This window comes from Strix aluco, chromosome 5 (genome assembly GCF_031877795.1).
Source record: "Strix aluco isolate bStrAlu1 chromosome 5, bStrAlu1.hap1, whole genome shotgun sequence".
NCBI lineage: Eukaryota > Metazoa > Chordata > Aves > Strigiformes > Strigidae > Strix > Strix aluco.
In genome coordinates this window covers 48192325-48435138 of record NC_133935.1, presented here as the reverse complement: position 1 = coordinate 48435138, position 242814 = coordinate 48192325, and the positions used below count along the sequence as shown (strand labels likewise).

General features: G+C 40.5%; 2 protein-coding genes across 4 annotated transcripts; both read right to left on the bottom strand.

Moving 5' to 3' along the window:
* Positions 1 to 14865: 14865 nt before the first annotated feature.
* PTPRB (protein tyrosine phosphatase receptor type B) lies at positions 14866 to 81239 on the bottom strand. Of its 3 annotated transcripts, XM_074827241.1 has the most exons (34): positions 81111 to 81239; positions 79432 to 79824; positions 70644 to 70882; positions 64908 to 65184; positions 57609 to 57887; positions 56996 to 57253; positions 55174 to 55437; positions 52328 to 52597; positions 50303 to 50563; positions 47883 to 48149; positions 45061 to 45324; positions 43818 to 44081; positions 42624 to 42887; positions 41647 to 41910; positions 40507 to 40776; positions 39610 to 39873; positions 38496 to 38759; positions 37837 to 38118; positions 36340 to 36618; positions 34237 to 34386; positions 32730 to 32973; positions 31492 to 31598; positions 30872 to 30971; positions 29063 to 29146; positions 28929 to 28946; positions 28742 to 28823; positions 28199 to 28289; positions 26917 to 26993; positions 25973 to 26107; positions 24817 to 24939; positions 24457 to 24620; positions 23524 to 23659; positions 20615 to 20735; positions 14866 to 19604 (listed from the first exon to the last, which is right to left on the bottom strand). In XM_074827241.1, the coding sequence occupies exons 1-34, from the start codon at positions 81163 to 81165 to the stop codon at positions 19582 to 19584; spliced, it is 6633 nt and encodes a 2210-aa protein (XP_074683342.1). In that variant the 5' UTR covers positions 81166 to 81239; the 3' UTR covers positions 14866 to 19581. The 3 variants fall into 3 exon arrangements, with proteins under 3 accessions (XP_074683342.1, XP_074683343.1, XP_074683344.1); XM_074827242.1 differs by lacking the exon at positions 41647 to 41910; XM_074827243.1 differs by lacking the exons at positions 70644 to 70882; positions 79432 to 79824; positions 81111 to 81239 and adding an exon at positions 65384 to 65556.
* Positions 81240 to 81923: 684 nt separating this feature from the next.
* PTPRR (protein tyrosine phosphatase receptor type R) lies at positions 81924 to 239713 on the bottom strand. The gene is made up of 14 exons (XM_074825441.1): positions 239621 to 239713; positions 225690 to 225994; positions 159886 to 159999; positions 156375 to 156530; positions 149253 to 149363; positions 142351 to 142613; positions 119842 to 120028; positions 112818 to 112902; positions 105861 to 105940; positions 103438 to 103575; positions 96586 to 96696; positions 95292 to 95449; positions 89597 to 89710; positions 81924 to 83148 (listed from the first exon to the last, which is right to left on the bottom strand). The coding sequence occupies exons 1-14, from the start codon at positions 239679 to 239681 to the stop codon at positions 83055 to 83057; spliced, it is 1977 nt and encodes a 658-aa protein (XP_074681542.1). The 5' UTR covers positions 239682 to 239713; the 3' UTR covers positions 81924 to 83054.
* Between the last annotated feature and the right edge of the window lie 3101 nt (positions 239714 to 242814).

Genomic DNA, 242814 nt, shown 5'->3' with positions numbered 1-242814 from the left:
GAAACCGGAGTAGATTCATGGCACCCGTCCTTGCCCCCACAGGGCTGTGCACCCCTGGGACCAGCTGTGCAGCTTTGCAGGGCTGGCACACAGTGGAGGAGAAAAGCCACGTGGCTCAGTCAGGAAAGGGAGTCTCTCAGCATGTGATTGCTGGCAAAGCATTTCAATCTACATTAACAATTCTGCAATTCTAACCATACTGTTCATTGTACTAATCTCTGATACTCTTAGTATTATGTTTAAATACCCTGCATTTCATTGTGCTTTTGACACATAGGAGGGGTATTTCCCAAGGACAAAGAAAGTGCTAGATTTGAAAGCCTGAAAGTTTTGTTAGCACAAGGCACCGTGACAAACCTGCTTGTATTGCCCAGCCTCCATCTCAGATTAATCATATTGTGCATTTAAGAAATGATTTCCATACAGCTTCTTATTTTGTGAAGTTTTACAGATTGTGGGTGTCATGCTGCTCAGTGATGAGGGAAGGGCTGTTCTGCGAAGGACACGGTGTTTCCTTTCATTACGTCTTGTTGCCGTGACATTGCTTGCGTCTCAGTGATTGCTGTGCCTCAGCAACCTGTGGAAACATTGCACACGTGTATCTGTTTTGGGGGGTGGTGGTTACTATATATTTTTTTATATATTACTTTTTCACACTCTGCAAATCATAGAAAGCTGCTGCTGTGGGGTGGTTTGGTAATCTGTGTAAAGTGGTGGCCAGTTCCCCTCCTCTATTTGGTCTTGGTAACTTTTTACAGGTTAAGGGGAATAACCCCGATTTTCTGCATATAATGCATCCTTTGTTTTCCCAAGGGAGAAGGAAATACATGGTGACACAGATTCATCATGGATTTTTAAGTCAGTAGCTTGGGGCTCACAAATCCAGATTAACAAAATCCTCTCTATCTTTGCTCCGGAAGCTTTTGTGACTGAGTTGTGCAGCTGATTTACCAAGCAAAAGGCAAGAAGTGAATTGAGTTAATGCAGCTTGCTTGATCGGCAATCATATCTTTAAATCTGCTAGAAATGCCATTTGGAAAGGCCTCTGGAAGTAAGTAAGGGTTACAAGGATGATATTAAATTTTGTAGAGAGACTAACATCCCAAATTAAACATCTAAACTGATGTGCAAAGACAGGTAGTATCTCCCCGGCTTGGCAGTGCGATGCTGAGGGGAAAAAAAATCCTAAAATTCACTCTTCTGTCCTCGCCTGCACCTTGTTGATTTAGAAATGTCTTTCTAATCCGCATACTTGATCATGGAAGCTGGGGATTTCCTTCTAGCGGATTATTTGCTGATTTCCCCCTTGGCTTCGTGGATTTCCAGTTTTTCTGGTGTATTCTCCAAAGCGTATTTGCAGCCAGAGCAGCTGCTTTTTTCCAGAGCCATCTGCGGAGTTGACTTCTGCATTTTATTCAATATTTATATCCTATTGCTTTGAGGAATTTTGTCCTGTCATGCTGTCTGCTGCTCTGCTTCATTAAGACCTGCCTTCTCTTTCATGTAGTGCAATTAAATAATTTTGTTTATGCAGTATCTTTGTCTGTCAGCTTCTTAGGCTCACTTTAAAAGTTGAAGTAATAGGAGTATTTTTTGTTGCACTATTCCTGCTTTGTGTGTTTCTGTGTGGGCAATAAAAGATGAGATTTCACAACACATTAGAAAATTTAGCTACTGAATGAGGAGCTTAATTCAATGCTCCGAGCAGATGAGGGATGTCATGAGGGTATCCAGGGGCATTTCTGAAGATCATTACCTGTCATTTCTGGTGTAAATGTAGCCCTCTGACAGGGGTCCAGCACAGTCTGCTGAATTTGAAGGGCTATTATCACCTGGGATGCAAGCTGGGAAGTGCTGTGGAGAGGTGGCGCAGGTCTCAGTTTCCAGACTCACACTTCCAGGTTTGTTTTGAGGGATCTGTCCTAGATCAGAGCAAAGACATCTGCAAGGTGTGAGAGTGCAGAGCTGTCCATGTATCTGCCGCCCCAGCTCAGCTCGCCGCTGCCTGCCCCAGCCCTAGTGCTGCTGCCCACAGGGTTTCCCCTGCTGCTGTTTGCTTCCAGGAGCCCTCCACTCCTAAGCCAGGGCTGCAGTGTCATCCTCACAAGAGCAGGGATGTCTACAGAGGGCCATCAGGCATCTCAGCTCATTTCACACACTACATGAAAGGATCCGTCAAGTGAGTGTTATCCCATCAGAGTCCAGCTGGGAAACGTGAAAGGGGAAACATCAGTTAATGTTTAAAACTCTTTCATAGATAAGGTGTAGGGATTAAGCAACTTTGAGGAGGTGTCTAATGCAGTTTGCTAGGAGTTTAGGCCTTACTTGAAAAGTTAAAACTATTTTAAATTGGGCAGTCAACACCTGGGTGGGTCTAGTACAATGGTGGGAGAGTGTGGATTGCCTGTTAACAGAAGGAACGTGTGCAAGCATCTTTGCTCAGCATTGCAAATAGGGGAGCTGCCTGCCAAATCTGTGTTTCTGCAAACTTCAGCCTAAATGACCAAAAGTATCTTAAAACCAAGAATACACACATGGAAGAGGAGGCACCTAAAACAGTGTTTAATAAGAAAAGAAAAAAACTCAGGCCATTATATATCAGATGAAAGGAAGCACAACAGAATTCCTAATTATGAAGCCTATTGTATCATGTGAATATTTTCTTGCAGTCCCTGACACAAATCCTATAGCTGGAGTTATCAGAAAATCAGCTTATTTCTGAGTGTGATTTCTTTGAGAATCAAAAGCTGTTTTTTTTCTTCTCAGCATGGAGCAGCTGCTATTCCTCCATTAACTTTCAATCAGAAACCAACCCCTTCCCTTTCTGGCATCTGAAGAGGTTGCTACGCTGATCTGTCAAGCTAACAATCTTTGCTGCAGAAAGCATGAGCGGGAAAACCTCTGAGGGAATATGTGTGCAATTAATCATACTGCTTTGTCAGGTCACAGACCCACCGAATGAATCAACCCCAAAGTTTGATATTTGAGAGGCTGTGCAATTTTCTTTCTGGTTTGATATGCTAGCATGAATGCCGTCATTACTTGCACTGTATTTAATTCACAGTACTTTGGTGGTCTGATGGTTTTAAGTCTCGTAAGCCAAGAAATCACTTTGCGTGCATTGGATGCATGGCTGGAGATGCAATAAGAAGAAAAAGGATAGCCCATTAAATTATATAGCCGTAATTTGGATGTAAAATTTTGTTATAAAATATCTTGGCATAGCTATAAAATTACGTACACACCTGCAATACACAAACAATTTCCAAACAGCACATATAGCAATCAACCTGAAATAACTCTCCCAGAAATGCAGTAAAAGTTACTTAAATCACCTTTGCTGTTGCATTTAAAAAAAAAAAACAAAAAGCAATCTGTAATTTAATTTAATGAGCTAATGCAGTGTCAAACATTACCTTACATAATGTAACTTTTTCATAACTTTTCAGCTAACATAATGTTTATCTCTTTATTTATTTGCATAACAATTGCCATTCACTAAAAGCAGTTGGAAAAAATCAACTATTAAAGCTCTTTCATATAATTGCTTGTTCAGCAACCGACAGCAACTGATGGTTTCTGGACAAAATACTTCAACTATTTGGATCCCATACAGCAGGATCAATTCAAAAAGAGATGTGAGCAGCTAATGTTTTGTTTCAAAAGCCCCAAAGAGCTAACTTTTAGGTCATTTCCATTTCCTCACTGTGGGATTAGGACAAATCCAGACTTCAGATAAGGAGCAATTTCTGATCATACTTATCAGAGCATGTGCCAATATTGAAGTCTGTGTCTTTTCAATATAAGCATGTGGATGCATTTCAGTTCAATGTATTTCAATGCAAGAATGCAATTGCAATACATTTCAATGCAAGGCCCCTACAGTGAAGGTTTGTGGGGCTGCAATCTGAATTTTGCAGGGCGGCTGCTTTGAGCAAAGCCACAGCTTGTATAGGATGTAATATTTGGCGTTTGCTAGGGGCCTGGATATCAAGAACCCTGCCAGGTTCCTGGTGGGGGGCAAGATCAACCCTGGGTAGTCATGGGGAATACTCCCACCTAAGGGCAAATGTGAAATGCTGGAAGGGGCATGGGTTTGGCAACAGGGGAAAGCTTTTGTGGAATTAAAAGGGCTGAACTACCTTTTCCTGCACTATTCCTCTGAAGAATAATGTTTGAGACATTTAAAAATTTTCCATGAAGTTGTCAGGAAGTCTGTTTTTAGGCAGAGGGAGACTAGTTTGGAAGGACTGAATATACAGCAGTCAGTACATCTAAATGGTGGGTAGCCTAGATCCTAACTATTTTTTTCTGAAAAATCATGAAAAATGGGTCTGATACCAAAGGAAAAAAAAAATACAGAAATTCTGGAGTTAGCTAGCGTCTCTTGCTTTTGTTAGATTAATTTTCAATCCTTATCGAAAATATAGAGCATATGCTATGAATTTACAAGTATCTGAACAAGTGAATCACAGGCAGTAAATGATTCTGGTGTATTAAAAGCAAATAGTGTCCTATGAACTTTGCTGCTTTTTTACAGCCAAACTGGAGACTAATGGAGACATATACGGGAAGCAATACACCATAGGGAGCATTTTAAATAATGCCTCAAGATCTTATTGAAAAAATTAATTTAGATCAGGTTGGCAATAAGCGAGGGGAGATTGAAAATGGGCTGCAGAACTGTCAACACAAAGCAATAATGAACAGCGAGATACCAAGCGCTGGTGTGGGGTGAGGTGTCTCGGTAGCTTTATTCATTATATGAAATGGCAAGGTAAAGGGCAAATTAATTGAATTTTTTAAAATATGCCAGATCAGGAGGTTTGCAAGTTCTAGTCTGACAGGCAGGTGATTCAACAGCAAATACGAGGAGCTAGGAATATTAGCAGAAGAATAAAATGTCTTTTCTATTCCTGAAAAATACAAGGTAATAAATGAGGATGGAGGGACAGAGCAAATATAATGTTTGGCGTGAGGAAATGGCAAGCAAAAATGTGACTGTAAAGCCTTCAGATAGATGCTAGACAGCACAGCACGCTGGTATGATCACTATTAACTGACGCCAGCTTTGATGGCATTTAGCTGGTGTTTCAGGCTGAAACCATAGCCTTTTCTCTGATAGCTGTCACTCAGTGACTTCTTGGGGGAATATGGGCCTACCATGTTGGGCTTTTTAACCTGTTTGAACCTGTTTTTTTAACATGTTTTTTTCAGAGGAGTGTGTATTTCCCATTATTTTTACATTAAAATTGTTTCACAGTGTTTCACTGGATCTTTGCAGCAATTAGGGCAGTTTCTGGTGCCTGAGGCTGCGTGTTGGGGGCAGCATGGAGGGGATGGAGCTGAAGCCATTGCTGCCAGGCTCTGCTGGCTTTGGGCTCTGTATTTGCAGCATCAGGACCATCACACTGATTTTTCTTTTCAAAAAGCAACATGTTTCTGCTGCAAACCTGTGTATGGCTGCAGAACTGCTGCCTAAACTCTTCCCTGGGCAAAGGAGTTTACAAGACTGGATGCAGCAAGCAGGACATCGCTGGGGCTGAACATCTCAAAATTCACTGGTAACAATGTCAACAGGTTTGGGGGTAAGTTGTTTCTTCCTCCAAGATATTTTGGGCAGAAAACACATAGTCATGCACACAAGTTACTTGACAGTAACGTCTGCCCAAGGAGTTCTCACTGTGCGAAGGGAGCAAAATTAAAGAAGGTTTAGGCAAAATTCCATATTTCAAATCAGTTTTTAATGACCTACTGTTTAAATTATGTCTTGACCTATTTTGAAACTTTGTGGGAATTTTTTTTTTTTTGTCCATAATACCTGTACAGATTTACAGCCCATTTTGTAGCAATAAGGCAGCTAATGTATGGGTGCATAGTGGAAGCTTGTTGTAGCGTTAACCGTTCCTCCGAGTAAGATGGCTTGGGAGTAGTTCCTTCCTTCCATCCTGTTGTTGGAGTGACGCACATACTCTTTGATTTCACTCAGTTGCTTCTTTCTTAAGCACCCTTTCTCCAGGCATACAAATGCGTATGTATTGTGCAGTAAAGGTTTACCAAACTCATCATTATTCTGTATTCATGCACACCAAGCTGTCTCTCTCAATAATTACCTTTATAATGATCGAAGACATTCTGTACCAACTTGCATTCCTTCTCGTTTTATTGTTGCTCTATCACTCTTGTCTAACACTTCTTATGTTGCATTTTCAAGGTTGCTTTTATTGATAGCCAAAACAAAAAGGCAAAATAAAAGTGAAAAGCCAAATTGATTAGTTTTACATTTATTTTGCAAAGACATATTAAAATTAACTTTTGGGGTTTTTTGATGTACGTTCTGTGCTTTGCTAAATAACCTTGAAGACTGTGTTGCCAAGTCAAGCATTGCTATTAGCAATACTCATTATGTAGCTCAAAAATGTTCTGATAATTTAGCCCTCTTCATTTAAGCACTGCCTATTATCCCCTATGAAATCTGAGAAAAAAACCCACATAAGAAGTGCTGCAGCCTTTCTGACAATGAAGGGTTTGATTCCTCTTTGTAGAGAGTAAATGTCTTTCAGCAGATACTGTATTAAAATCTACTCTGTCCTTGGGTGGGGAAGAAGAGGGCTGGCAGCACAGTTATTTTTCATAGTGTCTTTCAAACAGGGATTTTAGTTGGACCGTAGGGCTCCACACATACCCAGGAAGTGAGAATTTCTTTTACAGGCAGCTGAACTACTGCATGCAGAGGTTAGGTGTTACGCGCAAGGTTGGACAGTGAAACGGAGATGGATATGAGATGCAGGGATCCTCATTCCTCAATCCTTACCCCAGCTACTAGCCCAGTTTCTCATCCTTTGCTGAAAACATCTGCAGGAAGATGCAGGTTTTGTGGTGGGATTCTGCATTTCCGCACATCAGCGGCCCCATTAAATGCTAATAATGCTCTGGGGAAGCCAGCTGGATGCTAGTTTGGTGATGAAGCGGTGGTTCACCATGCATCTGAGGGAAGGTAGACAGCTTTTCCTCTCCTTCCTCCCTCTCCCAGTCACTGTTCCTCCTCCCTTACTGTTCCTCTGAACAATGATCCTGCAGTTTGAAGTAATTCTCTTTGAACTGCAGGCACTGCGTAACTCATACTTTTGCCTGTTATTCCTTCCCTAAACATCTGCCATTATTTATCCAGACAGTTTAAACTCTTTATGTTCAATTTATTAGTCTCTCTGAGAATGACCTCCAGCTTTGTGTGGAAATATACTCAGCAGTGGAAACAGCTGCTAGCCGTAGGGCTCCCCTAGCTCCTCTCGTGATGGTTTTCATTACAACAAGACGATCTCCAGCACCGTCTCAGAGGGTGGGATTTGATGACCATGCCATTTTCCTGGAAAGAGGCAGCAGCCCCATTCAGCACAAGTTATCACAATCTCTTTTACCATCTAAGTTTTGAGTGAAGATATTTTTAATGCTGATCCAGAGGCAGATGCCATTGGCAAACCTCTTTCCTCAGTTATGTTGGCAAAAGAGCTCCCCTTCTCCTTTCCTGCCGGGCATGCAGTGGCCGTGAGGCAGCGGTGGGCTTCCACCACATGGTGCTTCTCCAGCAGGTCTGGTGACATGGCATTCACGCTCCCAGCAGCTGTGGCACCTGGACTTTGCCCTGCCCTTCCCTGTCAAGTTCACACCATGATCTTAAATGTAAGGAGGACAGTGGGAGAATGGGCTTAGACCCTTACACAGATTAATGATTTTGCTCTTTTCTGTGTCATTCTTCCTTACTTTCAGACTAGTGCTAGGCTAAACTGCTTGCTTCAAGATCCCATCTTGCCCAAATCCCTTGTTTCCTACCATTGATGTATAACAGAAACCATGGTTAGGTCACACTGACTTGTGTGGCAAATTAGACCAGCCACAATGTTAGGGGAAAAGCTTGATTTTAATATGTAATTGTGAGTATCAAGTTGGAGACTAAGAGGGCCATTGTGCTAGTTTTGGCTGGGGTAAAGTTAATTTTCTTCATAGTAGATAGTATGGGCCTATGTTCTGGATTTGTGCTGGAAACAGTGTGGATAATGCAAACATGTTTTCAGTATTGCTGAGCAGTGCTCACACAGAGTCAAGGCCTTTTCTGCCTCTCACCCCACCCCACCAGTGAGCAGGCTGGGGGTGCACAAGGAGTTGGGAGGGGACACAGCAGGGACAGCTGACCCCAACTGACCAGAGGGATATCCCAGACCATATGGCATCATGCTCAGCATATAAAGCTGAGGGAAGAAGAAGGAAGTGGGGGACATTCAGAGTGATGGTGTTTGTCTTCCCAAGTAACTGTTACGCATGATGGAGCTCTGCTTTCCTGGAGATGGCTGAACACCTGCCTGCCGACTGAAAGCTGTGAATGAATTCCTTGTTTTGCTTTGCTTGCACGCATGGCTTTTGCTTTACCTATTAAACTGTATTTATCTCAACCCACGAGTTTTCTCACTTTTACCCTTCCGATCCTCTTCCCCATCCCACCAGGGGGAAGTGAGTGAGTGGCTGGGTGGGTGGTGCTTAGTTGCCGGCTGGTCCTAAACCACGACAGACATTAATTTCTTCTGGTTAAAGGCCATTGCACAAGCAGCCTTTGAAGTTCAATTACTTCAAGACCCATATACCACCCAAATCTGTCTGTGTCTCTGCTGTAAGGTTTAAAATGCACCATTGTTTTGTATAGCATCTTGCATGCCATCTGTTTTCCAAATCACTTTCCTCAGCTGCATAATTTAATTACCAAGATAAGAACTAGAGAGGGGAGGATATGGAGATGCAGGTAAGGGAAATTTGTTTGTGAAGTCTTTGCATCCAATTTTCCCTTTCAGCGTGCAGGTACTTGAGGACATAAAGTGCCATTTCAGGAGCAAAGGGGACCTGGTCACACTAACAAGACCCTCAGCTTCCCCATCTCCCTGGAGGAGGTCCATGCAGGGAAGAAAGTCCTACCATGCTGGGCATTCATGCGCTTGGCATAACACAGGGCATGAACCAATATACATCCTCCTCCTGCTGTCCAGTGCTTTTCTTTCCTTTCTCTGGTCCCCTTTTCTTTGAGGATGCTTCCCAGACATCAGTCATTCTTGCACCTATGGGAAAGCCAGGGTTAGAACCCCACTTCTTTTCAAATCCACCATTCCTGTTCTTCATAGATGCAGGTGGCAGGCTGGGGACCGAGCTGGGTTTGAATCTTGTTTTCTGGGGGAAGCCTGGTGGGACTTGAGAGGGGCAGGAGCTCTGCCAGAGCGGGCGGGCTAAGGGAGTGTGGAAAGGTCCAAGAAGCAAAAAGAGCAATGTCTGACAACCCATGCCCTGCCAGCCCGCATATGCGTGAGAACCTCAGACTCCTGCAACAGACTGGGGACATTAAAAATAACCATTTGTTTTTGTCGATGACAAGGTAATTTTAACACAGAGCACTTCCCCAGTCTGTTGAGCCGAGTGGCAATAAGCAGAGGGATGTGGGAACGAGCGGGTGACGCAGGGGCCAGAAAGGAGGAGGCGGGCGAGAGCCATTTCCTCGGGGACAGCAGCAGCTCACACAGAGGATTCAAGTGTGGTTTTCCCCGGTAGGCTGAGTGAGGAAGGAGGAGTGGGTCCTGCCTCGCTGCAAGGAGCTCCTGGGAGAAGTGTGTGTGCTCCCGCCTGCACCGCATGATCTCAGCAGCTCAGCCCCCCTGCTCAGAGCATGACAGGGTCCAGCTCCCGCGATTGCACTGTATGATCCTTCACAGGCTTTTCTTTCATCTGGTCTCTGATGACATATGGGACAGAGAAGGGAAATAATAAACTGAACTAAACTAAACTAAAGTAAACTAAAGTAAAATAAAGTAAAATAAAGTAAAATAAAATAAAATGTCACCACAAGGTTGGTGGAGGTCTTTGGTGTCTTTATTCTTCTTCCTAGCTGCCTTCCCATCCCAGCATGGATGTATGTGCATTTTTCCCCACTGAGATGGCTGCATCTTCCCTAGACAAGAGCAGTAGAAGTTCACCCACCATATTTTCTGTCTTTTCTCTTTTTCCTCTAATGGGCTCAGTACAAGATGTTTAGGTCTAATCCCGCCAAAGCAAACAGAAATCCATGCTGAAGAACATTACCAAGTCAAGGATCTGAAATTTTCCTACCTGTCCTGGTTCATCAACCACAACATACCTGACAACAGCTCTTTCTTTTGCTTTTTTCCTCTTCCATTTTTGCCATTGAAATTTAAGGCATCTTAGAGGCAAATTTTCAGCCACCCTGGGAGCTGCTGGAGGGGGCTGGGGGAGTTGCTTGTTCACCAGAATGTTTACAGAAAGTTTGTCACAGCCTGACCAGATCGAATTGGCATGATGTGTAAAGAAACAGGCTCCTTGGGTATTTTTAGTGCTCTCCAACCTTTCTAGCACAGATCTGTAGGGCATTAATTAATTCCAGTTGTCTGATAGTTCATTCTCTCAAAGGTGGATTCTCACAGATAATTTGGTTCCAGATGTCTTTTAGATCCAGTGATAACAGGATGCTGGCATTTATCATACGTGGTGTCTTGAGCATATCTTTTCTGATCTGTTTGATAATTTGGACATTATATACCTCTTTATTGCCTTTGCAAGTATCTGTCTTTTTTTCCTAGTGGTTTCATTACTGCTACTTTAGTCACTGACAGACAGGAGAAATGCCCCCAATTAACACATGGACCTTTCTGTAGCTGTCCTTTATTTGCATAACATTTTCTTCCCTAGCCAAGCTGCATGGGTCATTCTGACCACCTTCACTTTGCTTTCTGCATCCAATTATTTTTACTCTGTGTTTTTACAGTGTAGCTCAGCTCATACCAAATCTATTCGGGTAGCTTTACTACATGCCATCTATTTAGTCCGTGTTTGATTTTCCAGGAAGCTTGGGCTTTCTTATCCATAATGCCACTAGTCTCTTTTTTTAAATTTTGAGATTCTTTACTCTCTGTGGGATGTAAGACAGAATTGAAAGGCCTTCTTTCTGTGCTGGCTGTGCTACAGCCTCAATCTTGGTCTGGGTAAAAAACAAATGCGTTTGTCCCATGTATCCAATAGGAGTGGGAGAAACCTTATGATTATAGTGGGAACAGATAATTTTAAAAACTTCTAATATTAAGTTTGCAGAGTGAAATTTATTTTCATAACTTTGCATCATATGGCAATGCGAACAAATGGATTTGAAATATATCCCCATCCCTATTGACATATATGTGTGTGTCTATGCCAAGGACCGGGAGAATTCTAAAGGAGCACGTATTCCCTGCAGATTCCTTCATGCTTGCAGACTGATGCAGGGATCTAGTGCTAGTGACGTGTGGAGCCACCCAACATGGTTGCTTTCCTCTCTGAAGAGGCCTCTGGTTTTCCCCAACACTTTGCTACTCTGATGGTTAGTGGAGACACTTCAGCTGCAGATCTCTCGTGTTCACCAGTTGCAGTCCTGGGGAAGAAGCTGAACTGGTGTGAGAACTAGGCTTCTGACAGACATGATGCAAATGACAGACCTCCGAGTGTGACTCCAAAGGGCATCACTTAAATTCAGAGCTTTATTCTGAAAATGTGGAGCATCTCCTGGAGAGCTGCAAGAGTCTGAAGCCCCTGAGGAGGCCCCAGGACCACCTCCACTGGACAGGGTGAAGTTGCTCAACTCCTAGTCCATCCTCAAATGGCACTGTAGATGTCTACTTTGATGACTGCTTTGTCAATGTAACTACTTTCTGTGTCTTTGATGAGAGACAGACACTTCTGGGCTATGGTTCTTCCAATGCCTTTTGGCAGCCTGGGGTCTTAAGGGCAGTCTGTGATGATTACCCCAGACAGACATCACTAGGCTAGAAATGTTTGTGTGTGATTGGATGGGAACACTCCTGGTGTTTGCTCTTTCTCCACAGTCAATGAGCTTCTCCAGAATGTACTTCAGACCTCAGAAGCCAGAGCTGACTGCCACAACAGGTTTGAGGAGATGGAAGGAGCCAGGGTTAGGCAGTGGCTTGGTCAGTGCCTCTCGAGTGCTGTCAGTATATGGCACATGTAAATCAATGGTATTTAGGTGCCTGGCTCCCACATCCAAGGGAGAAAGTGATCGTTTCTGAGCTGATGGAAATGCCACAGCTCCTCTAGAAGTGGAGACAAGGATGTACTGAATGTATGTTGTTCTCCACAAGAAGGTCAGGTCCAACCAAAGAAAAATTTATGCTTCTGATAACTCACCAAAGGATTTTTATGGAGGTGTTATATTAGCCCAACCATCAGCTTTCTTCTGTCCAAGTTCTGGACCTGAGCAGAAGGTTGCACTTGGGCATCACTCTGCAAAACATGTCTAGTTTTAAGGCCTGGTGCAAACCAGCCCAGCTGAGACAGGTAGGTAGAAAAAGTATCCATTAGAGATGGCACGTGAGACACATCCCCCCAAGAGGGGCTTACTCATCTCGCCCTTTTATGCCTGTGCTGTCTTTTAGAGAAGACAGTGGCTCTCCTTGAGCTACAGGTGAAGATTTATGGGGGCAGAAATACCTGTTTTCGGGCCCCTTCTTGTCCTGAGAGGACTCAAATTGCAGGAAAACTCTGCCTTCACCCTTGGTAAGAAATAGTTGCTCCAGCTGCTCTCTGCTATTGATTTGGCACATAAACAGGCCTGGGTGCTTGAACACCAAAGACAAGCAAGGACACGGAGTGTAACTTGGCAGGGATTTTGGCACGAGCATGGGGAAGGCCGTGTATGAAAATGTCTGGCCCAGCCACAGCAGCACTTGCCAGCGATGCTCAGTGCCCAGCATTCGGCGCAGCTGCTGCACAAGGCCATGGCTGTCACCCCCTCAGCCTGGCTCTTGGCCATGCTCTCACGCTCTTGGCCCTTGAGCCTGGGAATGGAGGCACACAGTGGAACAGCGAGCTCGGCCAGCCGGGATGCCCCAGTGGGAGGGGAGGCAGTGGCCACATGGCAGTGCCGGCTGGCAGAGCTGGCGAGTCCCCACTGTGTGGTCACACCCATGTGCCATGGCCCCGTAGTGCAGGGATGAAAGGCCTCAGCATGGAGGGAGGAACCATGGTGGTGCTGAGCCCCACCTGGACTTCCTCATAATTTCCTCATTCTTTGACGCCTGAAGCTGTGTGTAGTCATCTGGAGCAACTCTGGGGGCCAGGACATGCTTCCACCATCCTTTCCAGCTGGGAATTTGGGTCAGAAGGGGTGGGGAGGGCAGCCTGCAGCTGGACTCGGCATGGACCCTCCCCATGCTGGTTGGTGGGGGTACTGCCTGGTCAGTGACAGCCCTCAGGGGGACTTGAGCCTCTTTTGGGGGCCCCAGGACCTCTGCAACAGCAAAGCTGTAGTTGTTAAGGTAAAATTTTGCCTGGAGACTTAAAGACTTTGAGGTCTGCAAAAAGCTTTGCCCTCTTTGACCTTGGTGCCTCCATGCCTGCTCCATGCTGCTGACTATTCCAAGCCTCTGGGACCAGGGACTATCTCTCGTCCCAAGCAAAGCTGCTTGTTGTGGAGAGGTTTTATATGATGCAAATGACAGTTAGCATCTAACTTGGGTATAAAGAAGACGTCAGATACCTGCAGGAGCCAGACCTCAAAAAGTGTGAGGCACACACATCTGGTTGTGGAGATACACGTGCTGATGAAGACCCTGGGGCTGCTTGTGCCTGAAGACCCTCACCTGCCAACGTTGCTGGGTCCTGCTCTGCCCTGCATCCTCCTGGATGTGCACCCCCAGCATGGCTGCATGCCCAGCAAGCAGAGACAGCACCCACAGTGGGATGAAAATCAGCAGATCAATTCAAAGGGGTGGCCATTGGCGGCTGAGCGACCAATACAGCCCAGCCACAGCAGTGGTGACCGTGGCATCAGTGCCACCTCCCTCCTGGCAATCAGGCGGCCAGCCATGCATGGTCACAGGTATGAAGCCCAGGTAAAAATCAGGTCCAGAGTTAAAACTTGATTCTGGCAATATTTTAACAGGAACCAACCGCTGTGTTCTTGCCAGACTAGAAGAGACCCTCTGTGTTTCACTTTCCTTGTTGTACCTTGTAAAATCATTTGTATTTTTTCTTGTCTGCAATGCTGGCCATGTTTCCCCTGTGTGGAGATATTAACTCTACATTATTTTACCTTTATTACTGTTCTTTTGTGTCTACATTGGCTTCAGGACAGAGTACCACTCACAGGTAAGCTTTTATATCACAAAGAGAAAATCTAACAAGTCCCTCAGTCTTCGGTACACATGCCCTCAGCAAATAGCTCTCAGTACAAAACAGAAGCTAATAAATCATTCTTCCTTTTAAATAAACAGAATTAACTTGTCCTAAACACTTCTGATGACAAATAAGGAATAAATGCGTTAGCAATAAGCATGTTACTGCCAAGCACCCTGAACCCACAAGAATGCTAATGGTTTTTAAGCATTGTGGAGAGCGGGAGGGGAAAAAATATATTTGTTAAAAAGGATGGTTCAGATCCTCGGGTGGTAGGCAGTGATGGAACTCCAGTGCGGTGTTAATTGGTACAGCTGCCTGGTGAAATGTCTCTAAAACAACAGGCAGTCAAGTTCAAGATGCACTGTTGTTTCAAATACCCATTGCATAACTCGGACAGTATTTGGTTTATTAAAGGCGGAGGGCAGAGAACTGGGGAGGTGAAGGGAACAATGGTGTCTTTCCACATGGGCACTAATCCAGCCAGAGGGCAACAGCAGAGCTCCCTTTCCCCCAACACGCTGAGGCTGCTGATGAATTTAATGTTCTCTGAAGACTGTCTCACTTGAAATCAAACTCACTTATGACCTTTTCTCCAAGCTGCAGGACAGTAAAATCCATAATGCAAAGGCAGTCAAACAGAAGACGAGGATGTGATTTTTTTTTAAAATGAACGGTTTATTCATGAACTATTTATAAAAATGTGTAAAATATGTTCAATATATTTGATTTGTTGACTGTAGCTAAAAATACAAAAATATACTTAATGAATGCATAAATTAAATTGACAATAGTAGCACAATTCTGTGTTCACCCAGTGTTTGTTAGGAACACAAATTTAAGTAATTATATAGCATATGAGAATGGAATATGTGCTGAAGATGTTTTTCAGATGCTATACTCCAGGCCCTGGCAAAGAATTTATGGCTAGCCACATTTCAAAATTGTGGGTTTTTTTCACTATAACATACTGCCCTGATGTAGAGCAATATATATTTAGCTACTTGACGTTACTTACAGTATTTTTTTAGCTTTCAAATAAACCAAGAAACAACCAAACCATCATGCATATCAATCTGCCAGCATCATTGACACTGTATGTGCCCAAATTCCACAGCATTTGCTAAATTTAGCTAGTCCCTAGTCTCCAGTATTTCCTGCCAGCCTTAACAACTAAATCCTGGTCTGAACTAGCTGTTGATCTGCAAGGTCACTGATAACAGACCAGTTTGCTTTGGCCATAGTGGTGCTAACCAACAGGTCAAGAGTTTGACTTTGTCAGCCTGAGAGGGATGGTCGAGGGCATGGAGTTACACAGCAAACTGCCTGAGTACTGGGGTGCACACTCAGCTTCTGTTCAAAGTTGCAGCCTCCTGGGACTATAGGTCCCAGGGCTCACAGTTCCAGAGCCCGAATGTCTGTGGTAGGGCCATCAGGGGAGTGGTGGTCGTTCTGTATTGCATTTTATTCACACAAACTGCATGTCTGAAGTACTGAATGAAATCTGAATAAATGTAAGCACCTGCCACGCCTCTCCTTGGTAGTGAAGCTGTGGCTGCGGTAGGCTTTATATCTGAATGTCAGATGCATTTCTCCAATCTGTGGCCCTGGGAGGAGATGCTAATATAGTGATTAGATGGTTACTGTTCTCATACTGACTCCCAGGCTGAGGAGCACGGCCAAGTGCTCATGTAGTCCTATCTGTCTAGTATTTAACTTCTTGCTTTCAAAGTCAAAGCGTAAATAACCATATACAATACATAATAGAAACTTAAAGCTCACACATTTTCTTTTCTCTGTTCTACAACCGAAAGGAAATTCATAGTATATCATGGCATAAAATAATTTTTCTGGCAATTTCAGGCACGTATATAAGCTGTATAAATAACTATAGCAGCAGAGAAAAATGTATAAAGTTGCACTTTCATGACATCTTCACAGTATGCCTATTTCTCTCACCCACTTTTGTGTTCCATTAGTAACAAAAAATATCATTTATCAACTCCAGCTATGCAAAATCTTTTTTCTTTTTTTTTTTTTTTTTTTTTTACAATCGGTAGTGGATCTTGTAATTGTATTGCACAGATTAAAAACATTTATTACAATTTTTTCATTATTAAATAACTTTCAATACAAAAATTTGAATTAACCTAAAAGCCCAACCCTGCAAGTGCTTCAGAAGTGGAATGGTATTCTTCAGGCAAGCATTCCAGTTGACTTTCATGAAAGTACTCAGGTAGCTTTGTGGACAATGCAGAGATTCACAGGACTGGGCTCCAAGTGTGCAAATCTTAGCTTATGGATCAGCGACAAGACTAACCTTGCTTTATAACATTATTATTGGGAAACATCAAGAAGGGAATTCTGAACATCATTCGTGGACATTCAAAAGAGAAACATCCTCTTATGTGGAGGGTGTCTTTTTCCTTAAGAGCTGTCTCTGTTCAGTACACAGGCTCCTTCAAGTCCATTCTTGTTACATTAACAATTTCCCATCAGTCCTGTTATTCAGCTTAGAGGCACAGTAAATGTAATTAATTATACTGATAAGTAGGTGTCTTAAAATGCTACATAGATACTTTTTACTTATTCTCAGTGGATTTACACTGGTTTCATGTGAGCAGAATTGGCTAGAAAGCAGAACCAGAGCAATAATGTGTATATACAGTCTCAGGTGTGACCTAGCTAGGCAGAGATGTAAAGCTGCTCAAGAGCATTGTGACAGTGTTTAAGGTCATCTGTCATGTTATTAAGTGATGAGGAGGAAGAGGTTTATGAACTGTGTTCATAATTAGCTGAGAGAAAAGATGAAAATAGCCGTCTGCTACGACATCACCATTTTGGGTGCACATTTGTGAACTCTGTAGGTGTGGAGGAGGGAGCTGAGAAACAATGTTAAAACAAAGAGCAGAACTATGTGTGTCTTTCTGAAAACGATGAACAACACACATACGTAGTGTACAATCAGACTTTTGCCTTCAGATCATATATTATTGAGCAAGTTCCATCTCCCTCAGCATAAAAAATGACACAGTGCTATAGAGTGTGAGATAATTTACAGGGTACATTTGGTATGTCTTCACAGTGTAATTGTACTGCTGGTAACTAACATGGTGATCTTCATTCCTCAGCTACTACTGCAAAAAGAAAGGACTAAATGCAGCGCACGTAACACAATGGCAATTTTCATGATGCCCTAAGTTCAGCTGCTATTAGCAGGGTCAATGATCGATCTAAAGCTGCTATGCTTGTTTGTCCTTGTTTGCTAACCTAGAGTCTACCTAGCAAAGGAAACAGAGAAAAAAGGGGCTGGAGAAAAATTGCACATTTCTCTGTGGTTTTGCTTAGAGTTTCCTCTGTGAAAATGGCTCCCACTATGATGCCAGTTCCCTTCTTCTTCAGATCCCACTAAGGGTGGTGAATCTTGAGGTTTGTGTGGGGCCAAAGAGGATGTACAAGAGGCATCTCATACAGAGATGCCTAAAAGGCTAACCAAGCTTACATGTTCTGAGCAGCTGTGAAAGCTGATATGAAGGGCAGATTCTGAGGCACACGAGGATATTTGGTCAAGAAAGGATGAGACTCCAGATGGAGTAGGAAGGAAAAGTGACTATCAGGCTGATTCCTTCTTTCTAAGAAAACCAGAGTGACATGGATGTGCATAGTCCTGCTGGTTCTGCTTTGGAACAATGTAAGAAAACTACGTCAGAGCTGCCTAGCAGATTTCTTCAGCCATCGTCAGGCAGGTGTTCCTATCACAAGGAGAGTCATGGTGAAATCACAGTAGTCTTGGCCCAGGGCCACAGCAGTTCCTCAGTTAGACACTTAGGTATATTGGCTGGTTCTCAGGAGGCCTTCAGAAGTATTTTTCTCTCCAAAATAAAAGTGAAATTTAGGCACTTGTGTCCAGCAGCAGTCTAAGTTTTCTCTAGGTAAAGTCTGGGTGAAAGAACTATCAAGCCCTTCCTTCTTTTTATGTTGAAGAACAACTGTGTACTGTCTCTATTTGTTTGAAGAGAATTTTATAAAGACAAAGAATAGCTGAACAGAGTCTTCAGTCCCTTGAATGAGAAGTCTCTTCACAGAGGAGAGAGGATGTGCCTAATCTGCTTGGCTGGGCAGGATACCTGGTGAATGCTCTTTGATTGTGCTTCTTGCTAATCACTAAATGCTTTGAGTCATCTGATGATTAGCAGAGGCTGGCCAGCCTACATCCCCTGGCTTACTGATGAGCCTTTTTCTATTCCACCTGCCCTTGTGGAGGTGACATCAGGCAACACGTAAGTGGAGGAGGACATGCTGGACCCATGCTTTCCCTTTGTGAAAGTGAGTAGCATTCGAAGGAGACCAACACTTGGGCCAAGGCATCTATGCTACAAGCAGCTTAAGGCTGAAGCCAGTTGTGTAAACTGTAGGATATATACCTTTATATGTCTATATTTCAATATGTTTATAATCTCTCTACTTTTTTAGCTGTCACAATACAGCATTATTTTTAATAAGCTATGGTTGTTGCCAGATTTCACATCCTTACACGGTTGTTAACATGAATGTCTGAGGCATTTCCTTGAACACTTTTCTTATTGTAATTATACCCACATGAAAATGCACAGACGTGGGCTGTGGTATGATTCTGCTCTCTTAAACCAGTGTAAAGAAATCAGAATGGGACCTGTCTCCCCTCAAAGTGTGTGAGGGAGAAAGGTCTGGTAAGACTTCACGGCAGCATACGTTGTTGGATATTTTTCTACTATGTCACATTAGACTGAAATAGTTGCTTCTAGTGAGGTGGACCCTGTTTTGCTTGGCTGTTAATGAGTTCTGTAAAAGGTATGTCATTGTGTTATGGGTTATACCCATTTTCATCAGATCAAGAGCAGTAAGTTTAGTGTAAAGTAGCATTGTAATTCCTATACAGGACTACTGTTCCCTTGCTTAATAGTAGCTTATTTCATCTCACAAACACTGAACTAGTTAAAAAAAAATGAGGTTCTCCTTATAGGATTTTTCCTGTGTGTTACATGCCAATGCTGCCCTAAACGCAGCAGTCCTGTTAGCCATACAATTTAAAATAGTTTATGTAGAACAGTTCATAAAAACTGTGATAAGAAAAAAATATTATCTGAAGCTTAATATTAACAATATAGAAAAAATACATATTTACATAATGCCAAAATACAATTATATACATTAATATCTATTACACTTAAATTATATATCTTTAAAAAAATCACCAGACCAATAAATTATACACAGTCTCAACAGAAAGGTCTGGCACCTTTCTAGTGCATGAAGTACATACATAAAAAAACCCCAAACAAAACCCCTAGTTAACAAATGTGGTCACAAAAGCAGATTTCTGTAACATTCTTAGTGCCTTGAATAAACAGCATCTGAAAGCAAGGAAAACTGCAATTAGAAAAAATAAAATAACCCAAGTGGCTTCATGTTCAACTCTGCCAGCTGACTACAGTGCTCTGAAATGTGGTTGTGTGGCAGCAGTGCTGGCTGGTGACAGCTAAAGAGCAGATCCCACCTCTGCTTTTGCTAGCATTCCCAACTTGTGGAACCCTGGTTATTTCAGCCCTTAACTGCTCTACCTGTTGATGACAACTCTGATTTCTACGGGCTAGATCAAGAAAACTAATTTGATCTCTCATCATATAATCTCAATTCCTAATGTTCAAATTTGAGGAGCTACCCAGATCCTGCTGTCTGACTCTGAAAACTTCTACAGCCCTTAGGAGTCAGCTCTACCAGGACACACAGGTCACCTCTACTTACAACTTTACCAGACTGGTCCTCTGGCAATAAGAGCAGGAGGTGAAGGGCAGTGCTAGTGCCAGGTTTGCTACTCCTGCAATTCCTATTGCCAAGTGACTCAGTACAGGCTAGCAGAAAGAGCCTACAAGGATGGAGAGCTGGGGGAGAAAGAAAGAACACAGCCTTGGACACCTACACTATCCAGTCAAGGCAGATGGGAAGTCTAAGGCAAAGGAGGGTGATTCAGGACAGAAATTGAACTCCATGAATGACAGAAGAGCCCAGTCAATGGCCTCAGTGTGCTTAAAAGTGGATGGTGTAAACACTGGTGAGGTAAAGGAGGAAGCAAATATCATGATAGTGAAGGGGTTCAGTCCCCCCAACAGCATAGGAATCATGAAGTGTAAGACAGGGAGAGCATGAAGGCAAGTTAGGAGCAGGAAGAGATGTTATAATGACTACTAATGGAGGAAATGAAGATGCAATTGCAAGAGTGACAAAAGCAGAGGAGTGAACAAATGAAAGTCCAGGAAGAGAACAAATATCGATGGCAAGGGATAGCACAATTTTCCCCCTCAATCACACTGTCAATAAGCTATTACATTTGAAAGAGCTTACAATTTGATAAACTTGCACTTACCTCTATGATACTCTGGATTCACATTTTCATATATTGGAAACAAGGGATTTTCTTGTTCACTGCGAAGTTTTCTGGCTCTTAACACATCTCTTACACATTGATGTAGATACACATATTGACACTGGAACAGAATTTTTTTCTAAGTCACTTCAGAGAATTTTATAATTTCATTTTCTGCATTGTGAAAAATCATTGCAGGCTAACTCCCTCACACAAAATCAAGGGTGATGTTAAAAATGAAAATATAATTCTAGATTTATTTTCCTTTTGACACTAGTAATATAGTAATTTTTTGTGATCACCTGTTTTTAGAAATGCTACCAGTAAAACACTACATAATAAGCTTCGATGGATCATGTAATGCATGAAAGCTCTATCAACTTCAAGGCATAATTTGACATGATGCTATGTTGGCTAGCTACTACTTCTGAATGTTCTGGTATAAAGTACATGTAACAATTAATTTGTACATGAAAGCACACAGCAAAGACAAACAATTTCCTGATTTTTTTGTTCTGAAATCTTTTCCACAGAATTTTATCATAATATATAAATAATTCATAGAACTTTGAGCATATGCATTTCCTCCCCCCACATCTTCTTTACTTATTTTTCACAAGAAATTCAGCTATTGCTCTATGCATTTTTCTCAGTGCTCTGGCTCTGGGGAAGTGAGTATGCCTGCTGTTATGCACATACGACTGCTGTCTCTGTGGAGCAGAATCCTGCACCCTACCCACCAATTCAGAGGAAAGCTGGCCAGGGCATGGAGACTTACTTTGGCAGAGACCATTTGGGACTGAAATGGTGGACAGCTTCTCTGCCCATGTTACAGCTGCTGTGCTGAGCCCACTGCCTTTTGAGCTGATGGACACAGTTTTCTGTTACTCCCCTGCATGTCTTCAGCTGCAGTCTCCCGTCTTAAATAGCTTGCAGCCAAGTCTGACGCAGGGGCTGTTTTTTGTTGCTGCTGTTTTGCTGTGACTGCATAATGTCAACCAGGATGGTGCTGTGACCTTCAGCTGGAGCATCTCATTGCAAACAATCCTATCTGCTGGCCTCTGCTCCCCAGTGGGATTTGGCTTCCACCACATCAACAGATGGGGATCTAGCTTTTATTTCAACCCCTGAACAGATTATGGAAGTCAAGACATGAATGATATCAACAGGATCTAGGGTCTTCACACACATCAAATGGAGTTTGTGGAGCAGATCTTTGCTTCCCCCTCTCCCCACCTCCTTTACTTTTTCTTAAAAGATGTGTAAGAATTACTTCATAATTCACTGCTCATTGCAAAATTTGAATCATCATAAAACTCCAGGATAAATTTACTTCATTTTCTTGCAGGAGGATGAGAGATTGCATTGCTTGTCCTCCAAGCTACCTTGATGAAAGGCAGTTCCCAATCAGAAACCATATACAGATGCAACTGACAGTTCAGATTAATAAGACTTGCTGAGAATACAGCAGCTCAGTGGCTGTGCCAGACACAGCTACATGGTCAGTCTACATGCATGTTACAGCTCAAGTGGGGTGAGTATGAGTATGCTGCAAAACCTTTCTGTCAACCTGTCTTGTGTCTGGGATGCTGATTGTGAAGGGGTGGGACTGGTTACAACAGGGATTTGGGTAAGACTTCAGCCACTGCTGGTTTGGGGCAGAAGTGCATGTAGTGCTAGTAGTGGGAAGGTGGGGTGCCCCTCACTATTGCTGTAGATGTTTTGCTTGGGTCTGGCTGCCTTTTGACTTAGATGTCATGTCAAGCTCATGCCAAAGGTGGGCTTTGTATCACACAACTTTAGTTGTCTATAAGCCTTGTATCAAATTTAGGCTCTTGAGGTAGTTGCCTCTTTTTTCCAACTAGGGAAAAAGACCCAGCCTCCTGAGATGCCTGTCTGCCTTTGCTGACTATGGCTAATAGAAATGTAGAAAGTGAAATATCTCTGTCTCTGAGGTTGCCCATACCAGGCTGAAAATCTGTCTCCCCTCCAACCGGAGGTCTGTGATTAAGATAGTTCCAGGAAATCTCTTGCATTCCCAGTTGAGGCTCTCTTTATACCCATGTGTGACTTTTACATCTATCAGGAAGTGCTGTCACTGATATTTTCATTTCCAAATTGAGGCACAGAGCTCCATTAGTATCAAGCTACAGGCAGACTCATCAAACTTGTTCTGATTCCTCTATTAACAGTTCACAGAGAAAATGTAAAGACTGCCTCCATAACTCGCCTTTATTAAATCAGCTCCTAAGTGTTTAGCTGCTATTAGTGTAGTGATTTTCTTGCAGTTATAGAAACTCAGAAAGAAATCCCTAACACGTACTTTTTCTGCACTTTGAGAATAAATGTACTTGCTTTTGCATAGTATGTTAGGAGAATGCTGATCAACTTTCCAATACCATTAATGAAAATGACAGAGCAGCTCAATAAAAATGAACTGCAAAGCCACAAGGTCACAGTGCTTAGAGTTTTAAAATTATGTACATCTAATTTTCTTTGCCCTCCATTCCTTTTCCCTATTATGTTGACCTATCTGTCTGGTTTATGCTTGTCTTCCAAACCTATCCCTGAAGGACCTATCTCTGCTCAAAGCTCATTTACTGGGCACTGCACTAACACAACAACGTGCTGTTAAGTGTCTGCTGCATAACACTGCTGGGGTGATTGTGGGCCAGTTCCAACAGGAGAAATCTATAGGAAGCATAGCTACCATTTGTCATGGTTTGGACCCACTGTATGAGAGCCAATGGAAACAATGCTGAACTAGAAATTCTCACAGAGTTAAAATATATATATCTAGTATTATACAGCAGAGTAACTGTGAAGTGCTTTCAGAGCCTTTAAGATGAGAGACTGATTATTATATACTGCAGCTGGTGTTGCTGTATTGTAGGCTATCCAAAACTCACCTCTGTTTGAACCATGTGAACCCGGTGAAGCCTTAGATCATGTACTGCTGAATAAATGTCGACAGTGTCCTTTGAATCCAGCTGCTGCAGAATTCGGTCCAGTGCAATGAATGTGCCAGTCCTGCCAACACCAGCACTGAAAAACAACCCAAAAGATTTAGAAGGATATGGATCAAAGCATTCACCATCTTCATGTGGTACTCTGGTAAAGTTCAGATCTCCAGGGTGAGAAGCTCACTGTTCAAATGGCATCTCTGGGACTTCAAACAGTGGCATATATAGTGGAATTTGTATACGAAGGAGGAAAGGATAGCAATGGTAGAGGTATTTCTGCTACTGTCCTGTGGCAGTGTACTCCCCCTGCCCCTCCTCTCCCCTGTATAAGCCATAACCACCAGTGGCGGTTGTGATGGCTGCATCCAGATTACTCTGGACTTTGAGGGATGGATGGCAACATGGTAGCCAAGGGCTGTCTGGAACCTTGCTGGTATGCAAATAATGACTGTAAGTCAATCATCTCACTCTATATAAAGCAGACAGCCCAGGGCCCACTGAGCTCTCCTGCACGGCAGCACACTGCACACCAGTATCTCTCCTTGAGCAGGGACACCTCTCAAGGTTACTCCTTGAGGTTGAGAGAGTCCTTGCTGCAACAGATTCTGTAAAGTTTAGCATGCTAAACTTTAAAATTTTAGCTAAGTGATATAAAGGATTGATTGTGCATACACAATCCCTTAGTCAAAAACCGCTGACCAAGTCTGGGACTAGGATTGGATCCAGCTGCACCTAGACTCTTCTCTGAGAAGGAGAGTGACCAAGTACATGTGCCTTGGGAATGCTGCTCAGACGTATCTGGAGACTTAAGCCTCACGTTCTCTATCTGGAGACTACCTCTCTGGCTCTGTGCCACGGACCTTTTGCTGCTACACATACCTGCAGTGCACAATAGTTGGTCCTGTATCTGGGGTCCTGTTGATATAATCCCTTACAGTTCTGACAAACTGGATCAGGGACTGGGTGGTCTCTGGCACACCATGATCTGGCCAGACAGTGTAGTGGAAGTGACGAATGAGTCTCGTTGAGTCAAGCTGCTCTTCCTATTGGGATACAAAAGTGTGGGTCATCAGAACAGATGAGAGGAGGGGACACAACATGCACCTTCAGAGCAAATCCTACAGCTGCCACCAGAGATGAACTGGGCATGATGCAACTGTGCTACAGCAGAAGAAATCTTCCTAATTTAGCCTTACAGGTGTTTTTAAGCCAATTAATTAAAAAAACCCGCAAACATACACTGCAGATTTTAAACTCTCGTATTGTCCATTCTGGGAGCACTGATTCAGACAGCATCTCAACGATCAGGTCTCCATAGTACAAGGAATCCTGGTCAAGGGGCCAGTAGTGATCACACTTCACCTGCAGGGACACAGAAAAAGGCAGACTGAGTGTCAGTAACAGCTATAAATAATGGCTCCAGCCAGCACTCACAGAAGCAGACTTCAGACCTCCTATGCCTGGGGATGAAGGAAGAAAGGCAGCATCTGAATTCAGAGAGAGATGCCACCCCCTGCCATGTCAGCTCAACAGACAGGGCCTGGGATGGGAATGGGCTAGGATGGGGCTGGGAAGTGGAAGTTCTCATCATAGATGTTTGTGATGGGGGGAATGGGAATCACTTCACTGACACCAACTCTTCTCAGTTCTGCTTGGATGAGAGCCAGGACTCCACTGCCTGCTTCCCCACCTCCTACTGAGGCATGACAGCGGGGTCCCACTCAGAGACAGTGAGGTGCCAAAGGTGGCTGCCTGTCCTGCATCTGCTTTCGCCATCTCAAGAAAAAATGGTAAACTGAAAGGAACTATTCCCATATGTACCACTAGATGATCGTTACTTCAAGTTCGATCTAGTCCCTGTCTTACAAATGGTACAGAATGTGGTCATACTTGGGGAGGTGGATTGCTGAGACAGCTAAATAACCTACTTTCACTCGCACTCAGACTGTTAAGTGTGTGAGTGGTTTCTTTGCTTACTACATCAGGGTTTATGCATGAGAGAGAATTCCATGTATTTAATTTGCTCTCTAGAGCTTACATTTAAAGTAGTAGTTGATTGGAGTTGATGTGGTAAACAGGCATTTTTTGCTGGTGGTTGTCCTTCTGTATGCTTAAGGGGATTACTATTAGTACCAGTGAGCAAAGTCCTGGATTAGAGACCAGAAGCTCTGAGCTCTGTTCCTAACTCTAGCATTGACATGCTGCGTGATCTTGGGATGGTCACTGCACCACTTCACAGCCTTAATCTGTCTGCAGTTTTTAGATTATGCCTCTTATCTCTTGCTGTATATCTCCTTGACTGAGGCCTTTGGCATTAGTGTGATGTAAATAACAAGCATAAACTTTTAAGAAATGTTAATCCAATCATTAATAATAAAGAACAGTCACTGCTCACCCGGCCCTTCTCAAGACACTGGGTTACCATGACAATATTGTGAACATTTTGCTCCCACGCCATCTTCCAGAACTCATCTTTGGTGCCAGGCAAAGGGCCCTGAGTCGCTATGTATTCCCTGCGGAAATTACTGCCCTGCAAGTAAAAAGAACTCCATTAGTTTCCATAAAGGCAGAAAAAAACATCTTCTAGCAACTGAACAAGCCATGGGGTTGCAGACAGGGCTCTGCAGCAACAATGCCTTTGCTGGAACAATAGTTTTGAGAGCTAAATTGTTGCCTTGGACCTGCAAGCAGAAGGCTGGCTGGAACAGAGAGAAGGACGAGACTGCTGCAGTGTATCTAAATACTGTTCCTCTTGTGGCAGTCAAAGCTTTTCATTGTTCCATTGTGTTCAGCACAGTCTCAAGCAATTTTGGAACTACAAGGGGTTTTTGTTTTATTTACTGTTTTTAATAAATTAGCCGAATTCTGGATTGAAATCTGGGTTGCTAAAGCCACTGCTATTATCAATCACAACTCTTTGGCAAATAGCATTATTTTAATCTCAGCCAGTTTCACCATCCTGCAAGGTGCCAACACTGTCAGGATGAGCTACAGCTCCACAATAAGGATGCCACCTGCAGTGATAGCTACGGTTGTTGTGGACACTGTATAAAATCAGTGACCTTTAAAAATATGTCCTTGGCCAATTAGAGCTGCTATCTTACAGAACTATAGCAATTCAAGAAAGTGTCCTTAAGTGCTCAGTAAATCACTCACAGTTAATTTAATGGCAGTCAGACACAGCCTTTCAGCACACCCACAAAATGAGTTCTCAGTCTTTTAGCTCAAGTGAATAAATGAAGGGGGAGCCTTAAGCATCCAGCTTTATATTCAGTTTTAGATGAAGGACAAATTACCACTGGAGGGACGACTGTAAAATACCAGCCTTGAGTCACTTACTGGTATGTAGCTTGCATTAATGTAGTCTGAGCAAGGGTCATCATCTACATTGGAAAGCTTCACTCTTGATGTATCATCTAGGAAGAAATTGATTACAAGAGGCTTATGGCTAGGTCTTGATTTTCAGTCCCTCTCCCATTTACAGAAATGCATTTGTGAAAGGACTGTCAGCATTATTACAAGGATTTTATATGGAGGGCTAGTTTAGAGGGATAGCTGTCTACATTTGTACTGCCTTTTTCATCCACAAGTGGTGTGGAACGTTCCAAAGACTAGGAGATGGATGGGTGAGAAGGAAGCAGTGAATATCCCAAAATGCCTCTGCTGAGTTGCATACGATTTGTTATGGCAACAAGAGCCACAACAGCAGCCTCCTTTGATCCTGACAGCAGTGTGCTGTACTGGAGAGCAGTGCCCAGCGCTACCCTTGGAAGAGCGGTAGTGCTTCAGTGTACTGCACAGCTCCTGAGCTAACATGTGTGAGCAGGCCAAGTGTCTTCCCTAGGAACAGAACCCTTTGTAGAGAGGTAGAGAGTGTCTAAGCAACTGGGTCATTGATTTGTGAGATAATGCCATGCTGGATCTCAGTCAGGTGTTGTTTCTTGTACATTGCAGGCATGCTCCCCACCCCGGCATGGCAGGCAGAGTACTGGAGATACTGTGAGGCTGTGCTCCAAGCACGTACCACATCCAGCCACAGGGCAGCATGTGAAGCAGCGACTCATGTAGTGTTCCTCCTCTATGCACAGCATGTGTTACCTCCACAACTGCCAGATAGGAGGTCAAAGGGGGAAACTCTCAATGACAGGTTTTGCCTCAGGAGAACAGGGCTAATCTCACACGTGTGTCTTACCATGCAGAACCACACCAGCTCTACATTGTATAGTAGGTTTCCTGTGTCCTCTGAAGAAGAAAGATTTGCCAAGGCTGTCAAAAAGCATGGAATGGATGATACCCCATATGTAAACAACCCTACTGTTATTTCTACTATCCTTGTTATCAGCAGTGACTGAATGTACCTAAAAGCTGGGCCTTTTTCTCTCTAGACTCAATACTAGTCATTGCACCTCTAGTGTAAAATGAAATTACTGGTCTGTGTGAAGCCATTCAGGGCCATACATCATCTGCCTCCAAGCACCAGAATCTGAGCTGGCAGAGGTACTTCATCTCTGACAGGAAGGAGGGATGGGATTGGCTGCACTCACTTTTCCACTAGGCTTGCTGGAAAAAGAGAAAAATAGGTGATGTGATGTAATATTACACAACCAAACCTAAAACTCACAGGGCAATATATTATTGTATCGATTTTTCCCTCTGTTCTCTGGCAGAAGTGCTATGTCACATGTCTGGTTTCGACCCACATCTTTCAAGTCCTGCAAAAAAAAGAAGGAATAAAATGTGAGGTGAAAATAATTAAAGGACATGACAGCACAGGAGGACACAGTGCTTATCAGCTCTCAAAGGCCATGGACAGAGAGTGGGTGTTTTTTTTAAAAAAAACAAACTGAAATTAAATAGCTAATCATACTGGTTTAAAGCAACATGGCTGGCAGTTGCTTTCCATGCTTTATCACACAGATGTGCCACACGAATGCTCCTGACCTCAGCCATATAGGTATCAGGCAGAGGCTGCCAATCAGAAGATGCTACGCCAAATAAAGAGCTGGTTTCTGTCCTAGGACAAGTGGCGTTCAGTGAGACTTCCAAACTTATTTGGATTTGTGTGAATAACAAATAAATGCAGGCCTTTCTAATGCATTAACCTACTGATTCAGCCAGCCCGCCCCTTCATAAAGCAAGTCCTTTGCCTAGGTTAGGATCCCACCTCATACTCCTTGGACAGGAGGTAGTTGGAGTCTGCTTGAAGTTTGGTGAAGTGTGCTTCAAAATGACTGACTTTGATCGGACTAGAATATTCAACAGGAGGAAGAAAAGCACAGGATGAATCACAGTCATAACTTATCCAGTTGGTTATCAAGAAGCTTTTTTAGGAATTAGCTTTTTCTTTTTACCTGGAAGTTTTCCGGTTCCTAGAAATAATTTCAAAAGAAAAAGAAACACTTCATCAGTGAGTGACCAGATGGGACTGTTCATCCATGATGCCACGTTAAAATACTGCTCTTAGAAACAAAACTTTTGATGTTACCCTTTTTGCCCCAAGTTCAGATGGACTGACAGTGGCCTGTCCCTGCGAATGCTCAGCCTTGCTGTAGGTCTTTCGTGGCCATTGCTGGAATAAAAAGGAAGGTATTCTGTTTTACCATTATATTCTAATACTGGTAAGAGCTGCCAATAACATAACTTACATTGGAAAAAAGTTGGCAAGTTGGAGCAAAGGAATTTAAGAAAGTCTGGTCTGATTTGTGGCTCTGATTGTGTGATGTTGCTCTTAGCTGTGGTGCAGAGTTTTCTTGTATTTTAGTCTGGTAATAGTGATGTGGAGTGTATGCACGTGCACAGGCAGTAAGACTTTCTTCTTGCTCTGAAACACTCACAACCCAGCCTATCATTGAGGAGGGTGTCCTATGCTAAGACTGACCCTAAATTGGTTGATTCTCTACGTGCAGAGAGGAACATGTAGGTAGATTTTCAGAGCTGTAAAAGGTCTACAGCTTCCAGCACATCCACTCTGCAGACCAGGCCTCTAGGAGATGCCTGGGTTCACAGCGGGAGCAAGTGGCAGCACCACAGTAGGCTTTGAGAAAGCTGCAGAAGTGGTACTGACTCCATACAGTTAGTGTTGCCTTTCATCCCTTCACTGCCATCTTTACCTTCAACACACCTCCCTTAGAGAACACTTTATGTATAACGAGGGAAAACCATACCTGTATACTTGCAGTCCTGTTTGGTATGTAACTCACAACAAGAAACCACACTCTATCTGAAGTTTATCTACACTAAAAAAATGCAACGAGATGTGCAAGGTGGAAAACACATCAATCTGCACTCCACAGTCTGCTCTATATGTCACTATGTACTGAGATGATTAGGAGCACACAAGTCTATACGTGCAAAAGCAGGCTTTATTTATTATTGCTAATGATTCATGCCTCTGTTTTTTGGATGGCATATAGAGCAATACACTGAATTTGTTCACAGAGCATAAGAATAGTATTGCTAAAGGGTAAATCCATGCCAGCTAAAAGCTATGACTAGTCAGAAAACAGGTTTTTTTCAATGTGAAATTATGGCATCCGAAAAGCAAATTCACAACACAATAGACCTAATCTTGTATCAGTAAAAGAACTGAATTTCAGATTTTCAGACTTTCCCGTGCAATGGAAACGTTGAATTTTCTATATTTCAGAAACCACAATGAATTTCACATCAGTAATGTCGTATCTCTTTCAGTCATGCAAAATGGTTTAAATGGATAAGGCTTTTTTCAAAGTTGAGATATAGTATTTGACTTTTTAAAAAACATATTTAAAATTCACTATTTCAGATGCATCTATAATGTGAAATACACAACTATAATTGACAAAAAAAAAAAAGTAGTTAAGTTTGGACACTGAGATAATGCCACACCTTAAGATTTTGGAACTGAAATGATAAACTCTTGAATTAACAGTTTCAAGAGCTTCCCATCTACAATGCAGATGAAATTAATTTGAAACATTTCATTTTTGACAAAAGACAATCAGTTTGAATGATAAACCAGTTTTTCAGAAATATTCAGACTCCTACTGAAAATTAAAAGTTACAAAGATCCTCTATGAGATAATTCTGACTAATGTCAATAGGTATTTGAATCGAGAATATATAGAATTCTTAATATGTAATTCATTAGTTCTATACTCAGTGTGTACAGATGTTGGGGCACACAGATGTTATCTGTGGAATAGTTCAGTGCATTCCTCCAATTTTACAGTTACACTTTAAATACTGTATTGCTTAAATGAATATAATTTGACTTGACTTCAATAACAGAGACTGATAAAAGGACTCAACTTACCTAACTTTTTGTCTGCAGACAAATAAAGCAGTAACAGCCACTAACATCACAATCAGAAACAAGCCAGCACTCACACCTTCAATAACTCCAAACAGAGGCTCTAGAAACAAAACAGTGTATTTATATATCTTGAGGAAAAGATATGAAGAATCAAAAAATCAATAACTCTCAGGGGATATGTTATTTTCAGCTAAAGAAAATGGTTAAATACAAGGAAATGTAAGGCATTTAAACACTCAGCTAAAAACTGGCTTTCATTTTCTGTCCTTACTTTTTCCAAGCATTACACAAAATCTTTCCCTCCCAACCACAGTAAAAGAAACCACAGTCCCATTATATGGGAGTATGGTTCTCTTGCACTTTGAAGCTTTCTTGGTGATAGCTTCACTGAGTGTCCACCCTTTCCTCTACTGTCAGCAGCTCCATCCAGCAGTCCTCTGAATTTTCAAAGTAAGGATGGATAAGCCATGGTTCCAGCCTCATTTCAGAGCAACCTTCAGAACATGCACAACAATCTGGTTTTGTTCCACTCCTTGCAAACAGTTCTAGACACATGAGTGTTCTGAGGCACAATATATAATCACATGCTACAGTCATTGAAAAACAAGCCTGAAACTAACCTGCCTCTGTAGTGATCGGTAAAGAGAAGAAGGTGTCTGCAAAGAGCGGTGTAGGGAGTTCCCTCGGGTCTTCACTGAAGAGCTGGGTAAAAGCCCGTATGCTGATCCTAAAAGACCAGTACTATTATATTTACAGCTCATCAGATGTTCAGAACCAACAGCAGAAAAATAAGAACTCATTTGCCTCTTAGAAATAATTAAAACCTTTCCACTGAACACCAATGGATCTTAATGCAGGCACCTGAGTTAAATACCATAGCTGTGCGAGCCCAGCTAGTATGGGTGGAGGGCCCCGAGGTACCCTGGCAGAGGTAACAGATGGGGCTCTGGCTGCTGGCACACACAGCCTGACCGTGCCGGAAGGCAGGACTAGCAGAAGCTGTAGGGAGGAAGAGTACTGAGAAATGGTCCTCAGTGGGAACATGTTTTCCCTTCACGTGTCTGGGCAGGGCTGTGATAATGGAGAAATGTTACAGTCCTGGTAACATGGGTATTTCCTGGACTGAATTTCTGGGAAATGTGTCCTAATGAGAGCAGACTGTGGTAGGGTAACACTGTCTTGATGATGATGAAGAAGCTGAGAGGCATGATGTGCACTGCCTGGCACACGCCTTCTGTCCATGTGGATGTCCAGTGAGCAGACCTCTTGGGAGAGTGTTTGCCTGCGGGAGGGGCGTGACTGAGCTGCACTGGAGACATTTGGTCTCACATCCTGGGTAACTGCAGAGCCTGGTCTTGGCAGTTGCCCTCTTCTACACCTTACAGCTAACCTGGGCCTAGCTCTGGAGCCTGGGGATGGTGCCACACGTTAGAATAACCTCCACGTTTTTCTAGCTTGTTCCAAAGGACTGATGTAGGGTAGTGGTGCCAAACAGACTTGAGTGAAGCATCTTTGCCTTCTCCTGTTAAGTACTCTTTTGACTTAGCTGACGGTCTCAATTCTTTCCAAAGAAAGATTTAGCAGATATAGGAGAGCTCCCCATCAAGTTGAGGGAAGTAAATAAACATATTAACTGCACAGAGTTTTGTGCATAATTAATCATAGCATTCCCATGCTAGTGAAGGACTGGTTCATACCTGTGGAATGGGGGCATGGGTAAAGCTTTTATAAATTCAGTGAAACACAAAGAACATCGTATAACTCAAGTTATTAATCTACAGAAGCTCAAGTGTATCAGGCATCCATACAGCTCCAGCCTAATAATGTGACAGAGCACAACTACCAACATATGGCTAACCTATAAGCAGTCCGAGGCTTTAGAGGTCCATCGCAGAATTTTTGATGATCTGGATCACACCTTCCTCCCAGATTTTCCATTTCTCCTCCAAGCTTGATGTCAAAGCTTTTATAGTCACTGTCAGGGTTTTCAGCACATCTACTGGCAAAGTAATTTGTCTGGTAGATGCGTATAGAGTCATTGTGTTTGTACTCCAGGTAGGAAGGTAATGGGTGCTGCTCATCAGGCTTTGGTCCTTCACTACCTACATCATGAGCACAGAAAAACAGAAGGTTTATATACCACAGTCATTAATGTGATGCAGTTTATAGGCTCAAGCTGTTGACAGACATATTCTTATCCAACTTCCTAGCATTTCTTGGAGGCTGCACAGGTTACCTTGTGGATACAAAGCTAAAGTGTTTAGGGTACCTTGTTTCTAGTATTAACCTTGCTATTATTTTTCTGGGGAACTTCAGACAGATTTCCTTACAAGACCTCAGTGTAACTTTTCCAGATACAATGCTGCAATAGGCATGCACAGGTCGAATTCAATACTATGACATTTTTTCCTGTGCTGTTGGTAGGAATGTCTGTGATCCAGAGTCCTGAATCATACCATCAACTATATCAAAAAGCAAGTAAAAAAACCCCACACACTACCAACTCAACTGCATAGAGAGAAAAGTTGCGATAGGAAATGACAGGAGTCCTCTGAGTGGAAACTTACAATAATGTGTAAAAGACTCAGGTAGGCAAAATCATGGCAATGAGTAGTCAGTTTCTCAAGGAGCTTTATAGTCTGCACAAACATGACAGAGTAGACAGTGGAAATACTATCTATGTTTTTTTTCCCTAAGGGCTGATGGACAGAGAGATTAAGAAACTTTCTCAAGGGTCACAAAATACATTCTGGCATGCCAGTAAATGAAGCCACTTCTAAAGACAAAGTATTAATTGTTGAGACATCCATCTGTTTTGTCACATATAGGTCAACTGCAGAAAGGGAGGTTTACATGCATGCTACAAGGGCAATTTCTGTTCTGTTCTACAGTGCTGCATGCAAAGACATTTTCCTTAGTAAGCAAACACCACGTGGGAGATGCTACCTTTGCCTTCTCAGCATGGCTTACTGAGGTTCTCCAAAAGAGTTGCCTTAGTGTTCCCACCTAACACATGAACTACTTTTTGAGATCTGTGTGCAGCAAGGCAGTTACTTCTGTGTTTACTGCCAATGGCATCCGACGTGCTCCTACTGTGGAAATTTCCTGAACATACATGAAAGCGTAACCTAGAGTACAGACGCTAACTACTACTTCTGGATGAGCTCTGCCCTTGCTACTGACTCTCTGAGGAGATGACTGAGTTCCTCAGTCCCCAGGCTAGGGATCAGGTATAGATCCAAAACCTCTATGAAACTCAGCCACTAGATGAGGTGAAGCTCCTTTGCTGTGCAGTGATAGGCGTGTACCTCCCCACGTAACTCCTATAGGCTACAGAGAGAATGCTATTAAATCAGGACACTTACCATCAGCCTCTCTCACCACCACCGTAAAGTACTTCACAGCTCCATTAGTATCACTAAACCAGCTGCAGTTAAAAGTAAAGTTGATGGAGGATTTGGTAATCAGCACCTCTTTTTTGTTCACTCGTATGTCTGGAGGTGGCTGAGGGGGACCTGAGTAATTGAGGAAAAAAAAAGAGAAAGCATTATCTATGTATTTGCTGTGAGCTAGGCCTAGTAAGGGAAATACAATTCGTAATAAAGCTCAGCTGACTGGACTCAAGTCTCTGTTCTGTTCTCTTTGCAATCAAGAAAGTGTCTTCATCTCCCACAGGGAAACTGCCAAAGGATGAAACAAGCCAGCAGTGAGTTAACCACAGTAACAGTGGCAGCTCCTCAGCAGGAATTCCTACAGAAGCTCACATGGAAATGCATTAAAGTCTCGCTAAATCTATGAAATCAGAAATTGTAACTGCTAAAAATGACACAAGTTTAAGCCAGGTATTTGGAGGCCACTTAGCACACTCACTACAGGAAGTTACCTATTTTAAGCATCTAAATTTCTGCTTGCTTTTCCAGAGGAACAGTCCTGAGTCAGTCAGACACAGCATTCAACTACAGAGTTCCATTTTCCAGACTGATTGCAGAATTTCCATAGGAAATGCTCTTCGTATGATAGAAAGCTATACCTTGAACAGTGACACAGCCGAAGTAAACTGGAAAGTGAAGTACATATGGAAAAACCTTCAGAGGACCAGTGCAGCAAAAGTGGGGATTTTAAGGATCTACATTTCTGAATCTTTTAAAAATTTGTATTACTGAAACTATATTGCATGTATGGGAAACATATCAAGTATGTAAGCAGGTGGCTAAACTTCAAAAAGGTTTTAGATTGCAAAAAGAAGCAATAATTCACACATTTATACGTTGTTTAGCTAAACCTCTTAGAACTACAAAGCCTAGCTGCAATTTTTTTGTGTTCTCTTGACGTAGGGCCTCCAGTGTTAACCAGAGTCTGGGAGAGCAGCACTGTTCAAAACAAATAAGAATGAATATGAAACAGGTGACCTTCAAATAGGACTCAGTCTTACTTCTTGTGCAAATAGGACTCAGTCTTACTTCTTGTGACATGAGTAGCTAGTTCTTACTATATCTGAACTTGTAGCATCCTTTGTGGTACAGGAAGGAGATGACATGGTTGCAATTAAAAGGCAATTGATGGGGGAAGGAAGAAGGTGGGTTGATGACTGAACTCTGTAGCTTAGTTCACTAGCTCCCAAACCAAACATAATTTTTATGATCTAGCATTTCATACAAATGTGGCTTTTAATAAGCAGCTATAGAGGCATGACTGACTACAGACCTCCTGGTCATCCTGTCCTTTTTGAGAAGTTTAGCCCTGGACTGGTTCAGGCCTCTATGTTGTGCTGTGCCACTGAATCCAGAGGTACTGCAAAAATTGGAGCAGCTCTAGGGCCAGCAATGGCAGGTTGTTGACCGTGGTGATGCCTGGCTGTGCAGAGGCACCCGCAGATGCTACCACTACCCTCCACTCAGCAGCCTACGAGTGAAGAAATTGAAGAAGCTGTTTCAAAGCACATGCTACGGAAATCTGTGATCCTCCCTCAGGTATAACTCCTACAGGTGATTTGGTCAGGTAGCACCTCAGAAGAGTGCACAGAAAGCCCTAAGTGGACCCAGTGCCACAATCCATTCTTACTGATGGATATTTGTGCTGAGGATGGCTACCATCTGTGAGGGGAAACAGCCAGGCACACGAAGCCAAACAGCAACCATGAAGATAACTAAAGGTATGTGATGATGAGGACATCTTTGGTGCTGAACATCCGAATGACACAATAATTTTTCATGTTTCTTAGGGTGTATTTCATGAATGAGCCAAATAAGCAGGTCTGGCAATGTAATGAGAGGCAATATAGTTATAATCTCGCACTGTTTGTCACAACGGGACCAAAGGACAGGTTCACTCTATTTTGGCCAGCAGATTACAAGTGCCATACATTGGCGATTATGGAGTTCAGAACTTCTTTTGCTGTCTAACCAACATACGCAATTGCTTATTGCTGCTCACCGCCTCCCTTCATGACAACTCTGAATTCCACTTACGGTCAATCATTGTGATGGTGCTGTCTTCAACTACTTCACTCGTCATGTCTGCAGAATGCACCTTGATGGACACCAGATACCGCTTGTGAGGAACAAGGGTCATGATACTAAGCAGAGATTTGTCTTTTTCTATCCTTTTAGAAAATTCCACTTCGCGAGTGTCCATTTTTTTGCATTCGACGCTATATCCATCAAAGTCAGAATCAGGAGGAGTCCAGGAACATGCAATGGCAGTAGAGGTCTGGGGCCGACAGTGAAGACTTTGTATCTTGTCTGGTTCTAGAGGAATGTTGAGAAGTTGAAGCTCAGTGGGAAAAGGGACAGACATCATACACTCTCTGCTCACCCTACAGCCTCTAGATTCTACATCAACCGTTTGATCACAGCAGGAGGCTGGGAGCCAGAATTCCCACCTCTCCTGCAAATGTGGACTGCCTGATTATTAGGCAAGGCTGTCAGTTAATTAACTCATTTCAGACATCTGAAATCAGATCTAGTGACATCAGCCTCATCAAGTTTGTGAAGATTCAGTAATTATTTGTGAAAACAAGCAAACAAAACTACTTGCTGAAGTCTCAACAAGAACAGCAATACTGCAAAACAATGGATTTCTAGAACTCTGTTACAACTTATTTGGAAGTTACATGTGGTCAACAGTATCAGTCAGTACTGATACTGTCATCTCATGACTGAGCTGGTTTCCTAGGTAGCATGCGGTGTGTCCATATTACTAAAACACACCACAGAAGTATGCTTTATCCATGTAATACTGGAGTAGCGTTTATAACATGTGACATGTAACAAAGATGGGATTTCCCTTTCAGGTGGCAGACATCTACGTTTAAGTGATTAAATACAGGTGAAAGAGGTAGCTATGCTTTTATTTTAATCAATATGCCAAATGAATTCTAAAGAGCAATTCAGCTTACTAAATACAGTTGTCAATTTGGAGCTGAATCCCACCCTGAGTGACATGAAGGTTTGCCAACGCTCAGTTATTTTTACAATTTCAGGTCACTTTTTCAAATCAGCCTACTACTGAGGTTGGTAGAGACAGTTAGAGATGATGTGGATCCACAGACACAGACTGAAACATGGACAGAGCAGTGAAACACTCTGGTTCCAGTTTCAAATCTAGTATTGCAGGGTTTCATTCAACCTTCCTGTCCGATTGTTCAGAAAGATTTTGATTATTTCAATATCCTCCTGTCAGAGAAGTCTGGATATTCAGCCTTATTTTACCCCTGAAGCTGATTGATTCAGGCTCTGCGACCAAACAGCCCCTCTCTGGATGTGAAGATTGTAAATACATGTTCATTTTCAATCTTTAAACAGTTGACCTTGCACACAGCAAGGGCTTAGAATCTAGCTGAATTCATTGCTGTCATTCATGCATTTATTAATGGAAATTACTGACTGTGAAACGAATTGGTAAGATTTAACAGTTTTGCATCTTCTCCAACTGAGTGTTAAAATGCAATGGAAATTGTTACTTACTTGTTCTCACACTTGCAGACTGTGACTGACTGTATGTCTTCCAGCTGTCGCCACTGACAGTTCTGACACTGAACTCATAGAGTCTTCCTGGTCGCAGGCCATAGATGATGCGTACTTTAGATTTGCTGCTGCTGTAGGGATTGAATACTGTGAGGGGATCCTTTGGAAGCCACTGCAACTCAAAATCATCATAGTCTGTCCAGTCTGGAGGACCCAGCCAAGTGATTGATAAAGAAGTGTTTGCAACATCAGTAAATGATACAGTGTTAGGAGGGCTAGGTGCTACACAGAAAGGGGGAAAAAGGAAAAAAAAAAGAGATTCTTAACAAATTTTTACACAAGATGAAACATATATTACTTTCTTCATGCATCACAAAGTGGTTTATATTATCCCGTGTACACAGCCAGTTACTGCATGTGTGTTGATGGTAGTGACTTTCACAGACATTACGTATTCCTGAGCCTTTGAAAGAAGAACAGTGCTGAACAAAATCACACTACATTGGTTTAATACCCTTAAGGATACCCTTTATCTTCACACTTTCAGTGACTCTTACAATAAATCCTCCTTCAGAATAAGTCTGTTGAATAGTTGAGAACTAATACGAATTCTGACAGATGGGTCTAAAGAAAAATCCCAAAGCTTTTGTGTCTTTTACCTGTTCTTCCTTCAGCGTTTGCTGTGTTGGTCAGGTCACCGCTGTGAGTCACCACAACCAGAGTGTACTTTCTGCCAGGAATGAGCCCCTGGAAATGCCACTCTTTCAGGTCTTTCCTGTTCCATGTTTCCTTCTGTGTCCCATTTGGGTTGTAAAGATTCAGCTCATAGAAGTCAACATCTCCTGCTGCTGGACCCCAGGTGAACCACAGACTGTCTGTCATGTTTCGGTTGGATGCTTTGAGACCAACAACTGGGGCTGGTACTGAAAAAAGGGGATAAATATTACTTTATGTAGAACATCCTTAGGGTGAGGAGAAGCAACAAGGTCAATCAGACCTTACGCTTATCCTGTAATGACAGTCATGTAATAAACTAGACAGCCACCACAGCTGGCCAAAAAGCCAGGAAGCATCAGGAAGTATATCTCAATAGTTTCCTTCCTTATTTTGAACTGCCACTGTCCTGAAAAGAGGCTGAAATGTTTATAATAGATAGTTTTGCAAATGTTAAACAACTTTTTTGCAGTCAGTGTCTGGAAACATCCAATTCTGAGGTAGCTGAAGAAAGTGCACCACTGTCCAGAGGCAGTCCTACACAGGGTTTACTATATGGTGCCTCAGAGGATAAAGAAAGGTTTCACAAGAGTGTCAGGGCTGCTAGAGCTGCTTAGGAAACTCTGCTTCCCACATGTGGCTGAACAAACATAGAACTGCAGCCAGAGCTCCCCATGGGAAACAAGTTTTATTTCTCTGGTATACTGTCTACCCCATTAAACCTACTTGCTTTGACTTTTTGTCTTTTGCACTCATAGACGAATATTGCTTTTAGGATGGGAGACAGCTGTTTTGCTTTAAGGCTTAAGCAGCATACATTGTCCTCCCAACCTGAGTACCTGGAAACTATTGTAAAGGTCTTTGCTTCATTTTACCTCTTCTAATCACATCATTCAGAATTTACCTTCTTACTAGTCTAATGCTTTTCATGTATAAGAGCTAATTTTGATATTTCTCATAGTTGTTCTGATTTAGCATGAGCATCAGACTCAGACCAGCTCACTGGTGTCCCCCATGAGCACCACACTAGAGACAGATGGTTTTCTTAGACATTCTTGCCTGTTCTTCCAAAGACAGAAGACTCGTTAGTGAGGTCTCCACTGTGGGTAACAATCACCATTCGATACATCCTGCCTTGCCGCAAGTTCTGGAATGAACACTGATGGAGGTGCTGCTCTCCTGAAATCCTGGCATGAAGGGACTTGTCTGGGTTGTATAGGAAGATGTCATATGAATCAAGTTCCCCTTGCGAGGTGGTCCAGCTGAAGGACAGTCGGTCAGTGGTGTTCTCTGTGACCTTCAGATTTGTGACAGCTGCTGGAACTGTAAAGAAGGATAAATGCAAGAGTAAATATCAAGGTGTCTAGCCACTAAGCTGAACCTTTAATAAAGTAACAACTTATGGCTGGAACACATTTCAATTAAGCCACAAGTAGCTAAGTAATGTCAACAGCAACTTTCAGAAGCAAGGGAAAAACATTTATGAGGTGCCACTGAGTCTCACCAATACAAAGTTTGTATGTCCCAGCAGGCCTGGTTCTCCAGTCCGTGCTTACATGGAACTGTCTGTCAGTTTCTACAAGGAGCTTTGAGTGAAGACTGCAAGACTTGGCTCTAAGTTTAGAGGTCTGTATTCACATCAAATCCTGCACTAAGAGCCCTGAGACTGTGAATTAAAAGCTTGATGACAATAAAGCATTTGGGTAGTTCCATAACAGACAGACTGAGGGAAGCACTCAGCACTTCAGTTTAATATCCTTATTATGAACCATGGCCACATTATTATGCTAACAGATTTTAGATTCACATACCAAGCACATATCAGGAAAAATAATGCATAAATATCTGGAGCCTGTTCCAACTAGAATCTTTCCAGAATCAAGATATACAGATGATTCATATATTCAATGAGATCTGACTGAGGGAACTATAAATAAACCAAGATGTTCTAATTACCTGTTCGACCAACAGTTTCTGCTCGTTTACTGAAGAGGCCTCCACTGACTGTCAAAACTTGTATTTTATACTTCTTGCCAGCTAATAAATCTTCAAATTTGTGCTGTTTGGCAGTAGCTGGCTCTGATTTGTTGCTCAGGAGGATTCCTTGCTCGTTCAAGAGCAGAATGTCATATCTTTCAGCTACACCAGGAGCTTTCTGCCAGGTTACTAACAATGAATGACTGCTGTAAGCATGATGGGCTAGTAGTTCCTGGACAGAGGCTGGAACTGGAAGCAACAATTAAAGGCAGGACATTACCAGGTGAAATATGTACCATTCAATACACAACTGTGAATACAGTAATTAATAGAAAATATCTTTATACATTTGCGTGTCCAGCTGTGGGAAAAGGAATGTCTGTACATGCGTCTACCCAAGCAAATAATTCCTAGACATAAACACAATCAGATGAAGTTACAGAGCATCATGGAAATCTGAATTGAGCACGGAGAAGCAATAGATATATATATATAAGTTATCATGAAAAGAGGGAGAAGGAGAGTCAGATGAACTGACTGAAACACTTAAGAAAGATATGTGAAAAGAACTGAAAAATAAAGTGGTAAACTGGTGCAAAATTGTGGCACAGAATAGAAAATGTTAGCCGGCAGCTGTTGCAGGCCACAGCAAATACATGCAGGGGATTAAAAACAAGGCATTCCACTGTTTTGTGTGTTCCAACATGCAGTATATTGGGGCAATACATTGTCTAACAAGCCTTGACCATGCAATGGGCTCTGCTAGAACATAGTATTTGACTACATGAGGCCCTGCAGATGTATGCGTTGGATTGGTACAGGCACAGGACTGGGGAGGGATGCAACTGCATTCACCCTATGAAGGCACTCTTTAGGCTGGGGACTTGAATTCCACACACATTCACCCAAGTAATGCTACTCACATGACAGATCTCACTGGTATTAACAGAGCCATGCCTAACTGTTTGCAAGAGTGAGGACTCATGCTCTTTGATATAAAAACTTCTCATGAGTCTGGGTGTCCCCATATCCAGTGGTACATTCATAAACACTATTAAATAAGGGTCAGCTTCTGGGAAGGCATAATGCGACGTGCTCCTTGTCTCAAAAGAAACGTACTTGTTCTCCCAAAAGCTGCTAAGCTGTTGTGCAAGGTGCCACTGTTAGATTGCACCACCACCCGGTACTGCTCCCCAGCTTCCAACTTGTGAAACATGTGCTCAGAGACGTGTTTGGAGACACTCTGAGAATCAAGCTGATGGTTTTGCTGAAATATAGTCACTGTGTAGGAGTCAACATCTCCACCTCCAGGAGTCCAGCTCACTTTCAGGCTGTTTGTCATGCCATTAGGTGACACATGAATGTTCCTGACCACACTTGGAACTGGAAAAAAAAGGGCACACAAAGACACCTGCTCACAAATTGCCTGTTTGATTCAGACTTTTTAATTCCTACTTTTTTATGGCCACAGCAAATGATTCAAAGGACAAAGAGCATTTACAGGTACAAGTAATTTCACTCATGGATAAACACAAGTAAAGCTGAAGACATTTCTGTAGGATTGTGCCATTTTAGAAAAGCAATTCTATGTGTTTACAGGAAAGTAAAGAAAATGTAGGTTAACAGAAGAAAGTTTCTATGGTCTTTTACCTGGATAACCTCCCTCTTCTCCAAATTATGCTTTAGAAACATCTCAGAAAATCAAAGCTCTTTATGTACACTTAGTTAGCCATTTTGCAGTTATAATCTCACCCAATCATTTCAGGTGGGTAAACAGAGGCATAAAATAGCTTCAGTGATTTAGCTAGAGATACTGAGCAAACAACTGGCATGCATAGGAATAACAGAAACCCAAACACTGACATTTCAGTACCATTCCTATGCAACAAATCAGATTATCTGCCAACAATCAAATATTGGTAACCATGACATTTGTTTATTAAGCACAGATCAAGTTGGCTGAAGTACTAGCGTGATTTTCAATGAGATCTGCTGTCTTTGTGCCAGTGTTACAGGAGGTCAAATACGATTTTTTGTGCTTCATTTTTTCCTCTAGAGAAGCCTCAACACATATTAAATACCACTTTATTTCTTACTTGTCAGGCCTTCTATGAAAGTAGCACGTTGTGCATCTCCACTGATGGTCAAGACAAGAATTTTGTATAGACGTCCTGGAGTCAGAGCTGTGAACCAATACTCCTCAATGGTGTTCCCAAGGAAAATGGGTGGGAAGATCTTCATATCATTGAAGAGGAGCTGAATCTCATATTTATCAACATCCCCCTCAGCCTTTGACCAAGTTACCTGCAGATCTTCTGTGCTCCTGTTACTAAGAATCAGTTCCTTCACTGACTCTGGCACTGAAGAGGTGAGAAGAAAGATAGGAAACTTCTCAGTACTTATTACCAGATGACAGTAAAAAGATAACAGCTCTCAAGCCATGCTCCTGAGCTAAAACTTTTTATTCAATTTCCCAGGAAAAGCAGTAGATTGCACTTATTTGCAAGGGTTGCTGTTTGTAGTTTGCACCGTATCTAGCACTGGAAGGACCCATTTCAGAACAGGGAATCCACAATCTATCAGCAATAAACAAATAATAACGGACCCTGCAGGGAGTTTGCATAGCCAATAAAAATTGAGTAGGATCTGCATGTACAACTGCGGTGCAAAGAGGCCTGAGCTAGTGGAGACCTGAGGCAATCCATCTATGCGATGCAGCGCCACACTGTGCAGTTCCCAATCAGTTATTTTTGCCCAGTGCTACATTGGTGTTAATAAACTCGGTTTCTTAGCATGGCTTATTAGCTTACATGTAGAGCTAGGTGAGGACAGGCAGATTGCATCCAGACCTCTGCTGGCTCACAACTAGCCACCTTACCACTCTTGCCCCATGATCTCCAACTCCAGTTCTTGGGGTAATTTCAGTACAGTGAGGTCTAGCCTATCTTATTCCTTACATATTTCCATAACCAGAAAAAACTGACTTGTACATTCTGGCACAGTTTAAAATACTAAGCTTATGTGGAAATTGGTACAACTAGTTTTGTTTTCCGTGTTTCAAGATTTGCTTTCCAAGTTCACAGCACAGGTCTCTTCTTTCACTTTCTATATGTCTGTAACTTAAACACTGATCATAAACTAAATAATGCTTTCCATATTTGGAATGACACACATTCAAAGAGTCACACTCAACATTCCATGTTAAAATCAGACCAGAGTTTTGAGACCAGGTATGGTAAATAGAAAAAAATCCTGGAGTGTCTCAGGATGTTTCCAGGGTGTTTACTTACTTGTTCTGCCATAGATCCTTTCACTAGTTTCGTATTTCCCACTCCGTGTACTGACCGTGACACTGTACTGCCTCCCTGGGACCAGATTAGTGAACACACATTCATTTTCATCCTTTGGGACACTTTTTGTTTGGATGAAATCGTTGTTGTTCTTGATGATTACTTCATAATTATCAAAATATCCAGAGGCATGTAACCAGGACACCTTCAAGTAGTCACTTCTGGCTGAATTGCTGACAGTAAGTCCCTGAACACTTGAAGGGACTGCAAGAAAAAATACAATTAAAGATCTAGAAAGCAATAACTTCCTGAAGAAACAGGAGTTGCTGTAGTGGACTATATCTGTGGTAATTACCAGGCTTTTCTGAGGAAGTTGCAAAAAGACCACAATGTGGATTTAAGCAATACCCTACTCTCTATAAAATAGTAACTGCAGTTTCCAGGCTGCTTTACGTCATATGACAATGGTTTGGCTTTCCAATTTTTGGTCTTTTGGAACCTGGTCAGTTTTGCTTATAGCAGTGAGTTCCACAGGTTCACACTAATCCTGAATTTGCTTCTCCTCATTTAAATGGCTGTCACTTGTATTTTCACTTACATCATGAGAAGACTAAAATTGCACCAACTTGATATTTTTTGTCGTTTTAACACCCCTTAATATCTTTATTTTATTCTACTGGTTTACCAAGTGTAAAGTCTCAAGTCTTTTTAAGCTTTGAGGAAGTTTCTATCATTATTGCCACCCTTCTCTGAAATTTCTCTATTCCTGTTATAATCTCCTTGAACACTGCATGACCAAAACCATAGACATGGGTGTTACATGACCAAAACCAAGACATGGGTGTTACTCATTTATGTGACTAATATTTTAGTAGTTAGCCTGTCCTATCCCATTCTTTCAGTGTTTGAGTAACTTTTTGGGGAGATGCTCTGCGGGATATACTTGAAAAGCCAAGTAGAGGGGTTAAGGGCAGGAAAATGCATTTGAGCCAAAACTGATACATGATTTCTGCTCACTCACAAGGACTGACACATGACTTCTATTCATGCTGAAGTAATTTTTTATGATATAAAGCAGCAGTAGGGGCATAAGAATAAAGCTAAGTCTGTAAAGCTGTAATTTTATGGTTTGACCCTCCAACCCCTATTCACTCATCCCAGTTTGGTCAGATATCGAAAGCTCATTGATAATGGCTACACAAAGTGGTTATGGTGACTTGATTTGCTCAGAGGCTCTCTTTACCTGTTCGTTCCTGGCTGAAGGAATAATTTTCATACTTCCCACTCTTTGTGGTTATCATCACATTGTAAAGCGTCCCAGGAGTAAGGCTGCTGAAGGAGCATTCACTGAAGGATTTGGAAATGGTGAGAGTCTGAACAATCTGGTCATTGTGAGAGAGTGTTACCAAATAACTGTCCACATCTCCAGAAGCTGGCAGCCAAGAAACACTGAGGTAGTCACTGCGACCTGAGTTATTTACTGTTACTCCAGTCACGCTGGAAGGAACTGTGCAACAAAGAGGAAGAAACAAAAGAGCTTTAACTAGCCAATTCCTATTGTTGTGAAAATGCCTGGAATGCCACCCTGCAAAATAAGCAGTCTGGGACTCCTGAGCAGCTCTGCACTGACTCCCACTCAGCAGCACTCTAGTTTTTTGAATACAGTAAAGGAAATTGTCTTTGGTGGTATGAGCCCAGCACTTCTAAAATCCCAAAAGATGAGTTATCCTCTCAAATTGCCGTTCAACAGTAATAGCAATAACTACTGAGGCTTGTATGAAGTTGAGGCCCATGGCAGAATGTGTTTCATTTACAATGAGTTCTCTGACGCCTAGTGGCCAAAACATGAATGCAATTTGTTTTTCAAGCCAGCAAGGTGAGCTCAAAGGCTCCACATTGCCAGAACTACCATCACTCAGGTACAAAACTATCAGTTATTACAGGAGCAGACCTTAATCATAATGAACTGCCACACTTTCACTGGACTCTGACGTACTGAACTGACTTACCTCAGTAGAGGGGCTGGCTATCAGCTGTCAGAGTCAAAAAAATTAGAAGATTTTACAAAATATGTTTAGGTACTTTGAGCCTTTTAGTGTTACTCTTCTCCAGTTGTTTTTCTTTTTTTTTTTTTTAATTTTTTAACCCGAAAATAATTGTTTTCAAGGAGAACATTGAGGCAAACTGCTGAATGCCTGGCTGTTGCCAAATTCACATAAAGGGTGAAATTGCACTGTGTTGTCAGTTTTTCCCTCTATCTAAGTATCTGAAGGACTGGTATTACATTTTATGAGTCATTAAACTTACAGAATTTGATGTAATAGTAAATTCTGTCCTATGCAGTATAGAAGGGCCTCATAATGAGTAATTAACCCTGGTGGACATTCTTTAATGGACTGGAGAAAAAGAATGGGTCATAAGAGACTGAGACATAAATTCATCGCACCACCTTTAGGCAGATAATTTGTATACCTACGTAAGGAGCAATCACCCTATGCTGTCATCTAGTCAATGGAACAAGAAAGTCCCTTCCAAGGAGTGATTCACCTACCATAGCTGTAATCACTCTCAGGGCGTATTTTTGTCTTCACTACAGAGTGATCCTGCTGTACATAGTTCCTGTGGTAGGTAGAGCATTTAGCTCCCTAAAGCTATGTTAACATGAATCTGGACCCACAGTGTGCCTGAGGCCACATACAGGAATTATATGGCTGAAACTCACAGAATCACAGAATTGTCTAGGTTGGAAAAGACCTTGAAGATCATCCAGTCCAACCATCAACCCAACATTAACAGTTCCCAACTACACCATATCCCTCAGCGCTATGTCAACCCTACTCTTAAACACCTCCAGGGATGGGGACTCCACCACCTCCCTGGGCAGCCCATTCCAACGCCTAACAACCCCTTCTGTAAAGAAATGCTTCCTAATATCCAGTCTAAACCTTCCCTGGCGCAACTTGAGGCCATCCCCTCTTGTTCTATTGCTTATTACTTGGTTAAAGAGACTCATCCCCAGCTCTCTGCAACCTCCTTTCAGGTAGTTGTAGAGGGCGATGAGGTCTCCACTCAGCCTCCTCTTCTCCAGACTAAACAACCCCAGTTCCCTCAGCCGCTCCTCGTACGACATGTGCTCCAGACCCTTCACCAGCTTCGTTGCCCTTCTCTGGACACACTCAAGTAATTCAATGTCCTTTTTGTAATGAGGGGCCCAAAACTGAACACAGCAATCGAGGTGTGGCCTCACCAGTGCCGTACCCTCACCAGTACAGGGGTAAGATCACTCCCCTGTCCCTTCTGGCCACGCTATTTCTGATGCAAGCCAGGATGCCATTGGCCTTCTTGGCCACCTGGGCACACTGCTGGCTCATGTTCAGCCGGCTGTCAATCAACACCCCCAGGTCCCTCTCTGACTGGCAGCTCTCCAGCCACTCCTCCCCAAGCCTGTAGCGCTGCTGGGGGTTGTTGTGGCCCAAGTGCAGCACCCGGCATTTGGCCTTATTGAAACTCCTACAGTTGGCCCGAGCCCATCGCTCCAGCCTGTCCAGATCTCTCTGCAGAGCCTCCCTACCCTCGAGCAGATCAACACTCCCACCCAACTTGGTGTCGTCTGCAAATTTACTGATGGTGCACTCGATCCCCTCGTCTAGGTCATCACTAAAGATGTTAAACAGGAGTGGCCCCAAAACCGAGCCCTGGGGGACACCACTCGTGACTGGCCGCCAACTGGATTTAACTCCATTCACCACAACTCTTTGGGCCTGACCATCCAGCCAGTTTTTTACCCAGCAAAGCGTGTGCCCATCCAAGCCACGAGCAGCCAGTTTTGCCAGGAGAATGCTGTGGGAAACGGTGTCAGAGGCCTTACTAAAGTCAAGGTAGACAACATCCACAGCCTTTCCCTCATCCAATAAGTGGGTCGCCCTGTCATAGAAGGAGATCAGGTTTGTCAACTCATGTGTTTCTGAATTCTCAGTGCAGTGGCTTAATCACAAGACCATTCTCTTCAATAAATTCAGCTTTTAGGAACTGAGAAAAGACATGCTGGAGTATTGTCCTTTTTACCTGTCCTCCCCTCTGCAATTGTTTGCCTTGAAGATATCCCCCCACTGACAGTGGTGACAACAACTGAATAGAGTCCTCCAGGTTTCAGGGGGTAGAAGTGATATCTGTTGGTTTCACTGGGAACAGTCTCATTTTTAATGACAACATTCTCATAAATCAGTAGCACTTGGTATGAGTCTACATCTCCCAGTGCTCTTGTCCAGTTGGTGAACAAGCTGTTGGTTGATCCCTGACTTGCCACAGTCAGAGCAGTCACTTGGGCTGGCACTGCAAAGAAAAGTGTCATAATGTTACTGAGGACAAACAAAATAAACCAAAACAAAATCCCCCAAATAACCCAAGTTTAGTCACACTGAGGAAGTGCATCAAAAGAACATTCCAATTTGCAGCCAGACTCAACAGGACTAAAAATAATCTAACTGTGGACTGCTTCCTGTCTGATGGGATGTGGTCTATGGGAAACTATCTAAGGCACAGAAAGGTCTTTCACACTTTAGCACAGCTTTTCTCAGTCAGACCAAAATGATTTAAGATCAGAGAACTGGAAGAGATGGCATTTTATAAATACCAGTAAACAAAAGCCATCAATTTGGGAAATCACTTGGGTTTTTTATGAGTACTTCAAATACCGTCTGTGTCTTTCATTCTCCCTTTCCTCTCCTATTCCCTGTCTCTCATTCCTATTAAATGGCAAACTAGTTTGATGAATACCTCAGCCATAGTCATCTATACCTCAGAGAGGTGTCAGACCCTTTAATTTTGGGGGTAACTGAGGTGGATGGTTTTGGTTTTACTTTTTACGTCAGAAGATCTGCAGGATACTAACTTTTCTAGCACCAAAAGATGAATTAATTGTTAAAGAAACATAACATTTATCTAAGTATAAATTCATGAACTTAGCCAAACCAAAAAGGAAAAAGAAAGAACAAAAGGAATGTACTATCTAGCATGAATTTTACCCAAAATACTTTTTTTTTTAGACAATATTAGGTCAAACAAGGAAATACAGTTACTTCTCTCTAAGTATTTCTGCTTACACGATGAAGCACAACTGAAATAAAGAACATTAACTTTACAAAACGTGATTGCAAGCTTTATTTCTTGTTTTATATCAATTTTTTTGCACACACAGTACTGGATTAGCAATCATTAACAGAAGTCAGAAAATTGGGCACATAGCTGAGAAAAATGTAATGTTAATAAAAAAACTAAATCAAAAATCCCACCTGTTTTATAATGCTGTCATAACGTAGTAAGCTCCAACAAGACACTGAAGTGCCACATTTCTGTGCTAAAGTCATTTTTAGTGATACCTCAGGCTTCACTAGAACCTGATGAATCTGGGATGCATGTATAGACCTATTTCTCTCATTTACAGCAATATTTTGCAAGCCTAGTAAGCTGTCCTACGGCGAAGAAGATTCAGAGGTTTGGAATGCTTAATAAGACCTACATTCAAATTCACTGATATTCGTTCTTTATCACTTTGAATGCAATGTTGACACACTAGCCCTGCCTGATGTGTTTTCAAGTATTGATTCATACCAGTGAAGTGGGACACTGTAACCTTTATGCCTGAATAGGCCTCCTAAAGGGGCAGAAGGAAGTGAAATCCCAGCTATCTAATCACATAGCACAGAAATGAAAGTTTAAGTCAAACTTTTCAGGCCTTGGAAGGAGTTACAACATTTAAGTAAGGACCACTATCAAGCCATAGGCATGATTAGATTCATATACTAGCAGCTTGTTTTTCCCTGTGCTGTGCCAGACCAGAGCTACATTTTAAGACTTTGCTTGCCCTGAAGAATGCATAAGTCAAGCAGAGTAAAGCAACGCATATGGTTTAAAACTTGCACACGTGCACAAAATTAGCACCCTGCAGGGGGTGGGAACGGGACCTTCTTCGTGTCACAGTCATCATCCTAAGTAACAGATACAGATTCTGGAATCAGAAAAGCAGAGAGCAATTCAAAATACATTTTCAAGGTCACATATGTTTTGTGTCTGTCAACCTTGGAATGTTCCCTCTAAATCAACATTTTTCTGTGTGGTGGTGTGTTTTTTTTTTTTCCAGATGATGAATGCTTTGAATCAAGGAAGTGACCTTCCTGAAGATACCCAGTGAAAATTGTTCTTATATGGAATCTTGTGCTAATATAGATTGATCAGACATGACAGAGTATTTCAGAAAACTGTTTTGCCAGGAATTACATATCCATTTCCAGAAAACCTTAAATAAATACTGCAGGATAATTGACAGTCAGAAATGAGAGACTCAGAAACATATTCTATTCAAAAAACAAATGTAAATTCAAGACTGTTGAGATTTAGACACTGAGTTCATTCAGTTGACTACAAAACAAAGAAGGTTGTTAATGGTTAACAGAACTAAAGATTAAAATAGTTTGACAGGATGATACCTGTTCTTCCTTCCACTGAAGTCCAGTTGCTTAAAATCCCACTAATGGTAGTGACGGTAGCTGTGTATTTTCTTCCAGGTACCAAGTCAGTGAATGTGAATTCCTTAGCTTCTTTTGCGAGCCCTTTTTTAATGACAGCAAGATCCCTGTCTCCCAGTGAAACCACGTATCTGTCCCATTCCGCAACAGGGGTCATCCACATGACACTAAGTGAAGATTCATTAGCATGCTTCACACGGAGCTGGAGAACAGGCTCTGGAGCTGTAAGTACACAAATATCACAACGAGAACAGGATTTTGTAGTGAATGCTCATGCCGTATCTCAAGCTGCTGTAAGGAACCTGTTCTGTAAGGCTGAAATGTGACAGCAACGAAGTATTTATAATCAAGAGGAGATTCTTTACCTGTCTCTGGGAAGCCCTTCTTACAAATCTAGCATTTGTGCTACTCTTCCAGTAAAGGGCTGTAGCAGCAGACTTCAGCAATGCATTATGGCTGTAATCTTAGGTTTAAACTTATGTCAGGATATATATTTTAGTATGAATGGAAATGCAGTGAAGTCAGTGAGTTTCCTCTTGAACTGTGCATGCTAGACAGGGACATAAAACATCTATACCATAAAACAGATCTACACCAATTTAGCTGAAACAAACAAGGATGCAAATTATAAGGTCAGAGCGACATTGATTTTGCACTGGTTCGTATCTCAGTCAAGTTGGGAGACACTTCAAACTTACGGTGGCATAGAAGAAACAATTTGATTAGTGAATTTCTGTGTGTGTTCATGTATGTACATGTGTATGCATGCACAGAGGGCATCTGTTAACTAATGTAGTTTCCTCATCTGATTTTATCCCTGTTATGTTGAAATACAACTCATTTTCCAAGACTATGGGTTTATGTAAGAGAAAATTAAGTCAGAATAGGGCCTAATACCTATGCTTCATAACAGGTACATTATGTACCTGACTGTGGGTCAAACACACCCTCTGCCTGCATATTATTTATTGGACCATGCTCTAATCGCTTAGCTGCGTCAATTAAAAGTAACACCATAAACTTAAATTATTTGCAATGTATATCAAAGTAAGCAAGATGAGAATGTGCCTTGCTCTGATCAAGCTGGCTAGAAGTTAAGAGAAAGCTTCAGTTCTGTAGCTTCTACTGGTCTTGCCATTGTGCAAAATGAACAAAATTAAGCCCTCAGGGAATGACAGGTAAGTGTGTACAGGAAAGGCGGGCATAAGGACGGATGAGGATGAAGTAGGGTGGCCCTATCTTACCTCACATTCTCCAGTGAGATAAGGCTCAGGCTTGAGCGTTGCCTGATACTCTTCCTCCAAGTGTTCTTTTCCTCTGAACTGCACTTATTTTGCATTCATAGAGCAGAAACATTAACAATTATACTGCAATTATTTCTCATGTTTGAAGCAATTAGATGTGGCTTTGACTAACATGCTGCAAAAGAATTCCACTCATGTCCCTGCAGTGTATATGGATTTCCTTTGGAAAGGTTGACTTGAACAGACTAACCCCATTTTATTTCTGGAGCACAGGAACAAGAACTGGGATGTTATGGAACAGGCATACTAAGATACACCTCAGCCAGCTTTGGTTAATGCCGTTGATATTCTTTATACAGGCTGGCAAGGAAATCAGTTTGCCACTGAAATAGTGATGAACAATGCAGGAGGATCTATATTGCTCTCTTTAAGAACTATATAGGGTGCCTACAATCAGCTAAAAAATATAACAGCGAAATGTTGTACATGTAGTCTGATGCCTCAATCATGACAGAATGGTGATAAAATTACCCAAACTTTCACTAACAAAACTTTTACCACAAAAATAACCCTTGAAGTTTTCACAGGACTGCTAAAAATAATTATTTCTGTTGTTTACAAGGGAGCTCCTTTTTACTGTATTAATAGTGAAATTCATCTGCGGATTCCCAAGTGCTTTTTCTGTCCGCAGAGCCCAGATGAACATTTTTCACTTTCACACTTCCTGGATGAGCATGCTGACCTGTTCTCCCCGTGCAGCTAGTCTTGCTCTGCAAATCGCCACTCTCCACAATGACATCCACGTTGTACTGCCTCCCCGGGATGAGGCCCACGTCGCGGATGAGGTACTCGGTGGTGTCCTTCTCGAGGGTGGTGTTGAGCACCAGGGCCGAGCTGTTCCACAGGAGCAGGCGGTACCTCTCCCAGTCTCCCGCAGGGGGCAGCCAGTTCACTCGCAGAGACCTCAGCCAGCCACCACCACCGGCTTTCAGCTCAGAAACTTTCTGGGGAACTGAAATACAGAGATTGAGAGATTAATTCTGAAGTGGGTTATTTCTGGTAAGACGTAACCGCTCACTGGCAAAACCTGTCTCGCAGCACAGCTATTGTAGAAGTACCTGGATCACAGAATCACAGAATCATTCTGACCCTTGGGATCACTGAGTCCAACCATCAGCCCTACTCTACAAAGTTCTCCCCTACACCATATCCCCCAACATCTCATCTAAACGACCCTTAAACACATCCAGGGATGGAGGTATCTTGTTACAAAGGCTGGAATTCATTTTAAAGAATGAAAATTTTTACTCTTCCCCACAGAAACCACTCACTTTTTCACTGTTGGTTTCTGACATCAGAAATGGGGAACCCTTCTTAGGGTAGACAAAATCTCCCCCATGCACTTCTTGGATGCATCTTGCAATTTGCAGTTAGCTTCCCCTTTTTTTCCTGGACTTAAGTTCACTTAGAAACTGTCAACCAATTTTTCAAAGCTAAGGCCAAAACTTCAACTGCTATGGGCCAAATTCTGGTCTCAGCAGCAGAAATACAAAATCTGATGGCTTCTTCCACAAAGGCCTTGTATGTCCTAGTCCCTCCCAGCTGTAAGGCACTACGGTTCAAACTGAGGTCCATTACAGTATCCACTTCATCCTGTCCTCCACTTCAAGGGTCCTGAATTTACATGCTCAACCTTCCTGCCCTACTGCTGCAGGTCACACTGGATCGCTGAAGCTTTTCTGATTTTCATAGAATAATTAAATATTAACTGCACCAAGCAGAGACTGGAGGACAGATGCAGATCCATAGGTTAGGATACCTATAGCTTAGTGTTAAGATACTCGGAAATCAGCATTGCAGCCCTGAGACCATCAGCAAGTATTAACTGTAAACTACAAGGCTAGAATCGTGCTCTCACGTTTTCTCTGGCTTAGTTAATATTTAATTGCTCAGTACCTAGCAAAGGATTGAGAGATTTCTACCAGCACCACAAAATACTTACCAGTTTCACTTCCCACAGGCATAGCTGGGTACCAAATCTAGATCTCCCACATGCCAGTGAGTATGGGAGATGTGCTTCAATTGCTGAGTGCATAAAAGCACACAGTGTTTTGTTCGGACGCGTGGATGTACTTACATCATAACAGATAAAGTTCAGCCTTGTCAGACTGGCTAGACATCATTACACCCTTACGGTACAAAGTTTCAGTCCCTGAGATGTCCATATTCCTCGCCACAATATTCCTCAGCAGGTTCTGCTGCTGTAGGCACCCTCTCAATACTCAGCAATGTAGATTATGTTCTTAGGCACCCGGCTCACTCTGCAAGTTACAGAGGGATCCTAGGAGTCTAACCCCTTCAGCATCTATAGACCTGATGGCCTGGATTTACAAATTTGTCTTTAGGCCACAAAGCTTCTGCTGAAGTAACTCTGTTTTCAAAGCTCTTGGTATCTATGGAAAAGTCAAGGAAAGGAACTGCACAAGATCAGCATCCTTGGAAATGGGACTTCTAGATCCCCAACTTTGAAAGTACTGGGTCTAGGTGACAAATTTGGGGATCAGTGGTTTGAGTAAGGGCCTGAAACTCTCCCTTCAGATAGGAATGGTAACTTAAAGGTCTTTAATGGTAGGCTAGACCAACAAAAAAGACATGCATGTAACCAGTCCAGCTTTTTACTTACTGGACATGAAAGGCTTTCAGGTCTCTTCCAGCCTGCACTGAGAATGGGGTAACAGCTAAATATGTCAAGAACATGCCTTTCACGTGAGATGTTTAGCTGTAAATGATAAATATTCTCTAAAATAAATACTCTGCTCTCTCTCTCACACCCACACATTTTATATTTTCTGGCTCTGAGTCTACCAACAATATATATATATATTCTTCACCCACTTATATATTTTTTTCCCCTCTAAATTCTGCCTGGGCTGGGCTGATGTGGAGAACATGACACACCTTTGTGGCCAGTAATGCTGTGGGAGAATTATGCCAAGACTTTCCAGGTTTAGAATTCATACAAGAGATACCTGAAAGAAAATTATACTTCTGAAAGAAGATAAACAAAACATAACCCAGCTCTACCCAGGCTGCCACATACCTTCCTTAATCCACACTGCTGGTAGTAAAGAAAGCCAAGACCTAATCTTTTCCTATTTGTAGATTTGTGTCTGGAACAAGGGATAACATTAAACCTTGCAAAATTACTTAAAAATCTGTTAACATTTTGATTACATGCATACTTCCCTATAATGTAACTCATTTTATGTACTATGCTGAGTTGAATTCAAGATAACAAAGTTGGTCAGAAGTGCAGTAGTGTGGAACAGTTTTGTAACAGACTCACCCAACTCTAAGGTCCAAAATGCATTATTGTTTCCTGCTCCCAAACTATGCTGGAACTGCTTTTGGCTGCCAGATTAACTGTTGCCAGAGAGTCAGGAAGGGGTACTCCCGCAATAATACAGTGCTCTTTATCTTATTTTGCCTGGAATCCAAATCATCTTCTCTCCTACAATGATTTTCTACAAGGCCAGTGTAGGCAAAATAGCATTGGTTACAATGTTCTTACTGAAGCAGAAGACTTACATGTCCTGCCAGTTGCCATCCGATCAGTAAACAGTTCACCACTGATTGTGCGGGCAATAACCTGATAAAGGCGTCCTGGAGTTAGCTTGTCAAAGTGAGTCTCTGTGACCGGTGGCTGTAGAGTTTTGACTTCTTTAACTGATCCGAGATGAGACAGGGTGATATTATAGAAATTGAGGTTTCCTGAAGGTCTTCTCCACTTAACTTTTAAAGCATCTAAGCTGTCATCGTTAGTCACCGTCAAATCTAAGACTTCAGCTGGGGCTAAAAAAAGAAAATAAGAAAGAGAATAAAATACTTCTACCATAGAACATATAAGACCTGCTACCACCAAACTGTGATAGTTAAGTTTTGCTTTTGAATAGTTATATGAGAGGGAGTATGAATGACTGTGCCTTAACAGTGAAAGGGTAAAGTCTGGTCACAGTGAAACTGAACCCAGCCCTGTTTAAGATACTCTGCTGCTGAGAGTGACACCTTTTACAATGTCCACTCTTGTTTCACAGAATAGAGAATCTGTTAGCCATGTTGGCACTCACACCACTCATTTGGACTACAAAACAGACCAGGCATGTGCTCCTAAGAGCAGAGATGCCTGCTTACATTTTGGTAAACACTGCAGCATCACTGAAGCTATGCCAGTGTAGAAGGGGTTGAAATCAGACCTTTTTATTCAAATGTTCCACCAAAGGAAGCCACCTCCAGTATCTTCACTTCTCAGGTTTGGGGCACACTAGATACTGAAATGGAGGACCATGCTGCAAGCTACATGGAGTGCTTTTATGTTCTCAGAAAACCTGTGAGATTTAAAATTTCTGCACTCCGTAACAGCAAGAAAGAAAAAACTCTGAAGAAATAAAATGAAACAAGAGTATAACCCCCAGAACAGCCAGTGCTAGGTGACAACAGCACTCATCTGTGTGCCCTAGACATCACAATATTGGTCACTTAATAATTAAATTATTAAATTACATGGTGAGATTGCTGTAGGAGAAACTGCACCTTATGTTTTCCAGAAATTAAGAAAAGCAAAGCCATGACCATGTTTTTGCTTACATGAGTGTTTTAGCCATTGGACTCTAGTAGGATGTCACCTTATCTTTCTCTCTATGACCACAGAACTCTATCCTGAAAAATCTTCCTGAAAAAATATTCCTTTCTAAAACTCTGGTTCTGTGAATCAATACTTCTCTGTGGAAAAAAAAAAAAACCAAACCAACATTCAATTTTAAAGTTCTTAACCTGCTGTACATTTTTTTTTCCACTTCCTTTTTCAGAAGTGTAGCTATTTTGCAATCCAGAGAAAAAAGTCACAGAAAATATTTTTTTGCAAAACTCACAAGCTCTACATCTCCCGTTCAGCTAAGCAAGAATCATGGAGTTAAACCATCTTCAGTACTATGAAATAACCAGACTACCAACTGCCTCAATTCACTGAAGTTCACACAGGAGTCATATGAACCTCTTTCACAGATATGAGGTGATACTAAGGCACTTGAGCTCAGATTGCTAATACCTAACTTTACATGTTTAATGGAGCTGCTGACATTAAGCAGTACAGCTAAGTTAGCTGAAGACACCCTACCAGCTAATTTAGCCACTAACTTTGCTGCAGTGCTAACTTAGGGAGCTAAACAAGCTTATGGTGTCTCTAACTCCCTCTATAGCCTTTGGAAACACCTGCCAAGGGTAATTCAGCCACTGAAGTCTGGGAATATACATCTGGAACACGAATCATTTATTATTCTGAAATATGTGCTGTAATATTATTAGATTATGGCCTCAGCTTCTTGTTCTGTTGTGACGAATTCTGAAATCATACCTGTCCTGACTGTTTGAAAACTGCTGCTTTCCAATCCTGCAGCCTGAGTTACGATAGTGAGGTTATACAGGCGACCCGCTGTAAGTCCTGAAAAAGTGTAGGAGGTCAGAGGGTCTTCTTGGTCAATCTCATGAATGGGGACATGATTATCCAGTAACACCAGCCTATAACGATCCACATGCCCGGAGCCAGGAGACCATGAAGCATGGATAGTGTCTGTCTTGACACTGACCTGAATATTTTTCACGGGGGATGGCACTGTTGGAATAAAAAACACATGTTTAAGGCCTAACGGTTTTCTCAACAATTTCAGCAATTTTGAACAGATTTACTTTCAAAATATGTTGAGTTTCTTTAGGAAACGAAACCCCAAATTTATGTCCAAATACACCATAACAACATGCCTCCATTCTTAGCAAACAACTCTTTATGTTAGTCAGAGATTCATGTTTTGTTTATTTCTACTTATAATCAATAGATACTTACATATAGAGAGATACATATCTATCTTGCCAGGTAGAAGAATTATATATATTTGTTAGTTTCAAAATGCAGAACTGCAAAATTCCATAAGTGGTTTTATTTAGATGAACTAATATAAAACAAGTCCTACCAGTAGATCCACTTATGTGAAGTTCCGGGGTACTCTTATTTCCAGCAACTGCACTGAGGACAATGTTGTATTTATTCCCAGGGATGAGACTGGAAAAAGTATTTTCTGTTTTTGAAATTCTTCCTGGTACGGAGACTTCTTGTATCTTTTTATTATCGTGATCAAATAATACTAGGTTATACAAGTCCACCTTTCCTGAGGAAGGCTCCCACTGAACCTGCAAGCTTGTGAGTGTAGTTTTTTCCTTATTAATTTCAAAACGAGGTGGTGGTAAGGGATCTGTAGTTTTAAAAAAGCAGAAAACATAAACTAGCATTTCTTGCATTGGGATTGTCTGAAGTTTTACACAGCAGCACAAAAAACCTTTGAAAACTCTCCTTTTATCATCATGATGCTGCCAATGGTTTTCAAAAAGTGTTTCTCTTTCCATTTATAAACACTGTATCATTGAAACCTGTCTGCAAGGCAGTCCTGCAGAATTCAGAAAGGTTACTTGTGCTTATGTATACACTCACTCACACACACACGTAGAAAAACAGTCCCAGTTGTGGATGTATATAACAAGCTTGGAAATCTGCTGATAGTAAAACTGTAACAACTTTAATAAGAAACAGCAAACATGAAAACTCAGCAAATTACACTGAATGCCTCAGTGTAATGTAGCTTTATAGATACAGTGGTACCAGTGGCTTTCATTTCCTACCACTCATGCTAAACACTTTTATCACTAATGGGCATGAGCATTTATACAATTTTAAGGGCAACAATCCTTTGTTTTTAGTATTAACTTCAACCACTTCAAACAGATTCCAATAGAGTATGCTTCTGCTCTGCTGTAGTATTGTTCATACGAATTTTAAAAACCCCAAACAGCCACTGGATAAACTTTTAGGAACTATATTTAATTGGGGCTATTTCTCTGAGAAATTCTCAGCATTCATTATGCTGTTTATTAAGGAGCTCTCAGTAAAATCACCTGTAAAATACAATACACTTTAAAGGGATGGCAAACACTGACCAAAACAGAACACTCTGGTTGCTTGTATTCTCCAGGTGCATTTCATCACTCACAAGACTTCATGCAAATCAAAAGAAATGCATTACATGTTGATATACTATGGTATTGACATTTATGTCTCCCAATAAGGTTAAGCAATTGCATATTAAAAAGGTATTGTAAAACAACCCAAAGCAGCAAAATCAAGCATTCACAAGTTGGGAGTTAAAGAATAAAGGTTTCCCAACAATTTAACAACTAGATTTGTCTTCCACACAAGTACACTCTGTGTTACTCTTGCCTAGCATCAGACAGGGAGTGTATGGTGCATCCAGGCTGAGAACTGAGGTCTGCACACGAACAGTGCCTTAAACACAGAAGACTAAGACTGTTTTTCCAATGCAGTCATTGCTGCCTGGTTCCCTGAACAGGCAGACAAAAGAGTGTGAGATCACATAATTAAAAACTGCACCGTAAAGACTAAAAGGACAAAGTCAAACCTACCCCCACCCTACGAATACAGCAGTAGGAGTATCATGGGGTACTAGCCTTTAAGCTGTTTTTTCTTCAAAGCCTGGATGGTGCAGAGGGTTTAATCGCTTCTTACAAAGCTCTGCTGAGAACATACTGGTGCTAGGTTTTGGTGATATGCTCTGTCAACCAACTATGTTAGGAATTTCAAGGGACTCTCTCCCTCCTTGGAGACATTCAAAAGCTGTCTGGACATGGTCCTAGGCAACTGGCTCTACATGGCCCTGCTTGAGCAGGGGGCTTCGACCAGATGACCTCCAGAGGTCCCTTCCAACTGCAATCAGCCTGTGACTCTCTGAAAAATACTGTGTCCCTTTGAACCCAGGTCTCTGCTTAAATTCAGATTCTTGCTTTGGACTACAGACACACTAGTGCTCTTCAGAAAGAGATGAAAATTAAATTAACAAAATCAACAAATAAAAATAACTACCTTTTTTCCTGACCTCTTTTTTAAAGGCCAAACTAACTCTGCTTAAATCTGAAAAAAAAACCCAAACAAAAAAAACCAAAACCCTCAAGTCAAAGACCAAGCATATCAAACTTCAGGCCAAATAGTTAAAACTTCACCCAGTTACAGCAATTGAAACAGGAGGTTTTAATGAAAAGTGTCAGGAAATCTTAACAATGGGCTTGACTACCAGCTCCACCTATAATATATACTAAGCCATTAAAGACTATTATGTTGGCAGAAGTGAATAGTGGGGGTATAATCTTGTTCCTTGAAGGCAATTGTTCTAATCAGAAAGGTCAAACTTTGGGAGTCAGAAATAAATTCCAGCACTATATATGGTCAGATGCACAGCCAGCTGAAAAAGTTTTAAGTTGACTGATATCAAGAGAACAGTCTTGATAACTGTCAAGAAGTTTAAGTCTCTCTCTGACAAAGTCAGGATAAGGTTGACTGCTCATTAGTCCTGCAACAGTAATCAACATTGTAATCTGCATTATTTGCCAAATTCTACAAAATATGACATCTACATTTTTAGAAGTGCTTATACTGTCCTGGGTAATCTGTCTTCTAAGGTGCATTAGCAACGAAGAGTTGCGTGCCTAGAAGGTGAAGTTCAGAAATTCAGACTTTATCTAATCTATCTGGTCCAGAAAACAAAACACTCAGTGCTTTGTACATCCGCTAGAACAAAGGAACAATGAGATTGGGAAGTGCCTGGGCTGAAAGAGCCCTGGATGGAAACAAACACTTAAAAAGCCATTTACATTGTTATACAAGTCTCTGCTGGCAACGATACAACCTGATATATCACAGAAATAAAATATTTTCACAAAGATATTTTTATACCATTTGATACTATATGAATTAATGTCTCTTGATCTACAAAGGAATCTTCCAGAAGACTTAATGTTGTTTGAATTACACTGCACCTCCATTTTCACTTTTTAGGAAAAGGATATGCTTTGTGTGCACAACTGCTACAGATACATTTTATAGAAATGACAGATAGAGTTATGTCCAATCCCAATGACATGACTCCCAAATATAGCCTGTAAGCACAGAAACACCTCTGCCTTATGAAGGAGAAAAAAAATAACAAGAGATAAGAGCCCAGGACTGAGTAATGGGGAATTCCTTCCAGTCTCAGCCATCTTCCTACCAAATTATCAATTTTTTTTCCTAGTTCTCCCTATCATAAACCAGTAACCTACTCTTCTGAAGATTAAAGAGGCTTGATTTCATTGTCCTTATCAAGCACAAATATCCATTTCTTTGGGATGATATGCAACCTAGAAAATCTTTAAAACGTGTTGATTTATCTTCTTCTTGTACTCTGCCTTTTGAGATGATGATCATAACCATTACATGATTATGGATGATAGGATTATACAGCCTATAGTCACAGCCATGTCACAGTAGCTGTTCCTACAGATGGCTAATAAATCAGATTTGTCCCAAATAATTTGAAATTTACAGGAGTGAACACATGACCAAGCCATGCTGCTGGCATTACATAGTTACAAACTACAATGGAAAATTACTCTACCACTCTGCATCTTAGAAGGTAGAATTTTTAAACTCTTTTCATTCAAATATTTAGCAATTTTTATGACAAAAATGTATTTACCTGTTAGTTCTCTCAGTACAGGTGGCTTGGATTACACAGTAACATAATATATCACCGCAATATTTCTGTAGAAAACAATGCTGAAAATGGCATTTATAAGCCTATTTTAGAAGATATATTTGAAAGCTGGGGAATGGCCAAGTTGTTTCTCATGGGTCTCAAGACGAGTATTTCAAATCTGAATTTCAATTCAGAACCGAAATTCATAAATTTAACTGTAATTTGGATCATATACTACTGTTTTTCACTAGAATTTTAATTAAAGACCTAGTCATTCACTGAAAATACACTACCGAAATACAGAGTTATGCTGGTGTATGGACATTTGGACAATTCAGAACTTAAAAAGTATTTTATCTGAAATCAAGAAAGACAGATGCTTACCATCTTTTGTCATAGAGTAGCTCTCAGTCACAGAAATAGTTTTACTGAGAACAATAAAGAAGATAACATGAAAGGACTAACAGGTGCACGTGTTGTCCCAACTTTACAATGTCAAGCATGCTGACTAGTTGTATGGTTTTATATGCTGTTTTATGTATTCATAAAACACAACAAATGGTAAATTAATATGTGAAATAAATATACTAGCAACTGTAATCTCAGGTTTGCAGTGGAAAATTTATCTGTAGCTCGGAGCTGATAAATGGTGTTATCAGCTTTTTCTTCATTTCCTATTCTACCGAAATAGCATAATGGCCAACATTGTGTTTGCGTTTGCATGCCTGTGTATACCTGGCTTATATAGTGCATGTGTAATTGTATTTTCCATCCTTCTGGAGGACCTATTTTAGTTCTGCTCTAGAGGATTAAATACTTGCCATTTTAAATTGATAACCCATATATCAAAATTTCTTGAGTAAAGAGACTCCACCTTAGTGGATTAGTGCGAATTATTGTACCAGTATTCCATACTTTATTAGATTTCAGATCTATGTATCCGCAAGTGAAATAGAAGCTGCTTCTCTACTCAAAGATTCACAAAGGGTCTGGTGTTACTTGAGAGTTGATGCAGTGTTGGTGAGCTGCACACTCACTCTATTGGAATATCAAACTTGCAAACAACATAGACTTAACTCATTGTCATAACTGTGATTTTAAGGTGACATTAAATACTTGAAAGGCTACATTAAGTTAGGGATTTGGTCCTCTCCAAGCCTTCACATTACAACTGCAACTACAGTATGCATTATTAATCACTTTCACCTTAAGTCCTTAGTCAGAACAGATCACACTCAAAATTTAATAAAATGTGTTGGATTTTATGGGCCTAGCTACTCCACTATTTTGTATAAGAAACATGATGAGAACTGAACTCAGGAATGAGCACATGAAAATTTTAACAGGATTGAATATGAGCAAAAAGTTAATTTCTGAACTAGGTTTACAAACAAATCTGCCACTTTCTCTGTCTACATTTATAGTATCAAGACAATACAGCTGGCATTCCTCTCACTTAACTTCAACCGTCTAAACTTCAAGTGCCTGGTTTACCATAGGTTCCTCCGTTTATAGTCAGTGGAGAAAGCTGGCACCTCCAAAGGACAGCTTAGCCCATCTTTCTTATACAAAAATCTCAGGAAGGGAACCGCACTGAGTACCAAGGTCAGACATCGTATTTTTAGATGGCCCATGATAGCTCAGTTCCATTACCATTCAAATCAGTGGGAATTTTGTTTATAATATGGCTGAAAATATTCCTCATACTTTCATATTCACAGGATAGCTTCCAGGAACACATGCCTATGGACATTCAGGCTCAGCAGATCGTAAAACAAAACTACTGACATGAAGTTACAAAGGAACAGGTGAAAAAGAGCTTCCAGAAAACTGGTTTAAAATGCTGCCCCTAGCGGAAACATACAGAGGAATAATCCTCCCTCATTCTGCATTGGAATGCATTGTATTGACAGTACAACATGGTTGTTGACAGGCATAACAAACCCTATATATTCTTTAGAAAAAAAAAAACGACAAATTTTGGAGCTAACTGTATTTTGTACACTATCAAGCAATGCAACTGATGTGATTGAATCAAGGGAAGCGAGGAACCATGGAGCAATTCGAGCAGCTGTCTTTGCAAGAAACCTCCACGGTTCCTCCACTCTTGTATTTCATGCTTTTGACTGATCTCTGCTATCCAAAGTTCAAACATAAACCTCACTTCAACTATGGTCCACTAATTTGCAGTATTTCAAATTAAACTTAAATTGGTCTTTTCACTCTGATGTCAGCTACATAATATGACTATAATGAGCAGTTGCTTCCAATCGCTTTTATCTTACAGTCTTGCAAAATCTATTTACTGATAAAAAAAGTCATAAATTACATGTACAAGCTACTGTCTGGATGATTATGCATTAACCAAAATGCGATCTAAAGTGGTATCTTTTTCTCTCCTTGTACGTAGGTGTTCAATAATAGATCTCTAGTATTCAGTAATGATGGTGACTTATACCTCACTCTGGCAATGGTTGATTTATTCTTTCAATTTTCAAATTACAAGTCATCAATATTAAAAACAGTTAGCATGATGCATGACACAGATTTAAATCACTGTTTGCATAGAAACCATTACTCATTTTTACTAAGTGACATGACTTGTGCTTAATGAATAGCTATTGCACCAGAAGACTTGTCACTAGACTTATTTTTAACTTGAGTTACCAAACCAATTAATGGAGGGTATTTAGTGCATTTCTATCGTTAATGCAGGAAAAAGAGTCTAACAGTAAACGACGTCTCTGAACTGGTAACTGTTAAGTATTTGGCTGCTGTAATCTTCAATAATAATACTGCAACGTACGTCTCCAAAACTAACACTTTAGGAGCAAATCAGGGAGGCATTTAATGATGGATCTGATTTAAGACATCTCTCTTTTGAGTCTTGTGTTACCACCATTAAGAGGTTGGACAATACTATATTTCATCATCTTTAAAAAGACACTAATACAGGTAGAAAGAGTCCAGTTCTGTCACTGCAGCCAGTGGCTCTATGTCATTCATTGCTTCACAGCCGAGTTGCTCACACGCACGCACAAACACATATGCAGAAAGGGGGCTTTCCCTGGCAGCACTCTGGCAGGCTGCTGGAACATTTTTACAGCCAGTCATGGATGTGACACACAGTTGTGCTCTGCACACAACTCTACATCATAACACCTCACTGGTTGTATTCAAGGAAAACATACAAGCAAGAAGTTTCAGCCTTAATTTCTGACTTTCAGACTCTGGTTAGACAGAATAAAAGTACAGAAATAGGCTGAAAAAGTAAGTTATCCTTGAACAGGATCTACTGGCCGTGAAATAGACTGTATTTTAAACACAGTAAATTAGCTGTCACCTGAGGAACTACGAAGCCAATAGGTTTACATGAGCACAAAGGATGTTATGCACTACTACTTCTGAAAGCGTTCTGCTGGACGGCAGCTTAAGGGAGCGGCTGAAATGTGCTCCCAGCACTAACTGAATCTCCTCACAGCACCTTCTCCTTTCAAGCCTGCTGGGTTAACTTTTGGCAGCAGTTATTTCTGGCAGCGAGGTAAAGCGAACTCGAGCGTTCAGCAAACACCGCAGGTTTACAGCGGCTGTAGGTGCATCGCCCTCCTCCCCTTACAGCCAGTCGAAGCACGGGGACGGGAAGGAAAACCCCGGCGTCCCTCCCCGCGCACCTTCCGCGCCCTCCGCCCGTACCTGTCCGCACGGAGATGTTGACAGCCTCCCCGTCGGCGAGCGGCTGGACGCGGAGGCGGTACCAGGTCCCGGCCTCCAGGCCCCGCAGGGTGCAGCCGTAGGAGCCGTTGCCCGTGGGGGCGGGCTGGCAGCCAGCCGCCTCCCCGTCCTCGGAGCTGCCGCTCAGGCTGAAGTTGCAGGCGCGGCCCGCGGCGCTCCAGCGCAGCCGGACGCTCTGCCCGGCGACGTGCCGCTCCGTCAGGTTGGCGCTGCATCCCGCCGCCTCCCCCGGCGCGGCCTGCGGACAGCGGGGAAAGCTCTGACAGACCCGCCGGGCTCCGCCAGCCGCCGGTGCCCCCCCGGGCTCACCCCGCCCCGCCAACCCCGTCCCCGCTGCGCGCCGTGCCGGTGCGGGGCAAACCCGCCTGGGCCCCCCCGGGCTCGGCTGGGACCTTCGAGGGCCGACCCCGCGCCGCCACTCCCGGCCGCTCCCTCACCTTGGTCAGGGCCAGCGCCGTCCACAGGGCGAATCCCGCTCCATAGCTCAGCATCGCCGACAGGTTTTAACCCCGAAAACCCTCGCGGGGAGGGGAAGGGGGGACGGGAGGCGGCGGGGGTGGGTGCGGGGTGGGGTTGGGGGGTACGAAAGGAGCGAAGTGGCGGCGGCGGGCCCCGGGGGCCCCCCGCTCCCCGCCGGGCTCCGCGCGGCGGCCGCCGAGCCCTCTGCCGGGCCGCCCGCTGGTTGCATGCGCGCGGGGCTGCCCCGGCCGCCTCGCCGCCTCCCGGCCACCGGGGTGGGGGGGTGGGGTGGGGGGGCTGCCCGCCGCCCGCCCGCGGCTGAGGAGGAGCGGAGGAGGCGGGGGCGGCGGCCGCCGCTTCCCACGCTGCCATTCTGACCCGGGCTGACTCTCCCGGAGCCCTTCCCGCCGACTTCCGCAATCAAGAGGCGATTTCCTCGCGTCTCGCTGCTGGGGGCGAAGCGCGGCAACCCGGGACCTGCCGCCCCCCGGGTCCTGGGGGCGCGGGGAGGGCGGCGGGCGGCTGGTCCCGGGGTGCCGCCCCTCGCTTCTTGCGGGTCCCACCTTCCTCCCGGCTCCTCTCCCACCCCGCCTCCCTTCCTTCCTCGCCGCCTCCTCCCCATGTCGGCTTCTCCCCCGGGGCGTCTCTCCCCGTGCTCCTCCTGGCTCATGGGGGCCCCTCGGCCCCTCAGGCGGTGCCGGTGTTGGTGGGGGGCGGCAGCACTTCACTTGACGCTGCCTTGCCTTGCCTCATGGCTGCCGTGCCTCGCAACTGCCTCTCCTCACATCAGCCTGGCCGCATGCCTGCCTTGCCTCATGTCTGTCTTGCCTTGTGTCTGCCTCGCCTCATGGCTGCCTCGTCTCATGCTTGACTCGCCTCACACCCTCCTCGCCTTACGCCTGCCTTGCCTCATGGCCGCCTTGCCGTGTGTGCCCCTTCTCCTCATGACTGCCACCCGTCATGGCCACCTCACCTCGTGCCTGCTTCGCCTCACGTCTGTCTTGCTTCATGATCACCTCACCTCACATGCCTGCATCTCCTCATGCCTGCCACCCCTTACCCCCTCCTGGCCCACCCTTCTCTTGGCCTCAGCCATCATTAAACCGCCATTCCAGCCCCTGTGTCTCAAACACTGACATTTTTAGCGGTTAGCCACGGACCACCAAGGCCTCCGTCCTCTCCCTGGCCCTGCGACACCACGACCGGAGGCGTTGCAGCATGGAGACTCCCTGCAGAGCCCAACACCGAGCTGCTGCCCACAGCTCCGCGTGCCGGTGGAGGAGCAGCCTGTCTGTCAGCAGCCAGGTTATCTCAGCTCTTTGTTTTGTTCCGCATCAACTTGTGTCCTTGAAACAATTCCTTCTCACATCCCTTGAATAACTCACAAGCTAAAATTACACCACGGAAAGCAAGACAGTCTCCCTGTTTTCAGACTGCACCAAACAAGCTGTGCGCAACTCCAAATTGGCTGCAGCCACGGCACAGCTCTGTTTCTGTTGTGTGCCCATTTCCTTCTTGTTTAGGTTCCAGACTCTTAAAACCCATATATATGTGTATATGTGGTGGGGTGAGGGAGAAGAAACATAGCTAGAAGTGTTTTGGACCTTCAGATACTCAAATAGACAATAACCTAGCAGTCACGGGGTAAATTCGAGATTGCATAAAGGGGGAGGAATTTGGCATTTACTTTCTTCAGTGGGAATGGCACTTTTCTGCATCTTTCTGTACTGCATGATGCACATGGGATTTTAACTTTTAAAAGCAGCATCTCAAGGAAATTCAACACCATCTCTGTTTCACTTTTGCCCCATTTTAGGGAGAAAAAGGTGCTACAGTGTACAGATGGTGCTATGTTGTCTGCCTTTTAGCGGAGCTGCTGCTGCTGCAGGATTTTTCTGGGCATCAGCCTGTCAAACAAGCTACAAGTGTCTGAAAAACCTTAGCTCTTGTTCTTCCGTTCAGAAACCAAAGGTCTGAGCGCTTGTGAGTGGTACCTGCACCTATGGAAAGCTCCATCTGTCCCAGTGAAGCTCCATGCCTGGTCCTAGGCACATGGCACTGACAGCATTGGGCTTTACTCTGCAAAGCTCGGGATGATTAATAACTTTATGAACATCACCTTAAGTGATGATATAAATATGTATTGATTATTATGCCATTCTTGAGCCCATTGCAGAACAAGTTCTCCCTTGGAAGAGATGTTTTACATACTTCACGCAAAAGGAGGGACTGTGTCCCAAAGAGCTAGTACAGTGATAAACAAACCATCAATGGAAAACACAAGGTGTTAGACCTAAACGGGCACTAAAATGACATAGGTATCTTGTTTATAAAGATAAATTTATCTCTAGATGATCATGCTTTTTGGACCTAATGACATAAACCACACTAATATTTTTCCAGCACTGGAGAAGAGCAAATCTGAAGGCTTACCGGGATGTTTGGATTACTTCAAACCCCTCTCTGAAAATGACAATATTTGGAGTAACCCACCTTTTCTTGAAAAGTGGAGCTCACATTGTAAGGATTTTTGAAAACATCCATAATCTGAATTTGTAGGGAAGATATAATTCAGATATGTAGGTGTAAGTTATTAAGTAGATGTAATATGTGAAATGAAAAAAACCCACAACAGTGCAAACTCACAAAGTTCAGGACAGAAATTGAACCTCCCACAAATAAAATTTAAAGACTCTTGGAAATGTTTGTCTGTCTTCCAGCTTACATAAGATAATGTGTGGAGAAAAGGGATGTTGCAGCTTCCCAGCAGTGCCCATAATTTAGAAGTTCCTACTTTATTACTCTTACTCTTGCTATCGTAAAATCTTTAAAACTACCTTTTTGTATTGGTAGGAAAGTACCGTTTTATTAAGGGTTTTGAGACTTCCTTCTGTACGTTATTCATCACAAAGCTGCTGTAAGGGCAAGGTCTGACACAGATGTCTATGCAGCACTGGAATAAAACAGGAGGGGGTCCATCATTCACTGGTGGCAATACGTTTATATAGAATAGCCAACAAAATACGAGTAATTATTTCCAGGCTGGTATTGAATAAATGGGCTTTTAGCAAATCAGCAGTCACACAGCCTTTAACACTTACTGATCTGTGTGGCAAGCCAAGAAACTAATTAAAAAAGAAAAAAAAACAAACCACGAACTGGAAGTGAGTTTTGGGAGTGGCCGGACGTGTCTCTAATAGCAGGCTCCAAAGTCCCTTTCAGACACTTTCCCAAGGTTTCCTGACTTTTCTTTTAACACCAACATTTCTCTCTGTCTCTCTAATCAAGAGGAAATGGGCTTTGCATAGCTTTTGTCATGGTTTGAAAGTGCAAGCTGCAGTTTTACTTGAAATCCAAGGCTGCTGTAAACCAAACATTTTGTTCGATTGAAGTGTCACCATTGTCCCCCCCAAAATGGGTATGCTCGCAGCCAAATAACATCAAGGCTTTACTTCTACAAACAAGAGGACCTAGACCTAGCCTGGGCAAATGCAGTTCATAGAAGGTATTGTCTTCCTAACAATACTCAGTGCTTACTTAGTCTATGTGTTTTCAAAGCATCATGTTAAATCTAGTTAATCCTTTAAACGTCCCTGCTAGTTTGACAAAAATGTTTCTAACTCCACTCTAAAGACAGGGAAACAGAGATGGAGGCCAGAGATTTAAAGTTTATGTATCTAAATTGGTGTCTCTAGATTCAAATGTCCAGACCCGGCTGGAGGCTCTAAGGGATGAATGCTTAAAGTGCTTATCATCAGGATTCTGGTTTGAAAGCTTTGATCTAAGCAACTTGCTCAGTGCAAATCATGTGAATGGGAGGTGAACTGAGGTAGGAACACAGGAGACAGCAGCTTCCATTCAGATGGTGCCATTTCTTTAGCACTGGCGGGATTATTTAGTAGGAATGCTGGAGGCAGTTTGAGTAATACCAGATTATATAGGACATTTCTATTTGGAGGAGGCAAGTATTCTGTGCAGGAGGTATGCAAAGGGACAGAGGGCATGGGGAAATAAACTCAGCCTGCCTACACCAAGCCAGAATAACCATATTTTAAAAGAACCATCTCCATCAGCTATGAAAGGGGGTGTAGTGCATCCATCATTGGCTCAGTCCCTTCCCCTCATCATCACTAGAAAAGCAGTGTCAGGGTCCAGAAACCTTCAAGTTGTTTATTTTGGTCAACATAGTCCTGGGTGACACTACTTCTGCTTTCTCCCTGTTTCTAGAGATGTTCATACCAGATGGTACAAACTGCTCTGTCCACAGCCCTCCCAAATACAAAACAGATTTCTTTGTCTTATCCACAGTAACACTGACACCCAAAGTAGTAACTGAAACAACATGTTTGCCTGCCCCAATACATTGAGTGCAGTGTGGTCTCCTGGAGAAGACACCACAGGGAATTTAGGGATTTTCTAAACCACTATGTGTTGATAGCAGTACAGTGACCAACGATGTTCTGCATGCTTTGGCTCTAACTGCCCATGCACATTTTGCCAATGGTGATTCCAGATTTGCTCTCGGATTACTTAACTGTGCCTTGCAGGAAAAGAAGACTGGAAACTGATGTGGAGGTACTGAATGCCCACTGTTAGCTCGTTCTATGGACGGGGCTGGCATCCCTGTTCCCCTCCTCTGCCAGGGCTATTTGTGATTGGACAGAGCAGAGATCAAGAAGCAGCTGTGTGTCTCCACTCTGCCTATTGGTCATTAGATAAGCTGACCAGGGTCAAGGCCAGGGTTCCTTATAAGGCAAGTTAAAGCATTCAGATTTCACTTGCTTTGATCTGTAAACCATGTATGTAATTTTAGGACTCAATTATCCTAAATAAGATCATAAAACATACTGTGATTCTTAAGAGCCTAATTAGAGCTAGACCCTCATGTCGTACAACAAACCAATGGCAGAGCCTAAGTCACGGAGAGCAAATATCCAGGCTTCTGTGGCTCCTGCCACATCCATGAGCTTTCCATTGCTCCTCACATATCCTGAGTATTTCCCTCAGGCTTAGAGATTTTCCCAATGCATTGTGCACACCGGGATTGTGCTGTACAGAAGAGGCAGTAGAAGCTGTGCTTCTAGAAAAGGACACTATCAGCATGTACAAAGCATCCCATCAAAGCTCAGTCCTGTAGCTGTTTTTTTTAGTCCACGAAACATCCACCTGTAATAGCTATCAGGCTCCACAGAGTGGAGCAGGCTTAATAAAAATCCATCAATAATTATTCTGCCTTACCTCTTCTGTAGTGCCAGAGTATTGAAGAGTAGTTGTTGGAATCCAGGCTTTCTCTGTTACTGCAGATTTCAAGTCAAAGTAGAGGTTTTCAATGAGATTTTTACTGAAGTGTTCAGTCACGTTTCTGATGAACATCTCTGTGCTACTCTTCAACAGATTTTCAGGACTAGAGGTAACGGCATTTAAAGGGGGGGATGTAGTTCTAGGACTCCATACAGAAGTGTCTGCATCTTGGAGATCTAAGACAAATAAAGGAAAGTAATTAAAATCAGCTCTACATTTTTATAAACAATACTTTAGATGCCAATAAATGTGGCTGATATGACTTATAAGTAGTTTAAGTGCACCTGTCAGTTCTATAGCTTTTTGTTTTCAGTACAAACATGTATTTTGCGTAAATACCAAAGTCTGTGCAAAACAAAAGCAGAAAAAATTAGTTTCTCTGAACATTCATGCGATTCATTTTAAATACAGTCCATCAATGATTCTGAAGTGAAGAGAAAGGTTGTACTTTGTCATTAACAGCAAATGTTTTCACTCGTAGCTTTTTCACTTGCTTGTGTCTATCAAAGGGCACAGTTTCAGCTTTATATGCTCAACCCCTCCTTTGTAAGTATATGGGCCAGATTCTCATCTGCCTTTTCTCGGTGTAAGTTGAAAATATGGCTCTGTTCAAGATAATTTTTCAAGATAATTTGTTAAAGATCATTTTTTGTTTAAGATATTTGTTCAAAATAAGTTCCTTGTGCCCACATGGGACATTCCTCTTGCATTTTTAAACTGGTCCCATGCAGAGACCATGCTAATCCCTGACTGCTCTATTCCCAAGGTTCAGCTAACAATTGTATCAGTTAACTGAAGTGTCTGCAAATATAATGGTGGAATTGCTTTTTTAGTCACGTATCCTTCAGAGAACACCAAAGTTGCAATTAGAGTGCAGGAAAGATTTTACTACACATTTTTCCTCCACATTTTCATGGCTCTTCCTCCCCATTGGTATGTATTTAATATCCTTTCTTTGTGGCTGTGAGGGCAGGGTTCAAGCTGTGGTGGCCTCTACATCTGGTAGCATCACATTTCAGCAAAGCGATTGGAATTACTCACTGGCCCCTTCTCCTCACAAAATGCTGCCCTGCCATTGCTGGAGCACAGTTAGTGTGCATTGGCTCAACGCCCAAGACACTTTGTCTGTCCTTGAACTGGGATCTCCAGCTTGACAGAACCTTGTTTTGCTGCTGAGCCACTGGGCTGGTTGCCATTTATAACAATTTTAGCTCACAAACCCTCAAAAAAAAAAAGTAATGATGGGGTTAAATTTCAGCAGAAGCTTCCAATTGTAATTGCTTGGTGTGCAATTATGATGTTTTACCAGGCTAATGTGTGATTACCTCTTACCCAAAGGATCAGTGGGTGAGCTTCCATGAAGTCAACATAATGGATTTTTTTGTATATGTGTAAATATATATGTTAACATGTTTATATAAAGAAACTTACAGTACTCTCATTTGCATCCAGAAATAAAAGTGATATTGTAAGCCCTTGTAAGAGACACTTTCATGCAAGTGTTTCCTGTGCTTGACAGCACAGTGTGTTCACCTGGTACATGGTTTTGCATTGTCTTGAAAGGGATTGGTTTGCTGGAATGGGTTGATACCCAGAATAAATATTTCCCCTCCTTTTATCTAACTGTGCTTCTCTGGGAATAAAAATCTCCAAGTCTCCATTTAATTACAAAAAATGTTGATCAAATATTTTTCCAAATCAAGGCACTGAAAACAATACTACAGACCTAATTCTGCTCTCTCTTATACCCATGCAAAGGGTTTCATTGAACCCTCAGGTCTGGTCTAACACTACATGATCATCCTCATGCTGCTACATTTGCAGAATCCCTTGCAGAGTCTGCTGCGGTCCTACGTCACATACCTTCATGGCCCCCACCAAAAGCACAGGGAAGAGTCTGGCAGGGACAGCCCTGTGCTCAAGCTGTCATCAGCTGCTGCAACAAACCCATTAGCTGACAAGTCCAGACAGTCTAAATTCCATGTCCGTCATTGTTCCTGGGGATCTTCTGTTAGTGGGGGGTCTCTGAAGGGCTGCAGTAGGCAACTAGAAATGCTAGCACCAAGGACTTGGAAAGAATTAGGCCTGCTGGCTCTGTGCCTCTCGGATACCTCCAAGTTCAGCAGGGAGTAGAATTTACTGGTAGAAAGACGGCTAAAAAAAAAGTACATCTGAGTGGTCAGCAGCCACTTAGAAAAAAAGCACACTCAGTTGGGTTCCTAAGTATAGATTTACACACCCAACTTAAAAACACATTAAAAAAAAATCTTGCCTTTATTTACAGACAAATAGCAGCAATTCCAACAGGAAGACGTTTGCGTTCCAGTGCAATTGTGCTGTAGGAAAGCTGCTGATCCATAAAAGGGAAGCTGGTGCTGCCAGTGACATTTATGGGATTCAGCAGCAGGGGGATAACCAGCATTCCTGGTGCAGAAGCTGAGGGGAGAGCTCAACCCTCCTGGAAGTGAGACATTTGGTCCTGAGAAGTGTTCCACCTCCTGAGGAGGTACCATGAACAAGCACTTGGTCACTGCATAACCTGACTCCTCTTGTTAAGCTCTGGGCTACCCTGGGTTTCCAGCTAAAGGGTCTTTCCCAGCAAAGACTGACAACAGTCTGTTACCTGTAACCTGTGGATGGAAATGGCTTACGTATAGCAAGGACTATGCCATACTGGAACTTCAGATATATGTACCAGCACTTTCCATGTATCCTACATTTTACTGACTAATAGGGTTCATATCTGCCCTCACTTCAAGAAAATCAGGGTCCAGGTTTATATCCTCTTTCTAAGGAAAGCTGCTAATGGTCCTAGTGTAAGGACCCTTATAGGCCTTCTTCAATAGCAGGCACTTATAAAAGAAAACTGCATATTATAAGACCCAAGCAAATAGATTTCTACACAACTTGAGTTCCAAATTTTTAAACCCGAAAAAACTCACCTCCTGTCTGGACATCAGTAAAGTACACAGAAATCTCAACAGTGGGATTTTTCAGAAGTGTTTAGCATTACTCTATCAGTCTCTTTGGAAATCAGTCATAAAACTGTTCATGGGAACCCAACTGCAGCACTGACACTGACGTTGATCACTAGTGGCTGAATGATATACAGTGTGTGAACATACCATTGTAATCATCAGTAGCACACCCAGGAGAAATTATGACATTCTGACTAAGTGCATATTTCATCCATGGGGTATACTGCATCCATCTGCACAGCAGCAGGCTGCTTACAAGGAAAGGAAATCCATACATTTTGCATGTATGATGAGCCAGAGTGCTGATTATTTGTCAAGTACTGAGAACCCTACAGTGGTGCCTTCAGTCTCAGACAAGCCGGAATGGTGCAGCTTTCTGAAATAGCTTGCATTGTACCAATCTGCCTACCCTATTAAAGCTCAGTTTCAGAAAATTAAGGCTGAACTGCTAGTGAAACATAAATGAATCAGATATCTGTTGTATAAGAAAAAATACTCTGTAAGACTGTATATAACTTGCTAACAGCAAGACTTGGAGCTGGAAGTGGTTGTTTTAAGATCTCTGTATGTGCAGGACAAAATTAATTATCTTTTTAGCTGTCTTACTACTTGTAAATAGACAGCAAAAATAAAGACTCTTTCTGTTAGATGTAGGAGTGTGACAGAAGAACAAAATCCACTAAATGTCCTTTCTTTCCCATTCAGTGCAGACATTTTAAAAATTACAAAATTTATGCAACTTGAAAAATTTTTACCCTCTTTGTCTGAAATGTTGTAGAAGTTAGCGATGTTTGCATCTCATGTCAGAAGGGTCAAAAGTCTCCAAACTCCAGTCTAATCCTGAGCTGCTCTTTTACTTGCTTGTATTTGAAATACTGAAGTGGCCACTTAAAGGCTCTTTCAGCAGCAGTGGTAGCAGACCATCACAGATAATTATGCTGATAATACCATAGATTTATCATCAGCCCTGTTTCTGACACCCTGGATAACCCCAGGGTGCCTGAAGTGGATTTTTGGTTGCTGAAAGGTATCTAGACTCCATTAACTCCATGGATTACAACCCTACTGAAGAGAGCTCAGAAAGGTAGCTACTATGTCCTACACCTAGGACTTGGTTCAGTTGCCTAAACATAGTTGCCTAGTGCAATCTGAACTGCCTTAGGGCATCTGAGACATCTGCTCAGGGCTCTTAGAGCACCCATGGGAGACCTATGTCTCTCTGGGTAGGCAGTTGGAGGTCAGGTGGGATATCCTGGAGCATCTCAAATGGCAAAAAGCACCTACGTTGAGACAACTGAAATAAGACCTTCCTTCATTTAGATATCTAGACGCCGCAACCCACTCCAGCTTCTACACAGAGATCCATACAAAGTAAAGGGAGAGAATGTAATCACGAAAAGTATCAGTATAGTTGTCTGGAACTGTCATTGCAGCAAAAGATAAAATAGTCAAGCAGGACTTGCCATCTTCCTGGTTGCTCTGAAAAGCTGTTCCTATCATTCCATTTTTTCCCTATGAAAGTAGCTGAGCTGATTTTGTTCTATACTCTCTGTGCTGTGGCTCACTGAAACTTTGAAAATTTATGAAAACCAAAGACCTAGGCTACACTGCAGATTTTTCCATTTCTTTTTACAAAATGTAAAAACACATTTATCTTTGGGCTTCTTTCAGTATGCTATTGGATTGTGTACAAGGTCTTGTAATTATGTCCAAGGATCTGACATTGATGCCTTTCTTTTTCCAGGAGGAGCTGAGCAAAAATGGTCAGCCATGTATTGCTTTGACCAAAGAAAGAAGATTCAACTCATTGGTATTTCATGAGTTCACATAGATGTTAGCAAACTCTAACAAAATCCTATAAAATAGTAATTCAGGGAGATAAAAATGGGTTTTAGTGAATGTTTTTTAGGAAAAAATTTTGGGGTCAACTCAAAGGTGGAATGAAAATATTGGTTCTCAATGTCCTAATTTATCCTGGAGAAATCTGTAAAGGTTACACACACAAAAATCCAACCTGTTGTGAACCTAGGGATGAATTGGTGCAGTCATTACAAACACTAAAAGTGTGGAAAAATTAAAGCATAAAGATATTAACATGATCACAAAAATGGGTAAGAGTTGCTGAGTTTTCTGTGCTTCTGCCACCTTTTTTTGGTGCTCTCCTGCTTTCCCAAGAGTGCCAAGAAGATGCACGTGCCTTCCCTTATCATGTTCTGCAGTTGCTACTGCTGCTCCAGTGGTTTGGAGCATTTTCTGAGTGTGAACTGCCCTGGTCTCTTCTACCCTCCATCTCACCCATCAAAGTGTCAGCAGTGGGATGTGAACTGAAGCTCAGGTTCTGATATGAAGCAGGCAAACTGAAGTGGGATAAGGGGAAGAGAGAAGCCCATCTGAAAGAGAAGACACAGAGCCAGAAACTGGGGTAGAAAAGGAGAAAGGACTGTGGAGGTAACAGTTTGAACGTCAGATGGCACATCAGGCTTTGGCTCATACATAGTATCTGATATTTTGTCTATTTTAGACTGCAAACAAAACGAGATAAAAAGATGCTGTATTTGTTATTTGAATTCCTTGTCCAACTTGTTTTACATCTTTGTAGATCGCACTATGGTTCTTAAGTATTTGGCACATAACAGTAAGTAATAAAACCATTCTCCTCCACAAAATCAGCTACTCATTTGAATGGGGCTTTGTCTTGATATCCACAGTTCTAGGGGTTTGCAGCTACAGTTCCTTCAGGAGATGTCCCTACTATGTATGATATGGTAGAAGACAAATGCAATGCAGATCATCATACTACAAAACAGTTCACATCACCACCTGCATCCAGATGGATTTACAGGCTGTGTGACAGTCTCTGGATCTCAGTGAATAACTGTAGCATACAGCTTGGACTTGTGTCTCCCTAGTTGAAGTCATTCTCCACTTAGTGAATAATTTTTGGTCTGCAGTGGTTTTGAGGTTTGTTGGTAATATTCAAGGTGCCATGTAGCATTCCCTCTGTTCTCTAATTGGATATTTTATTGAAACTAACATACCCAGAACAAAAGAAACTTGTCAGAATTGCTTACACAACTCAGAAGAGACATTGGCATTGGTGTGTCAGCATTAGTGGTGCTCTGGGTTCTTTCCAGACATACAAGAGGAGATGGAGTTTGTTCTGCACTTGTTATTTACATGCAACAATTTTTGCTCTTTTCAGTCATCCTGCCTTCTACCCCTTCACTTTCCCCATGGTTTACTCCCTATGTTTCCATTCCTGTCCCTTCTCCCAGGTCCTGGCTTAGAAAAGCTCTGACCCCAACAGCCAGCTAGTGGAAAGAAGGCTTTAGCACTATAGAGACTATTCCTCTCCCTGCCCAGACTCTCCTCATGAACTTGACGAGAACTGAAGTCTCACCATCTCAAGGGAGGTTGATACCTCATGGCCCTTCTTCATGTTAGCTGTTTCAGCCAGAGGCCAGATTCAACCATGGGTCTGTGTGAGGACTGTCTGCTGTTAAATTTAAAGTGATTTCTGACTGAACAGAAATGGGATATGTATTTAAACTGATCCCGATTTCCACAGAGTCATTTAGCTCAGGATTGTATCAAAAAATGTATATTCAAACACATCTCAGATGGCTGATTTGAAATCCAAATCCAAGCTCAGACTTTCCCCAGGCTCAGAAAAATCATGCTTGGCATTTGAGTTAGGTCCAGAATAAAAGGTAGTTGCAGTTGTTGTGTTTGGAGCTTTTACTATATCTGGGCTGATAAGACGTTTGGGATGCAACTCAGTGAGTTACTCCTTTGCCAAAATATAACTATTTTTATGAGTACTATGAAAACAAAGGGTAAATTATATCAAAATATGGTGTTAGTCAGGGGTAGAAAAACTTACAGCCATTTCAGCTCCAAGGACTTTGTTCAGTTTTTACTATCTTAGCTAAATATAGACTGAATATGTTATTTTAGGCTGATCCACTGCTGCTCTCACTGAAAGCAGACAGATGTTCCTGGAAGATTAATTTTACACATTCAACATTGAAAATTTTGACATGCATACGGATGTCAAGACCACCACCGTGGGCATTAGATTTTGTTCTTGTAGTACTTATTATTATTATTTGAAAAATTAATCTCTTTGCACTACAACTCTTTATGAGTTTCTTATATACTTGGAATTCTTAGGTATGAGGATCATAACATAGTGTGGATTTCTCAGCAGAGCTTCCTCAGAATCTTAAAAAGGATATAACTGACACAGTGAGACTTATAAAGTGGGTCTACAGGTTTGCTATGGAGAGAACGTCAGGAAAATTAAGGTAAATTCATTAAAGGACTGAGCACAGTAAATAGATGAGAAGGTGCTTAAATACCCCATGACAATTGTCTTAGTACTCATTGGTCTTAAATTGCTTCTCCTCTGAGGATGATTAAGAGAAGAATGTAAGGTTACTTTAACTCTGTTAGGCCACACTTCATCCAGCTATCTAAAGAAAGTAACACTGCCTACATACCTCATCTTAACTTTCCATGGTGTCTTTGAATAAACAAGCCCTACTCACCCTATACACAGAATTTCAAATGATTTTGCCTTTTTAATCTTGGAAATACATGGGAGGGCTGGAATGGCATCTTGGCCAGTTTTCCATTCCCTGATTCTGCAAGCTGTCCTTTCAGACCTCCACTCAAGTGAGTAGTCCTGCTGCTCTGAGTAGAGCTCTGCAAGTACAAATTCGCTGAAAAAAATGTTACCCTGCCTTACAGTGAATGGGGGGCTAGAAGGGTTAGAAAGAACAAAGATTTGTTTTAAACATTCTGAAAACTTGGCCATATGCAAAAGTATTGGGTCATAAACCATTTTTTTTTTAACCCTGTAAAGAAAAGAATAAATTGTGTGTTTGTTCCCCAATAACAAGCTTAACTCTGCAGGTTGTTCTTATTTGCCTTGAAGAACTGCTTAATAGTGCGCAGGAAGAATGTCAACAGAATTGTCAGGAAGGAGTGCCAACAGGACATGAAGGAAAGTGTTATTAAGCAGTATTCAAACCGTTCTACCTTCCCTTTTGCTATGGATATGGAAACATATAACGACACAGGTGCATCAACACATCTCTAAGTATGTGCACAGATCCATGCACCTCAAAGTGCTATTGCAAGAATTTCTGAGATTTTTGATTCAATTAATTATTTTCAGGATTTTGAGTGTTCTCATATATATTGCATGTAAGGGCAAAGTGACACTGTAAACATGTGAATGTGTAAGCCGTGTCTGTTCTAATCATGCATTTGAGTTAATCAGAGAAATAATTGTGCATGTGTTTGATTTTCAGATGTCTTCTTGCTCTGGACAGATTGAATCTGGATTTGTATGATAAAATGAATGAGGAGGAGAAGGACTTCTATACATCCATATTTTTTAAAAGTACTAGGAATTAGTACCCACAATTCTGTTTAAAAGTGAAAAAGGAAATGACACAAGAATGGTGAGCTGAGCTTACACATAAGCTCTTTGATCCAAAGATTGGGAGTAGAGAAAAGGAGAGGCATCCTGAAAATATAAAATGGCTTAAAAACCCCACCAGTTGTGAGAAAGACAGCACTCATCTCAGCTGTTCTTTTTACGGTTCTCTAAACTCTTTTCAACTATGAAAAGTATTTTTCTGTATGAATAAAATATCATTTTTAACATTTAAGTTAGCATCAAAGAGACATTTTTGTTACCAAAACTTCTAGGATACTTCCTTGAAGGAGTAGCTCACCTTGCTTTGAGCACAGATTTACATAAACAGGTTTTCCCGTCCCGCTGGCTTCTAGCTGCATCCATGTATGAAGGTATTTCTTACTCTGCTTGGCCATTACCTTCTGACCTTGTTTTGTGAGAAAGAGAGAGCTGTTGGCCACCCTCAGGAGCCCATCCTCCTCGTGGCAAGTCCATCTGACTGCCTGAGGACAATCAACAATGATGCTGCGAGATGACAGGGCAGAGCGTGTAGAGATGCTCAGGCACTGGGCAGATTTCACATGGAGGAGCCTGTCATCTGCCGTCCATTGCCACTGCTGGTTGAGGTTGGTCATATTGCACTTTTCCATAATAACTCCTCTCTTTTCTGAAAGACACTGCTGTTTCTGGACATGGATAATCAGAAACCCTTCTGGAAGAGGAAAATTCCAGAAAAATACAATAGATTACACATGATTATTAAACAAAAAAGCAAATTCTTGATGATTTAAAATACATGGGCAAATAAATCTCTCTTCCCACTTTCTATGTGTTGAACTTTTCATGAACTTTCCATATATTGAACCTATTTTTAAAAAAAACAAACTCACAACCCACATGATGCAAGTGCTGGTAATGTAAAGAGTGAGAAAGCAAAAAGGAAACTATTGTGGCAAAGGTCACCTTTAACTTCATTACAAATAGAATTGAAGAAAAAATTAAAGTGGATATAAAAGAAATCCAAGAATTAGTGACTTTAAATACCAATTCTAAATACCACACTTCCCCTGCTTGAAAACATACAAAGATCTACACAAGCTCTCAGTCTTTTTTTTTTTCAGTTTTACGACACAGTCTTTTTACAATACAATTTACTCCCTGGAAATTGTTTTTGTACAACTCATAGCATTTCCGAAGAAAATATATGAGGACATTCCCAAATCTGTGTGCCTCTCAGTGCCTGTGCCATTACAGGAGTGCAGGGTCTTTACTGATAGGAAGTACATCTGTTTTACTGGATTTACTCCAACATGTCTAGCTGTTAGTTTTGTGACCATCCTCATTCACATTAGATTAGCTCTTTGTGACACCACACTTAAAGATCAACACCAAACACTCAAATGAAGAGAACTACAATGCATTCATCAAAAAAACCCCAAAGTTGCCAATGCAAAATCCGTACTTGTTACAGAACACAGAACTGGTGCAGCCTCCCTGCCACATCTTGTTTAGGTTTTTCTCTTCTTTTAATCTCAGTTACTCAAACATTTCCAGCCTCATTAGTTACAAAGTGCTAAACCCAACATGTGTATTTATTTCCCTTGGTTGAAGTTTGTCATCCCCTTGTTTTTACAGACCGGAGTATTTTCTAACTAAGCGTCAGAGACAGCTCCTGGCTCTGAAGTTTCACAAAGTAGAAATAAAAAATAGGAATCTCCCCTTCGAAGAGCTTGTCCCAAAACTCAGGTCCTGGATTGTCTAGCAGGAGATCTTCTTAAAAAAAAGAAGAGGTATCTCCAGCATAGAAGGAGACAGTTTATTTTCCTTTGGAAAGAAACCTAAACAGAATGGGCTACATTGGCCCTGCCCCCCATTCCTCTTGTATGAACCCCAGTGAAGCAGTAACTCAGTTTTTGTAAGTCACCAGCTGTGCCAGAGGGCTTTGCTCAGTGGCAGAAAGAGCAATACAGCAGAGGGGAAGTGGGGAGAGACACTTACCTGAGAATGTCAAGGCAAGACAGGTAGAAACCAGGACGTGAAATAAAGAATCCATTTTCCCTCTAGCAACTCCCCATGCTTCTCTTAAAAAAACCCACCTCAGATAAGTGAAGCGAAGGCTAGGAAGGAAATGTGCCTTCACAGGGGGAAAAAGTCAGTGACGAGCACTTCCTTCTATTCAATTGTTTTGGGGAGTTTTACACCACTTTGTCCTTTCATATGATTCTTCAGAGTTTACTAGTTACTTTATTTTGGAAAAATATAAGCAAAAGAGAGAGAGGTTTTCAAACACCTGAGAAACTGAAAGAGATGATATTGAATCTCTTTAGACTAAAAGAAAAGGGATTTTTTTTTTTGTGTAATTTGTTGCCTGTGAAATATTACAAGTCTGCAGGTGATCTGGAAGGCGCTGAGTAAGTATATACTGTATTATCCAGGGAACAAACACACTTTTTTTTTAACTATATGTAATCAAGCAAAATCTCGATATTGATACTTCTAACTCCACAAGTTCTAAAAGTCAAGTGGAGGGTGGGGGGAGAAGGGGAAGAGGAGGAGACAAGGCTCTGAAGTCTGCACTGGGTCTTACACAAACTCCCCCTGAGGGATCAAGCGGTGCTGGTTTTGCCTTCCCATCGGGTCATACACCTTGCTCCGTGTCAGTGGGAGATCGCCTGTGCCCTCTGCACTGGCTCTCCAGTGGTCTGAAGCCATAGGGGAGGCTAACCGAATTGTACAAGGCTCTCCCTGTTTATGGTGGTACAAGACTGTGTGGTGCATTAACTACGCTAGGCAAGAATAGAGACTTGGGTAAATATTTTATATCAAGTGTAATTTATTAGCAGTATGAAGCAAAGTCAACATCACTGCATTAAAAACTCATTATACCCTGTAAACAGACCTCCCAGTGCTGTAAGTCATAATGCCAACTTCACATTTCTCTTAAAAACAAACTCTTACTGAACAGTAAAGGAAACAGTCATAGCAGCATTTTCTTTCTTGTATAACCTGTCATGGAAGAGTCCATATCACTAAAGGCATCTCTCTCTTACTGAAAGAGATAGAGCAGTTAAACAACATAAGCAAAAAATTCTTTATTAATAAAAGACAGACAAATGTTTAAAATCCTTACCATTTAATATATGCTACAAAGTTTCTTTTAAAAGTAAAATGACTTACACAATTTACAAATACACTGGATTCAGGTCTGTAGCAGAAGCATGTTTTAAGACAATCAACAGTATAGGGTAAATACATACACACTGAATGACAGACATTGTGCTCTGCAACTGCTCTGTAAGACCTACAATAAATACACATTTAATAGTTAATAGTATGAAGAACATGTATTTCCATATAAAATATTAACTGCTTTTGAATATTTTCAAAACCAAGACTTTTACTTTTTTTATTATCTCACCTTCTTTTTTTTAATCCATAATTGAACACTTGCAATTTTAGCAGCAAGAATATTATGTGGCCAAGAAACAAGCTCACCACATAATCAGTAATAGCACTTTACAGTACAGTTGACAGTCCATTCACAAGACAGTTTGCAAACGTTAAAGCATTTATACACTTGATAAACATTTCTTCTGTAGAAGTTCCAATGTCCATCCAACTGCAGCAGTAGCACATACATACATTCCATATGGCAGATATCAGTGTTACAGAATTAAACCCACCTTTAGACATATATGCGAAATCCTTGTGTAGTTTCAGTATGGTACCTTCTTTATAAATCATTTTTGGGAAGCTCACAATACATTCATATACAGTAAGGGTCCAGCAATCTCTATACTTTTGCCAAACTGTCCACAATCCTTTCAGAAGTTGGCCTCAAAGCCGCTCTTCCCACTGCAGTAAACTTCTTGAAGAAGCTGCTGGTAGGTAATGAAACAAATTACCTCAGGAGACTGACACTCGGTTTTACCTTCCTTGGCTTCACTCGACAGCTTCTGCAGAAAGTCTGCTTTCATACAGACTCAGTGCATGGTGCACAAATTCGTACTGTTCACTGGTCTGAACCATTCCGCCCCTGAAAAAGAAACACATTGGAATGAAATCTTACTTAAGAATGCAACAACCTCCAGCCCCTGCCAACGCCATGACCACCAGATAATACAAGCCCTTTTCTCAATTTTTGGCTTAGAGTTTCCTTCAGTAAGTTGGAGATTTGCCTGAGCAGAAGTACTTTCTTCAAAACTTGTGCTATCCAGCTCATGCCCAGAATGAACCACCATTCCCAATTCTATCAGGGTAAGAACTAGAGAGGAAAACATCTGGCACCTACACCGTTTAAACCTACATTTCAAATTCAACACATTCAAAGAGAATTTTGCTCAGTCACTTGGGCAAGAAAGGCCAGATATATGAATGCAGCAATACTATTGATGGAGCAAGGGAGTAATTTCTGTCCTTTACTAAAAATGTAACCTTTGGTGACCCTCAGATTGCCTGTGCAAAGAACAGCTCTTCCTGTCCTCTTTCTAACGCCTGCAATGCATCCTGTCTGAACAGCAGCCACCTAAGAAATTTTACAGCAGTGACTCATTTCAGCACCAACAATACAAAAGAGTTTAACTTGACCATAAAAAGGAGTAGTTACAGCCAGCTTGGATTAGATGCCTACATTTAAAACAGTCACCTGATAACAATCCCTTTTTAATCCCTTTTTCAAGTCTAAGTATGAGGCTCAAGTCCCACATCTCCAGTGCCAATTGCAGTGTGGTAGGAAGGGGATGATGTCCTACAGGAGGTAGGTGTGGTATTTAGTAAGAGTGGTACCATTCAGCTCTGAAATTAAACGGAGCCTCTTTCTGACAGTAACTAAGGTCTTCCAGGTCTCACTTCTCATGGAGTGAAGCCTCAAGTTTACTTAATTCCACTTTTACTATCTTATCTGCCAGGGTATTCAAAGCCTACTCTGCTGCTAGAACCAAGCCCCCAGTTTATCTTCAGCATACCCTGGAGCGGCTAGTTACCTTTGGGGGGGTTGAAAGACTAAATGGCCTTAGTGGGAAGGAAGACATTAAGATGTATATTGTATTTGGCTTCAGCTAGATCTTCCTTGAAACAATCAAATTTGTGAAGTATTCGGATCCAGAGCAATGTTGAAGCCAGGCATCTTACAGGAGAAGGTCTGACAAACCCCCGTGTGATCCCTTCAGACACTCTAACACCAAAAGGGTCTACTGATATACAAAGCTATATGAAAAATGGTAAAGCTGTCTCAACGAGTATTGTCTTTTAGTATTAGGGAACATTATCTACAACCATAAGGTCCTTTTATTTTTCTCAGTGCTACTGAATGGTTAAATGGCTGTGGCAGGAAATTAAATAATTATTAATTAATTAACATAATTAAAATAATACCTACTTCTTTAAGCAAGTGATCAGCTGTCTGTGCTCCTCCGGTGAGCTCAGGCAACTGTAGAACATCTTTTAGTGGCCTGCATGTCTATCATGATATGCTATTCCTAGGAATTAAATCACAGGCCCTTAAACGGTCCCATCCGGTGCAACATGTAGCAGCCTCTTAGCTTTGCCAACAGAGACATCCACAAATTCATAACTCTTGGCTGCCTGCTGCCTTCAGCTGCTTTCCTCTGTGCCTGTCCCCTGCCTGGAGATCCAACGAGAGTCTAAAGGTGATGGGAGGGCTTTGCTCTGGTCCTCTGTGCTCCCTAGCCTCTTTCCTTCCTCCTCACTGCTGTGTCCTGCTCTGCCCACGCAACCCATTCCCAGCCAGATTCCCTCCCTGTCTCCCCCATCAATGTTCCCCCAAGATGTTCTCTAAGGGAGTGTGTTTCCCAGAATTAGATCCGCTGTGTGGAAGGGGTGGAGGAAGGGAACGTATCCAGGGAGAAGGACTTGGCAGGAAGCACAGGTTAAAACAAGTTTGGCTGCACTAGGCTGTTTGCAGGGGTGATCCTTGCTCCTTCCTCTTCGGTGCTGAAGCAACATAGAAAATCCCCAAGAAGGCATGTATAAGACTGGCTGGGGCTGAGCCCAGCACTACCGCATTTGCCCTGTGTTAGCAAGCATAACTGAGATGCACATCCCTGTCATCTTAGGGGCACCTGAGTCTTATACAGAGGTTCAGACAACTTGACCTTCTCAGTGCTATTATACATGGGGTTCATAGAACCATAGCATCGCAGAATGGCTTGGGTTGGAAGGGTCCTTTAAGATCATCTAGTCCAACTCCCTGCCACAGGCAGGAACATCTCTCACTAGATCACGTTGCCCAAAACCCCATCCAACCTGATCTTAAACACTTCCAGGGATGGGGCATCCACAACTTCTCTGGGCATCCTGTTTCAGTGTCTCACCATCCCCATAGTAAAGATTTTCTTCCTTATATCTAATCTAAATCTTCCCTCTTTTAGTTTAAAACTGTTATCACTACAGGCCCTGGTAAAAAGGCTTTCTCCATCTTTCTTGTAAGTCCCCTTCATATATTGAAAGGCTGCAAAAAAGTGTCCCCTTTTCTTCTCCAGGCTAAACAACTCCAGCTCTCACACCTCCTTCATATGAGAGGTGCTCCAGCCCTCTATTTTTGTGGTGCTTCTCTGGACCCTCTCTAGCAGGTCCATGTCCTTCTTATATTGGGGACCCCAAAGCTGGATACAGTACTTCAGGTGGGGTCTCACATGAGCAGGGGAGAAGGGGAGAATCACCTCCCTTGACCCGCAGGCCGCAATTCTTATGCAGCCCAGGATACAGTTGGCTTTCTGAGCTGCAAGTGCACTCTGCCAGCTCATGTCCAATTTTTCATCTACCAATATCCCCAAGTCCTTCTCCCCTTTGCTCTTGTGCAGGGCTCGTGTTTAATAGCAAGGAATTATCTGTGACCCTAAAACATCAGTTTGTGCAAAAGGCTGCATGGAAGACCATTTCAGGAGGAAACCTGCTCAAGCAGGGGGGGTTTCCTCTCCTGTGTCCCTAGTGCCCAGAAGGTATATACCCACAGCTATGGCACCTCCAGGTGTGCAGCCTTCGCCCTCTGCCAGCCCTCACTGCCAGCTCCTCTGCAAGCTGCTGGGCTCTCTGCTCATTGGAAGTCTCTGTGGTGGTGCTCGGAAGAAACAGCCCCTGGTATCCTGAGGGCTCAGGGACCGTGACCAGTTCTGCCTGGGCAGCCACGGGTGAGGGAAGAGTCCTTTACCCAGCCCTCTGGCTTGATGCTAGTGCAGCTGGATGCAGTCTGCTCCAGAATGAATGTGATACAGGGTTTGAGATTTATTTTTTTTTAACCTGAGTCGATTAGTCAAAACACTTAAACAATGAATTGACGCACACTGGAAACTCTTTTCATCCTGTCTGAGGAGCCAAGAAAGAAATTATCAGACGTCATTCCAAGAATGTGCCTTTAAGGTTAAGAATGTGCAGTTTCTTGATATCACAGTAAGCCTTGAAGATGCCTCACATCAAACATTTCCTGTTTCTGTTGCAAAACATGAAAAATTAACTGGGAAAAAAAAGTAAGCTGAGCAGACCTGTGGGTCTGTCTTTCTATGAATCCACACAGAACATGGCTGTATCTCCATCTGGGTCAAGATTTTGAGTGGATGGTCCATTTCCTCATGTTAGCTCAGCACAGATGATTACTGCTGGATCTGTTCACCCCTTAACTTACACTGAACAGCTAAGAAGAAAATGGCACCTGGACATACCTTACCTAGGAACAGCTCTCTCCTATCTCATTCCCTATTGGAGTTCTATTTTAAACTTTGTTTGCAGAGGGGCTACATAGGCAGTTAATTAAGCTATTTTTCAGCATAACTTTTTGCCACCACCTGCAGTTTGAATACTTTTTTAGTTCCCACCAAGTGTGCTGGGCAATGGGAATGTTTTGGTAAATCACTACAGCATCACTATGAGTCCCTCAAGCACAGCTGTTTTCTCCTATTGCTTGATTCACTTTGCTAGAGATGTGGCCATGGACTCATGTGACAAAAATTTCACACACAAGTTGATACCATTAAGGTGTTCATTCCATCAGTAGGTCTGCATTTGGATGGTGCAGCTCTGAGAGCAAGCCAGACTGGTTGGGAACACAGTGGAGATGAGGTATGAGGGATGAAATATTCAGTGTACCTCTTAGGCAGGCTTCTGGTTCCACTGTGGTCAGATAAAAATATCCTTTTCTGTTGAACTCTCTTTTTTCTGTTTTGTGAGGGCAATCTGATGTACAAAGAATAAACTGGAGCTCAGCTGCTGGCCAGCATCATGAGGAAGACAGCTTCATCACTGTTCCTGCTCTGCTCCTGGTTGTACCCCATTGCTAATGTTGGCTACACGGGTAACTGAAGTGCAACACAGCTATGGTCAGAGCCAGCTCTTGCAGCCAAGTCTAGTGGGATGTTAAGTTCATTTTGCCAGCTTCATGCCATGTGTAATGACCCTATCTCACATGCCCACCTGCCAATAACCACCACTTCAGGACTGGGTCATCAGGGGAAGCTGGTCTCATTGAGCTTTTTCCATTTAACAGTGCTACTTGGTCACTTTATGAACCCGTGATCTGGTTGGGCTGGCAGTGGCTACTGTAGTCTTAAGGGCTGCTAAGCTCTGCCTTAGCAATCCTTGCTATAAACTCACTGCCAGGTGAGTGGGATCCATTCTGCAATATGGTCAATTGGAAAAAGAAAAGAAAAAGAGCTTTTAGTTACTGAGTTTTGCCCAGAAAAATGTCTTTAAAAATTAAAACACAGATATATTTTTTGTCCCAGGCAATGCCTGAGAATATGAAGAGCTGAGGCATCTTAAGTAAGATCCCTGGAGTCTATTTATATAATCTGAAACTCAAAAAATACAGAAATGTGCAAATCACAAGACTTAATAATTTTTATAACAACCTTTGTGTCACTGAGATTGCTGGTATGAATGTTTATATTTGGATCAGATTTCCATTCTCTTTCCAAGTTTATCTAGGATACTAATATATATAAGAAAGTTTCACTAGTCAGATACACTTGATGAAATTGTGTTGTCAGTTATAATGCTGGAAATTTGCATCATTTTTTCTATGGCTGAAATAATGACATAAAAAATAATGTAGCTGAGACCAGAGTTTGCTTCCACTTCTCTACAATGGAGTGTAAAAGCAGTAAGGAAAAGGTTATCTTATAATAGAAATACTAAAATGGGGGAGAACACTACAAACCTTTTTCAATAAGATGAACAGATAATTAGAACAGAGTGTTGGAAATTTGGAGTTGATAATTTAAAACAGAGTAAGCATTTTCCCCTCAGCTCTTCCATCTTTTTTGTTGCTGAGATTTTTAGGTCAGGAACTCCCCTTGGAGAATTTTACACTCCAAGTAGCTCATGTTGCTCTGTAAGAACCACATTACAATCTCTAGCATGATGAAGGCACATGGGAGGGGAAGGCAGAGGAGATGATCCATAAACACGATCAACTATTCTGGTCCTTCTGCAATTCGTGGTTACAGTACCTTTCAGAGCTCTTCAGAACACAAAAATCCTGTATTGTGCCTTTGACCTAAGCTCTTTTTCAGCTTTTGCATCCTTATGGGTTGTTTCCATTTAAAGAAGAAATGCATGTCAGAAACAGTTGAGATACTTGGAAGGAGATTGTATGACCTGCTACCTACAGCAGGAGAGGAACAAGACTTCTCTATTCTTGGTGCAACCCTGTTTATTTACTTTACACAAAATCCTCTTTCTCCGAGCAGAATAAGAAAGAAAAGTACAACCAAACCAACAGCTTCCATTTAACACAATACCCACATCCTCATTTCCAACACAAATCTCTCTTCAGCCATGGTTTCACAAAACAAAGCACTCTGCAACAATGCTGGCTTACAGTGTTCCTGCTCTCAAGCCATGAATTCAATCAGGGAATTGATCTGACTTAAGAAAATTCTGCAACAAATGCCTTGCCATTTTCTTAAGCTGGGTAAGTTTGCCAACTCAATTCAGAAGGACCCCCAGCACAGCTGAGGGAATAGCAGCAGCACCAGATTTGGCTCTCTCCGCTGCATAAAGAAACTACACACTGAGTGAGCCTGGATGTCACTGTCAATCCAGGCTCAAAGACAATTGCTTGCCTCCAGATTGCCCCATGTCTCTTGTGTTGTGGGAAGTTGCAGACAGCAGAAAGCTCCAAGAGGGGAAAAGAGGAGTGCCAAGTGCCCAAAAACTGCAGGTTTGCCATCTCAGGAGAATTTAATTCAGTGGAATCTCACACAGTTTCACCCAGAAAATAAAATCCCTTATTCAGGATCTAAATACAAATGTTACTTTGAATATTCAGCTAAAGCTGTCATAAGAGTTGGCAAATGTGATGGCAGCCATTTCATGTAAAGCAACATTCAACTGTGGAAAGGTTTTCAGGATCATTTCTGAATCATTACTGATCACTACTGAATCATTTCAGTAATAATTTCAGAATAATTTCAGAATCATTGACTGATTTTCAGAATCATTGACTAATTTAAGGTTCTTCTGGAACTCACCGATCCACTCGTAGCTGGCAGACAATGCTCAATGCATCTACAACTCCTTCTTCCTTCAACTGCTGACAACCAATGGCCGTGGCAATAAAGCATCCAGTTCTTCCTATACCAGCACTGAAAAGAAGGCAAAATTTAATAGGGGAATAGAGTTCACAGACAAAAGGAGTGAAGTGGAAAACACTAAATAGATATGAAAATACTAAAAATATGAAACTTGGAATTGCTAGAACCCACAGTTCCTGGATGGATGACTAGCAAGGGTAACTTCTCAGCTCACTTTCTTAGAAAGAAATGAAAGGGTGCACTCTTCCAGCAGTCCAGTTGTTGTGGGTAATTTGTGAGGCTTACACATTTCTAGTTTGCACACAAGTGTATGGTAAGAAAAACAATCTTCATTAGCACCACAAAGTCCAAATATTCTCTGGCACAGTCCAAGAAAATGATGGAGATATGGCACTGAGATGGGGGAGAAGTGCACCTAAAGGCAGAAGTCGGTGGGGCTTTATATTTGAAGTCCTCAAAGTACACAGGGGTTCTGCTAACTCATACCTCTAACCGTGAAGATAAAAAGGACCTAGAACCATGCTGATGAAGTTAACTCCTTCTCCTGTGATTCTGCAGGAGGCAGAAGGATTTGGTGCTGTAACTCTAGGTTTTCTTCATGCCTGCTTGGAAACAACCATTTTGGCATTATTTTTACTCCCTGGGCCTCCAACACTTTTGAGAACCTCTGCCCCACTCTGTTTCTTGCTTAAGTAATGTGGAATGCAGTGCAGCTCATCCCAGTCATGCTGCATGGAAGGACAATGTGAGCAAAATAGTTAAAACATGGAGTCAGGGGTCCAGATCTCCATGCCTGGCTTTATAGTAAATACTTAACCATTTGGTGCATTGCTTCATCTCTGCAATTGGTATGAATGCTATCTGCCTAATAAGAGTACTGCAAGAATTATTTAAATTAATACCAGAAAGAATCCACTGAGTGTCTCAGATGGAAGCTTGATAAATCCGAGTGCAAAGTGTTACCAGGAGTATGTCCACTTGCTACAGCTGAAACAAATCACAAACTACTCACCACAGAATGAAGGATAGAAGTGTTTTAGAGACTTAAGAGCCCTTGCATCTGGAAGTGAAAATTTTCAAGAGGACTCAGCAATATTAAATATATGAGGATGTCTAAGACAACTATGAGGAATAATGAGAGGTAAAAGTGGCAGTGTAAGAAAGGATTGAGTGAGATGAAGGTCCTGAGTTGACAACCTGTCTCCTTGGACATCAATATCTATGGGATAAATGTATCCAAAAGGAGAAGGACATAGTTTATAAAGACAGATTTGGAGAAAGCAATCTAATGCATACCTCCATTCTCTTTCTCAAATATTTTGAAAACCTTGAAAGCGGGCCTAACAAGTTTAAACAATTCAGATGTAAGTGAAGTTGGTGATAATGAAGGGTTCTTTTTTTACCTTTTTTTGGAGTGGATTAAGCATTCTTGGACAAGTTCTTAATATGTATTAAACAAAGACTAGGGTTTTCTAATGTATTTTCTTTCTCAGCTCAGGCATGCCAGTCCTATCTTATTACATAGCTTTATTTCAGACAGTGCAAGATAAAAATGACATTGTTCTTCACTTGCCTGACATTTCTTTCCTGGTATATCCAGAAAATATGGAGAGCTACTTACTCTGAAGTATTTTCAAGCACCCAAACATGGTGTGTGTGTATATATATATATTTCTGTCACATATATATTTCTATATTTCCCTTCTTTATTAGAAGTTTAAGGTGTAGAAGCTCATTCGTAATGACTGTGGTCTGTTAATTGGGAGCGTGGAATATTGGACTGGTATGATTTCAGGGTTAAGAGATGCAGGCAGTATGCTTTTTTAGAACATGTTCATGCACTAGCTGATGAGGAAAGAAAGGCAAAAATTTCTGACAATAACTATAACAGTGTCACGTTTCTGAGATGAAAATTTTATCCCTTATTCTCATTTAAGAAACTCTTACAAGTCCCCCAATGTGCCAAACTGCTCGTTCTTCTGGGAAGTAGAAAATGGCATTGTGGTCCAGATTCTCAGTCAACTTGGTTTCACTGACTAAACAGGGCTAAATTAGTTTTACATTTGCAGAATATAATTCTGTGGTTTAATTCTTCCTTATTGATTCAATTTAAATAAAAAAATCTTTTCCCTCTGTATTGGAAATCTCTCAATTAAAACTTGTATATGATCTGAAATCACCTAGTTGCCATTAAACCCGAACTTATTTTGATGCACTAACTACACATCCAAAGGACAGATTAAAGAGGTATTTTCCATATTTATCACATGCTTTTGAGGAGTGACATGAGAGAGGAAACATATATTCTTCCAGTGAATGCCACTATAAAGACTAGTAAGGATTTAAAATTTCCTTTGGAAATCTGAGTCCTCGGTGTATGTGTAATCACAGAATCACAGATCATCTAGGTTGGAAAGGACCTTGAAGATCATCTAGTCCAACCATTAACCTAACACTGATAGTTCCCAACTACATCATATCCCTCAGCGCTATGTCGATCCGACTCTTAAACACCTCCAGGGATGGGGATTCCACCACCTCCCTGGGCAGCCCATTCCAACGCCTAACAACCCGTTCTGTAAAGAAATGCTTCCTAATATCCAGTCTAAACCTTCCCTGGCGCAACTTGAGGCCATTACCTCTTGTCTTATCGCTCATTACTTGGTTAAAGAGACTCATCCCCAGCTCTCTGCAACCTCCTTTCAGGTAGTTGTAGAGGGCGATGAGGTCTCCCCTCAGCCTCCTCTTCTCCAGACTAAACAACCCCAGTTCCCTCAGCTGCTCCTCGTACGACATGTGCTCCAGACCCTTCACCAGCTTCGTTGCCCTTCTCTGGACACACTCGAGTAATTCAATGTCCTTTTTGTAGTGAGGGGCCCAAAACTGAACACAGTAATCGAGGTGCGGCCTCACCAGTGCCGAGTACAGGGGCAAGATCTCTTCCCTGTCCCTGCTGGCCACGCTATTTCTGATACAAGCCACGATACCATTGGCCTTCTTGGCCACCTGGGCACACTGCTGGCTCATGTTCAGCCGGCTGTCAATCAACACCCCCAGGTCCCTCTCTGACTGGCAGCTCTCCAGCCACTCCTCCCCAAGCCTGTAGCACTGCTGGGGGTTGTTGTGGCCCAAGTGCAGCACCCGGCATTTGGCCTTATTGAAACTCCTACAGTTGGCCTGAGCCCATCGCTCCAGCCTGTCCAGATCTCTCTGCAGAGCCTCCCTACCCTCGAGCAGATCAACACTCCCACCCAACTTGGTGTCATCTGCAAACTTACTGAGGGTGCACTCGATCCCCTCGTCTAGATCATCAATAAAGATGTTAAACAAGAGTGGCCCCAAAACCGAGCCCTGGGGGACACCACTTGTGACCGGCCACCAACCGGATTTAACTCCGTTCACCACAACTCTTTGGGCCCGGCCATCCAGCCAGTTTTTTACCCAGCAAAGCGTGTGCCCATCCAAGCCTCGAGCAGCCAGTTTTGCCAGGAGAATGCTGTGGGAAACGGTGTCAGAGGCCTTACTAAAGTCAAGGTAGACAACATCCACAGCCTTTCCCTCATCCAATAAGCAGGTCACCCTGTCGTAGAAGAAGATCAGATTTGTCAAGCAGGACCTGCCTTTCATAAACCCATGATGACTGGGCCTGATCATCTGGTTGTCCCACATGTGTTGTGTGATGGTACTCTGGATGAGCTGCTCCATCAGCTTCCCGGGCACTGATGTCAAGCTGACAGGCCTGTAATTTCCTGGATCATCCTTCCGACCCTTCTTATAGATGGGCGTCACATTGGCCAATTTCCAATCTTTTGGGACCTCCCCGGTCAGCCAGGACTGCTGGTAAATGATGGAAAGCAGCTTGGTGAGCATCCCAGCCAGCTCCTTCAGCACCCTCGGGTGTATCCCATCCGGTCCCATAGACTTGTGTGTGTCTATGTGATGCAGTAGGTCACTGACTGTCTCCTGGATTGCGGGGGGGTCGTTCTCCTAGTCTCTGTCCTCTGGCTGAGGAGGCTGGATTCCCTCAATACAACTAGTCTTGCTATTAAAGACTGAGGCAAAGAAGGCATTAAGGACTTCAGCCTTCTCCTCATCACTTGTTACCATGTTTCCTCCTGCATCTAGCAGGGGATGGAGGCTCTCCCTGGCTTTCTTTTGCTACTGACATACTTATAGAAACATTTCTTGTTATCCTTGATTGGTCTTGATATCCTTGATAATAAGATCTGTTGATTTCAAGGACCAAACAAATGTTTACTCTTTTTCCTATTCTTCAGCAGAATAGGAACTACTTTGCTAAAAGAGTCAAGACTTTCTTATATCCTGCATTCTGAATGGGCTCATCACTGAAGTGTGTAAGACAGCACCCTATGCTGATAGGCTACAAGAAGACACATACAAAAAACTTCTTTTTGCACTAGTGCCATAATTCCCAATATTGAGAGATTATTAAAGCATTTCAGCTTCAAATTAAGGATCATTGTTTGAGTGTGCACTGTAATGGTCCTCTGAAAATAACAGAATTGTGCAGTTGTACGTGAGGTCCACATTTAAAAGTGTGCACAGGCTCTATAAAACCTGGATGACTTCAGCTGCAACTCAGATTAAAAGAGAAGAAACTATCTTACTAGAAAATGGAGAGTGAGTGAGTTTACTCATATTGTAGACCATAGTGTAGTGAGTATATAGATAGCTGAGTTGTCACTGAAGAACTATAAATTTTAATCACAACTGAGATGATATCTGGGTCTTGAATAATGAATAAATTCCTGCTCATGATCACAGACCTCACTGTCATATCACTCACCTCAAAAAGACACTCTGTTCTTCTGAAGACCTTTGTTACTGAAGATCCTTACTAGAAAAATGGGACTCTAAATAGCCATCCACAGATCTGTGGATTGTTTAGGGAAACTACAATTTCTGATAAAAACAGCTGCATAAAATTTGGGAAAGTTCCTCATTCATCACATTCTGGTTTTGAAATATGATGGATGGTTCAAATCTGGCCTCCATTTCTCTAAATCTCTGAAATACGGAGTTGAAAAGAAGTGGTTCAAGATTAAAAGTTTTATTTTGATATACTTCTAGGAAAAAAAAAGTACTATCCCAACTGTAGGTGATGTATCATCACAGTTATGAGACAAAGCAAGTAAGGAAACACTGCTTTTAATTTTTTTTTTTCTGTTTTGCTTCACCTACTTATTTTAGTACTGATATGTTTTAGTCTCCAAATTTGTACCTGATGCCTGTTGTTCAAAACTGACTTGCTTTACAACATTTTAGCCAACCAGTCACAGGACATTGCACCTGACTTAGGTATGTAATTATGTAACAAGACTAAAAAGAAAGCAAATCATGACTTAGAAACAGAAGAGAAATAATTTTTCCATCTGGTCTTTCAAAACCAGAGTTCATTAGCAAAAATGGAGAATGGCTCAGGAACGATTTGCTCTAGCAACAACAGAATTATATTCAAAACTCAAATCCTTAAATACGAACTGAAAAAGTCAATTAGAATGAAGAGGATCTGGGGAATTTTACGCTTCCCCAAATAGGTTCTTTTTTTAGGAGGACTGTTCGATGTGATTTGCTCATTTGAGAGTCATTTGAGAGAAGGATTGCAAATTACCTGCAGTGCACAATGACAGGCCCTCTGCCTGGTGATTCCACTCTGTCCTCTTCTACATCCAGCATGAGCTGCAGCAGAGGCTGGGCGCTGTCGGGGGTTTTGTGGTCTGGCCAGGATGTGTACCAGTAGTGCTTCACACTTTGGGACTGACTCCCTTGCTGAAAATAGCATGAAGATTTTATAAGCACAGTTGTCATGGACAATTCTTTTTATTTCTCTCTATGTTATGGTAAAAAGACAGTAAAAATGTTAAGAGACATTTAACAACTTTTTTTTTTTAGACTCAGAGGATGCAATTGCAAGGAACAGGCATGCAATGTTTGTGCACAATGTTTGTGCACCTGAAAACTTAGCTTTGTCCATCTGACTAGTGACTTGTTGACTGTGTTTTCAGTTGGGAATTGTCAGATGTCTGTGTTAGATCAGCAATAAGATCTAGAGAAATTAGTTCGATCTGGGCTTCTGAATCTCTGAATTATTATATATTTCCACTAGCTTTTAAGGACATTTTCATAAGGGTCTGATACTAAAATTACAGGAGTATTTAAGTTAAAGGTGCAGAAGAACTGCCCTTCTAGATTAATCAAACATTCCAGTGTGTCCAGTTATTCTCTCCAACAGAGGCTGCTACCACTTCAACAGGCAAAGGGGCTAAATATGGGCTAGAGTAATTTGTGTTGGATGATATGACTTCTGCCCACTTCTCACTGCCTGGGCTGAAACACCAAATAAATTTTCCCAGTTCATTATTTATTGTAATGCTCTGTCAGGAGCAGATGATGCAATCCAATTACATATAAGTGTAATATGGGGGGTAACTTAGAAGAGGAGCATATGCCTTATTTTGCACAGTTAATGATTTCTCAGAACCATGAAAGCATGAAGCTTTCTTTATATACTCCTTATATTTTTAGCTTCTCAAATGGGTTATAGATGCACTCAGCACACAACATGAGTGTATCTTTTTCAGAATGATACCATGTTAGTTCTCTCATTAGCTAAAATCCCTTTACATCAGCTGGGCAATGCTAAAAAGGCCTCAGAGCAAATGTAATTCAAGAGAGTAAAACCTGCACTCTTTTTGAAGTCTTTTTTATTGTCAGAGTGATACAAAGCAGCAATACCATAAGTGTTCCCAGTGCTTTGGTCTCAATCATACCTTGCAGCTGTGAGCTTCATAGGTCAGTTACTACTCCTATAAAAATTTATGCCCTTTTAAAAAACCACTCTAACTTCATTTCACATTAAAAAAATAAAGCATTAGGAAAAATGCTTCTCAGATGAAGATTGTTACCTTTATTGTAAGCTGACGGACAGTATAGTTCTCACATTCTTGCACACTGTTAACAAGGACTTCAACCTTCCCATAGATTCCTCTTTTTTCTGGCCAATAAAGCACGCATTTCTGGAAAGCAAGCATCAGTGTCATCAGCAAACTGGATCCTGGAGCCATATTCATATCTAATTTTTACAGAGAATGTATTTGTCTGGGAAGTTCAGAAGAATTCAACTGAGGTGTTATTCGTATCAGAAGCATTCCTAAATAAGATATTGCAGGGTTCTTAATGAATGACTTAGGCCTGATTTTCAGGATCTGAGTTTTTCAAATATGGATTTCTGTCACTGAACACTTTGAGCAGGTGTTTTTATTCTTAAAAGCTCAATGAAGTTCAGCTAAAGGAATTATTTTCCACATTCAAAAGTAAAGATTTTTTTTCCTAGAACATTCTTTATTTCATAGAATTAAATTTATAAAGTTTACTTTTTCCAAATGGTATTTCCTTCTGAGCAAGAGATTCAGAATTTGTCCTCTTCTCACAAGACTTTTTATCCTCTTTACTCTCTTAAGCCCTGATAGAACAAAGCATGTAAATATGGCCTTAGATCTTACTGAATTCAGTGGGACTTAATGTGCATGTTAAAGTATTTTTCAGAATCTGAGTTGTCTACTGTATAACTTACTGGAAATTAATGTTAAAAAAATCCATCAGTCTTGCTAGATCTACACAAAATTATATACAGAATTCTTAATGAATCAGAAGTGTTATACTATTTCAGCAATGTATCTGAGTATCTACTAAAAAGGAGATGAAGAAATAGTATTTACAATATGAATCATGTTATTTTCCCCCTGCAATAGTTTGCTTATCTTCAAGTCAACTTCATTAAAGTATCTCTATAGTCTACCTGAAAGTAAACATCCCTGTTGTATACATACTTCTCTAAAAATAGATGCTTATTACCTGAAGAGTGTAAGGAGTTTGAAAGTCACGTTTTCTGAAATAATGCTGTCCAATCTGACTTGTTCATTAGATAAAAGAAACCCCAATAATTAAAGAAAACCTTCTTTTTAATATCCAATGCACAGGTAAAAAAAAAACAAGCCACTGAGAGAACAGACAGTTCTACAATAATAAGAATCCCAGAAAGAACTTGTTTGTATTTCCTCACAAACTCTTGCTGAAGAAACTGGTATGTATTTAGAGAGTAGCCTAAATTATGCAGCAAAATGAAACAATCCCTTTGATATAATTAACTCCCATAAAGAATAACTCCCAGTAAATCCTGCTAAAAATGATTCAGAAAAAAAATTAGTGAAATGCAAGGCTTTACCACCAGGTGTGATCTTTAAGCTGCTACTCTACTTGATAACCCAATAGCTGATTGAACCAAATAATCTCTGATGTATAAATACTTTTCTAAAAATAGATGCTCATTACCTTAATAGTGTAAGGTGTGTGAAAGCCACATTTTCTGAAATAGTGCTGACCAATCTGACTGGTTTCGTTCAAATCCTGTCTTTTGCAGAATTACTTGAGCATCCTAAATTTGCTGTCTCCCCGAAGACATCAAGAATGGCAATAAAATACTCAGAAATCTGTACGAAAAAAAGTGTCCACAAGTTCCACAGTCTCCCCATGTGACACATATAGCTACTATCATCTGCCAGATCTACAATTCATGCCCCTCCCTGGGAGTGTAGTTTTCAGTGCTAATATGGGAAAAAGAAAAGTCTAAATACACAATTGTACCCTGACAATCAACAATAGTTGAGTCAACCCCTGAGACTTCTTGATAAATGAGAGCATGCAACGCTCACTACAAAGCCTTCAGGCACTCCAGAAGAGTGTTTTTCTTGACTCTTTCCCAGAACTGGAATTGGCAACTTGCGCTGGGTGGACAATAAAATGGGGCTGTTCATTAAAACAACTTTCAATTAACAGTCCGTCTACATTTAGCAAGATACAATGGATTATTTTTAACAGTCTCCGTGCATCTTTTAAAAATGTCATTTGTTACTGCTTTAAAAAATAGTCTTAAAAATAAAGCTGGGATCAGCTGGTTTAGGCACTTCTAAGAAGACAGATATTTGGGGGAATTAACATGCTTGTGAAAGTTAATTGTAAAAAAGGGCTAAAGATGAAGATGGGAGGGATAAAGATACCAGACATAGGGAAAATAGTATATAAAATCCCAGGAGCATAGTAAAGAAAGAGCAAATTGCCTCAAGCTATTACTTGAACCTAAAAGAAAATTCTACTGGTCTGAAGTAGGTATATTTTAAACCTGTTCAAAAGCCAAACACAGAAAGCTGCTCTCTGGCCTCATGTCTGTTATCAGTAAAAGGTTATTGCATATAGTAGGTATCAGAAAAAAGGAAGAATTCACTTGTTCTTAGCATCGCATAGTCCTCAATCTCCACTTTTTGCACTGGTCCTGATTCTGTTCCTTGCTCTTCTTTCAGGCCACATAGGTGCCCTTTCACAACGTTCACCTATTACAGCCCTTTCTAAAAAAGTCACATATTTTGTGAGCTTGAGGTTGAATGTACAATTCTCTATGTAGTCAGCAAACATAGAACAGCTATGAGAAGGATTTTTTTAAAAGATGCTTAAGCTCAAAAGAAAAAAAAAAGAAAAAAAAAAAGAAAAAAAAAAAGAAATCCTAAATTGCATGGCAGCCAAAAGCCTAGGACTCTTCTTACTTTCACGTGGAAAAATCTCATCTTCCTGCCATCTTTCAAATTCCTCCCTCAGATTCATTTCTATTGGTTAGGTTTTTGCTAGTAAATGCTTATTTATTTCTGATCTGGTGCCTGACCTTTTTTTTTTAAAAAAAAAACCCCAACATTCCCTGACCTGAACAGGAAGTTTATACAAGAAACAGCATCTTACATGACCTTTAATTGATTTCAGCCTCTGTCCTTCCCCCTGTGACAGGGCTGCAGGCTTAGGCTACCTCCATTCCCTTCCCTGTCTTCTTGTGCACCCCATCCCACACCTGCCTGGTGCCAGACTTCATGGGACTGTTCCTGAGGTGGATAACTGAGTAGGATCTAGCCCTGCCTTGGACTGGGGCTGGGACCTGCTATTTGCTGCAGTCAGTCTGTGCTCAGGAGCACAGGCTTTTTTAACTTGCCAGAAGTGCTCCTGTTGCATCCTGGTCCCCCAGTTCTGCTGAATGGAGGAAGGCTCTCTCAGCTGATGTGTTATTTACCTGCTTTACTCTCCCTGGATTTGGACCCTGAACAAAATTAATTTAACAATTCTCAAATATGTGTGAAGTTACTTTACTTCAGCTCCACTTCTTATTTATTTTTCCATATAGCTATGCAACAAATTTACACATTAAATGTCCCAATAACCAGGCCAACACACAACAGTAATGAATAATTACAACAAATCTTCAATTCCAGAATCCCTTTTTACTCCTGCCCTCTATTTACTGTCACTACTAAATCAAGCATAAGAGGTATACTTTAAGAGGGCTTGCAGGATTTGCCTTCATATACTAAAATCCTCAAAGTTAGGACCAAATCTTCTTAAGTTTTTCCAAAACCTAAGACATATCTATGATGCCAGTACTCAACTTAACTAATAAGTAATATTCAAAGAGGCTTATGTGAATTCTGTAAAAGGTAGGATTTCCAAATTCCAAAATCTACTTTGCTATGCATAGATAAATGCTCCTATAGACCAACTGAGGGAAAAAATATTACATGAAAAATAATATGAGCTTTAAACAGTGAGTTAACAAGACTGTCCTAGATAATTACTGACAAGATTTACATTATCTGAGTTGAATAAACATGCATAGTTTAGTGCATCTGTCAGTACTAGTCCTTTCTTCTTGCAAAATATTGCACAGTATTCTTTATTTATGCTTCCCAAAATATGTTTCCTGGTTAACAGGTAATGTTGCTAGTAAGTTTTGAAGGCAAGTTAGATGCATATTATCTATGAACAGCATAGTACAACTACAAAAAACTGCTGATACAACAGAAGTCTATAAACTTCCCTACAAAATTACACGTCTATATGATTATTACTCTCCACATATTTGTCTAATTTCCACTGCTCAGTTGTCTTGACTAAAATCAGTAATATATATCAAGTTTGTATGTGCCTCATGGATAAAGCTTTGTAAGATCGTGTCCTAAAATATTACTACAGAATTAGAGATGGTCATCTTCAGCAGGTCATTTATCTCATTCTCTTAGAGTGGGATGGATCACCCTCTGAATGTGACTACTGCTCTTCAGTGACCAGGGAGGGTACCTGGATCTAGTGATGAGATGTGTTGTCCCTCATATTAACCCTAAAATTACAGCCTAGAATTCCAAGTTTCTCATTATTTATTCAGGCAGAAGCTCCTTTGCTGTGGACTCTCCTTGCTCAGACAGATTTCTAATCTGTTCAGACATTGTGTAGTTTTGAGGACAGGTTTTACAGATTCTATTAAAAATACTCACAGCACCAATAGTTCCTTCAGCATTATTCTTGCTTACAAATCAATCTCCTTTTATTTATCGGACTTCAAAATGAAGAAGAAAATCCAATAATTTAATGCTCCATTTTTTTTCATACAGCTAAATTAAGTATTTTTCTCAGCACTCTCATATTATATTTTCGCCCATCTTACAAAAACTGTTACTGGAGTGAGTCTTAACCATTTTTTCATCTCATGGAAGGAAGTAATTCTAAAGAAACCTTTGTTTATAATCATTTCACACAATTCCCATTGTTATTACAAATTCATCACATCAGTATATTGAACTAGGACACTAATGTCCAAATAATTTTACATATGCTAAATTAATTTATTGTTGAGATTAAGGTTTTTCATGTGTCTCCCATTCGAGATCTCGCTCACTATACATTACTTTATACATTATAGTACATTATAGCTCAAATGGAGGATGACTGATGTTATACCAACTGAGGAATGGGGCCTCTACCTAAGAGTCAGGTATGGGGGTTTATTTTTGCAGGAGTGGATGTGGATGAGTGGCTGAATATGCTTTCAAATATGAAAGTATTTGTATGCGTGTATACTGCAGATGTACCTCCCTGAAAATGATGGAAATAGACCACAGAGAAGAAAAAATACCAAGTGCTATTGTGCTAAATAACATCTGTTCTTGCCTTCTCGATAGGGAGCAAACACTTTAACAGTGATGTTAATATGCTGAGCTTAGCCACTAGCTAAACTGTTTTCTTTGCAATAGCAAGGAAGGTTTCAGGAGGAACTCGTTAACGGTGGGAGAGTTCCTAAGGTTTCTAGACAGGGCAGGACACCTTGTGCAATCACAGCCTCTCTATATAGCCTGGGAACGATCTGAGATTCCGCCCCCCCCCTCCCCCCCTTTCTATTAGGAGGAAATTACCACTGCCAGGCCACAACAATGCAAATAAACACCAGTGCTTAGAGCCTGAATAACTCAGGTAAACACAGAGCTTCCTGACATGATGGAAACCACTGGACACTTCTTTCAAGTCATTCTTCTTACACAGTGTCAGATGTGAGTGTTTAAACAGTCAGCATTTCCTCAGTGAAATACTCTTTTGGCCAGTTAGGCTGGGATAAGTTTTCTACATTTTCAGGAGTAGTCTTTTTCATGTAGGTTTCTGGTCACTTGTCTGAACAGTCTAGTGTAAAATGGCACCTGGTTTGGAAATACGTCTTGGGATATTTCACAGGGCAAACCTACTTTTTACATATGGCTTTCTTAAAATCCATTGGATTTTAAGTTCATGTTAGAAGCCCAAACTCACTATGACAAAGTGCCAAGCAGCAGTCAAGGGCAGAAGAAAGAAGACTATGTCTACTGAGTCCACATTTAAATGGAACAGTGAGTCTGAGCCCTGGGAATGCACTCAGGATCATGGTCCCTTGATCACTCAGACTGGGAACTTTGCCTGAATAAACTTTGTTTCTCTATCATCACATGCATCTGAGTTTGAAGAGCAGGGGTGCGAGTGAAGCAGGGGCAATATGGCCCTGGTGCTTACCTGGCAAGGTGCTGAGACTTGGTTGAGGCACCTACCTGGAGTTGGGAATTGCTTCCAAGTCTAGCAGTTTGGACTCAAGAAAAAAGTCAAACTCCTTTATGTCTGTCTGTCTGTCTTTTCCACAAGCCCTGTAAACGACTTCTTTTAACATTCAGTCTTCCAGAACAGAGCTTTGTGTTGGCCCTCTGCATGGGAGAGTGATTTTTGTTCCTAATGTCTGGCAGTCACAAATATGGACTCTGGCAATATCAAGGAAAGCCTGACAATCAATCCAAAAGTCCCAGAATGTATTACAGGCAGTTAGATGGCCATTAGCAATTAAAATGCAATTGCCATCTCTACTTGGTACTAAGGTAAAGAGCCATGTGTTTTCATCCTGGCTAAGTCCCTCCATGGTATTGGCATTTGGGAGCCCAAACTGTATTTCTGGGATGGTCCAGAAGGTTTGTAGTCTCTGGAATGGATTAAAAATCTGCCATTATAGCAAAGTGCAAACTTCAACCATGTCAGGGAACCTCTAATCATAACCCTAACCATATATTCTTTATATACCAGAAAGTAACAAGAAGTACAGAGGTGACCAACAGATAAATGAGGTATTTCTTAAAAAATTGTGAACCCAACAGCACATATCTAGAAAATGGAATTATTTTTTGTCTTTTTTAAATACATCTCTTATGATTGCTATGCAATTGCAGTTGGTATATTTGGCTACCCCAACATTACTTTTCAGATTTCCCATTACCCGAGTGCTTAAGAGCTGGTTATCTGCTAGCTTCCTTCCATATCTGCTAAGGTTCTTTCTACAGTACACAGCCATAGGAAAAATTTCTCAGTTTGGCTAGTTGTCATACCTCATTTTTTTCTTTCAGCTTTGTGATCATAACAATGACAGGGCTGTCTTCTTGCCAAACCATCTGCCAGAAATCATTCACGGTATTAATCATGGGTCCCTGAGTTGCAATGAAAGCCTTCTCTTTACCTCCATATCCCTGGTTTAGAAACAGACACAAAAGCATTTACTTTAAATTCATGTGGTCAATCAAAATTGCATGTGAATGTTCTAAAAGAGCAGAAAAAGGAATCTGAAATTAAAAAAACCCCACAACAGTATTTGTACTGAAAGCAGTTATGACTAACAGTAGAGCAGATCAGAAATTTTTCAGTAGAACAGTTTTTCCTCTGGAAACTACTGATTCAATGGACCAAAATGGTCCTAAGAATACATCAGTCCCTCTCAGATTTCCCTGCTTCCTTGGCTTCTTCTAGCTTACTCTGTTCTCTAAGTTGTTGGGGCTTTCCATCATCCAGTGGTACTTCATGATTTATACTGCTGCAGTGTTTACAAGATAGTTTACAGTCAACAAGCCACAGAAAAAAAATGAGAACTATACAACTGGTTTCTATGAAGACTCATGACAGGAAAAAAGATTTTAAAATACATGAATGCTTGTGGAGTCAAAGACTCTGCTATTCATCTTTGCTAAGGGAGAAGTGTTTTTATAAGACCTTATAGGAGGGACACCATATCAGTATAGGCAGCCCCAAGTAACACAAGTGTAAGGAGGTCAAAGAAAGGTCAGGCAAACAGTGAGGAAGCAGAGGAAAGGGAAAGGCAAGAAGAAATGGGAAAAACAAGAGACTGCCTCCTTATTTTTCAGGTGAGAAGGAGAACTTATGAGTCTGTGCAGTGATAGGGTACCCAACAGTAATGCATATCAGGAGACCCTGGCAATGTCTGAAGGGGTTGAGTGAATGAAAAATGGCTGGAGGTGGTATGGCAGCCTCTAGCCATGGGTCTTCCTTTTGGATGCCTTTCTCCCTGACAGCTGTTACTCATTGTGTGAACCAAGGGGATAGATCCTCAGCTGTAATAAACAGTCCTCCTTCTACTTACCAATCTGCCTGAACATACTTTATCCAGGACAGGTCTGTCAGGATTGCAGCAAGCCTAATGATATTGCATACATGGATGTAAAATTTTATTTCATCATTGGGTTGCATTTTTTCTGCAGTTGCTGACAGTTCGACCACCGTTAGCAGCAGGAGAAATCACCATATGTTGGCCTGAAGGGTGGTGGCATGGGGAAAAGGGAGACCTCAGAGGACTCAAAGCATGGCCTGGCTGATGGAAAAGTTGGTCTCCAGAGAGAAGTGCTCTGCTTAGTTACAGGATGATGCCTTTCATACAAAACACTGAAAGTACAGGATGTAAAGTGAGGCAGGGTAAGGGGCATGGGGGATGTGTACGTATATATTCATGTACTGTTATTTAAATAAGCAAGAGCTTATTGTAGAGCTCTGGGGCCAAATTTCAGTTGCACTGTTACATTTATTGCAGCTGAGGAGATGTTGGGGGATATGGTGTAGGGGAGAACTTTGTAGAGTAGGGCTGATGGTTGGACTTGATGATCCCAAGGGTTTTTTCCAACCTGAATGATTCTGTGATTCTGTGATTTAATTTTGCAGGTAGAGGACTACACTCCTGAAACATGACTGAAGTAGTTTCTTAGTAGTCTATTCAGCATACACTGTGCCACGAGTTCAAGAAGACTCTGTGTGTGTGTGATCAAGGATTATAACACCACTGACACTTAGAAATAATGCCTTCCCACATGGTTTATGCTGGTAAGGTCTTTGTATCATGTAACCATTCAATACAAGGAGTAAAATGTGAATGAATGTCTGTGCTGGTGCACATGTGTATATTTAACACATCTGCTCATGCTCCTTTTCACAAACTTCTTACAGTATTTATTTAATTACTTAACTGATGATTTTAGGACTATCAATTGATATAGCTATGCATGAAAAAAAAACACATCACCACTGAACTTGGTGGTGGATAACATGACTGCGATGTGCAACCATACAGCTTATGTTGCTGTTGACACTCATCTTCTCTTTATCAAAATACCAGTACCTTTGTCACTGTTAAAAGGTAACCCTCTTTTCCTTGCTATACGGCAGTAGGACAACATTAAATGGTAAATACTGAAGTAAACAAATAGTAATGCATGTGTTTCTTAATGTTTTTTATAAACTATTTGATAAATTGTTTTCTTACTGCAACCATTTTAGTACATTCATGGCTCTGTGGTCTTTGTTACAAGCAGCTCATGAAACTATTTCTATCACATCAATGTAGACAAAAAGATTAGGAATTATCAGTGAAGATGGGTAGGAATAAAATGAGTGGCACCTTGGCAAAATCAGCTATTCATGTGGAAAATCAAATATTGTCTCAAAAGCACATGAAGAGCGTACATTTACTTACCCTAATGTAGTTAGCATTTATGTAGGTACTCAAGGAGTCAGATGGATTTTTTGGTTTCAAATACACTCTGCTTAGAGGATCTGAGAGCACAAGGAAGATGGAAATTGAAAAGAAAACCCATAATTAGAAGATTTCTATAGAGAATCAAAGGCTTGTTGAAGAAAATAATCTACTGTTATTCAGGTTTGTCAAACACTAAAGCATTAGGCATCAAATTCTTCCCTCTGCAAAAGATCATCATGTGTAACTAAGGTACACCTATACTGCACAATGGTTGGACTGTGTAGAAGTATCTCGGCAAGCTGTGGGCATTGAAGCAACACTATCAGGTCCTGGCAATGTTCAGCAAGGTCTAGTCTGCCTGTGTTGAGTATCAACCTGACCTGGCTAGACTGTCTCTGAAACCTGTGTCATATCATTGTACAATGTCAGATAATTACACTAAGTCCTTTGGATTCAACTTTGACATCTTTGCCTGAAGTTGTACCGTTCCAATGATTACAGTTGGATTTAAATAAAGGAAAGCTCCCTCTGCCCAGGATGATATCAGCTATGTGCTTTTTATACCAATTCAAGTTCACTGGAAGGGGCTCGAGTATGTAATCCATATGCTTCCCTTCAGTCCTGTGTTCTCATCTGACACAATTTGTGACCACTCATGTGTACTAGACTGGAGACATAGTGCCAAAATACAGGAACATTTTCCTTCACACTCTTCTTTCCTTCACTGTCTTGGATGTTCTAGAATGGAGTGGAGGCCAGAAGTGTTGAGCTGGGGGGTTTCTAAATTCCTCCTGCAAAGGAAGTTTCTGCTTGCTCATTTGTGATGATGTGATCCCCCACGTATTACCCTTTTGGAATTAAAGCCAGTAAATTCTCTATTACACAGTGTAACAGAAAGGGATAAGGAGAAGGGGAGTGAGGTGCCTATGTTGTGACTGTCTAGGGCACATTTTGACTTGCTTCACACCTTTTCTGAAAAACTATTCTACTGTTAACAAAATGATATGGAAATATTTCTGTACTGAAAAAGAAATTTTCTTCTGGCAATTTGCTTAAATAATTAATTAGAATCAGCAGCTTTTTGACAGTATACAGACACCTATTTGTTTGGAAATAGTCTCTGGATAGCTGCTCTGCCAAGTACAGCCTAGGCAATGTGTTCAAAGATACATATGTGGATGCTGAACTGGAGAGTGGTAAGAAAACACTATTTATTATGTTGCCCTGCTGTTTACACGAGAAATATATACTTGATGTACATATGCTGTAGCAGAACGTGGTATTTTCAGAGTTGCTTTTGGATTTCTTTTGTGACTTTTCATCCTGTTCCTAAGAACAAGATAAAACCTTTGCAAAAAAAGGAAGAGGAGGGATGATTTCAAACATACTTTATGTCCTTTTCCCACTGGAGGTCACAGGAGTGACTTGGACAGGAGTGGAGCCTTTGCAGGACCCAGGCTGGTGTTCTGAAAGTATGTTTCTTAAAATGTGCAAATGACTTCTAGTTCAAAGTCTGGTCATGGAAGTCTTGTCCTCTGAGTTAACAGCACAACATGAACCCTAGTTAGCTTGTGTTAAAATCTCTTTGTACTAGCTTTCCCAGCTTTTTCACTTAGAGCTTTTTTTTCCCCTTAACAATATGAGGACAGGAAACCTCTCATTCCTTTTAGCACACAGTGATTATTAGCCATTTCCACAAATGCCTCAGGCTACGTGGCCTTGAAAAAACACCCGCTTCCTCTAGCTCACACAATGCCTCTGATTCTGGTGTAGCTTGACCCCTACCTTAAAAAACCTCTTCCAAGCAGACTCAACATCCAGTTTAATTACCATGTCTTGAGATTAATATCTGTTAGTAAGGAGCAGCTAAATCAGTTTCACAATTTCTGAGACCTCCTTCCAATTCCAATCAATGAAATAAACACTGCTTCAGAATGGGAATCTTTTATAAATTAACAGTCCTGATCAGTTATGAAATAGGTAAGTGCTGTAAACTCAGCTCTGAAATGAGGAAAACCCAAGTGCCGCTGAAGATCCATAGCCACTAAGGAATCATCAGACACAAATGGAAGTAATTAGCTTCCTCCTGAATGACAAATATCTTGGAGGTAATAATCTTTTCCTCAAGGATGGCAAAGTCTGAGAGTCTGAAGCTACAGTAGAAAGACACAGATGGTGGCTGCAAGGCTGAATTCATCAATGTTTGTAAAGCATCTTGAAACGCAGCAGAGCTGTTAAGCACTTATAATTACTAATAAAAAAATGTCTCCTACAATTTTGATGGAGGCGAAATTACTGCTGTTTTCTTCCATGTATCTAGGAAGTCTGGAATAGCTCTCTCATTTGAGTAGAAAAAGCTTCCTCTAACTACATCTTTAACAAATTAATACTGGCCTGAATTTACCAGGCTGGAGGAATAGGAGTGTGTTAAAGGGGCTGTAGCTTGCCCCCATGAGGCTCCCCAGTGCAGGGAACAAGCTGGGCTATCTGGTGGCACTGTTTGACAGACTCGCCCACTGGCATCCATACTGGAGTTCATCCATTCCATGAACACCACTTTGTCATAAAGACCCAGGGCTTTGTCCCATTGCAAGGGCTGTATTTGTTGTACAGTGGGTATGATGTGCTGTGGTCATTTTTTCTTCTTCCATTTCGACTGCTACTGTGTTCTGAATTCTTTAGAGCATGGGTATGTTCACATTTGTACCACTTCCAACATAAGTCATTTGCTATTCCTAGTCCAGTCCTAGTTGCCTTACCAGCAGTAGGACTGAAATACTGTAAGAAGGGCTGTCCTTAAGGTATTTCTATTTTGTGAGCAGGAAAGGAAGATGAAAATTTTGTGAGGCAGTGTGAGTGCTCTCACACTTGCAGCCCAAAAGATCATAAATCTTTCAGATATTGAAACATTTTGAAATCCATCAACCCCTATTTTGCCTGTTTTTGCTTGCAGTCTATAAATGAATTATGGATACTGGTATTATTTGGTAAACATTGTAACACAGAACAGGGAAGAACCGTACCAGACTGCATTCCCAATCTCTGCCAGGTGGGAGAATAGGCTATTAGACTTGCAAAATACAACTGCCTCAAAATACCTCATGTATAAAACACCTGTAAACTATGCATCCATTTTTAATCTCATCTGAATAATTTCCTGGCACTTCCAATATAATCCAGGATTTTCAATGGAAAATTTAACAGATTTATCATGGTGAGTGCTTCTGCATTTTAAAACAGACTTTAGCATTACAAAATAAAGATACATTCATGCAAAGGCAATCTTTCTTATCTACTGAAAATCAGGTTTGTCTAATATCCATTTACATTTTTAACTATACAGTCTAACATATATCAATTATTATAGTACATCAATAATTATAATACATTATAGATGTTATGATACTGGTGACCACAACTAGGACACATTTTGTTGACTCACATGGATATACAAAAATGCTTTAATGAATCCATGTCGAATTCCACTAAGATTAAACAGTTTATCATCTCCTTCTGCTTTGTAAATATGCTTTTTTTTCTTTAGTCTTTGAAAACCTGCTGGTGATCCTATTGCCTTCATTAGGAAGCAGGACTGGAGTAAACATGACTGTAGTCAGGACTGTAGCACAAGGGGGCTTGAAAATTCTTAACATGAAGAGAACAGTTTTTCAGCATATAAGCTTGCATAATATAGTGCTTTGTTCATACCACTTAAATTTAACTTCCCCCTAGTCTTTAGCTGGAGTGCCACAGACAGTTTTAGCACAAGCACTTCAAGCAATAGCTTGCGGATTTGTGGGTGTGACCTGCCAAGTGCTTTCTACCTTCATGTTACTGTGAATCTGCTGTTCTGCTGTCAATGTTTTCATGTAGACTTTTGCCGTGAGGGTAGTCTTCAGAAAGGGGTAAGGGATGACATCCAGGTACCTTGGATGTGTTGCACACATGAAGATACCCACAGAATAGTGTTAAGCCACTTGGTCCTTTGTAAGCAAGAGCCCATGTGTGCACTGAAGCACCATGGGAATTCCGCTTCTGGTTTGATGTGGAAAAGTGAGATAGATAGGGGAAAAGATACAGGGCTTTGGAGCTGAGGTCCTGCTTCGGAGACATGTAGCATGGCCTGTAGGATACAAGCAGGCAAAAGTGAAGATGTGGAGTAAGAGGATGAGGAGGGAGCAGCAGGGCTGGTGTTTTGCCACAAGGATGTGACTGTGGTGAGAGATTAGGAAATCTGTGCACAGGACTGGGAACCTGCTCAGAGGGAGTGAGAAATGCTATAGGTGGATGGCAGAGGGAATGCAGCTGAAGATCTGGAGTGGGGTTTAACAGGACCTGTGGCTGGGGTCACAGCCAGGAGGAAAGATGGAGAAATTGCTTTTAAGAAACTGTTTAGCCACTTGCCTCTAATCCCACACTGTTCCCTTATTAGTTGTATTAGCATATTATTATAAAGCAAATAACACTTAGAAAACTTAAAGGGGCATACTAGTATTCAGATAAGAGCATTGACTATGTTATATTGCAACTGAAACATCTTTCATAGAAACGTACCATTTCCTGCACTTTATTGTTTTACATATAGAATAATTTTCATTAGGTGTTCGTTTTATTTCACATGAGTGTGTCTGGCTGGGTAGCATCTATTAACATGAACCTGTCCTCATGCACCCTGTCACAGAATTATCTCTTAGAAAATTAGAACATCCTTGACAGTGCAGAGGGTGGAGACGGCAGGAGAGCCCATTTTTAGGAGATAATAAAATAAAGCTCAAACGTCATTTGTCACCACAGGTGCCCTGATACAGGAGACTCACCCAGAGCTGGGAATGGAAAAGCTGATGTGGATGTATGAAGCAGTGGGTTGATATAATCTGAGCAGGAAACCAGGAAAGCTGTTCTATTTAATCACTCAAATCGTTTCCAAACCCTCTCAGACTGGGTGTGGGGTGTGCGAGTATTTATTATGAGCACGTGCCTCAATCCTCAGAATATCTTCTTTGAAAAAGCCTGGTGCTAACACAAAACAGACCTTTTGATTCCTGTCAAGGACGGTTACAAAGTGCCTGTCAGTGAGTAGCTGTGGTGCACACTGGCAGCGTGCTTGGACTGAAAATGTGCTGCGGAGTGAGCGGCACATCCTGGCTAACTGGAGGTGAAAACACAAAGGCATGATGGGTTCTCAAAGCTCATCAGCATCAACCATGGCCCAGCTGTTGTGTTCCGATTCAAAACACATGCTGCAGTGAAATGGGACTCATCACATTTGCAAGGTGTTGCTGAAGGCAAAGCTGATGGTGGCTGGGGCAGCTTGGATGTGAGATGATATGGGAAGGGAGAACTCCTTCCAAAAATCCATCTGTCAGGCAGAGGGAGGATTGGTGATATCCTGGCTCTGCTGCAGCTGATGGCAAAAGTCCTGCTGTCATCAAAGGGGTCAGGATTTCACCCTCCGTGTACATCTTATTGACACTGGGCCAGACCCTAAGGGACACTGAATTTTCTGATAACTTGGTATATAACTTGCATTCAGTTACTTACTTTCTTTAATTCCCTTCAACATTCCTTGGCTGCACTCAGATGCACACAGCTATCGGTTGCAATAGATGAGCTAACCTTGAAGAAAATGGAAGTTTCACTGAGGGCTGAAGGGAAGCAAGGATTCCACACAACGAGTTTCTTTCCCAGCTATGTATCACATTTCTGAGACTAATCTAATGGCTGAACACCATCAGTTTTCATCGATTTGACTGCAAGGCCTTTGTATGATGTGAATAAATTACAATGCATTCAAGGCTCGCTGAGAGAAATCTCGTCATTTAAAGTGTGTGAATTTGCATGACTAACGTATAACATAGGCCTACAAGGACATTATAGAGATGATGAGAAAACAAATTTCTAATTGATAGGATATGATGTAATTTTAAAGGTATTCCTCATTCCAATCCTAAGCAAAGGGATGTGTTTACATTTTTCTGTGGGAGTGTCCTCCAACATTCTGGATCACTGAACTTTTCCAATTTGGTGATGTCAAAATTTATAAAAACTCAACTATTCATGTCTATATTTAGTCCAATGTTAAAACTTCTGCAACCTATTTTGAAACTGAACACAAAACAAAATGATTAATAAAGGAGAAATGAAATATCTCATTATCCCCCAACAAATGTTACGAAAATGTTTGAATTTCAGAGAAACATGTATTTTGAAGGAAAACTATTCCACTGAAAAGTTTTCAGTCATCTCTAATTATAACAAAGCACTCGTTACTTGATCAGAAATAAAGAATTTGGGCCAATGAAAATCCAGCAGCAGTATAGCAAAGCAGTAACAAGTTTACAGCAATGATGAGGCAGCACTGTATGAGAGTGGTTTACTTACTAACGTAAACAGATTTCCACAAAGCCAACTGGTGCATGGAGAAGAGAAAAAAAAAAAACAGCAGAGGACTTATAAAGAAGGAAATCCAGTGCAAGAAGGGATAGGATGCACTTGCTTTTTTTAGTCTGAGCCACTTTGTATTGGACAGGATCCCAAGTAGCCTGACCCAACCACAGGGAATTCAGTGGCTGCAAGATGGTGTGGGCTGTAATGGAGACAAAAGTATTGGTCCTCATATCCTCCAGATCAGGGGAGCTACTGCAAGGCATGGCAGACCTCTCTCTACCCATCTGCCTGAGCTGTCCTCCAAAGAAAATCAGCATGTACCCAGGCTGCATTTCAGTATGTGGTTGGGATGCTGCCAAAGTGTGTACCTACTAAGGCATCCAGCGAGAGTTCTGCACTTGCCAGTCCTACAGCACTGGGCTTTTGTATTCTTTCTACATAGACTATAAATACACTTATGAATAGGTACACAGTGATCAAAGATAAAGACAGCTAGATTTTCACAGCAATGCATTCTTAAAGCAGGATTAAATGTCATAGTAGGAAACCATGGGCTAACTCACTTACTTGGCAAAATTGTTTTATAGCGGTTTTTAGTTCCGTGACTCGGGATGTCAATTTCTTTGGGATCCACAAAATTCATTGGTATTTCCTATAAAAAATAAATTAAATCAGATTGGTGTTTCCAAAGGAGGCACGCAGGAAATTATCACCAGAAGACCATCTGCTGTTACACAACTGTCTTTTGACATCAAAGTTATTAAGAAAAAAAGTGGTTCCCACCTCAAGCCTGTCAACACCCTTCCTTTAATAAACACAGGGAGTTGCATATTGAAGGGGTGACTTCCAAGGAACACTTCTGATGAATTATTAAAAGCAAAGTTTTTACAGGATTAGGAGAGAGGTTAAAATGCACAATAGTTCTAGAAAAGTGGAGTTGAAAAGTGCAGTACTGTAGCAGAAAAGTGCAACATTTTACATAATTGGGGGAGGAACTGTCAAAATAATTAAATATTAATATATGGCAATTTTTAAAAAAAAATTTATGCAAAGCCCTTAACAATGTCGGTCAAAGACCTCACTTGCTTTTTATAGAAACTACTAGAATGAAGTGCCTTATTCTTTTGCATTCAGTGGCTCAAAAGTGAAATAAAAATCTGAAGCTATTTCTCTTGATTCTCATTTTGATCTTTCAGTGACTGATCCGCGTTGTCTTTTTTAAATACACAGATGTGCAAGTAACTAATGTGACAGTTTGCTTGAAGTTCCAAAAATACACAAATTATAAACTCTTGATCAACTGAAAATAGCTTTTTTTTTTCACGTTGTGAACATAAAAAGTAAAAATTGTCCAATTTTTTACTGAACAAAATGTTTCACTTGGTTTAAGGGGTGGAAGAATAATTTTGATTTTGAGGTCCTGAAACATTATTAGTGTTCTTACAGTTCAATAAAAACAACCCTTTGAAAATGCAAGATGAAACATGTAGGTTTTTTTTTTTTCCTGATTGTGGGGAATATCTTACCAGCCAACGCAATCTGGCAAAATCACATTAAAAATGCTTCGGTTGACTGAAATCTTCATTTTTTACTGAATGTTTTTGGACACCATTATTTAAATTATCTTACGGTAAGCTGGAATTTGATCTTCAGTAAATTAATACTTCTACTTAAAAGCACAGTCATTACTAAATACTTGAAAACTTCATTGCTAGCCTGGGACATTTATCCAAAGAGACAGTGGCATAGTGAATAATTGCCTCTTACAGACACATAGAACATGAGGAGGCACAAAAAGTAAGTTCCCACCCTATTCAGTGCAAACCTCCTTTGACTTGCACCACTGGAAAATTTACCTAAGGATTTTTCTCCAAAATCAGCTGGTTTCTAACTCCACAGGTGCAGGCCTGCCCAGGACTTTGGCATAGATGAGATGCATGGCCAATGTCCTTCAGACCCAAGCTCTGGTCCTGCCCAGCATGACTGGCTGCTTTGGTTTTTTTTAGAGGAACATGGACAAGACCCCTAACAGCTTGACAAGGATGCACCCAACAGCTTCCCCCGCTTGGTGAAGCTACCCTCTTTTCTGGTTGAAGCAAAGGCAAAGTTAAGTAAAATTTAGATAGGTTACAGTGAATTGGTTTGATTCTTTTCTGCTTCCCAACTTGGCTTCGGAACATCTTACTACATGAGGCTGCATCTTCTGTGGGTTTTTTTTATTTTTCTACCTTCTCTGCCTTATACACATGTGTTTAGTGGACCGTCTTTATTCTTCCTCTCTCCCTCACTCAGTTTCTTCCTTGATCTTTTCCTTGCTCTTCAGCTGACTCCTCAAAAGAATGACTCTCTGCTTCTCATTTCAGGCCAGCCAAAGTGTTGCTGCTAAGATAGATCTTCCTTGCAGGTACTTCACGCCATTCTTTTTCAGCTTCCTGTACTGCCATCCATATGATGCCTGTGTTACGCACAGGATCTTCTCACTTGTAAGACTCCATTCCCGCATAAACCTCACCCTCATTCTTTCAGGTCAAACCAATTCACCTCTGTCCTGATTCTGCTGTGCCTTCCTCCTCCATGGAATGAGAAAATGAGCTCCCGCACCCCCCTCATACCCACCTCTGGCTTTCACCCCCTCCCAGTGGTGACCTCTGTGAGACTCTTTCCCTTGGTCCTTGGGCTCCGAATTGTCCTACTAGTTCTGATATGGGCTAGTGGCTGACCTAGAGCTTCCCTGGTTCAGTTCTGGCTTAGTATAAACACCATCAGGGCATGTCTTCTGAAAGGTTTCCCTGCTGAACTACATACCAACTGAGAGTGAGCAATATGTTAAGCCTGTGTTTAATATGATCTACAAAGACTGGAAAAAGATGTGTGAGGATGAGTCCTCTGCCTGCGCAACAAGAGCCAGTGGTCAGTGGGGCTCTTCCAGTTGCCTGGCTGTCTCCTTCTCGATGCCTGCTGAAATTTTAAAATAGTTCATTAGTTGACGAATTACTGACAGATGCAGAAATGCCACTGAGTTGAAAACAGAAACTCATTTCTCTGGGCCAACAAGGTCAATTAATAATATTAATCACTTACATCCTGTAAACACTTTCTAGTCAGTGGACTCCTCCCAGTAGTACTTGGTGGGGTCAAGGGCACAGACAGAAATCTGACAATACACCGTGGATCACATCCACAGACAAGTCACTTTTATTCAGAAACTGTCTGTGAAAAGCAAGAGATTATTCCAGAAAAAATCCCAGGATATTATGGGGATAACGTTCTTGCTACCATGGGGAAAAATAAGCTCAGCAGATTGCAAATAGCATGAACATGTGCAAATTAGCATACAAAGTCTGTAGCTATGTAGGCAACATAGTTATTAAACTTATATATGTATTATATATAATTAAATAATTCATGCTCAGTTGCATGCATGCAATTATAGATGCATATGTGTATATGTCTTTGTTCACGGGCTACTTCATCTCTCTGGGCTGTACTCTCCTAATAACAGCTCTTCTGGCTCACATTAGCGTTTGAATGCTACAACTGTTCATACACTTGAAGAGATATGATTTGGGTTTCTGAAAGCACTCAAGAAAATGTGGCAAAATTTAGGAAAATTCAGGCAGGTATTCATTATACCCATCCCTCCATTTCTATGAGAAGCAAATTTTATAGATTTAACAATCTGGCACTTTCCCATATAGCTCAATACAGACATTTCAGTATTTTGGGAATAATGAATTTTTCTGTTCTGTCACCAACTTCAGACATTCTGTCTTTTGAATAGCAGCAGCTCAGGCTACTGAAGAAGTATATGCTGGACAATTTATGTTTCTTCCTCATTGCAACTCAGGTATATTCTCCCAAGTAAAAGTAGCCAACCTTTTTGTCAGCATTTAAAAAAAAAAAAGGAAAATAGCTCTTTTTTCTTAAAATGTATTATGGAAAAATATTTTGATGGTAACTTACTTTTTCTAACAACAAAAAAATAAAGTTAATGCCCCCTTAATTGTTAATCAAGAATTTAAATGTTAATTAAAGAACTAAAAAAAACCCAAAACTGCTCATGATTCAATTTTTCATTGAAAACTTTGAACATTTCTCCACTTTTTGCACACTTGGAACGCTTTCATGTGAACTAATAATTTTAGTCTCAAGAAGACTGTCCTTTTGCATTTCTTTAGCTAGATAAAGCAACCTGAGTGAGCAGAACAAGTGAGGGTTATAGACTGCGTTCTTTGCATGCCTCAAGTTCCTACTAAAGCTATTATCTGTATCAAGGAGGGTATTAGATACTGTTCAACAGCTTCATCTTAAAGCACATTTTAAAAACTGCTTCAAAAATGGAATACAGAAGTGATGATCTTTTCAATAAAATTATTTGGAAACACTGAATGGCCAAAGTCTTGCTGTGCCCCCCAGAGGGACAAATAAAATGTTGAGTCTCTATTGCCCCAAAGCTGCGCACAGATGCTGTGTGAGAGGATTTGGGTAAACAGGATTCTTTGGAGGTGCCAAGTTGCCTGTACAAACTGACTCCTAACATGGGGGGTTTAAGCATGATGGAGTTATTTCTTCTAGCTTTCCTGCCTAAGCAGCAGAATGGCAGAGAACCAATGGCATGACGGGTGATAAAAGTATGTTGGATGCTTATAATTTTTTCCATGTACGCTGTCTGACCAATTTTTGGTAAAACAACTGAGGGATTTACTTTTCTTAAGTAAATGACTTTGACTGTAAACCCTGTTTTTTTAAGGGTGAATAAAAGGACTGCTTTGTAGGATGCCTTTTTTCATAATGAAAAACTGTTTTTAGAGTAAGATGGCACTCATCATCTATTCTGTTGACTTAAACGTACAAACTGAAAACAAAATGAAACCTGAGGGATCACGTGCTCTGGCATGTGTAATAACTGAATTGTTTGTATGTCTTTGTTAGACCCGTAGTATGCTCAAGGGGTTGTATAGCTCTTCCTGCTCTTACATGACTTGTTAGGATACACATTCCTTTGTGGCTCTATTTATTAAACTAAATTTATTAATGTGGTAGTTTAGGCCCTGCCGGGACCCGAGACCACATTGCCGCTGCCCCTCCCCCACCCTCATACCGGACGGGCCAGGGAGTGAAATACAAATCCCGGGGCTGAGATAAGGAAAAATTTAATACAACAGTGTAACAGCAACAAACTGAGCAACAACAATAACAATAACAGTAATAACAATGAACAGAACAAGAGATATACCGCACGGATACAGCAGTGAGGGGACTGACCTGGACCAAAAACCGTCCCTGCTCTTCCCGTGCTTGGGCACCCCAACCTGGTCAGCATGGTATCGAATAACCCGGCTAGAGCTCCCTCCCCACTGCTGGGGAAACTTAACCCTATCCTAGCTGAACCAGGACAATTAAACAAGTCTTAAAAAGCTTTGCTTGTTTAGTTTAGTTTGCTAATGAGTTGTAAAAGCTAAAAAAGTTCGGCTAAGGTTGGTTGGGGTAGTTGGTTATGTTAGGTTCCTCCTCTCCGGTACCCTCTGACAGCAGTTGGTAGCGAGGCATCTGGGGGAACTGGAACAGGACAAGCTTTTCTTTGTATTGCACTAGTCACCTGATACTGTTCTTTTAGCATGAAAAACCATAAGTAATCACTCCATATTCACCTTCTCCTTGCTATTATGATTTTATAGGCTTCTGTTACAGGCTCTCACAGTCTCTTTTCTAGGCAGAATAGTCCTTGTCTATTTAGTATCTCGTGATACAGAAGCTGCTCTAGTCTCTGATTACGTTCACCGTACCTCTGTATGTGCTTCAAGATGGAGAGATCAGAGCAGCATGCAGTTGTGAATGCAATATAGATTTTTCCAATGTCATAAAGATGTTTTCTATATTATTCTCTAGTTCTTTTCCCAAGTTTCTTAGCTTTGTTTTTCAGAACTCATCAAAGCATAAAAAACTATTTTCTTGCAAATGCATAACATCTTATTTATCAACCCTGAATTTCCTCTGCCTTATCACCATCATATAATCCTTCTGTAATTTCTTTGAAGTCTATTTTTAATTTTACTACCTTTGGTAATTCAGTATTACGATCAAACTTTGCCACCTTACTATTTATTCTTTTTTCCAGATGACTTAAGAGGATCTTGATTGGTCAGTATCAGCTCCAGAACAGATGCCTCTGGGACTCCACTGGTGACACCCTTTTACTCTGAGAAGCAACCAATCCTTCCAGTGCTACACAAAGTTGATTATTCCCCACTGTATTGCATTTGTTCATATATCTATTGGCTTCTTTAATATATTTCTTTTCAATTTCTCTGATTTAGACATCAGATTTCTAGGCCTGCACTTCTCCAGATTTCTTCTGGACCCCATCTGAAAAACTCGTTACCTCCAGCCCTCTAATTCCTCAGCTGCTGGGGCCCAAGTGCTAGGTTACATCTGCCCAGTTAATACATCAATAATTGCATATAAAAACTCCTTTAGGATTCCTGGGTGAATACAAGCTTATTCCAGTGAATAATGAAAATGAATAAGAATAATACTAGCTTATTCTTATTCATTTTACTGATTTGTTCTAGAATCTCATACATTAACGCTTCAATATCAGACATATCCTCCAGTGACCTGATCTATTCCTGCCACAGAGGTAGGAAATTCCCTAAGTTCTTCTGTGATCAACACAAAAGCAAAGAATGCAGTCACCTCTCTCCTATTGCTTCAACTTCTCTAAATCCCTTTTCTACCCTTTTGATCATCTATTGATCCTTGTATTCTTTGATAAGCTTCGTGCTTTGATCTATTTAAAAATGAAGTTATGAGGGTTTTTTTTTTAATTCAAAACCTTTTTTGGCCTGCCTTATTCAGCTTTCACATTCAACTGGTTTCAGTTTATGCTCTGTTCTATTTCCCTTTTGTAAAAAGTGTCTCCTTATTGCTGATAGCCTCTTTCATCTGGCTGTTTTTCAGGTCTTCTTCAAGTAGTATGTAATAATATGTTTTCCCTGACTGAGTTTTTCTGTTCTGACTTGTTTCTATCTAGCCACTCTCTTCATTTTAGATTCTTACCCTTTTTATTATTAAATACACTTGTAGGACACATCAGGTTTTTTGGTCTTGAGTACATTAGGCTTGCTGTATGGAGTGCTTGTTAAAGATATTTTTGACTGACTGACTGTGGGTGTCTCTGCTCCAAAAAGTCATTTATAGTGACTAAAAATCTAGTCTTCAAATTGCAAACATACATGATGTTTACATGAGAATAAACAAAATCTTCAATTATTACTGTGTTTTCTGTCATCATAGCCTTTATGATCTCTTTGAAACTGTCACAGTGTTACAGTCCTGTTTGTACTATAGCTCTAATATGACATTTATCCTGTCTATGAATGGAACTTCAAACCAAGAGGAATCTGTATTATCCATTATTTACCTGTCTTTAGTGCATAAACATAAAACACCATCTTGAAACTATCTAATCTGCCCTTTGGAAATTATTTGTACTTTGACATTACAGTGATCCCCAGTTAGTTTTTCCACATGGTTTCTGTTGCACCAGTTATGTCAAAAATCCTCATTTAAAGCTTGTTGTTAAACTCACCATGAATTCTGTTTGAAGTAAATGAGAACATGCAACTGCATCTTGAAGCTGCTGCCTTGTCAGGACACGGCCGGCTGACTGTAGGTATTCCATTGCTACTTTTTCTCGTGGGGTTGGCACAGCGACGAAAGGTTCAACACTTCCCAAACTGCTCATATCCAAAGTCAGTGAGACATTGGATCCTCGTCTGCGTTACAAAATAATTAAAACAGTTCTATCAGATCTGTGTTACTGTAAGTCCCATACTCATGCAGCTGATCCTGAGTTATTTATGCACCCTGACTTTCTGTACAGTCACTGGGAGATTTGAGTCTGCAAAGACTGCAAGACTGGTTTCACTGGAAGCACTGGGTGGACAGAAAACCAAGATTTTACATATCATCCTACCTCCTGAATATAACAACGAATGCTGCAAGAACAGTGTGCTAGGGATTTGGATTATTCTTAGAAGTAGAAACTGCTCCCTATATGCTACTTAATTGTTATGGATGTCAAATGTGAAAGTGATATCATGGTAAGTAAGAAATGTTTCACAGAAAAAAAAGGGGATATAGTTCTGATACATATAACAACCTGGAAATAAATTCACAGTTATGCTGGCTATACGTTTAAGAATCTACTCAAATTAAATATACAGAAAGGAGGGGGAAAATGTGATAAAATCAGCAGAGATAAGTGGAAAGGCAGTGCAAACATTGTGACTATCAAGACAGTGGATAATGTCTCATGTTAGATAGGAGACAAGGGAGAGACAATAAACCACAATGAATAAGCTGCATCCCAGGAGGAGGAATGGTCACAGACTTAGAGGGGTTATTCAGAAATGCCTAACTTCTCTTGCAGGACAATCAAATTTATCAACATTTCACTTTTCTACAGGAAAATAAAATTGGATTCAACACCTTTGAGCCATGAAAATACAAATAAAGCACACTTCTGTGTGCTTGGTACAAGCACTATTGTTTTTGCTGCTTTATCCAAACAACACTTAAGAAAACTGTCTTTTTTCATAGTTTCAACCCATTGATCAAATGTTACCTAGTCAACCTTTAACTTTAGGCATATTGATTGCAGTAAATCCATGCTCTGTGAATTGTGATGACTAAACACACATCTGTAGGCATTAATCAAAATTTCTGTGTTTACTAATCAGAAATCAGTACTGTAAGACTGTAAGATTCAGCTACAGGTGCCCAGCTCAGCGTAATCGTCTCTAACATTTACCAAGCAGCTATGCACACAGAGAGACATGACAAGGCAAGTTTCATTCCTATCCCTGCACATTATCATCTCTATGTTAATGTATGCTTACAGGGGAGTTCTTTAAGTTATTAGTTGCTCTACCATGCTTGGATATATGCAACTACAACATAAAATCTCTGTCTCAAGTCTCTCCTAATAGTCATCCTGCTAGATGAGAATACAGCTCTACACCTTGACAGTGATTAACCATTTACTGTTTAATCTATTATCCAGTGACTCCAGTTTTCCTGCTAGGACTTTGCATGGTTGGATGCATTTCTTACCAGCAGGGGAACTCCCACTGGGTGAGTGTGACTGCACACTGTTCTGGACATTGGGATGTTGTTAAGATACAATATCTCTTTTACAGTAATACCACATATTATTATAAATATCATACAGACATCATCAGATATTATCTATGAGGCAAGTGCTATTAATATTGGGGGAATCCTTTCCTCTAGTCTGCAGCAAAAGTAGCTTGTGTTAATACTTGCTCTTTATTGCCCTTTCATTATTTATTGGTGGCCCATAGGTATTTGTATGCACATATATTTGAGCAAATTACTTGTCTTTTCAGACACTGTGACTCCTTACTTAGTGCTGGTGTTGCTGTTCTGTTTTCTGATCTTCTTCAACCAGAATAAGTACTCTTAGGGTTTATTGCTTTCTTCTTTGTAACCATCTGAACATAACACTCTTTTTTTGTGTGACACAACTTTGATGCATTTCCCTTCCTCTTATACATGTCAGCAGGTCCTTCACTAATTTTATTTTAAATTAAACCATTTCTATCATGTCAGTCTGCATGAATAGAAATTACTTCAGTCACTCACCTGTCACTTAGCAGAACACAAAGCAACAATGGCCAAGAGACAAGACCACCTGGTGGAATTGGTGAATCTCCGTAAGTGTTCATAAGCCTATTTCAGCTTAGGTGACGGGTGGGTGATAGCAAGAGCTTTGCTGCCCAGGCCCACAGATGGTAACAGTGAGTCAGCAACAGAAGCAGAAGTGGGAGAGGCAAGATGGAGCCGAGGCGGCCCCAGGCAGCTGGCTGCCTCCAGGGGTAGATGGGGACAATTTCTGTTGACAGAGGGAAGTAGGTGGGGTATGATTCTGCTAATTTTGCTAGGAGGTAGGCAGAAGTGAAATAGCACCCTGAGCAGAAATGACTAGTAACTGACATATGCTTAGACTACCAGTAGTGCTCTGTGGCTTGCTACACACCCTGCATCGCACCAAAGCCCCAGTCAACAGTACCAGAGGTCATACCCAAACCCAGAGCCGTGACAACCTGGGAGGTGGGCACGCTGTGAGCTGGCTGTGGTGGCCGCTTTCTGCCGGACCCAGGAGAGTCCTAGCTGATGTACCCATCCCAGCTCCCCTGGGACTGCCCACGCCTGCAGGGGAGGCCAGTCCCCCAGCTCCACTCTGCTTCTCTAGGAAAACATCCTGTTAGACTGCTTTCTCACAAAAACTCTCCTGTGAAAGCACCTTTTCTGACCACAACTAGCTATTTATTCCGTGGAAAAAAGCAGTCCCTCAAACAGGTGGCTCTGAGGGCGTACATCGCAAATGCAATCTTTTGAAAACAATCCAGAAATCCACAGAAGTGTGCAATGAAGGTCTCCAAAACTGTTTAGGCTACCTTGGGTTGAGAAATGGGTAGCGATTTACACCCAGGCATACTTCTGGGAGAGCCTACTGAGATTTCCTAATATAGAGCAAAAGTATTTGTATTGTTCAGTAACAAAGTACAGTGAAAATATTAATATTTTCTTTGGCTTTTATATTGTTACAACTGACAGTCTTGGCAAAAAAGCTATTTCCTTTTTAAAAACAACAAAAGATATACCTGATCTAATTATAACTTTGAGTTTACAGCTTTTACCATTTATGGGGATTATTGACGAATACCAGTGTTGAGAATCAAATAACTTACTCTGGAAAGAAGAAGGAGTTTTTAGCTGTGTATTTAACACATTAAAAGCTACACATTGAATAAAAATTTAATATAGGTCAAAAAATAATTACCTAAGGGATAGCAGTCTTTTTAGAATGTCCATAAGAGGATATACGCTAGAAAATAGCTCTGAAGGTGATTCTTCCATAAAAACAGGCATCTCAAAGAACGCTTTTGAAGAAGTATGCGCCAGTTAATAAAAAGATTTTATTTTAATAATGTTTACATTACCAATACTAACTATTACCAACATTAATCATGCAGACTTCTTTATTGCATTCAAGACCATGCTAAGGAATAGGGCTGAAAACAGGACATATTGCCTTGTCTTGAAAGATGAGGGAGGGCCTGAACCCACCATCTGCTTGTATGTCCTAAGAGAAGATGCTTATAGTCTCAGATCCTGCTCTGGACTCCTTGGATTCTCTGTGTTCCTCCAACAGTTAAAATGTTCACTTTCTGTAGAAAAGAGAAGAAAGCAAGAATTCTCTTCTCTTTTACTGCCTGGGTGGAAAGAGGTTAGGTAGTGAGTCCACTTTTTCCCACCTTATTGGAGGAACTGCACAAGGCTGGCCACAGAGCAACAAGGACATACCACCTAAAGCAAAGCCCATCTTTGGGAACTATCCCTTGTCTCCAATAAAGAAATCACAATCAGACCAGTGACACTTCAAGTCAGACAACTCGTAATACTTGGACATAGAGAGATATATATGTGTATCTCCTGACTACATATGGGTATCTTTCCATTTCAAATTAGAGTGAAGGAGCCATACACATGGGTTTTCCCTTATTTCTGAATATTTACAACCCTTTTTTACCTTCTAAATAACTTTATATTATTTATGTTCCCAATTTTAATAGTCTGGGCCAAATTAGAGAAGATTTTGTTATGAAACACCTCCCCCAGCATCTCCTCGAGGTTATGTCTTCATGGGGAAGAACATCATGTGAGGAATCTGAGGAACTGCAAACATTCGTGACAACACTACATTAAAATCAGCATAGACTAACTCTTCTGAAGTTTCACCAGCTGGGACGGCCACCTCATCACTGGGTATGCAAATAAATACAATCAGGAAACCACTTGTGTCTGTGTATTGTCTAGTATCCCAGAGGGAGCTCTTACTACATACTCATGGCCCTCTTTTCAATTGGGTAGTAGGAACAAGTCCACTGATCAGAATCCACTGGAATATTTTTAATAATACATTTACAGAAGCAGATTTTATCACAGACCAAAACAGATTAATGCAATATTTGTTTGAAAACTCTCAAAAGGAAGCTCCACCTGTCCACCTTGGAGGGCCACCAGGTTACTAAAGCCTATTAATCATTAGTGAGGTCATTTCCAGGTCTTCCTTGACCCTAAAATTAAGCCATAGCTGGTGATTATGAAAATCCAATTACTCAACTCGTTTTCCCAGTTGTTTATTTAAGCTGGGTAATTTCTTTAAATACACATTCCCATGTTTATTCAGCACTCCTGAAAAATGCAACGCCCAGATTCCTGGTCCTCGGCTTTTCATTCTCTCTAGTGGTTTTGGAAGCCACAGCGACTGCTGCTGCCCTCCAAGAGCCATTGCCCTCCGACCCCGGCATTGCAGACACGGGATGCGCTTCCTTCTGCACCCTCGGCCCTTCGTCCCTCTGCCCAGCTTCTGCAGGCCTGAGGCGGGAGCTGTGTCAGCTGTGCAGGTGGAAGGAAGCCATTAATTAGAGGGAAGAGCAGCTTCTGGGGAGCAAGTTTGCTTTGGGTCCTCAGATCCTGCTTGTACAAGGGGATGCTCTGCAGGGCTACCCTCCCTGGGTTTTACTGCAGGGATGATGGGAAAAACACTGTGATCCCCTGTGCGTTTTGTTTCTCTAGTGCTCACAGGCTAAGTCTAGACATGGGTCTTGATTCTCTTCCCTTGCTGGTCCATCTCATCAGCAAATGCACTGAATTCAGGTGGGTTTTGCACTGCTGCAATTACACTGGGAGAGCACAATCACGCATGTGGTTTCCACCACTTACTACCTTACTGGTGCCAGACTTCACCTCCTTATCTAGTTTTATGTTTCAGTAGAGTAATGCACAGGAAAAAAATATAAATGTGTAAAAAAGGACAATGGAAAAAAAATATAGATCTCAGCTTTCCTGCTGTTTTAGCAAAATAGCTAAGAGAAAATATGGTCATGTAGATGAACAAACTGTGGTGAGGTGTGAAAAGCACAGTAAATCAGAAAAGGATATAACATTTTTGTTGCTATTAATCCTGTATTTCAATATAAAATAAATAAGAACAGGATACTGCATAACTCCCACTGATTTAATTAAGAAAAATCAATGTTGAAAAAAGAAAAAGTAGAAAAGCAGAAATATAGAGGGGTTAAAATAATTGCAAAGGACTGAACATACTGCCGTTTTCTTTCAGCCTTGGGTAAACAGTAGCACAGATCTTCTAATATATGACTGAGACACTTCTTCACAAATCCATATTTATAATATCCATTACAGTCAGTCCTCAGAAGGTTAAGAGATGACTCTCATTTGAAGTGAAATATAATTTGATAAATTTTAAAGTAACATTCACAGTATTGTTGCTTCTAGCAAGCATAAGAACAGTTTATATACTTTTCACAAATGCTTATATATGAGTCTTGCTCTGTACATGCTAGCCTGAAATACATATCATCACCTTGTACTGCTTATATTACTGGATGTCTTGCAGAAGTAGGGCTGAATGAGAATATGGTTATGTTAATGGCTGTGGTAATCTCTCCTTTTTTTTCTAACCATTAGCATACTATCTCAAACAAGTCTTCTAAGCATGTGGTAAAACTTCATTGCTGACCACCCAAACTTGAAGAAAAAAGATTAATTTTTTCCTAGGTCTACATTCATTTCTTGGAAACGTAGAGCTCATAAGTTTCAGTTTTCTGTTGTGCTGCAGCACATATTAGAGAACATTCTGATAGAAAGCCCCACAAATTCTGATAATATACAATACCCATTAATGTAATTAACGTCTTATTTACTCCTACTTTCAGCAAAGGTCAATCAATACTATCAGTATTAGTTTAAGAAATTATGAAAATGCATTATGTAACTATGTGAATGTCATCCAAATAAATAAATATTTGCACATAGTACTTATTGCATATAATGTACTTTTTATTTTTATACTTCTAGGTGCCCTATGAAGCCTTGTTATGCATATGCTATGCTTGGCAGATCCCTGATGATAACTTAGTTTCCCAAATGATCTTTGTCTTGCTTGCTAACAATTCTGTGTTGCCATTAGTTTTCACTTGAACAAGTGCTGCAGCTTTTAGGAACCCACTCAGACCTGGGGTTATCAGTACTTTTAAACAAACCAAACCTACATCACACCCAAACTGGAGTACTCAAAAATCAGAAGCTGCAGTCAGCCAACTAACAAGGTCAAAGAAGAATTAGTGTTAGAAACAAAACCCAAGGTTCCCTAAATCTGTGTAATTTCTCAAGTTACCTGAAGTCATTTTGCAATCAATTGTCATAGATATTCTTCTCTAAAGCAAATGAGTCTTCAACTGATTTCAAGATTCACTATTATTTATGTCAATCATGTACTTAAAAAACAACAGCAGAGAAATACAAACTGATTTTGATAGAAGATCTGTAACTATGAATATAAAATGACTGATTGACTTTGCATTAAAGAGTAATATGCATTATGGCCAGTTTAAATTGGTACGGCCCGATACCTTGAAGGAGCTATTCCACTCAGCTCATGTTTGGTCATTCTGCAGCAACTTTACTATGCATGAAAATAACAAATGCAGGACCAGAGTTCCACCTTCAGCACTTTGGTGTGCAGGTGGTCAAAACTTGATCTTCCCCCTTCTCCTGCTATCCCCTGACATACCAGTGCTACTTAAAACAGCAGAAGTTACCTACTGACCTCCTATCATGCCTAGGAACAGTGGACCTCTCTTTTTTTATCTCCTCATTTCCAAAGCCTTATTCCTCTCACAGATTAACCTTCCTCTGGCTCTGATTTTTCCTCTCCAGAGAGGAGATCCTGGACAGAGAGGTAGATATTAGCTCAGTGTTTTCACAAGCATGCTTAGCAATTAAATTGTTAATATTACTGATATTTATATTATTTCTACTCTGCCTCACAGTCATCTGCACCCGAGATGAATCCTGTAGCCATTTATGTGGGCAGCCCAATCTCACCAACCAGAGGACCTCCTTTACAGTGGAGAGGGAGTAATCTGGATATAACACTGAAGCTAATACCTATCACCAGAAAGCCATAGATGGAAGACATTTAAGCTCAGGACTATAAGGGAGGCAACAGGATGAAGTATGCTGATCCTGTGCATCTTCTTGGAAAGACTGTCTGCCATTTGTGCTCATGTTTGCTCTATCACATGGCTCTCCTCATAGTATTCCAGTGTTGCATTATTATTGTTTCCCACTTATTTTTCACTTGAAAAACTGATGCTTCCTGCCTCTGACTCTGAGGAAGGGGTCTGGAAGTGATGACAGCAAGCTGTGTGCCTACTGAAATGAAACGAGGGATGTATGGCTGCTGTGAGGCAAGACTTCCAATCCTCTGCAGCTTCCTAGCTACAGGAAACCTCCTGGCAGCACCTGGCAGCATCCTCCAGCCCTCTCTGAGTCCATAGAAGCTGATCAGGAACCTCAGCTATAAAGTTCAAATAGTTTTTCTGGAAAGTGAAAGCACTTCATGTTCTCTCCAGAGGGTCTGATCTTGTTCCCACAGCCACAAGCGAGAGCAGGCCAATACCTCCAGCACTAAATTGCAAACAATTCTCAGGATCTACTCACAGCTCAGCATGTCAAAATGAACTGAGGAAACGGTTTTGACAAGTACTTCTGGACTAAGTTTTAAGCAATCAGTATCTGGTTAGGACAGGAATGGCTCAATATCCTGTAGAGGAAAACAGCTGACATGAGAGTAGTTTCAACTTTCCCTCTTTTAATCATGCTTTCTAATGTACTGCCAATTCACTCCTGTTCTGCCCTCGATAAGGCTACACTGCTCGGCTACGGGAACTGACTGTTCAAAAATGCAAAGCTTATACAACCTCCCATCTTTTCCTGTAGATTATTTCTTCAATCAAATTGTATTTTGTCACGCAAACTTCTCTCTCCAATAAAATTTGAATGGTAACATAAATCTCTATTTCTGATTCATATTCACATGTATGTGTTTTCAGCATGAGTGAAAACTGAGTTAACTGTTCAGAAGTAAAAATAAATGAAGATGCTAATTTGTTGTGTTTATTTGAGCTGTTTTTTCAAAGAGCTGAATAAATGTTTACTAATTTATGGTTAAATTGCTTCAGATCGTAGAGTTTTAATTGAATGCAGTCTTGTTTATTGCTATATCCGCTTGCATTGCAGCATTGCTCTATTTCATACTAGAGGCCTCATTGCACAAACATACAGGATGACCTGTTCTCTCTCCAATTAATGCACACGCTAATTTAAACCAAGCTACAATGAATATAAACAAAAGGGATTAAAACAATAGAGAAAGGGAAAAGAGAATGGAGAGGAATAACAATTACCTGCTAGGGCTGCACAGATCAAACAAATGCACAACTTAATAATCTTAGATAATGCATTTATTTAAGGTAAGCCAACAAGAACTGTTAAAAACCCCACATATTCTGTCTGCTGTGTCTTTTGCTTGAAAATTAGAAAAAAAAAATCCAATTTGCAAAATATTTTTTGTCATACTGACATCATCTACCTGGACTTGTGCAAAGCATCTGACACTGCCCCGCATGACACTGCTGTTTCTAAATTGGAGACATGGATTTGACAGATGGACCACTCAGTGGATAAGAAACTGGCTGGATGGTTGCACTCAAAGAGTTTCAGTCAACAGCTCGATGTCTGAGTGGTGAGCAGTGATGAGTGGTGTTCCTCAGCGGTTGGTATTGGGACCAGTGCTGTTTAACATCTTTGCTGAAGACATGGACAGTGGGATTGAGTGCACCCTCAGCAAGTTTGCCGATGACTGTGGTGCAGTCAACACACTAGAGGGAAGGGATGCCATCCAGAGGGACCTGGACAGGCTTGAGAGGTGGGCCTGTGCAAACCTCATGAAATTCATCAAGGCCAAGTGCAAGGTCCTGCACATGGGTCAGGGAAATCCCATGCACAAATACAGGCTGGACAATAAGTGGATTGAGAGCAGCCCTGTGGAGAAGGACTTGGTGGTGTTGATTGACAAGAAGCTCAACATGACACAGCGATGTGCGCTTGCAGCCCAGAAAGCCAACCGTATCCCAGGCTGCATCAAGAGAAGTGTGGCCAGCAGGTCAACAGATGTGATTCTCCCCCTCTATTCTGCTCTTGTGAGAACCCACTTGAAGTACTGTGTTCAGCTCTGGGGCCCCCAGAAGAAGGACATAGACTTGCTCAAGCATGTCCAGAGGAAGGCCATGAAGATGATCAGGGGCCTGGAGCACCTCCTTTATGAGGACAGGCTGAGAGAGTTGGGGTTGTTCAGCCTGGAGAAGAGAAGGCTCCGGGGAGACCTTATAGCAGCCTTCTAGTACCTAAAGGGGGACTACAAGAAAGCTGAGAGGGACTTTTTACAAGTGCATGTAGGGATAGGACAAGGGGTAATGGCTTTAAATTGAAAGAGGGTAAATTTAGATTAGATGTAAGGAAGAAGTTCTTCACAGTGAGGATGGTGAGGCACCGGAACAGGTTGCCCAGAGAAGTTGTGGCTGCCCCGCCCCGGAAGTGTCCAAGGCCAGGTTGGACGGGGCTTTGAGCAACCTGATCTAGTGGAAGGTGTCCCTGTCCATGGCTGGGGGGTTGGAACTAGATGATCTTTAAGGTCCCTTCCAACCCAAGCTATTCTATGATTCTATACTTGTATGAGTTGCCCCTCTGTGATTACAGTTCATAAGCACCTCCATGATGCCTTGGAGGACCTGTAGCCAGGCACCATCATTTCCCATTTAGATCTCTTGTCCAGGTGCAAAGCCTGATTATTTTTTCTAGCACACACAAGGCTCACCTCTTTGATAAGCACTACAGAATGCCCAGAGGGTGCTTGCCTGCAGTATTCATAGAACTGTAGCCTATCTTAGAGAAGTGAGCTAATAAATGAGAACAGAGAGATGCAACACTACAGCAATAGCTACTAGGAAATGTTTTTATAAGACTGCTTAACTGAGATATTTTTCTATTTAGTTGGTCAGCCCTATGGTAAACAAATAAATAATGGACTGATCATAGATTGTTCAGCTTTTAGATGAAAAAAATGTTTGTGGGTTTGTTCTTTTCTCTTTTCATAACAGGAGCCTTATCAATAAGTCCATTAGCTTCATGTGTTCCATACTAATTAATCTCTTAAGTACCTCCATCCAGCACCTGCTGCTCATTTAAGGAATATAATCTACAACCCTTAAATCCTAACAAGCAAATATATAATCTATTCACACATTAATGTCCTTCAATACTCTTTTGAGGATTTAACCAAAACCAGCTGAACTGGAAAAAGACATGGGTAGGAGTATTCTTAATGTAAATGGGCAGTATCTTCAGACAGTATCAGTAAGAGAAAATTAATTTTTATTGTGACTTGAGGACTAATCAGTACAATGAGTTCTTTCCTGGTGAGTTTGCCATTTGGGAAAGACAGGAAGGAACATCTGGGAAAAGAGGCGTTTACTATACCCTGTCAACCTTAAGATAATAAAAAAGCACATTCCTTGTTTATTTGACTTGGTCTTCATTATCTTTAAACTACTGCAAGTGTCACACACAAGACTGCCAAGCAGACAAATGAATTGTTAGTGCACTTTGAAGAAATTACTGAACAGCAGCAGTTCCTGAAGAATTTAAAATCTCCAGACCCACAGTATTGCTCAACAGAGCTGCGCCACCTATGGACTTTTCTAAAGTGTGCGAGCGAAACTGCTCCACTCAGTCACAGTGGACAAAGCATCTAAAGCTGCCTATACAGACCAAAAATCCTTTTAGCTCATACAGCTTGGAAGGCACAGTCCCATTTCCAGAGTGACTTATGTGCTTAAGTTACAGTATGAGTTGATGGGATTTAGGCTTTTCGAGACAGGAACCATAGATGCACACTCAAGTTTGCCATTTAGCTGCTTCTTAAGTTTCTAGAGCTGACATCAAAGCGAGGTACATAAACCTTTCTCTCTTCCCAGCTTTTTTCTTCTTGATTCACTTTAGTAGTCTGGCTTTCCAGCCTTGCTTTCTATGGGAAGGTTTGCTCAAACAAGTGTGGAAATGTGCAAAGTGCCTGTATTCCCTTTGAAAATTAAGTTTAGGCTTGCAATTTGAAATGGAGCAATGCTTGAATGCTTTTAAAAGACAACTGTAAATGTCTGCATACCGAGGCGTACTTTATTTTGAACTTCAGAAATTAGACAGATCTTCTAAAGAGGTATTGCCAAGCTGTACAGTCCCACTTAGGGCTGAGCAGCCAATGAGGAACAGACAAGTAAGTGACCTGGAGCTTCTTTCTACAGAGCTCAGCAGATCCCTTGAAGGCCATGGTCCTGGCCACTGCTTGCCTTCATCACAGATGTTCCTATAGGGGAGTGCATAGGCTGGGCTCTAGAGAAGGGAAATACATCTGTACCTTTGCCCAGCAATGATGGCATGGGCCAGAGCAAAGGCTTTCTGGATCTACTCTTCCTCATGCATACAATTGATGAGTCAGTACAGATTGGAAATTTCAGAGTGAAATAATTATAATTGCTTCAGATTCATAGTTCCCTATTAGGAAAGGAATCATGGCATTAAGAAACTTAAACCACTTGATTTAAATTCACTTCCATGAATTTGAATAGAGGAAGGAAATGTGAGCACTCCGATAAAAGCAGTGTTCCTCTAAATGCACCTTGCATTATGAAATAAAGAGAAAGGAGGAGAAGTCATATCTGAAAGATAAACCAAACTCCCTCCCAATCTGACCTCGTCCCCATCTATCTCAGTACAAATGCTCTAAACACACAGGGCTCCATACAGCTAATGTAACACAAGTGAGATTAACATACATTGAAGGGAGTGATGTAGAAATATGAATGCAAATTTGGTGTACTATGTAAGACCAAAGGTTGACCAGTATTCTGTTTTCAGCAATGGCCAACAAGAGGAGGTTTAGGGAAAGAATGCAAGAACTAAGCAAGAAAGCAGGAATTACTGAATACTTATTTAACATTGATACTTATTTTTAGTATGCCCTCCAGCTTCTGGCAATCTGTAGTTTAGGTACATCCTGAACCAAAGTTTTCTTCTACATCTTTGTGTCCAGTGTCTTCTTTTCTGTGATTTTTACTTCAGACATCTTTCTTAGCCCACCTTATAACCTCTGCACTGTCCCCGGTCAATAAGCTCCATAGCTGGGAGCCAGGCAATAGTGAACACTAGATGTGGGGACTAGAGGGATATTTAGGCCATCTACATTTGGGAAAATCCTTGTGATGAAGCAGAAAACATTTATTTTATTCTAATCTTATCAGTAAATTGCAAATGCATTCTCTGTAGCCAGAGGATTACCTCTGGGATTAATTACAACACCAGCTTTCTGCTTTTCACAATGTTGCCTTCTTTTTCAAACCTATTCAGTATTGTGCTCTATGGGCCAAATTCTCTTCCCAGATATCTCTATAAATCCACTGAGACAAAACAAGCTAAATAGAGTCTAAAGTGAAACAAGATCATGCAAATTGAATTTATTAGCTGTTGTGTACTTTCCTTCCGTTCTGATTGCTTTCCTTCATTTGTTGTAAGGCTGCGCTGTTACATCCACTATCAAGTCCAGGGAAAGGAACTGAAAGCCTCTGGACTATGCGGCAGTCCTCTGGTGGAATTCGCTACAACTCAGGAAGGATTTGAGACATCTCAAAGACAGGAGATGCAGCTGTCAGGGGGATGGTGGGAAGTGGAAGCACCAGCCCTGGCTGAGGGGCAGGCTCGGCTGCCTTCTGTCCCACACCAGCCCCATCTCTCACTGGCAGCACAGCTTTCCAGGGAGCTGCTATTGGTCATCCCGAAGCATTGGGACAGAGTTCCCTAGAGAAACATTGTAGTTAACGACATTTTTCTGTGTGGGAATTATATACAGTACTTCCCCTTCTGATGCCTATCGCATATTTGAGCAGTTATTTGAAGTAGCTGTGTTCTGTTTTGTTCCTCTTATCAAATCACAGTATTAATATAACAGGGATAATTATAGCTACCATAAATTAATAACAATACACACAGTTTGTTAAGCATCAAAAGTATATTCTTTGATAGGGAACATAATGAACAGATGACTCTGTGATAAGGGAAGTCCCTGTCCCAGAAAGAAATATCACTGTTGTAGCTTCTTACAGACTCCACCAGTTAGAGCACTGAACAAAGAGTTCAAGAGTCCAGGTATTTTATGAAGGTAGAGCACTGATTTGCAATATTGTCTTGAATCAGTCACTTAACCAATTAATGTCTCACTTGCCTTACTGTGAAAAGGTGAATATTTCTGTTTTAATTTGAGGCATTGGCCTTTTTCAGATATTAATAGGAGCATTCAAGAACACTTCTATAAAGCCCCCAAATCTCAAAAATCAACCTTTCTTGTAAATTTCAAACCCTTGTATATCTGATAAAGATGTTCCCTTCTACATCAGTTGTTTATTTTACTGGAATCAGTACCTTTGGGTTCTAGTCAAGGACTCATGAGATGCAGTGGACCTCATCCTGCTTATAACCCAATCCCCTAATGAAACTGGTTCTCTTCTCCCTCTCTTTGTCCCTTTGCATGGCATTTCCAACCTGCTGATGTGAAAAGGCAATGTATTTGATTGTAAATGTCACAGATGGACACATCCTGCTATGGGCTGAGCCATGATACTCAAAGCATCCAAGTTCAGCTGGTGTGCATCTCCTCACTTTCCCAGATGTCCCACTCTGCCTGCACATTAGGACAGCTGGTGAAGCAGTCACAGAAACCCTGCCTGGGATGGTTGACCACAGAAACAAAGCAGAGGCAGAGAGGAGCTGAGGAAATCAGTCACTGAAAAGCTGTGTTGGAGTTGAACCCTCTGACCAAATGGCGCTTAAAAACCCAAACCTGCTGCTGGACAAGACAAGGAGATTACTCACACAACTCAAATTACTCATATGCCTAGGGCAACAATGGTTTGTCTGATCCTAGGCTTGAGAATCATTTAAATATTAACATGGATATTTCCCCTCAGTTTCTTGTGCCGTGTGTTACTTTTCAAAAGATCAGCTGGACAAATCACTGCAAAACCACCAAAACTGTCTACCAGATGGCGGCCACTGATTAATTTGTCTTAACTTAAGCCAAAAAGGAAGAAAATGCGATGGGTGGAGCAGTAAAGACAAGCACAATCAACATCCGACCAAACAGGGTTTCCTGTCACCTTGGGAACGACACTGATTGGCACTGTGGTTTCCTGTGTACAAGCTAAAACCAGTAGCAACTGGAATAACAAGAATAAACACCAGATAAGAGACCTGGGAATACAATAAAATTATTACAAAATTCCTGACTAAACCTCAGAAGATGGTAAAGGGAAAACCAAGGGTAGGCATGGGCTGCGTGCTAAACTGAGCACTCCCCGGCATTTGAGAGGACTACGAAACTGCACCAGAAGAATATCTCCAAACAAGAGTGGGCTAATTTGCCTGAACTATCCACTCCCAGAAATGAATGGAAAAAAAAGGGATGTGGGACGATTTAAAGCAGAGATGGTGCTAGGAGCGGAAATATACCGTCTACCCACGCTAATCTGAAGTACTTTGCAAGAGGTGCTAGAGACACAGGGAAATGGACTGTGGGTGTAAGTTTGGGCGATGGTACATAGTTATTTGCATCTATTCATTTAGATTGTAACTCCCACAGAGTTTTGCTTCAAAGAGCTCTAACCACAACCAAAACACCTTCTCAACCAGCCAGGAGTCAAACAGTTAAAATACAGTTTTTAAAGGGTCTTTGTTAGGCTGGTGCCTGAGTTCACTTCCCCTCCAGAGAAAGGGGACAATTCACATTCCTGTCCTCTTCCTACACTGCAGAGAAGCAAAGATGTCTGTAATGGGTTGGACAGAACAGACATCTGTGCAACTCAGAGGTCCAGCGCTTGCAAAAAGTTTTCAGACTGTGCACTAACAGAAACATTACACAAATGCAAGTTGGAGGTAAAGCATTACTCTCTAGTCATGAATCCACGTGCTAAAACAGACTTCCCAGGCACTGAGCAGGAGATCCTTAAAGCTGAATCCCACTTCATGTTCTCTGTTACTTAGACCAGTTTCTCCCACCTCAGTAGCCCAGGTTTTCAGCCCTTGCCTTTACCCTGTCACCCAGGGTGCAGGTACCAGCAGTCATAGTGTGGCCTTCCAGCTAGCTGAGATGGCCTGAGGAGGAGGGAAGCCACAATGCTGGGCTGCGAGGAGAACCTGCACTGAGGGGAACATTACTAAAAGGCACAGTCCGTAAGCAGCTGCCCACGATCAGGACTGCTCCCCTCATGTCAGCTGCTACACCAGCTGTGCACTTCTTCATGTGCAAGCTACATCAAGAAAAAGAAATTAAACAGCGCCAGGAAACAATCCCAGGCACTGAAACTCACTAATCAATATTGCTGTGTTTCAAGCCCTGCAGCCCTGGCTTGTTTTTAGCCTTTGCCAACAAGACTGCTCCAAAACAATTCACTGGCAGAATTGGGAACCAGCACATGCACAAACCATTCCCAGCAGGCAGTCTGCATCCAGCCCCCGCTCTTTTGGAAGTAAAGGGAGCTTGGCAGTATGGACACAAAATAATCTCTGCTAGCTGGCCTCAGTGCAAGAAGTGTTTCTGGGTTTACTGAATTTATTAGTGCATCTTAGAGACCAGGACAGAATATAGTTGAGAGGTCTGCCAAATGAGAGAAATACATTTTTAGGTCCTTTAGAAAGTTTGTTTTTTGTTTTTTTTTGTTTTTTTTTTTTTTTTTTTTAAATTGTATTCTCTCACTCTTTGTAAATTATGTGAACAAATGGACTGTAGGACTCTTACTGTACTTCAGGTTAAGGTTCTCACCTTTGCTACATCTCTTCAGACAGGCACACCAGCCAGCCACTCTCAATCCAGTTGTTAGGAGCGCAGCTGAAGGAGGTTTATGTACCATGTCCAAAGTGCTCTAATGAGTCGGTGGCAGAGACGAACTGGAGCACAAAAATTCCTGCCTCCCACCTCAAACGCAGTTTACTGGTCCCTGGTGCTTTGCAAATTCCTTCTGATAGGATATCACCGTAAAATTGTTCTCCAGCTAGTACTTTTGTGTTGGCACATAGCTCTGCTTTGAACAATTACACTGACATTTTCCTGAAAACAATCCCTAGGATTTAAATTAAGAATGCAGAAAGCATATTCAGCTCCACACAATAGGGTAAATTTATCCTCCAAATCTATGCAAAGCTAGTATATTTTAGCCAGGAAATTCAAGGCCCCTTCCTGTAAATATATTAAGTTCCCATGCTTGTGTCATAAACTACAAAACCTGGCATGTTTACAGCAGTGCAACTGCAAGGTGCTACCCTCTGAGCATTACTTGAAATGATGACTCACAATGGACAGTTTTGTATAAAGATTACAGATCAGCAACACCATAATTATATTTGCAGCATCTGCGCTCTGTGATCTAAAAATCAGAACAGAACCAGAGAGAATTGTTGGAAATTTTTCTCATCTATTAGAGCAGAGATTTGGTTGAACAGTGATATCCCAAGATGCAGCTGCTGTTATATTAATGAAGCAAAGAGCACATCAGGTTTTTTACCCTGGTTCCAACATTTCTTACGAGGTTTTATTTGGTATACAGTATTGTTAAGATGATGATTCATTTTAACAGCTACCGCTTTTCTAACACCAGGAAAACAGGTATTACAGTTAGTGTTTGTCATCCACAGCATTTGTCATCCATATGGCAATTGACAAGGCACAGAAACTGTATAGGTGGCCGGAACAGTAGTTTAATTTGTGTGTCTATGCTGAATAACTAATAAAATAGAGTAGTTATCAATATTAACATAGGAATTTTCTTCCACCTCCAAACTTGAAGCCCAAAACTGTCCATGATCTTCTCTGTAAAGATGTCAAATACAAGATGTTTCTGAGGAAGGATGCTAAAGGCAAACAGAGAACAATAACTGCTCTCGTTATTTGTCTGACTCTGTATGTGAGTACCTCTTGCTAATACATTCCTGATTCAAACTTTAGCTTTTGGCAGTTACACAGACTACTATGGTTTATCTGAATACATCTTTTTTAATTATTTAAAAATATATTGGCTTTCTTTTCCATCAGAATATCTCTTTTTCTCATCTTATATGGAAGTGGACAGAGGTGAGCATTTAGCAGCTTTATCATGCATATTATTTTAACTTTTATTTCATGATACTTAACAGTGAACTATACTCACTGTATGTCAACTGAATACTTCTTAGAACTGGAGAAAAGAATTCTGCTGTCAGTTTACAGGCATCTTCAGGATGGTAAGAGAAATCTCACTGGTTACAGTCTATTAACTGTGGCATAGATTTTTTTATAGTATTGCTCTGCTTTGTGGGGAAAACTAACATCATGCATAGTTCTCACAGAGTTCAAGCCAAGATTCAGTCCTATCTGTTATGTTTGTAGGGAGTTGACACTGACCTAGGTGATTTTCCCGCTACTATTCTCTATTCTGATGCTTACTGATTTTCTCTAGAGCTTGCAGACTTGGTTGCACAGTTTATGTTGAATGATGTCAGTGAGCAGCCCTCTCCCCTCCAGTTTTGCTCACACTGGCACTGCCTGCCTTCCCTTTCACAGAGTATCTTCTGTTTTACTGTGTCCCAGCAGTGCTTCCATACTGTTGCAGAATTCTTTTATGTAAACATATTTTATTGTTTCACTTATCTGCCAGGTTTTTGCTCTATTTGCCAAACTTTTTTTTTCTATTATATTCTCCACCCTCTTGTATTTATTTGCAGAGAAAAAAAAAATCAGCACGAAGCACATGTAAAATGTTACTTGGTTTAAATGAGAGTCCTGCATGCCCCTAGAATCCTGATATGTAAACATGATGAGCTCTCCCTTTTAGACAGAATAATTTTCCAGTGAATATGTAACAGACCAAGAAAACACAGTGCTGTGATTTTTCCCACTGATTATTTAGATGTAATAGCCACAGTTTTAGGTCCTTGTGGCTATGATGGAATACAAAAGCTTGAGAAGACTTTCCAAAGCACAGTTTGTGCTTTTTAACACACACAGTGGAAGAGCTATTTTCCACATTTCCTTTTCTTCCATGTACTTTTGCATGCTAGATAGTAACAAATTTGAACAAAACAGTATATTGTGCACTAGATAGTTGAAATACAGTTGTCTTAGTCACAAATCATACTGGAACTAAAACTCACAGCAGCAGCGGCTGGAGGAAAAGTATATCCAGTTGTAAAATAAGTGAATACTGTGCTGGTGTGGTAACTTATTTATATTTATATCTTCACCATGCCTGTGTTTTAACAACTCACTGCTTGTACTAAGAATTTTCAATGCTTGACAAGTCAGTATGAAATTTAGAATATCACATCCCACTTCACCAGATTGTGATTTTGGCTGGGACCATTGATATCAAGATGAATTTTGGACCAACCAGCAGAATAAAAGGAAGCCTTACTCTGCTGAAGGAAAAAGTATATATTATTCATATAAACCTATAAAAGCCTAAGTAAAAAAATAAACACTGATGCAATATTCATGGATATGCTCATGGAAGAGAAAATGGTCATTAACATCCAAAATTCAGGCATCGGTACTATGATATTGTGACAGTTCATTATCGAAGACACCCACGGGAGAACATTAGCTCTCCCTCTCCTTTGGTCAGTAACAGCATTGTGTGGGTTGCCGATGGAAAAGGTCTTTGCTGCAAAGGAGCAGCAGTTGTGAAAACACCAGAAGAGAGCAACTTCGAAGAATTCCATACTGAATGATCTGGAGGATGCCAGAAGGCTCCGAAGACAGCCCTTCACTTGCCTGCCCCAGCACCTATCACTAATTGTAATAGAAAGGAGTCAGTGCCTCTTTGTTCTAACAAACAGCCCTATCACCCCCACACCTGTCAGTCCATCCTCCACTCTTGGTCAGCACCACTCCATCGCTCCCTCAACAGCACGTTGCACATGGGCACACATTCGTGATCAGTATCCAGGAAAATAACTCGCCTCCTGAGGCTGCTGGTCCATAACCACCTTCTCTCCTCCAAGTGCTACAGGCAAAGAGGAGAACATGCAGGCCACTCGTCCTGCGCCCAGACTCACTCACAACTTCAGGCAGCAAGGCACCAGCACTGGGGTATGTGTGTGTCACGTAAAAATAATCTGCGGCATTCTACACATTTGATAGTGCAAATATTCCATAATCTGCTGGGGAAGCTGTATTTTATAGAAATAGCTGAGTAAGAGCCTTTTCAGATACGCGGAAAAAAATGTACATGGACTTGGCTCTAGTATTCAGAAGCAAAATACATTTTAAGAAGCTGGACAAATTCCCAGAAACATTTTGATCTATGCACAGTTGTCCATTAACAATTTGTCTGCCTCTGTACCAGCCAATGCTATTCCTATTAAAAATGGAAAGGTTCAGATGGCCAGATGCAGACGTGGTGCTTTGTGAAAACTAATTTCCACCATAATTTTGCATTCAGATGTGCTCCTCAAAGCAGCACTTAGTGTGCAGAGCAGGGAAAGCTCGACGGGCAGGCATCATCCAACTTTTCTGCCCCATCCCTCAGAGATACCGTCACAAACTTTCCACCTAGATGGCTAGGCACAGTGGTTGGCTCACTCCCTGGTTTGGCCCATGGTCCATTGATATCTCTTTGAAGAGATACAGTTTGGTATGGATCATACTAGGCATACTAGGATCATACTATGGATCACCCTTAAGGAATCAAATGAGGGAGTTTGGGTAGTTAGAAAATACTGCTCAGGAACCACTGTCAAGCCATCTGGCCAAAGGAATCTCAATGCTAAGTTTGTCAAGGAGCCCCCATATCCACACTAGCCTGCCAAGAGCTTCTTCCCCTGGCAGAAGCTAAAATCAGGGTAGCAAATGTTATTGAATGGGTGCCGCCAAGCTGTGGCTATGAGCAGGAGGGGACCTCCAGGCTTGATCCCTCTCCATACTGACAAAAGAAGGGCTGCAAGCAGACTGTTTTGTGCAGTGTGTTGCTTGCAGTGTGCAGACCCATGCTGTAATGTCCGCTGCTCCCATGTGTAATGGGATGGCCCAAGGTTGCCTAGTGCAAGGTGGTTGTGGGGCAGAAAGGTGGAGAGGTGTTTTAACTGTCCACGTACCTGGTCATTAGATGACGTCTGAGGCAAAATGTGTTGCTGCATTATTACTTTTTGCCTCCAATGCTTCTGTGTGTCAACACGTGTGTAAACTTGTTATTAGTATAGGATATAGTAAATAAATAAGAAATATATATATATAATAGCTATAATCAGAGGAAGAGAAGACAACCTACCTATTTCCTAAAGTTCACTCCCTCACATCCCTAGACCTTCGTATCACTGAGCTTGAAACAAACGTAAACCGCTATTTCTAGAAGTGGACTTGGGCTGATAAAGTGTATGTGTTAAACATAACAAAAAGAATAGCAGAATGGGATGTTATCACAGTTGTCTTCACTTTTTCACAATGGCCTATTAGTGTTTTTTTACAGTAGACACTGAAGTGCTCAGTTCTTTCAACTTCTATTTCCTTAGTAATAAGCTGAAATGCTTGGTTTATTTGATCAAACATCAGATTAGTTTCCTCTTTGTATCTCAGCTCTCCATTTGGACACGATCTGACTCAGAACTTTGTCTTCCAAAGGATGAAATTTGATTTAGGAGTATTAAATGCTGAGTTTCTATCTGTGGTGGTGGAAATTAAGATCCTAGATCAATCGTTTTTATTTTCTTTGAGCAATGGAAAAATTTCTTCCCTGGTCCTTAAGTACAAACTCCCTCTACAAATTCCTTCACCCCAATCCCTCTCAACTATTACATATGCTATGTTAGGTGCTAGGTATTACAAACTATCTATGTGATCCCCAGGCTCATGTGCTTTATTTCTAGGGTCTTGTGGAATGAGAACAACTATCAAAACATATTTACTCGCTTCCTCCATTCCTTACTTTTTAACTGCAGTGATATCGCTACATATTTTATGACAGCTCTGCCTTTCAGCATCTTTCACTCATGGAGCCTTAGCTCTGCCTGTGGCTCATAAAGCCATTGATAAAATCTCTGTTATTGAAATCCTGTGGTTCAGGCTGAATTGGGGTTACTGCTGAACTCTGAGAGTCCTCACAGACAAGGCTCTGCTTGGTCTCCTTTTCATTCTGATTTCCCCGTCATATCTGTGTGGCATCTGTTCTTTCATTTATCATCTGTGCCAGGGTAGAAGAGTTCAGTTGCAAGGCTGCATGCTACATTAGTTATTCAGAGCACTGATGCTTTATGAATGCGGCCTGAGCCATCAGGTGAGAAATCATATGTGTTCTAACAGAGGAGAGACAGATGTCAGTGTGTATTCTCCTGTGGGAAGAATAACTAGTTTTATGAAAAGAGCACTGGCCCAGTTTTTGAAAGGTAGAATGAGTGGCAAGGTTTTATGCCCACGTATTCTGAGGAGATGCACACAAGGGTTGGTTTCATTACTAATCACTTCTTTCTCTTTTTTGTAAACCCTGTAGACCTTGGACTGTATCCCGACCATCATGGAAAGATGGATTTAAGAAGAAAAAATATCTAAAAGTGATAATGGAAACACTGTATGATGCACTCGGTGTCAATATTTCTTCTTTCTAAGTTTCCCATGTGCTAGGGACTCCCTGACAATGAGAATGTCCTTTGCTAACAAAACATAACCAGCTCATGTGCCCTCTGCCAGGATCTCCAGGATCAAAACAGGCAAAAATCAATGGAAAATGCAAAATTATTTCTTTGGGGAAATTATTGAAAAGGGGAAGAAACAAATTAGCAAAAAGAATTGCAGTACTACAGTTAATCGCAGCCCAACCTTCTGGACCTTTGCTCATATGAAAAGAAAAGGAGGGAATACCCATGAGATAGACATTAACACACCAAAATCCCACTTCTCAGATGTTCATAGGGTGAAGTCGTCTCCCATTTATGGACAGAAAAGACACATTTGAAATCATGCAGCATGAGTATAACAAAGCAGAATAAATCCTGAATGTGCTGGGCACCACCCTACCTTTCCTGGAGCCCCACAGGTTTCATTCTGAAAGGTGATGGACTGGCACACAGAGGAGGTTTTAGCTCAGGAACACATTGGCCTTGAGGGTCCACTACAACATTGACAACCTTTGGAGCCTGTTCAGGCTGGACCATGCTGTTGGTGGTCTTATACTCGGACCGAGATGTCTGCAAGGGAAGGGGCGAGAGGTGGATCTCCTGCTTCTTTTCCTTCTCTTGTCTCAGTGACAACTGGATCTTCTCCTTTAACCTGTACAGAACCTACCGAAATAAAGAGGAAAGCCCAATCTCAATTCCCTGGTAAACAAGACAAGGAAAGTGTCACAAATGCTGGATAAGCTTGCTATATGTGGTTTTCATTCCTAGAAGGTAAGCCACAAGTTGTGTTACACGGTGTTTCCCACAACACGATAAATATTTCCACTACATAAACCACAGTGTGTACATGTGGGTGGTAGGGATTTTAACAGTTCTCATTGTGAGACAGCAATTATTTGTAATACCAGCAGTTGTTTTATTAAAGGGGCAAATAACACAGAATAGAATATAGTTACATAAGACATTTTGAAGAAGGAAATACTGATGAATAGAGTAATTGTAGAAGAATCTGTAAGAATTTTAACACAAAAGAGACAATGGCACAAAATAAAATAGATATATCTAATTATAGCAGTCTCATTTTGGTTTAGAGCAGATGTTCTTAAGAGCTCTTACTTGTTTTGCATGGAGCTGATGGTTGAACAGAGTAACTTTACTAGGCCACTTTTGTAATGGTAGGCTGCTACTACTCTGAAATACCCCTCAGGATAAGGATATCCCTCGATAGCCTCAGAGAAACATAACTTGTTCTGGAATAAAGCTGAAGCAACACGTGGCCAATGAAGCTGTTTAAGCATCTGTTCAGAAAAGTGTGTTTTACAATTATCAAGACATTGATGTCTGAACATACTGTAACACCAGGATTCTCTGTCTACCCTTTGCTTATGAACTTGTATATCAGGTATCTGCATCAAAAGCTTTTCAGAAGTTGTACCGATCCTCTTCCACCAAACTTCACACTGATGTTGCTGTACACCAGCTTGGTGAGGGCTGTCAGGCAGCGTGTGCTTGATAATGTCACTCCAGAGGAACTTGTGTTATGCCTGTTTAACACATCTTATCTCTCTTGAGGGGAATGCAAAAAATTGTTTCTGAGTTGTAGTTGTGCCATTTTCAAAATGTGCCTTACAACCTATGAAATGTATGAGAATTACTATTCTGTATTGTGTGTGGAGGTGGGTGAAAGACACTTACACAGCTTTTTGAAGGTGTCTGCAGGTAACCTTATACCTTCTACTCCCCTTTATCTGTTGCCATAAAGCATTCAAACTGAATCCTGGTTTGCAAAGCCATAAAGACAAAGCCTAGACCAAAGCATTTTTCTGCTGCAAGTCAGAAGCTCTTTGACACCTGTTGCCCTGCTAGCACTGCGTAAAGATCCGTCACTCCATAGCTTTCCAGTGAAGACTGGATATATCTGATGGGTTTGTTTTTTCAAGGATTAGTATTAGAGGTTTAGCTGGGAGCTGACCTAATGTCATTAGCAATACACCCATTAAACAATACTTAACTACGTAAACCATCTGTTCATTCAGAAGAGTTTAGAATTAAATTGCATGGATAAGATAAGCTACTCTTTGCCATTATTTTGCAGAAAAAACAGCCCTACTGTGAAGGAAGGATGCAGGTATCAGTAAAGATAAAACAGGGGCTTGAAATATTTTTAACCCGCTTTTTCTCCAGGGATTGCTTTGGTTTCATTTGTTTCTGATAACCCACAGATATACAGCTCAGACATTCATGGGCATGACAATGTTAACCATACCTTCTTGTCACTGATATATATGTTCACATGGTTTTGTCCCTTGGAGACCCAGGGAATTATGGTTTTGACTTCCAAAAACCTGGATAAGTATTGTTTTATATCCTTTTTAATACTCTAATAATAGACCCTAGGAAAAAAGATAGCCTGCCACCAGCAGAAGCTGAAAAAAAGCTAGAAAACCACATCTGGTCTAAGAGTTAACACACTTTCCTCAGAAAGTGTGGTCAGTGCCATCATGTTTTTAATGAATCCCAGGTAAAAGTCAAACAAACAGAAATGGCCGAAAAGACGGTGATCAACCCAATCACTAAGCTCCGCAAAGGGAACAACTTAGTTGTACTCATATTTCAAATCACTTTAAATGCATCTGTCAGCATGAATGGAAAGATATATGAAGCCCCTAAATTAGGAAAACTGATGTTTTACTGATACCCCAGAAGATTCATTGTGAGGATAATCAGGAGGCATGGAGCAACTGAACAACACGAAATACTATCTTCCAAGACACAAAAGGTGGGTCACCTGTATTTTTTTTGTATATTAAGCCTAGGGTTCGAAGCTACAGTCCAAAAGGAAAATAACTCTTCTTTCTGATAGGGTGCTGACAGTATGACATTCACTCTTTATATCTCTGCTCAGACTTCTGCAAAGGAAAGCCTTGTTATGCCTTAGCTTGGCCAGTACCTCCTACCTACCCATTCAAAATATCAGTGGAAACTGCTTTTATTTATCTTCAGAGATCGACAGAAAATCCCAGCAAGATAACTATGTCTGCAGAATGAAGATCTTTGCAATGGTTATGTGGAGCAGTGATATGAAAACTCATCTGCCTAGAGATATTTAGGGCCCCCAGGACTGTATAGCACAATCTCCCAGAAACCATGGAAATTAAGACAGTTCACTCTAATTAAAAACATTCTCTCTAACAAGTACTTATCAACATGTGTGTGAGGCTGTATGTGTATCTCTGCATGAACAGAGCTATTGTGCATGTGTATACATGAGAAGAAAATTGGCTAACAAAATTTCCCTCAAACCCTGGGGAAGGGATGAAAGAACAAAAATGTGACAGATGTTAGTCATGTTGTTTGGTGCATTACTGGGAGGCATTTGGATACCATGATTTGAATGCGCTATAAAAAGTTCTATAGAAGCAGAATAAATGAATTCAGACAATCTAGGAGTAGTTTATAAACAAACCCCTAATATCAAGTTGGCTTAAATACTCTTACAATATGATAAAAATACATACTGTTAGTTTTGATTTAAATCTTTAAACTAGCAAAAGGTGAAGTTGATAGGCTGATATTAGTTAGTTGTGTATATTCTATAATCAAAGTGCTTTCAAAAGTCCTGCACCACTTTATGAATCCTGAAACTTGTAAATTTAAGAACAAGAGATAGGTCACATGAAAATTTGATGCTGGAATGTATTTTTTTTTTGTTACAATACAATGATGAAGCTGAAAAAATATTTATCATTTAAGTAACTATCTCCCCAAAACATCAAATAATTGTTTGTAACTCATAAAACACCACAGACAGTAGCAAAAATTTAGATCCTCACCATTTGTTGACAAAGCAAAGTTCATGAAATCATAGATTCATAGCATAGTTTGGGTCAGAAGGAACTTTTAAAGATCACCAAGTCCAATCCCTCTGCCATAAGCAGGGACATCTTTCACAGGTTAGATTGCCTATAGTTCGTCTTTCATTATTTTAAATTAAAAAAAATCCTACATTTTGATTATTTTTATTTAGTGGGAAAAAGAAATACATTTAGAAAACCCTCTTATCACAAGTAGCTACAAATATTTCATAATCTGAAGGTGATGCTTCCAGACTACTCAACAGATACTTATATGTACGTATTTTAAGGAAAAAAAGGATATGCAAACATGCTAGTTTATAAAAACAGGCAAAATTAGTAAGAAATATATTAGCAAAACACTGTCAAACATTCTGTTATTTAGTAAATGTGGTGATGGATCAGTTATTTCTCTATTTATGTAACATAAAAAATACACATAGAAGTGCTAAAAGTATTTATTCTTACTTAGCACTTTGCTTGGCAAACTTTATAAATGATGTATGATGTTCCCAGTGGAAGTGAGCCCATGGTCAGCCCATGATGAGGATAGCAATGAGCTGTGTGTTGGCTTCCACATATGATGAATCGCTCCTGGGATGCAAGAGGTTCCCATACCATGACAACAAGGACTAGCTGAAGAAATACATAAAACTACCTCAGAGGCACAATTTACAAGTCCGAATTTAGCTCATGTACTGCTGTATTACACTGTTTAGCAATACTCTGCACTGTAGATTTTTATGAATAGAGGCCAGATATTTGATAAATTTCAGCCAAGCATTAAGAAGCCTAAAAGCTGTTAATGCACAGTGCACTTTCAGCGCAGGGAAGCATCATGATTTGTAAAACCCAGTTAAGAGACAAGGATGCACATTTTACATTTTCTGCAGAAATTACACAGAACAAAGCACTAACACCAACAACTCACACTGCCTTACACTGAGCAATGTCGATCATCATAATCATCACTTAAAGTACTTCCTACTCCACACTTTAAAGGACACTTACAAGTCATCTACAGATGCAGGCTAAACTTTCTGCTTTTGGACCCTCTAAACTACAAATAACCACCTATGGAAAATAGGTGCCTACCCTGTAACTTTAAAAATGGGGCTGCATTTTGGTGGTCTCATATGGTTGCTACAGCCAAAGCTACTTAGGATGAGCCCTAACGCCTTACGCTAAAGCTGAATGGTCTGCTAGACTGCAATGGCTGAATTTGAAATACTGAACTCCTACTTTTCATAAATCTGCACTCTGACACACATAAAGTGGGATGAAAAACAATGTGAGCTGTTTGTTAGCCTTATAGATTGCACAAACTCTATGTATCAGCAGGTCTTGGCAAAATCTGAGACAGTATCCATTTACACAGTCTAATAGCACATGTAAAGATACAGGGTGGACCTGTGAGGGGACAGAGATGGGAATGCCTGCAGGAAAGACCATAGCATCAAAGTAAATCTATCTGGAAGAGAGTTCAAGGAGTCTACTAGTATTTACCTCTGCCCTAACTCCAGATCAGCCACACCCAAGTATTCCTGACAGATGCTTGGCTAAAACCTTAATGGGTGAAAACTCCCAAGTTTCCCCAAGCAATACGCTCCAGGGTCTAGTGACCCATGCAATAACAAACCTCTTTCTAATGAGTCAGCCAAATCTCCCCTTCAAAAAATTTGCTTCTTTTCTAATCCCCAGTGGAGAAAGTATTATCTTCTTCCTTATCACAGCCTTTGAAATCTTTCCATGTTTGAGAACTATCATGTTTCTCCTTGCTCATCTTTTCTCTGTTATAAACAAACCAAATTATTTCATGTCTTCTGTATCTCTGATCACCTTGTATTTCCTCCCTACTGTAATTGCTTGGCATTTTTCACGTGTGGTACTCAAAAGAGACCACAGAGAATGAGCAAGACGCGATACTATAACCAAATTATTACCAAAGCCAAGTTGAATGCAGATCTTAAGAGATCATACCCTCATTTATACATTCCAGGGCAAGAAGTATATTTTTTGCAACAACGTGATGTTACTCTGAAGTTAGCGAAGTCAGTGGGTGCGCTGTGGTACTGCTGGAACCTTTCCTACAGAACTGTTGCTTTGCCACGTATTTCCTACGTTTTATTGATGCACATGATTAGAGCCCTTGTCCCTGCTGAGCAGCATTCTTGTTACTTTCCATCTTTTCTCCAGCACCTTAATAATATTTTAAGTTCCGATACTGTCCTTCACAATGCTTATAATTCACAATACCGTCTACGCATTCCAAATAATTAAGGAAAATATTGTGTAGTACCGGGACAAGGACAGACAGCATTTTCTATACCCTTCCAGTTAAGCGGTCAGTAGTGACCAAAATATCTGCTTCTCCAAAGTAAAATTTTGAGTAAAAGTTAGTACTTCTAGAGTTACCGTCCTATTTTTGAATGAGATGGCATGGAGAAATGACAATGACTAGGAAGTGGAAATTATATAAAACAACAATTATTGTGAGAAGATAAGTGCATTTCAAATCTTAGGGAGACATTAAAAGTTTAAATAACATTTTGTTATAAACGTGATCATTTATTAATATCTTCAGTTTAAACATTCTTTCCATCTTAAGGTTTTAAGTGGGAAATCCATCTAGGTTAAAGAAAATTAAATGTGTTTGAAAGCAAAATATCTCAGAAGACTCCAAGATACTATGTATTCATAAATGCTGAGAACTGTCATAGAATTCAGTAATCCCTTATATTTATGCACCACAGAAGAAATATACAATTCAGAGAAGGAAAACATGTGAGATACAACATTGGAAAAAATGCAAAAATTGCCCTGTGAAAGTCAGTGGTGGTGTAGTGTTCATCTTCCGTGTGACCCTTTCACATCTCATATTCAGCATTTTAGAAGTATGTCTAATGCCCAGAAACCTGGCCACTAAACTCATAGAATGTAAATGGCAAAGTTGTCCAAAAATACGATCACTCCTTCATGTACTTACTAGTTATTTCAGTTTAAAATTTGTGTATTCGATACATGAATACCAACATACACTCTAACAACTGTGCACTGACAATATTGTATTGATGTGGTGTTGTTTCTACTATCCAATAAAATTGAAATACAGACAGCTAACGTGACTTCAGGGATCCCGGGATCTTAGTAAGAAGGTTGAGAAGTCATCACTCATGTCACTATACAGTTACTCTGAAGATTTAAGAGCCCATTATTTATTTCTTCAGCTTCCTTCTAGTTACATTCTTCAACTGGACTCAAAATATATCAAGAAATGTGGTTCTTCAAACTCTGGCTTCACAGCATTATGAGTGCGACCAACTCTTACCTTGTAACTGAGTTTTTAATAGCTTTGAGAAAACATCTCTCATGTAAAGAGTATGTGACTCTATCCTTCAGACAGAGAAAAGCATGAAGAACAGCAAAAAAATGTAAAAAGGAAACTTACCATTAAACAAGTTACTAGAATGACAAAGATGCTGAGAAATATGACAACTGCATAAAATCCTTCTTTGCTCCAGATTTTGTCCGCTTCACGCTGGCCTTGCAAAACATTTTTCTTTTTTAAGCAATAAAACAGAAAGAGGAAGAGAAAAAAAGTTACACAGTAGCGTGCGCAGATTAAATAGCTCTCGTCAGGCATTAATCACCCTCCTCAGCTTTGTCACAGTTCACATTCCACAGTATATGGCACTCACTTTGAACGCTGTAATTTGCACACCCACCTCGGCCACGCACCCTGCCTGCACTCTGTGTGTCCGTGTGCGTGCGTGCCACCCAGGGGTCCTAACGCTATGCCAGATGATCTAGGAGCTTCTCTGTGGCTGCTGAGAGAAGCCACCAGGACACATGGGCTGGTGGAAGGTAAGCAAACAAGACCCACGGTCTTTCTTGGAAACTACCTGGCTCATTGGCGCAAGGGCTGCAGGAGCCACTTGCCCTGCCTCTTTCTCCCCAGCGCTTATCTCCAGCCCCAGCACCCACGCGCCAGCCTTGGGACTGTTTACACTTGACATAGGAGCAAAGAGCAGGTGACTTGTCAGTTTGTCTTCATGAGCCAGGAAGCCCTGACACATTTAGAGTACACACACACACATACATGTGCATACGTAAAAAATTCTGACTATGCTGAAAGCAATCTCATTATCCATCTATCTATAATTCTGATCATGCTTAAAGTAATCTCATTATCTTTGGGTTTCTGCTGATAGTACATTTCTAAAACAGCTGTGCTCACTAAAATTTCCAGAACTCCTGGGGATTTCCTGGGGATTATGAAATAATAATAATTGTAAAAGCATTTATTTTTTGCTTTATTGCAGTGTGGGGACTTGGTTGGGCTATTAAATTACCAGAATTTCACTATGTTTCCAAACAGAGATTCGGTAGTAGAAACAGGGTACATGTACCCTCAGTCTACCTGCTATATATTATTTAGAATAAAGTCTGCCGTCTTGTGTTTCTGTGACCGCAGTTCAGTAGACATTGCTCACCCAATTTTCAGCTGCTTGCTTTTCTTTTCTTAATTGTGTATTTTCAGTACAGTTCTCAGACTGACTAAAACCAACTTTCTTAAATTCTGGTTTCCACTGTAAATGTTCAAGTTCTTGGTGTTTTCCTTTCACTGATATTCCCTAATGGCTTTAATTAAACTTCTCATTTAACTAGTGAGTTGTCTTCCCATGTCAAGGTGGCCTTTTTTCCTCTCTGGGGACATTGTGTAAGAGGACTGGGAGATTTCCACAGAGGAGAGTTCCTCCGTTTAAAAATGAGTGGCTACTCACTGGAACTGTGCAACTGCAGGGACCCTCTTGCACTTTACATGAGTACCTCATGCTCCAAAGTCTGCTTAGCCACTGATGAGCCTGCTCTTTTGAGTAGTTAATGTATCAAGGAAACTCCTTGTGTCCATCAGCCTCCCAAACATAGAATGTCCTGATGAAGTTGAATTCATGTGGAAAGGCTTGCTGAGGAGGAGGAGATCATGGACTGGGGAAGAGAGGACAAGCTGACAAAAACCTGCCACATGCTGGATCCCAATAGAGTTTTCATGGTCCTCCTTTCAGCACAGGTTTGTCCCCTGCCTGCTTTGAAAAGGGCCAGGACAATGCAGCTTTAACTCAATGCAGATGCAAAACAAATCACAGATCATACTGACAGAAAATGCAAACTTTATAGAAGTGTTTGGTACCATGGTTAATTTACAGAGACTTGCTTGCTAAAAAAAAATACATGTGTATAACCGGGAGTCAACTGCTTTAGAACTGAAAGCATAATAATGAAGAGTTTTCTCTGGAAGTCATAGCCCTAGGGACCAGAATGGAAATCCTTTACCCTCTTCTGCTAAACTATAGAAACAGACCTTGTAAAATTAGTGTATTTCTGTGTGTGTGTGTAATCACACAATGTTTCATGATCTGGGCTTAAAAGTACTGCAGGTATTGACAGTTTAACAAGGTTTGTAAGTGTCAGTCTGGTGTTTAGTGAGCAACTTAAAAACCAGGGCTTTCAAAGATAAACTGGAAATCTTGCCAAATATTTCCTAGACATATTCAAAGACCGTTGCCACTCTAACGGGGTGCAGCTCTCCATGCAATCTGCTACCTCAGCACAGCAAGGTTATTCTGCTGTGCTCACGGCACAGGACTTGCGTCCCAATCCTGGCTCAGAGCCCACGTTTGCAGCTGTTCTGCACTCGGGACTGCTCCTGTTGGGCTCCATGGGAATCCCACGGCAACAGCAGCAGCTGCAGCTCTGGCCCATTAGCAATAAACAAGGTGTTTGACCCTGGGTGGGTTACCCGATGGCTTTCTGGCGTTTCAGACTTCTCAGGAGGAAATCTAGATAGAAAGCAGGACCTGAAGAAGAATTGGCCACGCTGACCTTATGTAAGTGAGTAAATGGGGTTTTTTTTATACCTCTTCACTGTAACAACAAATACACTAACAAGTAAATGAAGAGTTAATAGGATTTTTTGACTCAATGGGTGAGAGACTTAACTGTTATTCATTAGCGTCAGTAAACTTTTAAGACTTTGTAATAATAGACTTTGTATACGAAACTGAGTTTAAAAGAACTAGTATCTATGATGTCTGTCTATGTACTATCTATGTACATGTGTTCAGGACATGTCTTTCCCTGATTTGTCTTTCTAAAAATAAAGTTCAAAGAATGTTTACAAATGCTGTAAAAAGGGTAAAAAAATGTATGCCACAACTTAAACATATCTGACACACCGTTTTGAAACACTTTAGCAGTACCTTCACCTAACCAAGGAAATCTCTCTCCCTGATCTAACTGCAGGACAGCAGAATTGTTGCTTAAACTGCTCCCTAATGATAGAAGAGGCTGTGACCTACAGTAACTGAGTCACCTCACACCCATGATAAGGCATCGCTTTTTGAAACATCAGTGCTGCTCATTCAGAACTTTGTTCCTCGGTCTGGGAGAACTGATAAGACGGATGGCAACTGCCATGCTCACTACAGATTGTTGACGCCCAGGAAACAAGCTCACAGGATGGCCAAATGCTAGGGAGAAAGCAAGAAAAAGAGAGGACTTCTGTCCACGACCACAGACAATGAGCCTTCTGCATGGAGATGTGCTGTGTCAGTTGACTGATGTTACTCCACATTTCTCTCACTCAGCTGGGAGCCTTTTCCTGCCTGAGAATCCACTAAGACTTTCAGATAGTTTTTGAGAAGTGGGAATGTACCACTGCCATCAGAGGGCAGGAAGATAAATTCAAACTAAACCGCAAAAAGCCACAGCTGATGAAGGCAGGGTAATACCAGAGCAGGTGAGGTGGCAGGGGAGTTCCAGTAGCTCAGGCACCATCAGGTCCCAGAGCAAACCTGGCTACAGGGAGGAAGGCTCATCATCATGTACATCATCAACAGCATCATCCCCCAGTGTTTGACTCCATTCCTAAGGAGCTGCCACAATCAGGTGAGTCATTCAGGCAGAATTAGTCAGGTTAATTTAAAGAGTTTAAATTCAGCATGATTCAAGGTGGGGAAGAATCAATGTATTCTTAACAATCCCACGCTATCACTAACCTTACTGAAGAGTGCCTGCACAGGCATCTGCTTTGCTCTAAACTGGAACAAATGTATTTAGAAAAATGATTTCTTATAAACTTTATTTTTTAAAGAAAAGACATTAAAAATCGACTCTGTTTTTTCTGGTCTTGTTATGGAAAACTAGTGGATTATTTCTACAAACAAGTAAAATGAGCACCCAGCTTTTGATAATAACATGAGAGACATTGACCTGAACTAGTCACTGTAAAATCCATGACTGAACGATCCTGCCAAGGTATCAGGAGCTGCCAGGAAAGGTAAGTCTTCACTGGAAAGTAGGTGAATTTGCAAATTAGTTGTTAACCCCAATTAATTCCTTGGGCTGAAACACTAATGAAAGCACGGCAAGCTGTAGTTCTGAGCTCAGAGGAAATTTTCCAGGGAGCTGGGGATCAAACTTAAGATCAAAAAGGGTTCATCGAAGTTCACATTGAGTTGCTTTGTTTTTTTCTGCTATTTGAACTATGTCAGGTAAACCAGGTTAGGAAAGTCTGCCAAGAAATCACTTCCACTCCCAGTGAAAACTTTCAGGAACATGGGTGACCTCTCAGACTCCCAGGACACTGGATAATAGCTACTTAGTGTCTGTCATGACAAAATCTCCCCAAAGACTCTACCTTACACACATGTGCGATAGTGTTGTGATTCCATGTCAAAGCTGGCAGGCCTGCAGGGCTCCTGTCCCTGTTGCGGTGCTCTGGGTGCACCCATGCAGGTGTAACGCTACGTCTGCCTTGCCTGAGCACAGGAGCGCATCCTTGTGCTCTGCTTAGTTCCCAGGCTCCTCTGTCTGTCTAGGTTGTTGTAATTTCTAAGCTATTGGTTTTGATCACTTGTCCTTACAATGACTTACGGTTTCTGTATGCTTTAAGTGCATGATTGCTTCCTTTGATTTCTTCTCTAAGAAGTTAATATCACACACTTCAAAGGCAACCAACAGAAGCCTTGTACAAGGAGGCTGTAATGGTACATTCTGGGATTGCATAATTCTGGCATGAACTCTGGAAATTTCTCCTTTAGTGCCACATCTCCCAGATGGCAGTTAGCTTATTTCTCAAAAGACAGTAACCCTTATTTCACTTACTGTAACTTCAGTTATTTTTGTCATTCAAAACCACTTCAAGTTTCTTCTCTACTAAGCTCTGAAATCCAGTAGTATTTTCTTTCTTTCTCTGAGCACAATTTAAAGACATTAGGAAGTCAGGATTCCCACATCATAATAACATGGACTGCCTGAGTCATTGAATTTAGTCCCACCAACAAGCACCAATTCAGTAGACTTTTCTGCGGAAGTCTGCTCCTGGCCCTGATACACACCATAAACCAGAACACAATCCTAAATCCCACTTCATGCACAAACTTTAGACCATAATAAAAGAGCAAATGTTACAACTACAATAGGCCATTGGAAGAGAAAGGACATATGGAAGGTATTGCCATTGCCCTGGATCCCTGAAATGGCAATGACTCCATTAAATTAAATTTTCACATTCCCACAGGTATGTATCCCATTGTACACCAGGCAGCAAAGGACTCTAGAGGTTCCTAAAGCAAAGGTATATAGGGAATCTGCTCTTTTAGCTACTGCAGAATAAGAAAGTAGGCTATGAATTTTGAGACAGCTGATTTAATTGAAAATAGATCAATCAGTGATGAATGCATCAGCAGATGTGAACTGGCAAATTATTACTGGAATGAATGGAAATGTAGTTCCGGTCACCTACATCCATTGAGACTTGCTGTTTATGGTATCACACGGAGACCTTAAGCAGAGCGCCTCAGTTTTCCACTTGGGTTTTCCTACATAATCTTGGTAAAGCTTCTTAGGACAGGGTAATGTCCCCCACCATTAACCCTCTACAGCTGGGGGTCTAGTTTAAACTAATCCTTGTTAGGAAGTCAACCAAGCAATCTCAGGAGAGGTATCTCAGAGATGGGATGAACTGCCTGCTGAATGTATCTCTTCCTGTCTGTTTACTGTAGAGAGAGCTAGTAGACTTTCAAGCCTTAGGCAGCTCATACTGAAATAGGCAGCTAAAAAAGGAAACAACTTCCAGTCCTAACACCTCTGTGTCAGCCACCCACCTAGAAAGATGTGGATAATGCTTCCTTTCTGCACAGATACACTGATAGGGCACATACAATACTGGTTGTGAAACATTCAGACTTTTTGGTGGAAGCATGTACAATTTATTAGCTCATGATTTAATTAGGATTGATAGCTCAGGAATACATACACACAATGGGTAAAACACTGTGTCAAAGCTATGTAAAGCATAGCTCAGGTCGCTGATGGGCGATATAAAGACCTGATCTGACAGCACTGCTTGGCTTCGTTTTGTATTAGAACAGCAAAAACTTGAGAATCCACCTATATTCATAGTGCTGTAGTAGAGCATGTAAAATTGCATTAAACTGGCCTTGTTTTTATATTTCATTTTTTGTACCAAAGACATCTTCCAGATTCTTAAACACAGTTAGAATGCTTAAAATGAACAAAAGCATTTCTAATCAGTAGAAATACAGGTGAACATACCAGCCAGTACTAACTCAGCAATGGCTCGAACACAGGTTTTGGATGTAAAAAAACCAGGAACTCTTTACCCATAGGGGGAAACAGCTCATCAGAACCTCTATTTTTCTCCACTTTTTTGACTTTTTTGGACATAGACATTTCTGCAGTCAAAATGGGAGCTTCCACGAAAAATGCTGATTCTTGATAACATGTTTGAAATTATTCGGACCTCACACTGAATTCTGAGGTAAGGGCTTCTAAGACACTAAATAAAATGCAGTGTGATGTGACCATGTCCATGAGCTCAGTGATTTCCTTTCCTAAAGGCCTTCTCTCTTTTTCATTTGCTGTGCATAGCTCAAGTGGCCAGCCCAGAATTAGATGTCCATCTCACTGGTAATGTCTGGGACACTGTGGAGATGGCAGTGCAGTCTCTGCTTTGAAATACATTTTTTTTTCCAAAAAATGGATGTAGTCATACAAATAATAGCTACAAGATTTATTTCTGCTCTCTTTTTGGAGCAGATAAACAAAAGAAATCTCTCACTTCTCCTGAGAACAGAAAGAAGCATGGGTACAAAGTACAAATTCAGTTTTTCAAAATCATGTCAGACACAAGTTACACAAGTAGTAATGCTCACACCTGACATCTGCATTTCTTTTCTCTCTACTGAAATCTTTATACCTTCCAACCTGCATTATTAGACTAAAAATCCTTGGGCCCACATCCTTTAAGGCAATTGATGCATGCTTAGGATCTAAACTCTGATTTCAATGGTAGCCCAGCTGTGTGAGGAGGACCTGGATATTAATGCCTGAGTAGCCTAATGAAGCACCATTAAAGTAATTTAACAGGGCTAGCTGTATAATTGCCTTATAGCAGTATGTTTGAGAACCTCAGCCTGAAAACTACCAAGGATGTAATAACTGCCTAATCTGTAACAAACTACAGGTTAGGAAATTGATAACCAACCTCAGGGGAGACCTCTGTTATTCCAAACTGGGATAAACTCTGATGCAAAATGTTGATATTAAGGGAACGCAGCACTTCTTCAGATGGGAGCGCCTCAGAAATTCCTGGCTTTCTGTTCAGTGGGGACACAAACAGTTCCACACAGTTCTTCTTCCCCTAGGAAAATTAAAAAAATGCAGAATCATAGGAACGGTCTGAGATTAGATAATCTCTGCTGTCTATAGATAGTAATTATAATTTTAAAAACAAAAGCATGGAATATAAAGGCTGCAACCTGTTCTCTGAGGAGAGTATACTTATTGTCTGACTCCTTAAATCCCAGCTGACTGTGCAAGAAAATGTAAATATCGTACGTGGGCATGTGTGCTTGGTCTCATTCACTGTTGACAAGGTACCCTCTTCCTGAGTCTAGTACCATTAAATAAGATGTCAACGTAACATGGTGAGGGGAGGAGCCATGGGATGGGGTCAAGGGCAAAGTGCCAGCATGGATTTTAGCAGATAGTTCATCTGATCTGATCTGAAATGCAGCCCTGTTTTAGAAGGTGGTCTTTAAACAGGAATGCTTAGTATAATGCTGTGGTATTTTGGCACTGCGTTCTGATCCCATGTCAACACATTGCAGACACTGCAATGAAGTATAAAGTCCTTTTAGTCGACTGCAGTGCAACTCCTTAAAAAGGCACAACAAAATTAAAGGACCAGAAAAGGGTTGTTTACATTTAATGGGTAAACTGAGAATGCTTACTCTCCCCTCTATTAACTCCTGCCTTAGTGTCTTTGATGCAGTCCTGGCAGCCCAAGAGGCGCTGTATTAGAGATGCTGGTGATGCTCACTCTGTCACAAGGGAGCAAAAGGAGAGACTGCCAGAGGGTTCCTCTGGTTGTGACAGACTAGAACAGCACCCAATACCAGCACTCCAGACAGTGCTGATGTCCAAATGGGGTGTGGGAATCCAGGTTCCCCAGGGCTGTGGCCAACTTAGCTGAGGCTGTGATGTAGAGTCTAGTCCTGCAGCAGTTCCACACATGCAAGGTAAGCATGGAGCTACTGCCTGCATTGCTGCCTGCGCAGGCAAGAACCTCACTGGTCTGGTTATTTGCTATTCATCATTATGGAATGGGAGAGATCAGTTCAAACCGAGAGAATTCTGATTTCTCCCACCTCCTTCCCCTCACCTTGAAAGTGCATCATTACCTTTACTGAAGTGAAGGAAAAGACATCTTTTGCTATTCTTAAAATACCTAGTTTTGCATTCAGAAGTAGAGCTGCACAGAAAGGGATGCTTTCAACCATGTTTACCCTAAATCTGCCTTCTGTGCTCTCAAATATGTTGCTGGTCTTATCAATCAGATTGGTAAGGACACTGGCTACTGGTGGGACTGGGCATTTTTCAGTGGGACTATTCAGATCAGCAGGGTTATAAGGAGTGAAAACAGACATACAGGTCTGGAGTGTCAGTTCAAGGCAGAGACTTTTGTCAAGCTGAAGAAGCTGATGTGAGGCTGTGGTCCTATTCAGTCTCTGACATGGATAGGTGGCTGGTTCTGGGTGTAGATGGCAGGCAGAAGGCAAGGCTTTGTGCGGATGCAGCATTCCCAGTGTTTCATGCCTCCTCTACTTAGGAGTTCTTCTGCCCATTAAAAGGCCTTTTTGGGAGGAGGATTTACTGGAAAGGTTAAGGAGACACTGGAAATGCCCAGTTAATATTTCCTGGCACACTATGTGATCTTATATGTAAGAGGCTAGCAAGCCCTCTCCTCTCCTGGTACCCAGCCACACCCTGGCTACTAGGCTCCTGATCATTTCTGAGAGCTGCTCGCTTGGGAGGGCGTCAGCTAACCTCACCTCAGTCATCTAAACTACCTCCAAAATCAGCAGGGAGGAGAGGCTGGCATCTCTAGAGAATGATTTAATCCATCCTAAAATAATCAGGATCTCAATGACTCTCCTCCCCCAGTTACCCTTCTCTATACTGCTTTTACAGGGAGCCTAGATGAGTAGCTTAGACTAGGCTGAAGTGAGATGAATTTTGATGTGCCCTGCTTGCTTGCCAGCACTTTGCACAAGAGGCACTGTCTCTCGTTAGAAGGATGCAAAGTGGAAATAATGTCTCCTAAGATAGATTTTTCTTCCTTGTGAATTTTGACTCTGTGTGATTTTTAGAGCCAATAGGACAAAAGTTTTCTTTCTTTCTTATATCACTAAAATATTAACTCACAGCAGACTTTTACAGATGTTGAGAATACTAATTAATGAATAGTACTCACTGTATTCTGAGTTATATGCAGGTGCAGAATGATATTACCTCTTCCTTTAGTTCACAAATGAGAAAGGGAAATGCTTCGGAACCAACAGGAAAATAAACAGTATATTTCTTCTGCTTAGTTACCTAATTTCCACAGAGCATAGTAAGAAAGATACTAAATGACTTAGTATGTTGAAATACACATCCCAAACTCTGGAACATTTCTCATTTAATTGTGCTTTTCTCTGAGTATGTCTTTCAACCTTTCATTTTGTTTAATGCAGGGGACAAAGGAGATTTAGCATCACTTGTCATGAATGAATGACATCCCTGGCTAACATGAAAACGGCTGCATTGCATTCCTATTGATCTTTTCCACTGTACTTCTTGTGTGATCCTTTCTCACAGAGACATTATTTGAAGGAATTTTATAATCCTTTTTGATGTATACAATCCTGTCAAGCTATCAAGGCAGGAAATACTTTAATGCTGAACCTGTCAGTTTTCTTCCCTAATATTCAACCTGCATGTAGAATAAAATAACTCTTCTTCCCTCTGCAATGTGAAATGAATGATAGCAATACACCATGATGTTGGGTTTTTTGCTTCATGGCAAAACGGTCATAAAAAGACAACAGTGTTAAGAATGTATGCTCTTAACCACACACAGAAAACCATGCAATAACTGCTTTAAAAAAGTCTTTGTTGCCAGAAGCAAATTTGTCATCATCTTTTGCAAATACAGTACCGTAGTCTACAAGATCATTTCTGAGCATATATTATTATAGCTGAATAGCAAAATATGAATATTAATATTGTGAGAAGTCATTTAATTTACTAATGGAAAGTCTGAGGATAAATTGTGAAGATGCCTTTGAAAGGCAGAATCACATGTATTTTTTGAGTAATATTCAACCTTTGAGAAACAAAACATGAATAAGTGTTTCTTAATGAATGTGATGTAGAACTGCATTGGAATGAAAACTAAGGGATAAGCAATCTGCTTATGAATAGGATTCAAAGGAGATTTATCTGACTTAATTTTTCTCTAGACTGTAACTGAGAATATTTTCCTTTCAGAAGAAAATTTAAATCATTTTGTAATGGAGATCTATTTTCCTGTAGTGCAGTTAAAATAATATTGGAAAAAAGTATTTTTCTGTTCTATTTTATTACACTTTTCCATAGCGACAGGAAAATAAATTTAACAGAATTCAAAATAACCAGGTACATTTTATTATACACAGCCCTTTGGTACTTACAATGAGTCTGTTGATATGAACTTGCTGAGGTAACAGTCCCAGTGCTGCTGCCACTCCTTGGCGAAATATCCGAAGCAATGTGATATTCAGCTTGTTTACATCCATTTGCAGTGTCTGAAAAACAAAACCAGTTCAGATTAACTCCTTGCTCAACACATTCAGTTCTCAAGATGACTGATCTCTGGGACTCTTCATTAATTGTTTTTTCCCAGAACAATAATCTGCAATCTTCTTGCATTGCAATAAAGAATAAGTCCAAAGAAAAATTTAAGCATCTTAAGTGCTGCTCATTATCAAAGTACCACCTTCCTCAACTACATTCAAAATAGGTTCCAGAGGTTTTTGGCTAAATTCCTTGGACAAGTCATAGTGTTCAAGATAACACAATTACTACATTAGAAATGGAAGTCGAGCATTAAATATCAATTCACCTTTAAAGAATGAGATGTTGAATTTACACAATGAAGATTTGCTTTGAATATTATCTTAGCATTTCTCCTTACAGGTGAAGAATGAGTCAGACATAGTGGAATTATACAATTTTAATTCAGATTAGCGGCTTCTGAGATCAAAAAAGAAACATTCTGGATACATTCCACATGGTTGAATTTCCTAAAACTTCCTCATGTGAGTCAGAGAACACTATAATTCTCATCAGACACCAACTATATCACTGAAGTATTTTCTTTCTCTGTGTTAGAATCATAGTGAAATTTAAATGTTTTGTCAAGTTCAAATCCTTCCCATGAAGTCAGTGGAATTTTAGCCAGGAAATAATTTAGGTTCAAATTTTCTGTTTCCAAGAAGAACTAGATATGGGTCTTCACGTGACACCTGGTGGCCAGTACTTCCATGTGGTACTCTGGGGTCCCTTTCTTTGCTTCCATACCCCTTTGCAGACAACAGTAGTGGAGAAGAGAGGGAAGAGAAGTATGTCAGATGGTCCCAGAAGGCTTCCAATGTTTCTGGCAACTTCTGACTTAGGAAGTTAGTAAGTTCTGACTGAGCCAGCTGACTTGAGCTGAAAAAGATTTTTTATTTTAAACCTCCTATTTAGAGCCACAGGCCATCTCGCTGCTCTGAGGATCCAAGCAAGTATTCTTCCTTCCTAACCAGAACTGCATAAAGAGAATTAAGTATCTATGGGTCAGATGTCACACTGGGAATATGGTTATGGTCTAGAAAGAAAAGCAACTTTTTTCTCAAAGAAAAACAGCATCAGACATTTTGACCATTGTTATTTATTTATGTTATGATGTAAAACCATAAAGTATTTGCTTTCTTTTTCCACTGTCAATTTGATTTTTCCATCAGTACTGAGTGTTTTTCATTTTTTCCCCCCTTTTCTCATTTTTTTTTACACTAATGGGATTGTCAGTTCTTGATGCATCAGCTGAGATGTGCTCTTACCACACAGTTGAGCTTTAATTCAGCTGGAAGTATTATAGGATTCTTCAATTTAAATTAGCCTTTCTACCCTGGCATCTTCAAAACACAAAATCTTCTTCTTTTTGCTTCTTCTTAAATTAGACAGACATCCTGAGTGGTTACAAAACTGCTCCAGCTTTGTCAGTGAAACAGATAAATGTCTTGAGAGGGGCACATGGAAATCTGAGCACCATTTCTTCTGTTCCACAGATGGACTCGCTCCGGCCATGGCACACCTGAGCAATACAGCAGATGAGCATTGGTTTGGAGCTGTGAAGCCATCACTACACAAGAAGTCGACAGCCTGGTCTGAGGAACCTGAGTAAATGGGAAGGGAGTTGTTGCTGAAATAGGAACGCTGTCATGAGGGTGTTTTGCTGATTAAGGATACCAATTAAACTCAGACACCAGAGTGAGAAGAGTAGGCGTACTTTACTGGTAATAACCAAGTAATGTAACAGCGTAATACAGAAAACATGCAGTAAGAAGAGCAGAATAGTGCACTTAAAGCAACAAACAGGAAAATACAGGGAAATGCATCAAATCATTACTACACGAGAGAGAGAGAGAATAGTAATTAAGAGAAATACATCACCACTTGCATATATTATCATCATCATCCAGATCCGCAGTCGCTGGGGAGCCCCGGTTACAGCGAGGATTTGGAGAGCCAGTCCCGGCAAGTGGGAAATCCTACGCGGTGCGTCCACCCGTAGGTGAGGCATCCAAATTCGCTGTGAACGGGCCCAGCCTTATATACCAGAGATCGACAAGCCAGAATAGCTGGCACCTTTGTTTTGAGCAGAAAGTTTCTGGTTTCATTCTCCTGTTGGATTCCACCCGAAGCCTGGCCAGGGCTCGGGGGGAACCAAGGGAGTTTCTAACAAGGCCAAACACTTGGGTTCTCAGCCTTGAAGAAGGCTGCGAAAGGAAAGTTGGATACCTTCTCTCCCCTCTACTGATTATATTTTGTCTTTCACTAGCGAGTTTACATATTTTACTAATGACTACATGTTAAGTTAACAGCTTCAGCTTGGGGCCTGTTGTTCAGGCTGCAGTATTTCAATGCTTTAGCACTTTTTACACCAGCATAAATAGGTTATTATAACTTAATACAATACCTACTAGCACAATGGTTATCAGTTATAAAATATACAGGATTCATCTATAGGTCAACTCAGGCTTGGGCCTGTTGTCCAAGCCTTAGCACTTCAGAGGGTCCCTAGAAATCCATCAGGATGGCATAAAGAGTGCAAAACTGCTTATCTGAGTCAGTGACCCTGAGTTATGGAGATAATGCTAACTGTTGTTATTGAGCAAAATTAGCAGGCATAAAATCAAAATACATTCACTTAAACATACATGAGCCAGGGATCAGATCACATTAATAGAGATGTTGTTAAATAGTGTGGTAAGAGCTTACTGATAAAGACACACAAATGAAACAGCCAGAAAAATATCTAGCTTTGGATGAAATAGAAGATCTTAAAGATCTTATAAGGAGGTAATAAATTCTTGTAGATTTAGTATGCTGGGATTGTGGTTCATCATATCCAGGGACAATAAAATGTGGTGAAACTCCATTAACTTCAGGAGAGTCACATTTCCTCCTACCAGGTCTGAATTTGGTCCAGTGTATCCTATAGCAAATAGTCATAAAAGGCTGCACAGTATGTGTGTGTCTCTAACAGCTATATTGTCCTTGGTGGTTCTGGGGGAAGCCTGAAGACCACAGCACTCTCTGTCAGTCTGGCATCAGCCTCCTTAAAAAGCTCACCTACCTGGCCTTACAGCTGGTGATTTCAGGACCCTTTCAGGAAACGTCCTAAGTGCGTGGGAAGAAATTTGTCCTTAAGCCTCATCTCAGAGTGCTTCTTGTGCAGCAGTGAAGGTTTTTTGGTGACTACTCATCAAAAAAAATGGAAGAAATATTTGAGGAGGAAAAATCTCAGATTTTTTATAAGAACCTTGCCTTCTTGTCCATTGTAGGAATCTGCTTCTCAATTGTTGGTGTTGATGTGAAGCTTAGTTCTTTGGCAATTATAGTAAAAATTAAGTAAGAGTAACATAGGGTGCCTTTTCCTACATCAGGCAGCACAAGAGAGTGCCTTTACCTCTTCCTATCAAGAGGAAAGTTAGCAGTCCAGAATCTGTCACTTTAGGAATGGGATTTCTAACTTGATCAGTGAAAGATAATGTATAGAAAAGCTTGATGCGACCCCAAGAGCACCTGCTTTAGAGGAAGCAGCACATCTCAAACGTGCTCTGTGCTCTCTATTACCCCCTTGTTTGTACTGGGTTTGTAAAAGCATAAAGCAGGAGTGGACCAGACTGGAGACACATCAAGTTCAGTACCCTGTAGCCAACTCTGGATGCTTATGGAAAATGATAGGAACAGGGCAAGATTATACTCTTTTCCCAAGTTCCTTCTGACAAGATCCAGGCTAATTTATGCCTACTCAGCACTAAAATGCAATGGGCCTCCTCAATTACATGAATGTTATCATACAATAACCCATCCTGACACTATCAAGATCTGAGCTAAAAGCAACACCTGGGGCATTACATTCTCAACTTTGGCATGTGCCCTCCTGAAGGTGACTGAAATTTAAGTCTGACCGAGGGTCTGGTACAAAATTGCCTTTCTGCAAATTCTGAACTATGACAATTTTTGTTAAAGAAAAGTTAGTCAAAGAAAGAAAGAACAAAATAAAAAGAAGGAAGATAGAGAAGAGAAACAAAAAATAAAGTCTTAACTATTCCTATCAGAAGAAAATTTCTAAAACATTAACATTTTAATGTTTTAATATTGTGCCATTCTGATGGCATGGCTAGATACTGTGTTCACTATGTGTCCATAAAGGTAAGAGATTAGGACAGAAAACTGACAATGGGTGAACTACAAATGCAGCAATACCTGTACATTAGACAAACAATATAAACTGTCTTTAAGAGAATCACTCCTAGAATGGAAACCTATCCAGCCATTTACAAGCTATAATTACACGGATGAAATAATTATGTATTCTAACACCACCTGCAATAAAACATGAGATTAACCCCTGTAAAGTAAACCCACAGAAATAAATAGAACAAAGTGTTAGCATAGATACACGAGTTATGTCTTACTGTGTTCCTCTAGTTGCTCCTTTTGCTTTGGAAAAGAAAGGGCTGAAGCATCCCAGTTAGACAGTACTAATCATTTACCCTTTGCTCATCCGCAGTGTTTATCGCAGATTGCAACCTACTCCCCAAGGAGTTCACAATTTTGAATCTGGTACTGCTGTTGGCAATAGCGACTTGTTGAGCCTAGAGGCGAACACCCTGGAGGACTCATTTCCCTGAGCAATTATCGACCTCCATATTGCAACTGTAGCGACAGTTTCTAGGTTTATCTGATCCAAGCAAAACAGGTAGTTTGAAGGGAAGGAGTTTTCTGCTTGTAGTGGGAAACTTGGGAAGACAGAGCTCCAGAAAAGCAAACAGCACAGAAAAACACCAAAGGCCATTCACAACTGAGATCCTACAGGGGCTTTTTGATAAAGATTTTCTTGTTAAAGAAAAAAAACCCCCTAACATGAAAGGGATTAATGTATAACACAGTTTCTGAAATAATATTGTTAGGACATTACAATAAATTATAATTTGCCAAGTCAGGTTCTGCTTCTCAAGAAAGATTCTGAGATGCATCCCTTTCTTATCTTTTCCTTACCACCAGTGATACCCTTTCTGCAATAAGCCTCAAATATACCATTCCTTTTCTATACATTGGTTAGTCCCCTCTAAACTTCTCCTGACCCTACCACAGCAGGTGTTTTCTCAAACCACCAGCTAACCTGAATATACAGGAAGAAAAATAATCAGGGATGAAGAAGCTTAAAGTATAAGACTTCACAATACTTTTATGAACAAAGATTAAATCAGCAAATCACACGTACTAGGAATTTTACATATTTAAGGGCCATTGGGTAGTAAGTTCTATTTTGTACTAAAACCAAAGAAAGGCAACTCTAAAAACAAAAATAAAAATAATCACGTGTATTTATCTAGGCCAAACAAAAGAGAAATCTCAGAAAAGAGTTGTCTTACCTGCCTGTGCTCCACTTATTTATTTATGTTTTAAGAAAGTCACCAAAAATGCTATAAAATGTTTTTTGCACTGAAGCAAATACTGGACTGTAGCTGGGCTGTGAGTCCCTCCATCTGAGCACCCTGCTCTGCTGCCTGCACAGTCAGTGACAGTGTCTACAGTTAATTAGTGTCACTGTGTTTCATCTTGTCACCCTCATCAGGCAGCCTCAGCTGTACAACCAAAAAAGGATATATTTATCAGGAGTGAAGGTGAAAGTGTTGCAGCTGTCTTTGTACAGTTTGACTACAGGGCTACAAAAAAATACCTGTATTTTCTCTTTTCTTTCCCTAAATACATTAGATACATTAGATTTGCCTTCCTGTTGCTGTTCAATGATTTGAGATCGCAACTGCACTGGGCATCAGGTTAGCCCCTTTGGCTGGCTCAGTTGCCTAATACACACCCACAGAAGATTTTGGCTCTTATAATATTATGTGTGTCATGTGTCACAGCAAGTTTAATGTCTCACGTAGTCCATGAATCGCACGAGAGCCAGCGTGTCCTCAGCCAGCGTTATGCAACTAGAACAAAGGATTTTGCCAACACAAGTGCCACTCTGAAGGCACTTTGCCCTAAACCGAACTGGTGTCTGAGGTGGTGTTCCCTCCTCTCCCGTTTACCTCTCCCTCTACAATGTTATTTTCTCCAAGAGGAGAAACCTGCTCTTTTATGAAGTCCACATTAAACTTTGAATTATGTCTGTAAACTAAGATAAAATTCTCCTGAGTATAAAATCAATTATTCCTGGGGATTAATTAAAGAAGGTTCATGTTTCTATGTATTAGCTGTTTCCTGCAGTGACCTATTCAAACTTTCACAGAATCACAGAATCATCAAGGTTGGAAAAGACCTGGTAGATCATCCATTCCAACCATTAACCTCACACTGACCGTTCTCAACTACACCATATCCCTAAGCGCTATGTCAACCCGACTCTTAAACACCTCCAGGGATGGGGACTCCACCACCTCCCTGGGCAGCCCATTCCAATGCCTAACAACCCATTCTGTAAAGAAATGCTTCCTAATATCCAGTCTAAACCTTCCTTGATGCAACTTGAGGCCATTCCCTCTTGTCCTATCACTTGTTAATAAAGCGACTCATCCCCAGCTCTCTGCAACCTCCTTTCAGGTAGTTGTAGAGGGCGATGAGGTCTCCCCTCAGCCTCCTCTTCTCCAGACTAAACAACCGCAGTTCCCTCAGCCGCTCCTCGTACGACATGTGCTCCAGACCCTTCACCAGCTTCGTTGCCCTTCTCTGGACAAGCTCGAGTAATTCAATGTCCTTTTTGTAGTGAGGGGCCCAAAACTGAACACAGTAATCGAGGTGTGGCCTCACCAGTGCTGAGTACAGGGGCAAGATCACTTCCCTGTCCCTGCTGGCCACGCTATTTCTGATACAAGCCAGGATGCCATTGGCCTTCTTGGCCACCTGGGCACACTGCTGGCTCATGTTCAGCCGGCTGTCAATCAACACCCCCAGGTCCCTCTCTGACTGGTAGCTCTCCAGCCACTCCTCCCCAAGCCTGTAGCACTGCTGGGGGTTGTTGTGGCCCAAGTGCAGCACCCGGCATTTGGCCTTATTGAAACTCCTACAGTTGGCCTGAGCCCATCGCTCCAGCCTGTCCAGATCTCTCTGCAGAGCCTCCCTACCCTCGAGCAGATCAACACTCCCACCCAACTTGGTGTCATCTGCAAACTTACTGAGGGTGCACTCGATCCCCTCGTCTAGATCATCAATAAAGATGTTAAACAAGAGTGGCCCCAAAACCGAGCCCTGGGGGACACCACTTGTGACCGGCCACCAACCGGATTTAACTCCGTTCATCACAACTCTTTGGGCCCGGCCATCCAGCCAGTTTTTTACCCAGCAAAGCGTGTGCCCATCCAAGCCTCGAGCAGCCAGTTTTGCCAGGAGAATGCTGTGGGAAACGGTGTCAAAGGCCTTACTAAAGTCAAGGTAGACAACATCCACAGCTTTCCCTCATCCAATAAGCAGGTCACCCTGTCGTAGAAGAAGATCAGATTTGTCAAGCAGGACCTGCCTTTCATAAACCCATGCTGACTGGGCCTGATCATCTGGTTGTCCCACATGTGTTGTGTGATGGTACTCTGGATGAGCTGCTCCATCAGCTTCCCGGGCACTGACGTCAAGCTGACAGGCCTGTAATTTACCGGATCATCCTTCCGACCCTTCTTATATATGGGCATCACATTGGCCAATTTCCAATCTGTCGGGACCTCCCTGGTCAGCCAGGACTGCTGGTAAATGATGGAAAGCGGCTTGGCGAGCACCCCAGCCAGCTCCTTCAGCACCCTTGGGTGTATCCCATCCGGTCCTATAGACTTGTGTGTGTCTGTGTGATGCAGTAGGTCACTGACTATCTCCTCCTGGAATGCGGGGGGGTCGTTCTCCCAGTCTCTTGTCTTCTGCCAAGGAGGTTGGATTTCCTCAGTATGACTAGTCTTGCTATTAAAGACTGAGGCAAAGAAGGCATTAAGCACCTCAGCCTTTTCCTCATCACTCGCTGCCATGTTTCCTCCTGCGTCTAGCACGGGATGGAGGCTCTCTCTGGTCTTTCTTTTGTTGTTGAAGTACTTATAGAAACATTTCTTGTTATCCTTGATTGCTGAAGCCAGATTAATTTCTAGCTGGGCTTAGACCTCCTGATTTCTGCCTTGCATAGCCTCACAGCGTCTTTGTAATCATTGTGAGTGGCTAGCCCCTTCTTCCAAAAGCTGTAAACTCACCTCTTCTCCCTGAGTTGTAGCCAAAGCTCCCTCTTTAGCCAGGGTGGCCTTCTCTGGCATCGGCTTCTCTTACAGCACCTGGGGACCGCCTGCTCCTGTGCCATTAAGACTTCCTTCTTAAAGAGTGCCCAGCCTTCCTGGACCCCTATACCCTTCAGGATCGTCTCCTAAGGGATCCTGTCAAGCAGGTGCCTAAACAAGACAAAGTCAGCCCTTTGGAAGTCCAGGATGTCAGTTCTGCTTCCCCCTCTCCTGGTCTCTCTAAGAATAGAGAACTCTGTTATTTCATGATTGCTGTGCCCTAGTTGGCCTCCATCCGCCACATCATCCACCAGTCCTTCTCTGTTCACAAAGAGGAGATCCAGCAGGGCACCTTCTCTGGTCGGTTCACTCACCAGCTGCGTCAGGAAGTTATCTGCCACACATTCCAGGAATCTCTGGGACTGGTCCCACTCTGCTGTATTGTATAATTTCATACATAATACATTTCTGCTAAAACACAATGTGACTAGAAATATAAATCTTGTGACATTTAAATATTTCTAAGATCAGGGGGCAATTACTGAAAAATTGTGAGGGGGAATCTTGGCTATTCTACAAAAGTGTAGTGAAAATCACCTGAAATAGTAGAAAAATTACAGGCATATGTTTTCCCAAGTTTACAAGAACCAGCGAAAAGCATTGAGAAATGCTCTGGACCTGGAACATACTTCTGTTTATGTCACCCATTTTCTGATGAGGAGACACCAATGCTGCAGAATACGCAAATCTGCCAAACCGTTTCAAATTTCACATGTAGCCTGTGAAAATTTAAGTGTGTTTGTCCAAAGAGTATTTGGGTGATGAGAAAAAGAACTCTACATTGGTTCTGTAGAAACACTAAGAAAAAGTGATAGGAATGGGATACTTTGATTGCTTCAGTCCTGATTAGTCCAGGGAAGTCTTATATATTTGTATGCTACTTTTCAAGATGTGACATTGTAATCCTTCACTCACATTTTTGCTAGAGAAAAAAACCCCACATTATTAATGGAAAATCTTTGTTTAAAGTAAGCATAATATTTCCTGGATTTATGCATTTCTCATACAACAGTAAAGAACACTTTTGGCTCTTGATCAATTTGTCCTGAAAGCATGTACATGTAAGTATTTATGCATTTTATGAGGTCTCTGAAAGAAGTCAAAGACAGAAGTAACACTAATGGGAATTTAGGATTAATCTAACTAGTTAAGACAACTGTATTGTCTCCCCCCATACTGATTTTCAAGTGAATGTTCATTAAAATATAAGAAAATCAAAATTTATAAAAGGAAGCAGTCTTTCACACACTGCAATTAATCCACAAATCTTTTTACCACAGGATGTTGCTGAGGCCAAAAATTGAACAAGAGGCAGAAAAATGGCTGGATGGTTAGATGGATGGTGAAAGTCACTAAATGTCCCTGAAAACTGTACAGAAGAGATACTATAAACTTGTCATACACTTGAAGCCAAACCTCTAACTATCAGAAATGAAGATGAATGCTGGTGCAATAAAAGGGTCAGTTTCTCAGTCTGCTTTTGAATGGTTTGAGTGCTGGCCAGCACCCTGGACTGGATACTAGGTTTCATAGAAGTCCTGTTTGCATGTGTAGGTACCAACTCAGGACAATCCTAGAAACTGCTGCATCGCAGAGGATGAAGATGCTGTACCAGGTGTTGAGGTGAGGCCAGGGTACTCCGCTGGCATCCACAGTTCAGACTAGCAAAGCTACTCTGGAGGTGGGTGGGTGATATGACTAAACTGCTTTGTCTCAGCTATGTGACAGATTCACACTTCTTTTTGCAGGGAAAAGAACTAATTTCTCAAATGAGATCAGCTGATTTGGGGCTGATTTGACCACTTCTGTAGGAAGCACCAACACAAGAGTGAGAAATGCTCCATCTGTGAGGTCTGGCTTTTGTCCAAGATTCCCTTGCTAAGCTTTTACATGCACTTGGGCAGTGAATCAGTCAGCTATAGAAAGACTCTATGACCTTCATGGATGATTAAAGTGTATGAGAATGCATTCAGCCTATTAAGGATAAGGTTTGTTAATGCCTATCTTCAAGAGGCACACTTTGATTTCTATCAGTTCTATGTTTTGCCGTAATCTCTGGGCTTGCAGTCTGTGAGAAAAGATAAGGGTCAGCTCTTTCAGCGTCATTTGACACCATTGTGTCACAAGGTAATGCTGATTTACTGATCACTTTTAATGAGAAGACACAGAATAGTCTTCTATCTTTCTTCTGAAGGAAATCTCAGAAGGTAGGTTATTTCATTCTCCTGGCTTCTGAGTTGTGTGGGTCATTCCTGTACAACAATGTGATGTAGTTAGTGGGGTGACAGTCTGAGAGTGTGGGTTAGAATGTCCTCTCAGTGCTTATTGTACTCATTTCCCTTTACCTCTTTCCTATGGTATCATTAATGCCTTAATAATGCATTATATATTTGGAAGTCAGAAAGTATGTACATCTTCCAAATACTTAATGTACTATAGATCGTATGAGACTACCAGCCCACAGCCCCACCTCAGTAGAGGAATAACCTTATCCAGAGCCCAGTAAAGTTAATAGGACTTTTTCTGAGTCAGAGGGTTGCTGAATCCCATATCCTAAATGCCCATGGAATGCTTGCCCTTGCTGCGGGGGTGTAAGAGAGGGGAAGAAAAGGTTATCTATTGTCCATGGGACAAGTTTGTCACAGCCTTGCCATTGAATAATATCAGTCCCAGAAGGTCTCTGTACAGTGGGAGCCCTTTGGAAGTGGGAAGAAGAGGGGCAGGAGGCTGCGGTAGTTCTGTTGGACTTCATGAATGGTCTTCTAGAGCTTCTTTGGGACAGCGGGAACTTTCTGCTTCACCACCTTGTGGAACTGAAGTACCTCATGATGGAAGGAGATAGTTTTCTCCTGTGTGTTCAAGTATATTATTCCTTTTTAAAAAATCAGTCACAACAATACTACATCTATTTTGAAGAGTACTAAGATGGGAGCATTTGCAATTACTGCAAACTGATTACTAGTAGGGATGAGAGGCCGAAATTTTGCTGTGCCTCTGGCCTTAGCAAGTCTGCCTCAGTTAATCTGCCTCAGTTCTATGTCTATAAAATCTGACTGTTTCACAGGATTTTATATATTTTAGTAAGAAGATGGGGGGCAGATAGGTAGGATGGAACTTTTCAACTTCTTTCACAGATAATTTTAAAGTTGCCCCCAAAAGGTAATTCCTGTCTTTTTTTAATTTGGTGCTTCATTTCTTCAAAGACTGGGATTTACTTCATCACAAAGTATTTTAGTTTTCTTAAAATAACAGCTGAAGTTCATTTCAAAGCTCTGATACTTTTCTAGGCTTTTTCCTTCTTCCATCCACCTCTCCCTGCCCTCTTCCCTTATGGTAGACAGTTGAAAAGGACAAGATGATGGAAAAGCACAAGACAATACAGAGAGGTGGAAACACAACAAGAGCTGGAAGAGCTCAGCTGAACACCATTTCAACCTTTTTGTTCTTTGAGAGGCATGTATAATGAGCTCCATAAAATTGTCCTATCTGTCCTTATTCAATATTAGCAAAAAATTTATTCCTTCCATTACAAAAGAAATGCATGGTGCTATTATGTCCAGTACAACTTTTATGCACAGCATGATTGTACCATCCTATTTCATCATCCAAAAGCCAGCTGTAATCCTCAGAGCAAACAGACCCTTTTGAGCCTGTTCAGCACAGTGCTTTACAATACGTTTGGGTTTTTTTCTGTCCAATTATTAAATTTCTAGGTAGAGTCAGTGTAAAGCTCCAGAAAACCAGTATTGTTTCTCCTCCTCCTTTTGTAAAACCCTCATTTCAGCTAGTTTTATGTTTCAAACAATTCTTAGTTTCTGAAGTTTAAATTCCTGTTACGACTTTGTAAAATGGTCCTCAATACACCAAAATGCCTTCCAGAAAAATGATAGACATAAAAACCCACCCCAAAATCATCCTTTTCTTTTTACCTTCAGAACTTTAAATTTAGTTTGCAGCAGATATATATATATGTATGTATGTATGTAACCTTACAAACTAATGAAGAACAAAATTAGAAACCTGAGACAATACAGCAACTTCCACATCTTTCAGCAACTGATGTGGCCAAAAGACTCCCACTGACTTACTCTTCTTAGTAACCTTTCTCTTTGCTTTGAAAATCAAAATAAGATTTCAGTACTGCTGACATCCTAGCTTTATCATGCATTTATTTTCAGAGACAATTCTTATTGGTAGTTTCAGATGAGCAAAATCTGCCTGAACACACACAATGGCAATGTTGTAGAAAGAGGCAAATGCTTTCCCTTTTTTCACATAATCATAGTTCTCTGCAGTTCCTGGGCATATGAAGAAGAAAATTAGAAGTACATCTGAAAAAAAAAAAAGTCTTAAAATACATTTGACTCAATTGGAATTGAGATATTTACAGGAAAGACTGTTCTTGTGCGATTCCTGAATACAGCTTGTGTCCCAGGACAGTCTGCATTATTTGTCCAACACAGCAAAGACTTTGAAAGTAAGAAGCGATTCTTACGTCTCAGCTCTTGAGAGATAAGGATACCATTTTCAGGAAACAAGTGTCCAACAACAAGAGCTCTTTAGTGTGAAGCAATTCACCAGTACGTTTTGGGTCTTTATCTGCTTTCAGCCTTTTAGCCCACTGAAGTTTGTTTATAGCCATTATCATCACCATAATCACAAATTATTGGAATAAAACTTGTATCACTGACTCTCCCCTATCTACTTTAGCACTCCAAATCCACATGAACCAACTGCAGACAATACAAGGCACCTTTGTAATTTCTGCCTTACTTTCCTTTTACTATTATGAACTTGAAAGAGAGTTAAGCGAAATCAAGCAACACCCTTGGGGACCTGCATTTTCTCTTAGACAAAACTTGCATTACTTTGGGTTTTATCCTGTCATGGATGCATGTGACTGGATATGTCCCTTTGTCTCAAACCTTTAATGATTTTGTGTGAATCCTATAAGCTCAGAAACAACGAAGCAGGTGAAAAAACAATCTTATGATTTTGGCAACTGTCTCAGGAGCTTTGACCTCCTGAAGCTGCTAATACAGAATGTATTTTAGAGGCTATGAAGTACAAATTCCCTTTCTCCTGAGCAGCTGGGCAGATGAAGGATTTTGCTCTTCTGTCTAGTACTGAACAGAGAAGGCACAGCTTAAGGGAAAACACTAACAACAAATCTTCAAGGATTTAAGGAGAGTTTCACCTCAATGATTCCTGTTAATGCTAATAAAGATATTGTACTTTTGACCAGAAGCTCAAGATTTGGTTTTCTGGCTTTGGAAATGCAATACATATACCGTGTCCCAAATGTCCTAATATAGGACAAGTTTTCTGATTCAACCATTAGGCAAAAAGTTTTAGTTTCAGGCTAATTTGTGGGACTTTTCTTTAGAGATGACTCCACTTGTGAGGTCAAAGATGAAGGAGCTGTGCTGCCTTGTATTATGGGATATTACTGCTCTAAAATGGCTGGGAGACAGAGCCCAATTCATGGATCTTCAATTTCTGTCTTTTGTGTTTAGGATCAGAAGAGCATTCTGTGTTCATTTTTTTAAACAGGCAACACAGCTGTCAAAGCCAACCTCAGATGTTTAGAATGAGGAAAATGCATTTTCTCCCCTTTTATATTCAGAATTGATCACTCTTAAAAGAAAATATTAAAACCTGTTGGCATGCAATTCATTCTCACACATACACAAAAGCAAAATAATTCATAGTCTTTTCAGTGAGAAATAACAATTGCAAATTTGGTGGGTGAGGTTCCCTTTTTTTTTTTCCTTTCTTATTTTTTAACAATATTCTTTAAACATACAAGAAATAATCTTCCAGATTTCCCCAAGTGACCACAAACAGTGCCATTTATGTTTGAGAGGTACTGCTCCTCTGTATGAATACTGTGAGTCCACCTTTATGCATATCTCCTGCCTCTTTCCTGCACCCTGGAAACCCAGGAGATTCCTGGTGGTTCTGTAGCTGCTGCTTTGTGCAGGCAGGAAGAGACACCTGGGAAGAAATACTTAACTTCTCAGAAACTGAGTGTATGGCTCTTATCCAGAGCAGTATCTGTGTTATACCTGTCATATCAAAACACAAGTCCTGCAAATGACAGCAAGAGGGCTCATAAAAAACCCCAGGATATCTACCTTACTCTCCAGAAAAGAGACACAGTTATAGCAGAGCAGCTATGCTTGTTAATAAAAGGCTATATGGCTTCTATCTCAGTTGGTATACAGGTAAAACTTAGGGCCTATATTTATCAGTGGAGGTGCGTCTACTTAAACTTAAGTTCAGAAGTGTAAAAGCAAAACAAACCAGAAAGCTACAAAGCCTCAGGAAAAGTGGAGGAATGTGATTTAAATTTGTATATTTGTGTGTTATACTTTTTTGACAGTATCATGCAGAGAAAGACATGTATTTCATTGGAGACTGTGGGTATTGTCTATATTTTTACACAACCTCTAATGGGAGCAACGGATTTTTAGCTTATTTTGAGAAAATATCTCAATGATCTATGATTTAAAAGGTCTTGTTCCTTTTAGATGTGATGAGACAGAAATCTGTTTTGCAAATGGTCCTAACCAGCAAATGCTTCTGGGAAGAAAATTCACTGACATTACCCCACTGCACCCAGCTAAACACAGATGTGCCAGGCCTGTACAACTACTGGTCAGTGCACAGGAGCAAGCTCAACAGATCCCATCAGTGCTGGATTAAACACACACTATGTTCTCTAAAATGCAGATGTGAATTTACTGGAGAGCTTGAGAGAGCTTTATTTCCTGCACTACCCTCACTCTCTACTTCCCTGTTGTGTTTTCACTTCTCTTCATGCAGTGCTGGCAAATCACATATTTTGGACTGCTCTCATGTCCCATCTCTCGCCCCTCCAAAGACAGAGAAGCCACAATGTTGTGCAGCAGTCTGAATGTATGTATTATATCCATCCACCTGCTCTCTTCAGCCCTGCACAGCAGAGCCCCTGTCATACAACTCAACATGAGGGTGTAGTCCCACGACATGACCCAACAGGATGGCATGACACAGCACCAGAGGTATACAGCAAAAGTCTCAGCCCCATTTCTACCATAACATTGCTATCGTTGCTTTGCATACAGCAGCAGCAAGTTCAGCTTCACCAGATCAGTTGTGCAAGGGCAGTACAATTGCTCTGTATATGTGCTCACAGGATTTCTGGACATCCAGAAACCATCATTAATACTTCACCAAAGCAGCAGGGTAGCACGTTACCTCAATGAAAAATGTGGAAGGGTACTGTTAATGTGGTAACTGATTGCCAAGGTCATTGGGGCTGGCAGGGTTCATCCTCAGTCTGTCAGCTAATCCCTCCTCTGCCTTTTTTCTGAGTTAGAACTCAAATCAACAAACTTGCCTTACCAGCTTCACCATTAGATTTTGTCTATAGTAGTGGAGGAATGCTCATTTCAGTAGCTAAAACAAAGCTGAACAAAAATAATGGATGATAAAATGGAACAACCCCATGCTGGGATGAACAAAGAAACATAAGATTAACTAAATGGCTTTTACAACTTCTCATTTCTATGACCTTTTTCCCATTAAATAAAATATACCCAGAAAACCTTCCAGAAATTGTGTAATTCACAGAATCATAGAATGATGGAACAGCTTGGGATGGAAGGCACCTTAAAAATCATCTAGTTCCAACCCCCCTGCCATAGGCAGGGACACCTTCCACTAGACCAGGTTGCTCAAAGCCCCGTCCAACCTGGCCCTAATTAAATGTCTGGAGGAAAAAGAGGAAAATAAAATTTTAAAAAATAATCAAAATTACCATTTTCTAAAGAAATCTCAGTGGTTTAAGCAATGCAAAGAGCAAGAGGAGGGTAAACATTCTTACATATTCTCTGTCATTATAGCAAAAAGGTTTTCAAAATGTGGTTTTTTTCAGTTGTGATTTTACCACAAATTGGTGTTGCAAAAAATGAGAGAAATAAAATCAGTGAAGTTGAATGTCATAGCTGAGACCCCTTTTCCCTCAATTCTTCACCTACCCCTTGTCACAGGAATATATGAGGGAGAATACATTGTTCAATTCCATAAACATATACTTCATATTTGCCATGTTAGACAAAACCTACTTAGTAAAATTCATCTCTGTCCATCTACACACAAGCCATTTTTATCCTCTTATCATCACAGCCTGTCATATTTAACAGCCCTATGTCTCTCTCTCAATAACTTTCTGATATCTTTTGCTTTTCTGAGAGCTGATAAGCATCTGTTGCCCAGGTCACGTTCATGTGCACAACTTTAGGCATCTCATTTTCATCTGCCTTAATCAGGGACGTTTATAAGCCAGCTGAAAGGAAAGCGAATCCCATTCATTCACTGCCAGCTATTCCTGCAGGTACACAAGCAGTCCTAGACCTCCTGAGGTGCGTTCCCCTGGGAGAACACCACAGGTGAGAAGCGGCTCGTGTCCTACTAGAACAGGACTGTACAAAAGGGATGCTTTCATGGTCATTACAGATCTGTGCAAACAGGTACATAAACTAATGTTATGCAAGTGAGGCAAAGAGCAGGACCTATGTTCAACAAGAGCTCACTAACCCCACAAAGACTCAAGTAGCTCCTGACGAACTACTTGGTATGCATTTCCTGAGAGGTATTTTAGACAGCTGAAACACCGATCTAACCAACAGCATGAGTTTGTTATAGATGGTGTTGTTGTTATTTGTATTAACATCTTTTGGTCATCCATATGGTAATTTTATTTCTTCCCTTACTATTGCATACATCATATTTCGTGGGTCAGGTGTTTTTTGTCAGGCAGGCATATCATGGTCCAGTATGGTGTCTCCTCTGTTAAATGCAGAATTGTTTGTATTATTCCTAAACAATTTCAAACACACAGTGAGGGTTTATGTCATGCTGAGTGACAGGGAGAGAAAGGATGCAAGGAGAAAGAGCGCTTTAGTAATAAATAATAATTCTTAGCTTACATTTGTAGTTCTTTCCATGTGGGCATACCAAAAGATCTAACAACAGGGATTAAGAATATTCATTAGGTCTGAAGAAACAGAAGTGCATCATGGCAAAGTGCTTATCTTACAAAAAAGAAGAAGGTATGTAATGTCAATGTTACAAGTAAAAACAAAGATTTGGACACCCAAGACAGAATCCTGACGCACATCCCTTGCTACCTCATTTTCTAGGTTTTGGGGTTATTCTTTATACTTTATGGCAGAAAATGTTAGTGTTCTAACCCAAAGGTCCAAAATTTTAAGATTTACATAGATTTTAAAGTACAGAAACAGAGGGCTTTCCATATGTCTTTTACAAAGATTACTGAATCTAAGTTCTTTGTATGTACTTCACCCTGAGTGATTTTTATGTACCTCATCATGTATGTTCTATTCTGTTTGAAGCCTGTATACCATAAAAGATTCCTCTGTTTTATTAAGAACAATTTTTGTAGGTAATTGACATCATAATATATTACATAATTAATATACAAAATACAAGACAAGCATTTAAATTATTTGCATAACCTGAGTAAGATGGGAACTTTGTCATGTCAGCCGAATGGTGTCTTTTTTTGCCTAATATAATTTGAAAATATATTTATGACTCATCAGTCTTTTAAAGTTAGACTGTGATTAGGGATTCTAAGATGTAATCTTGCAACTAACTGTGAAGTTCTTAAATTTCATTGTAATTCTGTACTTTGTGTCTTCTCTGTCTTCTGCGCTAACAGTTCATATTTAGGTTAGACAGCTCATAGAGCAGCTCACAAATCAGAAAAATGCATTTGCGAAAATATTTTGTAAAACACAATGAATAAATAATAATTTCTTTCCATTTTGTAGCAGTCCAAATAGACTTAATTTTCTACTTGAAGAACCAATTTGCAATTTATCTAAGTCAAAAATTCGAATCTTCATTCAGTGACTCGAATCTTTTTAATTTCAACTTTAATATTTTTGAGATGATTTAGTAAAATAAAGTAGAATATACACCTACATAAGAAAGCTGCAATTTTTGTCATTTAAAGATGTTTTTCACAAAACTTTTCTGCAAGAAAGCAGCTGCTAGTTGACAGTCTCTTTATCCTTATGGAAGATGACTATTTGGATATTTGAGAATTTTTAAGGCCATATCCTTAAGATATTTATGTATACCTGTGTATTCAAACTTCAAGTACAATAAAACACATGTAGAGCTTTAATTATTAGTAGAACACATGGTTTGTTTTCTTTAGACTGAAGAAGTATTACATCTGGATGTAAAGAGAAGCAGCAGTGCTGTTCTTGGTTCAGAGCTGAAATAATGGGAAGGTAGATGATGAGAGCTGGTACTAAGAAGCAATAACAGACTGGCTTAGAAACTTGGAAAAGCAGGAAGAGAACTGGGAATTCAGATTTAATGTCATCTTCCCCAGTTTGCTTCCCCAGTGGGAATTCTACACTCATCTTTTCCTCCAACATTCAAATTTCATTAAATAAACTTGATGAAAGGGATAATTTCACACCATTAGTGATATTTGCACTTCTGTAGTGCTCTTAATTTTGTCTTTCTGGATATGAGTTCTCTCTCTATAAAAAGGTTGTAAATCAGGGTTTGCTAAAGAGCCTCATAATGAATATGACCTTAGGCTGGGGCTGCCCATCTATATCCACAGCGCAAACCCAGTTGTAGGCTGCTTTGAATTCTGAAAACCGTGACCGTGGCAGTGGTAGTGCTACCCCAGCCTAAGGCCTGTTTCACGTATCCCGCAGATCTCAAAAAGATAGTCTGCCAATGACAGCTCTAACTTGTAAATGTTCTGCTGAGTATGTCCACAATTAAAAAGCCCCTTTAGGAGAGACAGAGAAATACTTTGTGAGCTACAAATATGCTCTGGCCCTCTAGGAATGCCTGCTGCACTGCTTTCAAATCCAGAGAATGATGATATCTAGACATTCCCCATTAACGAAAACCCAAAGTGCTTCCTCATGAAGAAAACTGCAAAGCTTGTGAAAAGACTAGAAATAGAAAAATAGACATTATGTTTCTCTGAAGACGGCTAATTTTTATCCCTTTAGATAACCATGTAAATACTGTAACAGGAGAAAAAAGTCTACATGAACTGCTGGCAATGGCTAAAGGAAGAAAAACTGTCAGTGAATATCTAGGACCAGTAGACAAGTCTTTTTTTTGTTTAAATATCAACAGGGATACACATTGAGATGGCAAAATTTTCATAATGATAAAGAAAGAACAAACCACTTCTATGGATTTTTTGAGGGATAAGAAATCAAGGGGTGATAGAAATGTGATGTATATATTCCATTCCAAAAGTAAACACATTGGATGCTGAAAGAGCAAGTAGAAGGGTAAACCTGTAAATATGCTGAAACAGGTGACCTCTTTCAGAAAGTTGCTCTCAGCTCTGTGCTAGTAAACATCCTTACTAGAGGTGTGTTGAGCCACACAAAGTCATACAGAAGCTTGAAGATAACACAGAAGATTGAAGGTAATTAACTTAGAAGCAGGGAACAGGGATAAACAATAAAGTAAGTCAGATGCGCTGGATGATTCAAGTGAAGTTCACCTGAACATCATGTACTTAACATGGCTACGTTCAAGACAACATAAATCTTGGAAAAGCATATGTAGTTCACCTGCAAAGAGATATATTTTTAAAAGGAGTGACTCAGAAAGTGAGTCAAGTGAGTCATATCTGATAACCAAGTGAACAGATACTCCCAGGACAACATGCAGGCTAAGGTTACGTGAATGCAATCCCTACTTAACCTCTGAACTGACTGGAAGCTACATAGGCACATCAGAGAGGTGATAAAATTCGATTATTGTATCTTGTATCTTGGTAATCAACAGAGAGAACTACATGCAGGCTGCCATTTTCTACTGCTTTTCAATTCATTAATGTCTTGCTCATGCTGGTGATCAGGAGCACGACCATGACCATGTCCATGACCGTGACCGTGATCACACACATTCACATGCACACTGCTTTCATGGGACCTGATTTTGTAACTCTCCAGCTGCTTCTAGTTCTGTAAACACTTATTGACTTTGTTTCTGCTAATGAGCTGAGACTTACCAGGTGACACAAAACACCTGAGGGGCAACCTGCACAGACTGCAATTAACTCTTGGTTCCTGTTTCTGTTATTTAATTAGCAACATCAATTTTGAACACTACACGCACTGATCACAGAAAATACAGGCAATTACCAACAGTCATCAAACCCTACTTTCTAAATTACATGCCAAGGATAAATGATTTTAAAGTACAAAAATAATGTAAGCAAAACATTTTTTTATGCTGTGTCTCTGCTGGATAAGCTTAACAGTTCCTCAAATGATAATTCCTACTTCTGTCTAGGGTCAGCAGACAGATATAACAATCTAATAAAAACCGTTCTCTGTGGAAATCTCAGAATGTGTTTTCCTATGGAACAATGTAAAGATGCAGAGTGTGCATAGAGAAATGAACATAGAGTTAGGGCTCGGGAGCACCATTTACTCTTTTTGCTACTCTACGTAGATGTATACTGAAGAGGGTAAGGTGTTCAATGGTTACTCAGGGCTTTAATGTCCCTGTTTTACTTTGAATTCTGTTTCACCTGTCTGCAACTAATGGGTGCTTCACAGTCCTTGGTCCAGAGCTTTTAGCTATAGTCCAAAAATGCATAACCCTGAATACTGATGTGAGATGTCAGAAGAAGCTCTCCTTTCAACTCTATGGCCATGTAATATAGAAGGCCTAGGAGCCAGGTCTATGCCTACAGGACTATATTGTTTTCCATGTCATCAAAATGGGGAAAACTGAGTTTCTCAGAAACCGAACCATGGGAGGTTTCATTTACATACAAGGAAACACTTTTTTACTGTGAGAGTGATCCAACGCTGGCACAGGTTGCCCAGAAAGGCTGTCGAGTCTCCATCCTAGGAGATATTGAAAACCCATATGGAGAAGATCCTGAGCAAACTGCAGGTCTGAGGGACTCTGCTTTGGGCAGGGGGTTGAACTACACAATCACCAGAGGCCCTTTCCAGTCTAAACCATTCTATGATAAGAAATCAAACATGACATTAAAAACTAGCCAGAATCAGTGGTTTTGTTCTATGCATTGTACCTGTACTCCAGACTTACAGCAACTTCTCTCCTAGAACAAAAATTTGTAAGAAATTTTGTAAGGGGAAATGACACAGACTTTTTCCAAAGGGAAAATCAGTAAAGTAAGAAAGTTAAAAAAAATGTTTCTTTCTTTCAGTAAGAAAATCTCTGGCTCGCTGTTTAAGTGTTTCATCCAGATCACTTTCCCAAAGCTACAGGGTTGATGAGGAACTTACTTTTGTATCTAATATTAAACATCTGTGTTTATGAATAAACACAGGGCACAGACCTGCCAAGAACAAGAGTGGCATTTTGCAATCATTTTTCCAGAGTAGCTGTTATGATTGTTCAAGGAATATGAGTGCTCCTATTAACTTCCAGAAAATTATTCACATATTCAGCATTATGCTTCAGCATTTTGCTCCTTGCTGCTTATTAGCCTTTGCATTTTATAGAACACTTATAACAGGATCATGGACAGTGCATGGTATACAACAATGGCCTGCATTACTCTTCACAAATCTGTTATGCATGTAACACTTGAAGGAGGAAGACACCTCCTTCATATCACTTCACAGCATGAAATTTTCTGAAATATGTATTCTATTTCATGCTTAGTTGTGCATAAATTGGCATAAAATCTTAAAATAGCTCTCACAAAATAAAATTAAAACTCTCATGAAATAAAATTAAAACATTACTTATACTGTGTCAGCACTTACATTTTACAACAACAGAAGCACACAGCTCTACTGGTTCTATCCAAATGTTCAGCTCTCCCAATGCTGTGTCTTGTGCAAAGGCGTAAGTAGACAGGAAGGGAAGACTAAGGACAGGGCAAGCATATGAAATCTCTCCCCTGCTACTAATCCTGTGTCAAACCACTTGTGGCTTGGGGGATTTTCTGAGCCTACTGTAGTTTGCCATAATAATCACCTTCAACTGACCTCTCGTCAAAGTTCCTTCTGTGAACCTGAGTAAACTTCTTGTACCCACAGCAACACTGGGTAAGGTCTACTGCTCACTATCTGGAGAACCACCTTCTTCATCTGATTAGATGAACTTAGCTCCTTCTGAGATGGATGAAGCTGTCATGTGAGGAGAAGGTAACATCACAGTGCAGCCATTCCCATGATGTGAGTTGGGGCACTGAGTGCACAGGTTAGGCTACAGAGCTGCTCTGGGCTGTGCTACTGCTACAAATTTGTGATTTCCCCCAAAACACCTGAGAACATGCTCCGACATTACATGCTCCACATGTTCTATTGTGCTTCAATTAAGTTTTCTTCATCTGTTTCAAAAAAACACTTTTATAATTAACTAGTATTGCAATATTTCATATTTTCTTTTCTATGTTCTTTCTTTTAGGATTATTTCTCAACAATAAAAGAATTTTGTCAATGAATTAATTATTGTCATAAACAGTTGCAAAATTCTGACATTTATTTCAAGAGAGAAAGCTACTTAAAGCTCTCTTTCTCTTTAGAAAGTGGTGATAATTAAATAAATTATGTAAGCATGAGTTTGCAGTTACTGAACTCAATAGCAGTGCCCCCAATAGCTTCTGTAATACCGGTTTCAACCCTAGATTTTGTTTCATTCGTTAGGAGCATAGCAGAAGAGCATATGGAAGCTGCAGGAAGGTTATCTCCTTAGGTATTGATATTAAAAAACTCTTTTTTCCCCTTAGAAATTGCTAGAGATCAAAGCACTCTGCAGAATCTGTCAGATTGGGATAAGCTTTTGAGTCTAAATATGATTTGAAGTTTATCCAGTTTCCTGTTTTCTCACCTGCCCAGTGTTTCTGATGAAGGGCCATAGTGCCATGCAAATATACGCATTCAGAGAGATTTTTTGCTTAATCATTTCTGACCACAGTCCTTTCCTTTTATAGTTCATGGAATATGAGATCAAACCTAGACCCAGGATGCCAAAGACAATTGTTTAAGCTGGTGCTTGTTCTAATTCAAACATTGCACTAGGATTAACTCTACTTCGTTTCAGCAGAATTACTATCATTGCAAGGCAGGACACTAACAGATTTCTTTTCTTGCCTTCTGTAAAGGACACATTAAGGCATGCAGATCTTTTAGACAAAGAATGAAGAGTCACATAGGATGTGGTTTGAAGACAAGAACTCCCTACATAATGGCATGTGATAAAAGCTATCCCTTTTTTTTTCGTAGCTACAGCTTACTCTTCCTCACCCCCTCACCAGCTGTTATTCTTCTGTATGTGAAACACATCTAAATCATTTCACATATAAAAAAACCCAAACCAAATCAAGTTAAGAATAGAACAATTCAAATTTAGGACAACATGATATCCAGAAAAACAGTCACTTTAGTCATTCAGCTGATCAAGTCAAACACCACATTGTTAGACTTCGATTAGCATCCATTGCAAGGATTGAGAAATGGCACAATGAATTGGAAAATCTCAGCTAGGAGATGATAACAGAGCTGTAGCTTGTGATATTGCCTATCCTTCCCCTCCATGTCCTTCATAGCCTCTAACGGCATAAGAAAAAGACATCTTTCAAAAGGACGTTTCTGTATATTTAGAATAATTTGAAAATTACCCTTGCACTGACTTTGAATGCACAAAATCCTTAGAAAAGGGTACAAAGTTTTCATGTACAATTTAGTTATCCACATTTTACACATAACTGCAAACTATGTCAGAGAGATAAAGATGACAACAACTTTATGTCCACAATGACACGGTCTCTTTGCAGTATCAGGGCCTGATAAAAGTTTTGTCAGTCACTCAGTACTGAATAAATAAACTTTAAATGATGTAAAATAAAATATGAGACCATTAAACGACTTTATTCACTAGGGCTGAGGCCTACAGAGTACTTTGAATATTGTGATACATGGGGACTTTGAAACAGGAATTTATGAGGCTAACATTGCTTTGATTACTGTGGGAAATCACTCTTGTGCTTTAAGCTCATAGAAAATTATTTGTAACTGTATCAACTTCTTCACAAAAACAGCACAAAAAGATCTGGTTAAAATGTGTATTATCTTGTTCCACATAAATAAAAGTAATGACAAAAATCTTTTTGTTTTGACTGTGTACGATAACAACTCTCCACTGTTAGCATGCATCTTTGTTATGGACTTACTTAACTCCTACTGCTCAGCTGTCTCTTTGTATAAGGTACACAGAACATATACTAACAAATGTGTTTTTTCCATCTGTCAATATCTTGGTGGGACAAAATCAAGGTTTCAGAGAGACAAGCTTCAGAAACCAATGTCAGAAAACAATAACTGGCCTCCAATCTGAGGAAATAATTAAGCAATATTAATTATTCAAAAGCCCTCATCGAGGCAATCAATGCTAAACAGCAATTTAAGTTCTAAAAATGTAACCACCTTCCTAACCTGGACAAGAACCAGCTGAACAGTATGCTTGTTTCCACTGAAAGACTCTGGCAATGACAGATATTTTGCGGCTCTGGAAAAAGGTTCAAAATATGGCATATGACACCGAAGGGCTCTGGCAAACGTGGTCCAGAGAACTAGTGGGCTGGGGTGGGGGTGATACAGTTGTGATGTTACTACTCCAGACAGTCTACTCTGCCCCTCTTCTGCAGAGAGACCACTAATCTCCTGCCTGGGCTGTTGGAACAGGATTTACAGCCAAGTAACACATGGTGCAAAGATGGACTTCTGGTTCATGAAGAAAACCACATAGGAAGGCAGGTCTACAGTAGGATACTGAAACACAGGAACTTGTCCTGTTCACTGCTCTCCATCAGGAGGTTTAAATACAAGAAGCCACGATAACATATTAATAACATATTAATTAATATGTTAGCATAACATTAATTTCAGCATTTAAATCTGGCGAAGTCTGAAAAAAACAGTGATCACTATCGCGTGGACAAAATTCACCATTCAAAAACCTTTATTATTAGAAAATAAACCAAACATAGGCATATAACCGAAATGTGTTGAAATAGCACATCAGGAGAGTATATTCAAGGCCTGATTACACCTGATGGATTTGGATGCCCCTAAGCATGTCCACAGTGGGATCTGCAGCTTGTTACAAATCCTCTATATAATAGGGAGGCAGATTTAGAAGCATATTATGCTTCCTGATCATTTCTGAGACTAAAACACAAATGCAGTGAAAAACCACTGTATGGAAATCATTGTAAATTGTACATAGTGATTAACCACATTAATCCAAATATAATCAATGTGTTACAATATTTCTCCCATCCAAAGCAGGCTTTAAAAGATTCATGTCATTTACTGGTATATCATCACTTTTTTGAGTAGTTTTTCATATGTATATAATATCTGAACTACTAGCAAGCTTTTTAAAAGATCCAGATATTATGTTCATTATTTTATTTTAACAATTAATACCTTGAGCAGTTGATTCAATCATAAAATATGAATTGGACAAGGAGAGGAGTTGAGACGTTCTTTTTTTAGCTGTTGTACAGACCTTCCACTGTTTAAATGAACATGACTGATGCAGGATGAGGAAAAGAAAGACAAGGGAAATTATTAAAAGAGTGAGAGGTAAAGATTTGGTTTAATGATATAAAAACAAAACATAAAACTCCTGAGATGCCTTGTTTTTATAAAACTGCAAGGCATGGGTGGAATGTGATTTGTGGCAACAAGTTTATGCCTTACTGTATCTCCTGTCAAGACAGGAGCCTGTGATTTACAGAGACAATGGTAAATACCTTTCATCTAAAGGATGTCTAAGTACGTTACAAACTGATTTACAAACTATACACAGTATTAATGATACACAATGCTGCCATTTATCACAGAAATTCAGCTATCAGTGGGAGAAACAGAACAAGTAATGAAGGCAGGAAATACAGAGTACATGCTCTATCACCCCCGTCCCCACAGACCCATGCTGTATGTTTTCCAGTGAATCTCCCTCTTTTTCTAATGGTCATGGTGAATAATGACCTGCAATAAAGGGAGGCAGTTTAAGTTCTGCAAGACGGAGCTCAGCAGGCCTGAGAGCTGCCCTCTTTTCTGACACATTACATGTAATCGATGACAAAATGTTTGCCACATCCCCCCACTTTGGTCTGCCACCAAATAATGGATGCCTGCTGTTATTGATACCATGAGAGCAGTTATCCTTCCTGCTCAGGTGGAAGAGGCATGCATTTTGGAGCTCAGTATTTCTGTTCCAGACCTTGCTGACTGTAGGGTTGCAGACATACTCAATGTTTTCATCTATCTGACAAACTGCCTAAATGAAGCAAAACTACAAATTTTGATTTCACACTGAAACGAGGAACCAAAAAAAACATTTCCTACTAACTGACATTTTCCATTTGGCATTTTACTTTTGGGCACTTACAGAAAAAATGAAGACAATGAAAAGTTAGATTTGGTCAATGTTTCCACCTACGCTGAAAGAGCAAAGCAGTCAGAAGTCTCCTATGGGAAATGCAAGATGTAAGGTCCACCACCCTGCTGCACTTGTGGCTGGGGGAGCTTAATTGTCATCTCTGGGCCCCCAGGAGAAAGTGACACCCACAGGGTCAGATAGCATCCTTGGCAAAGGAAATCCTGATTTCTCTTTCAGAAACTCCTCTATTTTATATAAAGCACATTCAGTCAGTAAACGGTAGAGAAAGATAGTTTAGCCTGGTGGTTAGGACACCAACAGTGCTTGAATGCTACAGCTACTGGTCTAGTAAATCTCCGACTAGCTCACATTGGGTAAAAAGCATCAAGGAAGACAATGAAAACATCTAACACATAAAAGCAGATAGTCCAGAAGCTAACTTCAAAATCTCCTGAAAATCAGGAAGGGTCTCCATACCCCTGGAAGTATTCTAGAGACTCAGCTGCTGCATAGATGGGATTTCCTGTGTCTTCTTGCTCTTTCCACCAGTTCATTTTTTCAGTCAAAGCTACTTAACTGAATTAGACCTGAATGTGACACCTCTTTGGGGTGACTTTTTTGTGACAAATTTATTGTCTACCAAAAATATTTGAGTCAGCTTTACTGATCTTGGTTCATTTTGGAGGGGGTTAAAAACAAGTATATCCAAAAGCAAATTAATTCCTGGACATCCATATTGGCTTTAGCAATGCCAATATACCTAAGAATTCGTCTTCTCATTACCATTTTGTCCTGTGAAGTGTGAATTGGTCAGAAGAAACTGGGAATGCCCAGAATTTTGTTCCTCCACTGATTACTTCCTCAGCCAGAGGAGTCTTTCTGAAACCTTCTGGTAGAAGAATGCATTTCCTTAATTAAACCAGAATAACAGGCACTAATTTAAAGACTCTATTCTAGAACACAGATCAATTTTATATTAATAGCACTGAACCATCACAAAAAAGGGAAGATCTGTATTTTAAAACTAACTTTTGCTATGAACTTTCTAATTCAGTTCAAGATGGTACTGCTAACTTGTATACTCCCCACAGGTGAAATCTGAGGATGAAAGTAAAATGTCTCTGAATAAAACCTGGAGCTGGAATATATTGAGTTCTGCACTGTTACTTGACTTTCACAGTTAATTATTCCTATTATTATCTCAGCAAGAAATGTTCCTTTATATTGCATGCTACTTTTATCTATTATCTTTAATTGCCTGACTCACTTTAATTATTAGCCTGGGAAATTCTGGGGATGTCAAAGAAAAGTCTCTTAAAACAGTGACTGTGCTAAAACCCCAAGATTTCTTTAGCTGTCTGTGCATTAAAACCACTTCCTGCAATTATTCCATCACTTTTGACTTTGCTTTTAAAAATATGCTTTCTGGACTTACAAGGTCAAGAATAATTCTCCTCAAACATGAATGAACTTCAAATCATGCAGAGTTGTCTTCCTGAGCTTTGAAAACAGTCTCTAATATTTCTTTGGGAAGCACGAACTGCTACATGTGTCCTTCTAGGACACTGGCTGAAAATGTCATTGTTGTTATCTTTAAGCACTGCTAAAATTTTTACTTTCTTGCTAATCTATTTAAGACAACAAGCTTAAGTTCCTGTATGAATCTTAGGTGCCAATACCCACTCTGCTCCCTAGCTGACTTATAACCCCCCAGAAAAATCTATACAACAGTCTTGAATTTCTCCATATAGAAATGAGAATGACTTAAACAGAAAGACATGTCAAATGAAAACAACAGAGATGGCACTGTGATGATCTTTTCATCCTTATTTAAGAAAAATTAACCTTAAAAAAATCCAGGGGAACAGCCACAGAGTTGTCTGCTTGGTGTTGTAATCAAGTGATGCAGAATCTGGCCTTGCCCCTGGCTTGCCACACAGTACCTGCCACTTTGGCTATATTGAGATTAAAAGGTGGAAAAAAAAAAAAAAAGAAAAATAAGAAGACACTTTCCTCCAGAATTTGTTTAATCTGCTCATATCATCTGGCCAGACCTTTGGGTGGTGATAGTGGATATGGAGCCATTGATCACGGTTTGCTGATTTACACTTCCAGGGGATTTATTGCTCTTTGGTCATGCTAAAGCACAGACCATCTTAGTGCCCCATGCTGCTTCTCTCCCTCATGTAGACTCTAAAAACTAGTTTTAGGTCAGTGAGTGAAGGCACTTGTTTTAATATGTTCTAGACATCTTCATAATCAAATTTATTAGTGCTGATTTAATAAAAGATCTAAAAAAAATTATCAGGCAGAGCTCTAAAGGAACAGGTGAAAGATTTGACAAGCATAGTAAGTTCAAACATGGGTCCTTGAATAACTGATCTGCATGTTAATCTTTCTGACAACCAGACACAAGCTGTAGATTTCTTTTTTCTAACTAGACTCTGCTAAGGTCAAGTATTCAGCTTATGAGAGGAAGACAAAGGAGCTGTGGTGTTCCTCCAGCAGCAATAAAGAGAAGAGAACTAGGCAAACAAAGCTGAAAGTACAGACCTGCTAAAAATATGGAACCAAAGCTGTCTGAATTCAGCCAGAATCTTTCCTTTTACGCTGATGGATTTGGAGTAGGCTTGTACTAAGTAAGCAAACATGACAGTAGGAAAACTGCTATTTCTCAGTCAGAGAAAAAGCTAAAAAACTATTCACAAGGTTTCATTTACTTCTGTCAAAGCTCTTCACTGTGCGTGTCCTCTCTGGTCTGTTCCCAATCACGTCAGAAATCCCTTCTTTTTCAGATGCAAGCCCCTGTTGTAACCTGCCACTTCTATGAGCTACTTCGGGGTGGGGGTGGGGGTGTTGTTTATTGCCAGCTGTAATGTTAGGGTTTAAATCCCTTTTACATAAGCTTCCTCAAGTCTATTAGTTTATGAACTATGGAATAAGTAACAGCCTGTTGGTGGATGATATTATGCTACATGTCCTCACAAAGCCTAATGGGCTGGAATCTGTGCAGTGGTTTCATATGTAACATATAAGTCAGGTATGTAACTTTTTAGAGGGATGGTGAGAGACTATTCCTAGAGTCTCTTCTTTAATACGCTTATCAGTGATCTAATAAAAATAGTGTCCCTGAGAACAAAAGGACACTTTTACTTATCAGAGAGCAAGCAGAAACTCAGAACATCTTGCTAGAATGCAGATTTGATTAAAACCCCACAGAGGATGCTGTTATGAAAGGGACATACACAAACGGGCTCAATTTCTTCATAAACTGAGAGGAAAAAACAGAGGAGTGATTTTTCAATTAGTTTCACAATCAGTTTGGAAGCTCTCTAGGAGTGGAAAAGAATCTCTCAATTACACTGATATGGCATTGAACTGTACTGAAATGATAAACAGCTGCAAGTAGGTGCCTGAAAACAGATGTACCTGTTGGGTCACAGGGCTAGATTTGTTGCTAGTGTGATTTCTCTGAAGTCAGTAGTGCTATACCAGCCATATATTTCATTCATCATGTTTTACCATCTACACTTCAATTTTTGGAATAATCAGACATATTGTGCGTGGTAGGCATATGGTGTAGTTGTGTACCAGAAGATCTGCCCTGAAACTATTTTTGGCTATTTCCCTCTCTCCTGTCACAAAATGAGAAATCTGTAACAACAAATACTGTAACTGAATGGCTCTTACAGCAAGTATGTGTCTTCTGTTACAGCAACTATGCTGAAGTACCCAGAGATATTAATTCAGTACACATAATAAAAATCCTGTTTAACATTTTTCATAACACTAGATGGTAGCGGCAGTGCATGAAAAAATAGTTTTCTCTATAGTCCTGAATAGGAAGATACAAGATTGGAAAATAAGCATAGGCACTCATCTAGCATTTACTTTCCACTAGCAAAAAGTACAAGTGTGGATTTTTTTAAACCCTTCCTAACATAAAGCAGTAAATTATCCCTACTAATTAGTTATTTACAAGCATCAGAAGTGAAAGCTTTCCATGAATTCTCCATATAGCTTTCAAAATGTTTGTATTTAAGAAGAAGGATAATATATCAATCATTCTAAATGTGACATTTAAATATTATTGCCAAAATACCTGAGTGTATCATAACACTGCTTTTCTGCTTAAGACAGGGTATTTTTAATTTTTGAGATTTGTCTTAAGAAACATAAAACCCTGTCCCTGACTGGGAGAAATTTAACTACTCCCTCTCCTTATCTCTAGTTATGATGATCCCTACCCTTCTAGATTTACTTAATGTTTTAATGACAGTAGGAAACATCATTGCCCTGTGTATTCTCTCTCCCCTGTCTGCTGCATAATTGTATCTTTCCCTGCAGCTGGGAGACAAAAGTACCTTTGTGCCAATTAGCTTTTCAAACCTTTTTAGGTAAGGGAATCAAGCCGAATTGAAACACACTGTGACAGTTGGGTTGCGGCAAGTCATGTCAACACTAAAGAGGATGGGAGGTAACTGATCAGTTATCGAGTGGGCATTGCCCATTACTGAACACGCAGAGAGGCACTCTAATAGTAAATATATCTCTATACAGCACCTCGTCATAGCTCTTCAGAGCTTGGTGAAGTAACTATTCTTTGCTGGCAATAGAAATGTGTGTTTGAGCATTTATCCATACTATTTATTTTACTAAAGAGCCCTAGGAAATAAACTATTCACATATGAATAATCCTGTCACTGCTAGGAAGGGATCACTGTCAAAAGTTCCTTGCCTTAAAAATGTTTTCTCACAACTCTGGACTCATGTAAATCTAGAGAATCCTTGGAAAGGCTTAAATCCTTCCTTTACACTCTCAGGAGGAATTGGGTTTAGAAACTACTGTTATAATAAAAATCAAATCACTTGTTGAAGGACAGGCAGTTTAAAGCCACTCTCTCAGTGATGAAAGATGTTGTGAAGGGTAATCACAACCTCCATTTCTCATCGACATATCTTTTTTTGCTCACCATCATCTCAAACATGATATAATTACAGTTGAGTGCCTGATATTTCCTTCTGCATGGGACCACCTTTCTCATTGCTGACAGCAGTCTAATTGGCAACTTACAGACACTAGTTCATTTGTATTCTCTTCTGCTTTTTGAAGGTGTCGGTTCTGGGAGAGCCAGAAGGCCACAAGCAAGTCAGGAAATGGGCATCCTCACTTAAAGGAAGGTTTCTTTCTGTCTAACACTCTCAGGCATAGCATGAATTATGTGCCAAAGCAGAAAGACTGATGACTTTTTTGCTTCTCCACTTTCCATTTTGTCCTGTATCATCAGACATGTTCTTATTACTCACATAAACATCAGGTCTGCAAGACTAGAATAACTAGTATTTCATTTATTTTAATCTCTGCTAATACCTGTGCCCTACTCATTACCACCCACATTCTCTGAAGGCTGGTGAGAGGATCGCCCTAGTCATATGGGAGATATTGACCTATATCTCATCATGAATTCAGTTTCTCACCAGAGACCTGCTCTGCCATAAGAGAAAAGGGAATTCATTCACTAATGCAGGAAGCATTACCATGTGCAGTTGTATCATCTACAGAAAATGAACTTCATTATCACAACCAATACAGAACCACAAAACCTTTATAGAGCATCTGAGCTCCTTTTTTTTTTTTTTATTTATGAAACATTACCATTGATTTACTTTCCCAGATGTACTCCTTGTTAGAGTCTGATGGCCAGCTTAAGTGTTTCGTAAGAGGAAGAAAAATCTCAGAAGGCTTTATTTCTCTGAGGACCACATTTATTTGCCGATTTTTTTCCATGATTTTTTCCTGTCTCTAATAATATCACAGCATTTGTAATAAAGAAGAATGTCTGTCCAATATAATCTCATAAGTAAGACATTATGCAGTTAACAATTAACTGTTAATGGAAGTGAAGATTCAAGGTTTATTAGCTTTTTTTCTCTCTGTTTCTGTGCAGTCATGCTAAATTTAGTAACAAGTAACAGCTCAGCTCGTGCTGGGAGGCCAAGACAACTTTTTAAATGTATGCAATACATGTTTTCCTGCTAAAGCAGACAGGTTCAAATAATAATGTTATGTGCCCACTTGGGCTTTCTTTTCTCAGCAAGCAATATAACTCTTGCACCTTTCTATAGCTTCATAAAAAATTAAACCATTTTGCGGAAATATTTTCCCCAGCTCACTGGAGAACTGTGTGGGAAGAATAGAGAAAAACCAGAAATTCTTTCAAGGTGATTCTTCACGTGGACCTCCTTGACTGTCTGCTTTCACATATCTTTAGGATATACACATACTTACATGGGAGCACTGAAATAATTAATCTGACAGATGCTTACCAAATTGCTATGAAAAAGGTATACAGATAACACAGTGATGGGTGCAGGACACTTTTGAATAGGATGATGCACAACATTTGATGGAAAGGACAGGCAGTCCAATCCCGACATGATTTGAGAGGATACTGGAAGACTTCCTAGTGATTTTCTATGGAATATATGGCAAAAATGGAAAGGCAGTACACAGTGGCATAACATGGTAGTCTAAGGCCTGAAGAATGTCTTTGAATAGAAATGTGGATTAAAATCTTTATAGTTAAGCAGGTTTTTCACAGGGGTAAATGGGGAAGACTGAAGACTGGATTTTTCTAACATGGCCTGTGGTGTCAGAGGTGGAAGCAGCAAGTTTCCTCAGAAAAGGTCCTGTGGAGAGAAGGTGGGAGGGACCTAATGAATGACGTTTGGAAAAGGAAGATGTGGATGGACTGGCAACCTCCACTCATCTACTGGTCTCTGTCAGCTGTCAATCTGCATGGTGAAGTGGAAGGTCAAGAAATTTAGCATTAATTGTTAGGGAAGCAGTATAGTTGAGTCACATGAAGAAATCTAATGTCAAGAAGAAATACTACTAGAAATAGCCACTATTTCCTTTCCCCCTCCTGCATTCCCTATCTAGGGTTGAAAAGAGTAGAAAAGAGAAAGGAGATGAGGCAGCAAAAAAAAGGTAAGATGAAATGTAACCCGAGAAGGAAACAATAGAAAGGGACTAGAAAGAAGTGATCTTTAGTCACCAACGTGTAATGCAAAAACAACTAAACTCATACCACCTGATCTGCAGTAAAGAAGCCAAAAAAGAAATCTCATATTCCCGAAGTGATAATTTTGATAATTTTTTTTCATTTTGTTACTTCCCACCCAGTAGTGCCACATAGCTTCTTTCCTGCAGTAGCTGCCCCAACACCAATTCTCACCTTATACATAACCTCTCATGCCAGCCTTGTATCCCAGTACCAAGACAACCTAATGAGAATACGACCTCCTCAAACATCAGCGGAGGGATTAATTGCTGAATAAAATCCTGAAGGTGCAAGAGATGAGCACACCTTGCAGGAAAGTAGCTGTATGCCATTAATACAATCAGCACATTTGCCACTGAATTGAGGGAGCAATGCAACAAATCCTACAAAAATGAGATTTGTGAATGCACGTCTTTTACAGAACAGTTTGTCCCGTATGAGGGGGAAGCTACATCTTTGGCAGATTTACAGTAATGAAATTTTTCTGTGACCTTTTACTCTGCCTCTTTACATTACAAATAAATGTTAATATCCTACTAATTTGGATCAGTCTGGCCTTCCTAGCCAATATTCTCCTAATATATTTAAAGTTTTCTTAGGTGACACAAGGTGGGTGGCTTTCTTTGCTCTGAAGAAGTCTATTTTCCAAATAATTATTCACTCTGATTCATCATTTTGCAGCCTACTAATGAGATAAGCATATGTTGCCTGTAGCTGTTTACTTAGCTTTATTACAGGTAAGAAGGACAACAACCAGCAATAAGTGAACAAATATTTGCAAGCTATGGTTACTGCATAAGAGTTCACGATCATAGCCAGGAAGACATATGAACTTTAAACAGATAAAGGCATGGTAATGGAGATTATATATTAATAGAACTAAATTACTGACCAGGCTGTTACTTTCCTCCAGAATATGCTGGGAAAATTCTAAGAATATCTTCAATAAAGGTATATATATAATATACCCCAAATATTTTTTAAAAATCCAAAGAAATTAATTGGTTTCCAATAACCATTTTCATTAGAATTTTTAGTTTGCTCTAAATTTTCTGCAAAGAACAACTGATATTTCTGAGTGAGGTCACATTTAGAAGAATAGTCTGACACATCCTGGAGGATGGAAACTGCATACCAACATTATTAGCTTTAGAGCTAGTTTAGCTACTGGCCAAAAGCTTTTGCTATGTTTTTGTCCTAGTTTGGCTCAAAAAAACTCTCTGACAGACTAAGTTATTATTATAACAGGCTGTTTCAGTAGAATACATTGGTTTAGTAGATTCCACCCCTCCCCTCAATTATCTAAACTCTCTAATATTATAAAGACATAATGCCTTATTCAGAATGAAATTTTCATGTTTCCACCAGCTTTAAGGCTGAAGAACAGTAACAATTTTATCTTTAATGACCTATTGAGAGACCTTAGTCATCAATACCTGTATACTACCTATACACAGATAAAGGGACGTATTGCATAAGAAAATACTTCTAAAAAAAATGTTATACAAAATTTCTTCCTTACACCAAATAATTTGCAGGTTTTCTGCAATTTACCAAACATATCTATAAGAGCAGAGCAGCCTTTTGTCCCTCACTGCCTTCCAGAAGGCTAGAAAAATACCTATATGCTTTTTGAGAGCACTCTGTCTATATCAGCCTTGTTGCCAATTCTGTGGAATTAGTGCATCAAGGATAATATTGTTCAATAGCCCTTCAATATTTTCAGATTATTTTGTTCTGCTCCACATGATTTGATGCATAGAGGATAACATAAAGGCCTGGGGAACTATTCTATCTCCTCAGTGCTTGTGTGATACTTACTGTAATGCTAATGGGAGTTACATGTGTGCATCCAGGGAAGAATACACCATAGTTTATAATATGATGAACAAAGAGCAACCTACGAACAACTTAGTTTTTTATTTCAGTGCAAATCTGCAGTGTACATCTGAAGCATAGAAACAGGTTTTTGAAAAATCACTACTCATTGAGTATTGTGGTTGTCAAATTCTCTACCCCAAAATAATTGGGATGTTTGAAATCTGATTTGACAGACTTGCTTTATGAAAATTAAGTTTATTAAGCATTTTAGAGACTTGTACCATGACAACCATACCAAACTGATACATGTCACTGACTGTATAAAAATATACACATATATATAAAATGTATATACATACATGTATATATAGGAAGTTGCATAGGACAGGGTAATTAGGTGCTATTTTGTGCAAGGAAACTTTGTGCTACTTTGAGAAAAATGTGCTGGCAAACCACATACATGGGAAGCTGTTTTGATGAACAGTTTCAAAATGGATGAAACCACTGAATGATACCATGCACACACACACATGCACACATATGCATGTATACAAGAGACAGAACATTAAATTTTGGCTGTATTGCTTTGAATGATAACCTCTTTTCCCTAGAATGCTAGAAATTTTACTTTCCTAATTCCAGCATGCAGGTAGATACATGTTTTTTGTACATACTGACCATTTCTAATTTTTCTATTCCATCTTGAACTGACTATGCTATAAATCAGATCCACACACATATGCACAGTTAGCATTAGAAAGAAACTGCGTGCTTTGAAAGCCTTAAATACATTTGGCATAATTTCTAAGCTAGAGAAACTCTAAAGTAGAGAACACATTGTGTGAAGACTAGCTTTGATTCAAATGCTTTTATCCAGTTACCAAGACAAGGCCGGGAGTTAAACAAGATAACATGACTTCCTCTGTTTCTGAGGGAATTATTTTCTCTGAAAGATACAAGTATTTTTAATTGAATCCATTTTTAAGTTCTTACCATGCTGTTAGAAAATTTGAAACAGGATCACAAGGCCATTAACAAAAATTTCAAAAATAATAACGACAAGGTCTGCTAATCTGAAAAAAAAAAAAAAAAAAAGTTTTTTTTGTTAAATCACAAATGTCTTTCCACTGCAAACTTTTTGCTCAAGAGATATTGACCTGAATCATTCATGTGAAGCTGTCCTGCAGAGCAATTCCTCATGTACACAATCTGCCAGTGCACATTCCTCCGGGGCCACACTAGTCTTTGATTGTAACTGCAGAACACTGCCCTGTCATCTGTAAAACCTCACGGTTGCACTGCCCTTTTTCACCTCAGTATTGCCACCGCAAGGATGTAGAGTTAACAACATGGCAGGTACAAATAATAGTTCTTTGGAAAGGTAGAAACCTCCAGGAGCTGTTGGGAGACCTAGAATGTCACTGTTTTCTCCATGACAGACTCTGCAAGATGAGCTATAATTTAAAGTATTTTTTCTTGTAGCTTACTTTCTTTCATTTAAGAAAGCATACAAAGTCTAATATTTGAAAGTTTGATACAGATGACAATATTTACTTCCTAATAGAGATTTAATTTTTCTTCCTTAACTATGCATCATCGATGTACAATATCATGGCGTCAAATAAGGGACAATGCACAACAGTGCAGATGAAACCTAGCAATTCCTTTTGCCCAGCTGATTTAGCTGATGGAGCTGGTGATCAATAGACTGTTGGCACTTGCATTTGCAACCTCTCAGAATGGCAGCTTGGTACCTGGCAGCCTGGGGATGCTTCTCAGATCCCTGCAAACAGAACAGCTCCTAAACTGTTCCAAATCATGACTGTAATTCACAAGAGCAAAAAAGTCATCAGCCCCAGAAGAGCTGGATGACATATTCTATCTGAAAGTTTTCCCATTGAAAAATAACCTGGTCTTATTTTTTACCAAAGAAAACAACATTTGAATGTTTTTAATATGAAATTTATAAGTAAAAAACCCCCCAACAAACAAATCAGCAAACTTGACCTTATTCCAGTTGGAATTCCTACATTGATTTAGTTTTGGAAAACAAAAACTATGATACATCTTTTTCCCCCTCTAATTCTTCATCCCCAGCCCAAGTTTTTACCAGCAACTGGAATAGAAGAAATTATTTCCAGCTTTGCTATTTATTTTCATTTCCTTTCCAGTTTTCCTATTTTTCTCTTTATGCTTTGTATTTTTTCTGTTATTGCTTATTTAACTTATTCAAATCATTTCAAGTTTTTAAGAATTACAGAATGCAAAATGCAAAAAAGATGAATTAATAATTCTACTGAATTACATAATAGCAAAAGGGAAAATAGAAGAAATGGTAAAATTGGGGTGGGGTGGTTTGTGAAAGTAACATAAAGTAAATTTTTATCTAACAAGTGTATATAATTTTCTATAGAATATCCACAACGTTGGACAAAAATACAAGAAAAAAATTTCAAAGGTTTTCCTTTAAAAAGGAAAAAAAAAAAGAAGGAAATATATACAAGAGTTTAAAAGCATGCCCCATTACCTTTATAATTAATATCCTTTGTGAGAGAATTGTTACAATTTATAATCACTACTGTTTACAGAGTTTCTCTGGTTTAGGATTATTATCTGCAGTGTTAACCACCAATCTCTGCAAAATACTGAAAGACATGTAATAACGTCAATAGAGTCTTACCAATCACCTCTTTCTCATAGCCTTCTCTTTTCCAGGAAACATATCGGAGATGATGCGAGCTTTCTGAAATCAAGATACTAAGGATGAAGAGAAGGATTTCCTTGCCTGTGTAAGATTACAGAAAATAAGCTTTGACCTCCCTGATCTGCCTTGTTAGCTGTAGTAGAATTCAGTGCTGAACAGTCTGTCATTCCAGCAGCTTCAAACTGAGCACCATGCATTAATCATGAATTTTAAATTTTGACTGGCAGAACTGAAAAATTAATTTGTTAAAACAGATGGCAACCTGTAATTTCATGTCCTGCTTTTGCCTTACCTGCAACATCTGTATCCAGTACCTCCTCTGCAAATTAAGGCTTTCAGTCAAAAAAAAAAATAAACATATTTATAGTCTCGTTCATAGTTTTACCAATAGTTTCACTGGAATGCTTTCCTTAAATTGCCATAGAAGAAACTGTAGATTTGTTTCTACTAGAGGCATATCTCATCATGTCAGATTTTTTTATGGTTATATTAATGCCATGGTTTTTGTAAGAGATGGATTCGTACCAAATGATCCATCTTCATTAGGTAAAGCCAGATCCAACCTACTCGATGTGTTACCTGTGACATAATATCAACAAGCCTGTATTGTGATTTTCGTTTTAAGTATTACAGCTTTAAGGAGATAACCTGCATATAAAATTTCTATTCTGTGGATCTTCTATAATACCTAATATCAAAAGAAATAAGTTTCCTAGAACTCTGATTTTAATGCAAATTGTGTGTGATTTTGCTCAAATCTAGACACACTGAACTAATTTCTACAAGTTTGCAGTGAAAATCAGCCTATGCTTTTAGCTATGGACTAAGAATTATCTGATTTCAGATAACACAGAACTAGAAAACACCTACCATATTTCTGGATCGAGTTTCTTGCTATTGAACTCAACCATGTCATATAAACCCATCGTAAACTGAAACTATAAGAACCCGGAAAGCTAGGCAATGCAATCAGTATCTTTTCTCCATGAAACTGGGAGTATGGGTTTTCCTTGCTGTTAGTGTGAGAAAATTCACTTTGGAAGCACCTTCTCAGACATATTTGTATACTGTTTTTGATGTTTTGAAGGCTTTTTCTGTTCTAAAGTCATTACTGTTGTATTTGAGAAACTCACAAACTGTTAATGAATGTATATTTGCAGCTACCTCTCTATGAGGCAAAATCAAATAATATCCTGTCTGAATGGAGGGGAGACAATCTGTGTCGGTGCTGGTGACCAAACTAAGATCACTGTGGACAGTGACATGGTTTAATTCCTATTCTACACCAGAAGGATTCATAGTTAGAGCTCTGGGGAGGACTCTACTCGCTTGTTTATGCTTAGCCCATTTCTACACCCAATACAGTATGGGAGTTATTGTACCCTTATTCCTTTCTTGTAGTAATTTAGGGATTAGGGCTGTAATCCAAAGTAAAAAAGATGTGGGTCCAATATTCTCCCTTTTACAAGGAGACTTCAAACCACATTTCCCAAGAATGAATGTTGTCTAACAAGCCTGAGGTTATTCCAGGACTTCCAGCATTCTCCATCCATCCTTTTGAAGCTACTTCAGTGTATAGATAAGAAGCCCAGATTTTTGAGGGAAGAGATAAAAAACAAATGTGACCGTGTCTCTGCAATTTAGTGGCTGCTTTAGGCACAGAAGGAGGCAAGTCCTGGATTCTGTTCCCTGTTTTTTATTCAGTAAATATTTAATCATATCAGTATTTGGTATTTTTTACTTAGTTACTAACAATTAGCAATTCCTTCGTAGAAAATAATAACCAAACTCATACAAAAAATACTAATTTTTAATTTACGGCAATAAAGCAGCATCTCCCACTGAGTACCTCATGCCATTTTATGCTGAAGTTCCTGAACAGAATTTCATTCCATCTTTTAATGTTTAATATATTTCAGGGAATTAAGAATGATTTTTCCTCTTATTCATGATTATTAATAAACATATACTATTTAGCACATATATATATATAGATCATGCACCAAATTTGATATCCTGTTTATGGCAGAGGCCTTATTTTGCTAGCTATTTTATGATCTTGCATCTCAGAGGACATTCGGTAGCACCATTCACCCTCATGGTGAAGAAACAGAAAAGTGGTTTTATGGCCCCATGGTCCCTTCCGGTGCATCAAATGTCCACAGGTGCCACCTGCTGAGTCACAGCATTTTGAGGTGCAGCACAGAGAAACCCAAATAGCTTCCTAAAACAAGTTAACCATGGCTATGGCTACTATGTGATGATGACCACACTGCTTCTAAGACATGATCTGGCTCATTTACAGCTAGCTCTTTGCAACACGCACCATAAAGGTGTCCTTATTTTGCTTCTAGGGGGGCTATGTAATCAAACCAGAAAGCAGATGCTAATGAAAATGATCTTTATAGAGGCTGAAAATATGGAAGTGCTTGGCTAAAATGTCTAGGAGTGTGGTGGTTTCTTAAACATGAGTGCACCTTGACAGATTTATGGTTGTAGTCAGAAGAAATGTGTGTCAGAAGCTGCCCTGCTCCAAAGGCAGCAGGCTCTGGGGCAGAGCTTTGACTCTTTCAGAAGATCATCCTTCTCCCAACCTACTCCTCAAAACTGAATCAAACAAGCTGTTTGACAAGGCCATGGTTATCCAAGTAAACTACTGTTCTCCCACGTGCCACCCTCTCTGGTACCACTTGTCACAGGTACTTCACCTCTACTATTGTAACAAGAGAAGCACAACCAAAAGGAAGAGGTTAAAATTGAAGTACGTAGGAGTTCAGCTTGAATGAGTGCTACAAGATTAGACACACTTTTGTTTTATTTCATGTTATTATGTGATATGGCAAGGCATAGAAAGAAAAGCAATTAAAGAACCAGGAACATTTTGTTCACTTCAGAGATACTCCAGCTACTCTGCTGAAGGAAAGGTTTTTCCTGGATCTTTGCCTTTGTGAATATATTACATCTATCCTGGACTGTGATCCAAATGTTATGAGAAATAACTAATACACTAAGTTAGGAGATCTGCCTTTTTCATTGTATAAACAACCTTCAAGCACTGTTTTGCAAAATTTACACACAAATGCTCTCAAATACCAAGATGCTATTTAATAGACTCAATATTGTTCGTCATTGATGGAGCCAAGCCTAATGTAAACAGATGAGTTCACTGAAAATCAGGTATTAGATTTGTCCTCAAAACAGCATATCATGAGTGCCTGTATGGGAAGAGAGAAAGCACAAGACAAGAAATGAAGGACAGTTGCACTCTGGGCAGCTCTAATGGTCTGAAGACTCTGGAAGGGAGCTCTCAGGCAGATCTCAGTGTCACACTGACCAGCAGCAAGTATTGTAGCTATCAGAAAGTATTCTGGAACCACAGATATAATCCTGACAGCTATTCAAAATAAAAAAAGGTAGCTATCCATGCTCACTGAAATCTGAGAGCTTCAAGACAACGTACTCATGGTCATAGTCATAAGACTCAAAATGACAATGTATAAGCAAACAGAGTTCATTCAGTCCCTTCTACATTCCTCGTTCATCTGCTGTGCTGCAACACTGCACTCACTGCTGGCCTGTAGCTTTCATTTTCCTATGTACTGAGATCTCAGTCCAGTCTAGGCAGAAACTACCAGTGAACTGGAGCCTTTTATCACCCAAATAGAAATGAGGACAGTACCATGTCCTGTGCAGCTATTTATCTAAGGTGCATTCAGTTTGAGCAAGTGCCCATAGGATGGGACCTTTGCCTACCTTCCCTCAGTAAGACACAGGCAAATAGATGCTCCAGCGTTTGAACAGATCCCCAGACACACAAACTAGATGTGGCTAGAATTTGGGACAGAAACACCTGCGGGCCCAAAGTATGCCCAGGTATTTTTCATACTCCTACATATTGTAATCCACACCAAGGTAATAGAAAAATATATGGGCTTGAAGATACACAATTTAAAGAATTAAAAAAATAATAGTATATATATTATCCAAGTCCTTTTTTCCCATTGTACAGGCATCATATAGATAATACTCAGAACTGCTGAATTGTTCCACATTTTTTCTAGCCATGTTTTGACTTTACACTAGCACATAAACTACCGTTAACCAAATGTATATGGTTAACAGTTATTTAAAACAATTCCTCCACTGTCTATATTTTTCCCTCACTTCAAAAATCCACTGTCAACTCTCCTCAAAAAGCTCTACCAGATTAAAGACAGGTGTTACATTCACTGTCAGTAAACACAATTCTAAGAATTCACAGTAAGAGGATTTTAACTCCTCTGAAAAGAGTGTTATAGAAGAAATTTTATAAAGAAAGGCCATTGCTGACCAAAACTTAACCATGTTTGTATGTTATACACTTTATAGAAGATCAGCACAAGTATTGTAATATTTCATAACTACCATCATTGTAGAATTAATCAATGCTAGATTGGTCTGTAAACTGAAATTTAGCTCATTAAAAGCACAAGATGTAATAAGCGTTTTCAAGTAGCTACAGACAAGAGCCCTTTTATTGCAGCATTAGCAACATCTTGCTAAAATAGACCTAAGTTACAACTTGATTATTATACCTTTGCCTATTTTATACCATTCCTTCTAGGTTTAAGCTCAAAATCTATTTAAAAATTACAAGCACTTATGTAATCAGGCTTCACTACTGCCTTTACAGTAGGCAGTGTACAGTCCCACATTCAAATTAAGAAAGTTGTGCAAGAAATGTTGTGGTCTCTATTTCTTTTTCAGCCAATGCCTTTCTCCAGCCCATGCAAGCAGTTTAATAAACATGGTACTTTATGAGATTAAAGAGCTACAGATAATCCAGGAAACTGCACATAAAATAACAGGATTAAGTTATATAGTTAGCTCAGTGGACTGAAATAAATTCGGTTCACTCTGCTGGGCTAAAATGCACGTAAAACCTTTTACTTCCACTAAACCTTCTTCCTGAAAGCTTCTTTACATTAATATCATGGTATATCACAAACTGAAAATACTTCAATAAAAATAAACGTATTTAGGAGAAGAAAAGACTTAAAGAATAAATTACTTTTGTGTTGGTTTATGGATTTAAAAATCTAAATAGCATTTTCTAATACCCAGACTTGGAATAACCTTTCATGCTTTGTTTACTGGACTATGGCAGTAAAAATTTTTTGTTATTATTTTGTTTGATAGCTGGTCTTGAGAGACAATAATGTCTTGTGGAAATGGAAAACTTTGCAACCAAAAAGTCAAAAGAAAACACTTAACTTTCCATGCAATATACCATTTTGAAATATGTACACAAAACCATACATAAATACAAGATACACTTTTATGTAATAAAGTGTTAGTTGATATCTTAGTTTAGGAAAGGCAAACTCTTAGCACATCCACCAAGATAAGGATATCTGTTGCTTTCAGAAGCAGCTTATTTTCTCCAAATTAGTTAAGAAATTTGTTCTTTCAGACTCCCTTCCTTCTCCTCCGGCTCCCACTGATTTCCCCTTACTTAATCAAGCTTACAGTGCTTAGACACCAGAAGGCAGTCGTCTTATTAAGACAGAATTCCTACTGATGAATCAATATATGTATGTAGTATGAAAACTTACATAACTGCTCACTGATCAGGAAAGCCACATGCATATATTGAATGACAATCACAAACACATTGAAAAACAACAGAAAGTGTATCATTTACTCTATCATCATTATCAGAAGGGACTATTAATGGGCAATAGACATTTACCTGGTTTTAATAAGAATTTTTTAGGTACCATTTAATTTTTAAAAAAGGCAGAAGATAACAGAAATGCCTATAAATAAATTCATACATATTCAACAGAAATCTTCAAGGCTATGCATCTTGCAAAACTTTGTAACTATGATTAAAAAGCAGCAGATTGGTCATAAAACCTTTATTAAAACCAAACATTCTAATCAAGCAACACATTTCCAAACATAGAAACATCTGGAGAGTCACAACTATAAAATTGCAATTCTGTCCACACTTTTAAGTTAACTCATCAGGACTAAACACAAGATGCATTCTTACAAATGTGCGTTCAGCACCAGCATAATTCCATAAAACAGGACTACACGAGAATAAAGAGATGGCTCCTGTTCAAGATGGGATTTCCATACATGTATTGTTTAGCAGGTACACAAGATTTGGGTCTGTAAACCTGTAGCTTGTCCACGCTCATTTGTTTGGATTCTTGCAAGAATACCTCAGTCCTACACGACACCTTAGATCAGGTTAGGTACGTTAATACTTCAGGGAGTGCTTGGGTCTGCTTAGTGTTTGTCCTAGGCCCTGCTAACAAAAACGTCTTGTGCTCTTCCCACACAGTCCTACCCAAGAAGCCCTCTTTGATTCCTTTCATCATCCACTAGCTCCTTGTAGTAAAAAGGAGAGGAAAAAATGACCCAGGGCAGCCATTGGAACACTAGGCACGTGGTCACCCCCAAGGGATGTACCTCCTTTGTACCCTAAAGGAGGCCACTCCAAGGCAAAGTGCTGCTCCCTGACTGTGGGTGTTTATCCCCAAGCATGCTAGCTGTCAGCAGCGCTAGCCCCCCTGCAGAGACAGGTAGGAGGCCAGGCAGCCCCTGTGGTTAGCTGGGCCTCAAGCCATGTGTAGTAGCTGTCAAGATACACAATAGCACACAGGTAGGGAAGGTCTACAGAGCTTGTCAGGACTGCACATCGCCAGCCTGGGCTATGCCATGGTGGCACTGACACAGAAAATGAAAGGAGGGCTTGGACATAGGTCCTGTGACCAAGTGGCCTGTCACCACTGTTTGCCAGCTCTCTCTCCAAGGATGACCACCAATGTAGACCTGCCTGAGTGAATGCGTGGGGTGGGATCTCTTAATCATGTCAGAGCCTTGTTCTCAGCAGGGATTCAGATGCTCTTCTGGCAGCTTGATCATCCCAGAGAAAAGGAGGACAAGGTGTGCTGCCTATGTCGTGGCATTACTAAAAAGTCAGGTTGTATCTTCTAATCAACCATGATGCTTAAGGGCACACATGTTGGCAGACCTGCCCAGTTCCCACCATGGGTATAGTCAGGTGTATGGTTATCTACAGATTTCAGGGCAGTAGCCTAAGTCCCCCCTCGAGAAAGAGATACTGCACAGTCCTGCTGTAGCCCCTAAACATGCATGGATGGCTGATAGCCAACCATTTGGCTGGAGCATACAGTGTGGTAAGCTGATGGAGCAGTTGACAGAAATGAAACACCCTGGAGGAATGCAGGTACCATGACTAGAGTCTGCTCCAATAGCTACCAGAATTAAAAGAAATCTCCACAAAAGCCACATTCCTTCAACTCACTAGTTCTGTAACTTAGAGTCTTTTACAGATAGATAGCCAGATAAGAACATATTGATTGGTAATATTTATATGACTAATTGTATTTTTATATATAAATGTATATAATTACAAATATAAGAGATCAGTATTTATCATTTCTACCATGCAATGCATGATAAAGACAGGTTGTTTCCCAAGATAAGGAAAAGCACAAAACTGAGATGGCAAGTAGAAACTTAACAGTGAGTTCCTGTAATTTATTTTCATAACTACAGCTCTCAAATACTGTTAATGTAATTGCTATTTATTCATGATCTTATTACACAGTGGTTAACAGAGACTTGGGAAATACATACACTGTGTGTAAATTGCCTTTAATAAAAGCAATTAGACAGTTGAATGAATAGTGTTCATTACCACCTAAGAGTACAGGGACATCTGGTGGATGATACTGTTATTTGACATATTTTCACTAGACATTTTCCTCCAAAACTCCACAGAGTACAAATTCAATCTATTCAATGGCCTACACTTAAGAAATACTGCATATTTTCATATTGCTAAGTCACCTTTGACATGGACACCTTACAATAAATTAATTTTAAATGAATATTCACTTCAGCTGGGATAACTTTTTTATTGTCTTTGAGCAGACATCAATTTAGTTTCTTTTAGTCACCACTCACATGGCAAACATGAACCTTTTCAAAGTGAATATAAATTTTTTTCTACACCACTTTACTAGAAAGAGCAAAATTTAATCTCAGACTTCAAAGTATATTTTGGTCCCAAGTTTAAATGGCATTTTCAGAAATCACTTATATTATCATTTAATTCCAGGTCTGTAAGTACATCAGTGTACATGCTTCACAATAATCCCCACAGCACATTGAATCCAGAAGTCTGTGGAGCATTGCAAAAGCAAAGGAACCTTATTCCAACAGCAGGAATATTCTCTAGTTAGTTTTTCCTAGCTTAACACAAGCAAATGAGCAAATAGGTTTGGAATTACTGACAGTAAACCACTGTTTATTATTTGCCATGAATAAATAATAATTAAAAAAACCAGACCAAAACATCTAACTAAAACCAGAGTTGAGAACACCTGCCATACTGTCACAATATATGGTGAGAAGATGCACATTAGAGTTCAAGAAAATGTCTGCACAACACTGTCAGAGATCTGTTAACAGAAGGCCCCTGGTGAAAAAGGGAGTGTGCACAGCAGAGGGGAAGACTATCAAGGGAACCAAAGAGAAGTGTGAGCTAAGAAATACGTAATAATGGAGAGGAAAAAGAGATCAGTAAAATTATTTGAGGCTGCAAGAATAAAGGAAGGAGTAGAAGACAGAGGAGAAAAGAAAGACAAAGGTGAAGGTGACTGAAAAACAAAGGCAAGCCAAGACCCTGGTAGTACCCTGGAGTGAGGGGTAGCACTGAAGAGATACAAAAAGGAGGGTAGAACAGTAGAGCATGAGAAGAATGAGAAGGTGTGAGAAGAAGGGATAAGTGCACAGGCAGGAGTATGCAGAAGACCAATGCAGCACTCCAAGGAGGAAAGAAGAGCTTCACTTCCAGCAGCTATATGGGGGCATGATCAAAGAAGATGAATGTGCTATTTAAAGTATTTTTCCAAGTTTGTATTTATTGTGAAAGATTTTGGGTAAGATTAGATATTTGCCCTATCACAGCCTGAAACCCAAACACCTGTTAAAACAAAAGACAAGACAAGGGTTGGATGAGGAAAGGATTAAAGGATTTACACAACTTGCACACAGTAAAGTCAAAGAGGGAGTAGATGAAAATTAAGCCAGTAAACTTCACTGGGGGTCCAACTTAAAGGCCTCTATGCAATTGCACGTAGCATGGGGAATAAACAAGAGGAGCTAGAGACACGCGCACGCCTGCAGGGCTACAATCTTATTTGGATCATGGAGACATGGTGGGATGACTCCTATGACTGGAGTGTTGGAATGGAAGGATACAGGCTCTTTGAGAAGGACAGGCAGGGGAGGACAAGGAGGGGGTGTTGCCCTCTATGTCAATGACCAGCTGGAGTGCACAGAGCTCTGCCTGGGGATGGATGAGGAGCCAACCCAGAGCTTATGGGTCAGGATTAAAAGGAAGGCAGGGACAGGAGATGTTATAGTGTGGGTCTGCGACAGGCCATCTAAACAGGAAGACCAAATGGTTGAGGCCGTCTATAGATAGATAGGAGCAGCCTCACATTCATAAGCTCTGGTCTTCATGAAGGACTTCAACCACCCTGGTATCTGTTGGAAGGACAACACAGCAGGGCATAACCAATCCAGGAGGTTCCTGGAATGCGTTGGTGATAACTTCTCCTCCAAGTGATAGAGGAGACAAAAAGGAGAGGTGCTATGCTGGACCTTGTTCTCACCAACAAGAAGGGGCTGCTGGGGAGTGTGAAGCTCAAGGGCGGCCTTGGCTGCAGTGACCATGAAATGGTGGAGTTCAAGATCCTTAGGGCAGTGAGGAGGGCATGCAGCAAGTTTGCTACGCTGGACTTCAGGAGAGAAGACTTTGGTCTTTTCAGGGATCTGCTTGGCAGAGTACCATGAGATAAAGCCCTGGAGGGAAAAGGGGCCCAAGAAAGCTGGCTAATATTCAAGGATCACCTTCTCCAAGCTCAGGAGCGATGCAAAGAAGAAGTCAGGTAAAGACGCCAGGAGGCCTGCATGAATGAACAAGGAGCTCCTGGATAAGCTCAAGCATAAAATAGAAGCCTGCAGAGGGTGGAAGGACAGACAGATAGTCTGGGAGGTATATAGAGAAACTGTCCGAGCAACCAGGGATCAGGTTCAGAAAGCTAAATTCCTGATGGAATTAAATCTGTCCAGGGATGTCAAGGGCAACAAGAAAAGCTTCTGTAGGTACACTGGTGCTAAAAGGAAGACTAGGGAAAATGTGGGCTTTCTCCAGAAGGAAACGGGGGACTTGGTCACCCAGGATATGGAGAAGGCTGAAGTACTCAATGACTTTTTTGCCTCAGTCTTCACCAGCAACTGTGACACATCCAAGTGTCACACATACAAGATACCATCCAAGACACAGAAGGCAAAGGTGGGGACTGGGAGAATGAAGAACTGCCCACTGCAGAAGATCAGGTTTGAGACTATCTAAGGAACCTGAAGGTGCACAAGTCCATGGGACCTTATGAGACGCATCTGCAGGTCCTGAGGGAACTGGCAGATGAGGTGGCTAAGCCACTATCCATCATATTTGACAAGTCGTGTCAGTCCAGTGAAGTTCCCACTAACTAGAAAAGGGGAAATATAACCCCCATTTTTAAAAAGGAAAAGACCTGAGTTGGTCTCACCTCTGTGCCTGTCGAGATCATGGAATAGATGCTCCTGGAAACTACACTAGGGCACATGGAAAATAAGGATGTGATTGGTGACAGCCAACATGGCTTCACTAACAGCAAATTGTGCCTGACAAATTTGGTGGCCTTCTATGATGGGGTTACAGCATTGGTGGATAAGGGAAGACTAACTGACATCATCTACCTGGGCTTGTGCAAAGCATTTGACACTGTCCCACATGACATCCTTGTCTCTAAATTGGAGAGACATGGAATTGACAGATGGACCACTGGGTGGATAAGGAATTGGCTGGATGGTTGCACTCAAAGAGTTGCAGTCAACAGCATGATGTCCAAGTGGGGAGCAGTGATGAGTGGTGTTTCTCAGGGGTTGGTATTGGGACCAGTGCTGTTTAACATCTTTGTTGGTGACACAGACAGTGGGATTGAGTGCACCCTCAGCAAGTTTGCCAACACAACCTAGCTGTGTGGTGTGGTTGACACACTGGAGGGAAGGGATGCCATTCAGAGGGACCTCGACAGGCTTGAGGGGTAGGCCCGTGCAAACAGCATGAAGTTCAACAAGGCCAAGTGCAAGGTCCTGCACATGGGTCAAAGCAATCCCAAGCACAAATACAGGCTGGGCGATGAGGGGATTGAGAGCAGTCCTACAGAGAAGGACTTGGGGGTATTGGTGGATGGAAAACTGACTATGAGCCAGCAATGTGTGCTTGCAGCCCAGAAAAACCACTGTCTTCTGGGCTGCATCAAGAGAAGTGTGGCCACCAGGTCAAGGGAGGTGATTCTCCCCCTTTACTCCGCTCTCATGAGACCCCACCTGGAGTACTACGTTCAGCTCTGGGGCCCCCAACATAAGAAATATGGACCTGTTGGAGCAAGTCCAGAGGAAGGCCATGAGGATGATCAGAGGGCTGAGAGAGTTAGGGTTGTTCAGTCCTGAGAAGGTTCCGCAGAGACGTTATAGCAGCCTTCTAGTACCTAAAGGGGGACTACAAGAAAGCCAGAGAGGGACTTCTCAAAAAGGCACGAAATGATAGGACAAGGGGTCATGGTTTTCAACTGAAAGAGGGTAGGTTTAGATTAGATGTAAGGAAGAAGTTCTTTATCGTGAGCGTGGTGAGGCACTAGAACAGGTTGCCCAGAGATGTTCTAGATAACCCCTCCCTGGAAGTGTTCAAGGCCAAGCTGGAGGGGGCTTTGAGCAACCTGATCTAGTGGAAGGTGTCCCTGTCCATGTCAGAGGAGTTGGAACTAGATGATCTTTAAGGTCCCTTCCAACCCAAACCATTCTATGATGATGCTATGATTCTGTTCTTTCATCATCCGAGACTGTTTGAATGGATTGTGAGATGTCTTAAGTTGGCACTGCAGACTAGGTATTTTGGGGGCAAGAACTCCAGCAAACTCATTACAGGAATGAAAGAAAAGTATAAAAAGGGGTAGAGAATAATGCATGGTAAGCACCAAATGGTTAGCCAGAACAGAAAAGGATGAAAAAAAATTAAGGATTCATGAAAACTGTGGCAATGTTCTTCTGAATCAATGCTTTTGAATACGTTACACGTCTGATTAAATGAAGAGATATACAAGTTTTATACTGGGCAACACAAAGCGTTTCAAGCAGTTAGAACTCTTATTCTCATAAGTTTCGTATTAATTCATATCAGTAGTATTAGGTTGTAAGTCTCAGTAGAAAATATAATTCAGGAAAAAATGAAAAATGCAGAAGTAATGTAGCGCAAGTTTGGCTAAAATGATTGTCTAGTTGACATCATGATTTCAACTAAATGACTCCTGATTATACATGAGAATTTTTAAAAGGCTTCCATGGATAATAAGTGATCTTTCCAAACAGAGAATAATGGAGCGTGCTAGATTCACCACACTAAAGTTTTATTCATTCCTTTCTGTTTATGTAACCTGTCTAGTACTGCCTCTGAAAACCAAATTCTGCCTTCCCACTTTACCAGATAAAGCACATGGACTGCATGTGGTCTTATCTCCCTGTACAGAAACACTTGTCTGCATTTTTACTTTATAGCGTTTCCTTCAACTTTCTTCTCTAGCAAGGATGCAGAAGCTCCCTGCTATCTAGGTTGTATGAGGAACTCAATATAACCTTACCAGGATAATCTGTGTTGAGACTCGTGCTGATACACTACCTTTGTACAGGCTGTTAGCAAAAGAACAGCTAAGAATAGCTTCTTCCTCCAGCTCCTGTCCCCAGAATTTCTTCTCAAAATTGTGAATTTTATACTGCTGAGAAATAATATATTGCTTATAATCTCACTAAAAGCCAACATGCTGAATTCCTGAAGATCAATTTGCTTCAGAATAAGCAACAGATCTGTGGTTAGAGCTTTACACTGGCTATGGGAGACCTCAGTTCAAGTTCCTGATATATATATGCTTCAGAATAAAGAATTATTGCTTTGTCCTCCATATGCCACATGATTAATTGAATGACTAGACTTCCAGACAAATCTTTTCTGCCAACACCACAGATTCCACTCAGTCCAAATAATTAAATAAAAATTGATCTGGAAAGGGGAGCAAAGCATTTCAGCGTCTAAAAGAGACTTGGCCTTCTGGAACTCCCATGTATTGAAGGCAAGACCAATCTCAAGTGCACTGAAGACACTCCCTGTGTGAGCCTGTCTCAGGTTTATCCTAAAATGTAAACAAAACCACCAAATAATATTACTTGGATGATTTAACTAATTTCTTCCTGTGACTCTTGGCTTCTACCAGGATGTGACAAAAGAGGCACTGGAACCTGAGCATCCATTATAGCTCTATGCCTTGAGCTCTGGGATCTTGGCCATTTTGTGATGCATGACTCTCATTTCCTCTTTACATCCCAATTAAAAGGTCTAAATAGTTTCATTTTAGCCTGGTTAAATTTTTTTACCTCAAAAATTTACCTCAAACCTCAAAATTCTTTAAGGAGGAACTTCATTTTCAAGATATCTCTGCCTTGAGTTTTTGACTCAGAAGACTTCATTTCAGTGGTTCTTGATCAGCCTCCTGTACAGCTCATTTGCCACAAGGAATGTGTGATCCACTCTATAACTAGTAAGCTGTTAGCTAGTTGGCAGCTGATGTGATATCAAAGCGAAGGTATTTTTGTATTTCATCAGCCTCAAAGTAATTTTGAAAGAACTCCACAATTAGAGACAAGGGAAAGAAAAAGAAAGGCAAAGACATAGGCAGAGCCAGTCAGCCTCCAGGCAGAATAAGATTTAAGAAAGCAGAGATGTAGCTTATATGTTAAAGTAGACAAGCCAAAAAAAAAAAAATTACTGTGTATTGGAGCCAAAGAGTATAGTCCATGCCTTTCTATTCCAACTGAAGAAACTACAATAGTACTAACATGGCCAAGAGAGCAAAGATCAATAGCAGTAGAGCAACGGATGGACGGGGTTATAACAACATTAAGACAAAGAAAAACTAGCAGTCTTTGCCAAACTTATACAACTCTGTTTGGCAAAGGCTGGATCACTGGGACTGGCAACACACAAGACGTTAATGAGGCCACAGTGACTGAAACAGTCCTTTCAAGCAGCAGATATGTATTTCTGAAATATTTAATTTCTTCAGTGATGATCAAAAGAGATGAATATGCAGCATGCCAAAAGCACTGAATTTTTTGTTAAAAGTTTCTTACCTTTAATGAAAAGAATTTATAGGGCTGTGCTCATAACAGATGAGGACTGGTCAACTGGCAGCCCGTGAGTCAAACAGGACATGCAAGGAAATTTTGGCTAGCCCCTAGGAAAGCCTAGAGCTGTAAGCCAAGCCACTTTTACAGTCCACTGAAAGATAACGGTAGAAAGCAAAAGTGAATTTGATGTGGGCCAAGAGAAAGCACTGCCAACCATTGAACACACCTGGCTGCCCAGCCAAACAAACTGGTAGCACTACAGAAGAGAGAAAGGGCTTGACTGTGGATAGGACAGCTGGGAACATCTGAATCTGGTCTAGAAATACATTCCCTGGCGTAGAAATACAGTCAGTGCTCAGTTGCCCTTGGATTTCAGTTTAATGGCACATGAATATGGAGACACCAAAGCTGCCCTTAAGCAGTGGTAGCTCAGTCAGGAGGATACCATAACTCAGCACTGATATTGATGCACCTAATGTTCTGCAACACATTCCCCAGCACTAGGACTCCAAGGAACTTTTTGGTTAGAGATGACCAGGTCTGTGCATTGATGCTAGGCCTTGGCCAGCAAGCTCTGAGAGATGTGAGTTAAATCTGTGCCCCGTATATCTACATCATGACCTTACTGTTATATTGTTACATTACATTATCAGGCTTTTTTTCATTATCTAAACATCCTAGTCCCTCACTTTGAATAATGGAGAATTAATTATAAAAACATCCTATTCTTAACACCTGGACAGAAATAAATACGATCCTTGAAAATAAGCTGCCTATCTCCACTTTTTCTTAGTATATCACCACCACAGAGATGTGCTATTCATACTGAGTAATATTATTGTCAGACTAAATATTTTATATTTTTAGAACCAATATTGTAAATCGAGTTATTTGTTAAAAATTTTCCTAAAGTATTTTATTAAAGCAGCTCTGATCATTTTGGCATAGACATGAACCTCTTTGACAGAGTAAGCTTGTAGTTTAAGTCTCACATTAATTTCAGTATGTATGTTGTGCTCTTATTTTATAAGAAAGATGAAAATTGTTTATTTTGGCCATCTCGTTAATCAGTTTAGATTCCAGGAGGAAAACTATTAAAGTTGACAAAAAAGTTTAAATTAGTATGTTTAAATACAAGAAAAGTGAAAAGAAAAAAAGAAAAAGAAGTATTTTCTGCAGTGTTCTCTTGTCTCTACTGGCATGAAGGACTGTGCATAGAATGAACACAGGTCCTCGGAATCTCTGCCTTTGAAAGAGGAAATAAGCTCACTCACAGTTACTGTAAGAATAGCCATCTTACTTTTGTTACTGTACCATGTGGACATTTGAAGCATTTGAAATTGTTTGGGCAAGAGAATAATTCTAAAAACACAATGGTATCCCATCATGCTTGCTGAGCAAGTTAAAGTAGAACACGAATAACTTTCATTGACCAGAGGAAGACAGTAATTAAAATAGAAAAAAACATGACTAAAGTAGTAGCTCTGCAAGTATTTTTAATGTATCAGGCTCTCAGCCTTCTAAAATTAATTAATGCTTTAATGAAAGTTGTCTGTTATCAGACTAACAAATGTAGTTTTTCTAATATCCAGCTACCCTGGCTTTCAATTAAGACTCAAAGAGCCAAGAACTGATGAGAAGGGACATCATAAATGATTTATGGATGTCCTACTTTTGTGTATGGTACATTTATTATTCTACTTAATGCATCCATATGGTTTTCTAATTCATTCATTACTGAAAGCCTCACATTACAGTTATTTCATTAAAGGTTATATCAATTTTCAGGCAGATTCTTAGGAAGCATATTTAAAAATTAAAGCTACAATCAAATTTTTGATTTAGCACATGGATTTCAAATTATCTATCTATTTAATTATTGTCTTATTATCTATTTCTAGAGGGGTCAGTTGTTGTGTTTTTTAAATATTTTTCTTGATCAACATTCAATAGCTTTCTTGCTATTTCATTATCTGATTGGTCTTTTAAATTTGCAGTTTATTTTTCCTTGTTCTCCCAACTCCAGTCAATAGTCCCTTGTTCTAACCACAAAAGTACATCATGCCAGAGAGGTGTTCCTACAGCTAATAATCACCTTCCCTCCTCCTACCCCAGCCATCCTTTAACAGAGTATTTCTACCAGGGTCAATCTAGAAACACTTAAAACTAAGTTTATGTCATAGTAGGCAATGGACAAAGGGGAGAGGTCTTTAACTATTGTAGCTATAGTTTAAACAGAAAAGAGTGGAGGAAAGGAACTGAGTATTTTTAATTTTCAAGTTAATTTCTATTGCCTGTATACACTTTTACTGTGACTAATTAGGCAGAGCCACAGCACCCTGTAGTACTATTCCAGAGAAAGCCTATGAGAGAGGTTTTGGGGACAATGTCTGCTTCATGCTTATTTTTCATCATCACCTTAAGACAAGGAATATAGTTCTTATACTAGCTTTACTTTGCCTAAAGAATGCCAGGGCTCTAAGAGTGCAGTATTTAAGGTCATTCTTCTACTCACCCAAAACATTTGTTTTTTAATGATCTGTCAGCTCAGAAGACTGCACTACTATAGAACTACATGGTACAGTACCTGAAATTAAACTGTTATAACATGAAATAATTTTTATTACATGAAATTGAAATATCATATCTGTTTGTAACGGTTAACGTCCAGAGCTGTGTTCTTAATGAGACAATACATTATGTGTTCCGCGAAGAAAGCATATCAGCAACAATTTGGCTAAACAGTGCAGAAAGCTGTAAGTGTTGCCAGAACAGCACAGGACTGCACCAGAAGTGATCCTTATTTCTTTCAGTGTGTTTTCAAAAACAAAACAAGGTTACTAGTACAATTAGTACCAGCAAAAAGATAACCTCTTGTTCTAAAAACACCAACAGGAAAATGGGCAAAAACATGAAATTAAATTCAATCAATGACATTGTGTAAATCAAGAAAAAATTACTTTAGCATATTGTAAATGTAAAAATCTTGATTTATATTGTCATTGATTTCTGTGCTAGTTTGTTATACAATGACCATTCCCAAGGAGAATGCATATCCTCAGCCAAATCTGTACAAAGCAGATATTCCACTATTATTCTCCAACAGCTAATGAAGGCTGAAATGTAAATCTGTTTCAATTCATGTTTAGATGAACATAGATATAACATATGCAGTCCACCACTTTCCTTCATTATTCAATGCTATTAGCAGTCTTGATATGTACGCCCAGCACTTTTCATGATGTTTCTACCATATACTTGATTCAAAGCACTGTATCCACTAAAAGTATTTTCCACTAGTTTATTGTGCTGCAGAGACCAATAAGAATTAGCTCCATTACAAATTGTCAGTCATGACCGACCTTCAAAGGAAGGACAGCAAAACATTACTTAAATGCTTCTAGCAACAACAACAGACAGAGACTTTGTACCTCTCTGCTTACCTCCTTGGGTTATTCCCTTTTGCATGTACCATTTCAATACTGAGGTGACTGAAAAAACATCATTCAGTTGACAGCTATGTGATCACTTTCAAACTCCAGTATCCTTGCAGCCTGTGCATTTAATTTCAGAATTAAATATTTCCTTTTTTGCAAAAGACATAGTTAAGTGCAGTAATACTTGATCTATGGAGCATTTTAAAAAGTGTGTCCAAAAGATCATCTTCTGCTCCCTAATAATGTTTCTCTGATTCAAAACATCATTGTGTTTTAAAAATATCACAAATTAATGCAGAGATGATACCAAAAAGACATTATTTTTCTTTTTCAAAAACAATTTTTATAGGGCTTAGTATTTAAGGGGTTATATACAATAATACATTATGAGCCATCTATTGAGGAACTTTATAGAAGCTGTCACTTTTCCTAACAACAATGTCAGAAGTGAAGAACCAAAAGGATTATTCCAGAGGCTGAACTGCCAGATCCAACAAAACATTGACTGATAAGGAAACACATGCTGTCTTGATGTCTTTTTATCTGAGCGCCCTTTATCTGCCTTTTAAATGTTACTGTAGGGGACTTAGGTTTTCACAAAGATAGGTCTCTGAGGGTGCTAAAAGAACTTAAAAAAAAAAAAAAAAAGAAACAGTGCTTCTTCAGTCTTTGTTCCTGAACATTAACAACACAACACATAGATTTATTGTGGGAAGTAGTAATTGATTTGTTTATTGGTGGGTTTCATGACCCCAGTAGGGCCATTTTGTTCATTTATGATTTTGGACCTCAAGTATGTGTGATTTCAGTGATGGCCCCTTGAACTCTGCGTGCCAGGAAACTTCTCCCTTTCCTTAGTCAAATTTAGGCAGTTACAGGTTTCAGCTCACTTGTAAAAGGAAAGCAGAACATTGATAGCAATATAGCAATCTCCTAAACTCCTGCTGAAGTATGAGCCTCTCTGTACTGTTCAGGGTAATGGAGTCAGTGCAGATCCAAGCAGTAAGGAGTGCAATGCTACCTCCAAAGCTGAACACTGAAACACCCAAAGTGCAGAAGGCAAACAAAGAGCAGGGATGGAAAATCCACTGTTGTCTAAATCTCTGGGTCTTTTCTCCTGGAATTCAGTACAGCATGGCACAGAAATGGTACAGAAGCCTATTTCAATCAGAGGAATAAATGGGGGCACAGAAATGGTGCAGAAGCCTATTTCAATCAGAGGAATAAATGGGACCATGTAAATAAGAAAGAGGCAGCAGGGGGGCTTGTTTGTTTGTAGGTTTTTTTCCCTTTGTTGGAGACCAAATCAAAACACATACAAGAAATTTGTACTGGATCAGCCCAAGATAAATACTTTTCCAAATTTCCAGTTGACTGAAGTGATGTGTTCTGTGTCAAACAAATAATTTCATCTGTGAGTATAAGTGGTACTCTGTACCCCTTAGCTCAGTGACTAGATCATGTGAAATAAGACTCAGGTTAGTTTTCTCCTCTACCTCCTTTAGAGCAAGGCTTTGAGCCACATCTCCCACATTTGGGTATACAGACTTTCTCTCACATTTGAGTTCCACCTGCACCTCCTAAGTATCTTGAAAATGCTTAAGCAAAAGTGAAGATCTTTGATTTGGCTGCAACTCTGTCTGAATTCAATCCAATTTCATGGAAAATCTCTGTTTTGAAAAAAAATAGAAATAATCAATTGATAAATATTTTCCTGGAGGACAAAACCAAAAATTTGAAGAATGGAGAAACATAGGCAGATTCTGTTCTGCTACACACAAGTATCTACTTTATAGCTGGGACTGGCCAGTTATAGAAATATACAGCTGAAAGAAGTATGGAACAGCTGACACCTTCTTACAGATGAACTGCACAGCGCTGTCAATTAAACTTTAGGCTTTAGCTGAAAAACATATAACATGCCTGCTCCTGAAATCCAGTTTTCATTTAAACTGTGCAGCTTACAAAGAAAACTAAATGACTTCAAGAAACACCTTCCCTTCCCTGAAAAATGCAGGAAAAGTAAAACTGTGTGACCAAAGAGGATCTGGTCAATTTGTGAAAGGTATGACTAGCTTTTGTGCAAGTTTAGCATCCCATTGAATGTTACAGAAAATAACCCCAAAGTTGCCAGCAGTAAGCTAATCAATTGAAGCACCGGGCTGCTGAATATCGCACTAACATTCTCTTAATATTTTGCAAGTCAGATGACAAAAAAGTGCCTTAAGGAGGTTTTAGTGCTTGTTACAACCTAATGCAATCTTTCCTGTTTTCCACAAAGACTGACAGCAAACACAATACCATGATAATGGTTCAGCATGCAATTACCCCTGCTGAAGTTCACAGAAGGAAGCAGAAAGAAAATGAGGCCAACTAATGTAGACTCTAGACTTCTGTTGTGCAAACAAAATGCAGAATGACAGAGCTGCAGGCTACTAGGTCTATTTGCAAGGCTTGCTGCCGATATGTTATGTCTAGTATAATTACTTAAGAAAGGAATAAGATAATGGTGAGCATCAATCTCTTATTACAAGGTGGACTTGAGCCAAATACTTTGAAGACCTGATGTTTGGGGTGATGATGTAAAGTGTAAAAGGACACAACAGTGATTATAACAATCACACCAAGGGTACTGACTGATATTGCCCACTGTTGTAATGTGTGACTAACATTTAGAGCTTGTTAACAATTCAGCACTGTAATTATAAGGTCTTAAAACTGCACTGTCTATCATCACGGCACTTGACTTCTGTTGTTCTAAGCACCAGACAAACACATGACCTGGAAATGGAGAGGGACACAGCTGATACCTTACTGGATTTTGAGATCTCACTTTTCAGAAGGCTCCTTGGAGAAGTCAGTGCAGAGACATGATTTTCTATTTATGCCTCCTCTGCCTGGCCCAGTGCCAATCCCTCTCTTAGGCTCACAATAACAGATGTTAAGTGACAGAAAGTGACATCTGACTTTTTGTTGCATTTCATAGACAGTTAGCTTCGCTGTTTGCCCCACCAATGGCTGACCTGCCACTTCATGGACTACTTCTTGTCCTCACTCATAATGTATCTTTTGCCTTATTCTCACCACATTTTGTAGCTTAATATACTTTCAAAAGTATTTTGACCACCTCTTCACAAGGCCTACAGAGGGAAAGAGCTTAGGGTACTTTTACTGAATGGGAGAAGTAGATACAGAGAGCCCTCCAAGTCAGCAGCACCAAGGTGTGTTGGGGTCTATCTGTGCACAAGAAGGTAAATGGCCTTAGGAGTCTGGATCTGACACACTCGAGGCTGAGACCCCAGGTTCATACAATATTCAAAAAGCAGTTACTTAGTCACTTCTATTATTACAATATAGTATAACTACATCTAGCTATAGATCTACATATACATACATTTACATTTATCCCAGTGAAAATTAGGACATTACTGTACAGGGTGTAATAGGAAGATAAAAATCACCATTTTGAATAACTTCCAAACTAACTGCAGTATAATGTATCACACAACACATGATGGATGGCAGACGGTGCATAAGCAACAACAAACCACTTCTGTTGTAAGAACATCCCCAGCCTTATCCATTCCTCTCCCCTCCTCTCCCTTCCAAATGAAGAATGACTTTTGGTTTGTGGTGTCCTGAAAGCAATCCTAAATTTCTGGTCTAATGGAACACTCTCAGCTATCAAAGTTTCTCACAGACTTCTATGCATTTTTATCTGACTGAGACAGAAACATTTAAATATGACTTTAAAGATTGTTCACCATGGCCTTACAGTGCCAGTTAATGGAGTGGATGCTGTGCCAGCAGAGGCTGCCATAGTATTTGAAAGACAGAAGAGTTCCTAACAAAGAAAACTTAAAAAAGGAAGAGGCTTTATCTTATATCAAGGCAAGGTATTCAATATCAGGGAAAAGAGTAGCAAGAGATTATGGAAAAACAGTCAGTCAGTAGAGTGGACAACTGGGGAAAGCTGGAACAGGTTATTAGTGAAAAAACATTATCAGAGCATCTTCTCTTGGGATTCTCAGAAGGCCATTTACCTTTTGGTAGGCAGAAAGATCACACGCAGCTTGGTGCTGTGACTCAGAGGGCTCTCTGTATCCTACTCTTCTCATTCAGTAAAACTCTATGACTTGGCCTTGAAAAAGAGGGCACCTTATATTACCAAAATACCAGTGAGAAGAAACATGCGTTTTTCATTTAAAGAAAAGTAAAAAGCAAATTCCACCAAATTGTTCCATTTTTATGAAGATAAAAGAAAATTATATTAAATGTCTCCATAAAAATCTACCTATAGGGAAAACATTTTTTTGGACTGAAAATGATTGGAAAGATTGGATGCCCCCACCTTTTTATCAAGTTCTCCTCATACAGTTCTTCTTATGGCACTCCAACAAAGCCAGCCAGTAGAGGCAATTTCAGTGTTCAGAAGAAAGGATATTTTGTAGTCTGGTTCTCTTTGTTTGGCTGATCTTTAAAAGGAAAAAGCAAGTCTTGCATCAAAAGTAAGTTTTGAGTGGATACATGAAGGAGGAGAGAGTAGGACATTCTGTGTGTTACTAGAGGAACTTAAGAGATGACATTCCACATGGAAGCCATGGCTTCACAGAAAGAACAAAGAATTAGAAAAATAGACATTTCCAGCAGAAAAAAAGTGGTAGGAATAATGAAATAAAATATAGGAACAAATACGGTAGATGAGTTCTGAGCCTTGATACTGGTAATTAAACCTAATGTATCAGGAAATGGGGAACTGATGGAGGAATAAACTTAAACGTGTAAGGCCATGTCAGTAATCAAGCAAAAGATGCATCTTCTCTGAGTAGGTAGCATGAGAAAAGTTAGACAAGAGGATATAGCAGTACTTGTGGGATGAATTTGACATAAGTGTAAAAGCAGTTCTGCTGTGGTTTCACAGACTCATGGTTTTCAGCTACCCAAAGCCACCCAGAAGCAACCCACCTACTTGAACTGTGCCTAAAGGATTTTCAAATTATTTCAGTATAAAATGTGTTAAGATGGGATCATCTCCAGATTAAGATGGCACTAAATGTACATGTCTGTGTGCGTGTATGAATGTATATAAATATGTAAGCAGTCAGTGTGCAGTTGGTGCTTACACATCCACTATCATCGATAGAAATCCTGTCCTTGCAGCCATTTGGGATTAGGGAGATACTCAGCTCACCCTGGAGCAGACAACAAGGCTATGTTCTACTAGTAGATTAAATGCATCTGGTACTGTTCTCTGCCAGTAACAAAACTGATGTGGAAATGGCCTGTGTCAGTACTAATCTCCAAAACAGGATGATCACATCCAGTCTGACTACTGAATATGGTCCCTGACCTATATTAACTCCCTAATAATCCAAAAATTGTTTAGAAAAGTGCTAGATAGCTTAATAGACTACCAATAGGATAGATTTCCACTGCCTATACTGAAGCTTGAATACCTAGTTCACATCTGGATATCTACTTATAGATACATACCTTCATGGGCTTTACTCTTCTACTGAATCCTCTCAAGGCACTAGCACCTGAAGCTCTTCCTTGTGCTCTTCAGTGTGCTTGAAGATAGATGATTCAACCATTGGTGACAAAATAGATGTAATAGTATGGCAGAGCAATAGCTCTGAGGCATTCGGCCTCACACAAAATACCATGGAAAAGGCAAAGAGAAGCTCTGTGTGACTGCCTGTGAATCTTATATCCTATTGACATTAGCTGAGAGAAACTCCAATTAAAACAACTCAGTTCAGTAACACTCATGTAAACCAAACAAAACTAAAAAGATGCAATGAATTTTAGGCTACTGTACAGTGCTGTGGCCTTTCTAAGCAACAGAAAAAGAGACAGATTTTCATATTTATATAAGAAAGTGTATAGTAATAGTGAGGTGTGAAAGGGAAAATCTTGATATATTGAGCAAGTTTATTACCTTTATATTTCTGAAACACTTCACGGGACACAAGTGAAAAAAAAAAATCTGAGGAGCTTGGTTCAATCTTAGTACAACAGACTTGTGTGCCTGAGCAAGACTCTGGACAGACCAAACTATATTACAAGGGATGATATTTAGCACCTCCATGAGGTGATAGTTTAGACCCAGTCTGAGCTGTAACCTTTACAAGTCCTTCTGCTTTTCTCTCAAGTTCAGCCCTAACTATATATATGTACGTATGTATGTTTGGGTTTTTTAGCGAGTATGTTAGACAGCAACATTTTTAATCATAAGTGGTTATCCACAGACTATTTCTGCTTCCCATGTACTGCCTTGACCTTGGTTGTCCTCACATTCAATACTGGAAAGACTTGGAATAAACACAAATAAACATTTGGAGAACTTGTTTATTTCACTACTAACTGTCTAATATGTTCGATGAGTGTATAGTTTCTGAGATCCAAAATAAACCCGTACAAATAGAAAACTCTCAAGTATTACAAAAAATTATGTAATTCCATATGTTAACCAAGAATTTTTCAGATGAGTTGGTCTCATGTCATTTAGAGAGACAGCTAAACAGAACATATGGGTAAGCACCAAAGCATTTATAGTTACGGTATATGGTTATATACCATAGCTTCCCTCAACAAACAATGTGCACTGAACACACACACACACAAAATACAGACAGGAACTTAATACTGGGTAAGGTGATGGAAAGCCTTCAATTATATAAAACTCACTCCCTAAAAATAAATCCCTCCTCTTCCTTGCTTAGGCAGACAAGCACTACAATTTCCCCAGGTTCAGTAAAATTACTTCTTAACATGCGTTCTTTATTGATAGAACCACAAAACATCACTTGACACAACACCTGCAGAATTCTTGGCTTCATAGCTCTCTGCTGTGCATTGGCAACATTTTGCTTGTCAGATGGTCTAGTCCTTACCACAAAATGTAACCTTGTAATAGTTCTACATTAGGCATCCATTCACCCTACCTTTCCACCTCGATCATGAAGAAAATGGACCTCAAATCACTGAAATTAGATTGAATTCAGTTTCCTCCCCTCTGCAGAGCTGCAGCAGTGTTGATTTATTTTAAAAAATAACCCCCATTGCTGGCTTTCATACTAAATCACAGTGTGCACCACTCATGTAACTGGATTACAGGAAGCATTAACACTAGCAATTGCCCTTTCAAGTTGAGCAACCAACAACATTGCTAAAGGCTGGAACAAAAAGGGTCAGCCAGGGCAAAACAACAAATGTTGCCGCTTGCCCTATATGATAAAAAGCAAAAAGCAGCAACAAGCAATAAATTCTAGTTCGAAATAAAGAGGGAGCAATATACATACATTCAAAACAAAACAGACTCCCTTGGCAATGACATTAATAATACAATCTATTTCAGGTGACATTCAAGAGGGAGAAACAAAACACTGAAGTGCAGAGACCTGGAAGAAGCAGGGCTGTGCTTGGATTATGGCAACCACCCTGCTGTGGGACAGCTGCCCTTCAGAGGAAGACACCTTCAAAATTTCTTACGATGGGATTAGTCCAAAGAGCTGTCTGACCCTCAGCACTTCAGCTTTAAAACATACGCTTCCCCAGATGCTTTTTCTGAAAGGATGACATCAAAAGCAAACCAGAAACACTGTCCTTCAACACAACCAGAGATAGCTGAAGATCCCAAGCAACAAACAGCTTTCATGTCATGATTACCTCACGCTGTTATGCCCCCCCTTAAAGCACATATGGTTCTCAGCCAGAACAGAAGGCTTCAGAGCAGCAGCTCCATCCTAGAAATGCAGTAGCAAAGCTTCAGACTGAGGTCACTTAATGAGAACTTAATGTAGATTTAATAGATCTTTTTTTATGTGACTGCCAGTTGAAAATCTACCTCATTTGGCTTTTAATGCAGGCATAGAGCCAGTCAGCTAAAATCAGGGTAAACCCAGAATATTTTGCAGGATTCTTCCATTGCAAGTTTAGGACTCCAAAAGTGGGTCTCCAAAAGTGTGTAAAGCTCTACTAAAATAACAGGCCATAGGTAACAGTGTAATTTAATGAAAAAATGAGGGGCCATGCATATTCTGAGTTCTCTGAACTAACAGAAAAGTTTCACCTTCACTGGAGGTGAAATAATGCTTGCTATGGAAAAAAGAGAGCAGGTACCTTCACCATGGAGTTGGCCCCACTGGCTTAGGCTAGCTTGGGGCAAAGATGCATCCAACTTGCTTGGCATCTCCTCCTCCTGATCAGCACCATTCAGTACTGGGACTCTGTGTACAGTTGCATGTCCCCAGTGAGGTAAGGCTGTCAGTACCTTATTTTGCTCTGATATGGACACTTACATACAACTGAATCTAGTCCACCGACTACGCTAGCCATCTAATCTCAGTTTAGGAGGTCTTGTTCATGTGGTATGCAACAAGTGCAGAGCACAGATTTTTGAGTCTAGTTCCCCAATAGTATTTTTTAACTGTTAGAACTTTAATGTTAGACTAATAAAATTACTACCCTTTTTTGGGTAGTCACTAGCCTTTATTACATTTGGTGCATTCATGAGGGCAGATCTCTAGAGGTACCAACAGCATGAGGAACTTATACATGATTCTGAAACACTGTGTGTTCTAACATACCCTAGTGTTGTATGCTCTATCTTCTTTTCTTATTTATAAAGGCCATTGTCTTTTAATCTAGCATCTTCTGTACAGAGTAATTTACAGAATTAGGCAAATAGCTGCTGATTGTAATTAGTCACATTGTTTCAGTTTAATCTTTATTAGTTCACTCTATTGAGTGCATGAGCCATTATGAATGGTAGTTCTTCCCTCCAGGAAGAAGGATGAGCACAATGCTCTTCTCCATAATCAAGCAGGGCTACCTATGCACCAGGGTGAGGCAGAGCAGCATCTGTACAAAGCATATACAGACTGTGCTGTGCTCTACTGGCAGCATGCTGCTCTTCTGGCATGCAGGGTGAGGATGCAGCAGGGTGGCATCAGTATACGGTTCCACTGACATGCCCCCCACTGCAGGAGGGAGCACTGCCATCACTTTTTTGAGAATGGGAAAGATCACACACAGTTAACCGAACAAGAAACGTCCCAGTCCATGTGTCCCAGAAGGAATGCCTATGGCTTACACCAACAAAAACATAGTTCTTATTCTTCGCAAGAAACAGGCTCATTTTCAAACAGCTATGTAAACGTAATGGTGGTTTTACTGGAGAAATAGAAGTGAATTAAACCTTTGTGTCAGCCTTTTAAAATCTCTCTGCCTCTATCAGATTCTTCCCTGAAGTATATTTTCTTGTGCCCTATGCAGAATAAGTTTAAAACCCATACAGCAAAGGCAGTGCAAACATCAGTCAAGACAAGAAGATGAATGGCACTTGAGGCAAAGATAAGTTCTTTACCTACAGAGAGGCTATATTCTGCACTGGTTCATCGGATTACTTGTTGATCACAGTGAGGCTATATGAATGTAAATTCAAATGTAAATTCCAATAAAGTGAAGAGATTCAAGACATGTGGTCATTATTTAGATTTAGATGATCAGCCAGGCAGTGGAATATGAACTTTGGATAGCTCATATTACAATCTGTCTATATTTATCTACAGGTGTATTTATTCATAAAAATACCCCCTCCAGAACCCAGAAAAAGGCACTTACCACAACAATCACATTCGTTGCAGGAATGGGAAGATTTTCCACTTCCAAATCTTGACCAGTCATAGCTAACAAATCGAGGGATGGGTCGTAGGCGGGTCTGGGAAAGGTTGATTTAACAATTATTGCAGGGTGTAACTTGCTTATTTTGGTGTGGGAAGAAGAATGGAAATTTTGTTTGGAATTCTTATAACTGTCTGTATCCAGACTTTTCTCCACACTCTGCACATGGTGATAAATAAACACAGGTTTTCCACTCTTTCTCTGATGAATTGCCAAAAAGTGGTCGTTGTCTCCAGAAAAGCAGCCTGTAGAAAGAGAAGAATAAGTTTAGAATGTCTCTCTTGCATATTCTGTAGACAGCACTGGAAATCTGATGAGACTTTTGGGTTCTACAAGATTTGGAAAGAATATTTGTGGAATACAAGAATTCCCTTAAAATCCCACAACGCAATTTTTATAGCAATAGCTTAACAACATTACAGAGAGTCTACAAAGTATGTGAAGTGTATCACATTCTTAAACTCATTTTTACAAGGCTTTTAAAAATGTTATTTATACTTTGAGTCAGGGTTACATTTCAAAAATGATGTGCAAGAGCAGAGGACATGCTGAGCCAAGTCCAACTTTTGGTATCAGTATCAACTCCAATAGGAAAACATATGCAGTCCACATATGCACATCCACAAAGATGTATTTAATCACTCAGTAATACCAAAGATGAGAATTGCTGTGATTGTCTTTTATATATGGGGACTTGAGGAGAAAAGGCCAAGAACCAGATCCAAAAATTTGACTTAAGAAAACATGTAAGAAAGCTAAGAAAGGTAAAGTTCAGATGCCTGAGGCCATAATCATAATTCTGCTTAAATTAGTTATAGTCCCTTGTGCCAACTCTTGTTATGACACAACCTTCACTCAAGCATCGCTTGGCCAGCCAACAGAGCACTTGGCTCTCTGTAGAGGAGATACAGGTGTGTGGATTTAGCCATACCTTGCATAGCTTGGTGCTGGACACAAAGATCTCTTTTAGATTTCATGGTTTTCATAAACTATGTATTACTGAAAAATAAGTTTTATTTTGATAGTCAAAATACTTCCTAATACTTCTTTATAAAAGGAAACAGAACTAAAGTTTTATTTGATTTTTTTTTTTTTAATGGATGAAACGTAGTGAATCTTCAGTGCCTTTACGAAGAACAGAACAGCTACAATGGTCCAGTTCAGTTCCCAGTCTGGAAGACGGGCTGTCCCTCTGAGCAGAAAAATAGGCAAGGATCAGCTCCTTCATAGATAAAAAGTAACTGAAGCTGCATTAGTCACCTCCTGGAAGAGCGCTCAAAGAAACCCACTGTGGTACAAAAGGGACTTTGTGTTCTAAGAGAAGTGGACCCAGAGCACTCACTCTTATCAGCCTGGATTTTCCTCTTCAGAAGCTGTTGGAGTTAATGGCAATGTTGAACTTGCGTTCTGATTTTGAGTAAAAGAAAAATATAAAATCAATGTTACTTTAATTCTCATAATGAGCTGTGAAGAACAGCTCAGAACCAACAACATGTTTCAAATCAGGTTGAACACAAAATAATTTTGTTCTATTCAGACTGATTCTTGGCTCTGATTTTTTTTGCTTCTGTAAGCAAATCAAAATAATCATTCATTTGCACAGCTCTACCCAGAACCCTTAGGAGATTTCAGTGTAGGTAATTACATTCTGTTGACCTAATTTCCTCATGAAATTTCGGTTAGGAAAATCAAGGACAATACCCTATCTGTGCTTTAGTATTGCTATGCATCACTGGGAAATGCATTCTCTGCCAAAAGTGGGTCCCTGTCAGTAGGCGGTGAAGCAATCCATAACATACATGAGCAGAAAATCAATAGGAAGAATACAGAATACAGAATCCTGCATTTTACAGCACACTTAGAGATCCTCCTATTATAAAGTAGGATGCTAAACCTAAGGCTACTCTTTTAAATGGTAAAAACAAACACTAACAAATTCCTAGATGACCACTGAGGTCACATGTGTACAGCTGTTGTCAGGTTTAGGTTGGGAAGATGACTGAGAGCAGGAGAAAAAAAAAAAAAAAAAGAGAAATTGCAGAGTATAGTCTTAAAGACAGCTAAATTTCAAAGCTTGTTAAGCTTGCTGGGATCTCATTAAGCTTTGTGGGGGTTGGCTTCATTGACAAAATCCTGAGCACTGGTCTTAACTAGACATTTAGAGAGTTGTGTGAATGGCAAAATAAAAACAAGGAAACATCAGCACTTCTCATAGTCACGTACTTCTCATAGTCACCTACTTCTCACAGTCACCCCTTTGCTGGTTTTATTTTCATGTCTCCTTCACAGAAAACCAGTATTCCAAAACTGATCATAGATAAAATACAGGAATGTAACTATAGACACATTTGTTTTCTGTGGTTCCTCTTTGCTTCCTTCATTCCTACTCGTCTGTTTCTGAAGGCATTAAAACCACTATGATTCTCCTGTAATTCTTTATATTGCATTTTCTACCCATTTTAATATTCCAAATTCCCCTTTCATTTCATTTATTTTACTGAAAGAAGCAGTAAAAAATAATATAATTAAGTACTAGCTCAAAATCTTCACTGGATAATATTAAAGTAAATCTCAAGTATGACTTCAGAGTTCATCCTGACTGAATCCAGAGTAACACAGAAAAACCTGAATGGTTGACTTATTTTTGATAAAACAATAGTTAAAGGAATACCCCAAAAAGCTTGCCTGCTCATGAATCTCAGTACTTTTTAATGGCAGTATCACCATTTCCCACTAAATCCCAGCAGGCTCACTTCCATTAGAATGCTAAAAATCACATCAGTAACACAGGTTCCTGCAGCGGATTCGATACACAGTCCATTGCAGCAGATTCTCAAGATGGACAACAAAATATATTTTGGTAATGGCACACCCTGTAGAAATGAAAAATTAAGAAGTCTAATTACACAACCTACTCTTTGCACTCACACAAATCTATTTTTTACCAGCTGACAGCGCAGAAGTTCAAATACGTTCCAAGAAAATTACTAGGCTGAATTTGGTTTTCTGAGAACTCCACATAGCCCCAGTAGCTCAAGTAGGTTACTTGCAGTTACAGTCCCCCATGTGAAAAACTTCATTGATCTTAGCAGACCGTGGATAAGGCCACAACCGTGATCAGACTTTGGCTCCCAGACTGCTATGGATGCCTCAGGTGACCCTAACAAGTGGGCCACCCTTCATACAAGGGAACCTAAAGCTTCCTCTTAATCTCATGAAGGGGGAAAATATTCCTTCTTGACGCCCCAGACTTTGGCTCTGAACATAAGCAGTATGCACCAATGAGGCACTCGGAGAGGTAAGTCATTAGAAACACCAGCACTTTCACTACACGTCACCTTTAAATATTGCTGGTCTCCAACCCTTAAGAGAGAGAAGACGGGAATTTCCCATATCAAGTTCTGTACCTATACAGAAAAAGCAAATGCTTCTTTGTGACCCCTGGGGAAACCATCAGAAACTATGACGAACTGAAGTATGATAGCAAAAAAGTGATTTTGGTGCTTTTTAAGCTTCAGATATCCCAACATACACAGAAATTAAGAAAATGGGGCTTAGGACAAGGCTCAAAAAATAGAATTCCTAGAGGTATCTCTTCAATAAGCCTAGCAAACTTGATCCTAAAGTGAGTTTTGATATTCTGCTCACACGACCCTGTTTGAACTCTACTTCAGAATGTAGAGTTATTCATGACTGACTTGTAATATTCACTCAGTGCTGGTATAATCCTTTAACTAAAATAATTTTATTCCTTCTGCTAAAATTCCCTATGCTCAAGTGTATTTACAAAAAATTACAGTGTGTTCTGCTTTGGCATTGAGGAGAACAGACTAGATGTTCATGTTATGATTCCATGCTATTTCTTCTAATCAAAAAGGTGCTGAGTCTTCACCTATTTCTCAGCTAAGTATAGCTATTTTTATGTCAATAGAAAATATTATTTCATTATTTATTCCAAAATGAACAATAATCAATGGTTACTTTCAAACTCACTTCAGAACTTCGCTTAGCATCAGATTTATATCTACTTTTGCTCTTGGAAAAGAGTCTACCCTTCCTTCATGTATAGATCATCCCACACAATAACCATTCACATTCCCTTTAGTAACAGATTCTGTACCGTGACATTATACTGGTATGATTTGTTGATTCTGTCTTCCACTTCTGTCTGTATGATGTAGTGACTGGTCACCACTCCTTTTCTTAGGCTTTTCCCTAAGCTCCTGAATATTGCTACTTCTTCCGCTGTTCTTTACCTTCTGATTGACTTTTCCTTCTTCCTTGCAACTCCTCACATGCTGCTGCTGCTTTTCCTTAGATTCTTTTTTTAACAAGAAAGCCTGTCTTGACCTTGCTTCCATGTTCCTCCATTGTAACCCCCTATTTAATTTAGCTTCTCCTGTACAACAGTATTTTCCTTCCTCAAAATCTCAGATTATCTTTAATTGCATTTCCAATCCCTGGATCTTTGCTTCTAGAGCCTCTACCAACTGAAACACTTCACCTATTAAAGTGCAACAAGAAGCTCCAGGGTGATGTAGAATGCGTACTTTCTACATACTTTCAGTGCATCTGAACATCTTCTCTGCTTATACTAATTTCAGTATTTCCAGCATTGCCACCACTTGCCATCTTTGTCTTCATCAATCTTCCTGAAAGGAAAATTGGAAAAATCTCTGTGAAACTCCCTGTTCTGCTGGTTTCAACTGTTCTGCTTGCTGGTTCGAACTATGTGTTCACTTGATCTTCTTAGTTATCTGCAGAAACAGACAAGATAAAACAATTTCTGCCCTGAACTAAAAAGAAAAAAAAATTTCCAGTCTACAGAAGAGTGATAGAGAACTGACCCAGTATATGAGAAGCACAAAATTTTCTTGTGATAATAGATGGGTAAATCGCAAGAATGCTAGATAGCACATGCTGCTGAGCCTATCTTACACTACAAATTTGTATTACATATGCAGAAGTGAAAGCCTACAATAAATAGTAAATCTGATGTGAAAGATGTTGTGGGCACTTTTGACTGTCCCTGTTGGCCTCCGCTTAATAGAGGAATCCCAGGATTTCTCTAGACTGTCTTGACTCCCTGAACAGTCTCAGACAGCTGACATTTTATTTTAAAGCAACCTGCCAGAAAATTGTTAGATTCTTAAATCCAAAATACCTTCACTTTCTCTAAAATAGACAGATAAACTTCAAGATAGTCAAGACCCATTAATAAACCAGTAGCACAGTAGCACTGTTTTCTCTTTTTAAAACATACAAATATCACAGCTTTACAGATTTTTTTATCTCACATCCTCTAGAGCCAGAACGTAGAACTTTATTCAACTGGAAAAGGAGAGTCCCGGTGGGACATAACATTCTTTTGTAAATCTGATAGGGCCAAGATAATGGTGTCTAAAGACTTGATGTGTATCTAGAAAAACAATTTGAGGTCATTGTCTTAAATCTTATTATTTGTCTTAATCTGAACAAATTAGATTCATAATAAGTATGTTCCTGAACATTCCCATTTTCTGTAATGAGAGGTATACTGTATATTTACTACTTGTAAGTAGTGCAGCCACCCCACATCCATAGAAAGAACTGCTGTGCTATACCTGATTAGTAAGTAAAATGCACAAGTGAATACAGACACATCGTGCATATGTTTTAAAACTCACACTTAATACTATAACCAGCACTATAACAACGCTAAAGTCTCTTTATAGTTACAGATATCTTGGTACATTACACATCCTGAGATTTTCATGCTAACAAGATGGAAATTGGAGGAAAAAAGACAGAAAATGTAGAGTCATTTCATAGGGGAAAAACATGCTGAAACTTGACTGATTGGTTTCAAAGATAAATTTAACTCAAATGCAATTTGAGTTACAGTACTTAATACTGTTGCCAAATAACTTCTCATTTTCAGTAAAAAGACTTACTAAACTTTGGTAATTAAATTTTGTACCCTAAGCTCCCCATGCTTTTTTTCTTTCTCTTTAGCTCAGCATTTTGAAATACTCTCTTTGTCCCATACAATCTTTCTTCACATCATATAAACCAGCCTCAGACTTTGGACAGGCTTGGTCTTTATCACCTCTTACACAATGGTTCATCTCTTCTTGAACAGCCACCCAGAGCCACTGTGAGCAGCAGGTCAATGTACTTATGCAGTCCATTGATCAATCCTCTCCAATAATGCCAACGTTCCTACAGCTAGGAGATTCATCGTCTGCCTCTTTTTAGTCCATTGAGATGGAAATGGACTCACACTCTGCAGAGCAAAATTTGCAGTTCTCTCCTCTCTATATAAGGGCCAAGTAGATGTTGGCCCAGAGGAAGGGGGAAAAAAATAATCTCTTAGCATCTGTGCTAAAATGCTTAATATCATGCTAGCCATTTATGAGCATGGCTCTAAACTCTCTAAACACTCTAATGACAAAGATACTAAGGGAAATGCTAACTACTGGCAATTTCTAGACATAGCATAAACACTACTATAGGTTTAAACGACTTCTGTCTTCTCTGGGCTGCGAAGGTTGTCCCTTCTGGTGCAGACAACAGGACCTTCCTTTGGCTGTGACTTTAAAAGATACAAAGTCTATTGTTTTATCCCTGTTTCATCTATCTTACCTGGGGAAAAAAAAAACCTGAAACATATCAAGAGTCAACATATTTGGTGGGAAACAAAAATGTTTTAAATGATGTTGAAAGCACAAATGAAAACAAAAGCTATCTGGAGGCAATATGCCTTGCTTCTGTACCATCTAGTTAATAGTATAGCTTACTGTCAGCAAAGCAGTACATCAATCAAGTCAAAATCTCATTAGGACAGGCTATGCAGTTTTAGCCAAACACAAACAATTGTTCTACTTTAGCACAGTGGACCAAAAATTATTACAAATAAAATGCAGTTAAACAGTCGCTAAAATATGATTTCACCATCAGCTTGACAACAGAACATACTTTCAAAAGTGCTTTTGTGAGGCAAACCTGAAAAGGAAAAAATATGAATTCACTTGCTGGTATGGTAGCACATGCATGAAGCAACACATTGCAAGATTTGGAACTGACAAAAGAATTGACTTGGGAAAAGACTTTCCCAGATATAACAGCCCTTGTAGCAGAAGGATTTGCAGGCTGTGACTGTTTCCCTCATTCAGAGAATAACGCCAAAACGCAAAGCCTGATCAGACCTTTCCTTCACACCGCAGCCTCCTCTTAAGACAAAACCTGTTAGAGCAATACAAATGAAGCTATTCCCTATCCAAAGTAGGCTGCTAGACCTAATAATCTTTCATCAGGCATTCTCCTGCATAGCTTCTCATGGCCTCCTTCAGCTAGAAGAATTTCTCAGGCCAGTTACATTCAAAGTCTTGTTCATGAACAAAGATGAAGCACACCTTACACATTTAAGTAAAGCCGGGAGTTTATTGTTAACATAATGAAAATCTTAATCTAATTCAAGAAGCATTGTTAGTATAGATCTAATTTCTATAGAAAAACAAAGAATAATAATACAGAAAAAGTCACAATAATAGCAATAATACAATTAAAACTGTCTATCCCTTTCCCTGATGTTACGCTCACCCCTCCACTGCTTCTCTGGGTCCTAAGGTCAGTGGTTTCACACTGGTGTTGGCAATGGGAGGATGTTATGAGGAGTTGTCAGCATCCGGAGCCCTTTGCTGGGAGGAATATGATATTCGTGCTGATGGATTCTTCTTCCTCCTCTCTTCCTCCTTCCTCTTAGGGCTATATATATATATTTGTTTGCTAACATGCATTTACACCTTTCTCTTTCTTCAATTGGTCTGCAGCTCCAGGTTACATCTGAATTTACAATAAATGGTGCCATGTACATATGTGAGATACTATTTCTTTGTTCTCTTTCTTAACCCCTAAAACCAGTTTTCTCAAGCTTCAGGACTGCATTTTTACCTATTACTGAGCTTTTTATAGCATGGAGATCTTCAGTGCCAAGCCTGTGCCCCATCTCTTATCATCCCATGCCAGCACTCCTCCATGCCACATCCTGTGACTCCACTCTCACTGCCTCTGCTGTTTTACCAAGCCTGTGTAACTGCTACCTGTATAAACTAGAGTTGTACCACACAAAGATAACCAAGATTAAAACAGATATAGATGCTTGGTCAATTGGAGAAACTGCTGTCAGAGCTAAACCAAGTAAAACAGGCAGCTCAAGGAAAATTTGAGCAGAGCAGACCTGAGAAGCCCCAGTCATGAGGCCTTACAAACTCCGTACAAAGCTTACAGCTTTGTTATTAGCAATGGCAACACCATATTACAGGGCTACAAGGTCACAGTGCTTCATAGGAAGGGTTCTGCACTTTCCTAGCTAGCTCCAGTAATCAAAAGGCTAGGCCTTTTGCAGCAGAGGAACAGTACCCATGACATATCAAAATTCAGAGCAAGCAACCTATACCAGAGGCAAGCAAGCACAGAACCGGACAACTGGAAAAATATTTTGATTTGCCCTTAAACAAAATGTTCAGAACTTTTGACCAAAAAAAAAATTCAGACAAAATTCATATAAAATATGTGTGTGTATGTATGTGTGCAGGTGTATATATAATTTGTTTTTCTGTGTGTGTTTGCGTCTGTGAGAGCGAGCAAGCACATGCACGCGTGAGAGAGTGCGGGAGCAGCCCCGAGAGAGAGAGGGGGAGGGAGTACACACAAGAGAGGGAGGGAAGGGAGAGATGATTGCAAGGAATTTTTTTCCTTTTCTAATAAGCAATCTGCTGAAAATAGAAACAACTGCAAATTCATTTTTGCTGAATTTGTCCTTTTCAGTAGGAAAAAAAAAATGCTCTGGCCAAAAATATTCACAGCTACAGTGAATCTGAATTAAGCACGAGTGGTATCTTTTTCTAAAAGACACTTTGCATCTCATTTTACGGGCCTGTTGCCTGATATGTCAATAATGAAACTGTATACCACAGACCATTGATTTCACTAGGTCTACTCATGTGAATTAAGAGATGAGCCATTGGTCCCAAAGGCACTTAAGTATTCTGCCATACTTATGCCCTGGCACTAATGTACCGTATAGTCTCACATCAGACTTCTTTTTCCAGAAGGTGTGAGAAAGTGATGCATCAGTTTGCTAATTTTGAGATTACTGTCATTTTCCAAATGAAGGTTGTGGCTGAACTCTGCTCTGCATAGCGTGGATGTAAATATATAGTATCTCCATGAAATATATAGTATCTTCACATAAATCAGTAGCTGGTATGAAGGGAAGTCAAGTTCAGTCTAAAAGTTTGGGCTGGTATTTTTTGCAGTAGTACTGCTCTAGGAAATCACACTGAGGATTTCTGAGCAGATTTTATTAAGCTTCTCCAGTTATTTATTCCAAAGCCATGCTGAAAATCCTACAGGACAATGACTGTGCTTTATGAAGTAAGAGTCCTACCCCTCCTTCTAGTCCCCCACATCAAGCCTCATAAACATCCCCGTGGAGGGGGACCACCATCAAATGTGGCCACCCACTGTTACCTCATTAGCCTCCTTCTAGAGAGACACACTCCCCCAAGAGCCCAATTCATGGTTTTCAGCAAGTCTCCTGCTTCACTCTCTAGAGAAGCTGAAACCAGCCCTCGCTGTCTAAGATGTTTCAATCTTCTCATAATATAACAAATGAAATTAGGCAGGGATTCCAAGATCACAAACCTCAGTAATTTCCTAATGGAGATACTGAACATAAACCTCTTGTAGAAGATGATGTCTTTCAAAATTATGAATAGCAAGAATTTCCACATGTAAAAACATTACAAGAGTCTCCTTTTCAACTAAATACTTCCTCAAAAATCTGAAGTCAGATAGTGAATTACAAAACTATTTCTCCCCAACAGAACCTTTAAAGAGACAGATGACTACCCTCTGATTATCCATGAGTCTACTAATAAAAGGCACAAATGTCTATTCTAGTAAAAACACCCACTCATGGCCAGCAATATGTTTTCTAAAGAAGTCAGTTATAAGTACCAGCTTCATTTAGATTATGTTAGTGTAATGAAGCAGAATTCTAATACATTTCTGAAATCAATAGCTCCTTCGCATTCACTCTAAACGTATTTAGAAGCTAGCATTATTCACCCATTAGTATGAGGTTACTGAAATGGATATGATTGTAAATGCATTTTGTGCAGATCTCACCTCAACCCTAGAAGTACAGTCCCCGGATTTTCTTATTTTTGTGACAGAGCTTGTGCATTTTATAGAAAATAGGCCCCCCCAACACTCAAGTAGAAACCACAGTCCACTCAAGTCATTTCCAACCATGAGAATACCATGCAGTGTATGTTTGACCAGGAAAGCTGAAATACTAGTTTCTGCTCAGCAGAACTTATCACTCTGTGGACTTTAGTAATGATTAACTGAGAAGCAGTCTAGTGTATTTATAATGTATGTTTCTATACCTAGTGAATTCTAACTAAAGAAGTGTTAGTTTGTGGTCAAAGAAATTTCAGTTTTGATATAAACAATCCTTATGTTATTACAGCATTGCCCCAAGAAGATAAAATGCCACCCTGAATTTTACCCGATTCAGCTGATGGGCTTAGGGAATGAATCCATCAAGAGGTCCAGAAAAGGATCTACATGACTCCTCTCTGAAAGGGCTAGTAGGGAAGTACTGGTGCATACTGACCTAAGGTTGTCAATGCATCTCTTCACTGATGAAGATAATTAAAAAATTATATAATAGAAGCCCTTACCAAGCTAGTCTAAGGCCTTTGCTCAACAAACCATGCCTTAGATGACCTGACCAAACCTTCAGTTGTTAACTTTTTGCTTTTCCAGCACCAGGGTTTGTTCACCTTAAAAGCAAATTCTGCAAAAATGCTCTCTTAAAGAGAGATTTTTAGCATAAGGCAGGTGGTGGGTTGATATGGTGATTGCTAACTGAGTACATTTTTTTCTAGTCTAGTTGATTTTCCTAGCCTATGGATATTTAACTCATGATATATTTTAATTTTGTTCGCAAAAGTTGTTAAAAAAGAAAATGAGGTGAAATAGTTAATTAGTTGAGTAATCTGGATGACTCAAATGGCTCCCTAATTACAAGTTAGTCTAATGCATCCCTTTGTGTTTTTGCTACCACCTGCCATTCTTTTACAAGGAAACAACGCTTTCTAGTCATCTTGGGAGACATTAGTTTTTTATTGCAAGAACATGTATTAGATCATACCTACTAAAAAAGAGTATAACCTGTGCTGTCATGCACTCTCTCATGCATTGCCTAATGTAATTTGAAAGTTCATGCTGACCTGCAATCAGTCACTACAGATTTAGGTCTTCATCCAACAGCAAGTTCTGTATCGGTTGATTGCTTCACCTGCTGTACTCAGCAGACGGGCCTAATTCTGTTTTCAGAGACGCACGCACAAGTGTCTTTGATTTCAGCAAGCAATATAAGGGTATACCAACAGCACAATTGGATTTAATTTTCTGTTTACACAGCTGTCATGCTTTATTGGAATCAGTATCAAAATCAACTTGGTAAAATGGTACCTTTTTAAGCACATGAAAATTCCTCATCACATTTTTGACACAAATATTTTCCATTTTTTGTATGGATACATATGTGGCTACTATAACACAACCAGAGTAGAATTGTCTTTCCATAGGAAACCAGATTTGCTATATGACATGCATTACCTTTCCATTACAAAGCACTATTTAAACATATTAGAGAATTAATTCTTTTTGCTGTAGCATTAGCTCAAGCAAACGTAGACATGTTTTCTCTAAAATCTATTATCACCAAATGATATCAAGGGAGATTTGGTTCACGTCTGCTGACAATGTCTTTAGCATTCCCTAGAAACATGCCTCTCATAAATTCAGCTTTGGAACAAAAAAGCCAATCAGTTTCCATCATATTACAAAAAACCTGACATTTGGGATATAATTTGTGACCTAGCACTTGTGGCAAGTGGAATGCATTTTGTGATTCCACATGAACCAAAGCTGCAAAATCACCATCAATAATTCATAAGTTTAGGCTATACATAAAAGATGCCCATAGTGATAGCCTGTGTAAGACCAAATTTTCTACTTACATCAGATGAAACAGAGAAATCTTAGCAGTTTAAGCTTGCTATGTTATTTCATTGTTATAACATCTTCAGTGACTTCCAACAAGAGCAAGTTGTATGCATCCCTGCCTTAGAGGAAGCACAGCTCTTGCACTCAATGGGAATTGTGCCCAATATGCCAAGGTTGAATTCAGCTCCTGTGTATCCTTCCCATTGACTCCTCTGAAGCAATTATGTTCCAAGATTGTCCAGGGAACAAAGTAACACCATATAAATGTCTATTTTCCTCTCTTTTTCTCATAAATAGAGACATTTTCATAATAAAGGCCAACTTTTGTTTGCAAGCATTCCCACTAACTTAATGAAACGAGTAAAACTTAGTAAGGAAGTAAATGATTTACTGGCAGGATATAAACCCAGCTTCCACTAGTACGATAGAAAAATGAGGCAGATCAAAACTAATGCAAAGTCCACTATTAGCAGAGGATACATTGCGATTAGAAGGCATGTTATGTCAAATAGAGGCTGTACACTAATTTTGTACACATGACCATTTTAATACATGTTGTAAAAGAACAATGTAAAAGCAGCTTAAAGCTTTTATTAAAATGGATCAAGAAATGCTCCCCATCTTTCAGTCAATAATCTCTTGCACATATGAATATAAGGCATATACAGGAAAGAGTCTCCTGAGATTTTATGAGGTGTAGCCTAATATTCCAGGGCAATAGAATACCAATAACTGAGACAAACCACTTCTGACAACAGCAAACAAAAGAATGCAGTTGCCCAGTTTCCTGATGTATCTGTATCAACAACTATTTTCATAACACAGCTTATTCGTGGGGGACAAACATGTTCAAACACTGCTTCCACATAAGAGACATGAAGTTCAATTACTACTTTTAATGATTCTGCAGTAAGACAATGCAAATTAGTTGCACCTTAAAAATCTCTCCTAAAAACAACGTTCCCACGAGCATTTAATTGTTGTTCTTAGACTTCAGTGAGGTTAAAAGCAGGGTGCAACAGCCATTTACACTTCAGAAGTAGCTATGCCTACCATAAATGATAAAACAAAGAAACTCAAGTTTATGAATTGAGAACTTAATTCAATTATAGGTACCCCAGATTTGATTTCCATCCTAAGAGTATATATGCTTAAATCTGCACAGGAGACAGAGAGACTATGAAAAATAACCAGCTTTTCATGACTTAAAGGAAGCCTGAGATTTATGCTAGAAGTATAAGCTATGACCATCATAACGAAACTGGCAGTGGAACTTCATGTACGTACTAGGGCGCTCATCACTCACCACATTTCTGAATGAGGCACACGTTTTGCTAGCAAAGCAGAGAGAGGATTTATTATCACCGCTACAGCTGAAACGCCTGCTGTCGCAGCTGAAATTCCCCTTTCCAAAAATCGTGCTGCCACGAGCAAATATAAGTAGCGACGCCTCCCCCCCAGCAATGAAAAAGAACAAAAAAACAGGGGAAAAAAAAAAAAAAAGGATAAGAAGAAGGGATGAAGGGGCACGATTTTCTTTCGCTGCCCCAGCCGCCGGCCAGGTCCCGGCTCCGCGGGGCGCGTAGCGCGGGGCTCGCCCGCCGCGGCCGCCCGCTGTCCGCGGTGCTGAACGGCGCTCGCGCTGCCGCCCGCTGCCCACCCGGAGCTGGCGGCCGCCCTTACCGCGCGCGCGCGCCAAGCCCCGCGCCGGGCCGCCCCGCCACAACAGGTGCGCCGCCGGGCGCAAGCGGGTGCCCGCCGCCTTCCCCGCCCCGCCGGCCGGCCCCGGCGCCGGCCCCGCTCACCTGCGGCGCGGAGGTGGAGCAGGAGGCAGAGCGCCCGGAGGCACGCGGCCGCCCGCCGCATGGTGCGAGCCGAGCCGAGCCGAGCCGAGCCGAGCCGCGCCACAGCGTCCCGCTCCCCCCCGCCCCCGTCAGTGAGCATGCCTAGGAGCGGGCTGCGCATGCGCAGCGCGGCGCGGGCGGGAGGGAGGGTGGTTGGGCGGGCGTCTGCCCTCACCTGCCTCCTCGGCGCGGGGTGAGGCGAGGGGCGAGTCCGGGCTGCGGGGAGCGGCGGTGGCTGGGTTTGAGATCTCCCTCGCCTTCCCGCACACCGGGAGGTGGGGTTCTGGAGGGGCCGCCGGGAGCCGAAGTGCCCGGGGGTGAGAGGCGAAGGCAGAGATCTTCAGGTGCAGCCGCATGTCGGGACAGGAGGCGGTGGGGAGGGGGGTGGCTTCTCCCTCAACTCCCAGCTGAAGCGGCAGTCGGGGCTCGCTGCTGCAGCCAGGAGGTGGGGTTTGCATCTCCCCAGTATTGCAGCGCTGATGAGGCTCGTCTCGGAAGATTTGGCACGTCTGGGAGGACTTTGACGATGTGTGGTTTTGTGCTTGTGGCGGAGGCAATCCTCCAATACGTTGTGAAACACGTTGCGTTGTAAAATAAGTAGTTAGCAAAAACTGCGTGACGGAAATCACGGCTGATAACAGAAATCGAGTAACGTTTGCTTGGGATCTGCTGAACTCCAGATGGTGGTTCAGACCAGGCTGATGCAACACCTACTCAGGAGACACTTAGGAAATTTGATTACATGGGTATCAGAGACCCACCTAAACATGAAACAGCCCTGTAGCAAGATCATTTTCCAAAGTTGAGTTTAATTGATCGAAAGAGTCACTGGAGGCTAACCTTGAGAGGAACCGGCAGATGTGTCACCCGGCAAGTGATCCGTCTGCAGCCTGCTGCTGGATGTGGCGAGCAGTGTACGCACACGGTCAGGTCTGTGGCTGAAATGATGTATCCTAAGTAGAAAATAACGAAGGAGATTAACAGGCCTTGCTTGCTTCTAACTGGCTTTAAATGAACCTTTGTGCAGAAATTTGCTTCATATAAAGATGGGAAGGGCTGTGCAGGGCCCGGTATCTAGATGCGATTGCATGTGTGACTGTATGTATGCAAATGAGCTTCCTTTGCCAGCCCCCACACGGCTGTTCACATACATATAGACAGTTAGGTCGTTCGCTTGACAGCAACGTAAGTGAAAAAAGGCTTGGGTCAGAAGACAGCACTCGATCCTGAGCTCTGCCCGAAACAGGGAATTAAAATGATCAAGGGGATTTTTAAACAAGGAGTGGTTTAAGCCCTGTCATCTCAGTAATATCTTTTGTAGGTACTGTGCCTCAGATGCCCTGCTAAATTGTGAGATTTCTGCTGCTTTCTCTACTGAGATGATAATTTGCTGTGGGTATATACAAATTGCAGTGCACCTTGTTTCAGTTTCATCGCATTAGTTCTGACTAGTAGAAATGAAAGCCAAAAGAAGCCAAAGAAAGAAGTCTATCCATGCGGTGCACCCCACTTGTGCCCTCACAACTGCAGTTCCTGTATGCCCAGGCCTCAGGGGTATACATATAGGAAAAACAAGTAGGGGGCTATGCTTCCTTCCCTCAGTGAGTTGTACAGTGCAAATTACAATTTAGCCGACTCCTAGGGAAAGACAAAAGATAAATTTACTTACATTCCTCTGATGTTTTGTTATTGTCCACAAGTCATCACCCTTGTGTTCTAGGGTTTAGGGTCAAATATGTCAATAGGATAGCTCCACTGAAGCTAATGGTATTGATTTGTCCCCATGTGGTTACAGATGAGGCAGCTGTGGTTTCATATGATTGAGCGCTGTAGCAATATCTACTCACCTCACTTGCACAAAGACCTGATGACTCACCATTACTCTGTTAAGAAAATTGTTTTCCACTGGGGAAATGTCTTGAGATATGGTTTTGAGCCCACATCCAAGAAAATGTTTAGGCTTCCAACTCATACTTAGGCAGAATTCAATGGGAAGCTAAGACTAAATAATTTGCTGAATTTTTATATCAATGCATTCTTTTTAAAAGGCAGTCTCGTCAATGCAAAATGGAAGCATTACTGTGGAGTGGGAAGCTGTTACACAGAAAGCGAGCTAACACATGTTGCATCAGCTTGAATTCTCTAGCTTCACTGATTTTTTATTTATTATTTTATTTCCAAATATAGAACATGATATTAACAAAGTGGAGATCACTAATGTGTGACTTACTCTAAGAGAGTGTATTAAGTCTAGAGCTGAATTAAGTGTTCAGCGGTATGCTGAATATTGCCAATATTTATAAGTGAGGTAAATGATATGGGATATTGCTAATTCTTTTCAATGTTTTTTTCCATAGTACCTTCTTCTCTTCTGATGTGACAGATTGAGTGTGCTGCTGAGAAGTCACACTCGATATTGGTTACAAATAGGAGAGACTGGTTCAAGTGTTAGAGTTCTTACTGTTTTGCTCCCCTGTCACGCTGAATAGACCATCTTCCTTGTCTGGGAGTAATTTTGCACTAGACTTCCATTGACAGATTGCTTTAAGAGGAAGCTAAGACAATGAAAGCCAAATTCAAAACCGATCTTCAATTTAAGAGGGCAGTGATACATAGATTAGCAAGCAGAGAATATATCTGAGGAGAGAGAATCACATTTTTGTCTAAGATGAATACGGATGCTCATCTCTGTTGTCTCTTGACAAGCTTCCTCGGAAAACTGAAGCACTGTGTAGTAATAAATGAAAGCAGGTTGGAGGAGGAGGACAGGTGAAGAGGAGGTTATATGCATAGATCAAAGGATTCTTTGGAAAGATGAATGCAAATCAGAAAAATAACTACTTTTTGGTGTGTGCATGTGTGTATATACAGCGATCTCAGCAGAGGAAAGCTCATGACATGAACGATTAGGTCTCACACTAGATGATATTGCTAGGATGGGAAGAGGGGTTCCTTTAACACAGTGCGGAAAGGTAACTGCTACAGGAGTAGTTTGTGTCCTGAGAGACTGTCTGTTGGGCAAACCCATTACTATACCAATATGTAAATGCATCATATTCCTTAATGAGTATTGTCATTATAGGATTACAGTCTTCTAAAGTGGCCTGAGACTCTCCAGTGTATTTTTGTCAGAATCTCAAATATAGACATGAAAA

Coding starts and splice junctions, on each gene's coding strand:
- PTPRB (XM_074827241.1), bottom strand. CDS start 81,165: ATGGATTCTTTATTTCACGTCCTGGTTTCTACCTGTCTTGCCTTGACA. Junction 70,883..79,431: donor AAATCTGTGCTCAAAGCAAG/GTGAGCTACTCC, acceptor TATTTGTCTTAG/ATCTCCAAGATGCAGACACT. Junction 44,082..45,060: donor CTTCAGCCAGGAACGAACAG/GTAAAGAGAGCC, acceptor TTTTTCTTGCAG/TCCCTTCAAGTGTTCAGGGA.
- PTPRR (XM_074825441.1), bottom strand. CDS start 239,681: ATGCGGCGGGCGGCCGCGTGCCTCCGGGCGCTCTGCCTCCTGCTCCAC. Junction 112,903..119,841: donor TACTTCAAACAGAATTCATG/GTGAGTTTAACA, acceptor TATTTTTTATAG/GAAATACCAATGAATTTTGT. Junction 103,576..105,860: donor TAAATGCTAACTACATTAGG/GTAAGTAAATGT, acceptor TTTCTAAACCAG/GGATATGGAGGTAAAGAGAA.